The 284,397-nt window shown below is 48.3% G+C and overlaps 3 protein-coding genes across 5 annotated transcripts; 2 read left to right on the top strand and 1 right to left on the bottom strand.

The window, feature by feature from the left end:
- Positions 1 to 11,804: 11,804 nt before the first annotated feature.
- Positions 11,805 to 62,230, bottom strand: slc6a7 (solute carrier family 6 member 7). Its single transcript, XM_052026596.1, has 15 exons — positions 61,885 to 62,230; positions 48,127 to 48,361; positions 45,871 to 46,002; positions 41,355 to 41,503; positions 33,169 to 33,218; positions 30,826 to 30,964; positions 28,740 to 28,874; positions 27,912 to 28,015; positions 26,066 to 26,190; positions 25,085 to 25,197; positions 19,174 to 19,308; positions 18,328 to 18,427; positions 15,157 to 15,275; positions 13,108 to 13,281; positions 11,805 to 12,537 (listed from the first exon to the last, which is right to left on the bottom strand). Exons 1-15 carry the CDS (start codon positions 61,966 to 61,968, stop codon positions 12,403 to 12,405), a joined length of 1,929 nt encoding a protein of 642 aa, XP_051882556.1. The 5' UTR covers positions 61,969 to 62,230; the 3' UTR covers positions 11,805 to 12,402.
- A 17,104-nt stretch (positions 62,231 to 79,334) lies between these two features.
- Positions 79,335 to 112,806, top strand: rrm1 (ribonucleotide reductase M1 polypeptide). 2 transcript variants are annotated; one of them, XM_052025908.1, is made up of 19 exons: positions 79,335 to 79,469; positions 86,191 to 86,279; positions 87,217 to 87,394; positions 93,377 to 93,477; positions 93,687 to 93,746; positions 93,829 to 93,868; positions 96,000 to 96,162; positions 97,193 to 97,334; positions 98,002 to 98,085; positions 99,534 to 99,695; positions 100,335 to 100,414; positions 101,101 to 101,302; positions 102,128 to 102,277; positions 103,000 to 103,221; positions 105,280 to 105,356; positions 107,542 to 107,677; positions 108,313 to 108,408; positions 109,212 to 109,400; positions 112,127 to 112,806. In XM_052025908.1, exons 1-19 carry the CDS (start codon positions 79,451 to 79,453, stop codon positions 112,295 to 112,297), a joined length of 2,361 nt encoding a protein of 786 aa, XP_051881868.1. In that variant the 5' UTR covers positions 79,335 to 79,450; the 3' UTR covers positions 112,298 to 112,806. The 2 variants fall into 2 exon arrangements, with proteins under 2 accessions (XP_051881868.1, XP_051881867.1); XM_052025907.1 differs by having other exon boundaries at positions 79,391 to 79,568.
- Positions 112,807 to 126,469: 13,663 nt separating this feature from the next.
- stim1b (stromal interaction molecule 1b) lies at positions 126,470 to 268,777 on the top strand. 2 transcript variants are annotated; one of them, XM_052025837.1, is made up of 13 exons: positions 126,470 to 126,725; positions 188,524 to 188,654; positions 210,332 to 210,446; positions 222,390 to 222,501; positions 241,454 to 241,569; positions 249,116 to 249,293; positions 250,190 to 250,367; positions 250,985 to 251,152; positions 253,139 to 253,239; positions 254,916 to 255,151; positions 257,314 to 257,394; positions 261,112 to 261,181; positions 266,812 to 268,777. In XM_052025837.1, the coding sequence occupies exons 1-13, from the start codon at positions 126,635 to 126,637 to the stop codon at positions 267,389 to 267,391; spliced, it is 2,157 nt and encodes a 718-aa protein (XP_051881797.1). In that variant the 5' UTR covers positions 126,470 to 126,634; the 3' UTR covers positions 267,392 to 268,777. The 2 variants fall into 2 exon arrangements, with proteins under 2 accessions (XP_051881797.1, XP_051881798.1); XM_052025838.1 differs by lacking the exon at positions 257,314 to 257,394.
- The last annotated feature ends 15,620 nt before the right edge of the window (positions 268,778 to 284,397 follow it).

Raw genomic sequence — 284,397 nt, 5'->3', positions numbered from 1 at the left:
CTCTGACAGGGAGAACCTGGGTGCGCACAGGTGCACACGCGTTCACACACACACGCACTTGTGCGCTCACACACAGACACTCATTGCGCTCACACTCGTGCGCTCACACTCAGACACACAGACACTTGTGCACTCACACACTTGTGCATTCACACACACACTTGCACACTCACACACACAGACATTCGTGCACTCACACTCACAGACACACTCATGCGCTCACACACACAGACATTCGTGCACTCTCACACACACCCGCACTCGTGCACTCACACACAGACACTCATTGCGCTCACACTCGTGCGCTCACACTATGACACACAGACACTTGTGCGCTCACACACTCGTGCATTCACACTCACACAGATTTGTACACTCACACTCACAGACACACTTATGTGCTCACACTCACTCGTGCACTCACACACAGAGACATTCGTGCACTCTCACACACATACACACTCATGCGCTCACACGCACACTCGTGCACTCACATGTACACTTGTGCACTCACACACACAGACATTTGTACACACACACTCATGCACTCACACTCACACATACACACTTGTACACTCACCCACATGTGTCCACACATACAGACACACACGCATCTCAATGCACAAACATACATGTGTGCACGCACACACACACTCATACACGTGTGCACACAGACACACTCACACACACACTTTACGTTGCAGTTGTAGGAGACGTCGGTGAGGCTGCACCCGGAGCACTGTGTCCAGGTTTGGTCGCCCTGCTGTAGGAAAGACGTCATTAAGCTGGAGAGAGCGCAGAGGAGATTAACGAGGATGTTGCCGGGACTCGAGGGACTGAGTTATGGAGGGAGGTTGGGCAGTCTAGGAGAATGACCTTATAGAGGGGCGTAGATAGGGTGAATGCACACTGTCTTTTTCCCAGAGTTGGGGAGTCAAGAAATAGAGGACACAGGTTTATGGTGAGAGGGGAGAGATTTAATAGGAATCTGAGGGGAAATTTTTTCACCCAGAGGCTGGTCAGTATACGGAACGAGCTGCCAGAGGAAGTGGTAGAGGCAGGGACATTTAAACTTTTAAAAGGCACTTGGACAGGTACATGGATGAGAAAGGTTCAGAGGGATATGGGCCAAACGCGGGCAAATGGGAATCTTGGTTGGCATGGACCGGTTGCACACACACACACACTTCTGGAAATGAAGCTGGACAGTAACTGAAGTGTCAGTGGGGGAGCACTTTGGGACCACCGACCATAAAAAAAACTAATAGTTTTAAAATAGTTACAGAAAAAGAAAGGACTGGTCCACAAAATAAAGACCTAAACTGGGGCAAATCTAACTCTGATGGTGTTAACCAGGAACTTACAAAGGTTGATTGGGAGAGGTGTTTGCAGGCAAATGGGAGGCTTTTAAACATGAGATGGGGAGAGTTGAAGGCCAACATGTTGCTGTCGGGGTGAAGGGCAAGGCTGGCAGGAGGGGGGATTAATTGACGAGGGATGTTGAGGGTCTGGTCAGGGAAGAGGAGGAGGGAAGATGTCCGAATAGGCAACTGGGATCAAACGAGTCAGGGCACCAGGTACAGAAGTTGGGAGGTCACGGTGCGGTTGTACAGGACGCTGGTGAGGCCGCACTTGGCGTATTGTGTTCAGTTTTGGTCGCCCTGTTATAGGAAAGACGTCATTAAGCTGGAGAGAGTGCAGAGGAGATTTGCGAGGATGTTGCCAGGACTCGAGGTACTGAGTTACAGGGAGAGGTTCACAAGATCACGAGACAAAGGAGCAGAAGTAGGCCATTCGGCCCATCGAGACTGTTTCACTACCTCACCTATTCCCATCCAGCCCCAATTCCCGGCCTTTTCCCCACATCCCTTGGTTGGACAGGCTAGGACATTACTCCTTGGAGTGTAGGAGACTGAGGGGTGATCTCATGGAGGTGTATAAAATCACGAGGGGCAGAGATCGGCTGAGAGTCTTTTTTCCAGGGGCGGGGAATCGAAAACTGGAGGACATAGTTTTAAGGTGAGAAGTGAAAGGTTCAATAACAACCTGAGGGGAACTTTTTTACCCAGCGGGTGGTAGGTGTCTGGACCCAGCTGCCAGAGGGAGTGGGTGAAGCAGGTACATCAGGCACATTGAAGAAGTCTGTGGACAGGTCCGTAGGTGACAGCAGTTCAGAGAGAGATGGGCCAAGTGCTGGCAAATGGGATCAGCTTGAATGTACATCCTGGTTGGCATGGCCACGATGGGCTGAAGGGCCTTTTCCCGTGCTGTATGACTCTATGAGTCCTTTGAGGATGATAAGGGATGTGGGAGTACACACGAGAGGGAAATCAGGAGGGCAAAAGGGGACCTGAGATATCCTTGGCAGATACGGGAAAGTTGTTTGTCACCAATATTAACGATGTGGATGAGAGTGTAGGCGGTGTGGTCAGTAGGTTTGCAGATGACGCCAACACTGGTGGAGTGGTGGACGGTGGTGAGGGTGTCTCAGGTTATACAGGACCTCAATCAACCGGGGAAGTGGCCCAAGGAACGGCAGAGGGGATTTTACTCAGACAAGTGTGAAGTGATACATTTTGGTCAGTTGTAGAACCGAGCGACCTGGGGATACAGGTCCATAGTTCCATGAAATTGGTGACATGTAGGCAGGGCGGTGAAGAAGGTGTTTAGCACGCTGGCCTTCATCGGTCAGGGCACTGAGTACAGGAGTTGGGACGTCACATTACAGCTGTACAGGACGTTGGTGAGACGGCAGGAGTGTTGTGTGCAGTTCTTGTCACCCAGATATAGGAAGGATGACATTAAGCTCGAAAGGGTGAAGAAAAATTCACAAGGATGTTACCAGGTCTGGAGGGCTGGAGTTATAAGGAGAGATTGAATAGCCTGGGACTTTTCTCCCTGGAGTGTAGGAGGTTGAGGGTGATGTTTATAAAATAATGAGGGGTGTCCATAATGTGGACGCTCACAGTCTTTTCCAAGGGTGGGAGAGTCTAAAACTAGAGAACACAGATCTAAGGTGAGAGGGGAAAGATTTAAAAGGGACCTGAGGGGCAAGTTTTCCACACAGAGGGGGGTGGGTGTGTGGAATGAGCTGCCAGAGGAGGTGGTTGAGGTGGGGACAGTTACAACATTTAAAAGACACTTGGACAGGTCCATGGGTAGGAAGGGTTTAGAGGGATACGGGCCAACCATGGGCAGATGAGACTTGCTCAGGTAGACATCTTGGTCAGCATGGATGTGTTGGGCCGAAGGGCCTGTTCTCGTGCTGTATTACTCGATGAGTTTAAAGGGAAATCCTAAAAGACTCTCTCAGCATATTGACAGCAAGGGTAACTGGGGGAGAGCAGGTCCCTTCCGATCAGCGTGGTCGTCTGCGTGTGGGGCCACGGGAGACGGGAGAGGTCTTACATGAATATTTCTCATCTGTAGTTGCTGTGGAGAATGACGGGGAAGCTCGTGAGTACGGGGAAGGGAACAGTGATGTCCTGAAATATAATGACATTATGAAAGAGCAGGAGTTTGTGGTCTTGAGGTCCTTTGCCAGGGCCCTGGCAGAGATAGTTGTATCTTCCTTAGTCACGGGTGAGGTGCTGGAAGACTGGAGGGCAGCTAACGTTGTGCCTTTATTTAAGAAGGGCTGCAAGGACGAGCCAGGGAACTACAATGATGGGAAAGGTACTGGAGGGGATTCCGAGGGACAGGATATACCAGTATTTGGAAAGTCAAGGACTGATCAGGGATCATCAGCACGGCTTGAGATCATGTCTCACGAATTTGAATTTTTTGAAGAGTCCACCAGGAAGATTGATGAGGACAGGACAGTGGACGTTGTCTACATGGACTTTAGCGAGGCCTTTGAGAACGCCCCACATGGTAGGCTGGTCTGGAAGGTTCGATCTCATGGGATCCAGGGCGAGTCAGCCGACTGGATACAGAATTGGCCCGGCGGAAGGAGGCAGAGGGTTGTAGTGGAGCGGTGTTTCTCAGGTTGGAGACCCGTGACCAGCGGTGTGCCACAGGGATCGGTGCCGGGCCCACCGCGGTTTGTCATCTATATTAACGATGTGGACGAGAGTGTAGGCGGATGGTCAGTAAGTTTGTGGATGACGCCTACATTGGTGGAGTGGTAGACGGTGAAGAGAGTTGTCTCAGGTTACAACAGGATCTACGTGATCATAGAAAGTGGGCCAAGGTGTGGCAGATGGAATTTAACTCGGACGAGTTAAATTGGACCAGTTGGGCCTGTTTCCGTGCTGTGTGACTCTATGGCTCTAAGTGTGAAGTGTCGCATTTTGGGAAGTTTAAATGAGGATAGAACATACACAGTAGAACAGGGAAACCGAAGGGGTCAAGCACATAATTCCCGAACAGTGGTGACGTCAATAGATAAGGTGACAAACACTTGCCTTCATCGATCGGGGTATAGTGTGCAAGAGTTGGGACGTCACCTTACAGCTGTACAAGACGTTGTTGAGACCGCACCTGGGTGTTGTGGGCAGTCTGGTCGCCCGGCTATAGGAAGGATGTGATTAACTCGAGAGGGTGAAGAACAGATCTACAGGGATGTTGCCGGGACTGGAGGGCTGGAGTTATCAGGAGAGGCCGGACAGGCTGGGACTGTTCTCCCTGGAGCGAAGGAGGCTGAGGGGTGGCCTGATCGAGGTATCGAGGTTTATAAAATCATGGGGGGCGTAGTTAAAGTGAATGGTGAATGAGTCATTTTCCCAGGGTGGGGGAGTCTAAAACTGGAGGCAGAGGTTTAAGGTGAGAGGGGAAAGGTTTAAAGGGGACCTGAGGCGAACTTTTTTCACACAGAGGGTGGTGGGTGAGTGGAACGAGCTGCCGGGGGAAGGGGTAGAGGTGGGGACAGTTACAAATTTGGACAGGTCTGTGGGTGGGAAAGGTTCAGAGGGCCAAACGCGGGCAAGTGGGGCTGGCCTAGATGGGCATCTTGGTCAGCATGGATGTGTTGGGCCGAAGGGCCTGTTTCCGTGCTGTATGACTCTATGACACACGCTTGGACACATACACACTCTCACGCACACACACACACGCACACATGCACACGCACACACACACGCACACACACACACACACGCAGGCACACACGCACGCACACACACACGCACGCATGCACGCACGCGCGCACACACACACGCACGCACACACGCACACACACACGCGCGCGCGCACTCATACACACACACACACACACACACACACACACACACACACACACACACACACACACACACACACACACACACACAGCCCACAGTTCTCCCAAACCCCTGGATGTTGCCAGACAGACCACAGGACAGAGGGAAGGTGGAGGGAGCAGGAGGGGCTGTGATACTGTGGTGGGGGCTGAGAGAGGGGTGAGGGCTGGTGGGTCAGGGAGGAGTGAATAGGAGGCAATGAATGAAATCGGAATTACTCCCAGAGAGACACAGAGACTGACAGCCGGGAATGGGACGGATGAGATGGGAAAGGCTGGTGATCCCAGATTGTGGAATTTGGCCCTCCTGTGTCCGGCGTCCCCTCCCTAACCCCACCTCCTGTGTCGCCCCCCCCCCCACCCCCCGGCTGTGGCCGGTGGCTTTGTGTGGGAGGAGGTTTGCCAACAGTGCTGTTCTCAGCATCCTTCACCCCCCACCCGCCCCCGCGGGCTCAGGGAGGGGCTGCTGTGCTTCTGCAACCTGTCCCTGTTCCACCCAGAGCAGGGGGCTGTCCCGGGGGGGGGGGGGGGGGTGCAATTAACGGCTCGCAGGCTCAGCCACAGCTGGACCCGGTTCACCTGACTGGGGACAGCCCCCTCCCCAACCTGACACCCCTCGGGACCAACCAGCAGGTATGGGGGGGGTGGGGAGGGGTGGGTGGACAGAGAGAACCAGGAGAGGTGGGGAGGGAGTGAGGGTGGGTGGAGAAGGTGGGTGGGATGTGAGGGAGGGGGTAGGGTGAGGTAAAGCAGGCGTGGAGGAGGGTGGGGAGGGGAGGGTAGAGATGAGGGGACGGTTGGTGATGGATGAGGGAGGGTGGGGAGTGGAGGAGAGTGGGGGGGTGAGGGGTGGCTGGGAAGGGGTGAGGGAGGGTGGGGAGTGGAGGAGGGTGGGGGGGTGAGGGGTGGCTGGGAAGGGGTGAGGGAGGGTGGGGAGTGGAGGAGGGTGGGGGGGTGAGGGGTGGCTGGGAAGGGGTGAGGGAAGGTGGGAGGATGCAGGTTGAGGTGAGGGGAGGGGAAGTGGTCTCGAGGACAGATCTGGGCTGTGGGGAGGGTGCGATCAGTCTCACACTGTTTTCTCCCACTCCCCCGATTCCCAAGGCTGGGAATGTGGGATCTGCAGTTGGTGGGGGGGGGGGGTGGGATAAATCTGAGGCCCGTTCACAATGGGAGATTACAGGGTGGGTCAGTTGGATGCCCCCCCACCCCTCCCCTCCCCACGTCGCCAAACGCCTTCACCATTCGGGATGGGATTGAACCTCGGCTCAGTACAGAGGAGGTGAGCGTGAAGGTCCCCCACTCACCTGCCCTCCCCCCACCTGCCTGCACCCCCCCCCCTCACCGTTAAATGCTCCATGATTATCGCTGGTCCTGGGCACCCCTTCGGTCTCCTGGTCTCCAACCTGTGCCGACCCGGTCGGAACAAACGCGCTGGTCAACGTGCCGGCCAGAATCCCAGATCAGAAGCCCCGCGGATTATCCATGGCGGTGTGGAGTGAGCAGGCGGGTCCTGGCGCCTCCCTGTCCCTCTGGCCGTCAGCTCTCTCTGCACTCCCCCCCCCCGACCTCCGCAGCAGGTGAACGGCACTGGGTGTAGCAGCCAGTCGGTGAGCCGAGCCCAGCTCGCTGCTTCCGGGGTCTGTAACCGCCGGAGACTGTTGCCACGTGACTCGCCCAGGGACTCTCCACTCCAGTATCAAATGATGCTCCTGCCTGTAATTAGCAGCTCCCCGCAGGGAGCACCAATCCGGCCTCACAATATTCCAGCTGGATTCAGTAATTAGAAATGAACCACTCATTAAAATGAGATGTTACAATTACAGACTCAGGTGTTGTTCTGTGTCCTGTTTCCAGAAGTGTCACTCAGTCACGGAACATCTCCCAGCCACCCAATCTCTCTCTGTCCGTCCCTGCGTGCTCTCTCTCTCTCACGCACTCCCTTCCTTCTCTCTCCTGTGGAGCCCCTGAGAGGGTGTAGGTACCATGGACAAGGGCTCTCCATCATGTTCCTCTCTGCCTCTGCCATTCTGGCCAATGCCTTTATGCACTGCCGTTACCCACCCACCCCCACACTGAGGCTTTCTGGGGTCTGGTCCCCACAGAGGTTACAACATTCTGAAGGCAATCCTGGGGGCAGGAGTTATAAGGGAGGTGGAGGGGGTGGGAGAGGGTTCTCAGCACCAGGACAAAAGCAGAGGAACAGTGACTCGGGGGGAGCGATTACTTTCTCTGGCGAATAACAAGCCGCTGGAGGAACTGAGCGGGTGGGTTCAGGCAGCATCTGTGGAGGGAAACGGGCAGCCGAGGTTTTGGGTTCAGACCCTTCACAGCACTGCATCACTCTCTCTTTCTCTCTAATTATCCCCTCCTCTACCTTCTGTCCTCTTCCTTGGACCAGCTCCCCGTCTCCCCCACCCCCCCCACAGCTCAGACACTTCTCTGACTATCTGTCACCCTGTTGTGAGCCAGGCAGTAGCTGTGCCTGGGCCTAGCCTGGCTACAATGGGGTGACGTGTCACCTTGACTCAAACAGGAGTCTCAGATCTTCGTGTGCTCCAGGGACGGAAGATCCCTCTGAGATCAAAACATATAAACATGTTTTTTATCAAATATTATTTTCAACAACTGTGTTGTGACAGGCAAGATATTGAACAACATGATACGACATTCTGCTGACCTGAAAAGGCACAAGCTCACCCTCCCACCTCTCTCTCCATAGCTGCTGCCCGACCCACTGAGGATTTCCAGCTTTTACATTTTAGTTTCAGAGTCAAAGTGGAGTTTATTGTCAGATGCACAAGTCCGTGTGTTCACAGGTGCAATGAAACACTTCCCTGCAGCAGCATCACAGGCACAGAGCATCAGATAAGCAGCATTCACAAGAAAAACATAAATTAAACAATTTTTTACAAGAAAGAACACAATTAGAACAAAAAAAATTTAGTGCAAAGTGATCCTAATGTTGCTAAACTGCAGTGATTAGGGTTGTGCCGGTTGGTTCAAGAACCAAATGGTTGAAGGGAAGTAGCTGTTCCTGAACCTAGTGGTGTGGGGACTTCAGGCTTCTGTACTTCCTGCCCGATGGCAGCTGCGAGAAGACGGCACGGCCCGGATGGTGGGGATCTTTGATGATGGGTGTTGCCTTCTTGAGGCAGCACCTCCTGTAGATACTCCCGATGGTGGGGAGGGATGTGCCCGTGATGTATTGGGCAGAGTCCTCTACTCTCTGCAGCTTCTTACGTTCCTGCGCATTCGAATCACCGTCCCAGACCCTGATGAAACCAGTCAGGATACTTTCAACAGTACACCTGTGTTCAATGATACCTCATTCACCTCCTAGGAAAGTAAAGGAAGTGAAGAAAGACACTGGCATGCCTTCCTTGTGATCACATCAATCTGCAGGCCCAGGACAGGTCGTCCACTTTGTCAACACCAGGAACTTAAAGCTGCCGACCCCTCCACCGCCGATCACCAGTGTAGACTGGCCCCTGTTCGCCGTCTTTTATTACTTTGGACATCTCCCTGATCCTTCCGTGCTGTGGACGTGCAGAGAAGGTCTCCTCATGGGAGAGCCGAGAACTCGGGGCAACAAACAATCTGCTGGAGGAACTTGCTGGGTCTGTGGGGGGTGGGGGTGGGGGGAGGGAAGGGAATTGTCGACGTTTTGGGTCGAAGCCCTGCATCAGGACCGGGGCAGGGTCTCATCCCTCTCCCCCACAGATGCAGCTCGACCCGCTGAGTCCCTCCGGCAGGTTGCGTGTTGCTCCAGATTCCAGCGTCGGCAGTCTCCGGTGTCCCCCTGGAACTGGGGCCACTGTTTCAAAGCAAAGGATCAGCCATTTAAGATCAATGAAACGATCCCCGTCAGTGTTGCGAACGTATGTTTATTTACATATTTTTCATGAGACATAGAAAGAGGCCATTCAGCCTGTTTAGCCTATACTGGCTCCCAGAACAACCTATTCCCACTCCCATTCAGTCCTGATGCAGGGTCCTGACCCGAAACATCGACCGTCCCTCTGCCTCCACAGATGCTGCTTGACCCAGTGAGAACTTCCAACATCGCAGTCTCTGGACTCCATTCCCACGCCGACCTCCCCATACCCGGTTCTCTCCAGTCAATGGAACGCTCTTCCTCAAGGGCCGGTGGAAGCTGAGTCCTTGAAATATTTTTGTCAGAGGGAGGGAGATTCCTGACAAAGGAGGGGGTGAGAGATTCCTGAGGTCAGCAGCAATGCAGAGCTGTGGTTGGGGTCTGCTGTTGAATGACGGGGTAGGTTCGAGGGTCTGGGTGGCCGGTTCCTGCTCCCAATGTGTACATCCATACCAGGTCACCCCCCCCCCACCCCACCCCCAGACTTGGAGGGTCACCGAGACCACCATGAACTGGGAGAACCCTGTCCAACGAGAGTGTGAGCCCCTCCACCCTCCCCTCCCTCCATCTAACTGACCATCCTGAGACACCAGGGCTCGGCCCTGCTCCTCCTCCCACGCTGAGACGGCAGGGACAAGGGGAGAGCAAGTTCTCGTCACCGTGGCCCTCCTGCACCTTCACCCCCACTGCCATCGGCACCATGTCCTCAGCCAACACTGGTCACCAGAGGGCCCAGCTCGGGAGCAGAACGAGCCCGGCTCCCTCCCACTGGGCCCAGCCTTCCTTGTGTAATTGTCTTTATTAATTCAGCAGCTGTTGTTGTCGATGCCTCACCCGGTGAGAGGGACTCCCCGGGGTGAGCTCCGAGAACAATGCCAGTCCTGGATGGAAAATCTCCGGTAAATATACCAGGGCTGGGCTGTGTTGTGGGTGTGGGAGGGGAGGAACACGTAACCAATAAACGGGGGCAGGGAGCCCACTGGCCACTCTGCCCATCAATTCCTCATACTCCCACCCCATTCCATTACCTCAGTGTTGGCTCTGAGTGACCCTGAACCACACCCGTTCCCCGGCACAGCTTCCAGTCTCTCTAGCCCACCGTTCTGTCAGTTCCACTGTCTCCCCCGCTGCCCCCCGCCGTCTCCCCGACTCCCCCACCCCCCTGTCTCCCTCACCCTGTCTCCCCATCTCCCCATCTGGAATTGGTTTATTATTGTCACTTGTACCGAGGTCCAGTGAAAAAATTGCCTTGCTTACCGATCGTACAGATCAGTTCATTACACAGCGCATCGAGGTAGGACAGGGTAAAACAATACACGATGCAGAGTAAAGTGTCACGGTTACAGAGGAAGCGCAGTGCAGGCAGACAATAGGGTGCAAGGCCATAACGAGGTAGATTGTGAGGTCAAGGGTCCATCTGACCCACCCACTGTGTCCCACCTCCGCCACCCTCCCTCTCCCCATCCTCCTCACATTACCAACTGGTCTGCATCCTGCTGTGTCCTTTGACAACTTCCTCACGACCCACAGCATCTGCAGTCTGCCTGCACTCAGTTACTGTATTCCCCTGTACCACCTCACTACCCTGAGGTTGAGAATGTTGCATGGATGGCAGAACTGTACCCCGGTACACGTGGCAATGATAAACCAGTGTCTGTGTTGTCTGCAGACTGACTGATACAGTCGGGTGTTGATGGGATCAGCGGGGGTAACCAAAGCCTGGGTGGGGGTCAGTGTCTAATGGCAGGGATATAAGTCTGGCAGACCCAGGGAGTGCGGTGGGAGGGGCGGTACTGTGGGAGGGTCACACTGTGCGAGGGGCGGTGAGGAGGGTGGGTCACACTGTGGGAGGGGCGGTACTGTGGGAGGGTCACACTGTGGGAGGGGCGGTACTGCGGGAGGGTCACACTGTGCGAGGGGCGGTACTGTGGGAGGGTCACACTGTGGGAGGGGCGGTGAGGAGGGTGGGTCACACTGTGGGAGGGGCGGTACTGTGGGAGGGTCACACTGTGCGAGGGGCGGTACTGTGGGAGGGTCACACTGTGCGAGGGGCGGTGAGGAGGGTGGGTCACACTGTGGGGGGGGCGGTACTGTGGGAGGGTCACACTGTGCGAGGGGCGGTGAGGAGGGTGGGTCACACTGTGGGAAGGGCGGTACTGTGGGAGGGTCACACTGTGCGAGGGGCGGTGAGGAGGGTGGGTCACACTGTGGGAGGGGCGGTACTGTGGGAGGGTCACACTGTGCGAGGGGCGGTACTGTGGGAGGGTCACACTGTGCGAGGGGCAGTGAGGAGGGTGGGTCACACTGTGGGAGGGGTGGTACTGTGGGAGGGTCACACTGTGGGAGGGGCGGTGAGGAGGGTGGGTCACACTGTGGGAGGGGCGGTACTGTGGGAGGGTCACACTGTGGGGGGGCGGTACTGTGGGAGGGTCACACTGTGGGAGGGGCGGTGAGGAGGGTGGGTCACACTGAGGGAGGGGCAGTACTGAGGGAGGGTCACACTGTGGGAGGGGTGGTACTGTGGGAGGGTCACACTGTGGGAGGGGCGGTGAGGAGGGTGGGTCACACTGAGGGAGGGGCAGTACTGAGGGAGGGTCACACTGTGGGAGGGGCGGTACTGTGGGAGGGTCACACTGTGCGAGGGGCGGTACTGTGGGAGGGTCACACTGTGCGAGGGGCGGTGAGGAGGGTGGGTCACACTGTGGGAGGGGCGGTACTGATCAGAGGTGAATCGCAGACCCTGCTGATAGTCTCAGGTGAACAGGAAGGACCTGGCAGTGGTCGGTGGGAGATGGGGAGGGGGTGTCTGAGCATCCTGGCCCCACAAGTGGGAAATAATCCAATTGCTGACGTCTATGCAGCTTGCTGCGAACATTTGTGCTTGGTACATTACAGCTGAGACCCCCCTCACCTGGGGACAGGTCAGGGAGTGGGAGGGGAGGGGTGGGTGCCAAGGGTCAGCTGTTGGGACCGGTTGACGTGGACAGTGACAGTGTGGGCAGTGTGGCCGGCTCCCAGTCGACCCCTGCGTGTTGCCATGGCAACAGCCGCTTCCTTCCCGAGGCTGAGTGCTCCTAGGGCAGTGATAGTGAGTGGATGAGGGAGTGCGGCCTCGCCGGATTCGGAGGTGGGGAGGGGTGTGAGCGAGCGCTGACCAGCGGTACCAGGAAGGTCCTTGCCGCACACGGCGTGCACTGCCCCCATGGACCCCATTCCACACCCTCACTGCAAGTCAGGAGCTTTGGTCTGGGCCAGAGACCCCACACCCCCGCTGGGCGAGGTCCCCTCTGCCACCGGGAGAGGGGGCACCTCACGCCTGGGCCTCGGTGAAGTCGTGGTCGGTCAGTGTGACGGAGAAGGGCACGTCGACAGTGTCCTGGGTGAAGGTCCGGTCCCCTCCTGTCACCTTCCAGGAGTTCAGGGGCCGGATGGCCTTCCGAAACCGCTGTGGAGGAAAGGAACAGATATCGGAGGTCAGTTGTGGGCGGAGGCGCCCCGGTCAGTCCGCGCACCCAGAGGTTCTCCAACGGCCCGGGATCAAGATGGGACCACCCCTCGATGGGACCACTCCTCATCAGGACAACGGAAACCGGACACGGTCATTGGTCTCACTGGACCAGGGGGCCTGTGGACCCTGCAGCCTTGAACATGGTCCAACCCTCGCCCTCTGGGTCCTGAGGTCAAACCCTCACCCTCCGGGTCCAGAGGTCAAAACCTCACCCTCCGGGTCCTGAGGTCAAATCAAAGGGATACAGGGAGGGTCTCACTGTGGGAGGGGTGGTACTGAGGGAGGGTCACACTGTGGGACCATCACACTGAAGGAGTGTCACACTGTCAGCAGTCCCTCCCCTCAGACACTGACTCACTCTGCACTGTGGGTGATTTCATGGACACTGCCTCGGAAAAGGCCCGTGTGTGGTTTATGTGAATTTTAATTCCTGCGTCCTTTTCTCTTGGATGATTATTTATTCAGATATGTCGAACGGCAGAGGGAAAGTTGAGAAAGCATCCTCACATCTCGCAGCGTTCCTGACTCCTTCACCACTGCAACCACTGACCAGACGGGAATCTGTACGCAGCACAGCACCCCCAGACACACGCCGAGCGCCTTCCCCCACGCTGGATACTCGTAGGAACCATAGTGTAAGGTTGTGTTGTACATCTCAATGAAGATGTACATCAGGATGAACTGTGAGGGAGAGATGGGGTTAGATACCAGAGGTGTTACATCAGAAACCAGCACATCACACCCACAGACGACCTACCACAAGCTCACAGCTACATGTGTGGGAGATCACGTCTCATAAGTTTGATTGAGTTCTCTGAAGAGGTGACCAAGGTCCCACACAGTGGGCTGGTCTGGAAGGTTCAATCTCATGGGATCCTGGGTGAATCAGCCAGTTGGATGCAGAATTAGCCTGGTGGAAGGAGGTGAGCGGTGGGGGTGGAGGGTGTTTCTCAGATTGGAGGCCTGTGACCAGCAGTGTGCCGCAGGGATTGGTGCCGGGCCCACTGCGGTTTGTTATCTATATTAATGAGTTGGATGAGGATGTAGGTGATGTGATTAGTAAGTTTGCAGATGACTCCAACGTTGGTGGTTTGGTGGACGGCGAAGGAGGTTGTCTAAAGTTACAACAGGGTCTTAATCAACTGGGGAAGTGGGCAAAGGAATTAAGTACAACAGTTGGGACATCATGTGACAGCTGTACATGGTGTTGGTGAGGCCGCACAGTGTTGTGGGCAGTCCTGGTCGCCCAGATATGGGAAGGATGTGATTAAGCTGGAGAGAGAGCAGAAAAGGTTCACAGGGATGTTGCTGGGACTGGAGGGCGTGAGTTACGGGGAGAGGTTGGCCAGGCTGGGACTTTATTCCTTGGAGTGTAGGAGATGGAGAGGTGATCTTATAGAGGTGTATAAAGTCATGAGGGGCATAGATAGGGTGAATGCACTCAGTCTCTTTCCCATTGTAGGTTGTCTAAAACTAGAGGGCACAGGGTTAAGGTGAGAGGGTTTAGATTTAAAGGGGACCTGAGGGGCGGGTTTTCCACACCAAGGGTGGTCCGTATGTGGAGCGAGCCACCAGAGGAAGTACAGGCAGGTACAATAGCAACAGTTAACAGGTACTCAGACAGGTCCATGGATGGGAAAGGTTCAGACGGATATGGGCCAAACGCGGGCAAATGGGACTAGCTTAGATGGGAATCTTGGTCGGCATGGACAGGTCGGGCCGAAGAGCCTGTTTCTGTGCTGTGTGACTCTGTGACCGTGAGACACGGATTGACGAGGGCGGATCCTGTTTCCAGGGGCAGGAGGTTAGTAACTGGAATCTTTTGATTTTCTGGGATTGTCACACTGATCATCCCTGATCAATCCCTGCCTTCCCAAGTGCGGATTCATCCTGTCCCTCAGAACATTGTCCAATAATTCCCTCCCACTCCCATTGGTCTCCCGGGCCTGGAATTACCTGGCGATTACCAGCTGCCTTTCTGGGGTATTTGCTGTTCTCCTGGCACCTCCCCGGTGGCCAGTGAAGATCTACAAATCTCCATCAGGGCCCCAGTGACCTCCTCCTGTCCCTCCCACACCAGCCTGGGGAATGTCACCAGGCCCAGGGATCCATCCACTACGAAGGTGCCATTCTATTTAATGATAACACGTTGTAGAAGTTCTCCCGGCCCCTCCTTGAGCTCTCCAACTACAATGCAAGGAATCAGGCCTTTCAGCCCATCGCGACCGTGCCAACTATCAACCACCCATTTACAACAATCCCATTTTATTCTCCCCACACTCACATCAACCTCTGCACCCCCCCCAGGTTCCACCTCTCACCCACACACTGGGGGCAATTCACAGTGGCCGATCAACCCACCGACCCCTCACATCGTTGGGATGTGGGAGGAAACCGGAGCCCCCGTGGGAAACCCCCGCCGTCACAGGGAGACTGCTGGTCAGTGGGCAGCAGGGGGTTGGGGGAGGTGAGGAGGATGGGGAGAGGTGAGGGGGTGGGGAGAGGTGAGAGGAGGGGGGGAGTGAGGGATGGGGAGGGGAGGGGTCTGCACCTTACCAACAACAGGAGGGGAGTGAGGAGGGCCCAGCAGGCCTTGAAGTAGATCAGCAGACGGCCACACCAGGGCGGGCAGTAGCGCAGCATGTCGATGATGTCCTCACAGAACTGGTTCACTCCTGCGGGCAGCGGAACCGGAGGGAAGTCAGACTTGCATTTCTGTAGCACCTCGCCGCAGCTCTCAGCCACTCAGGCCCCGGTGCTCAGTGCAACGCTCCCAGAGGGACAGCGCAGGAAAAGGCCCTTCGGCCCATTGAGTCCGTACCGACCATCAACCATTTACATCAAACCCATTTTATTCTCCCCACATTCCCACCGGCTCCTCCCAGATTCAGCCCCTCACCCACACACCAGGGGCAATTTATAGCGGCTGATTAACCCACCGACCCCACACGTCGTTGGGAAGTGAAAGCCATGCCATCAGGGGGAGAATGTGCAAACTCCACACAGACAGCCAGCACCGGAGGTCGGGATCGAACTCGGTTCTCTGGCGCTGAGAGGCAGGGGCTAACCACTGTCGCAACGAAGAGAACCAGACAGAAAATGCACAGCAAGCTCCCACAAACATCACACTGGTCCGTGAGCAGGTAATGGAGTTAAGTCCTGCATTAGATCCCAGGGAGACCTGCTGCCCTCCTGTAAACGGACGCATCGCATCTCTGACAGTGCAGCACTCCCTGAGCATCGCACTGGTGCCGGCCTGGCTCACGGGCTCTCGTCTGGCGCCCGTGATGTTCAAGGGAACCCTGCAGAGCCGACAGCATTCAGGGAGACCCCTGTGCTGGGTGCCGATCACAGTGAGCAACAGGTAACCACCTCCACCTGCAGAGAACTTCAGCACAACTCTGCAGCCCCAATCCCCCTTGTCAGCCTCTCCCACTGCCCATTGCCCACTGTCCACACCGGCCTCAAAGTTAGAACATCGAACATAGAACCGTACAGCACAGGAACAGGCCCTTCGGCCCACCATGTCTGTGCTGACCATGATGCCAGTCTAACTAATCTCCCTGCACGTGGTCCGTATCCCTCCATTCCCAGCCTGTTCATGTTCCTGTCTGAATACCTCTCAAACGTTGCTAATGTACCTGCCCCTACCCCCGCCCCCGGCAGCCCGTTCCAGGCACCCACCCCTCTCCGTGTAAAAAACCTGCCCCCCACCATCTCCTTTAAACTTTCCCCCTCTCACTTAAAATGCATGTCCTCTGGTATTAGACATTTCCACCCTGGGGAAAAGACACCGACCGCCTACCCTATCCGTGCCTCATAATTTTATAAACGTCTATCAGGTTTCCCCTCAGCCTCTGCCGCTCCAGAGAGAACAACCCAAGTCTGTCCAACCTCTCCTTACAGCCTTCATGTTTAAATAACTTGAGCCCTCAAAATGTCTGCCCCATAAATCCTCCTCCGTCTCCCACTCTCCTGCTTGTGTCCTGATGTTGGGAATTTCCCCTTGAGATCTCACTGAGGAATGTCTCTGACCACGCTGTGTGCCATCTCCCCGAGAGGCTCTGTGGTCACTTTTCTCCTGCCTTGCATTGATTGTTTTAGCCAGATTGCAGGCCCTGTTTACTTGCAAGGAGGGCGTAACCAGGGACAGGAAGAGACCATTCGGCCCCTCGAGACTGCTCTGCCATTCAATGACTTGGCCTCAGGTCCACTTTCCTGCCTGATCCCTGAATCCTTAACACCCCTACAGACCAAAGGTCATCAACCCTGCCTTGGATTCTTTCCCTGACTCCATCTCCACAGCTCTCTGGAGCCAAGAATTCCAAAGACATTCAGACAGGTCCATGGATAGGAAAGGTTTAGAGGGATACGGGCCAAATGTGGGCAGATGGGACTGGCTCAGGTCGACAACTTGTTCGGCATGGACTGGTTGAGGGGCTGTGACTGTGACCAAGAGCACAGACCCACACAGACTGAACGGGGCAGAAGAAATCCCTCTCCATCTCGATTGCAAAGGGGCAATCCCTCAGTTTGAACCCCCCCCCCTCCCCGCAAGGGAACCAGTCTCCCTGTCTGTCCTGCTCAGAACCTTACCTGAATCCTCAGTGACAACACTGCTGCCATCAGATCCCTGGGGCAGGTGGTGTCCATGAAGGATGGTTGGAACATTGGAATGATGTGGAATCTCACAGCAAGGAGGGACTCAGTTCACACTCCAGTGCTAGCTCTTAGGTAGACCACCAATCGGTCTCCCTCCCCGCTCTCTCCCCCTGGCCCCATACCCGTCTAGTTTATCTGGTTTCCTTTTACTTGTTATTGACCTGAAATATTGACCCTTTTATAGAGTCAGAGATCATTCCGGATCCACCCCGTTCAATCTGCGCATGGATCTGTGCTAATGGTCACAGTCACAGCCCTTCGGCCCGACTGGTCCGTGCTGACCCAGATGACCATCAAAGGCCCATATCCCTCTAAACCTTTCCCGTCCATGGACCTGTCTGAATGTCTTTTAAATGTTGTTAATGTACCTGCCTCACCCATCTCCTCTGGCAGCTCGTTCCTCACACACCCCACCCTCTGGGTGAGGAAGTTGGCCCTCAGGTTCCTATTAAATCTCTCCCCTCTCACCCTAAACCTGTGCCCTCTAGTTCTTGATCCCCCAACCGTGGGAAAAAGACAGTGTGCATTCACCCTATCGATGCCCCTTATGATTTTATACACTTCTATACGATCACCCCTCAGTCTCCTACGCTCCAATGAAAAAAGTCCGAGCCTGCCCAACCTCTCTCCATAACTTGGTCCCTCGAGTCCCAGCAACTTCCTCGTAAATCTCCTCTGCAGTCTTTCCAGCTTCATGGCATCTTTCCTACAGCAGGGTGACCCAAACTGAGTGCAATACTCCAAGTGCAGCCTCAGCAGAGGCACCAGAAGGGTCATTGACTGGAAACCTCCCAGCATCTGTGCACTTTTGCCCCTCGGTATTAGTGATTGGATCTGCTTCCCTGCCCTTCCAGGGAGAACCTCCCAGATCCAGAAAACAGATGCTGGAATCTGAAACATAAACGGAAGTGCAGGAGGAACTCAGCAGGTCAGGCAGCATCTGCAGAGAGAGAACCCAGGCACTGTTCCGGTCAATGACCCTCGGTGCTGATGCCAACCGTTCATTACTTGCCCACTCATGAGGTGTCCGTGTGCCCTGAGGGGGCAGATCCCTGCAGAACTTACCGTAGAAGAATGCAATGCCCAGGCACATGAAGAGGGTGATGATGATGAGCCCGAAGCTGGTGCTGTAGGCATCGATCAGGGTGAACCAGTAGATGCCTCCCTGTGCGGAGAGATGAGACCGAGCTGTTCACCCACGCCGACACGACAGGTCCAATCGATTCCCCTCCCCAACCACCACACTCCCATGGGATATTTTACTGAGGATATTCCCAGGAATTCTGTGGGTCACTAAGTTTGAGGAGACTTCCTGCGATCTTACTGGTGGCCGCTTGAGATGTCAATCCTCCTGCCTAGGATCACCTCCAAAATTCCAACTGGTTACTATATTGGTAATGACCTGTGATCCTATTGGTTACAGCCTTGCTATCAACCAGTGGTCCCGACCGAGATTTGGGATTTAGCACCAGATTCCTGTTCATTCCTACGCTGAGATTGACCCTATATTCCCATTAGCTCCTATTTCAGAGGTGATCCCATCTTCTCATGGGATTGACTCCGTCTTCCCACTGGTTCCCTAGCCCGGGATCGATCCTGTATTCCTATTGGTTGCTATGATGGGATTGGCGCTGCATTCCCATTGCATTCCCATTGGTTGCTAGGATACTGTTGACCCTAATTCCTATTGATGGCTTGTCAAGCACTGGCCTTGTGTTCCCATTGGTTGCTATGATGAGATTGACCTGTCTCTCCATTGGTTTCCATGTTGGAGGTTGAGCCTGTATTCCCATTGGTTGCTATGATGGTGTTGACCCTGTCTTCCCATTGGTTGCTATGACGAGGTTGCCCAGCGTTGCTATGGGTTACTGTGTTGGGAGGATTCTGCCCTTGGGTCACCCTGGGCCATACCTCAGTAATAAGCAGCAATCCCAGGAGGTAGAACGAGAAGCAGAGCACAGCCAGGAACATTGTCTTCCGTTTCCTTTCCCGGAGCGCCGGGAACTCATCCAGGATGGCAGTCGTGATTCCCTCCAAGTTCCCAAACTGCAACCAAAGCACAGGGAGAGTCAACAGGGAGGTGCAACAGTGTGGGCCGTTCCACAGATTAGTTCCGTCCTCCGGGTCAAACATTCTATCCCGCTGACTCAATGCAAATCGTCCGTCCCTATCACATCCCCTTACAGCGAACTCCCCACCCACTGAATCCCCCCCCCCACAGCTCACGGACACCCTCCCCCATCACCGACTCCCCCCACCCACCGAATCCCCCCCCACAGCCCACGGACACCCTCCCCCATCACCGACTCCCCCCACCCACCGAATCCCCCCCCACAGCCCATGGATACCCTCCCCCATCACCGACTGTCCCCACCCACTTAATCCCCTCCCACAGCCCACAGACACCCTCCCCCATCACCAACTCCCCCCACCCACTGAATCCCCCCCCACAGCCCATGGACACCCTCCCCCATCACCGACTGTCCCTACCCACTTAATCCTCCCCCCCAACAGCCCACAGACACCCTCCCCATCACCGACTGTCCCCACCCACTTAATCCCCTCCCACAGCCCACAGACACCCTCCCCCATCACTGACTGTCCCCACCCACTGAATCCCCCCCCAACAGCCCACAGACATCCTCCCCCATCACCGACTCTCCCCACCCACTGAATCCCCCCCCAACAGCCCACGGACACCCTCCCCCATCACCAACTCTCCCCACCCACAGCCCACGGACACCCTCCCCATCACCGACTCCCCCCACCCAGTGAATCCCCTCCCACAGCCCATGGACACTGTCCCCCGTCGTTGGGCATTGGTTGGGGTGTAAATGTCCACGATGATGTTGTGTAGGGTTGTTACCGTCAGCAGGTGTGTGCAGTGGGACAGAGGGGCGACAGGGTGGGAACCAGTGGGGAACTCATGGAAGAGCTTCAGCAAAACCGAAATCCATGAGGCCGGGGGTTAAGGTGAGGGGGGGAGATTTAAAGGGGATCTGAGGGGTAACATTTTTCCCCAGAGACGGGTTGATATCTGGAACGTGCTGCCAGTGGCAGAATCAGACATAATGACAATGTTTAAGAGATATTTAGACAGGCGCCTAACAGGCAAGGTGTATGGTCTTAAATCGGGGAACTGGGATTTGTGTGGATGGGCAATGGGTCAGCACGGACGTGGTGGGTCGAAGGGCCTGTCTCTGTGTTGTCCCACTCTGGGACTGATAACCTCAGAGGCCAACATTAGAACGACAGAGGATCGATCAAGGCAGCGAGAGGGTGAGAGTGAGAAGTTCACACCCACAGGGTGATTGTCCATGGTGTATTGAGGGGGAGAGGGAGAGGGGTGAGGGGGGAGAGCGGGAGAGGGGGGAGGGGGGAGGTCAGAGGGGGGAGAGGGGGCAGGGGGGGAGAGGGGGAGAGGGGGCGGAGAGGGGAGGGGTTGGAGGGGGAGAGGCTGGAGGAGGAGAGGGGAGAGGGGCTGGAGGGGGAGAGGGGATGGAGGGGGAGAGGCTGGAGGAGGAGAGGGGAGAGGGGCTGGAGGGGGAGAGGGGATGGAGGGGGAGAGGAGAGGGGAGGGGGCTGGAGGGGGGAGGGAAGAGGGGGGAGGGGAGGAGAGGGGAGAGGAGAGGGTCTGGAGGGGGAGAGAGGGGAGGGCAGGGGAGGGGAACTGGAGAAAATCTCACAGGGAGTGAGGAGGAAGGAGGGGAGTTTGCAGCGACCAACGTTGACGCAGCCTGTTTCTGTGCTGTAACCTCTCACCAGAGGAAAGCCCCGTGGTCTCCCCTCACTCTCCTGTGTCAGTGCCCGACTGGCCTTCGCCCAGTTCAAACACTGACCCCAGAAGTGAACTCCCGACTGTCCCGTGTTGACAGTCACTGCCGGAGAGAACAGCTCCCCTTCTACAGCTCGCTCCTCTCTGCCTCCGTTGGGGCTGTAAATGTGGACACTGCCAGTCTTTCTGCCCCCCTCCCCATCCCCTTTAAGGGGTGTCCAAGGATAGATTGAACACCCCTGGAACCCTTCAGCTGCACAGACTGGAGGGGGAGCACCACTGACACCTGGTGGACACAGAGCCGCCTGCAGCGCACAGCAAGCATTCTGCGGATTCAGGGGTTCAGTCAAGGGTAACCCGAAATTTGTTTCTTGTCTCAAGTTGTACTTGTGAACACTCATCACATGGTTGTCCCTCTGAGGCTGACTGCCTTGGAAAAGCAGCCTCAGTATGCAAGACAAACTTTTCACTGTACCTTGGTACAAGTGACAGTAATAAACCAATTCCAATCAAGGACCTCTCCCACCCCAGACACTCTCTCTCCTCTCCCCTCCCATCAGGCAGAAGATACAAAAGCCTGAGAGCATGTACCCCCAGGCTCAAGGACAGCTTCTATCCCGCTGATATCAGACTATTGAATGGACCTCTCAAACGCTAAAGGTGAACTCTTGATGCTACAGGCGCTTATTCTGAATGATGGGATGGGTTCAGTCTGACTCATCTCACTACATGAACCCAGTCTCATCAGTGGATCTGATAACTTCTGACACACAAGAAATTCACTGCTCTTCAGACACGAGCTGGGAAACTCGTACAAATCCACGTGGAAATTAAAACCACCTGTTACAGTCATTCTGTATTTGTAGCCAGCTTGTCTAACCTCTACGTTTGTGTATCTCTCTCTCCTACCTTCTGCTAGAAGGTCCAGGAGAGTGAAAGCTCAGACGTCCAGACTCAGGAAGAGCTTCTCCCCCACCTCTGTCGGACTCCTGACCCAGTCACCTCTCTCACACCCCCTCCCGGTGGTGCTGCCAGCTTCTCAGACCCTCAACCCTCCCCCTTCCATTCCCTTCACGTCAGCATCTCCTCCTGCACTCCCTCAGTCTGCCCCACTGCACTCTGCACCATTCGGTTGCTCCGTGCTGGTCGCTGCATTTCCTGTTGTATTTATTCCCACTGTGTTCACCGTTCACTCTGCGAGCTTCACACCAGCGAGGAATTTCATTGCACCCGGCTGTGTGTGTGAGACAATAAACTGATCTGAATCTTCATGACCTCAGAGCCATTGACCGCCAACCAAAGCAAACAACTCATCACACTTCACACAATGACCACAGAGTCACACAGCAGGGAAACAGGCCCTTGGCCCTACTGGTCCATGCCAACCCAGATGCCCATCTAAGCCAGTCCCATTTGCCCGCGTTTGGCCCATATCCCCTCGAAACCTATCCTGTCCGTGGACCTGTCCAAGTGTCTTCTGAATGGTTTTACTAGGTACTACATGCAGCGTAAAATACAAAATGAGAAAAAAGTTGAGGGTTTTAGATATAAATCTGGATGAGAGGCAAGTGGTGTGTCAGGGTGTGACAGACACCCTAGAGCGGACTCTGGACCTGTCCGAACATAACTTGGTCACTCTCCCCAGGAATGTGTGACCAATGCAATAACAGAATGGACTGCTGTTCCTGTCAGCCGTACAGAAGCAGGACGACTATTAATGGAGGGCAGGCCTGCATACACAGTTTTAAATCCCTTCTGCCCACCTATAAGGGAGATGCAGCAGTGCAGCGGGTAGTGCCGCTGCCTCACAGCTCCAGAGACCCGGGTTCGATCCCGACCTCCGGTGCTGTCTGTGTGGAGTTCGCACGTTCTCTTTGCGTCTGCTTGGGTTTCCCCAGGTGCTCCGGTTTCCTCCCACATCCCAACGACGTGCGGGTCAATGGGTTGCCCCCAGTGTGTGGGTGAGGGGTAGAATCTGGGGGGAGCTGATGGGAATGTTTGACATAACAAAGGAATCTTGGGGTCCAAGTCCATAGCTCCCTGAAAGTGGCTGCACAGGTTGATAGGGCGGTGAAGAAGGCATATGGCGTGCTTGCCTTTATTAGTCGAGGCACTGAGTTCAAGAATCGGGAAGTTATGTTGTAGCTTTATAAAACTCTGGTCAGGCCGCATTTGAAGTATTGCATTCAATTCTGGTTGCCCCATTACAGGAAGGGTGTAGGGGCTTTGGAGAGGGTGCAGAAGAGGTTCCCCAGGATGCTGCCTGGATTAGAGGGTATGTGTTATAAGGAGAGGTTGGACAAACTTGGGTTGTTCTCTCTGGAGCGGCGGAGGCTGAGGGGAGACCTTACGGATAGCAGTTTATAAGATTATGAGAGGCACAGGCCGAGTAGGCAGCTGGTATCTTTCTCCCAAGGTCAAAATGTCTAATACCAGAGGGCGTGCATTTAAGGTGAGGGGGGGGAAAGTTCAAAGGAGGTGTTCGGGGCAAGTATTTCACACAGAGAGCGGTGGGTGCCTGGAATGTGCTGCCGGGGGTGGGGGTGGAGGCAGATACAATAGAGGGGTTTCAGAGGCTGTTAGACAGACACATGAATGTGCAGAGATGGAGGAATGTGGACACTGTGCAGGCAGGAGGGACAAGTTCAATTAAGCATCATTAGCTTAAATAGTTCAGCACAGACATGGTGGGCCGAAGGGCCTGTTCCTGTGCTGTTCTGTGGAATGTATGTGATAGGGGGGGGGGTGAAGAGTAACACAGGAAGTGACGCCGGTCAGAGCAGGCAGGGAGGGGTCGTTAACTGCAGCTGATTTGTCTGAGGGAGGGGGATGAGGGTGGGGGTGTGGGTGCAGAGGGAGGGGGTGGGGGTGTGGGGGATATGAGGGTGGGGGAGTGGGGGTCGGGGTGCGGAGGTGGGGGGTGCTGAGGGAGGGGGTGGGGGTGTGGGGGATGAGGGTGGGGTTGGGGGTGCAGAGGGAGGGGGCAGGAGTGTGGGGGTGCGGGGTGTGGGGGAGGGGTGGGGATGTGGGGGGTGTGGAGGGAGGGGCTGGGGGTTGGGGGTGTGGGGGTGTGCGGGGGTGCAGAGGGGAGGGGGTGCGGAGGTGGGGGGTGTGGAGGGAGGGGGTGGGGGTGTGGGGGATGAAGGTGGGGGTGGGGGGTGGGGGGGGGGGGGGGGGGTGGGGGGGGGGGGGGTGGGGGGGGGGGGGGTGGGGGGGGGGGGGGGGGGGTGGGGGGGGGGGGGGGGGGGGGGGGGTGGGGGGGGGGGGGGGGGGGGGTGGGGGGGGGGGGGGGGGGGGGGGGGGGTGGGGGGGGGGGGGGGGTGGGGGGGGGGGGGGGTGGGGGGGGGGGGGGTGGGGGGGGGGGGGGGGGGGGGGGGGGGGGGGGGGTGGGGGGGGGGGGGGGGGGGGGGGTGGGGGGGGGGGGGGGGGGGGGGGGGGGGGGGGGGGGGGGGGGGGGTGGGGGGGGGGGGGGGGGGGGGGGGGGGGGGGGGGGTGGGGGGTGGGGGGGGGGGGGGGGGGGGGGGGGGGGGGGGGGGGGGGGGGGGGTGGGGGGGGGGGGGGGGGGGGGGGGGGGGGGTGGGGGGGGGGGGGGGGGGGGGGGGGGGGGGGTGGGGGGGGGGGGGGGGGGTGGGGGTGTGGGGGGTGGGGGAGGGGGTGGGGGTGGGGGTGTGGGGGGTGGGGGGGGGGGGTGGGGGTGTGGGGGGGGGGGGGGGGGGTGGGGGTGGGGGTGTGGGGGGTGGGGGGGGGGGGTGGGGGTGTGGGGGGTGGAGGGAGGGGGAGGGGGTGGGGGTGTGGGGGGTGGAGGGGGGGGGTGGGGGTGGGGTGTGGGGGGTGGGGGGGGGGGGTGGGGGGGGGGTGGGGGTGGGGGTGGGGGTGTGGGGGGTGGGTGGGGGGTGGGGGTGTGGGGGGTGGAGGGGGGGGGAGGGGGTGGGGGTGTGGGGGGGTGGAGGGAGGGGGAGGGGGTGGGGGTGTGGGGGGTGGAGGGAGGGGGTGGGGGTGGGGGTGTGGGGGGTGGGGGGAGGGGTGGGGGTGGGGGGGGACCGTTACCAGGGTGTCGATGCCGAGGGTGAAGAGCATCAGGAAGAACAGGATCGACCAGATGAACGAACCAGGCAGGAGCGCCAGGGCTTCTGGGTAGGCCACGAACGCCAGACCGGGACCTGCGGTGAACAGAGGGCAGGTCGCCACACATCGGGAACACGGCACAACACGGCACGGCACACCCTGTCTGCCGCCGATCCTCACCCAGTCCCACCCCCGTCCCAGTCCCACCCCCATCCCCAGCTCCAACCCCAACCCCACCCCCAGCCCCAAACTCCGTCTGTGCTTCCGGACAGCTCAGGACTCAGAGCTCGTCAGGGTGGGAGAGAGGGAGCAGGAGAAAGAAAGAGAGTGTGTGAGGGGAGGGTGCGGAGGGAGCTTCACCCTGTGTCTGAGCCCAGGAGTGTGTGACGGGACGGTGCGGAGGGAGCTTCACCCTGTGTCTGAGCCCGGGAGTGTGTGACGGGACGGTGCGGAGGGAGCTTCACCCTGTGTCTGAGCCCGGGAGTGTGTGATGGGATGGTGCGGAGGGAGACTCACCGTGTGTCTGACCCCGGGAGTGTGTGATGGGACGGTGCGGGGGGAGCCTCACCCTGTGTCTGACCCCGGGAGTGTGTGACTGGATGGTGCGGAGGGAGCTTCACCCTGTGTCTGACCCCGGGAGTGTGTGATGGGACAGTGCGGAGGGAGCCTCACCCTGTGTCTGAGCCCGGGAGTGTGTGACGGGACGGTGCGGAGGGCGCTTCACCCTGTGTCTGAGCCCGGGAGTGTGTGACGGGACGGTGCGGAGGGAGCTTCACCCTGTGTCTGAGCCCGAGAGTGTGTGATGGGACGGTGCAGAGGGAGACCCACCCTGTGTCTGACCCCGGGAATGTGTGATGGGACGGTGCGGAGGGAGCTTCACCCTGTGTCTGACCCATGGTGTCTCTGCCGTTGCGAATCCTCAGCGGAGGGCTGTGGTGCCGTTGTGCTGATCGCCACTCTCACCTGAGTCAGCCACGTCGCTCACCTCCACGCCCTTCTTCCACGCCATGTGTCCCAGGATGGAGAAAATGGCGAATCCAGCAAAGAAGCTGGTGATGCAGTTGCCGGTCACAATGATCAGAGTGTCCCTAGGAGAGAGGTCTCAGGTTACTGACAGATTTGGGCAGCGCACGACCCTCCTCACTGTCCCGGCCGGGAACCACCTGTAGACTCACCTCAACCCCGGGATGTAACTGGTTCCTTATTGTCACCTGTACCGAGGGACAGGGAGAAGCTTTGTTCTGCAAGCTGTCCATACAGATCATTTCATCACATCAGTGCAGTGAGGTAGAACAAGGGAAAACAATAACAGAATGCAGAATAAAGTGTTCCAGTTACAGAGAAAGTGCAGTGCAGGCAGACAATGTGCAAGGCCATAACGAGGTAGATTGTGAGGTCAAGAGTCCATCTTATCGTACTAGGGAACCGTTCAATAGTCTTATAACAGTGGGATGGAAGCTGTCCTTGAGCCTGGTGGTACGTGCTTTCAGGCTGATGGGAGGGGGGAGAAGAGAGAATGTCCGGGGTGGGTGGGGTCTTTGATTATGCCGGCTGCTTCACCAAGGCAGCGGGATGTGTGGGCAGAGTCCGTGCAGGGGAGGCTGGTTTTTGGGGAGTGAGGTATACCTCACCTGTGCTCAGTGCCAGGAACAATGACTGTGACACTGACTCGATGCAGATCCCACTCCGAGTCCCATTCTGCAGTACTCAGCGAGGCTGCGGGTTGGGAAACTCCACTCAGTCTGTCCAGGTGTTGCCTGAAGGAATCCATTGACCAGCACCCCAGGGGAATCCCATCCATCCTGCAGTGTAACGCTCCCTCCCCACAGCCCAGAGTCCCCTACTCCCTCCCCACAGCCCCCGACAGCCCCCAACAGTCCGTACTCCCCCCCCCCACAGTCCCCCACTCCCACCCAACAGCCCCTCACTCCCCCCGACAGCCCCCACTCCTTCCCCACAGCCCCGCACCCTCCCCACACACCCTCCCCACAGGCCCCCACTCCCTCCCCACAGCCCCCCACCCTCCCCACACTCCCTCCCCACAGGCCCCCACTCCCTCCCCACAGCTATTGAACAGTTCCTTTATTCAATAAGATGGACTCTTGACCTCACAATCTACCACGTTATGACCTTGCACCTTATTGTCTGCCTGCACTGCACTTTCTCTGTAGCTGTGACACTTTACTCTGCATTGTGTATTGTTTTACCCTGTCCTACCTCAATGCACCATGTAATGAATTGATCTGTACCGAAAGACAAGTTTTTCACTGTACCTCGGTACAAGTGACAATAATAAACCAATACCAATACCACCTACAGTCCTTGATTCCCCCAATATGCAGGTTCCCTGATGTCGGATTTGAATGAATCCAATGGTTTATTGTCCACGGATGTTCCAAAGGTCCACCTCCCTCTGCGTGAAAAACTGTTTCCTCAGATCACTTCTAAGCCGCCTTCTCACCAGTGTCCCCTGGTCCGAGACTCCACCGGGGACGCCCTCCCTGCACCAGTCCCTCCAGCCCTCTGACCAACCTTCCCATTCTAAACTGCAGGGATAGTCAGGAATCTGCTCTGTCCCTGCTGCGGGAGTGTGTGTTGGCAGTGTGGGAGGGCTCTGGCCCCTGTCTACACCGCACCCCCTCCATTGGGACTGCTCGATGAGGCAATGAAGAGGGATCTCCACCGAGAGAGGAGCTCCACCCTGAGAGGGATCTCCACCATGTGAGAGACCTCCACTCTGAGAGGGATCTCCACCGTGAGGGATCTCCAGATGTGGCTGATCCAGACGCTCCTTCCCATACTCCATTACCTGACGACGTTGTTGTCGAACTTGTTGTAAGATGCCATGGAGAGCAGACCCCCGAATCCGATGCCCAGGGAGTAGAATATCTGGGATGCGGCATCATTCCACACCTCGGAAAAACAACAGGAAGTTCAGAGAGGAATTCTGCCGGGACACGGTGACGGACATCGGCTGGGAGCAGTGAGGGGGGGGTGAGAGAGGGGGGTCAGTGTGGGGAGACCCACAACAGGAGGGGTCAGTGACGGGTGGGGTGGTGGACAGGCAGGGGGGGAGTGACGGGCAGGGGGGGAGTGACGGGCAGGGGAGTTGAGGGGCAGGGGGGAGTGACGGTTGGGGGAGTGACGGGCGGGGGGGTGACGAGCGAGAGAGAGACGTGTTCAGAATGGGTGAAAAGGTCACTGGGTTGGCAGGATCTTGTTCAATGGTGAAGCAGACTTGAGGGGCCAAATGGTCTCCTGCGTCACGTCTGTGTGTTTGTACCGTGTCGGTCAGTGTACAACCCATGGACATGGCTCTCTTTCTCCCTTCCCCTCACTCCCACTCTCTCCCACCCCCTCTCTCCCCCCTCCCTCTCCTCCCTCTCTCTCTGTCACTCCCTCCCTCTCTCTCCCCCACTCGCTCTGTAAACTCCGTGGTGTGGGTCCCACGTCTCCACCTGATGGAGCCGGGCTGTGATTCTGGTGAATCTACGCCGTACTCCACTTGAGGCCGCTCTCTCCTTGCTCAGGTGTGGACCAGGAATGTTGCCGTGACTCCCGCAATCCTCAGCGCCCGTCCGTGAACCTGGATCTCCTCCCACTGACCTCCTGGCCCCTGCAGGCGCGGTGCCCCTACCTGCGCGCTGCCCAGACGTTTCCAGTTGGCACTGAGGTAGAACTTCACTCCCTGCAGGGATCCTTGGAGCGTGGCACCCCGGATAATCAGCACAATCAGGACCAGGTAGGGGAACGTTGCGGTGATGTAGACAATCTGAAACACCAAGGTGTCAGCACAGTCAGCAGTGAAGTGGTAGCTCGCTCTGTGTGGGCCGCGGGGTGTCTGTTGCTGTCAGTGTTAGTGTAGAACACAGAACAGTTCAGCACAGGAACAGGCCCTTCGGCCCACCACGTCTGTGCCGACCATGATGCCAAATTAAGCTAAATCCCTTCTGCCTGCACAGTATCCATATCCCCTGCAGTCTCTGCACATTCATGTGTCTCTCTAACAGCTTCTTAAACCCCACTATTGCATCTGCCTCCACCCCCACCCCTGGCAGCCCACTCCAGACACCCACCACTTCGCCTTAAACACACACAATGACTTGGCCTCCACGGCCGTCTATGGCAACGAATTCCACAGATTCAACACCACAGATTCCTCCTCATCTCTGTTCTAAAGGGATGTCCCTTTATTCTGAGGCTGTGCCCTCGGATCCCAGACTCTCCCACTGATGGAAACAGCCTCTCCATGTCCACTCTATCCAGGCCTTTCAGTATCCGGTAGGTTTCAATGAGATCCACTGCTCCCCCCATCCTTCTAAACTCCAGCGAGTCCAGGCCCAGAGCCATCAAACGCTCCTCATACATTAACCCTTTCATTCCTGGGATAATTCTTGTAAACCTCCTCTGGACCCTCACCAATGCCAGGACATCACTGCTCACGATACTCCACATGTGGTCTGACCAACGCCTTATAAAGCCTCAGCATTACATCCTTGCCTTTATATTCTAGTCCTCTCGAAATGAATGCTAACATTGCATTTGCCTTCCTTACGACCAACTCAACCTGCAAGTTAACCTTCAGGGAATCCTGCACTAGGACTCCCAAGTCCCTTCGCACCTTCGATTTCAGAATTCACTCCCCGTTTAGAAAATAGTCTACACCTTTATTCCTCCTACTGAAGTGCGTGACCGTACACTTCCCTGCGCTGTGTTCCATCTGCAACTTCTTTGCCCTATTCTCCCAACCTGTCCAAGTCCTTCTGCAGACTCCCTGCTTCCTCAACACCACCTGCCCCTCCACCTGTCTTTGTATCACCCACTGTAGAAGGACAGATTATAACCTTCCATCAGGTCTCCCCTCAGCCTCCGATGCTCCAGAAAGAACAGCCCAAGTCTGTCCAACCTACTGCAGAGTGTGCAGGACACAGACATCTCATTAGGTCACCGGCTGGCACAGTCTGGTGAAACCAAACTCACATCTCCCCGCTGCAAGAGGTCAGTGGTCGATTCCCCGGGGACTCGGGGCCCATCCGACGATCCCGTCTCCGACCGGGAACTGCCAGCCTCAATGGTGGAGCAGGGCATGGAAATGCTGGGTTGGCAGGGAGCCACGGTGACCAGAGACAGTGGCTGGGAGTTATACAAGCAGGGTCTGACCTGCAGGGAGGGGTGGGGGAAGGAGGGGGAATGGGAGAGAGGAGGGGATGGGAGGATGGGAATTGAGGTGATGGGAGAGGAGGGGGTGGCAGAGGGGAGGTGGGAGAGGACTGGAGGTGGGAGAGAGGGGGGACGGGAGACAGGGGGGACGGGAGAGAAGGGGGGTCGGGAGAGAGGGGGCGGGAGAGAGGGGTTTAGAAGGCAGGGATGGCTTCAATGGGAGAGTCAGGGGGGAGGGTGGGTTGGGAGGGTGGGGAGGGTGGGGAGGGTGGGGGGGAATTGATGTTTAGGGCGATGGGTGATGGGCTGTGATGAACAGAGATCTGGACTCACCAGCTGCCCACCTCTCCCCATCACTGAACCCCCTTGACACTGACCCCCTCCCCTTGACACCGATCCCCCCCTGACACCGACCCCCCATCGCCGACCTCTCTCCCTCACCAACCCCTCCCCTAACACTTCCCCACCCCCCTCACTGACCCCTTCCCATCACCAACCCCTCCCCAACTCCCCCCTTCACCAACACCCCCACCCCTCCCCCACTCCCCTCACCACAGACCCACCTTGCCTGAGCTGCGGATGCCTTTCAGACAACACAAGAAGATGAAGACCCAGGCCGCCAGGAGACAGATGGCCAGTGGCCAGCGGACGGGACCGGGGTCGTCGAGCCCTGAACTCCCCGACAGTCCCAGGACCTGCTCGCTGCCAAAACAAGGACATTGGACACCATATCACCACCAGAGGAAGCACCAGGGGGTGAGGGGGGCCAAACTCTGACCCAAGGACACGCCTCAAGTCAAGCCATCGCCAGGCTGGGTACAGCCTGGTCCCCCAAACATCCAACTGGACCCCCAAACATCCCACCGGACTCCCAGACATCCCACCGGTCTCCCAGACATCCCACCAGACCCCCAGACATCCCACCGGTCTCCCAGACATCCCACCGGACCCCCAGACATCCCACTGGTCTCCCAGACATCCCACCGGACCCCCAGACATCCCACTGGTCTCCCAGACATCCCACCGGACCCCCAGACATCCCACTGGTCTCCCAGACATCCCACCGGACCCCCAGACATCCCACCAGTCTCCCAGACATCCCATCGGTCCCCCAGACATCCCACTGGACCCCAAACACTCGTTCACCTGTTCGAGCTATACATCCATCAGGGGCTCGTTACCTGGGGAGGACCAGATAACTCAGCATCTGAGTGGGCAGAATGGGCTTGAAGGGCCGAATGGCCTGCATCTGCCACAACCTGTGCTCCACCCGTGTTACGTTGCACTTGGTCTAAGTCCCAGCACAGGTCTCTGACACTGTAAACATTTTTAAACCATTTCGAGTCCCAGCGCACACAGACAGCCCGCGCCAACCGTTTGTACTGACCCTGCTTACTCTCCCCGCCTCCGCTCCACACCCTCAGCTCCTACCACACCCCAGGGCCAATTCACAGCCGTCAATTAACCCACCGACCCGCACGTCGTTGGGAATGTGGGAGGAAAAACTGGACAAACTTGGGCTCTTTTCTCTGGAGCGGTGGAGGCTGAGGGGTGATCTGTTGCAAGTGTATAAAATTATGAGGGGCATAGATAGGGTGGACAAGCAATATCTTTTTCCTATTATTGAGCGATCCTGTACCAGAGGGCATGCATTTAAGGTGAGGGGGGTAGGTTCAAAACAGACGTGAGGTACGTTTTTTACTGAGAGAGTGGTGGATGTCTGGAATGTGTTGCCTGATAGCGTGTTGGAGGCAAATTCATTGGGGGCTTTTAAGAGGGGCTTGGATGAGCACATGAATGAGAGGAAAATGGAGGGATGTGGGCATTCTGTAGGTAGGAGGGATTAGCTACGTCGGCACAACATTGTGGGCCGAAGGGCCTGTTCTGTGCTGTGCTGTTCTATGTTCTATGAAACTGGAGCACCTGGAGGAAACCCACGCAGTCACAGGGAGAACGTGCAAACTCCACACAGACAGCGCCAGAGGTCGGGATCGGACCTGGATCTCCGGAACTGGGAGGCAGCAGCACTACCCGCTGCCCCCAATTACATTTGGTGCAATTTTTCCCTCAACAGGAAGAGATTCCATCGACCAAAGCAGCAGACGGCCATCAGCGGCCCGTTCCACAGAAGGAAACACACGGCCGTGGTTTGCTGTGCGACCGTTCCCCGCCTCGTGTCCTGGGCACACAGTGGAGTGCTGCTCTCTCGGAGGAGCCGGCTTTAGGTCGACACCCTCCCTGCTCTCCAAGCCCTTCCTGAAGAGCAGCGACCCCTCCTGTGTCTGATCCCAAAGCGAGAGCATGGGTTCGACAGTCAGCAGGACACAGCTATCCGTGGGAGTCAGCTCTGCAGGGAATGCCTTCCTGCTCTATTGCTGGGAATGCCTTCCTACTCTATTGCTGTGACCTCCTGTGTCTGATCCCAAAGCGAGAGCATGGGTTCGACAGTCAGCAGGACACAGCTATCCGTGGGAGTCAGCTCTGCAGGGAATGCCTTCTCCTGAGGGAGACAGGAATCACGCTGGGTGAACGAGGAGGGTGTTGTGCAGCAGAAGGGCCGAATGGTCTGTCTGTGTGCTGTGCACACCACATGGCTCTCTGTGTCCAAGCGAGACAGACAAGAACTAAGGGGAGATGAGGGGCAGGTTTCCCCACAGGGCGGAGGGTGTATGGAGCGAGCTGCCAGAGGGAGGGGTAGAGGTGGGTACAGGTCCCTGGATAGGGAAGGTTCAGAGGGATATGGGCCACACACGGGCAAATGGGACTGGCCACATAGGTCAGCATGGACAAGTTGGGCCGAAGGGACTGTTTCGGTGCTCTGTAACTATAACCCTGCAATGTGAGGCTTTTTAAATTATTGGGACCAGAAGACCATCAAGTAAGGGGGTAAAGCAGAGATAACTTACTTCCAGAAGACTTCACTGGCACTCTGATCACTCTGGTTGGCAGTTAAGTTCTGCGGGGAATGTGAGAGAACCGTTACCAACCACAACCTCTCCGGCTTCGTGTTACCTCATCGGTGACTTGGCTCATCCAACACCCACCCACTTCCCACTCACAGCACAGGAAGAGGCCCTTCGGCCCACCATGTCTGTGCTGACCATGATGTTAACTTATCCAATCCCACCTGCCTGCACTCGGTCTGTATCCCTCCGTTCCCTGCTTGTTCATGTGTCTGTCTAAATGCCTCTTAAACCCTTCCATCGTATCTGCTTCCACCAGGCTCAAGGACAGCTTCTATCCCGCTGTTATAAGACTATTGAACGGTCCCCTAGTACGATAAGATGGACTCTTGACCTGACACTCTACCTCGTTATGACCTTGCACCTTATTGTCTGCCTGCACTGCACTTTCTCTGTAACTGTAACACCTTATTCTGCATTCTGTTATTGTTTTCCCTTGTACTACCTCAATGCACTGATGTGATGAAATGATCTGTATGGATGGTATGCAGAACAAAGCTTCTCCCTGTACCTCGGTACATGTGACAATAATAAACCAATTTATCAATTTCACCTCCCCTGGCAGCCTGTTCCAGGCACCCACCGCTCTCAGTGTAAAAAACTTACCCCACACAGCTCCTTTAAACTTTCCCACTCTCACCTTCAATGAACGTCCTCCACTACTTGACATTTCTACCCTGGGATGAAGACTCTGAATCTCTCCCCATCTACCTCTCCAATAATTTTATAAACTTCTATCAGCTCTCCCCTGCATCTTGTCCCTGACACACGGTAACCTTTGCCGTTTTTATACAGAGGGTGGTGGGTGTGTGGAACGCACTGCCGGCAGAGGTTGTGGGGGCAGATACATTAGGGACATTTAAGAGACTCTTAGATAGCCACATGAATGATAGAGAAATGGGGGGCTATGTGGGAGGGAAGGGTTAGATAGATCTTAGAGCAGGATAAAATGTCGGCACAACATTGTGGGCCGAAGGGCCTGTACTGTGCTGTAATGTTCTGTGTTCTTTCCACAATGACCTTCCTTTGTGGATCGGAAACTGGCAAATGTGAGCCCAGTCTTTAAGAAAGGAGGGAGGGAGGAAACAGGGAACTACTGAGCTATTCCTGAGCATCAGTGGTATTGGTATTGGTTTATTATTGTCACTTGTACCGAGGTACAGTGAAGAACTTGTCTTACAAACTGATTGTACAGGTCAATTCATTACACAGTGCAGTTACATTGAGTTAGTACAGAGTGCATTGATGTAGTACAGGTAAAAACAGTAACAGTACAGAGTAAAGTGTCACAGCTACAGAGAAAGTGCAGTGCAATAAGGTGCAAGGTCACAAGATAGATCGTGAGGTCAGAGTCCATCTCATCGTATAAGGGAACCGTTCAATAGTCTTATCACAGTGGGGTAGAAGCTGTCCTTAAGTCTGGTGGTACGTGCCCTCAGGCTCCTGTATCTTCTACCTGATGGAAGAGGAGAAAAGAGGGAATGTCTTGGGTGGGTGGGGTCTTTGATTGTGCCGGCTGATGAGAAAACATGGAATCTATAATGTACGATGGAACAGAACACCTTGAAAAGAATAACAGAATTGAGCAGAATCAACACGGATTTATGTGTTGAAGAACAGAGAGACCCAGGGGTGCAGGTACATAGTTCCCTGAAAGTGGAGACACAGGTAGACAGGGTGGTGAAGAAGGTGTTTGGCACCCTGGTCTTCATTGGGCAGGGCACTGAGTACAGGAGTTGAGATGTCATGTTGCAACTGTACAAGTTATTGGTGAGACTGCACTTGGAGTATTGTGTGCAGTTCTGGTCACCCAGCTATGGAACTTAGAACATTACAGCACAGTACAGGCCCTTCAGCCCACGATGTTGTGTCGACACTTTATCCTGCTCTAAGATCTATCTAATCCTTCCCTCCCACATAGCCCTCCATTTCACTACCATCCGTGTGTCTAAGAATCTCTTAAATGTCCCTAATGTATCTGCCTTTACCAGCACCCCTGGCAGTGCGTTCCATGCACCCACCACTCTCCGTGTAAAAAAAAAAGCTTGCCTCTGATATCCAACCTCTACCTTCCTCCAATCACCCTAAAATTATGTCCCCTCGTGTTAGCCACTTCTGCCCTGGGAAAAAGTTTCTGACTGTCCACTCGATCTAAGCCTCTTATCATCTTGTACACCTCTATCAATTCACCTCTCATCCTCCTTCTCTACAAAGAGAAAAGCCCCAGCTTACTCAACCTATCCTCATAAGACCTGCTCTCCAATCCAGGCAACATCCTAGTAAATCTCCTCTGCACTCTCTCTAAAGCTTCCACATCCTTCCTATAATGAGGCGACCAGAACTGAACACAATACTCCAAATGTAGTCTGACCAGAGTTCTATAGAGCTGCAACATCACCTCGCGGCTCTTGAACTCAATACCCTGACTAATGAAGGCCAACACTCCATACACCTTCTTAACCACCCTATTGACCTGCGTGGCAACCTTGAGGGATCTATGGACGTGGACCCCAAGATCCCTCTGTTCCTCCACACTGCTGAGAGTCCTGCCATTAACCTTGTATTCTGCCTTCAAATTCGATCTTCCAAAGTGAATCACTTCACACTTTTCCGGGTTGAACTCCATCTGCCACTTCTCAGCCCAGCTCTGCATCCTATCAATGTCCTGTTGTAACCTACAGCAACCTTCTACACTATCCACAACACCACCAACCTTCGTGTCATCAGCAAACTTACTAACCCACCCTTCCACATCCTCATCCAAGTCATTTATAAAAATCACAAAGAGCAGGGGTCCCAGAACAGATCCCTGCAGAACACCACTGGTCACTGACCTCCAGGCAGAATACGCTCCATCTACCACCACCCTCTGTCTTCTATGGGCGAGCCAATTCTGAATCCACACAGCCAAGTTTCCCTGGATCCCATGCCTCCTGACTTTCTGAATGAGCCTTCCATGAGGAACCTTATCAAACACCTTACTAAAATCCATGTACACCACATCCACTGCTCTACCTTCATCAATGTGCTTTGTCACATCCTCAAAGAATTCAGTCAGGCTCCTGAGGCACGACCTGCCCCTCACAAAGCCATGCTGACTGTCCCTAATCAGCCTCTGCTTCTCCAAATGCCCATAAATCCTGTCCCTAAGAATCTTTTCCAATAATTTGCCCACCATTGAAGTAAGACTCACTGGTCTGTAATTCCCAGGGTTATCCCTACTCCCTTTCTTGAACAAAGGAACAACATTTGCCACCCTCCAATCATCTGGCACTACTCCTGTGGCCAGTGAGGACGCAAAGATCATCACCAAGGGCTCAGAAATCTGTTCCCTCGCTTTCCGTAGTATCCTGGGATATATCCTGTCTGACCCGGGTGACTTATCTATCCTAACGTTTTTCAAAGGTTCCAGCACATCCTCCCTCCCCACATCGACATGTTCCAGCTTGTCAGCCTGTTTTACACTGTGGTCACAAACGTCAAGGTCTCTCTCTCTGGTGAATACTGATTCACCAGAGAGATTATTCATTAAGGACCTCCCCGACCTCTTCTGACACCAGGCACATGTTACTTCCTCTATCCCTAAGTGGTTCTACCCTAACTCTAGTCATCCTCCTGTTCTTCACATACATGAAGAATGCCTTGGGGTTCTCTTTAATCCTACTCTCCAAGGCCTTCTCATGCCCCTTCTAGCTCTCCTAAGTCGATTCTTAAGTTCCTTCCTGGCTACCTTGTAACTCTCCAGAGCCCTGTCTGATTCTTGCTTCCTAAACCTTAAGCAAGCTTCTTTCTTCCTCTTCACCAGATATTCTACATCTCTTGTCAACCGCGGTTCCTTCACCCTACCATCCTTTTTCCTGCCTCAATGGGACAAACATCCAGAACCCCCTGCAAGTGATCTCTAAACAACCTCCACATTTCCATTGTGCATTTCCCCGAGTACATCTGCTCCCAATTTACACTCCCAAGTTCCTGCCTAACAGCATCATAATTCCCCCTCCCCCAATTAAATACTTTCCCATACTGTCTGCTCCTAACCCTCTCCAAGGCAAGGGTAAAGGTCAGGGGGTTGTGGTCACTGTCTCTGAAATGCTCACCCACCGAGTGATCTGACACCCGACCAGGCTCATGCCTGGTACCAGATCTAGAATGGCCTCATCTCTAGTTGGCCTGTCCACCTACCGTGTCAGGAATCCTTCCTGGACACACCTAACAAATTCTGCCCCATCAAAACCTTTTGCACTAAGGAGGTGCCAGTCAATATTAGGGAAGTTGAAATCACCCATGACAAGACATTGTTATTTTTGCACCTCTCCAAAGTCTGCCTCCCGATCTGTTCCTACAGGAAGGATGTGATTGAGCTGGAAAAGGTGCAGAAAAGCTTCACCAGGATGTTGCTGGGACCAGAAGGTTTGATAGGCTGGGACTTTTCTCCCAGGAGGCTGAGGGGTGACCTTATGGAGGTTTATAAAATCATGGGGTGTGTAGATAAAGTGGGTGGTCACAGACTATTCCCCAGGGTAGGGGAGTCTAAACTGGAGGGCACAGGTTTAGATATAAGATACTTATTTATTAGCCACATGTACATCGAAACACACAGTGAAATGCGTCTTTTTGCGTTACTGAGAATGTGCTTTACTAAAATTTTTATATTTATTTCAAGCGATTCCAACTTTCGTCCCAAAATCTTTTTTTGACACTATTGATTCTAAAATTCTTTCATATATTTGGCAGAATAAAAACCCAAGGTTAAGTAAGAAATATTTACAAAAACTAAAAAAGGATGGTGGTATGGCCTTGCCTAACTTTAGATTATATTATTGGGCAATTAATATCAGATATTTAATTATTTGGATACAAGATTCAGATGTAATTCAATGCCCCAAATGGGTACACCCTGAGCACCAATCATTCCTTGAATTATCATTAGTTTCTATTTTAGGAGCCTCACTCCCTTTTGCACTTACCAAATTAACTAAACATATGATTAACCCAATTGTTAAACATATAATACAAATATGGTTTCAATTTCGTAAATTTTTTGGATTGAATAAATTTAACCTGTCAAGTCCCATTCAATCTAATTTTTTCTTTCATCCATCCAGAGTTGACTCAGCTTTTCCCATATGGAAAGGAAGGGAACAGTATGTTTTCGGGATCTATTCATTGAAAACTGTTTTTCACCTTTTGAACAATTGTCTAACAAATACAATTTGCCGAGATCACACTTTTTTTGATATTTGCAGGTTAGAAATTTTTTAAAAGCTACTATACCCTCTTTTCCCACACCTTACAAGACTGAAATTACGGAAAAAGTTTTAGGTCTTAATCCTTATCGGAAGGATTACATCCAGAATCACTGAACAAAATTAAGAATGAATAGGAAAGTGAACTCCAGACATCTTTACCTACAGAGACTTGGAAGAAAATTCTTCATTTAGTTAATACGTCTTCAATGTGTGCCAGACACTCGTTGATACAGTTTAAGGTAGTCCACAGGACCCATACGTCCAAAGATAAGCTAGCTCGTTTTTATCACCATATAAATCCTATATGTGACAGATGTAAATCAAATGTGGCTTCTCTGACACATATGTTTTGGTCTTGTCCTCCTTTGGAAAAATATTGGAAAGACATTTTTAACATTATTTCAAATGTATTGAAGGTTGGTTTACAACCTCACCCTATCACTGCAATTTTTGGATTACCAAGGATAGAATCTGGCCATCTATCTGCCTCCACTAACCGTATGATTGCTTTTGTTACATTAATGGCCAAACGATCCATTTTGCTTAAATGGAAGGATCCAATACCCCTGACTACTTTTCAATGGTTCTCTCAAACTATATCATGTTTAAACTTGGAAACAATTAGCAGTGGTACTGTGGATCCTTCGCTTAAATTTGAAGATATTTGGAGTCCATTTATTCAATATTTTCACATGATGTAGATCCCCTTTCGATAACTTTCCAACTTAGAGGAACGGAGTTGACGACATAATATTGCTCTGTTTCTACTGAGAAATTTCAGTCCAGTCTTTTTTTTCCCTTTTTTTGGCTTTTTTTTTGAAAATTTTTTGTTTACTTTGGTTTGATATATTGTTTATAATTCCTCTTATTGATTTGGGGATTTTTTCTTTCTTTTATATATAATAAATCTTTTTCTTTCCTTTCTTTTATATTATATTCATTTACTAAGAGATCGTTGGATCTACAGTTTTTTTATATTTTATTGTTCTTTATGATTATCTCTGCCATGACTGTTCTCCTGATCTGTGTACTACCTGTACAAACATTGATGCTATATATTAATCTGTATTAATTTGAAAACTAATAAAAAGATTGAAAAAGAAAGAAAGAAAGAATGTTCTGGGGGCAGCCTGCGAGTGTCGCCACGCTTCCGGCGCCATGGATGGGAAAAGTTTAGAGGGATATGGGGCAAATTCAGGCAACACTGGCTCAGATACACGTTTTGGTTGACACGAACCTGTCCAAGTGTCCTTCAAACGTTGTAACTGTCCCTACCTCTACCCCTTCCTCTGGCAGCTCATTCCACACACCCACCACCCTCTGGGTGAAAAACCTGCCCCTCAGGTCCCCTTTAAATCTTCCCCCTCTCACCTTAAACCTGTGCCCTCTAGTTTTAGACTCCCCTACCCTGGGGAAAAGTCTGTGACCACCCACCTTATCTCTGCCCCTCATGATTTTATAAACCTCCATAAGGTCACCCCTCAGCCTCCTTCACTCCAGGGAAAGTCCCAGCCTGTCCAGTCTCTCCATTAAAAACAGAGATGATGAGATATCCAGATGTGAAGGGAATTGTGGAGACAGAGATGGTGCCGGGAGTCGGGGAGACGGAGATGGTGCCGGGAATCGGGGAGACGGAGATGGTGCCGGGGAGACGGAGAGACGGAGATGGTGCCAGGAGTCGGGGAGACGGAGATGGTGCCGGGAATCGGGGAGACGGAGATGGTGCCGGGGAGACGGAGAGACGGAGATGGTGCCAGGAGTTGGGGAGACGGAGATGGTGCCGGGAATCGGGGAGACGGAGATGGTGCCGGGGAGACGGAGAGACGGAGATGGTGCCAGGAGTCGGGGAGACGGAGATGGTGCTGGGAAACGTTGGGGCAGTTGGTGAGCCGGGGCCTCGATGAAGAGTGGAGCAGGATTGGGGGCTCCGGGGACAACTCCTGCTCCTACTTCTGATGTCCTTTGACCTTTGACTCTACCCTGTCTTTTGACACTTGCTTTAGAGGAGGTCATAGGGGCGTACGACACAGAGACTGGCCCTTCGGCCCACCACATCCATGCCCACCCTTTACCCATCCGCACTAATCCCATTTGCCTGCATTGGGACCCTGTCCTTCTGTGCTGGTCTATGTAAGTGGCTGTCTGAATGCCTCCCAAACGTAGTGACTGTATCTTGGTTTGGGTTGGGTTCCTGATTAGTGAGGGCATCAAAGGTTACGGGGAGAAGGCAGGAGAATGGGGCTGAGGGGGAAAAATAAATCAGCCATGATTGAATGGCAGAGCAGACGATGGGCTGAATGGCCTCATTCTACTCCTATGTCTATGGTGTTAGGTACCTGACTCCACTACCTCCTCCGGCAGCACGTTCCAGATATCAACCCCTCTCCGTGCAAAAAACTTACCCCTCAGATCCCCTTTAAACCTCCTACCTCCCACTTTAAACCTAATGTGATTCCCCGACCCGAGGATAGAAACTTTGACCACCAACCCTTCTGTGTCCCTCATTGTTTTATGCACCTCCATCAGCTCACCCCTCGGCCCGGTCACTCCGGGGAAAACCGTCCCGGCCTGTCTGACCGCCACCCATCAATAAATCTCCAATCCGGGTGACGTCCTGGTGAACCATCCCCACCCCCCCACCCACGTTCCCCACCCCTGCTCTCTCACGCTCCCCCCCGTGCTCCCCTCCCCAATGTCTTTGTTCTTGGGTGTTGCGCAGCCCCCGAACCGGAGGCTGTGATGTCCCGTCCCGGCTCGAACTGCCCCCAGCTTTCCTCCCCCAGTGGTATCGAGACAGCTCCGGGAACTCTCGCCTCCCATCCCCGCTCATTCCCCCGGGAATCCGCAGCTTCCCGGCGGGAGCGTCTGCCACCTACCTACCCGGCACAGTTGGATGTTTGCTGGAGCATCACAGGACCAGGGCAGCGGGTTCTGGAAGGAGCTGCCCAGGTAGTAGAAGGTCCAGGCAATGATCACATTGTAGTAAAGTGAGACCAGCGAGGCGACCACCAGCATTCCGATTCCGATCCCTGGGGAAGCGGGAAGCAGCAGGATGTCAGGCTCAGTCAGAGTCACGATCAGAGTCAGAGCAAGGCTGATAGTGAATAAAGGCGTGATCCTGCCGCCCTGCTCGTGTGCACACAGGGAGCGTGGAGTGCCCACACTCTCCCCCACAGGTTGTGGTGTTGGGGGGGGGGGGGCGGTTGCAGGTTTGTGGGTGAGGGAAGGGTGGGGTGGCGGTGGGTGGAAGTGTTTCTGGGGGTGCAATGAGATTTTCCGTGGTTGGGACAACATGGCATGAGGGTTTCCATGGATACGGAGGAACTCTTGACCTCAATCTGCCTCATCGTGGCCCTTGCACCTTATTGTCTGCCTGCACTGCATTTTCTCTGTAACTGGAACACTTTATTCTGCATTCTGTTCTTGTTTTGCCCTGTGCTACCTCACTGCACTGTGTAATGAAATGATCTGTGTGGATGGCATCTCCACACGTATAGAGTCACAGAGTCATACAGCACAGGAACAGGCCCTTCGGCCCAACTGGTCTGTGCCAACCATGATTCCCCATCCAAGCCAGTCCCATTTGCCCACATTTGGCCCATATCCCTCTAAACCTTTCCAATCCCCGGGGCCTGACGGAATATTCCCCAGGCTGCTTCGTGAGGCGAGGGAGGAGATTGCTGAACCGTTGGTTAGGATCTTTGAGTCCTCATTGTCCACGGGGATGGTACTGGAGGATTGGAGGGTGGCGAATGTTGTCCCCTTATTCAAAAAGGGTAGTAGGGATAGTCCAGGGAATTACAGACCAGTGAGCCTTACGTCTGTGGTGGGTAAGCTGTTGGAAAGGATTCTTAGAGATAGGATCTATGGGCATTTAGAGAATCATGGTCTGATCAGGGACAGCCAGCACGGCTTTGTGAAGGGAAGATCATGTCTCACAAGCCTGATAAGGTTCTTTGAGGAGGTAACCAGGAAGATTGATGAGGGTAGTGCAGTAGATGTGGTCTACATAGATTTTAGTAAGGTGTTTGAGTAGGGTTCCGCATGGTGGGCTTCTTCAGAAGGTCAGAGGACATGGGATCCAGGGAAGCTTGGCCGTGTGGATTCAGAATTGGCTTGCCTGTAGAAAGCAGAGGGTTGTGGTGGAGGGAGTGCATTCAGATTGGAGGGCTGTGACTAGTGGTGTCCCACAAGGATCGGTCCTGGGACGTCTGCTTTTTGTGATATTTATTAATGACTTGGATGAGGGGGTAGAGGGGTGGGTTGGCAAGTTTGCAGATGACACAAAGGTTGGTGGTGTTGTGGATAGTGTGGAGGGCTGTAGAAGCTTGCAGAGGGATATTGATAGGATGCAGAGCTGGGCTGAGAAGTGGCAGATGGAGTTCAATCTGGAGAAGTGTGAGGTGGTACACTTTGGAAGGACAAACTCCAAGGCGGAATACAAGGTTAATGGCAGATTCTGGGCAGTGTAGAAGAGCAAAGAGATCTGGGGGTTCATATCCATAGATCACTGAAAGTTGCCTCACAGGTGGATAGGGTAGTTAAGAAAGCTTATGGGGTGTTAGCTTTCATAAGTCGTGGGATCGAGTTTAAGAGCCGCGAGGTAATGATGCAGCTTTACAAAACTCTGGTTAGACCACACTTAGAGTACTGTGTCCAGTTCTGGTCGCCTCATTATAGGAAGGATGTGGAGGCGTTGGAAAGGGTGCAGAGGAGATTTACCAGGATGCTGCCTGGTTTAGAGAGTATGGATTATGAGGAGAGACTAAGGGAGCTGGGGCTTTACTCTTTGGAGAGAAGGAGGATGAGAGGAGACATGATAGAGGTGTACAAAATATTAGGAGGAATAGATAGAGTGGACAGCCAGCGCCTCTTTCCCCTCCCACAGTGTGACCCTCCCTCTGTACTGCCACCAGGTCTAAGCAGGGGTTTTGGACTTTCTGGGATCATGGGTATGGGAATGAGGCAGTGGATCAGCCTCGATATCCCTGGAAGGGGTAACAGCTCCAAGGGCTGAAGGGATTCTCTGTTATGTGCCGAGCGCAGCAAGAATCCGAGGAGAAACATTGAACACGACAGCACAGCACAGTGCATTCTATCCTGCTCTGAGATCTAGCTAACCCTTCCCTCCCACATAGCCCCCTATTTTTCTATCATTCGTGTGTCTATCAAAGAGTCTCTTAAATGTCCCTAATGTATCTGCCCCCACAACCTCTGCCAGCAGTGCGTTCCACACACCCACCACTCTCTGTGTAAAAAACATACCCCTGACATCCCCTTATACCTTCCTCCAATCACCTTAAAATTATGTCCCCTCGTGTTAGCCATTGTCATCCTGGGAAAAAGTCTCTGACTGTCCACTCGATCTAAGCCTCTTATCATCTTGTACACCTCTATCAAGTCACCTCTCATCCTCCTCCTCTCCAAAGAGAAAAGCCCCAGCTCACTCAACCTATCCTCATAACACATGCTCTCCAATCCAGGCAACATCCTGGTAAATCTCCTCTGCACCCTCTCCTATAATGAGGCGACCAGAACTGAACACAATACTCCAAGTGTGGTCTAACCAGAGTTCTATAGAGCTGCAACATCACCTCGTGGCTCTTGAACTCAATACCCCGACTAATGAAGGCCAACACGCCATACGCCTTGACAACCCTATTGACCTGAGCTGCAACCTTGAGGGATCTATGGACGTTGATCCCAAGATCCCTCTGTTCCTCCACACTGCTAAGAGTCCTGCCATTAACCTTGTATTCTGCCTTTGAATTCAATCTCCCGAAGTGTATCACTTCACACTGTTCCAGGTTGAACTCCATTTGCCAGGAGGGGTGTTGATGTGTTGCAAGTGTACCGATGGGATGGCTCATTGAGACAAGTGTGGGCACCAGGGATGGCAAACACCAGAATCTGGGTCAACACACAATCTGCTGGAGGGACTCAGCAGGTCGAGCAGCGTCTGTGGGGGGAGCGGAATTGTCAACGTACTGGGTCGAGACCCCTAAAGCTGTGTACTGATTGTATATTCCGTACATTTTTGAGGTAGTATAGAGTATTATTGGAATTAAAAACTCTGCCCAGGTGCTTGGAGTGGTTCTGATGCACATCTGTCCAGTGTGTGGAGACACCTCACCTGTACACCTGGACCCAGGCGTGGAGACACCTCACCTGTACACCTGGACCCAGGCGTGGAGACACCTCACCTGTACACCTGGACCCAGGCGTGGAGACACCTCACCTGTACACCTGGACCCAGGCGTGGAGACACCTCACCTGTACACCTGGACCCAGGCGTGGAGACACCTCACCTGTACACCTGGACCCAGGCGTGGAGACACCTCACCTGTACACCTGGACCCAGGCGTGGAGACACCTCACCTGTACACCTGGACCCAGGCGTGGAGACACCTCACCTGTACACCTGGACCCAGGCGTGGAGACACCTCACCTGTACACCTGGACCCAGGCGTGGAGACACCTCACCTGTACACCTGGACCCAGGCGTGGAGACACCTCACCTGTACACCTGGACCCAGGCGTGGAGACACCTCACCTGTACACCTGGACCCAGGCGTGGAGACACCTCACCTGTACACCTGGACCCAGGCGTGGAGACACCTCACCTGTACACCTGGACCCAGGCGTGGAGACACCTCACCTGTACACCTGGACCCAGGCGTGGAGACACCTCACCTGTACACCTGGACCCAGGCGTGGAGACACCTCACCTGTACACCTGGACCCAGGCGTGGAGACACCTCACCTGTACACCTGGACCCAGGCGTGGAGACACCTCACCTGTACACCTGGACCCAGGCGTGGAGACACCTCACCTGTACACCTGGACCCAGGCGTGGAGACACCTCACCTGTACACCTGGACCCAGGCGTGGAGACACCTCACCTGTACACCTGGACCCAGGCGTGGAGACACCTCACCTGTACACCTGGACCCAGGCGTGGAGACACCTCACCTGTACACCTGGACCCAGGCGTGGAGACACCTCACCTGTACACCTGGACCCAGGCGTGGAGACACCTCACCTGTACACCTGGACCCAGGCGTGGAGACACCTCACCTGTACACCTGGACCCAGGTGTGGAGACACCTCACCTGTACACCTGGACCCAGGCGTGGAGACACCTCACCTGTACACCTGGACCCAGGCGTGGAGACACCTCACCTGTACACCTGGACCCAGGCGTGGAGACACCTCACCTGTACACCTGGACCCAGGCGTGGAGACACATCACCTGTACACCTGGACCCAGGCGTGGAGACACCTCACCTGTACACCTGGACCCAGGCGTGGAGACACCTCACCTGTACACCTGGACCCAGGGGCAGAACTAAAGAACAACTTTGGGACGTGACTGACAGGTGAAATATACGGAACCTTTCAGCAGAGGGCAGCACTTCCACACGGTGATGGGACCGGCTCCTCCGTACTGTCCCAGACTGAGCTCCATCAGGAACAGGGGCAGTCCTGTCACCATCATCATGATGCAGTAGGGGATCAGGAACACACCTGGAACACACGGAGCATGGGATCAGGAACACACTGGGAACACACTGAAGATGGGGTCAGGAACACACACGCAGTACGTGGGATGAGGAACACACACACGCACAGCCAGAAACACACCTGGACCACACACACAGAGCAACACCATGAAATCCAATCAATGATTCAGAGAAGCCGCCCCCCCCCCCCCCCCCCCCCCCCACCACCACCGAAGAGCAGTGAGAACGTGGAATTCTGTCCTACGGGAAGGGTTGAGGTGAATGTATTCATCAGACAGGCCAGGCCTGTGAGGGGGAAGGGAAACAGGGCTCTGCTGACAGAGTTAGCTGGAGGGCGGGGGGTGGGGTACAGTGGGACACAAGGTGGGCATGGCGTGGTGGGACTGGGGGTGGGGGTGGGTCAGACTACAGAACACCAGGGATCAGAACGTGGATGGGTTTGGGGTTGGGGCCAGGATCCGCAGTGCTGGTATATTTCCCAGTCCATTTCCCGGGCTCAGTGCGTCGCACGGAACCCGCTGAAATCAATGTGTGGCGGGTGTGAGCAGGAACAGCATTCACTTGCCGGCGCTGTTTGAGGTTGGACAAACTTGCACTCGTTTCCCTGGAGCGTCGGAGGCTGAGGGGAGACGAAGGGGAAGGTCGAGGTTTCTGGACAAGACCCTTCCTGAGGACTGCAGGTTATTTACCGCTGTAACTGTACCCCCACCACCTGTTCTGGCAGCTCGTTCCACACACCCACCACCCTCTGGGTGAAAAACCTGCCCCCTCGGTCCCCTCTAAATTTCTGCCCTCTCACTTTGAACCTGTGCCCTCTAATTTTAGACTCCCTTACCCTGGGTAAAAGGTTGTAACTATCTACCCTGTCTATGCCCTCCATAATTTTATGAACCTCCAGAAGGTCCCCCCTCAGCCTCCCATGTTCCACCGAGGAGGAACCCGGCCTCTCCTTATAACTCTGGCCCTCCATTCCCGGCAACGTCCTGGTGAATCTCTGTTGCACACCCTTCCTGCAGTGTGGTGACCAGAACTCCAAGGTCTCATTGTACATCAACGTTCCGAAGGTCCTGCCATTTACTCTGTCCCTCCGATTAGAATTTGACTTCTCCTCGCATGTGTCTGGATTACATTCCATCCGGCACTGTAACCCCCAGCTTTCCAACCAATCCGGGCCCCTCTGTATCCTTAGACAACCTTTGTTATCTACAACACCACCAACTTTCACGTCATCTCCAAACTTACTAATCTTTCTTATCCAGGTTGCTTATTTATATAAAACAAACTCTTAGAAACTGAGGTGTATAGGAATCTCTTCCCGCAGAGGGGTTGAATCTCTGGAACTCTCTACCTGGAGGTCTGTGGGGCTGGATCACTGGAGAGATTTCAAGGAGAGGCAGAGACATTTATGAAAGTTCAGGGGATCGAGGGCTGTGGGGAACTGGTGCAGCCGAGGAGATGGGGTCTGCTGCAGATCAGCCATCTGCACATTGAATGGTGGCGTGCAAGGGCCCAAAGACAACCCTGTACATCAACAGCTCTCTGCCCCACACATCTCCCTGGAACTTACCCCCCTCACCTTAAATGCACGTCTTCTAGTATTTGACATTTCCACCCCGGGGAAAACACTCTGACTGTCTCCCTTATCAAAGCCTCTCATCGTTTTACAGGGTAGGCACAGTAGTGTAGCAGTTAGCGTAACGCTCTACAGCGCCAGTGACCCAGGTTCAATTTCGGCCGCTGTCTGTAAGGAGTTTGTACGTTCTCCCCGTGTTTGCGTGGGTTTCCTCCCACATTCCAAAGACGTATGGGTTAGGAAGTTGTGGGCATGCTATGTTGGCACCGGAAGTGTGGCGACACTTGCGGGCTGCCCCCAGAACACTCCATGCAAAAGATGTATTTCACTGTGTGTTTCGATGTACGTGTCTAATAAAGGTCTTATCTTAAACCTCCATCAGGTCTCCCGTCAGCCTCCGCTGCTCCAGAGAAAACACCCCAAGGTGTTACTTTCCTTAGCCTCCTAAGGAAGTGGGAGCTACAGGGTGTAGTGTGTGAGGGACGCTGAGGTGGAGCTGAAAGGTGAAGCAGGGAGTTGGTGGTGACCATCTCAAGGAGAGGATCCCTTGCTCACCTCCTCCGTTGCGGTAGCAGAGGTACGGGAAGCGCCACACGTTGCCCAGTCCCACGCAGTACCCGATGCAGCTCAGCAGGAACTCGTGCTTCCCGCCCCAGCTCCCGCGCCCAGGTGGTGTCTCAGAGCCCGGGGCCGGCGGCTCGGGTGGAGACTGCGTCTGAGCTGGGGCTTCAACTCCATCCTGGGCCCTGACAGTGTTCTCCAAGGTCCCGTTGCTCAATGTCATAGGAGCCTGTGTGGGGGGAGCAAATGGGAGACAGTCAGTAACCAAGCAACATGATTGGATAATCATCTCATGAAAAGTGCAGTGGAATGGAAATGTCAGGAGGGTGTGGGGGCCATGGAGAGGGTGTGGGGGCCACGGAGAGGGAGTGGGAGCCGCAGAGAGGGTGCAGGAGAGGTTCACCAGGATGCTGTCTGGATTAGAGGGCATGAGCTATAAGGAGAGGTTGGACAAACTTGGGCTGTTCTCTCTGGAGCGGTGGAGGCTGAGGGGAGATCTGATGGAAGTTTATAAGATTATGAGGGGCACAGATAGAGTAGACAGCCAGTATGTTTTCCCCAGGGTCAAGATGTTGAATATTAGACAGCATGCATTTAAGGTGAGGGGGGAAAGTTCAAAGGAGATGTGTGGGGCAGGTTCTTTTTCTACACAGAGAGTGGTGGGTGCCTGGAATGTGCTGCCAGGGGTGGGGGTAGAGGCAGATACGATAGAGAGGTTTAAGAGGCTCTCAGATAGGCCCACGGATGTGTAGGAAATGGAGGGAGGTGGACATTGTGTAGGTAGAAGGGATTTGGTGTCATTAGTTTCATTAGTTCGGTACAACATTGTGGGCCAAAGGGCCTGTTCCTGTGCTGTAGTGTTCTGTGTTCTGATGTGGAGGGCAGGGAGGTTTGCCTTGGTGCATCGAGCTCTCTCAGACCCCATGAGAGTAGCACCACTCACCCCAAGGTGGAGGGATCACCGTGAGTGGGCAGCCAGCAGCCAGGCAGGTAGACACGAGAGCCAGGCTGCCCACAGACGTTTCACACAGAGAGTGGACCGAGCTGGAAACCAATCAGTCAGTCCTGGCAGCTTGTGGGGGGGTTTGGCACAAAGAAACAACCTCCCACGATCCACCTGAACAGGGACAGGCCTCACCCTGTCCCGACAGCAGCTTCGTTTTCCTTGTGGGGAGATATCAGACAGGCTGGGACTGTTCTCCCCGGAGCAGAGGGGGCTGAGGGGGGACCTGATGGAGCTGCATGAAAGTATGAAGGGCACAGAGAGGGGAGAGGGATGGTCAGAGGGTAGGGGTATCCAGAACAAGAGGGTTTAAAGGGGATCTGAGGGGTGAGGTTTTACACAGGGAGAGGTTGATATCTGGAAGGCTCTGCCAGAGGAAGTGATGGAATCAGGTACAGACACCGCGTTTCAGAGGCATTTACACAGGAACAGGCAAGCTGTAGAAGGATACTGTCCTAATGTGGGCAAGTGGGATTAGTGTAGACGGGCAAAAACGTCAGCACGGACGTGGTGGTCTGAAGGGCCTCTGTGCTCTGCCGCTCGATGGCTCTATATGAAGAGCAGTTTGGCACTTCAAACCTCCACCAGGTCACCACTCAGCTCTCACGTTCCCTGACGTTTCCTTTCCAATATTGTTCTTGCGTCAGATTTCCTCAATGCCCTCTGCTCCCAGATGGAGCGCCACTATTCTGGGATGGCGAACGTTGAGCAGGGTTGGGACCACCCTCACTGGGGTGTAGAAGAATGTGAGGTGGTCTTCCTGAAACATCTCAGATCCCGACAGGGATTGGCAGGTTGATGCCCAGGGTGGGAATGTCACCCATTTAGAACGGAGATGGGAAGGATTTCTTCTCCCAAGTAGTTAATTGGGAATTGGTTTATTATGGTCACACATATTGAGATACAGGAGCCTGAGGGCACGTACCACCAGGCTCAAGGACAGCTTCTACCCCACTGTGATAAGACTATTGAACGGTTCCCTTATACAATGAGATGGACTCTGACCTCACAATCTACCTTGTTGTGACCTTGCACCTTATTGCACTGCATTTTCTCTGTAGCTGTGACACTTTACTCTGTACTGTTATTGCTTTTACCTGTACTACATCAATGCACTCTGTACTAACTCAATGTAACTGCACTGTGTAATGAATTGACCTGTACGATTGGTTTGCAAGACAAGTTTTTCGCTGTACCTCAGTACAAGTGACAATAATAAACCAATACCAATACAGTGAAGAGCTCTGTTTGCCTGCCATTCAGACAGATCCTGCCATACACAAGTACATCAAGCTAGTACAAAAGGAAACAAGGTGCAGAACAGCGTTACAGTTAAATCCCTGCGTCAGGACTGCCTTGGTGTTTGTGCGTCTCTGTGCTGTGGGTCTCACAGGAAAGATGTCATCAGTCCTGATCCAGGGTCTTGACCCAAAACACCGACAATTCCTCTCCCCCCACAGACGCTGCTCGACCTGCTGAGTTCCTCCAGCAGAGTGTGTGTTGCGCCAGACTCCTGCGTCTACAGTCTCCCTGATACTGTGACACTGATCTCTGGTGGAAGCTCTGGACGAACACTGGCGCGTTGGGACAGTAAAGAGATTTACACAACACGTGGATCTGGCTAATCCGGATAAAACTGACCGCAGTGGTCGAACCAGCAATAACACAGCATGAAGGAACCCATCTCCCCACTGACCCCTCGGAGGACGGTCTGCATTATGTCGAGTTACAGAGAAAGCAGAGCACAGGGTCAGGGGTAAGCCCAAGGGGGTCCACAAGAGCTTCCTTTCCCATCTTCTCACACTGCTGTCAGAGTTTCCTTGCATTGTCCCCTCCCTGACGACACCTCGAGCACCCCCTGCTCGCTCACGGGGCCATGTGTTCCACGTTTTCACCCGTCTGTGGTGGAACCATGACGTTATTCCAGCATCCCAACCCTCCCCGAGCCACACTCACTGTTGGTATTGGGTAAACATTGCTGCCAGGCCGTGCACAGTAAACGCCCATACACGGGGAGAACAACCAGTTCGTCAGGAACCTGGTATGTTTCAATAAGATCACCTCTCACTCGTCCAAACTCTAGTGAGTAGAGCCCCAGCCTGCTTCACCTTTCTCGTAGAACAATTGCATCTCTACAGAACTCTGGTTAGGCTGCATTTAGAGTATTGTGTGCACTTCTGGTCACCTCTCTATAGGAAGGATGTCGAGGCTTTAGAGAGGGTGCAGAGGAGGTTTACTAGGATGCTGCCTGGATTAGAGGGCATGTGCTATCAGGAGAGGCTGGACAAACTTGGGCTCTTTTCTCTGGAGCGGTGGAGGCTGAGGGGTGATCTGTTGCAAGTGTATAAAATGATGGGCATAGATAGGGTGGACAAGCAATATCTTTTTCCCATTATTGAGTGATCCAATACCAGAGGGCATGCATTTAAGGTGAGGGGGGTAGGTTCAGAACAGACGTGAGGGGTACTTTTTTACTGAGAGAGTGGTGGATGCCTGGAATGTGTTGCCTGATAGGGTGGTGGAGGCAAACTCATTGGGGGCTTTTAAGAGGGGCTTGGATGGGCACATGGATGAGAGGAAAATGGAGGGAGATGGGCATTCTGTAGGTAGGAGGGATTAGCTATGTCAGCACAACATTTTGGGCCGAAGGGCCTGTTCTGTGCTGTACTGTTCTATGTTCTATGTAATCCCTCTACACCCAGGATCTCCTTGGTGAATATTTTCCTGTGAAATATTTCCTTTCCCTAAACAGCAGGATCAAAATTGTTCATGTGACTTTAGACATGGTTTGACTGGTGCCTGTAATGTAGGAAAACCTCTTTACTGTTACACTTCCACAAACCAATCAAATTCCTTCCCTATTAACTCAGCTGCTTGCAGCCGATACACAAGGCCCTATAAATCTCAGAGACATGGGAGACAGTAGGGGCTGGAATCTGAAGCAACACACACTCTGCTGCAGGAACGCAGTAGGTCAAGCAGCATCTGTGGGGGAAAGGAAGTGTCGACGTTTTGGTTCAAAACCCTGTACCAGGACCTCGACCCGAAACATCGACAATTCGTCTCTCCCCACAGACGTTGCTTGACCTGCTGAGTTCCAACAGCAGATTGTTTGTGACCCCAAATCTCTTTGTGCTTCAGCCTTTCTCCATTTAACTGGTCTTTGGGTCTTCATTCCAAAATGAATAACTTCATCGCTTAAGAACATAAGAAACAGGAGCAGGAGGAGGCCATCCGGCCCGTCGAGCCTGCTCCACCATTCAATAAGATCATGGCTGATCTGGCCGTGGACTCAGATCCACCTTCCTGCCTTTTCCCCATAACCCTTAATTCCCCTACTGTGCAAAAATCTATCTAACTGTGTCTTAAATATATTTAATGAGGTAGCCTCCACTGCCTCCCTGGGCAGAGAATTCCACAGATTCACTGCTCTCTGGGAAAAGCAGTTTCTCCTCATCTCCATCCTAAATCTACTCCCCCGAATCTTGTCCCCTAGTTGTAGTCAACGTTTCAGCTTGGACACCCTTGAAGGTTGACATTAACTCTGTTTCTCTTCCCACAGACGCTGCCTGGCCAGCTGAGTGTTTTCAGCTTTTGATTTAGATTTCCAGCATCTGCAGTTTTTTTATTTTCACAACTTAGTCCGTATCCAACCCATGGTGTCCCTGCCCCGGGACAGTGTCAGGAGCTTTACTCTGTATGTGACCTATGCTGCACCTTCCAGGGTTAGACAGTGGGTAAGCCAACTCAGAGGATGGTAATCTATCACTGATCTTGAAGTGACAGCTGAGGAATTTGAATTCAAGTAACTAAACAAATCTGGAATTTAAAACATGCCGTCTCAGTAACTAACCATGAAACTACTGGATAGTTTCAAAAACCGATTCACTAAGGTCCTCGAGAGAAGGAAATCTACAAAGACCATGCAGAGATTACTGACAGAAGGTATCAGCTGTGACTCTGGGGCAGGAGGTTTTGGATTCTCAGATAGCATCGAGGCAGCTGAACTCTTAACAGTGACGTACCTTGAGGAATTGAACACATTGGTCCTTTTGGGTGAAGTAACATTCACAGCCTTACGTTGAAGGGTAACAATTCTCCCTGCTATTCTGTCTGATTTTTATCCCCCAACCAACTTCACGATAGGGGGTACAGTGGTGTATAGTTCCCAGTTCCTTGCCATTGATCCAGAGACATGAGTTCAAATCCCACCACAGCAGCTGGGAAATTGAAATTGGAATTGGAATTGGTTTATTATCGTCTCGTGTACCAAGGTCCAGTGAAAAATTTGTGTCACACAGCATTCATACAGATCAATCCACTACACAGTGCAGTGTAGCGCAAGGGAAAACAATAGCAGAATGCAGAATAAAGTGTTACAGTTACAGAGAAAGTGCACTGCAGGCAGACAATAAGGTGCAAGGTCATAATGAGGTAGATTGTGGGGTCAAGGGTCCATCTTATCGTACTAGGGAACTGTTCAATAGTCTTATAACATCAGGACAGAAGCTGTCCTTGAGCCTGGTGGTACGTGCTTTCAGGCTTCTCTATCTTCTGCCCAATGGGAGGGGGGAGAAGAGAGAGTGTCCGGGGTGGGAGGGGTCTTTGATTATGTCGGCTGCTTTACCGAGGCAGCGTCCATGGAGGGGAGGCTGGTTTCTGTGATGTGCTGAGCTGTTTAAATTTTAATTTAAATTCAAATAATTAAACAAAACTTTAAACTTACCAAAGAGCCATTCTCAGTAACAATAACTGTGAAACTACTGGATTGTCTTGAAAACCTGTCTGCTTCACTGACATCTCTCAGAGAAGGAATCCTGTTGTCCTTAACTGGTGTGGCCAACACGTCGCTACAGAGTTACCAAAAGCTGACCCTCAACTACCTCCTCAGTCCAGGGGCATTTAGGGGTGGACAATCAACGTCATCATGGGCAGAGATGTCCTCACCCTGTGAATGGTTTTAAAAAACCCCTGCCCAAGTTGTTGAAGAGGATGGGGGTGGCACAGAGGTAACTGTAGCCAAAACTGAACTGCTGGAGGAACTCTGCGGGTCGAGCAGCATCTGTGGAGGCAGAGGGATGGTCAATGGTTCAGGTCAGGACCTTTTCAACCTGATTCGTCGACAATTCCTTCTCCCCCACAGATGTGGCTCGACCCACTGAGTTCCTCCGGCAGATTGCTCCTGCAGCCTCTTGTAGCTCAGCAGAGGGAACGGTGCTCTGTATCCGACCTACGTATGGGGTCAGGGTAGGGGAGAGGGGGCTCAGGGAGGATCTGAGAGAAAGTTTTCCCCGAGGGTGTTTGGGGAAACGCTGCCTGGAGGAGGAGACCCTCACCGCATTGAAGAATTATCAGGACGAGCCCTTGAATCACAGAGACAGAGAAGGGTTCGGACCAAGTTCTGGGGAATGAGATGAGAGTAGATGGGGAGTCGATGGCCGGTATGGACAGGATGGGCCGAAGAGCCTGTTCCTGTGCTACAGGCAGTCTTTGCCTGGTTGCTCCACCTTCACTTTCTCACACGCCTCACTTGGGTCACACCTCAAATTCCTTAGATCAAAGAAATTCAAGGCAAGTTACTGCAACACGAAATAAAACAGGAAATGCCGCAAATTCCCAGCAGATCAGGCAGCATCAGTCAGGGCTTCACATCACCGTTCTCTCTCTCCACAGATGCTGCCTGATCTGCTGTGTGCTCCCTGCATTTTCTGCTTTTACTTTCGTTGGTAGCTTTGCCCTGTGCGACGCTGGTTTGAGCTGGAGACAGGGTTGTACCTGGTAACGTGTCACCGGCCTCCTGAACAGATGGCAGCTGATGGAGAAGTGCTTGGATTTGCACACCAGCCCGACAGCTGTTGGGCTCATTTCTTTAGGTCTTGTGATGACACACAGAAGACACAAAAGCCTGAAAGCACGTACCACCGGGCTCAAGGACAGCTTCTATCCCACTGTTATCCAATGACGTAGGGGTTAGGAAGCTGTGGGCATGTTATGTTGGTGCTGGAAGCGTGGCGACACTTGCGGGCTGCCCCCAGAACACTCTATGCAAAAGATGCATTTCACTGTGTGTTTCGATGGATATGTGACTAATAAAGATATCTTATCTTATCGGACCCTGGAACGGACCTACCATACACCAAAAGATGCACTCTAGGTCTCCCAATCTACCTCAGCGTGGCCCTTGCACCTTATTGTCTACCTGCACTGCACTTCCTGTAACACTATATTCTGCAGTCTGTTTACCATTTGTACTACCTCGATGTACTTATGTATGGAACTATCTGTCTGGACGGCACAGACAGCTTTTCACTGTGTATCAGTACATGTGACAATAATAAACCAATAATAGGTCTGGATCCGACCCCTGACTGATCCACTGGAGCAGTATGTTAACTGATCACCATGTTACAGGAAAGATCAGATCTTTATTAGTCACATGTACATCGAAACACACAATGAAATTTAGCTTTTGCGTAGAGTGTTCTGGGGGCAGCCCGCAAGTGTTGCCACGCTTCCAGCGCCAACATAGCATGCCCACAACTTCCTCACCCATATGTCATTGTAATGTGGGAGGAAACCGGAGCTCCCGGAGGAAACCCACGCAGACATGGGGTGAACATACAAACTCCTTACAGACAGCGGCCGGAATTGAACCCGGGTCCCTGGCGCTGTAATAATGTTACGCTAACTGCTACACTACCGTGCCTGCACAGGAGATTTACTGGGATGTTCCCAAGACTGGAAACTTGTAACCGTGAGGACAGATCGGAGAGAACAGGGTTGACAAGAGGAGAGTTATTTGAGGAGTATGGAATTAAGATCACTATTTCCCTTTGTGTTGGGTACTAAACCAGGCAGAGATTTACAGTACGTGGAAGAACAAGAGCACACCGGAATTCACCACCTGTCAGGGTGGGGGAGGCAGGAAGCCTCCCCACACACAGTCCTGGGATGTGGACTTGTAGAGCTGTGACCAGCTGGGACCAGTGCTGGGAGATGTGGTCTTTCTTGACCAGCACAGACTCGATGGGCCAAAGGGCCTCCTTCTGTGTTGTAACCTCCCCGTGACTGAGCTGTGCAATGAGGTCAAGAGGGTTGAGAGCTTCAAGTTCATAGGAGTGAACATCACCAACAGCCTGTCCTGGTCCAACCATGTAGACGACACGGCCAAGAAAGCCCACCTGCGCCTCTACTTCCTCAGGAGGCTAAAGAAATTTGGCACGTCCCTTTTGACACTCACCAACTTTTATCGATGCCCCATAGAAAGCATCCTATCTCTATGCATCACAGCTTTGGACGGCAACTGCTCTGCCCGGGACCGCAAGAAACTGCAGAGAGTTGTGGACGCAGCCCAGCGCATCACGGAAACCAGCCTCCCTTCCATGGACTCTGTCTATAACTCTTGCAGCCTTGGTGAAGCAGCCAGCATAATCAAAGACCCCACTCACCCGGGTCATTCTCTCTTCTCTCCTCTCCCATCAGGCAGAAGATACAGGAGCCTGAAAGCACGTCCCACCAGGCTCAAGGACAGCTTCTATCCCACTGTGATAAGACTATTGAACGGTTCCCTTATACGATGAGATGGACTCTTGACCTCACAATCTACCTTGTTATGTCCTTGCATCTTATTGTCTACCTGCAATGCACTTCCTCTGTAGCTGTGACACTTTACTCTGCATTCTGTTATTGGTTTACCCTGTACTACCTCAATGCACTGTGTAATGAATTGACCTGTACGATCAGTATGCAAGACAAGTTTTTCACTGTACCTCGGTACACGTGACAATAATAAACCAATACAACACCCCACCCTGCTCCTGCATCAGGGAGATGTGCTACATTGATGTGTTTCTAAAATTATCTGAACCTCTGGTGCCCTTTACATGCAGAGGGTGTCACCAGCTGACCCATGTGGTTCCAGTGGGAATGTTCCAGCACTACAGCTGGTGTGGTGAGTCCACAGCTTCTCCCCAAGGGAATGCTGCCCCACCACATCAGACAAAACTTCCCCTTCCTCTCCATCCCTCCCTACCCCTCTCTGCAACCTAAAACTACCTCGTTTTCTCTCTTTTCCAGTGTCTTCGACCTGAAACACTGAATGTTTCTCTCCCCACAGACACTGCCTGACCCGCTGAGTGTTTCCAACATTCCCAGTGAGATAGGCTGGGCAATTCAAGAAAATGGACCCATTTGAACATTGCCAGAGGAACCCAGTGGGTCAGGCAGCCGCAGTGGGGGGAAATGGACAGGTCGACGTTTCGGGTCGAGACCCTTCATCCACTGTCTCCAGAGCCACCTCCTTCCAACCTCTGGGATGGAGATCACCATCCTTGGGTTCACTGGCTCTCCGACTTTCCAGGTGCCATCTGTTGATGAATCCAGAGTTCCTCCATCTCCCTGCATCCATGATTCTTTCATATATCTGACAGGTTTTGTGTGTCTTCTTCCATGAAGACAGATGCAAAGTCATTGTTTAGTTCCTCTGCCATTTCCTCAACCCCCTTTGTAAATCCACCCCCCCCCCACCAACTCCAAGACCAGTATAACCGGTGTCTTGTAAAGATGCAACGTAACGTCCCAACTTTTATATTCTGCGCCCTGACCCACGAAGGCAAGAGTGGCGTCTTCTTCAGCTGTGCTGTCACTTTCAGGGGACTGGACTTGTACCCCGTGGTCTCCCTGTTTATCAACATTTCGTAGTGCCCTCACATTAACTTTATGTCCTACCCTTATTTGACCTTCTAATGTGCATCACCTCACACTTATCTGGATTAAATTCCACCTGCCAACGCTCTGTCCAACTTTCCATCTGATCCCTATCCCACTGTGGCCTTAGACAGCCTTCCCCACTCTCCACAACACCACCAACTTTTGTGTCATCTGCAAACTTTCTAATTCTGTCTCCTAAATTCACATCCGAGTCAGTAATACAGATCACAGAAACAAAGGTCCCAGCACTAACATACGTTGCAGTCAGAAAAGCACCCCTCCTCCACCACCGTCTGCCTCCTGTCATGAAGCCATTGGTTCCAATCAGCCAGCTTGCCTTGGATTCCATGTGCTTTAACCTTCTGGATCAGCCCACCATGTGGCACCTTGTCAAATATCCCTTGTCCATGTAGAAAACATCTATCACCCTGCCTTCCTCAACCTCCTCAACCTCCTCAGAAAGCTCGGTCATTAGTGAGAGCCTCTTGCCACTCTCCCATTGTGGGACCTTATCTCAGGTTTCCTAAAATCCATGTAGACGACATCAAGTTCACTGTCCTCATCAACTGACCTTTATACTCCTCAAAAACTTCAGTGGTTAGTCAGACAAAACTTCCTCAACAAATCCATGCTGACTGTCCCTGATTAATCTGTGCCTTTCTAAATTAAGACATCCCATTGCTTAGAATTGATTCCAATAACTTGTGACAACCAAAGTTGAAATAATTGCCTTATAATTACTTGATGGTCCCTGCTTAAACAATGTATAATTTCCTCATCATGACGTACACTTCATCCAGGTCTGGGAATAATTCACCTTCAACATCACTAAACCCCCTAACAATTCCCGTACCATGTTCATCATACGGAAGTATACCGTTACTCCCTCACTTACAAAGACGGCTGTAAAGTCTTCGCTCCGCAGATCCTCTGGTTCTACACACACATCACCTTTTGGCCTTCATTGGGACCTACTTCCTACTGTTTTGCTCTCAACAAACTTGCAAGATATCGGCAGCTTTCTTTGACTTCACTTGGCGGGATTTCTGCCTATCTTTAATCTCGCTCCTCGTGTTTTCTCTTTGTTGGATGCTCACTGGCAGATTATATTCAGGTTCCCTGTTTGGTCCAAGTTTACCACCAACACCCTAACCCGGTGGCTCTGAATCTTCCAGTCCGACTCCTTTTCTTTGTGGGAGCACGCTTGCCCTGAATCCCTCAGGTCACCTTCAGGAAGACACTTTGGTCGGCATGTGTGAGTTGGGCTGAAGGGCCTGTTGCTGTGCTGTACAACTACAACTCTGTGCTTTTCTCCCATTGCTCTGGGATCCATTTGTACCTGGAACACACTGTCCGGGGGGGTGGTAGAGGCAGGTACTCTCACAACATCTAAGAAACATCTACACAAGCACTAGAAGCACCGAAGGCTATGGGCCAGTCGTGGGTGAATGGGACGTACAGACATCTACGATGGTCAGCATGGAGGGGAAGGGCCGAAGGACTGTTGCTGTTCGCCTCTGTGACTCTAGTGACCTTCAAGTCACTGTTTCAATTTCACTTTTGCTAAATCAATTACTAGTCTATAAAGTTGGCCTTAGCCTAATTAAGAACATTTACTACTGTTTTGTGTTCCACAACAATTCTCACTCTAAATTAAGATCAGTAACAGAAAATTTCACTCCCACTGATAATCCTTCCAACTGTTCAGCCTCATTCCCTCAATCCACGTTAACACTGGGCTTGCTACATAGTGGCCAGAATGCATTTTTGGGAGTTGTGCTCCCTTTGCCTTTTAAACTGACTGCATCCAGTCCATATTGGGGGAATGTGAGATCTCCTACACAAACTGCCCTGGAGTTTTTCCAGAGCAGAAGGATGACTACAGATGTGCTCTCCTCTCGACATGGTGATCTGGGTGCTCCACCTGGAAAGGCAGAGGAAGCAGATTGAACTGAAGCTCTCAAACCCAGTTGGAGAAATCTTTGAACAGGAAACATTTGCAAGCTGGCGTGAAAGAACTGGAGGGAGAGGGGCAGATTGAAGGGTTCTTCCAAAGACTTAGCCCAGACACCGTAGCTGCAGAGTGACTGACCGCTCCACTGAATGACTCCACAACCACTCAAAGTATTTGAACACATCAGGGCCTGAGCCATGAGCTGAGATTGCCGTCACATCAACAGCTTGCTGCGACTCGTTACCAGATGGGCTTGTGCAGATCTGGGAGATAATGGTGATCACACGCAGACACATGAACAGGAACTGGTGGTTAGACCGGTTTACACTGAGAATTACATCGCCATCCAACAAGACAAACCGTGCCATGCTGCCAACAAGGATTGAGCCGTGTTGTCCAGCCCCACCCTATCGTCAGCAGCCATTAGGAGGTTAGGAGGCCAGTATTCCTCTTTGTGTGATACCTCAGCTTATCACCACGTCTGCCACAGCTCTGCAGAGTGAACGGCCAGCCTGGAGCTCCCACAGCATTGGCCACTCCCACCCAACTGACCTGGGCAGTGACTTCAACTGTAGAAAGCAAGAAACGGAAGCAGGAGGTGGTCATTTGGCCCCTCACACCTACCCTACCACTCAGTAAGAGCCGGGTTGACTTTTTACCACTTTCCTGCAGTAACCCTCTGTCCACAGATTCCCTTAACATCCAAAATTCTATCAGTCTCTCTTGAATGCACTCAGTGATGGAGCTCCCACTGCCCCCTTGGGTAGACAATTCCACATTCACTACTCATTGGGTGAGGACATTTCTTTTCACCTCTTTTCTGAATGGCCAACCCCATATTTGGAGGTTGTGTCTCCTGCTTTGAGACTCCTTATCCAGCGGAAACACCATCCCTGCATCCCAGGAGACACAACCTTCAAATACAGGGTCAGCATTCAGGACACGGGTAAAAGAAGTGGTGGATCTGTGGAATTCTCTAACCAACAGGACACTGGGACCACTGTCGCCTCAGTGAATGGCTGCGTAGACCCTGGGATGAGACCGTCATTATTTCTGGAAGGTGTGTTTACCAAGATAGTTTGGGAAGAGATGAAATGATCCTCATCAAGGTACATCCTGAACGGACGTGGACTCTGCACTGCAGAGTATCAGACATGGACTCTGCGCTCTGGGCTGTTCCCAGGGACTCCCACTTCTGCTGGAGGTTTGTTACCACAATGAGAGAGACACTCTAGTTTGTCCAGAACCTTCCGGTCTTGCAGTGCAAGGGGCTGTCCATAACTGGATGCAGACCAGCGCATTCCAAGGTGCAGACCAAGGTGATGCACTGCAGTGGGGCACTGCTGCCTTAACAGCGCTGTGGGGAGGGGCCACAGTTTAAGGCACTCCCGCCATTTCACTCAGTGGGTGGAAACCAAGGAGTGTACACAAAGGGAAATTGGTCATGTTGATGTAATGTAAAAGGGATGAATGGCTTGTACTGTACACAGAACGGTGACATTTCAATTCAATGTATTGTCAAACTTTAAATTAAAAAAACCTTGCAGGAGGCTCATCTCCCCTCTTCCTCACCTTGCCTCGTCCCCTACCCCCGAGAGCCGGCAAGCTTCGGGTTCAGACCACTGGCCACAGTCGATCCGGTTCTTGGGCTGTCTGGCAAGTCTCAGCAGCTCTGGGTTCTTGTTTCTGCCTGTCTCCCTGGCAAACTTTGACTGAAGGCATCCTTCCTGCCATACCTTGTGGGAGAAGCCTCCACTCACATTCCACAAAGGCAGAACAGTTGGCACCAGGAATCCAAAATCAACAGTGAAAGAGTTCCGAAGAGAAGTCACTGTCGTGGATCATTCGACCTCCCCAGAGGCTGCCTGACCAGAGGAGGATTTTCAGCATTTTCTGCTGTTGTTTCAGTGACTCTCGGATAACATGGGGCTATGTCAGGCTGAACTCTTCCAGCAGCCAACGGGTTTCAAGGTGGGTTTACCCCAGCTCCAACACCCAATCCCAGCCCCAGCACCCGGCCCTATCCCAGCCCCAGCTCCCGATCCCAGTCCTGTCCCCCATCTCAGCTTCAAACCGCCAGCCTCACCTGTGGAGCTCCAGGTGCCTTTACTTCCTGCTCGACACCATCTGTTTTCTTCATATAATTGGGCCATTTTTCGAAGACTCTCATTTAGCACCGGCGGATGTCCCTGCCGCTGACATCCAGGCAGAAACTGCGGTGAAGGTGGAGTCCAGCAGCGAGCAAACTGTCAGCAAACTCCACCCGCTCCGGCCCTGAGACTAGTGGCTCAGCTGTAAAGTGATCTCTCACTTGTCGCCAGGGAGACGGAAAGAAAATACCTGGAGGCCACTGTTTATTGCAGTTGGGACAATGCAGAGGGAGAGAAGGGAAGGGTGTTGCTCTCACGCAAACTCTGCCAGATTAGCTCTGTGTTTGGTGCTGGCAGAACTTCACAATTCAGAGCAGGGAGGCTGAAAACAAAACAGGTCCCAACACAGCCGGGAACCACACAGCAACAGGAGGGGCAGCACAGTCACAGTGCAGGGAACAAAGTCCGGACTGGCACTCCCTTTGTTAGATGGAGGGAGGGGCAGTACTGTGGGAGGGGCAGTACTGTGGGAGGGGCAGTACTGTGGGAGGGTCACACTGTGGGAGGGGCAGTACTGTGGGAGGGGCAGTACTGAGGGAGGGTCGCACTGTGGGAGGGGCAGTACTGTGGGAGGGGCAGTACTGAGGGAGGGTCGCACTGTGGGAGGGGCAGTACTGAGGGAGGGTCACACTATGGGAGGGGTAGTACTGAGGGAGGGTCACATTGTGGGGGGGTACCGAGGGAGGGTCACACCGTAGGAGGGATGGTACTGAGGGAGGGTCACACTGTGGGAGGGGCAGTACTGAGGGAGGGTCACACTGTGGGAGGGGCAGTACTGAGGGAGGGTCACACTGTGGGAGGGATGGTACTGAGGGAGGGTCACACCGTGGGAGGGTCAGTACTGAGGGAGGGTCACACTATGGGAGGGATGGTACTGAGGGAGGGTCACACTATGGGAGGGATGGTACTGAGGGAGGGTCACACTGTGGGAGGGGCAGTACTGAGGGAGGGTCACACTGTGGGAGGGATGGTACTGAGGGAGGGTCACACTGAGGGAGGGGCGGTGCTGAGGGAGGGTCACACTGTGGGAGGGATGGTACTGAGGGAGGGTCACACCGTGGGAGGGGCAGTACTGAGGGAGGGTCACACTATGGGAGGGGTAGTACTGAGGGAGGGTCACATTGTGGGGGGGTACCGAGGGAGGGTCACACCGTAGGAGGGATGGTACTGAGGGAGGGTCACACTGTGGGAGGGGCAGTACTGAGGGAGGGTCACATTGTGGGAGGGGCAGTACTGAGGGGGCGTCACATTGCGGGGGGGTACTGAGGGAGGGTCACACCGTGGGAGGGGCATCTTAAACAGTCTGAGTCACCCTGCTAGCTTAACATGTTTTCGGAAGAAGAGGTGAAAGTGTTTGAGGGTTGAGGTGGATGGTGGGGGAAGGCATGTCAAGTGGTCGGCTGCCTGGAGGTCAGAATAGAAATCTCAGTGACTGACGGGTTACAGGTCGGATGTTTCATTTCAGAAATGTTGGTGAGATCCAGTTGAGCCCGAGACCTACAGTTCCCCACTCTTGCTTCCCTCCCTTCTTGAGTGGGGTTTCACCTTGGCTGTTCTCCAATCCTTTGGCACTTCTCTAGAGTCCAAGGATTTTCGGAAGATTAAAGTTTATGCATACACTTCCTGTAGGCTTTTGGATCCTAGGATGCAAACCATTAAGGCCAGGGGACTTATCTACCTTTAGCTCCCATCAGTCTGCCCAACACCAGTTCTCCAGTGATGGTATCTAACTCCTCCCCACCATTATTCATGGTGGTATTCATGGGATATTTGTACATCTTTTACCGTAAAGACTGATGTAAAGTATCTGCTTAACCTCTCTGTCACTTCCTTGTTCCCCATAACTGTTCCCCCGCCTCATCCTCCAGGGGCCTGTGTTTGCTCGGACCTCCCTCTCATTTTACTGAAAGGAACTCCTGTCATCTGCGTGTATGTTCCTCTTCCTTTATTTTTTTTTGTCCTCCTTCGTTGGATTCTGAATCCTTCACAGTCTTCGACTAGATTAGATTAGGAGGTATACCGCTAACTTTTGCCACCTTATCTGTTTCCTCTTTCAGTTTAATACCCTGCTGGGTCAGCCATGGTTGGTTCATCTTTCCCTCAGAATTGTTCCTCCTTGCCTGGATACACGTTTGCTGAGTCGCATTAAATGTCTGCCACTACTTGCCTTCTGCACTTCCTACTGATCTATCAGCCGAGCCCACCGTAGCCAACCCTCATTCCATGTAGATCTCTTTACTGAACTTTCTGATCCAAGTTCTGGGGCAAAACTAACTTGGATGGTGTTAAACAGGAACTTGCAAAGGTTGATGGGGGAGGTGTTTGCAGGTAAAGGGAGGCTTTTAAATGTGAGATGGGGAGAGTTGAGGGCCAACACGTTGCAAGTGTTGACCCTTAGCTCGGTCAACTAAGGCAAATATCCGCACAAATCCTAATTAATTCAAACTCTACCACAACTTTATTCTATCAGCTTTATTACATCAATGCAAATATCCAAAACAAATGTTTTAGTTCTCACCGGGTGCTGGGAGAAGTGGAGGCTGTAGTTTTCTGAATTAACTCCTTCTGGATTGAAGTACTTGGAAGTGGACATAACAAAGGTCCTCCTGATAATCTGCTAAATCAGAGATCATTACCAAATGAGGAGTTACAATTCTAGAATGCTGTTGTTCCGTTGGTACCAGTACTCACCCAAACTACCTCTCCCACTTACAGCACCGAAATTCGGGATCTCCTGTTGGCCAAACGATTGATCCGACTCCCCGCCCCCGGCGTGGGCGTCTTCCTAGCGATAGTTAGTCTCCCTGGAGTTCTCATTAATCTCCAGAGTTCTCGCTGCTCTACCACCAAAATCCTTCATAATTATTCATTTTCCTTATCAGTTCAGTACTGTTGTACTTTGTTTCAGTTGGTTCTGAGTTAATGGGCTAGCCTGTGTTCACTTTAAATGGGCTCTGGCCCAAGAGTACAGGCAGCATCACCTCACCGCTCTTCTCCTGAATAAGGACATGCCTCCGATGACTTGGATGAGGGGGTAGAAGGGTGGGTTGGCAAGTTTGCAGATGACACAAAGGTCGGTGGTGTTGTGGATAGTGTGGAGGGCTGTCGGAGATTGCAGAGGGATATTGATAGGATGCAGAGCTGGACTGAGAAGTGGCAGATGGAGTTCAATCCAGGGAAGTGTGAGGTAGTACACTTTGGAAGGACAAACTCCAAGGCGGAGTACAAAGCTAATGGCAGGATTCTGGGCAGTGTGGAGGAGCAGAGGGATCTGGGGGTTCATATCCACAGATCCCTGAAAGTTGCCTCACAGGTGGATAGGGTAGTTAAGAAAACTTATGGGACGTTAGCTTTCATAAGTTGGGGGATCGAGTTTAAGAGCCGCGAGGTAATGATGCAGCTCTACAAAACTCTGGTTACACCACACTTGGAGTACTGTGTCCAGTTCTGGTCACCTCATTATAGGAAGGATGTGGAAGCGTTGGAGAGGGTGCAGAGGAGATTTACCAGGATGCTGCCTGGTTTGGAGAGTATGGATTATGAGGAGAGACTAAGGGAGCTGGGGCTTTACTCATTGGAGAGAAGGAGGATGAGAGGAGACATGATAGAGGTGTACAAAATATTAAGAGGAATAGATAGAGTGGACAGCCAGCGCCTCTTTCCCAGGGCACCAATGCTCAAAACAAGAGGGCATGGCTTTAAGGTAATGGGTGGGAAGTTCAAGGGAGATATCAGAGGGAGGTTTTTACCCAGAGAGTGGTTGGTGCATGGAATGCGCTGCCTGGGGTGGTGGTGGAGGCAGGTACATTGGTCAAGTTCAAGAGATTGTTAGATAAGAACATGGAGGAATTTAAAATAGGGGGATACGTGGGAGGAAGGAGTTAGATAGTCTTAGGCGAGGTTTAAAGGTCGGCAGAACATTGTGGGCCGAAGGGCCTGTATTGTGCTGTACTGTTCTATTTTCTATGTCATTCCTTTGCTTTTTGCTGAATCAGGCCATTTCAAACCAGTTACAGCCAGTTCAAGTCAGACACTGGGCTCGGGTCCTGTCAGTTCATGGACACAGACTATTGTTATGTCCACTCCCAAGTACTTCAAACCAGAAGGAGTTAATTCAGAAACCAACAGCCTCCACTTCTCCCAGTACCTGGTGAGAACTAAGACATTTGTTTTGTCGACTTGTCCACTGCCCTGGACTTGTTCCAGCTCGCTGTTCCACAGGTTTTTAATTTCTTCAGACCAACACAAGGCTGACAGGGTGAGAGGACCCTGGCTGATCAGGAACATTGATGCTCTGGTAGGCGGCGTGGGTCAGGTGCAGGTAGCCGGGATCAAGCGAGTTCCTTGAGTACAAGAGATGTAGGGGCACGTTTAAGGAGGAAATCAGGAAGGCAAAAAGGGGACATGAGATATCCTTGGCAGATAGTACATAGAACATTGAGCAGTACAGCACAGAACAGGCCCCTCAGCCCCCAATGTTGTGCCGACATAGCTAATCCCTCCTACCTACAGAATGCCCACATCCCTCCATTTTCCTCTCATTCATGTACCCATCCAAGCCCCTCTTAAAAGCCCCCAATGAATTTGGCTCCACCACCCTATCAGGCAATGCATTCCAGGCATCCACCACTCTCTCAGTAAAAAACGTACCCCTCACATCTGTTCTGAACCTACCCCCCTCACCTTAAATGCATGCCCTCTGGTACAGGATCGCTCAATAATGGGAAAAAGATATTGTTTGCCCATCCCATCTATGCCCCTCATAATTTTATACACTTCCAACAGATCACCCCTCAGCCTCCGCCGCTCCAGAGGAAAGAGCCCAAGTTTGTCCAACCTCTCCTGATAGCACATGCCCTCTAATCCAGGCAGCACCAGGAGCTGAGGTTGGCTGCACTTCCTGCAGGTGCAGTCGTCAGGGAGACCATCAATCCCCCTGAATTCCCACATCCCACAGGAGCAGCATTCCACTGCCGTATCTGCCATCCTGCCTACACTGTACTGAGGGAATCTAAGACCAAAGCAGCAACAATAGAAGGACAAACTTACCCTCCTTACCTGTACTTTTGCCTCAGCCTCTTCTCATGGCAGACTCTTGAGTAAAAGCCTCTAATTTCCCACTCTGACTCTAGCCCACTCCAACGACGGCTGCTCCGCTAGACCCTACCTCTCTTTTATGGTTAAAGATCCCAATCAAGGAGAGAGAAAAAAAAATCTCACTGGGTCAGGTGACTCTCCACTCTCTTCTCGCTGCTGCTGCTTCCTGTGCCTGCGCACTGGCTTAGGATGTAGAACACTCCAGCACAGTACAGGCCCTTCAGCCCACGATGTTGTGGCAACATTTTATCCTGCTCTAAGATCTATCTAACCCTTCCCTCCCACATAGCCCCCCATTTCTCTATTGTTCATGTGTCTGTCTAAGAGTCTCTTAAATGCCCCTAATGTATCTGCCCCCACAACCTCTGCCGGCAGTGCGTTCCACGCACCCACCTCTCTCTGTATAAAAAAACTTACCCCTGACATCCCCCTTATACCTTCCTCCAATCACCTTAAAATTATGCCCCCTCGTGTTAGCCATTGTTGCCCTGGGAAAAAGTCTCTGACTGTCCACTCGATCTATGCCTCTTATCATCTTGTACACCTCTATCAAGTCACCTCTCATCCTTCTTCTCTCCAAAGAGAAAAGCCCCAGCTCAGTCATAAGACCTGCTCTCCAATCCAGACAACATCCTGGTAAATCTCCTCTGCACCCTCCCTAAAGCTTCCTCATCCTTCCTATGGTGAGGTGACCAGAATGGAACAGCTTCTGCTTGGGGATAAGGTAAAGAAGAATCCTCATTGATTCTATAAGTATTAATGTAATATATATAACATTAAGAGCAAAAGGGTAACTAGGTCCCCTTCAAGGATCCGTGTGGTTGTCTGTGGAGCCACAGGAGAGGGGAAAGGTCTTAAATATTTCTCATCTTTATTTACTGTGGAGAAGAACAGGGAAGCTCGTGAGTACAGGGAAGGGAACAGTGATGTCCTGAAATATATCAACATTATGAAAGAGGTGTTGTTTGTGGTCTTGAGACATATAAAGGTGGATACTTCCCTAGGGCCTAACCGAGATGTTTGTATCTTTCTTTAGCCAGGGGTGAGGTACCGAAAGACTAGAGAGTGGCTAATGCTGGGCCTTTATTGAAGAAGGGCTGCACAAGAAATCCTGGGAACTACAGACCGGCAAGCCTAACATCAGTAGTGGGAAAGTTACCCGAGGGAATTCTGAGAGATAGGATCTCCCTGCATTTGGAAAGGCAAGGACTGATTAGGGACAGTCAGCACGGCTTTGTGTGTGGGAAATTATGTCTCACTTATTGGATTGAGTTTTTTTTGAGGAGGTGACCAAGAGGATCGATGAGGGCAGTGTGGTAGACATTGTCTACATGGACTTTAGCAAAGCCTTTGATGAGGTCCCACATGGTAGGCTGGTCCAGAAGGTTAAGTCACTTAGGATCCAGGGTGAGTTAGCCAATTAGATAGAGAATTGGCTTGGTGGAAGGAGTCAGAGGGTGGTAGTGAAGAGTTATTTCTCAGATTGGAGGCCTGTGACCAGTGGTGTGCTGCAGGGATCAGTGCTGGCTCCACTGCATTTGTCAACTACATTAACAATTTGGTTGAGGATGTAGATGGCACGGTTAATAAGTTTGTGGATGATAAATTAATTGGTCAAGTGGTGAACAGTGACAAAGATTGTCTGAGGTTACAACAGGATTTAGATCAACTGGGAAAGTGGGCAGATGAAACTTAACACAGGCAAGTGTAAAAGAATGCACTTTGGGAAGTTAAACTCGGGCAGGACTTGCACAGTGAATGGCAGGGCCCTGGAGAGTGTTGTAGAACAGAGGGGCCTTGGGGTGCAGGTACGTAGTTTCCTGAAAGAGGTAACACAGGTAGACAGGGTGGTGGACAAGGTGTATGGCACGCTGGCCTTCATTGGTGGGAGCGTTGAGTACAAGAGTTGGGATGTCATGTTACAGCTGTAGACGACATTAGTGAGATCACACCTAGAATATTGTGTGTAGTTCTAATCACCGTATTGTAGGAAGGATGTGATTAAACTGAAGGGTGCTAAAAGATTCACAAGGACGTTGCTGGGGCTGGAAGTTTTGTGCTATGGGGAGAGACGGGACAGGCTGGGACTGTTCTCCCTGGAGTGAAGGAGGCTGAGGGGGGGACTACATGGAGGTCTATAAAATCATCGGAGCGTAGACAAGGTGGATGGTCAGTCTTTTCCCCAGGGTGGGGGAGTCTAAAACTGGAGGGCACAGGTTTAAGGTGAGAGGGGAAAGATTTAAAGGGGACCTGAGGGACAACTTTTCCACACAGAGGGTGGTCACTATATGGAACGAGCTGCCAGGGGAAGTGGGGGAGGCAGGTACAATAACAACATTTAAAAGGCACTTGGAGAGGTCCATGGACAGGAAAGGTTTAGAGGGATATGGGCCAAATGCAGGCTCAGGACATGCGCGGCAGGTCAGGCAGGGCACGTCCTCCACTCCCAGAGAGAGAAGGGATTGTCCCAGGCTACACCTGTTCTTTGTAGGACACGTGGAAGAGTTTTTGTTCTATTCCTACCCAGGCCCACTCCCTCGCCTCTTCTCCCAGTACATCAATGACCGCATTGGTGTTGCCTCCTGCACTCATGCACAACTTTTTCTCCCCCACCCTGCTCTCACCTTTACCTGGTCAATCTCTAGTTCTTTCCTGCTTTTTCTGGATCTTTGTCTTCATCTCAGGAGATAGACCAGCTGCCAACATCCGTTACAAGCCTACTGACTCCCACAGTCATCTGGACTACTCTTTGTCCCATCCTGCCTCCTGCAAGGACCCTGTTCCATTTTCCCAGCTCCTCTGTCTCTGTTATATTTGTTCTGATGAGGAGACTTTCCATACAGGTACCTCTAAGTGTCTTGCTGCTTCCTCAACCATGGCTTCCCTTCTATCATCAGTTCCAGTCTTGTGTACTGCATTTGTTGTTCACCATGTGAAACCAAAAGCAGATTGAGTGCTCACTTTGTGGAGCTCCTGCGTTCAGTCCACAGGGGTGACCCTGAGCTTCCCATTGCTGTCGGTTTAATTCCCCACCCCACTCTGACCTCTTGGTCTGTGGCCTCCTGCACTGTCACAGTAAGGCCCAACACAAGCCTGAGGAACAGCACCTCATCTTCTGCCTGGGCACGTGGAAGTCTGCAGGACTCAATACTGAATTCCACATCTTCAGCTAACTTGATTTCTCAGTCTGTAGCAGTCGGCCGTCTGTGAGAGTGGGGGACGTGCCCAGCCTGACCTGCCGGGCACATCCTCCAGCTCTGCGTTTCACAACTCCTACATTCTTTTGTCAGAACTCTTTTGTCTACGTTCTCATTCTGTAACTGCAGTTCTGCTGAAGGGTTTCAGGCCTGAAACATTTACGCTGTTTCTCTTCCCACAGATGCAGCCTGACCTGCTGAGAACATTAGAACGGCACAGACCCTCCAGTCCATGATGTCTGTGCCAAACACGATGCCAAATTAAACTAATCCCTTCTGCCTGCACGTGATCCATATCCCACCACGTTCCTGTGTCTATCTGAAAACCGAGTGCCAATATCATATCTGCTTCCACCACCACCCCAGCATCACAGGCGACGAGGAGGTGTACAGGAGTCAGGTAGATCAGCTGGCTGAGTGGTGTCACAACAACAACCTCACACTCAATGTCAGCAAGACCAAGGAATCGATTGTGGACTTCAGGAAGGGGAAGTCAGGAGAACACACACCAGTCCTCACTGAGGGGTCAGTGGTGGAAAGGGTGAGCAGCTTCAAGTTCCTGGGTGTCAACATCTCGGAGGATCTATCCTGGGCCCAACACATTGATGCAACCACGAAGAAGGCAGGCCAGCGGCTCTACTTTGTCAGGAGTTTGAGGAGGTTCGGTACGTCACCAAAGACTCTTGCAAATTTCTACAGATGTACGGGGGAGAGCATTCTGACTGGTTGCATCACCGCCTGGTGTAGAGGCTCCAATGCACAGGATCGCAAGAGGCTGCAGAGGGTTGCAGACTCAGCCAGCTCCATCACAGGCACAACCGTCCCCACCATCGAGGACATCTTCAAGAGGCGGTGCCTCAAGGAGGCAGCATCCATCGCTAAGGACCCTCACCATCCGGGACATGCCCTCTTCTCGTTACTACCATCAGGGGGGAGGTACAGGAGCCTGAAGATCCACACTCAATGATTCAGGAACAGCATCTTCCCCTCCGCCATCAGATTTCTGAATGGTCCATGAACCCATGAACACTCCCTCGTTATTCCTTTATTTTTGCACTATTTCTGTAATTTATAGATTTTATGCCTTGCACTGTACTGCTGCCGCAAAACAACACATTTCATGACACACGTCAGTGATAATAAATCTGATTCAGCCCATTCCAGGCACCCGCCACTCTGTAGGAAACTTGCCTCGTAAATCTCCTTTAAACATTCCCCCCTCACCTTAAACCTCTGCCCTCAAGTATTTGGCATTTCTATCCTAGGAAAAAGATTCTGGCTGTCCACCCTATCCATGCCTCTCAGTTTTATAAACTTCTATCAGGCCTCCCCTCAGCCTCTAGCACTCCAGAGAAAACACCCCACGTTTGTCCAATGTCTCCTTATAGCTCCAACCCTCTGATCCAGGAAGCGTCCTGGTGAACCTCTTCTGCACCCTCTCCAAAGCCCCCACATCCTTCCTGTGATGGGGTGACCAGAATTGCCTGCAATACTCCAAATGCACCTGATCAAAGTTTTATAGAATTGCAACACTTCCTAACTCTTATACTCAATGCCGCCAGCAATGAAGGCAAACATGTCATACACCTTCTTTACCATTTTAGCAACCTGCATGGTCACGTTCAGGGAGGTGTAGACTTGGACCCCAAGAACCTGCTGTACATCAAAAGTATTGCCAGCATTTTCTGTTTCACCTTTTCCAATTCAATTAACCCAATCTATTAACCTCTCCCATACTTATTACACTGCTCTTTTTACATGCTCCCATTTACAGCTTTTCTTACAGTGTGACTACTATTCAGACCTCTGCATATGTCTCCTGCTGGTGGCTTTGTCTCTTGCTGTGTTAAACCTCCACCCAAATGGATTCAAAATCCTCTGAGCCAAGATCATCTCCCACAACTTCACTTCTTTCATCTCTCATTAACAGTGCTACTCCCACCTCCTTTTCCTTCCTGACTCTACTTCCTGAAGTTCAGATCTCCCTGGGTATTAAGTTCCAGGTTTGCTTCCATTTTAATCTTGCTTCTGTGACAACCATTAGATCAAACCAGTTTCTACTTGTATTCTCCAGCAAACCCCTTCGTGGATCATCTCGTCACCTGTGCCCTTGGTTCACACTCTCCACTGTTCCATCAAAGAACTAAATCATTACTGTAACCTGATTGGCCTTTAATAAGTGACTGACTTAATTTATCAACATATACTTTTCCAAGAGCCAATTATTTTTGCCCTGGGTCATTGCTTCACCACCTCCTCCCTCAGGGTGATTGTGAGGCTGGTTCAGCAGTTTGTTTTAAAGTTACTGAAGCTCAGTAATTCTGTTTGTGTTAGCTGGACGGGAGATAATTGTTGACGTTTCTCTTTGATAATAAGTGTAGATTTCCTTCATATTTTTGATGTTGTTAGAGCAGAGATGGTTCAGTGAAGATTTAAAGCTCTGATGGGTTTTGGTCTGGTGATTGAGAAGAGTCTGTTTTCGTGGGAGAAGGGGTGGCACCTGGAGGGCCTGATACAGATGGCCTGGTCACCTGTCCAGTGGGATTGAATCCAGAAGAAACTGTGCTCATGGTTCTAAGGAGGCCCAACAAAGCAAGGGAGTACATGATAAGTAGAAAGATATTGAGTCCTGGAATTGGTTTATTATTGTCACTTGTACCCAGGTACGGTGGGAAAAACTTGTCTTGTGTACCGGTCGTACAGATCAATTCATCACAAGGTGCATTGAAGTAGTACAGGGTAAAACAATACACAATGCAGAGTAAAGTGTCACAGCTACAGGGAAAGTGCAGGTAGACAGTGTGGAGGAACAGAGGGACTTTGGACGTTAAGAGCAACAGGACTGGTCAATAGGACATGCGAGGTAGCCTGCCTTTATTAACCAAGGTATAGAACGTAAGAATGGGGGATTAAGCTAGTGTCTGGGACGGCACAGAGGCACAGCTGGTAGGGTTGCTACCTCGCAGCTCCAGAGACCCATGTTCAATCCTGATCTCTGGTGCTGTCTGTGTGGAGTTTGCACGTTCTTCCAGTGACCGTATGGGTTTCCCCCCACATCCCAAAGACGTGCACGTCCGTAGGTTAATTGGCTGCTGTAAATTGTCACCTAGTGTGTGGCTGAGTGGTACAATCTGGGTGGAATTGATGTGAATGTGGAGGAATGAAATGGATTAGGATAGTATTGGTGTAAAACTGGGTGGTTGGTACAGATTCAGTGGGCTGAAGGGCCTGTTTTTGTGCTGTATCTATGATTCTAACTCTATACAACAGTCAGACCACATCTCAAGTACTGTGTCTGTTTCTAGCAAACATATTAAAAGAAAGATGTGACTGTATTGGGAGGAGTGCAAATGAGATTCACGATGACGATAGCAGGACAGGAAAACTGTGGCTATGTGGAACTGTATAGCACAAGTAAAGACCCTACACATCCAGCATGTCATTCTTTGCAACTTCTGCCAATGGGAAAGTCTGGAGCCCACTGTAAAACATCACAATAAATTCTCTGCTGTTTCTGACTGAGAATGGCAGGTTGCTGAGGAGAACTCTGGATTTAACTCATTTCTAAAATGTTTCCCATTATGAGGCCTGGGTGAGACTGCACCTACAGTATTGTGTACACCTTTTGCCCTCCTTACCTTAAAAAAAAGGATGTACTTGCCAGATTCAAATTAGTTTATTGTCATACACAGTAGGGTGCAATGAAATTCCTCGTTCACGTGAAGCTCACAGAGTAAACCGTGAACATGGTGATAGTCAAAGTCGAGTCTATTGTCAGATGCACAAGTCCGTGTGTGCACGGGTGCAATGAGAAACTTCCCTGCAGCAGCATCACAGGCACAGAGCAGCAGATAAGCAGCATTCACAAGAAAAACATAAACACAATTTTTACAAGAAAGAACACAATTAGAACAAAAAAAAATGAAGTCCATTTTAGTGCAAAGTTGTCCCAGTGTTGCTAAACTGCAGTGATCAGGGTTGTGCCGGTTGGTTCAAGAACTGAATGGTTGAAGGGAAGTAGCTGTTCCTGAACCTGATGGTGTGGGACTTCAGGTGGTGTACCTCCTGCCCAATGAGAGCTGTGAGAAGACGGCACGGCCCGGCCCGGATGGTGGGGATCTTTGATGATGGATGTTGCCTTCTTGAGGCAGCACCTCCTGTAGATACTCCCAATGGTGGGGAAGGATGTGCCTGTGATGTATTGGGCAGAGTCCACTACTCTCTGCAGTTTCTTATGTTGCTGCGCATTCAAATTGCCGTCCCAGACCGTGATGCAACCAGCCAGGATACTTTCAACAGTACATCTGTAGAAGTTTGTTAGAGTGTTCGGTGACAAGCCGAACCTCCTTAACCTTCTAAGAAATTAAAGACACTGGCGTGCCTTCCTTATGATTGCATCTGTATGCTGGGCCCAGGACAGGTCGTCCGATATGTTAGCGCCCAGGAATTTAAAGCTGCTGACCCTCTCCACTGCTGATCCCCCAGTGTAGACTGGTGCACGTTCACCCTCCTTCCCCTTCCTGAAGTCAACAATCAGCTCTTTAGTTTTACTGACGTTGAGTGAGAGGTGGTTGTTGCAGCACCACTCACTCCTGTATACTGGGATTCGTCCAACAAAAGTGGTGTTGTTGGCGAATTTGTATATGGCATTGGAGCTGAGCTTAGCCACACAGTCACGTGTGTATAGAGAGTAGAGCAGGGGGCTAAGCACGCAGCCTTAAGGTGCACCTGAGTTAATGATCAGCAAGAGGGAGATAGGATGGGAACCAAAGTCTTAGGTCGGATGATGGAGCAGTTGGTGTAAAGGTAGATGCGATATGCAGAGACACTGTGAGGAAGGATAAGCAGTGGATAGGGTATAACTGCAGTCAGTTGGATGGGTTGACACGTGTTTAATGCGAGAAGTGTTAAGAATAGGGGTGATGAACTCAGAGGGTGGGTCAGTACGTAGAATTACAATGTTGTGGCCATTACAGAGACTTGGCTGTCGCAAGGGCAGGAATGGCTGCTGGATGTTCCGGGGTTTAGATGTTTCAAAGGAGATAGGGAGGGGGCTAAAAGTTTGGGGGGGGGGAGTGGGGGGTGGCTTTGCTAATCAGGAATAGTATCACAGCTGCAGAAAAGGAAGATGTCCTGGAGGAATCGTCTCCTGAGTCAGTGTGGGTGGAGGTCAGAAACAGGAGGGGAGCAATCACTCTATTGGAAGTATTTTACAGACCCCCAGTAGCCACCAGGACACCAAGGAGCAGATAAGTAGGCAGATTTTGGAAAGGTGCAAAAATAACAGGGTTGTTGTCATGGGAGACTTCAACTTCCCTAATATTGATTGGCACCTCCTTAGTGCAATAGGTTTAGATGGGGCAGAATTTGTTAAGTGTGCCCAGGAAGGATTCCTGACACAGTATGTGGACAGGCCGACTAGAAGAGAGGCCATACTGGATCTAGTACTAGGCAATGAACCTGGTCAGGTGACAGATCTCTTGGTGGGCGAGCATTTCGGAGATAGTGACCACAACTCCCTGACCTTTAGCGTAGCCATGGACAGGGAGAGGACCAGACATTATGGGATAGTATTTAATTGGGGGAGGGCTAATTAAGACTGTATTATGCAGGATCTTGGGATCGTAAATTGGGAACAGATGTTCTCAGGGAAATGCACAGCAGAAATATGGAGGTTGTTTAGGGCAGACTTGCAAGAGGTTCTGGATAGGTTTGTCCCACTGAGACAGGGAAAGGATGGGAGGGTGAAAGAACCATGGTTGACAAGAGAGGTGGGACATTTAGTCAAGAGGAAGAAGGAAGCAAACTCAAGGTTCAGGAAGCAAAATTCAGACAGGCCTCTTGAGAATTATAAGGTAGGCAGCAAGGAGCTTAAGAAGGGACTTAGGAGAGCTAGAAGGAGACATGAGAAGGCCTTGGTGAGTAGAATTAAGGAAAACCCCAAATCATTCTACACGTACATGAGGAACAGGAGGATGACTAGAGTGAGGGTAGGACCGCTCAGCGATAAAGGGGGTAACATGTGCCTGGAGGCGGAGGAGGTAGGGGAGGTCCTTAATGAATACTTTGCTTCAGTGTTCACCAGGGAGGGGGACTTTGACGAATGTGAGGTCAGTGTAGAACAGGCTAATGTGTTGCATCATGTTGAGGTTAAGAATGAGGTAGTGTTGGAGCTTCTCAAAAACATTAGGATAGATAAGAACTCAGGGCCAGATAGGATATACCCCAGGTTACTACGGGAGGCGAGGGAAGAGATTGCTGGGGCATTGATGATGATCTTTGTCTCCTCCCCAGCCATAGGAGTGGTACCAGAGGATTGGAGGATGGCAAATGTTCAAGGAAGGTAATAGGGATAATCCTGGGAATTATAGATCAGTGTGTCTTACATCAGTGATGGGCAAGCTATTGGAGAGGATTCTTAGGGACAGGATTTACGAGCATTTGGAGAAGCATAGTCTTATTAGGGATAGTCAGCATAGCTTTGTGAGGGGCAGGTTGTGCTTCATGAGCCTGATTGAGTTTTCTGAGGAGGCGACAAAACAAATAGATGAAGGTAGAGCGGTGGATGTGGTGTATATGGACTTTAGTAAAGCGTTTGACAAGGTTCCCCATGGTAGGCTCATCCAGAAAGTCGTGAGGCGTGAGATCCACGGAGACTTGGCTGCATGGATTCGGAATCGGCTCTCCCACAGAAGGCAGAGGTCCTTAGAAGATGGAGAGTATTCTGTCTGGAGGTCAGTAACTAGTGTTGTTCCGCAGGGATCTGTTCTGGGACTCCTACTCTTTGTGATTTATATAAATGATTTGGATGGATTAGTAAGTTTGCAGATGACACAAAGGTTGGTGGTGTTGTGGATAGTGTAGAAGGTTGTCGTAGGTTACAACAGGATATAGACAGGATGCAGAGCTGGGCAGAGATGTGGCAGAATGAGTTCAATCTGGAGAAGTGTGAAGTGATACACTGTGGAAAGTTGAACTTGAAGACAGAGTACAAAGTTAATAGCGGGATTCTTCGCTGTGTGGAGGAACAGAGGGATCTTGGGGTCCAAGTCCATAGATCCCTCGAAGTTGACACGCAAGTTGATAGGGCGGTTAAGAAGGCGTATGGTGTGTTGGCCTTCATTAGTCAGGGGATTGAGTTCAAGAGCCACGAGGTAATGATGCAGCTCTATAAAACTCTGGTTAGACCACACTTAGGGTAGTGTGTTCAGTTCTGGTCACCTCATTATAGGAAGGATGTGGAAGCTTTAGAGATGGTGCAGAGGAGATTTACCAGGATGCTGCCTGGCTTGGAGAGCATGTCTTACGAGGAAAGGTTGAGCAAACTAGGGCTTTTCTCTTTGGAGCGATGCAGGATGGGAGGCGACTTGACAGAGGTGTATAAGATTATGAGAGGCATAGATAGAGTGGACAGCCAGCACCTTTTTCCCAGGGTGGCAATGGCCAATACCAGAGGACATCTGTTTAAGGTGAGTGGAGGAAAGTTTAGGGGAGTAGTTTTTTTACATAGAGTGTAAAAAAAAGTTTTTTTACACAGAGAGTGGTGGGTGCCTGGAACCCACTCCCAGGGTGGTGGTAGGGGCTGATACAATAGGGACATTTAAACAACTCTTACATAGGCATGTGTGTGTAAGAAAAATAGAGGGTTATGTGCTGTGTAGGAGGGAAGGGTTAGATTGATTGTGGAATAGGTTTATATAGGTCAGCATTGAGGACTGCCAATGAGGAAGTCGAGTATCTGGTTGCAGAGGGAGGTACAGAGGCCCAGGTTTTGTCTTGAAGCTTGATGATAAGTTTGGATGGGATGATTGTGTTGAACGCTGAGCTGTAGTCGATGGACAGCAGACTGATGTATGAGTTCCTGTTGTCCAGATGGTCCAAAGCAGAGTGAAGAGCCAGAGGAATTGTATCTGCTGTTGACCTGTTGTGGCAGTAGACAAAATGAAGCAGGTCCAGGTCATCTCTGAGGGAAAGAGTTGCAAATACAATCTCAGATTAATAGTGTTAGATTGCACTTAAAGTATTGTGTACAGTTCTGGTTGCCACACTACAGGAAGGATGTGGTAGCAATAGAGAGAGTGCAGAAGAGATTTACCAGGATGTTGTCTGGAATGGAGGGCTGTAGTTACAAGGAGAGATTGGATAGGCTGGGTTTCTTCTCACTGGAAGATAGGAGGGTGAGGGGTGTCCTTATAGAGGTTTAGAAAATTATGAGGAGCATAGTTAGGATAGTCAGAATCTTTTTCCGAGGGTAGGGGAGTCTAGTATTGGAGGGCACGGGTTTTCATTGAGGGGGAAGGAATTTAAAGGAGATCTAAGAAGTACATTTTTCACACAGAGGGTGGTGGGTACATGGAACGAGCTGCCAGAGGAGGTGGTGGAGGCAGATACAATTATGTTTAAAAGGCATTTGAACATGTACTTAGACAGCAAAGGCGTAGGCGGATGTGGGCAAATGGCTTGGTTAGCAGGGACGTGATGGGCCAAAGAGTCGTTTCCGTGCTGTCCACCTCGATGACTCGGAGGTCCCCCCCTCGGCCTCCCTCGCTCCAGTGGGGAGCAACACACAGACTGCTGCAGGAACCCAGCGGGTCGGGCAGCCTCCGTGGGGGGAAAAATGGACAGTCCACGTTTCAGGTCAAGACCATCTGGACGGTCCCGAGGAGGTTGTTGACCTGAATCCTCAACTGTCCATTTCCCTCCACAGCCGCTGGCCGGCCCGCTGAGTCCCTCCAGCATTGTGCTGCAGCCCCTGGTGAGGGCCAGCCCGGCCTCCCAGCCCTACAGCCCCTTCTCGACGTGATCAGCAGCCAAGCTCCACTGCTGACTCAGCTGAACTCATTGGTATTTGGAGGGAGCAGGGACGGGGCAAGACGAGCTGTGCAGCCCAGCAACGCCCGCAGCTCGGCGCTTAACGCTAGCCTCAGGCTTCACAGGTACTTGCGGGCCCTGCGCTGCCATAGCAACCGTGGCCAAGCGGGCTCCGTCCTGATTGGTGGGTGATGAACCCGCCTCGGCGCCTCCAACAGCTTCATTGCGATTGGGCGAAAGGAAGCCATGCTCCTTTTTTATTGGCTACTGTCGGCAGAACCTGGCCACCGATTGGCTGCGTCGCTGATAAATATTCCGGCGGGAAACGGCCCCGCGCGTTTAGTCAGCGAGCCGCTGGTGAGGAGACGTCCGCTCGGCCCCGCCATCCCCCGGTATCATGTTCGTCATCAAGAGAGGTACGGGCTCGGCCCCGACCCCGACCCCCGGGGCAGGCGGTGCGAGCGCCGGCGCCTCTCCCCGGGCGGGCTGGGGGCTTGCGCTCGCAACGAAGCGGGGTGAGAGGAGGAGTGAGGGCGGCCCGCGGGAGGGTGGGGGCCGGTCTGTGGGGCCTCCCGGCCTTTGTCTCGGGCGGGGGCGCCCGCACTGGGGTCCGGGGGGTGGGGGGCAGGGGCGCCCGCACTGGGGTCCGGGGGGTGGGGGGCAGGGGCGCCCGCACTGGGGTCCGGGGGGTGGGGGGCAGGGGCGCCCGCACTGGGGTCCGGGGGGTGGGGGGCAGGGGCGCCCGCACTGGGGTCCGGGGGGTGGGGGGCAGGGGCGCCCGCACTGGGGTCCGGGGGGTGGGGGGCAGGGGCGCCCGCACTGGGGTCCGGGGGGTGGGGGGCAGGGGCGCCCGCACTGGGGTCCGGGGGGTGGGGGGCAGGGGCGCCCGGGTTGCTGGGGCTGGACAGTAGTGTTCTCATTGGATCACGACGCTGCCAGGAGGGGAAGCGGGGACCTTGCACCCAACAGCTCTGGGGTCAGTCCAGAAACAGGGATCAGGAATGGGCCACTCCAGGGGGAGATGAGGAGACACAGGAGCAGGTGCTGGAATCTGGAGCAACACAGTCTGCTGGAGGAGCTCGGGGTCGAGCAGCATCTGTGGGGGCAGAGGAATTGTTGGCGATTCGGGTCGACATCCTGTGTCAGATGAAGAGGAGTCTCTTTAGCTGGGGGCACTGGCTGTTGTTGAGGCTTTTGAACGTCAGGGGATGGGTTATGATGGGTAGTGGCCATCTGATGGGCTGAATGGCCTGTTCGCAGGTGACATTCTGGGGCCGGTACCCTGGGGGTCAGGGAAATGTCCCCCTGCAGTCTGATGGATTGTGCTGGGGACGGAGCTGTGGCTCCCAGACCCCCTCCCCTGGGTGGGGGGTGGCTGGGATCGCTCAGCCCTGTCTGGGTCTGTTGGACACTCATTGACAGAGATTGATTTGGGGATTGGGCAATTGTGTTATCTGTGGATCACGGACCTTGATCCTTTACACCCAGCAGTCCCTGGTCTTGGGGCTGCTCGGGGACTGGTGCCTGCTTGTCAATGTCAAGTGAATGCTGAAGACTTGGTAGCTCAGGCGGTGTCTGTGCACAGACGGGGCATGTTTCGGGTCCGGGCCCTTCGCTCAGGTTTATGTCCTGCTCTGGAGCTGACGGAGAGCAGGGGTAGCGTCAGTCATGCCTGTGCCGGCGTTTCTGGGGCTGTGACTGCTCCATCGCCGGCGTTAGGACAGGGGCATTGTTTGCTCCGGGGTCCGAGGGGGTTTATCTGTCCTGGTGACCTCCCTGGGGGGAGGTGAGAGCTGCTGGCTCCCCAGTGCCCGGTCACCTCCATTCATCTCCCTTTGTGTTGCCCTTCCCGCCTGTTTGCGGTTTGAATTTGGCGCCGAAGGGCTGGGTTGCCGGAGTGGCGGGAAGGGGGTGAGCCAATCACCGGGCCGAGCTCCGAGATCACTATTCCAGGCTGGCACACAAGAGCTCCCCGGCAAATCCGGACGTTACCCACCCGGGTAACCGCCTGGAAATTGGGCTGAGCCAGCCTAGCGCGGGGAGCACTGTAACCCCGGCTCCAGAACAGACCCAGCCTAGTGTGTGAGCGAAGGTTGACCCAGGAAACAGTGAAGCTGAAGAGTTTATAGCTGGTCCGATCCGCGAGCTAATTAAGGAAATGCTTTTCTTTGGTCAAACTGAATGACTTTGCCAGAGGAGTAAACGGGACCGAATTGTTAACTGTTGTTTCTATGTACTGGGACCACTGCTGCTCACAATTTAGATGTGAGTAATCAAAAGTATAAATTTTAGATATTCTGATGGTGCCTAATTGTAGTTGGAAAGCCGATAGTACCGGGCAGAATGGATAAACAACTAGGAAATGAAGGTCATAAGATTATGTAAGAATAGGGTATACCATTTGGCCTTTTGAGCCATTTTCCTTCACTTTTACCATATTTCTGATTTTTTTGATATCCAGAAAATCAGTTGATCTGTTTTGATTAAACCCAATAACTGGCACTCCAGAGTAGAGAATTCCAAAGATCCACTACACCCAGGCTGGTTCTACAGGGTTTACCCCTTATTCTGAGACCATTGCCCCTGGGCAATGAGAAGTATCCAGCCTATTATGCCCTGTAAGAATTCTGAACAATTGAATTAAATCTCCTTTCAATGGTATAGTCTACTCATTCTCTCCTTGTATAGCAAACCAGATATCTCCGAGCCCAGTCTATGGAATCTTTGCTATAATCCCTCGACAAATTTATCCTTTTGGGTAAGGAGGCCAAAACTGCATTATGTTCCAGGTGCTGTCCCAGGCCTTGTTTAATTGCAGTGAATAGATAAATGAAAGTAGTATGTTTTGGTAATAAATCACTTATTACTTGGAGTCTACATGGGTACAGGAACCTGTAGTCGCCCACCATATCTGAGAGGTTTTGTGTGTCATCTTTTGTGCCATCAGACACAATATTTATTTTGTTTGCCATTTCCTTATTCCTCAATGTTTTCTCTTGTTTAAGCTTGTGAGGGACCCAAATTAATTTTTGCTGGTCTTTTAGAACCATAGAACACTACAGCACAGAAAACAGGCCATTTGGCCCTTCTAGTCTGTGCCGAAGCGTTATTCCTCTAGTCCCACTTACCTGCACCCAGTCCATAACCCTCCAGACCTCTCCCGTCCATGTATCTATCCAATTTATTCTTAAAACTTAGAGTGAGCCCGCATTTACCACATCAGATGGCAGCTTGTTCCACACTCCCACCACTCTGAATGAAGAAGTTCCCCCTAAACCTTTCCCCTTTCACCATAAAGACATGTCCTCTCGTACTTATCTCTCCTAACCTAGGTGGAAAGAGCCTACTTGCATTAACTCTGTCTATACCCCTCATAATTTTGTCAACCTCTATCAAATCTCCCCTCATTCTTCTGTGCTCCAAGGAATAAAGTCCTAACCTGTTCAATCTTTCCCTGTAACTCAACTCCTGAAGACCCAGCAACATTCTAGTAAATCTCCTCTGCACTCTTTCAATCTTACTGATATTCTTCCTATAGTTCGGTGACCAGAACTGCACACAATACTCCAAATTTGGCCTCACCAATGTCTTATAACGGCCTCACCATCACATCCCAACTCCTATATTCAATACTTTGATTTATGAATGCCAGGATGCCAAAAGCCTTTTTTTACAATCCTGTCTGAACTCCCAGATCCCTTTGTTCCTCTGTGCTCCTTAGTGCCCTACCATTTACTGTGTATGTCCTACCTTGATTTGTCCTTCCAAAATGCAACACCTCACACTTGTCTGCATTAAATTCCATCTGCAGTTTTCTGGACCATTTTTTTATTTGGTCCAGATCCCTCTGCAAGCTTTGAAAGCCTTCCTCGCTGTCCACTACACCTCCAATCTTAGTGTCATCTGCAAACTTCCTGATCCAATTTACCACATTATCTTCTAGATCATTGATACATACAACAAACAACAATGGCCCCAACACAGATCCCTGAGGCACACCACTAGTCACAGGCCTCTAATCTGAGAAACAACCATCCACAACCACTCTGTCTTCTCCCACGCAGCCAATTTCGAATCCAGTTTACAACCTTTCCATGGATACCCATTGACTGAACCTTCTGAACTAATCTCCCATGTGGGACCTTGTCAAAGGCCTTACCAAAGTCCATGAAGACAACATCCACAGCCTTACCTTCATCTACTTTCTTAGTGACCTCCTCAAAAAACTCCAAGATTCGTTAAACACGATCTACCATGCACAAAGCCATGCTGACTATCCTTAATCAACCCTTGGCTGTCCAAATACTTATATGTCCTATCTCTCAGAACACCTTCCAATAATTTACCCACTACTGATGTCAGGCTCTCTGGCCTGTAATTACCTGGTTTACTCTTAGAGCCTTTCTTAAACAATGGAACAATATGAGCTATCCTCCAGTCCTCTGGCACCGCACCTGTGGCTAAGGACATTTTAAATATATCTGCCAGGGCCCCTGCAATTTCTACACTAGTCTCTCTCAAGGTCCAAGGAAATATCTTGTCAGGCCCCGGGGATTTATCTACCTTTATTCGCTGTAAAGCATCAAGTACCTCCTTTTTAATCTCTATATGTTCCATGACACTAGTGCTTGTTTCCCTTCCTTCCATATCCACGATGCCAGTTTCCTAAGTAAATACTGATGCAAAAAAACTGTTTAAGACCTCCCCCATCTCCTGAGGCTCCACACGTATATGACCATTCTGATCTAGGGGACGAATTCTGTCTCTTACTCTCCTTTTGCTCTTAATGTACTTGTAGAAACCCTTTGGGTTTACCTTCACATTATCTGCCAAAGCAGCCTCATGTCTTTTTGCCTTCCTGATTTCCTTTTTTAGTATTTTCTTACATTTCCTATACTCTTCAAGTACCTCATCTGCTCCTAGTTGCCTATACCTGCTATACACCTCTCTCTTTTTCTTAACCAGCTCACCAATATCCCTTGAAAACCAAGGTTCCCTATGCTTGTTACCTTTGCCTTTAATCCTGACAGGAACATACAAACTCTGCACTCTCAAAATTTCATCTTTGAAGGCTTTCCATTTACTGAGCACATCCTTGCCAGAAAATAACTTATCCCAATCCACCATACCTAGATCCTTTCTCATTTCCACAAAGTTGGCCTTTCTCCAATTTAGAACCACCACTTGAGGACCAGACCTATCCTTATCTATAGTTATCTTGAAACTAGTTGCATTATGGTCACTGGACCCAAAATGCTCACCTACACATACTTCTGTCACCTGATCTGCCTGGTTCCCTAATAGGAGATCAAGTATTGCATTCTGTCTTGTTGGTACCTCCATATATTGATTTGGAAAACTTTCCTGAACACATTTGACAAATTCCAAGCCATCCAACCCTCCCACAGTGTGGGAGTCCCAGTCAATATGTGGAAAGTTAAAAGTTTGAGTTAAAAATCTGGTATTCCCTTCTGAAACATTTGTCTCTTTCAACTTTGACTTGACTATTGGTCATCTGTTTTAAGCCCCTTGGTGCCAAATAATTGGTTGGTAATCACATTGCTGAAGTGTTATGGGAACTTCAGACCTGTAAACCTAACATCATTGTAAGGGAAGTTATTGAGAAAAAAAATTGAGGGATGGTATTAATGATCATTTGGAAAGGCAGGGACTCATGAGAGATGGTCAACATGGCTTTAACAAAGGCAGATCCTGTCTGACGAACCTGAGTGGATTAAAAAAAAGTGAGGGTAGTGCCATAGGTGTGGATTGCACAGACATCAGTAAGGCCTTTGATGGCGTCCTACATGATTGGTCCAAAAGACTGCACAGTAGAGTAGCGGTTAGCGCAACACTATTACAGCGCCAGCGATTGGGGTTCGATTCCCATTGCTGTCTTTAAGGAGTTTGTACGTTCTCCCGTGTCTGTGTGGGTTTCCTCCGGGTGCTCCGGTTTCCTCTCTCATTGCAAAGACGTACGGGTAGGTTAATTTTGGTTTAAAATGGGCGGCGTGGACTCATTGGGCCGGAAGGGCCTCTTACCACGCTGTAAAATTTTAAAAAGGTTGGGGCCTATGGGATTCGGGGTAAATTGAATCCAAAATTGGCTTGGCAATAGGAGACAGTGATAGTAGTGTGCTGTTTATCTGATTGGATGCCAATAACTAGTGGTGTTCCACAGAAATCAGTGCTGGGACCCCTGCTGTTTGTAGTACATGTGAACGTAGGAGGCATGATCAGTAAGTTCACAGATGACACGAAGATTGGTGGAGCTGTTGACAGTGGAGGGATGGTCTTGGGCTATAGGATGATATTGATGTGTTGATGAAATGGCAGGTGCAGTTTAATCCAGATGAGTGTGGTGATACATTTTGGGAGTACTAACGAGGCTAGGATATGCCGTGAATGGTAGGGTCCAGGGGAGTATTGAGGAACAGAGAGACATTGGTATTCAAGTCCAAGAATCTTAAGGTGGCAGCGCGGGTAGGTAATGTAGTTAAGAAGGCATATGGGATACTGGATTAATTAGTCAGGGCACTGAATACAAGTGGGTGGAGGTTATGCTCAAACTTAAAACATCGATCAGACCTCATCTGGAGTACTGCTGCTGTTCTGGTCACCACACTATGGGATTGGAGAGGCTTGGACTGTTTCCTGGAGCAGGGAAGGTTAAGAGGGGACAAGATTGAGTTATATAAAATTGAGGAGTGTGGATGGGGTTAACTGTAGGAAACCATTCCCCACTATATTGGAGATAGATAAAATTAGAGGACATAGACTTAGGAGAACTGAGGGGGATCTTTGTCCACTCAGGGTGATGAGTATTTGGAATACACAGCCTGAGAGAGTGGTGGTGGCAGGGTTGCTGAGAGAGTGGTGGTGGCAGGGTCGCTGAAAGCATTTAAGTGTCTGGATGAGCACTTGAATTGCCAGGCGTAGAAGGCTCTGGGCTAGGTGCTGGAGGATGGGATTAATGCAGATGCATTCCCACAGGTTGGTGTGGACGTGGTGGGCTGAATGGCCTGTTTCTGTGCTATATTGTTCAACGACTATTTCGCACCAAAGCTGTTGTGTAACTGAAAGGTGCTGTGATGGCCAAGAAAAGCAATGTTTAATCTGTGGTACTCTGTTTTGCAGATGGTCGTCAGGAGAGAGTCATGTTTGACAAGATTACTTCCCGGATCCAGAAACTGTGTTATGGTCTGAATCCTGAATTTGTAGATCCAGTGAGTAGCTTATTATGTTCATGATCTTCTGCTGTGATTGGCCAGCAACCAATTCCAAAATTAAATCCATTTCATAAACACACTTGAGATCTGCCTTTGATTTCCGGGGTAATTTTCATTAAGCCGAGCTCTAAATCATTGGGAGCGTCTGGAAAACCATTTCCATATCTTCTTGCCTGTCCTTGCAACACCCCAAATTGCTTTGCAGTTATTGAAGCACATTTGTAATTAGTGTTAAAGGTTGCAAAAAAATCTCTACCATTTAGAAGCTGATGGGAATTTAGTACCCAGGCACGGCAGAGTTCCATCAACCACAGTGTCCTTCCTTAGAGGAGCTAACTCAGTGGAAAAGGTGATGAAATCGGGTTGATTCAACCAAAAAGTCTGTATTAGTTGCTTTGAATATCAGCAGTGCCTTGGATGTCGGCACTTTTGCCTCTGCTGCCTCTCTAGGGCCTGGACACAAGTTCTAGGCTGATACTCCCAGTCCTAGACTGTCAGAGATGTTACAAGTGAATGTTAAAGATGACACAGCGCCATTTTACAAGGGACCTCTCCTCAATATCCTGGCTGTGTATCATTCCACCAGTGTTGAAGAAACTTATTATTGTGTAATCATGTTGCTGCTTATGGGAACTTGCAATGCACTGATTGGCTACCGTGTTTTTGTCATTATAGCAGTGATTACATTTTTAAAACAAAATGGTTGTAAGATGCTTTGGAGCATCTTTAAGTTGTGATGAGTGCTCCAGAAATGAAAGTCTTTACACAAGCTTTATATAAGCATTGCTGTTTCGGCCTGGTCCTGGGAAGGAGGCTCACTTGGAGCCTGGATAGATTTCTTGTTATGTGAGATGACAACAAATGCTTTCACACCAGCCAATGATTGTAAGTTGTAGCTGGTGTACTGCTGCTGATCTGATTTTTATTGTTACAGGCACAGATTACAATGAAGGTGATTCAGGGCCTGTATAGTGGTGTTACAACTGTTGAATTGGATACATTGGCAGCAGAGACTGCTGCCACCATGACAACCAAACATCCAGACTATGCCATTCTGGCTGCACGGATTGCGGTCTCCAATCTCCACAAGGAAACCAAGAAAGTGTTCTCTGGTGAGTACCATGATGTTGACGGACTACCATAACTCAAAGTAGGACAGCACAGAAACGGGCCCTTCAGCCCACCATGACCATTCTGACCTTCTTGCCCATCTGCACTAATCCCACTTGTCCACATTAGGTCAGTATCTTCTATGCTTTGCCTATTCAAGTGCCCGTCCAAATGTCTCGTAGTGACGTTATCTGATTCTACCACCACCTTCGGCAGTGCGTTCCAGATATCGATCACTCTGTGTGAAACAAACTTCCCCTCAAATCCCCATTAGAACTCCTTACTCTCATCTTAAACTTACGCTGCATTGTTTTTGGTACACCTGTCATAGAAAAACATTCTATCTCCCCTATCTATATTCAGTGACTGAGAGAACGAATGTGTTACATAGGACAATGCAGCACAGGAACAGGCCCTTTGGCCCACAATGTCTGTGCCAACCATGATGCTACATATGGCCTGGAAAACTCAGTTACTGAGGATATTGCAGACAGTTTGATAAATTTGCGGACTGCAAGGTCTTTGGAGGATATGGTCAAAGGTCAGTTGTGATTTTGTAAGAGGGCTGTTCAGCCTTACATCAGTGTTAGGGAAATTATTGGAAAAGATTTTAAGGGATAGGACCTACTTGTATCTGGAAAAGCATGGACTCATTAGGGATAGTCAGCATGGCTCTGTGTGGGGGAGGCCATATCTTACAAACTTGGTTGAATGTTTGAGCAGGTGAAGATGATTGAGAGTACATAGAACAGTACAGTACAGCACAGTACGGGCCCTTCGGCCCACAATGTTGTGCTGACCTATATAATCACCCACTCCATGATCAATCTAACCCTTCCCTCCTACACAGCCCATAACTTTCCATTTTTCTTATATCCACATGCCTATCTAAGAGTCTTTTAAATGTCCCTATTGTATCAGCCCCTACCACCACATCCTACCTCTGACATCTCCCCTGACCTTTCCTTCTCTGACCTTAAACTGATATCCTCTGATAATGGCCATTGCTCCTCTAGGGAAAAGGTGCTGGCTTTCAACTCTGTCCCTCATAATCTTATACACCTCGATCAAGTCGCCTTTCACCCTGTGTCGCTCCAGAGAGAAAGCCCTAGCTCACTCAACCTTTCCTCATAAGACGTGTTCTCTAATTCAGGCAGCATCCTGGTAAATCTCCTCTGCACCCTCTCTAAAGCTTCCACGTCCTTCCAATAATGAGGCAACCAGAACTGAATACAATACCAGAGTTATTGGTCTAACCAGAATTTTATGGAGCCACAACATTACCTCGCGGCTCTTGAACTCAATCCCCTGACTAATGAAGGCCAGCACACCATTTGCCTTCTTAAACACCCTATCAACTTGCGTGGCAACTTTGAGGGATCTATGGACTTGGACCCCAAGATCCCTCTATTCCTTCACACTGCTAAGAATCCTGCCATTAACCTTGTACTTCGCCTTCAAGTTTGATCTTCCAAAGTGCATCACTTCACACCTTTCCATATTGAACTCCATCTACCACTTCTCCACCCAACTCCGCATCCTGTCCATATCCCGTTGTAACTTACGACAACCTTCTACACTATCCACATCTCCAACCTTCGTGTCATCTGCAAACTTACCAACTCATCCCACTTCCTCATCCGAGTAATTTGTAAAAGGTCACAAAGAGCAGGGGTCTCAGAACAGATCCCTGCAGAACACCACTAGTCACCAACCTCCAGGCAGAATACTCTCCATCCACTACCACCCTCTGCCTTCTGTGGGCAAGCCAATTCTGAATCCATGCAGCCAAGTCTCCATGGATCCCATGCCTCATGACTTTCTGGATGAGCCTACCATGGGGAACCAGTCAAATGCCTTACTAAGGTCCCTATACACCACATCCACCACTACTTTCATCTATTTGTTTTGTCACCTCAAAGTACAATTTGGCTCGCGAGGCACAACCTGCCCCTCACAAAGCCATGCTGACTCTCCCTAAGACTATACTTATTCAAATCCTCAAATCCTGTCCCTAAGAATCCTCTCCAATAGCTTGCTGACCACTGATGTAAGACTCACTGGTCTAATTGTCAGGATTATCCCTATTACCTTTCTTGAACAAGGGAGCAACATTTGCCATCCTCCGGTAGCACTCCTGTGGCCAGGGAGGAGACAAAGATCATCATCAACGCCCCAGAAATCTCTTCCCTCACCTCCCGTAGTAACCTGGGGTATATCCCGTCTGGCCCTAGGGACTTATCTATCCGAGTGTTTTTCAGAAGCTCCAACGCTACCTCTTAACCTCAACATGCTGCAGCACATAAGCCTGTTCTACGCTGACCTCACATTCGTCAAAGTCCCTCTCCCTAGTGAACACTGAAGCAAAATATTCATTAAGGACCTCCCCTATCTCCTTTGCCTCCAGGCACACGTTTGCCCCTTTATCCCTGAGCGGTCCTACCCCCACTCTAGTCATCCTCCTGTTTTACACATACATGTAAAAAGCTTTGGGGTTTTCCTTAATCCTACTTGCCAAGGCCTTCTCATGTCCCCTTCTAGCTCTCCGAAGTCCCTTCTTAAGCTCCTTCCTGGCTACCTTATAATTCTCAAGAGCCCTATCTGATTTTTGCTTCCTGAAGCTTAAATATGCTTCCTTCTTCCTCTTGACTAAATGTTTCACCCCTCTCGTCAACCACGGTTCCTTCACCCTACCATCCTTTCCCTGTCTCATTGGGGCAAACCTATCCAGAACCCCTTGCAAGTCTGCCCTAAACAACCTCCACATTTCTGCTGTACATTTCCCTGAACATCTGTTCCCAATTTACGCTCCCAAGTTCCTGCCTAATACAGTCTTAATTAACCCTCCCCCACCCATTTAAAAACTTACCCATATCATCTGCTCCAATCCTTGTCCATAGTTATGCTGAAGGTCAGGAAGTTGTGGTCATTATCCCTGAAATGCTCACCTACTGAAAGGTCTGTCACCTGACCAGATTCATTGCCTAGTACTAGATCCAGTATGGCGCCTCTGCTAATTGGCCTGTCCACATACAGTGTCAGGAATCCTTCCTGGACACACCTAACAAATTCTGCCCCACCTTAAGCTTTTGCACTAAGGAGGTGCCAATCAATATTAAGTCTCCCATTACAACAACCCCTGTTATCATGGTAGGCCAGTGGGTGTTGTATACATGGACTTTAGTAAAGCATCCAATGAGGTCATTCATGATAGGCTGATCCAGAATATTAAGGCACATGGGATCCATGGTAACTTGGTAGATTGAATTTAAAATTTTCACTCAGCCTCCTTTGCTCCAGAGAAAACAAGCCCAGCCTATCCAATCTCTCCCCATAACTAAAGTCCTCCAATCCAGGCAATGTCCTGATGAATCTCCTCTGCAGCCACATCCTTTAGTATGTCCACCAGAACTGCAATCAATATTCCATGTGTGGTTTGGCCAGTGTTTTGTAAAGTTGCAACATAACATCCTAACCTTTATATTCTATCCCCTGACCAATGAAGGCAAACATGCCTTTTTCACCACCCTATCTACCTGTGTTGCCACTTTCAGGAAACTGGACTGACCCCTAAGGTCTTTCTGTTCATTTGACTTCCCAAAATACATTAATTTGCACTCATTGAGATTAAATTCCATCTGCCATGAAACATCCCATCTGATCTATAGCCTGCTGTAGCCCTAGACAACTTGCCTTATTCACAGCACCACCATTCTTTGTCATCTGTAAACTTCTACATTCATATCCAAATGGTTAATATATTTCACAGACAACAAGAATCCCAGCACTGATCCATATGATACACCACTGGTCAGATTTCCAATCAGAAAAGCAACTTACCACCACCACCCTTCTGCCTCTACCAAGCCAATTTGGGATCTAATTAGTCAGCTCTCCTTGGATCCCATTTGTGCTTTAACCTTCTGCACAAACCTACGGTGTAGGACCTTCTCAAATGCCTTACAAATGTCCATAAGACATCCACCACCTCTTGTACCTGTGCGGAACTTGACAGTTTCGTAAATTTCACCACTAATTTTCACCCAGCTCTCCAATTCACTTGGACTACCTAAGCCACCTCTCTCTCCTTCCTTGATCTTTCCGTCTCCATCTGAGGAGACATCAGTGACATCATCTACAAACCCACTGATGCCCACAGCTACCTTGATTACAGCTCCTTCCACCCTGTCTCTTGCAAGGACGTGATCCCTTTTTCTCAATTTCTCTGCCTCCGCTGCATCTACTCCCATGATGAGGCTTTCCACTCCAGGCCATCCGAGATGTCCAACTTCTTTTCTAACCGGGGCTTCCCGCTGACTGTAGTTGAGAGAGCTTGCACCCGTATCTCTGCCATTTCCCGCACCTCTGCTCTCACCCCCACCCCTCCCAGACCCAACAGGGACAGGGTCCCCCTTGTCCTCACATTTCATCCCACCAGCCTGTGTATCCAACACATCATTCTCCACCATTTCCACCATCTCCAACAGGATCCCACTACCAAGCACATCTTCCCCCTCCCCACGCCTTTCTGCCTTTCACAGGGACCGTGCTCTCTACGACTCCCTAGTTCACTCCTCTCCCACCCCCCACCCTGGGAACCTTCCACTGCCCCCACCATAGGTGCAACACCTGCCCCTACACCGCCTCCATCCAGGGACCCAAACAGTCCTTTCAGGTGAGACAGAACTTAACCTGCACCTCCTGTAATATCATCTACTGCGTTTGGTGCTCCTAGTGTGGCCTCCTCTACATTGGTAAGACCAAATGCACACTAGGTGACTGTTTTGCAGAACACCTGTTCTCTGTCCGTAACCGCGACCTGCATCTCCCCGTTGCCAGTCACTTCAACTCCCCCTCCCACACTATCACTGATATGACAGTCCTCTGCCTCCTCCACTGCCAGGAGAATTTCAAGCAGTCTTGGAACCTTGCAGCCTAATATCATGAATATTGAATTCTCCCACTTTAGGTAATATCTCTCCACTCCACCCCCCCCCACCACCCCACTTTCCCCACAAACACCCCCCACTCCACCCCACCATGCTTCTTCTCTTCTTCCCTTTCCTAGCCTCTTTTTTTTCCTCTCTCTCCATACCTTTGACCCATCCCCTGGTGGATCTGTTCTCCCCTCCTCCCCCGCACCTGCCTATCACTGTCTCTTACCTGCATCTACCTATCACCACCCTGTGTCCACCCCGCCTCCCCTCTTTCGTCCCCCTATCACTGCTCTGCTTTTCTGTCCTTGGGCTTCCTCTTTTCCTATCCTCAGCCCTGAAGAAGGGTCCTGATCAGAAACGTTGACTGCCTGATGCTGCCTGGCCTGCTGAGTTCCTCCAGCATCAGTATGTTTTTCATCCAGACTAAGCCCCAGTCTCTAAGGCAATCATAGTCAATGTTGGGAAAGTTAAAAATCCCCTGTTACTGTAACCCTATTGCTCTTGTACCTTTCTGCAGTTTGCTGCATAATTGTTCCTCTAATTCCTGTTTACTGTCAGGAGTTTATAGAAATAATCCCGGCAGTGTGATAGCCCCTGTAGCAAATAGGCATTACTCATTATCTTGCAGTCAGGACTGAACACAGTCAGAAGTTGGTCATGCATCTGGATCAACTCGCCCAGTGCCAGTCCAGCACAGCTTAAATATTTAGTAAGCTGCCTCTACATTGCCACATCAAATGTTCCTAGGGCAGGGACAGCAGGGGCTAAATATTGAATAAAACTTCCTTGATACTGTTTTGTCAAACATTCCCTGGCAGGTCCAATGCAGATTAGAGACAACCAAACTCCTGCCTAAACAATGTTCATTATCCTTTGTCTTCTATGGTTATGTCAGTGTGGCAAACTTTGAATTTCCCCAGTCAGTCATCCTTTTGGTTGTTTGACATTGCTGATTAAAAGCTTTGGGCATTACTGTGATTGGGGTGTTCGTCTTTGTAGCTAGTACGTTGCCATTCATTTGCATCTCATGACTATTTTCTTTTCCAGACGTTATGGAAGATCTATATAATTATGTGAACCCTCTGACTAACAGCCACTCACCCATGATTTCCAAGGAAACCTTGGATATTGTGCTTGAAAATAAAGATGTAAGTGCCTTTGTCCTCTGGGTGTGGGGTCAGATGGAATCTCTACTAAAAGCAACTGATTTAATGGTGTGGTGTGGAGAGCCTGACTAGAGCTGTATGTGTGTTTATGATCACTGTGTTCAGGAAACTGTCTTTTCTTGAGGTCTGCTCGGTCAACAGATCTAGAATTCAACAGAATGGTACTTAAGTGATCTGTTCTTTCTCTTCAGCGCCTGAATTCTGCCATCATCTACGATCGGGACTTCTCCTATAATTTCTTCGGATTCAAGGTAGGTTTTTTCAGAGATGTTGCTGGCTTTGTTGCAGTTCCCTTTTGTGATGTTATCTTATTCCTGCTATTTCTTTTCACAGACGTTAGAACGTTCTTATCTGCTGAAGATCAATGGAAAAGGTATGTACCTTATGCTGCTCTATCTTGATAAGGATGCAGTGAGATATCTCCCTGAAATCTCTCAATGATTGGGCAGGCAACACTATGTGTGTGAGAGAGAGAGAGAGATCTCTCCCTTGGATGCAACATTTCAGCTACTCCATTCCGGCCACATTCCAGTGGAAGAGCAATATTCACTTTGGATTTTTGGCATTTTCAATTTTTATGGGATCAGGCAGTTCCCAGGTTACAACAGGGTTCTGTTCCAGAGAACTGCTTGTAACGTGAACTGTTCATAAGTCAGAAATGAACAACAATGTCTGGGAGAGGATCACAAACGGCTGTGACGGGAGAGTGAGTAGGTGCGGTAAGAGTGGCCGCCATCAGCCTCTCTGTCTCGGTGAGTGAGTGAATCTGCTCAGCACCTGCAGCTCTGCTTAGTTCGACCCAGTCCCTGATTGTTGCAGCTTGTGGTGATGGGGAGAAAGTGCATGTGAAAATGTCCCATTCCCACCTGGCAGAAGATGTTGAGCAGCTGGCAAATCCATCCCCATCTGTTCCTCTGGTCACCCAAACACTTGTTCATATGTGCTGCGTGTCCATTAGTCATGCATTCATAACCTGGGGAGGACCTGTAAATGTCCAAATAGAGGGGTCGCAGGCAAAGAAAATGAAAGATAACTTTGTTCCAAGGTGTTCATTTAAATCTTTTTGGTACTGATGGACTTTGTGCTAGAGTCTTAAAAGATGTGGCTAGTGAGATAGTTAATGCACTAGTTTTAATGTTTCTAAATGGGGGTCCATTATATTGGAAAATAATGACTAACTACTTTGTTACTTAAAGATGGGGAGTTACTGGCCAGTTAGATTAACGTCTGTCAGAGGGAAAAGGTTATTTAATGTGTTGAAGCAGGGCATCAGAAAGGTTCAAGGTAATCAGCAAAGTCAAGATTATTTTGTTAAAAGTAAATAGTGTTTGGCCAATTTATTGTTTCTTTGAAGAAGTACCATGTTGGGAAAAAGGGGAACCAGTCTGTTAAGATTTTCAGAAGGTATTTGATAAGGTGCCACATCAAAGGTTATTGTGGAACATAAAGCTTCACAATGTAGGAGTAATACATTTTTGTGGATAAGAGATTGACTGGCTGCAGGAAACAGTGGGCATAAATGTTTTGTTCCCTGGTTGGTGAGATATAATTAGTGGTATGTCATGGATCAGGGCTAGAGTCTCAATGTTTTACCATTTCTGTAAATGACCTGGGTAAAGGCACCGATGGTTCAGTTGCTAAATTTGCTAATGACGTACAAAGGTAGGTAGGAAAGTTAAGTTGTGAAGAAGACTCTGGAGGCTGCAAAGGGACATGAATAGTTTAAGTGAATGGGCAAAGATCTGGCAAATGTGGTATCATATATGGGGGGGAAATCTATCTAATTTGGTAGGAATAAGTAAACAAGAATCATTATCTAAATGGTAAAGTAGCAGAAGGATCTTGATGTCCTGGTGCATGATTTGCAAAAGGCTAGTCTGCAGGTAGAGCAAGTAATTAGCGATGCTAACAGAGTGTTCCTCCACTGCAAGGGAAATTGAATTCAAAAGTTGGGAGGTGATGCTTCAGTTATATGGGGCATTAGTGGGACTACATCCAGAGGACTGTGTACAGAATTGGTCTCCTTACTTAGGAAGGATATAAATGTGTTGGAAGTAAAGTTCATTGAACCTTTACTAGACTAGTACCGGGAATGGTAGGTTATCTCATGAGGAAAAGCTGGGCAGGATGGATTTGTATCTGCTGGAATTTAGAAGAGTGAGAGGTATCTTGATTGAAACATCAGATCCAAGAGGTCTTGACAGAATGGAGAGGATGTTTCCTTTTGTGGGACAATCCAGAATTGGAGATCACCCATTCAGGGCAGATGCAGAGAGGTATTTTGACAGTTGAGTCTTTAGAACTCTGCTTGTTTTGTCCTTTGATGAAAAGAATCTTTGAATAATTTTAAGGCAGTAGCAGATGGATATCTGATAACCCGTGAAGTGAAAGAGAATGTGAGGTTGAGCTTGCAATACAATTGTCCACATCTTCAATGGTAGAGCAGGCTGCTCCTTTGTATGTTGGTATCTCCATTCAGTTTGATTTGGGCTGTTGTTTTCTAGTGGCTGAACGTCCCCAGCACATGCTGATGAGGGTCTCTGTTGGAATCCACAAGTGTGACATTGATGCTGCCATTGAAACATACAACCTGCTGTCGGAAAAGTGGTTCACTCACGCATCTCCCACCTTGTTCAATGCTGGCACCAACAGGCCTCAACTCTCCAGGTACTGTGCTCCTAGTCTCCAAAGCCTGAAGACCTCATCTGTTTCCAACTCCTGATATACTTCTCATTCTTCCATTCTCTGCTGCCCTGGCTTGTGGATCTTTACGCTTTCATACAAAGGGATTGTGGGTTAATTTAATATTAATGAAGCAGAGATTAATTCTTCCCATTCTTATAAGGTTTTTGGAAGTTTTCAGTGTGACTAGATCCCTTCCATACATCTGATGCTACCAGAGTTAGGGAGTCAGTTACTTGGATTGTTGACAACTGTCAGACTTAACCCTAAACAACTTTGAAAATGTCTTTAATTCTTCTGATTTCATTATCTTCACTCACTGCCACAGTTTGTCTGTTGATGATGGCCTTCAGGGAGGCTAACTGTTTTCTTCCTTCGTGTTTCATATGGTTTCTCGTTTAGTTATGTCGTAAGAGGCCATTTGGCCTTTGAGTTTGTGCTAGCTCTCAGCATTTTTGTCCCATTTATTTCCCAATAATCTATTCTTTCATGTCTTCAACTCCTGATTCTCCTGCCACATCCCTACCACAGAGCTAATTTTCGTTAGCCATTTAACTGACCAGCGTGTATTTAGCAGCACACAGGGGAAACCCTCATGGTGATAGGGAGAAAGTGCAAACTCCACACAGCACCAGTGGTCAGGATCAAACCTGGGTCACTGGCACTGTGCTGCAGCACTGCTAACTGCTATGACACTGCTCTCCCAAGTACTGCTCAGCACCACTCCATTCTAATGCTCTGGATTGATTGAATTGATGCTTTCCTATCTGGAGCCCCTGCTGTTATCCCTGTAGTGCATCCGGATAAAACAATAAAAGACCTTGCTTTGTATCTTTCCTGCTGCTGCCTTTGATCTAATTATCATTACCACACTTGAAGCAGGACTCCCTCTGCCGTTTTCCCCCACGCTTCACTCTTTGAAATTGCCCTTCAGTCACACCTGGCATGATTAGTTTTTTTTGAGTTGAAGACTTCTCTGTGTGTGTGTGTGCTTAGCCTGCCGTTTGCCTTGCAGCTGCTTCCTGCTGTCCATGAAGGATGACAGCATTGAAGGGATTTATGACACCCTGAAGCAGTGTGCTCTAATTTCCAAATCTGCTGGGGGTATTGGTGTTTCTGTGAGCTGCATCCGAGCTACAGGAAGCTACATCGCAGGCGTGAGTATGATCAGTGGATTTTTGTGCAAAAAACCCATCGAGCTTGTTGAGATCCCTCAAGCAAGGAGATCTGCTGTCCTTGGCCTGGACTATTTGTGACTCCAGATCCACATTGCCCTAGAAATGAAGACTCTATTAAGGAACAATGCTGAGGGTGGGCAAAAAAAAATGCTGGCCTTTCCACCGATGTCTGCATCCTATAACTCAACAGCTTAAAAACCCAGTTAGCTCTCCAGTCCTGGCCTCCTGTGTGTCATAGTCATACAGCATGGAAGCAGGCTCTTCAGGCCAACTGGTCCATGCCAACCAAGATGCCCATCCAGGCTAGTCCCATTTGCCCGTGTTTGGTCCATATTCTTCTAAACATGTCCTATCCATGTACCTGTCCGAGTTCCTTTTAAGTGTTATTATTGTACTGCCTCAACCCCTTCCTCTGGCAGCTCGTTCCACATTCCCACCATCCTCTGTGTGGAAAAAGTTGCCCCTCAGGTGCCCAAGCAATTGCTTGTTACGGCTTGTCATGAGTTCTAAATTTTTGTGTGCCCCATCAAATACTTGCTAACACTTGTGTTACCAGGGACCCAGTGGTGTCCTTAACCCCATAGTTCTGGGTGCTGTATAAACACAGGTAACCGTTGTGCACTTCAGTGACTCCTTGTCGTTTCAGACCAATGGAAGCAGCAATGGCCTCGTACCAATGCTGCGGGTTTACAACAACACAGCGCGTTACGTGGACCAGGGAGGGAACAAGGTGAGTGTGTTGATGTTTGAGATGTGCCAGGTTCACAGCTACCCACTACAGAGAATTCAGCAGAATGATGCTGAGGCTGGATTTACAGATGACTCCAATCAGGCAGAACAAACAATCTACCAGAGGAACAGCAGTAGAAGCAGCATCTGGGGGGTGGGGACATTGTCGAAGTTTTGGGTGGAAATCCTGCATCAGTTACTCCAGCATCTGCAGTGTCTGGTGTCCTCAGATCAGGTGGCACATGCAGAGGGAAATGGTTGATGTTTGATTTGATGTACCTTCAACAGAGTTGTTGATGGTTAAGGATTCACGTTTATAAGCAGTAGATGGAGGAGGGGTGGGTAATCTTGAAATTTAGAACTGGGTTATTTAGGAATGATATCAGGAAGCACTTCTTGTAAAAGTTAGCAGAAACCTGACTCTTGTGCCCCTTGTCCCCACTTTCCTTCCTCCAGCCAAGTGGTGCTGGAGGGTTAGTGGAAGGATTTGGAGTAGAGAGAGCTCTTGACCAGCCGCCATCTGTCTGAATGGTCATCCAGGTCAGGGGACTGAGTGGCTAACTTGCTGCCAGTGACGTTCTCGTCCTTGGGATCAGAATCAGGTTTATTATCACTGGCATATGACATGAAATGTGTTGTTTTGTGGCAGCAGTACAGTGCAAAGACATAAATCTATAAATTATACAAATAAATAGTGCAAAAAAAGGAATGAGGTAGTGTTCATGGATTGTTCAGAAATCTGATGGTGGGGGGGGAAGAACCTGTTCCTGAATCACTGGCTATGGGTCTTCAGGCTCCTGTACCACCTCCCCAATGGTGCTAACGAGATGACAGCATGTCCTGGATGGTGAGCGTCCTTAGTGATGGATGTCGCTGCCTTGAGGCACCGCCTCTTGAAGATGTCCTTGATAGTGGAGAGGGTTTTGCCTGTGGTGAAGCTGGCTGAGTCTACAACCCTTTGCAGCCCCTTGCGATCCTATGCATTGGAGATCCATACCAGGCTGTGATGCAACCAGTTAGAATGCTCTCCACTGTACATCTATAGAAATTTGTAAGACTTAGGGTTTTCAATCAAGTTGTAGAGTTGTAAGTTTTCAGACTTAGTCCTGTGACTAAGTCTGTTTTTAATAAAAAAAATTCTTCCTGTGTAAAGTTTGAAGTTTGTAGGAGGATTAGTTTTAGTTCCTAGTCTGAATTGTGTCACTTGTAGTACAATTGAGGGCTGCATTTGACTTCTGCCTCTGAGTTCTTATTGGAAGAGTGTTTTAAAAATGCATGTGTGTACTTAACTTCTGAAAAGTGTATAGTGTAATGACCACTCTGAACTGTACCTGAGCAATGTTGGCTTTAGTGTCTTAAATCCCTGTGTTTGGGAGTGCAGTGGGAAGTGGTAACATGCTGCTTCCTGTTATCAAGTAATGCTACAGAGTTGAACTGTTCTCTCTGCAGCGCCCTGGTGCCTTCGCCATCTATTTGGAGCCCTGGCACATGGACATCTTCGACTTCTTGGAGTTGAAGAAGAACACTGGCAAGGAGGAGCAGCGAGCTCGAGATCTCTTCTATGCACTTTGGATCCCAGACCTGTTCATGAGGCGCGTGGAGAACAACCAGGTGCGAGCGCAATGGTTTGAGCAAAAGTCGGCAATCCTGAATTGAGTAACACCGATGATGGTTGTTGTGGGTAGGGGGTCCGAACATTGGGTATAAGGTGAACTAGAGACAGAATCATTTTAAGCATCTCTTTCTGTCTTGGGTCAGCTTAAAGTTCTTTTCAACCAATCAAGTGCTTTTCTGCTGAATGTCTTCGGTAGTTCATGGATTTTTATTGTTAAGGAATTGGAAAATTCCCCCTCTGTTCCAGTAGTATCCGTGGATTTTACACCTGGGAAGGTAAACAAGAACTTAACACTTCATAACAGGCGGCTCCAGCAGTGCAAGACTCCAAACCAGGTGTGACAGTCTGGGTAAGGGGCCATGCCTCGAGTGCTGCCTAAACCCACAGCTTTCCTGCTTGGTGACGAGATTGTTCCCCATGGAGCTGCAGTTGCTTATTAATAAAACAATCTGTGCTGATGGATCATGTTGAATGACTGAGATCAATGGGTTAAGGGCTTTTCACGAGTAGATAAAGTTTGGTAGTTTATCTCTGTCCAATAGGGCCAAACTCTGATTGAAGCAGGGATTTCAGGATTTCAACTGTGATGAGGTGAAGTCTCTGCACATTTTACTCATTGCTCCCTGATTTTGCAGGACTGGTCCTTGATGTGTCCCCATGATTGCCCTGGCCTGGATGAAGTTTGGGGAGAGGAGTTTGAGGCTCTGTACGAAAGGTAATCCTGATGTGATAAAGGTCAGACGACCTATTGTGGCATTCCTTGAGGGATAAATGAGAGATCTTTATTAGTCACATGTACATCGAAACACACAGTGAAATGCAGCTTTTGCGTAGACTGTTCTGGGGGCAGCCCGCAAGTGTTGCCACGCTTCCGGTGCCAACGCAGCATGCCCACAACTTCCTAACCCGTACGTCTTTGGAATGTGGGAGGAAACTGGAGCACCCAGAGGAAACTCATGCACACACGAAGAGAACGTACAAACTCCTTACAGGCAGTGGCCGGAATTGAACAGCGTTACGCTAACCACTACAATACCCTGCCTGCCCTGCTTAGCTAAATGTTGGCCAGGTTAGAGGTTCGCTCAAGGGCAGGTCTTGTTTTACTGCATTATCTGAAAAATGTACATGTTCTGTTGCAAGGGTACATTGCCAGTGGGTTCAAGTCAGTGGTTGCACTGTTGGTCACTACAGTTCTTTTGACTGTCACAATTTTGACATTGTGGCTGAAGTTGTCGAATCAAACTGGGTGGAAATTATAACTCAAGCAACGGGCTGGTGTTGTTTGTCATCCATCCTTGTAGTAATGTGGTATCTTCCCCGCTTTGTTTCTGCATCCCTTAACTCGCTTCCTTGCTCTGACCAGATTGAATCTGCTATAGTCCAGCTGTGTTTTCCCCACAGGTATGAGAAGGAGGGCCGTGCACGCAAGGTGGTGAAGGCACAGCAGCTGTGGTATGCGATCATTGAGTCTCAGACTGAGACGGGAACACCTTACATGCTGTACAAAGATGCCTGCAACAGGAAGAGTAACCAGCAGAACCTGGGGACCATCAAATGCAGCAATTTGTGCACTGAGATAGTGGAATACACCAGTCTGGATGAGGTGAGCCCAATGCACATTTAGATGTCAATCTGTGAGCACACCTCTTGGTGCTGCCCCCTTCTCTTCCTCCCACCCTGCCCCACCCTCACCCCCTCTGGTGTTGTCACCAGTTCCTGCCTCCACAGGTCCAGCTATAGCACTCAGTGCATTTAACTTGGCACAGGCCAGTATTGATAGAACATAGGACAGTACAGTGCAGGAACAGGCCCTTTGGCCCAAGCTGTCTGCCAACCATGATGTTGAATTAAACTTAAACCTTTGTACCTGCACATGATCTATGTCCCTTCAATCCCTGCATATTCATGTGCCTGTCTAACAGCCTCTTAAATGCCACTATTGTGTCTGCTTCCATCACTTCCCCTGGCAGCCCATTCCAGGCATGTACATGTATTGTACCTCACATCTCCATTAAACTTCCCCTCTCTCACCTTAAAGCTATGTCCTCTGGTATTTGACATCTCTATGCTGGGGAAAATGACTGACTATCTGCTCCAACTAAGCCTCCCATAAAGTTATAAACTTGGATCAGGTCTCCCCTCAGCCTCTGACACTCCAGAGAAAACAACCCAAGTTGTCCATCCTCTCCTTATAGCTAATACTCTAACCCTCTTATACCCCTCTGCAATGCCCGCACACCCTTCCTGGCATGCAGCAACAAGAACCGCACACAATACTCCCAAGTGTGACCTAACCGACATTTTCTACAGCTGATTCTCTTGGTCTGTGGTTCCTGCGAGATGAGTTTGTCCCCTGCTGTTGTCTTAGGGTTTTCATTGGTCTGTGGTGATCCCAAAGCTGATGCTGGTTCCTGTTTCTCACTGGCAGGTGGCAGTTTGCAACTTGGCCTCCTTGGCACTGAATATGTACGTTACTGCAGATCGCACCTACGACTTCAATAAGCTGGCTGATGTCACCCGGGTGGCTGTTAGAAACCTGAATAAAATCATTGAAGTGAATTATTATCCAATTCCTGAGGTAGGTGGAGAGAGACGCTGTGCTGGGCCTTCTGACGTGCAGGAAGTTTGGTCTTTGAGGTAAATGATTTGGGTTAGAATGTTTCCTGTAAAGGTGTTGCTGTATTTGCATATCTGCATACACAAGACACTCGCACGTTAAAACCTGCAGTATTGATGGAAGCCATTTGGCCCATTGTGTCTGTTGCTGAGGTCTGTGACACACATACGTAAGAAATGGGACGAGCAGTAGACCATTTCAATCTGCTCTCCCATTAATAACATCAGAAGTGATCTGGCTTAAACCCATTTTCTTGCCCTGTGCACATACCCCTGATTCCTTTAATCTCCAGAAATCACCCAATTTCAGTTTTCATTATAGTCAGTGACTGGATCCCCACAGCTCTGGGATAAAGAATTCCACCAAAGGTTTTCCACCATCCTGATGAAGAAATTTCTCCTCACCTCTGTCCTGAATGGCCAACTCCTTTGAGACTGTGACCACTTGTTCTAGACTCCCTAGTGGAGGGAACATGCTTGCTGCGTCTCCCCTGTCAAGCTCTGGAAGAATTTCGTATGTTTCAATAAAATCACCTATTCTAAACTCGAGAGAAAAATAGATGCCTCATGAGACACTCCATCCAAAATCTGTCCAGTGAATTAACTGAAGAAACAATTGCAGATGTGTTGCTCTGTCTTGAGTGTGACCAGGCCGTCTTTTAAATGCTTTCATTTCTCTTGCAGGCAGAATATTCTAATAAAAAACACAGGCCGATTGGTATTGGAGTCCAGGGACTAGCGGACGCCTTTATCCTGATGCGATACCCCTTTGAAAGTGAAGACGCTCAGAAACTCAACATTCAGATCTTTGAGACCATTTACTATGCAGCCCTGGATGCCAGCTGTGACTTGGCCAAGGAGCTGGGTCCTTACGAAAGTTACCAGGGATGTCCTGTCAGTAAGGGGGTGAGTATTTTTGCTGGGAGTGTTACTGTTTCCCTGTTCCAGCTGCCTATCTATGAACCTGTCTAAATGTCTTTTAAATGCTTTAATTGTCCCCACCTCTACCACTTCCTCTGGCAGCTCGTTCCACACACCCACCACCCTCTGGAAAAACTTGCCCTTCAGATCCCGTTTAAATCTTTCCCCTCTCACAAAGCTATATGCTCTACTTTTAAGTTCTCCTAACCTGAGAAAAAGACTGATCATCCACCTTATCTATACCCCTCATGTTTTTATAAACCTCAGTAAAGTCACCCCTTGGCCTCCTCCACTCCATGGAAAACAGTCCCAGCCTATCCAGTTGCTCTGAACTCAAGCCCTCCAGTCCTGGTAACATCCTTGTGAATCTTTTCTGCTGGTAACATTCTTGTGAATCTATGATCTTTAAATTATAGATTTAATTTCATTCTTCTGTTTGAACTTGAGAATTGATTGTTTGACATTAGTTGCCCAAGAAGGTTGTGGCAAGCTGCCTTAAACGTTGCAAGGTCTTGTTAGATCCACCAAGGAAATTTGAGCCAAGTGCATAATGTAGTGTCAGCAGGCTGGTGCATTTGCATTGATGTGGCAGCTTTGTAATTTACTTTTGCTGATTATTATTTTTATTCTGGGAAGATTTGTTTTAACTGTTTCATAGTCATCCAGCATGGAAACAGGCCATTCGGCCCAACTGGTCCGTGCCAACAAACATGCCCATCCAAGCCAGTCCCATTTGCCTGCGTTTGCCCCATATCCCTCTAAACCCTCCTAATCCATGCACCTGTCCAATTGTCTTTTAAAAGTTGATATTGTACCTGCCTCCACGACATCCTCTGGCAGCTCATTGCATTTTCTGACCACCCTCTGCATTATTTAAAAAAAAAGTTGACCCTCAAGTTCCTATTTAAATCTTTCCTCTCTCACCTTAGTTCTTGATTCCCCAAACCCTGGGAACAAGACTGTTCACATTCACCCTGATGATTTTGTATACATCTATAAGATCACCTCTGTCTCCTACACTCCAAGGAATAAAGTTCTAGCCTGTCCAACTTCTCCCTATAACTTAGAGCCTCGAGTCCTGGCAACATCCTTGTAAATCTTTTCTGCACTCTTTCCAGTTTAATGACATCTTTCCTACAGCAGGGTGACCAAAACTGTACATAGTACTCCAAGTGTGGCTTCACCAACATCTTGTACAACTGCAACATAACAGCCCAACTTCTGTACTCAGTGCCCTGGCTGATGAAGGCCAGCATTCCAAAAGCACCCTTCACCCTGTTTACCTGTGACTCTCAGGGAATCATGTGCCTGAACTCCAAGATCCCTCTCTGTTCTACAACACTCCCCAGGTGTGTTCTCTGAATGTCCTACCTTGACTTGACTTATCAAAACAACTAGTGAGTTTGAACTCTGGAGTTATTCTGTACCTACATGGTGGGAAGGCTTGGATAGCATCTCATTAATGTACTGAACTTTGCTTTTGGGGGCAACAGATGCTGCAAGTTCCCTCTGAGTTGCACCCCACCAGATATTAAAATATATTACTGTTCCTTCATTACTGGGTTGAAATTATGAAGGTCCCACTCTGTTGGCATTAAGAGCACCTCCAGTACAGATAGGGCAGGCAGTGCTGACTCAAACATGGGCACAAGCTAAAATGGTTAAAGGCATTCATAACCATTTCTACAGCCTGTCTTGATGCTGTCAGAACAGTGGCAGGGAAGTATTCATTGACTGCCAGTGACAGTCAGTTACAGCTCTATGCACCCGTGTTGCCCTTCCAAGTGTGAATGGACATTGGCGATATGTGGATCAGGTTAGTGATCTCAAGCATTTGGAGTTTGTATCAAACCCCTTTGGGGTTGGATATGGGCAAGCTTCCTCTACACTGAATCTACTCTGTTGCTTATTGTATGGATATATTTGTTATAGTGTTTGTAGTCTTGTTTTGAGTTTCAGTTCGGCTACAGCTGTTTGAGATCTTGAGCACTCTGTACCAGCAAGAATGATGAGTGTGTTATGTGCTGACTGCTTTGCTTTCAGATCCTCCAGTACGACATGTGGAACGTCACACCCACTGATCTTTGGGACTGGAAGGGGCTGAAGGAGAAAATTGCAAAGTAAGCGTCTGCAAAATCATTGTGAAGGGATAAGGCCAGCTGCCGGGGCAATGTCTGGTGAGAAAGGAACGAGTGAGGTGTCTGATTAAATGTCTCATGATTATTAAAAGAAACTGGTATCTGATTAGGCACACGTGTTCCTGTTGTGGTGAGAGAGAGGTTGTGAGTGAGAAGGTGTTTTCTTGGGACTGAATGTTGCAACAGAAGGGAAGTGAGGGATGTGGGTCTGGGGAGCAGTATGGAAGGGATTTAGTGTAGGAGGCAATTGCTACATCAATTCTGGTTCTTGTTCCCATCATCTTGTAATTGTAATTTGACTTTAATCCTGTTTCCTTGCTGCATCTCCTCACTGTATCCATTTATATCTGCCCATTGCCTCAGCAGCAATGGTATTAGATTGATCTTTATTTGTAAAGGAATGTGGAAGGCCAGAATTTGTTGTCCAACTTTAACTGCTCCAATTAGCTTTCTGGGACATTTGGCCCCTAATTCCTACTCTGCTACTCAATATCATAGTTAATTTTATTTTTACCACTGTGCCACTTTTCTGCTCCAACTCCATATCCCTTGTCTCTTTAACATCTTAAAAATGGGGCAGTTTGGAGCTTTGTGTGATATCCTTCCTTTACCCACAAATACTTACCTCAAATCTGGAGGTTTAAGTGCTTTATAGTGTTAAAGACCTCGGGGCTAGGCTTCAGCCATCTTCAAGATAGAATCCCAACCCATACGTTTTCATGATGGTAGGATTTCAGGTACCTGCCTTTTGCATCTTGTTTATCCCTGCTCCGGTGTCCCCTTCCTTTTCTGATCATGGCCAGAATTGTAGGCAGTCCACAGGGACCCAAGAAAACAAGAGCAGGAGTAGGCCACCTGGCCTGCTGTTCCATATGTCCACGGCTGATTCATGCTTGTCCAGACTCCCCTTCCGTACTCCCGAATGTGGTTTAATGAATAATCCAGCATTTTTGGTAATCTGGCCATCACAAATCCACCTCCATTCCCCAGTTACTCTTCAAATGAGTTTGCTAATTGAATATTAATGGTCTTGAAACTGGTCTGTAGTCTCTGTTTGTGGAAGGTGGGGTACAACAGGACATCTTGTAAAGGAAAAACATTCTGGGCATAGACGGCAGATTAGGCAGTGTCAATGAGAGGAAGTGAGTTTTAGGTCAGTGGCTTTTCATCTGTTCTTAAAAAAAATAATTTGGCTTGTACACATGCAATAGGAGCAGGAGCAGGTAGTTGGCTCCTGGTGCTGCTCTGCCTTTTTAAAGATCACGGCTGATCTTTATCTTGGTGCCAGTTTCTTGCACAAGCCCCTGATTCCTATCTAAAAATCAATCATCATCTCGAAACTGAACCTCCACAGCCCTCCTGGGTAGAGAACTCCAAAGATCCACCGTGTTCTGGGTGAAGAAGTATCTTCCCACCTCAGTTCTGAATGGCTAAGATTAAGACCTATCTTACTGAGAGTTGTACAGTGCAGAAACAGGCCCTTCGGCCCACATTGTCCATGCTCCCCTTTGTACTATCTAATGCCATTTATCCACATTAGGTTTCAACTTTCTATGCCTCAGTAATTCAAATACTTGTTTAGATGCTTTATTCACCCCAACCAGAGAAAACATCACCCCCCCCCCCCCCCCCCATGCCTACCCTGTGACGGCCTTTACAAAGAAAATTGTAGGTTTGAATGATCGCCTCTTGTTCTTTTGAATTCTGTATTCATGTCTTCTTCATCTCTTGTACAACAAACCCACATCCCAGAACCTTGTAGATCAACACTCCCTGTGTTGCAGACATCAGTGATGGGGGGGGGGAAGAGGGAGGCGGGAGGCGTGACAGCAGAAGGAGTGGTAATCGAGCTTGGTTTTGGAAACTTCGATTATTCGATCCTTCTGACTTTAAGTGAAAATTCTTTGGCCCCAAGTTGAAGGAGGGATGAGTTGGGAACAATGAATAGTTCTTTTGTTGTGTTGACACAGTAGCTGAGCCAAATGATTGTATAATCTGGAATAATATTGAAACCCTGCCCCCCCCCCCCCCCCCCCCCCCCCCCCAGCTGTATGTTTGGATTAGCTTATTTTTATTGCAGTTAGTGACTTGCTTTAAACTTGTTGACTACTTGAGGATTCTTCATATGGTGAGGCCTCACCTCCTGTTATCCACTCCAATCTTCCAGATATGGTGTTAGAAACAGCCTCCTGATTGCCCCAATGCCAACTGCCTCTACAGCCCAGATTCTGGGGAATAATGAGTCGATCGAACCATACACCAGCAACATCTACACGCGGCGAGTGCTGTCTGGGGAATTTCAGGTCAGTCTGCTTGGCTCAATGGATGGAAGTACTGGTGACACCTGTATTTACAGCCATTCGTGCCTCAAATTTTCAAATTAGAGCCTTTGGATCTCAAATGTTTGGGTCGTGATTCATGAATTATGTGAGGATGAATTTCTGTGTCACGAACACAATACAGACTTTTCTAGGAGTGCACTCCGCTTGTAACACAAGGTCACCTGTAATGCAGAATGCAAAAGGAAATTTTCTGTATTCATTCAGGGATGTAGAAATCTGTCAATCCTGGAAATTATCTGTTTCTTGATTGTCCCAGACTGAGGAGGTAGCTATGAGGCAGCCTCCTCTGTGGGTCTGAAATCTCATGCAGAACTGAGCTGGTAAAGAGAAGGCAGCTTATCTTCCCTGAACAATGTAACTGATCCAGTGGGTTTTTAAGGATAATCCAGTAGTTTCATGGTGGCTGTTACTGAGCTTATTTTTTTATTTCCAGATTTAATTACTTGAATTTTAAACTCTCCCGATAGCATAGTGGGATTCAAACTAGTGTCTGATCAATGGTCCAGAACTCTGGCTGCTCATCTAGTAACTTAACCTCTGTGCTCCTGTATCCCTTGGACTGGGGGCAGCTTGTGACACTGTGTGTTACCCTACAGGTCGTGAACCCACACCTACTGAAGGACTTGACAGAGCACGGACTGTGGAATGAGGACATGAAGAACCAGATCATTGCTCAGAACGGATCAATCCAGGTAGATGGTGCACCCTTAGTGCTTGCCTCCTTAACTCTGCTGATGGTGAAACCAGTTAGGAGCAGGGGTAGGGCTCCTCGAGCTGCTCCAACATTAATAAGATCAAAGCTGATCTGATTGTAACAACTCCTAGCTGGTTCCCTAGTATGATAAAGTGGACTCTTGACCTCACAATCTACCTCGTTATGACCTTGCACCTTATTGTCTGCCTGCACTGCACTTTCTCTGTAACTGTAACACTTTATTCTGCATTCTGTATTGTTTTACCCTGTACTACCTCGATGCACTGTTGTAATGAAATGATCTGTTTAGATGGCGTGTAAAGCATAGTTTATTCACTAACTCAGTAGATGTGACAGTAATAAACCGATTTACCAGTGATACAGCACACAAACTGGCCCTTTGGCCCACCATGTTCATGCTGCTTTCCTCTAGCTACACCAATCCCATTTGCCTGCATTAGGTCCGTATCCTGTGCCTTGCCTATTTAAGTGTCCGTCTAAATGTCACTTAAACGTAGTGACTGTATCTGATTCCATCACCTTCTCTGGCAGCGCGTTCCAAATATCAACCACTCTGTGCTTAGTCGGAAAGGGTAACAGCAAATTGGGTTCCTGTGCTCCCACTGGGCAAGCCCCGAGGGGGGAGTATTCCTTTGAACCAGTGTGTGTGCTACAGGAGAGAATTATGGAAAGGGAAGGTTGCAGAGACCCAGGCGAGATGAACTCTGCTCTTGTTCTAATTTGGTGAATGTCGGTGTGGTTCCCCGATTGGAGCTTTGTGAACACAGCTTCTCTCTGCAGAACATTGAAGGGATCCCAGCTGACCTGAAGTCCCTGTACAAGACTGTCTGGGAGATATCGCAGAAGACTATAATCAAGATGGGTGCAGACCGCGGAGCCTTCATTGACCAGAGCCAGTCGCTCAACATCCACGTGGCCGAGCCCAATTACGGCAAGCTGACCAGCATGCACTTCTACGGCTGGAAACAGGTGAATATTCGGACTGGGACCGGTCCTGTCTGCCGAACTCCCACCAGCTGATGCTACACTAAGGGTCACTGCGCTAAACGATAGAGATGGTGTGCAATAGAATCGGATAAACCCTCCCAGTCTTGGGGCAGGCCATATGTATTTCTTGGGCCATTCAGCCCATCAAGTTGATGCTGGCTCTCAGAACAGTCCCATCGGTTCCATTTCCCCCAGTTATTTTCCTCTCACATCAATTCTGATTGTCCTGCTACTTACCTACTCAAGGGGCAATTTACCATGACCAATTAACCTATCAGCACAAGTTTAGGATGTGGGAGGAGATGGGAGAACCCGGGGGAACCCCACACAGTCACGGGGAACATGCAAACTCCACACAGACAGCACCGGAGGTTGGAAGTGAAGCCAGATTACTCACCGCTGTACCACATGTGGATCAGACAGATCACACCTGGCACAATGATTCCCCCTCTCTCTAACCTCCAACCAATAACCCAGTAACACCTTGGCTCCCTGGCCAAATTGGCACTTCTCCAACAGTTGGTGCATTCGGGGGGGGGTGAAATTGGGAACACTGGGAGTGAAGGATGAGCACCAGGGTAACATTTGGTGCCCAGAACTGCAGCCTGCCATCTCACCTCTTGCCTGGTTTTAATTGCACCATCCCATCTTCAGCCAGCAAGGCCTGAATGCTGGAATACCCTTTCTCGGCCTCTGACTCTTAGGGCAGGTGATCAGATACTTGGACAAAGGCAGACATGAGAGGATAAAAGGCAGAGTTATACAGGATGGAAACAGGCCCTTCGGCCCAACTCATCCATGCTGACCAAGGTGCCTACCTGAGCTAGTCCCATTTGCCCACATTTGGCCCCCTATCCCTCAAAACCTTTCCTATCTTTAACATTGTAATTGTACCTGCCTTTACCAGTTCCTCTGGCAGCTCATTCCACACACCTGCCCTTTGTGTGGGAAATGTTGCTCCTTGAGTTCCCTTTAAACCTTTCCCCTCTTACCTTAAACCTGTGACCTCTAGTTTTAGACTGCCCTACCCTGGGAAAGAGACTGACCATCCACCTTATCTTTGTTCTGGTGCAGCCTCTGTTGTGTACCTCTTGTGTGAAGTGCCTGCAGTCTAAAATAAGTCCTGACGAAGGGTCTTTGTCCTGAAATGTTTCTCTCCCCACAGAAGCAGGCTGACCTGTGGAATATTTCCAGCATTCTGTTCTTATTTTGGACTTCCAGCATTTCCAGTGATTATTTTCATGTTCTTGGGCAGACCTGTGGTTTTGGGGATGACTTATTTCTGCTCTAGTTTAGTGGTTCTGAGGTGGCCAAGGCCTGTGTTCAAACTGCAGGCTCTTCCACAAATAGAACCATAGAACACCACAGCACAGAAAGTAGGCCATTCAGCCCTTCTAGTCTGTGCTGAAACTTTTTTCTGCTAGTCCCATTGACCTGCACCCAGTCCATAACCCTCCAGACCTCTCCCATCCATGTATCTATCCAATTTATTCTTAAAATTTAAGAGTGAGCCCAGATTTACCATGTCAGATGGCAGCTCGTTCCACACTCCCACCACTCTGAGTGAAGAAGTTCCCCCTAAATCTTTCCCCTTTCACCATAAAGACATGTCCTCTCGTATTTATCTCTCCTAATCTAGGTGGAAAGAGCCTACTTGCATTAACTCTGTCTATACCCCTCATAATTTTGTAAACCTCTATCAAATCTCCCCTCATTCTTCTGTGCTCCAAGGAATAAAGTCCTAACCTGTTCAATCTTTCCCTGTAACTCAACTCCTGAAGACCCGGCAACATTCTAGTAAATCTCCTCTGCACTCTTTCAATCTTACTGATATCCTTCCTGTAGTTAGGTGACCAGAACTGTACACAATACTCCAAATTTGGCCTCACCAAAGTCTTATACAACCTCACCATCACATCCCAACTCCTATACTCAACACTTTGATTTATAAATGCCAGGATGCCAAAAGCCTTCTTTACAACCCTGTCTACCTGTGACGCCACATTCAGGGAATTATGTATCTGAACTCCCAGATCCCTTTGTTCCTCTGCACTCCTCAGTGCCCTACCATTTACTGTGTATGTCCTACCTTGATTTTGTCTTTCCAAAATGCAACACCTCACACTTGTCTGCATTAAATTCCATCTGCCATTTTCTGGCCCATTTTCCCAGTTGGATCAGATCCCTCTGCAAGCTTTGAAAGCCTTCCTCGCTGTCCACAATGCCTCCAATCTTAGTGTCATCAGCAAACTTGCTGATCCAATTTACCACATCATCATCTAGATCATTGAGATAGAGAACAAACAATGGTCCCAGCACAGATCCCTGAGGCACACCACTAGTCACAGGCCTCCAATCTGAAACAATCATCCACTACCACTCTGTCTTCTCCCACACAGATGGGTCAGGAGATGGCTGATGGGGTGGGTAATTGTGAGGTGCTGTCCACTGCTCCTTCCACTGTACACAGGGCTTCTGTGTGCTCCCTGTGCATGGCCCTTGAGGCTCTCAATACCATCTCGAGTGCTGCTTTTCCGTGGAGCCAGGGGTTCCAGGAGTGGGTGGTGATGTTGCACAGAGAGGCTTTGTGCACATCCTGGAATCTACTTGTGATCTCTCACGAAGGACCTGGGGTCTGGTGTCATCCAGAGGTAACAGGAGTGCTCAGAGTCTGAACGTGCAGTTTTGATTGCTGTTTGACTTTGCAGGGACTGAAGACTGGGATGTATTACTTGAGGACCAGGCCTGCAGCCAATCCCATCCAGTTCACACTGAACAAGGAGAAGCTCCGGGAAACTGCAGCAGAGAAGGAGAAGAACAAGGCTGCCATGGTGTGCTCACTGGAGAACAGGGCAGATTGTCTGATGTGTGGCTCCTAGACTGAGAGCCCTTGCCAGCACCCATAGTCTGTTTAACACCGATTGTAGGGGTCACAGACTAGTAGCAAGGTGCATTCTAGGAGACCTTGCTGTTCACTGGATCCATATCAATAAAAGCAACTTACTTGTTAATACTTGATTCAACAAATGTTGTACCAATAGGATCTCACTGAGCCACTTGACCTCATTCGTCTATTGTATCGGATGCCGTGTATCATGAGAGGTGTCTGATGCCGTTGATGTGCACGTTTCCTTGCTGGAGCTGGGCTTGTAAGTGGGGTGGGAGGACACAGAGTCTGTGCTGGGGTGACAAGGGATGCTCCTGCTATTGGTATGGTTTTAACTACAGTGATTACCAGTCATACTGTCAAAGCATTAGGTGGGTGGATTGTCTCTGTGGCTCTCACCCATTTAACAATGTTCTTGCTCCTTACAGTGTATATTCTTTGTACAGAACTGTTAACTATTTGATGCCATATATGAGCTACAATTAAACATTCCTATACAGTATTTTTGTTTTTCTTTTCCTGAAGGTTGGCTTGTTTATTTTATGTGTGTATGTGCTGGCTGTTTCAGTGATTTCTAGTTCCCAATCCCAATGCAGAGCTGGGAGCATGGTGCTGTCGAAGGGGGCAACACTGAGGGACAAGTATGTTCAGAGTCTTGCCTCCACAGCCCTCTGAGAGTGAATTCCACAGGTTCACTGCCCTCTGAATGGGGAAATTTCTCCTCTCAGTCTGAAATCCCTTGTCCTGTAACCTCTTGTTCTACACACCCCAGCCAGGGAAAACACCACTCTAGCATCCATCTGTCCAGCCCTGCCAGAATTTTAAGTTTCAGTTGGATTCCCCCTCGTTCTATTAAATTAACCAACCGTCAGTCAGTTTTGTGAATATTTGCTGCACTCCTACACTTTATCCTTGGGAAGGAGAGTGAAACTGTAGTAGTCCACGTGGTCTCATCATCGCACTGTATAATTGTAGCAAATCATTGCCTTGGTGATGGGAGGCGGTGGGGGATTGGATTTTATGATTGGAAGCCTGTGACTGGTGGTATGCCACAGAGATTGGTGCTGGGACCTTTGCTGCCCATTGATGTAGCTATGGGCAGAGCAATGGCAGGTGGAGTTTATCCTGGTAAGTGTAAGGTGATGCACTTTGGGAAGACTGAGGCTAGGACAACTACAATGAATGGTAAAGCCTTAGAGTACCGAAGGACAGGGATCTTGGTGTGCAGGTCCGAGGGGCTCTAAAGATGGCAGTACAGGTAAATAAGGTGGTGAAGAAGGCATATGGGATACTTGCCTTCATCTTCTGTGACAATATAAGAGCAGGGAGCTGGTGGAGTTGCTTCATAAAGCATTGTTTAGGCTGTAGCTGGAACATTGTATGCAATTCTGGTTGCCACACTGTAGAAAGGATGTAATTGCGTGAGAGAAGGCAGAGAGGAGATGTGCTCATGTGTTGTCTGGGATGAGTGCTTCAGTTAGAAGACTGGTTTGATTCTGTTGTAATGAAGGAGGGACCTGATAAGATACTCAGTGCCTCGACTAATAAAGGCACCTTTACCGCCCTGTGCGGCTGCTTTCAGGGAGCTATGGATTTGGACCCCCAAGATCCCCCTGTACATCAGCACTGTTGAAGGTCCTGCTAATTAACAGTGTATTGTCCTTTTACATTTGATCTCCCGAAGTGCATCACCTCACACTTGGCCGGGTTAAACTCCATCTGCCATTTCTCTGCTCATCTCTGCAACTGATCTATATCCCACTGTATCCTTTGGCAGTCTTTTACATTGCCCACAACACCACCAACCTTTGTTGTCTGTGAACTTACTAACCCACCCATATATTGCAAACAACAGAGGTCGCAGTACAGGTCCCTGCAGAACACAAGTCACTGACCTCCAGCTGGAAGAAGTCCCATTGACCACTACCCTTTGACTTCTATGGGCAAACCAATTCACTGTGGTTTCACGTTAATCCACATTATACTGTATCTGCCAAGCTTTTGTTCAACTTCAGTTGCTTGTGGCCTCTGCAGCCTCCTCACAGCTCATGACCCTGTAAGCTTCATGTCAACAGCAAGCTCCAAAGTGTTGTGCTCTCCATCCAACTCATTGCATGTGAACAGCTAAGGCCCAGGCATACCCCTGTGCTGCACCATGAATCAGCCACAGAGAGATGTTGAGTACAGTTCCTTCCCAGGTTATAACAGTCTTCCGTTCCTGAGAACTGTTTGTAACCTGAACAATTTTCAAGTCAGAAATGTATTTCAATAAAAACACAGACTAACCAAGTGTGACGTGTAGTTAAACCAGTCTGTTTAACTCAACCATTGAGATATTGTAGGGAACAGAGATCCCACCAGGCAGAGGATGCCTACAGCCCCGCAGGAGTGGCAAATCCATCCCACCGGTCTCTCAAACGCTTGGTCATACCTACGGGCTGTACATAAGTCAGGCATTGGTAACCTGGGGTGGACCTGTATCTCATCAGGCTCTGGGAGGGCACTGCTGGCGAGAGAGATGCTGGACAACGAAGTACAGTGAAGGGAAGGAAGGTCCTGTCATCTACACCTGGTCAGTATTGATGCCACAGAGTGGCTGAGATAGCTTTACTTCCCACTGTGAGCCAACCGGAGAACAGAACAAGCAAATGGGGATCAACACATACAAAGTGCTGCAGGAACTCAGCAGGTCAGGCAGCGTCCATGGAGGGAAATGAACAGTCGACATTTCAGGCCGAGACCCTTCATCAGGCCTGGAAAGAAGGAGGGCAGAAGCCAGAATAAAAGGGTGGGGGGAGAGGAAGGAGCACGAGCTGGAGGGTGGTAGCTCCTACACCTTCCCCCCAACTTTTATTCTGCCTTCTGCCCTGCCCTCTTCCTTTCCAGTCCTGATGAAGGGTCTCGGCCCAAAACGTCAACTGTTTATTTCCCTCCATGGATGCTGCCTGACCCGCTGAGTTCCTCCAGCATTTAGTGTGTGTTGCTCTAGATTTCCAGCATCTCTCTCTTGTGTAAGCAAATGGGGATGTTTTGGGAACTGGCATCTTGTGAAAAGGACACACTGATAAATTGCAAAAGCCCAAACAGACACTGATAATTAAGGTAATTGTGGAATGGTACCAGTAGGAACTTGAAAGGGTTAAAGAAACACATTCTCCTACAGGTAGGGACTGGACTTATAGCCGTATAACTGGCAATAAAGAAATAAGCAGTGCTTGGGACGTGTGCAAAGAGGTGTGTAAAAGGGTGCCTCATGAGGTAACTGACAGCAGGGACTCCGGAGAATGACTGATGAAGGAAGATCCTGAGTCAGGGGCTGAGAGAAGAAGTTGCCAAGATTGAACCCTGGCCCCATTCACCAAGATATCTGAGTACAATTCGCGGGCTGTGGAAGTTATGAAAGTAAACCAAATGGTTGTGAAATTAAAGAGTTAAGTAATTGTTTGAAGCTATGTAGTGAATCTTCGAGTTGTTTGAACTAAATGCAATTAAAAGACATTTGGATACGTACATGGATAGGAAAGGTTTAGAGGGATATGGGCCAAATGTGGGCAAATGGGACTAGCTTGATGGGCACCATTGTTGGCATGGATGAGTTGGACCAAAGGGCCTGTTTCCATGCTGTGTTACTCTGTGACTCTATTAAAGAAGTGTAGTTGTTAGACAAAGTCATTGGTGTGTTTTATTGTTTTATCTGGTGTGCTGCATCTACTGTAGTTGGCAACAACCATTAATCACTGCCTGCCACCCTGCATACAACCATTTATTTCCACTATTTTCTGTCAGTCAGCAAGCCAATTTTCAATCTGTGCTAATATGTTATTCCCAATACAACACACTTCAGTCCCGCACAGTAACCTTTTGTGGGTCTTCAAAGGCTTTCTGCAAACCAAGTACACCACATCTGTTGGTTTCCCCTTATCCATTCTACCAGTTACATCCATAAAGTGAGCAGGTTTCTCAGACAGAACTCCCCTTCTGGAAGTCAATGCCTAGTTCGTCTTGTCCCATTTGATGATTTCAGAGTGTTCTGTAAGTGCACCCTTTGTAATTATTCAGGAGGGCAAAGAGAGGGCATGAGATAGCCCTGGCAGAGAAGGGAGAGGAGAATCCTAAGAGATTCTACAAGTAAATATGCAAAAGGGTAACGAGGGAGAGAATAGGTCCCCTTAAGGATCAGGGTTATCATCTGTGTGTGGTGTGTGGAGCCAGAGGAAATGGGTGAGATCTGAAATGAATATTCCTCGTTGTATTTACTGTGGAGAAGGTCATGAAAGCTAAGGAGTTAAGGGAAAAGAATGTTTTGGAACATATCTACATTACAAAAGAGGAGATGCTGGCAGTCTTAAAGCATATTGAAATGAGTAAATACCTGGGGCCTGATCAAATGTATTCAAGGAGATTGTGGGAAGCAAGGGAAGAAATTGCAGGGGCCCTGGCAGAGATATTTGTGTCATTGTTAGCCACGGTTGAGGCACCAGAATACTGGAGGGGGGGGGGGGGGGGGGTAATGTTGAGCCTTTATTTAAGAAGGGCTGCAAGGACAAGCCAGGGAACTACAGGTTGGTGAGCCTAACATCAGTGGTGGGAAAGTTACTGGAGGGGATTCTGAGGGACAGGATCTACCTACCTTTGGAAAGGCAAGGACTGATGCTACTTTAACCTCCGGGCATGTGACTTATTTGCATCGTTGTGTAAAAATAAAGCTCACTGCTTTCCCTCTGCAGAACATGTGTAAACATCTCCCACAGTTACATGCAGTCATTGCAGAGCGTCCAGTCCCTTGGCTGGTTTTACTTCCACATTGTGTACTTGTTTGTTGAGCCTCCTGACTCACTGCTGATCTGTAGTAGCTGACCCTGCATCAGTCGGATTCACAGAACGGTACAACACAGAGGAAGCTGTTCCGCCCTTCAATCCATACTGGTTCCACATGAGAACAATCTGGCTAATCCCACTCTCTTCCTTTGCTCAGACAACTCTCCAGTGCCTGATCTAAAAGCAGTGGCTGATTCTGCCTGCATGACCAGCCCTGGCCGTGTCTTCCAGATTTTAACAGTATGCTCTGTTAAAAGAATAAAAGAAATATCCCTAGCATCACTTTTGGTTCTTTTGCCAATCATCCTAATCTTGTCCCTTGATTCTTAGCCCTTCTGCCAATGGGAAGTTTCTCTCCCTATCGTCGAGCCCGTGACAGTTTTAAATGCTTATGTTGGATTTACTTGTAATCTTTGTTCCCAGAATAACCCCAGCTTTGCCTGTCTACACGCTAATCCCTCACCCTGGAATCATTTGGTAAATCTCTTCTCCAACTTCTCCAAAGCTCTCACATCTTTCCTCAACTGTGGCATCTGGATCAGGGCACAAACACTTCAGATGTTTCAGATGCTGCTCGACCCTCTGAAATCTTCCAGCAGATTGTTTATTGCTCCAGATTTCAGCATCAGTGATCTCCTGTGTCTCCAGATGTGCCCAGACCCATGTTTCACAGAGCTTCATGACCGTGACGTTGGTCAGGAGGAATATATATAGGAAACTTTAGATTCTTTTTCTGTGTCTCTTCTGAGAACTTCTTATCTATTTTGATTTCAAGAAAGCATCCTATCCGAGTGCATCACGGCTTGGTATGTCAACTGCTCTGCCAAGGGACACAAGAAACTGCAGAGAGTTGTGGACACAGCCCAGTGCATCACAGGAACCAGCCTCCCCTCCATGGACTCTGTCTATACCTCTTGCTGCCTCGGGAAAGCAGCCAACACAATCAAAGACCCCACCCACCCCGGACATTCTCTGTTCTCCCTCCCTCCCACTGGGCAGAAGACACAAAAGCCTGAAAGCACGTCCCACCAGGCTCAAGGACAGCTTCTACCCTGCTGCTATAAGACTATTGAACGGTCCCCTAGTACAATAAGATGGGTGCTTGACTTCACAATCAGAATCAGAATCAGAATCAGGTTTATTATCACTGACACATGTTGTGAAACGTGTTGTTTTGTGGCAGCTGTACAGTGCAAGACAATAATTACTATAAATCACAAAATAAATAAATCGTGCGAAAGGGGAATAACGAGGGAGTGTTCATGGGTTCATGGACCGTTCAGAAATCTGATGGCAGAGGGGAAGAAGCTGTTCCTGAATCGTTGAGTGTGGGTCTTCAGGCTCCTGTACCTCCTCCCTGATGGTAGTAACGAGAAGAGGGCATGTCCCGGATGATGAGGGTCCTCAGTGATGGATGGCGCCTTCTTGAGGTGCCGCCTCTTGAAGATGTCCTCGATGGTGGGGAGGGTTGTGCCTGTGATGGAGCTGGCTGAATCTATAACCCTCTGCAGCCTTGTGCGATCCTGTGCATTGGAACCTCCACGCATCCTTGAGGAGGAGCGATATTATTACCGATCCACACGGACTGTGGTCTCCCGATAAGGAAGTCGAGGATCCAGTTGCAGAGGGAGGTACAGAGGCCCAGGTTTTGAAACTTGTTGATTAGTACTGAGGGGATGACGGTAGAAACATAGAAACCCTACAGCACAATTCAGGCCCTTCGGCCCACAAAGCTGTGCCGAACATGTCCCTACCCTAGAAATTACTAGGCTTACCCATAGCCCTCTATTTTACTCAGCTCCATGTACCTATCTACCAGTCTCTTAAAAGACCCTATCGTACCCGCCTCCACCACCGTCGCCGGCAGCCCATTCCCCGCACTCACCACTCTCTGAGTAAAAAACTTACCCCTGACACCTCCTCTATATCTACTCCCCAGCACCTTAAACCTGTGTCATCTTGTGGCCACCATTTCAGCCATCACGATGGTGTTGAACATCGAGGTGTAATTGATAACTTGACATATGTTTTGCGGTTGTCTAGGTGCTCCAAAGCTGAGTGGAGAGCCAGTGAGATTGCGTCTGCTGTAGACCTGTTGTGGTGGTAGGCAAAGGTGCAGCAGGTCCAGGTCCTTGCTCAGGCAGGAGGTAATTCTAGCCATGACCAACCTCTCAAAGCACTTCATCACAGTAGATGTGAGTGCTACCGGGCGATAGTCATTGAGGCAACTCACCCTGCTCCTCTTGGGCACCAGTGTGATTGATGACCTTTTGAAGCAGGTGGGAACGTCCGACTGCAGCAGTGAGAGGTTGAAGATGTCCTTGTGCACCCCAGCCAGTTGGTCAGCACAGGTTTTCAGTACCCGGCCTGGTACACCATCGGAGCCTGATGCCTTGTGATGGGTCACCCTCTTGAAGGATGTTCTGACGTCATCCTCTGAGACAGATCACAGGGTTGCCAGATACTGTGGGGATTCACACAGGTGTAGTGTTATTCTCCCTTTCAAAGCGTGCATAAAAGGCACTGAGCTCATCAGGGAGTGAAACGTCACTGCCATTTATGCTGTTAGGTTTCACCTTATAGGAAGTTATGGCATCCTGTAAGGAAAGAGTAAGGAAACCCTGCCACAGCTATTGTGCGTCCGATTGTGTCTCTAAGTTCACACGGAGTTGCCTTTTTGCTCTCACGATGGCCTTCCGTAGGAAGTACCTGGACTTAGAACCATAGAACCATAGAACAATACAGCACAATACAGGCCCTTCGGCCCACCATGCTGTGCCGCCCTTCAAACCACACCTAAGACTATCTAACCCCTTCCTCCCACATATCCCTCTATCTTAAATTCCTCCATATGCTTATCTAACAATCTCTTGAACTTGACCAACGTATCAGCCTCCACCACCACCCCAGGCAGTGCATTCCATGCACCAACCACTCTCTGGGTGAAAAACCTCCCTCTGACATCTCCCTTGAACTTCCCACCCATTACTTTAAAGCCATGTCCTCTTGTATTGAGCATTGGTGCCCTGGGAAAAGAGGCGCTGGCTGTCCACTCTATCTATTCCTCTTAATATTTTGTACACCTCTATCATGTCTCCCCTCATCCTCCTTTTCTCCAATGAGTAAAGCCCCAGCTCCCTTAGTCTCTCCTCATAATCCATACTGTTCAATCCAGGCAGCATCCTGGTAAATCTCCTCTGCACCCTTTCCAACACCTCCACATCCTTCCTATAATGAGGTGACCAGAACTGGACACAGTACTCTAAATGTGGCCTAACCAGGGTTTCGTAAAGCTGCATCATTACCTCGCGGCTCTTAAACTCGATCCCACGACTTATGAAAGCTAACATCCCATAAGCTTTCTTAACTACCCTTTTTCAATCTTTTTATTAGTTTTCAAATTAATACAGATTAATATATAACATCAATGTTTGTACAGGTAATGCACAGAGATCAGGAGGACAGTCATGGCAGAGATAATCATAAAGAACAATAAAATATTAAAAAATCTGTAGATTCAACGATCTCTTAGTAAATGAATATAATATAAAAGAAAGAAAAAGATTTATTATATAAATTAAAAAAAAGAAAGAAAAAAAAATCCCCAAATCAGTAAGAGGAATTATAAACAATATATCAAACCAAACTAAACAGAAAAATTTCAAAAAAAAAGAAAAAAAAAGAAAAAAAGACTGGGCTGAAATTTCTCGGTAGAAACAGAGCAATATTATGTCGTCAACTCCGTTCCTCTAAGTTGGAAAGTTATTGAAAGGGGATCTACATCATGTGAAAATATTGAATAAATGGACTCCAAATATCTTCAAATTTAAGCGAAGGATCCACAGTACCACTGCTAATTGTTTCCAAGTTTAAACATGATATAGTTTGAGAGAACCATTGAAAAGTAGTCAGGGGTATTGGATCCTTCCATTTAAGCAAAATGGATCGTTTGGCCATTAATGTGACAAAGGCAATCATACGGTTAGTGGAGGCAGATAGATGGCCAGATTCTATCCTTGGTAATCCAAAAATTGCAGTGATAGGGTGAGGTTGTAAACCAACCTTCAAAACATTTGAAATAATGTTAAAAATGCCTTTCCAATATTTTTCCAAAAGAGGACAGGACCAAAACATATGTGTCAGAGAAGCCACATTCGATTTACATCTGTCACATATAGGATTTATATGTTGATAAAAACGAGCTAGCTTATCTTTAGACATCTGGGTCCTGTGAACTACCTTAAACTGTATCAAAGAGTGCCTGGCACACATTAAAGATGTATTGACTAAATGAAGAATTTTCTTCCAAGTCTCTGTAGGTGAAGATGTCTGGAGTTCACTTTCCTATTCATTCTTAATTTTGTCCAATGATTCTGGACATATTTTCATGATTAAATCATAGATTGTTGCTATCAAGCCCTTCTGATAAGGATGAAGACCTAAATTTTTTTCCATATCTACTTGTGAGGCGACTTTCAGTGATCTATGGATATGAACCCCCAGATCCCTCTGATCCTCTACACTGCCCAGAATCCTGCCATTTACCTTGTACTCTGCCTTGGTTTGTCCTTCCAAAGTGTACCACCTCACACTTCTCTGTATTGAACTCCATCTGCCACTTGTCAGCCCAGCTCTGCATCCTATCAATATCCCTCTGTAAGCTTCGACAGCCCTCCACACTATCCACAGCACCACCGATCTTTGTGTCATCTGCAAACTTGCTAACCCAGCCTTCCACCCCCTCAATTAAGTTATTAATAAATATCACAAAAAGTAGAGGTCCCAGAACTGATCCTTGTGGGACACCACTAGTCACAGCCCTCCAATCCGAAGGCACTCCCTCCACCACAACCCTCTGCTTTCTACAGGCAGGCCAATTCTGAATCCACACGGCCAAGCCTCCCTGGATCCCTTGCCCTCTGACCTTCTGAAGAAGCCTACCATGCGGAACCTTATCAAACGCCTTACTAAAATCCATGTAGACCACACCTACTGCACTACCCTCATCAATCTTCCTGGTCAGCTCCTCAAAGAACCCTATCAGGCTAGTGAGGCAAGATCTTCCCTTCACAAAGCCGTGCTGGCTGTCCCTCATCAGTCCATGATTCTCTAAATGCTCATAGATCCTATCTCTTAGAATCCTTTCCAACAGCTTACCCACCACAGACGTAAGGCTCACTGGTCTGTAATTCCCTGGACTATCCCTACTACCTTTCTTGAATAAGGGGACAACATTCGCCACCCTCCAATCCTCTGGTACCATCCCCGTGGACAACGAAGACTCAAAGGTCCTAGCCAACGGTTCAGCAATCTCCTCCCTCGCTTCACGAAGCAGCCTGGGGAATATTCCGTCAGGCCCCGGGGACTTATCTGTCCTAATATTTTCTCACAGCTCCAACACATCCTCTCTCTTGATACTTAAATGCTCTAGAACATTACCCTCACCTACACTGTCCTCAGCATCATCAAGACCCCTCTCCTTGGTGAATACTGAAGAGAAGTATTCATTGAGAACCTCACCCACTTCCACAGCTTCCAGGCACATCTTCCCACCTTTGTCTCTAATCGGACCCACCTTTACTCTAGCCATCCTTCTGCTCTTCACGTACGAGAAAAAAGCCTTGGGATTCTCCTTAACCCTACTCGCCAAAGCCTTTTCATGTCCCCTTCTCGCTCTCCTCAGCCCCTTCTTAAGTTCCTTCCTCGCTACTCTATATTCCTCACGAGCCCTGTCCGATCCTTGCTGCTTACACCTTATGTATGCTGCCTTCTTCTTCCTAACTAGTTGTTCCACCTCTCTCGTCACCCATGGTTCCTTCACCCTGCCATCCCTTCTCTGCCTCACCGGGACAAATTTACCCCTAACATCCTGCAAAAGATCCCTGAACATCGAGCACATATTCAAGCCTTTACACAAGAGTTAGGATCCTAGCAACCCAGAGCAGCTCATAACGCCTTTGATTTCAACTGGGCATATAGCTATGCTGGCTCCAGAACAGTTTTCTGCACCTCTGAAACCCCTGGTGGCTGGTTGTGTTGTGAAAGGTTTGTTAATGAATGACTGGCTAAGTACTGATATGGTAGCTTGCTGCTTCTGTTCTTTTCCTCTGCTATATCTCCCACCTGCCACCAATTTCAAGCCAAGAAGATGAGTTGTAAATTCGTTCCCAGGTTTCACTAATGCTTATTAATAGTTGAAGTACAAAAAATGTAAGTACTTCAACTGCTTGTCCACATTCATGATGCTATTTTCTTCTAGTAACCTAGCTGTCAATATTTGTTCTGCTTCCTAACCTTCTAGATTGGGAGCTCTTTGTAAGAAAGCATTAAGCCTTTGCTGATTCCCGTATATGCAGTGTTTTGTAGTTCTAGCATGTAGCATGTCCTTTCATACTGGACAAATATTAAGAAAACGTAAGCAGAGAGTTTTCTTGAAAGGAAAAACAAAAGAAATCCTGATGGCGTTCTCTACTTTCCTGATTTCTTATCAGTCATTGTGCAGGCACGGTAGTGTAGCAGTTGGCGTGACACTTTGCAGTGCCGGCAAACTGGGTTCAGTTCCGGCTGCTGTCTGTGAGGAGTTTGTGCGTTCTCCCTGTGTCTGCGTGGGTTGCCTCCGGGTGCTCCGGTTTCCTCCCACATTCCGAGGATGTGCGGGTTGGGAGGTTGTGGGCATGCTGTGTTGGTGCCAGGGGCATGGCGATGCTTGCGGGCTGCCCCCAGAGCGCTCTGTGCAGGGGATGCATTTCACTGTGTGTTTTGATGTACATGTGACTAATAAAGATATCTCTCGCGCTCTCGCTCTCTCTCTTGCAGTCATTCCAGTATTGCACACACCTTTGGACCTATATGGGGCTTGGATTTTTCATTTTTAACAGATTTTTAAAACCAAACACCCAAAGGCCTACTGGAAAAATCTAATATTTTTCACCAAGAAAATACTCTGCTGACAATAAATATACACCTTGAAAAATTTCATGGAGTTTTCTTTTATGGGAAGAAAAACGCTCTCAAAAGTCCAAACATTGCGATTTGTGACCAGTCCCATTGTCTATGGATTGCACGTGAAAGTGGTGACTTGTGGGAATAATTCCAGAAAAGTGAAAATGGAATCTGAAATGGGGCAATATAAGTACTAAGGTGTTTATGATATTGTGAAAGGAAAGAAAGATTTTGTTGAAGAATTACTTAGTGGAGTGCCTGAGCTAGTCTGGGTAAGTTTTTTACACAGAGAGTGTTGGGTGCATGGAACGCACTGCCGGCAGAGGTTATGGGGCCAGATACATTAGGGACATTTAAGAGACTCTTAGATAGACACATGAATGATAGAGAAATGGAAGGTTATGTGGGAGGGAAGGGTTAGATAGATCTTAGAGCAGGATAAAATGTCGGCACAACATTGTGGGCCAAAGGGCCTGTACTGTGCTGTAGTGTTCTATGTTCTAACATCTCCATAGTGCATTTCCCTTCAAAAATGTCATCACAATTTACACTCCCAAGTTCTTGCCTTATAGCCTCATAATTCGCCTTTCCCCAGTTAAATATCTTCCTGTCCTCTTTGCTCCTATCCCTGTCCATGACAATGCTAAAGGTTATGGAGGTCATTGTCCCCCAAATGCTCACCCACCGATAGATCTGTCACCTGTCCCGGTTCTTGTAGGGTTCTGAATCGCCGGTCTTGAACACCACAGATCCAGCCTTCAGGTGACTGTGAATCTCCTGGTTCATCCAGGGCTTCTGGTTTGGGAAGACTCGGTATGTTCTCGATGGTGCACACTCATCCATGCAGGTCTCGATGAAGTCGGTGATGGCCGTGGCACATTCATTCAGATCTGAAGATGAATCCCTGATTCAGTCCAGTCCACTGATTCAAAGCAATCCTGTAACCGCTCCTCCAGCTCCCTTCACCAGACCTTCACGGTCCTCACCACTGGTGTCTCTGCCTTCCTCGTTATGACTTTGCACCTTATTGTCTGCCTGCACTGCACTTTCTCTGTAACTGGAACACTCTATTCTGCATTCTGTTATTGTTTTCCCTTGTACTATCTCAATGAACTGTTGTAATGAAATGATCTGTGTAGATGGCATGCAAAACAAAGTTTTTCACAGTACCTCAGTCTATGTGACAGTAATAAACCAATTTACCAATTAATTTACCATTTTTGTAGCTCTTTTGTCCCTCTGTCCTTGCAGCTTTACACCTGCATTAGGATTGTTTGAGTGCTGTCTCCTGTCTTACATCCGTAGTCTGTGGTTTTCATTCGGGAGTCCAAACTCTTGTTCCTTGCAATCTTAAAACAAAATATGGCATTTGTTTGAAATGTGCTGGAAATGCACACTGGTTCAGGTAGCATCTGTGAAGAGAGACAGAAAGAGAGAGACAGCTAATGTTTGTCAGTTGTTCCCTCTCCATTCATCCTGACCCGCAGGCACGGTAGTGTAGTGGTTAGTGTAACGCTATTACAGCGCCACGACCTGGGTTCAGTCCCAGCCGCTGTCTGTAAGGAGTTTGTACATTCTCCATGTATCTGCGTGGGTTTCCTCCGGGTGCTCTGGTTTCTTCCCAAAGACGTACGGGTGAGGAAGTTGTGGGCATGCTATGTTGGCGCCGGAAGCGTGGCGACACTTGCGGGCTGCCCCCAGAAGACTCTACGCAAAAGATGTATTTCACTGTGTGTTTCGATGTACATGTGACTGATAAAGATATCTTATCGTCTCCTTATAGCTCATGCCCTCTAATCCAGGCAGCATCCTGGTGAACCTCTCTTGCACCCTCTCTGAAGCCCCCACATCCTGCAATGGGGTGACCAGAACTGCACTCAATACTCCAAGTGTGCCTCACCCAAGGTTCATACAGCTGCAGCGTGGCTTCCTGACTTTTAGGAGACGTGCCATGCGCCTTCTTTACCAGCCTTTCCACTTGTGTTAAGCTAAGGACTTGGACCCCACATTTGTGAACCAGGACCTCCAGTCAATGACCTGAAGCTCTGTTCATCTCTCCACAGACGCTGGCCGACCCGTGCAGTGTTCAGCACATTTTCTGTTTCTATTTCAGGTTTCCTGACTCTGCAGTTTTTAGTTATTCATGTTTTAGGCCAGTTTTTCATTAGGTTTTTAATGTAAAATCTTCACAGTTTCTGGCACAGTGGGGGTGATGTCTACCTCTTGCACCCACTGTGCGGGGCGGGGATCATCATCCCTGCCGCCAGTCCTGGCACCCGCTCTTGCCTGTAACAAATATGGCGGCGGCACCGGTTCCAACCGTCACACACACACGTGGGCCGAACGCCACGCCCACCCCCGCAGAGCAGGCGCAGGCGCAGTCGCCCGGGGTCTGCGCGGGGAGGCGGCCGCCCGCGCGTGCGCAGACCGTGCGGCCGGGAAGGGGGCGGGGCCCAGCGCAGCTCGAGCGCAGCGGCCTGAGGCGGCGGGAGACGCGGAGAACCGGAGCCGCCCGCCCGCCGGACACCGGGACACCGGGACCCAGCCCAGCCCAGCCCGCACACCCGCCATGGAGGCCGGCGCCGCCCTCATCGCTTGGCTGCTCTGCGCAACGCTGCTGAGGTGGAGCGGGGCCACGCTGGAGGAGGCGGCCGTTGCAGGTGAGGGCCCAGCGGGGGAGGCCGGCGCCCGAGGCCCGGGCACCGAGCGCAGCCGCCAGAGGCCCGGGCACCGAGCGCCGGTGGGGGGGGGGGGGGGGGGTAGCGCAGAACCCGGGGTTAGGGCGGGTCTGTACCGCCGGTCAAGGAGGGGGTTTACCTGGGCTCGGGGGGTAATTAGCCGCGGCAACACAGTAGGTCAGGGCGGGTGTTGACCTGGTCTGGTGCAGTACCCGGGGCCAGGGTGGTATTTACCTCGGGTGTGGCAGTGCCTGGGTACAGGGTGGGTAACTACCCGGGGGAGTGCAGTGTCTGTGGTCAGGGTGGTATTTTCCTGGGGTAGGGCAGTACCTGGGGTGGGTCTTTTCCTGGGGTAGTGAACTACTGAGGGTCAGGCTGGGTATTTACCCAGGGCAGAGCAGTGCCTGGGGTCGGGGTGGGTATTTGCTTGTGGTGATACTTTAGCCAGGGTAAGGGTGGGTGTGTACTCAGGACAGGGCAGTACTTGGGGCCAGAGTGGATATATACCTGAGATAGGGCAGCACTCCGTGTCAAACTGAGCATAGACACAGGATGTCAGGGTGGCTGTATACCTGGGACAAGGCAATACCCAGAATCAGGGTGGGTATATATCTGAGACAAGGTAGTGTGCAGGGTGTATAACCAGGATAAATCAGTGCCCCAGGTCAGGATGGGTACAGATCCAGGATAGGGTAGTAACTGGTGACAGAATAAGTGTACGTCCATGATGGAGGAATACTCTGAGTTAGGGTGGTGTACATACTCAGGATAGAGCAGTACCCAGATATGTACCCTCAGTGGACCAATACCCAGTGTTAGGATGGAAATAAACTTGGAATTGAGTAGCATCCAGTTTCAAGGTGTACCTGAGATAAAACAAAATCTAGGGTCAGGGTGAGTATATAGCTGGGATTAAGCAGTACCCATGACAAGGTGTGTATGAATTACCTGGGTTTTGTCTGATATTTCTGATTGATTGCCAGTATGCTATTATAAGGTTCCCAAATCAATGCATAGCTGAGCTACTCTGGAATGTAGCTCTGGTATCTGGAATGAGCTGACTAGAGGAGGTGGTGCAGGCAGGAACAGCAACAGCATTTAAAAGGTACCTGGATAGGTACTTGAATGAGTAAGGCATAGAGGGATATGCAATTAATGCAGGCAGGTGGGATTGGTGTAAGTAGGCAGGATACTGTGGTTTCTATGCTGTACAACTCCATGACTCTACTCCCAGAGAGTGCTGTGTATTCTTAATCTTACAAATAGTTGGAGAGTTGAACAAAAAAGATGTTTGTAATTTGCCATATATTGCCATAAAAATGTAGCAAATCTGAGGTTGACAGCTTCTTCCCCACTCTATCAGACTCCTGAACCAGTCACCTCTTTCACACCCCCTTCCTGGTGCTGCTGCCACATTCTGAATCTCTTAATTTGACCTCTTTGGTTATTCCACTATTGTCACTTTAGTTTTTGCACTGCTTCAGATTGCATTACTGCCTTTGCACCAATCTGCTGTTTTGCGCTCACTGTTGTACTTATTATTACCCTGTGTACTGTTTACTTCGTGAGCTTCATGTGAACAAGGAATTTCATTGTACCTGGTGTGTTGACAATAAACGAATCTGATCTAAAATAACATGTCACTGTGATGGAATGCAAAACCAGCAAGTCCTGATTGGGTTTGTATAGGGAAGATTTGTATGTTTATGATCAGGTGCTGCAGTTGCTCTTGATGTTCCTGAGTTTGTAGTCAGAATTCTGGGTGGCGTTCGTGGACGGTTCTGGATATGTGGGGAGAATTTAAATAATGCAGTTCGAAAGGAGCCTGCACTGCATGCACCAGTCTTGTGTATATACATAACTGATCATTGCTGTGCTACATACAGTGCACACCCTGTTGTCATGGTGAAGGAGTAGCTGCTGCACCCTTTGCTTGGTGCAAGAATCTGTTTACTGCAGTCCACACTGCAAGTAAAGACTTGGAATGCTCAGTCTACGCACAAAGTAATTTCTTGAGGTTTAGGGGAGGCTGTGTATTAATTTATTGTTCTTTTGTGCTTGCTTTTCCAACCATGCTGTCTGCTCTTATAAGCTCTAACATGTTACATTCTTCTTTTTGAATACTTGCCAGTTTCCTTATAAATTCTGCTTTTATCTCCATCACAGACAATGGCATTGGCATTCCATGTTTAACCAGCTGCAAAATTCCTTCGAACCTTGCCCATACTCTCCTGTTGAGGATCCTCGGTTTCCTGATCAGTACAATAAATATTTCACTATTCAAGCTCTGAAATTATTTCATAATTTTCAAAACTTGATTTATTTTCTTTACCCGCCTCTCTTCCAGGTGCCTTTTTCCATGTTCTAACGTTCCTTGGGCTGTTTGGCTCTGATTTGAATGTTTAGAATATTTCATTGAAATGTACTCAGTTCTCAATGGGATTGGCAGAGTGAATGCTGGGTGTATGGTTCCTCTGGCTGAGAAGATGAGAGAGAGGAATCATTCCTAATCTTGGGATTAGGAGGCAACAGGAGGAATTTCTTAGAGCAGTTTGAACCTTTGGAATTCTCTACTGAAGGGTTTTGCATATTCAGGCACTGAGTATATTCAACGCTGAGTGAAACGGATCCTGGATGCTGAAGAGATAATGTGGATGGAGTTGAGTGAGAGCATTGGCATGATTTTATGAAATGATGGAACAGACTATGACTTGATTAGTAAAATGGATTTTGCCCTTTTCCATAATTATGCCAGATCTGACTGAATTTTGATCACTACGACAAATGCTCTCCCACTGATGCTCCTTCCAGCTGCTTAGCTATTCCCATAAACTAAATCCAGAATTGTTCCCTCCCATTTAGTTGGGCTTGCTAATGCTGGCTTTAAAAAGTTATCCTGAATGCACTTTAGAAATGTTGTGGCCTGCATAGTTCTCTCCTTCCCTAGGACTATTCCAAATGCCCCAAGGATCTGAAGAACAGAACCTGTGTCTGTGAAGGCTCCATTGTTGCCCTAGTGTGCCTCAGCTGCTATTGGGTCTTGCTTTGTAGTAATTCGCAGTTTATTTGCACTGAAGACTGCCTTATCTTCCATAATCAACTAAATCCCAGTGAATCTGTGCACACTATTTCTTATCAGTTCATTATCCTTCCTGAGCTGCAGATTCCAGTGATGTTATGTAGATATTGTGTAATCAAAGACCCCTCCCAACCTGGACATTTCCTCTTCTCCCCTCGGTACATGTGACAATAATAAACCAATTCAGATTCTGCAGTACATCACCATTTCTTTATTGTTCCACTTTATTATACTTTCCCTGTAAAAGCCAGCATTTCTCGGCTGTTTTTTGGTGTGCAGCTTTCAGGTTTGTTGGCCAAACACTCAAATTGCCTTGATTACTTTTCAATCATGAGGTATGGATGTGGCTGGCTAAGCCAGGATTGGCCTAATTGCCTCTGAACCAAGTGTCTTGCAAGGGTATTTCAGAGGTGAGTTGCAAGTCAATCACATGAGTGGGCCTGGAGCCTTGTGTAACCCAGAGCAGCCAACAAGGGCAGGTTTCCTGCAGAATGTATTGGTTTATTATTTTCACTTGTACTGAGGTACAGTGAAAAGCTTGTCTTACAAACCAATTGTACAGGTCAATTCATTACACAGTGCAGTTACATTGAGTTAGTACAAAGTGCATTGATGTAGTACAGGAAAAACAATAACAGTACAGAGTAAAGTGTCACAGCTACAGAGAAAGTGCAGTGCAGTAAGGTGCAAGGTCACAACAAGGTAGATCGTGAGGTCATAGTCCATCTCATCGTATAAGGGAACCGTTCAATAGTCTTATCACGGTGGGGTAGAAGCTATCCTTAAATCTGGTGGTACATGCCCTCAGGCTCCTGTATCTTCTACCCGATGGAAGAGGAAAGGTGGGTGGGGTCTTTGATTATGCCGGCTGCTACACCAAGGCAACGAGAGGTAAAGACAGAGTCCAAGGAGGGAAGGCTGGTGTCCGTGATGCACTGGGCTGTGTCCACAACTCTCTGCAGCTTCTTGCGGTCCTGGGCAGAGCAGTTGCCGTACCAAGCCATGATACATCCAGATAGGGTGCTTTCGATGGTGCATCGGTAAAAGTTAGTGAGAGTCAAAGGGGACTTGTCAGTGAACAAGATGATTTTTTACGACAATCTGACAGTAGTGTCATCCATGCAAACACATAGCTTTAATTCTGGATTTATTAGTTCCTTTCAAATTACATAGCTGTGATGGAATTTGAACTGAGGCTTTTGTATGAGATATTCAGGGCTTTCACTACAGTGGTAGAAAATGTGGAACTGCTGCTTCATTTTCCAGTGACATAGATTTGCTAGTGCTTCTTGGGAGGGTTTAGGCAGGAACTTGCAGAGGTTGATTAGGTTGAGACTGTCGTTGGCAGGTAAAGGGATGGCTGGCAAGTTGGAGGCTTTTAAAAGTGTGATATCAAAAGTTCGGGGCAATATGTTCCTGTTAGGGTACAGAGCAAGGTTGGCATGTTCAGGGAACCTTGTTTGATGAGAAATATGAAGGCTCTGGTCAGGAAAAAGGAGGCATACATCAGGTTTAGGCAGTCAGGATCAAACAAATTGGCTTGGTGAGTGCAAGAAGTGTAGGAGTACACTTGAGGGAAATCAGGACAAAAAGATGGCATTGGATGAATCTGGCAGCCAAGATTAAGGAAAGTCCCAAGAGATTCTACAGGTATATTAAGAGGTGGCTAGGGAGCAAATAAGTCCCCTTAAAGATCAGCATGGCCATCTGTGTTTAGAGCCACAGGAGATGGGTGAGATTTTTAATGATTGTTTCTCATTTTTGCTGTGGAGAAGATCATGGAAGCTAAGGAACTGAGGCAAATGTGCTCCGATGTCTTGGACCAAATATGAAGGACTATTTTTTCCTCTCTCACACTTGCACTAGTGTTATGTTTATTTTGCACACGTAAGTTATGTGTAATTTATGTATAATTTAAATTTGTTAACTTATGTTTGTCCTCGTCTTGTAATGTTCTGTGCTGCCCCTGCAGAAAGCTAATTTTCATGGCATTTGTACCCTGTGTATGTATGCCTATGACAACAGTAAACTTGACTAGCAAAGAGGAGATGTTGGCAGTCTTATAGCACGTTAAGGTGGATAAATCCCCAGGGCCTGACCAAGTGCAACCTCGGACCTCGAGAAAGGAAGAAGTTGTAGAGGCTATTGCAGAGTTATTTGTATCATTTGTAGACTGGATGTGGCTAATGTTGTTCCATTATTTAAGAAAGGCAGCAAAGATAAGCCAGGGAACTACAGGTTGGGGAGCCTGACATCAGTGGTGGGTAAGTTACTGGAGGGAATTCTGAGAGGCAGGATTTACCTGCATTTGGATAAACGAGGTCTGATTAAGGATAGTCAGCACAACTTTGTGTGTGGGAAATCATGTCTCACAAATCTGTTTTTTTTTGAAGCAGTAACTAGTATGGTACTGCTGGGCGAGGATGGACTCCACCAGGAAGAGAACCAGGAACCAGATGTAGGATGAGGAGTGAAGGTGGAACTGCCTGATCTGGGAAAAGACAGAGACATCACTCAGATTGGCAGATCTAGGGCCCTGGAACTCCCCCTCCTGATCCAGATTTTTTGATGAGGCTAGGGCAGTGGACATTGTCTACATGGACTTAAGCAAGGCCTTTGACAAGACCCCACATGGAAGGCTAGTCTGGAAGATTAGATTGCATGGGATCCAGCGAAAGGTGGCTGTGGATACACAACTGGCTTGATGGTAGGAAGCAGAGTGTAGAAGTAGAAGGTCCTTTCTCGGACTGGAGGCCCGTGACCAGTGGTGTGCCATTGGCATCACTGCTGAGCCAATTGTTTTATCATTTTTACAAACAATTTGGATGAGAGTGTACAAGGCATGGTTAGTAAGTTCGTAGTTGATACTAAAATAGGTGGTAACATAGACAGTGAAAAAGGTTATCAAAACTTAAAGGGGGATCTCGATCAGCTGGGTAACTGAGCCGAGGAATAGCAAAGTGGTGCATTTTGAGAAGTCAAACTAAGATAGGACTTTCATAGTGTATGGTAGGGGAGTGTTGTGGAACAGGGGACCGAGGAGTACAAGTACATGGTTCCCTGAAAGTGGCAGCATAGGTAGACAGGGTGGTGAAGAAGGGTTTTGGCACACTGGCCTTCAGTCAGGGCATTGAATATAGCAGTTGGGCTGTTGTATTGCAGTTGTACAAGATGTCGGTGAGGCCGCACTTTGAGTATTGTGTATTTTTTTTGGTTACCCTATTATAGGAAAGACCTCATTAAGCGGGAAAGGGCACAAAGAAGATTTAGGAGAATGTTGCCAGGACTCAAGGGCCCAAGTTATAGGGAGAAGTTGGGACTTTATTCTTTGGAGCATAGGAGAATGAGGGGTGATCTTAGAGGTGTATAAAATCTTGAGGGGCATAGATGGGGTGAATGTGCACAGTCTTTTTCTCCAGGGAAAGGGAATCAAAAACTCGAGGGCATTGGTTTGAGGTGGGAGGGGAAAGGTTGAAAAAGGAAGCTGAGGGACAATTCTTCATGCAGAGGGCGGTGGGTATATGGAACAAGCTGCCAGAAAAAGCAATTGAATTAGATACAATAACAACATTTAAAAGACATTGGACAGGTCCATGGATAGGAAAGGTTTAGAGGGATGTGGGCCAAACACAGGCAAATGGAACTAACTTAGGTTGGCATCTTGGTTGGCATGGACGAGTTGGGCCGAAGGGCCTGTTTCTTTGCTGTATCATGGACTTTACGCACTAGTAGTTAACTCACTATGTTTCTGAAGTGGTTTCTGCCCACTTTGCTGATACCTGTTCTAGAAGAATGATAGAATGTTCCATAGAAACACAGGCTATAATGTGAAACAGACTATTCACCCAGCCATTTATGTTTACTTTTCCTAATCATATTTACCCGTCCAGCTCTTGCAGTCTTGTATCCAGTCCTTTAGTCTAACCTGAAGTTGGCATCGTTTCTCTTCCAAACACTCACCGTACAAGTGAGATCTTGCCTGCCCTTTTGTGTTAAACTGATGTTAATGGGCCCTTGGTTTAGAACCCTCAGCACGTGAAATCAAATGTGCTTCTGCCTACTCTGGCCCATCCTTTCATAATTTTAACATCTGGTATTCTGCAAACCCCATTGTTCAAATGGATGTTAAGGCCTGTTTCTCACAGTTGTCTTTCTATTTCCACATTGTTAGAGTTGGACTCAAAAAAAAAAGTCCTAGGCTCCAAAAGCCTTTGCTATCTTAGTCAATTCCTTGGGGTTGAGAAGGACTTGCTTCCATTCCAGTATGATGGGTTTCATGTTCCATCCCAAGTTGATATGGGGCCTGCAGACTGTGCAAAAGGTGGGTAAGGAGGTGTTTGACAGGCGAGTGGGTAATAGTGGACTTCTTGCACAGATTAAGCTGGGCTTCTGTGTGTTCTCAACGAAGGGACACAAGTTTCTCTCTGCTGTCCTAATTGCTCCTCCTCCATTTTGAGAAGTTATGAGACAGAGCATCCCGTGAATTAGAACATAGAGCATAGAACAGTACAGCACAGGAACAGCCCCTTGGCACACAATTACATTAGTAATAAAATGCCCAACTAAACTAATCCCTTCTGCCTACACAATGTCCTTATCCTACCATTTCCCTCACATTCGTGTGCCTATCTAAGAGCTTGAACGCCCCTGTCGTATTTGCCTCCACACCAGCCCTGGCAGTGCATTCCAGGCACCCACCACTCTGTATAGAAAAAACTTGCCCTGCAGATCTCCTTTGAACTTTCCTCCCTCACCTTAAATGCATGCTGTCTAATATTCAACATTTCGACCCTGGGAAATAGTTACTGACTGTTTACTCTATGCATGCCTCTCATCTTATAAACCTCTATCAGATCTCCTCTCAACCTCCGCTGCTCCAGAGAGAACAACCCAAGTTTTTCAACCTATCCTCATGGTATGTGCCCTCTAATTCAGGCAGCATCTTGGTAAACCTCTTCTGCACCCTCTCCAAAGCCTCGACATCCTTCCTATTAATGGGGTGACCAGAACTGAATGCAGTACTCCAGATCGAGTCTAACTAAAGTTTATAAAGCTGCAGCATAACTTCCTGACTCCTGAACTCTTGGTGGGGATGTTACATTTTCTCAAGGAGGCCTGAGAGCATCCTAAAATTGTTTCCTGTCACCTGGCTATTTTTTCACCATGGCTGAGCTTAGAATAGTGTGTCTAGTGTTAGGAATCCAAGCAACGTACCTTGCCCTTAGGGGTTGACTGAGTGTTACTGGGGGCTTGGTGCTGGAAATGTTAGTTGGTTTGGAGATGGTTAGTGGATTTGGAGCATTTTGATGGTACATCTCCAGTGCTTTGAGGTACATTTGTAGTTAGCCAATTTTTCAGAAGAATGTAGTGTGGTGGAGATACTGTTTGCAAGTAAAGAACTTGCTAGGTTTGAGGTCTTGATCTTCAACCACACTTTTCCACAGAAGGTTAAAGGTTCAATGGATTTCTAGAGCTTGTGGATCCTTGAACATACTTAACAACGCAGCATCTATGACCCTCTGAGGTACCCACACATCTTGAGATCACTTCATTCTTTTAAACACTAGTGAGTGTAAACTAATCTTGCCACATCTCTTCTCAGGATGACCCCTTCATTATAGATAAAACTATGATGCATTGTCTCCAAGGCAAGTATATCATTCTCCAGGGACAGAGACCACTGTGTCCAACTGAGGTCTCATGAAATCCACATACAATCACAAAAAAACTTCCAACAGCCCCCATGCATTAAGGGCCATCGTACCTTTGTCTTCCTGATTGGTTTTTGTACCGTGTTTTATAAACCTGCATAACAGGATTTCTTCCAACATTTACTTCATGTTTAGTTTTTTCTCTCTCTATTTTTCCTAAAAGATGTGTGTATATATGTTTCCTCACATTATAAGTACTTAAAATCGCATGAGGTTGGGGAGGGTACTGACTGAAGTGAGAGAGGCTGTAAAATACTTTGGCGAGTCCTGGATTCACTGTATATCAGAAAATCTATCTTTCAGTAGCGTGGGCCTAGGGTTCAAAAGGGTTTTGGACAAATTCATTTGCTGCCTCAACCCTTGTCCTTGCTTTTGTTATTTCTGGACAGCTGTTCCAACCCATTTCTGGCCTGGTGCCTTCATACTGCTCTCCATAAACTTGAAGTCACTGCTCTTTATCTAATTCATGCCAATTCATGTACATCATTCTTGCACTTGATGATCTTTGCTGACTTGCAATTAAGCAATGATACATTTTTAATGTTCTCATCCTTGTTTTCAAATCCTTCCATAGCACTGCCCTTCCTGTCTCTAAGTGGCCTTGCAACACTCAGATCTCTATTCTCAAGTTCTTGCATCACTGAATTGAATTGCAGTGTGAATAGTGGCTGCCTTCAGCTGCCAAGGTCCTTAAGCTTTAAGATGCCTGTGTTTCATTTTGTCACATGTTTTATGTATAGGAGCTATAAAAATACTAATTGTGAATTCCAACAACAAAGCCTTGTTTCATATTGAAACAGAGAATGCAAGAAATACTTAACAGGTCAGGCAGCATCTGTGGTGATAGAGAACCAAAAACTAGTTCTGACGAAAACATTTCAGTTTGAAACTTAAGCTCGCTTTGTGCAGAGGCTGCCTGACCTGGTGAGTATTCCAGATTTCTACAGTCTTTTTTTTTGCTTTTTAACTTATTAGTGATTTTTTGTCATGTAAAGTTTGAGAAAATGTTCAATCCTTTGGACTATACTGGATCCACGCTACTTCTCATTTTTATTTCATTTATGGAACGTTTCTGCTGTGGTTTCTTTGAACTGTAGGAAATGCTCAAGGAGCAGAGTTTCAATTTAAGGAGAATGATGTAAAGTGGGAACCTCTTGTGCTAGGTAATGACTCCTTACAGAAATATCAGCTCATCCAAAAGTTGGCTGTGTTTGTCCCAGTTAAGACTGTCCATCAACGTTGTTAACCAGTGCCTTTTGTTTTAGAATTTTCATCAGCTTATTTAAATCCCTTATTTCCTCACCCCTCTCCCTACTCCAGCCCCAAGATCCTCTCTTCAGCCATTCAGACCCTTTGTTTCTCTGACCCTGTCCTGTCCCCTGTGCTTTTGGTTTTTGGCCCCATATTTGTGGAATTCCCTTCCTAATTCTCTTTGCAATTACTTCTCTCTCCTCTCAAAACCCAGCAAGCTCTTGGTCACCCTTCAGATACCTCCTCTTCATTAGCATCTTCTGTGGTTTGGAATTATGACAATGAAGTGTTGTGGAACATCTTTGTTAAAAGCAATATATTAGTGCATTGTTTAGACTGCTTTGAAAACCAAGTAAATGTGAAACGTGGGGAAAGAGGTTATAGCTCTTTATTTCAGCACCACTGTTCTGGTAGCATGGCACCATTGTAAATTTTCAACCAAAAGCCTTGAAGAGAATCTACTCTGGGTGGACTCAAGTTAAGGCACAAAACGTGTAAATGTTTATAAGGGAGAATGATGGAGCAAGAAAGAGGGAGCTTCTAAATATTTAGAATATATCTTTGGTGAAATATTTTGAGCAAAGCCAGGATTCTTAAAAAAAACTAAAGATGCATGAGGTATGGATTCAACTTCCTTTCCTTGTATTCAGGTCTGGGTCCAGTGGAATAGGCCAACAACCAGTGCACTCAACTCTTGCTCCACTGACACATTCAGTGGGAACTCAGTCAATTAACATGCAGATGTTTGCAGTAGAAAATCGATGAGCAGTGTTCTCAATCATGTCATTTTAAGTATTCCAGCTTTGTTCACCCACCTTTGCTGCACTCCTCTCTTCTGCAACACACTTGTGTTCACTGTTAAGTTCTGCAGGTACTAGTTGTGCCCAGTAACCATGCAGGTGGCTGTTGTTCACTCTTGACCTTTGGTGTTCGGGCGAAGCAGCCTATCCGTTGTTTAATCATTGTAGCTTCCGTGTAGCCTCCACTGATATACGGCTTCTGAAACAACGCAACATTCCCTTCATTCTGCCCCTCTGAAAGTGACGAACAATTAGTAGTGACCACCCAGTCTCCAACCGTGCAGCCCTCTGACTGTAGAGTGTGGCGTGCAGGCTGCAACAGAGGCAGGATGTACCCTCAGTATTGCCCTTCTAACTATGTAGCTCTTCAATTCAGCTCCTCTGACAATGTGGTGTTCCTTTAATCCAGCTCTGCTGAGTATGTAGCAGTCCCTCAGTACTGCTTTGTGAACACTTGGTGCAGTAATTGGTCAGGATTGCTCCCCTGACTGTCTAGTGCTCACTCTGCTGCATTTGGAGTGTCAACCTGTATTTTTTTTGCTTCAAGCTGGGATGTAAGTTGATGAAGTGAAGTTGGCTCTGTCCTGGAATAATTGTTTGAAGGATTTGAACCAACTTAATCTTTTCCCACTTTAATGTAAGTAATTAATGCAATGAAGCATATGGTTTCAAATCTTTTGTGTGTTAGACAGTACTTGACATTCTCAAGTTGGATTCAGTAATCGCTAAGTTAGTGGCAGGAAAGATGAGCTGAGCTACCTGCCCATGCCTCTGGTGGTGTGTGTTCCATGGAACCAGGCTGTTTTTCTTTTTAAACTTGTGTTCTGAGTTTCCCTGCAGGGAAGGAGGACATTGCTAGTATCTGCAGGCCTAGATTTGTGCTTTGTAATATTCAAAACAACAAACATCCATGTATTCATCCTGCTTTGTGCTCATCCAATTACAATAAATATAATCATAAAATCAGTGCCTCTTATTGGGCAGTTTCTGCTGGTCCAGGCCTTGCATTCGTCTCTCGTGGGCTGCCCATGGTTGCATTGAACTATTTGTGGCCCCATGGCTCTGAGTGATCTGCAGCCATTCGGCAAGGTGCAGTGAGCTGTGAGTGATGGAAGCTAAGGTCCACACACTACCCTGTTGGTCTTGTCACGGCTCCTGCTGTTCAAGTCTTTCCAGATGCCCCATATCTGATATGGCTAGAAATGGTTGAAAAACATTTAAATGATTACAGAAAATTGAGAATAATAACAAAACTGAAGATGCATTTGAAACCACGTTCGATTTAATAGAAATTAATTGTAAATATTAAAATAGAATAAACAAATCACAATGTTTCAGTGAAAGTCAGCAATACCGTTCAGATGTATGGAGTTGCACTGGGTGCAGCAGCTGTGGGAAGAGCAAACTCAGTCCGTTACAGAACAAGCACTGGAGTCACTGCTGAGTGCAACTCCTGAGTGCAGTGGTGAGTGGGAGGTCAGAGATGTCACCATCTAACCTCCAGTGGGTTGTGTATTTCCGCACTGCAGCACACAGTTGTGGAAGTCTGGAACATGCTGATGCACACGCTGTGGCCAGCTGGCTCCTCTCTACAGAACTGCTGGCTAGCTTCCTTTTAGCATGTTCTCAGGTTGCAGCATCACAGACCAGCCTGGCAGCTCCGGCCCTGATTTTGAATTGGCGAGTGACTTGCTGATCACTTCAAAAGGCAATTAAGAGTTGAGCACACCAGTATGGGACTGGAGTTGTAGAGCCAGACCCAGCTTCCTTAAAAGACAGATGGCTTTCACAGAACAATCTGATAACTTGTCCATTTACTGATATCATTCTTCAGTATTGGCAAGGGGTTCCAAAGGTCAGCAGGTTCTGCTGGTGCTGTGAAAAACATTTCAAGTTGTACATTTTATGTAATTCTGCACTACTCTATGGTTGTCAACTTTTTAAAGATCCTGAGGTTGCTTTCACCTTAAGGTGCTTGTCAATGTACCTTGATGTTGGGGAGGAGGCACCCTAGCCATGAATTTGATTATATTGAATATGACAGCAAATCAGCACTTTCAGGAGGTCCTAGGAAGTGTTTTGCTGTTTATAGAGTATCCCTAGGAGTGTGTGTGCATTTATAGGGAGTTCCAAGGAGTGTGTAAGCATTTACAAGGTGTCTCTAGTTATGGGGAGGTTCAGAGTATACATTTATCAGGGTTTGCTGGGGGTGTTGGCATTTTTGGGAACACACAGAAGTCCAAGTGTTGCTGGGATGTCCTACACCAAAATAAGAACATAAGAAGCAGGAGTAGGTCACTCGGCCCTCAGACTGGCCCCACTGTTCAATAAGATCATGGCTGATCCAAACTTAGTCTCAACACCACTCTCCTGCTCTATTCCCATACCCCTTTTCTCCCTTGTAGCTTAAGTTTCTGTAAATCTTACCTTGAATACATTCAATGACTCACAAAGGACCAAGAAACTGATAAAGGCGGGATAGAATATGAGAGTGGACTGGTGAGAAACAGAAAAAAGATTGTAAGAGCTTTTATAGGTAGCAAGGGTCCCTTATAGGGAAAGGAGAATTTGTAATGGGGAATTAAGGAAATGGCAGCAGAATTAAATAATTATTTTGTGGTGGTCTTCATGGAAGAAGACAAAACCTGACAATTCCAATAGAGTCACGGTCCAGTGTGAACGAGGAACTAAATATTTGTCAAAAATAATGCAGGAGGTGTTGGTGAAGGCTGATAAATCTGCAGCACCTGATAAATTACATCTGACTTTTGAAAGAGGTGGCTTTGGAGATGGGGAATGCCTTCTGGGAATCCATTAATTTCTCTTTATCCATCCTGTTTGTTATATGCTCAGAGAACTTTAGCAGATTTGTCAAATACGATTTCCTTTTTATAGAATCATAAAATGGTTACAGCCCTCGATCCATCGGTCCATACCAGCACTCTAAAGCAGCTCACTAGTTCCACCTGTCCCAACCAATGCCCCAACCACCTCTTCACTGAGCCTTTCAGTTGTTTCTTTATATATTTAATTAATTCTTGAAGGCCACAATGGAAACCATCTCTACCACATCTGCAGGCAATGAGTTGCAGATTCCAACCACATGCTGCGTTAGTAAAAAGTCATATAACTCCTAGTTCTCTTTCCCTTTCCCTGTACCTCTAGTCCTGGGCTAGTGCAATGAAACTGCTTCCCACTGTTCACTCTGTCCAGATCCATCCTCATTTTATAGACCTGAGATCCTCCCTCAACCTTATCCAAAGAAAACGGCCACAGCCAGTCCAGTCTTTCCTCGTAACTGTAGTCCCTCATCCCAGGAACCATTCTGGTAAACCTCCTCTGGACTCTCTCCAGTGTCTTCACATCCTACCTATAAAGAAGTGACCAGAATTGAACACAATACTCCAGTTGAGGCTGGACTAATGTTTCATAAAGGTTCAGCACTACTTCCTCTTGCATGCCTCTGTTGGTAAAGTCCAGAATTGTGTGCAGCTTATTCTTTCTCAAGCTGCCCTGCCGTTTGCAGTGATTAGTGCACATGTACTGTACTCTGTCCTGCACCCCTTTGTAGATTATCCTTTATTCGATGTTGCCTCTCCTCATTCTTCTTGCCAAAATGCATCAGCTTGCATTGCTCTGCAGTATACTTCATTTACCACACCTGCCCGTTCTGTCAGCCTGCTTATGTCCTGCAATTTATCACCATCTTTCACAGTTCAGACTACTGCCAAATTTTGTGTCATTCATGAATTTAAAAATTGTGACTTGCACCCCAAGTGCAAAACTTAATATAACTCAACAAAACAATAGCCCTAACATTCCCCTGGGGAATGTCACTATGTGCTTTCCACCAGGCTAAAAAACGGCCATTCACCATGAATCTCTATTGCTTATACCTCAGCCAACTTTGTAGCATGCTGTTGATGTCTCTTTTATGCCATCCACATCAACTATTGCAGATAAAGCTGTTATGCCTTATCTGCAAAAGCCTTCTGGTGTTGCATGTACATCACCTTGACTGCATTATCCTTAACAGCAGGGTAGGACTTGCACAGTAAATAGCAGGGCCCTGGGGAGTGTTGTTGAATAGAGAGTCCTAGGGGTGCAAGTACATAGTTCCCTGAAATTGGTGTCACAGGTAGACAGGGTGGTGAAGAAGGCATATGGCTTGCTTACCTTCATTGGCCATGGCACTGAGTATAAGAGTTGGGATGTCATTGTTACAATTGTACAAAACTTGGAGTATTGTGTGTAGTACTGGTCACCATACTATAGGATGAATGTGATTAAGCTAAAGAGGATGCAGAAAAGAATCACAAGGATGCTGTCTGGACTGGAGGGTTTGAGTTATGAAAGATTGTGTAGGCTGGGACCGTTTTCCCTGGAGTGAAGGAGGCTGAGGAATGACCTGATGTTTATAAAATCATGAGGGGCATTGATAGGGTAGATGGTCACAGTCTTTCTCCCAGGGTTAGAGAGTCTAAAACAAGAAGGCATAGGTTTAGGGTGAGAGGGGAAAGACTTAAAAGGAGATCTGAGGGTTCTTCACACAGAGGGTGGTGGGTATATAGAATGAGCTGCCAGAGGAGATGGTAGAGGCAGGTACAATTACAATGTTTTTAATAAAAATATTTGGACAGCTACATGGATAGGAAAAGTTGAGAGGGATAGGGGTCAAATGTAGACAGATGGGATTAGCTTAGATAGGCACCATGGTTGGCATGGACAAGTTGAGTCGAAGGCCCGGTTTCTGTGCTGTATGACTATGAAACTAGAAACTTCATTACCTTATCAAAAATTTCTAACAGATCGGTTAAACGCAATTAACAAAAGTCAGCTGGCTTGCTTTATAATCCAATTTCCTTTAGGTGACTATTAATTCTTTTCTAGCTTAGTGTTTCTAAAAGCTTTACCACCACTGAGGTGAAGCTGACTGGCCTGCAGTTGGTGAACTTGCCCTTGCTCACTGTTTTGAATAAGGGAGTAACATTCGCTATTCTCCAATCTGGCACCAACAGTGTATCTAAAAAGCACTGGAAGATTATGGCCAGTGTGCCCACTATTTCTTCCTTTAATTTCCTCAAAATCCTGCGATGCATCCCATCTATCCCTGGTGATTTATATATTTTTAAGTTAGAATCATAGAATTGTATACCACAGAAACGATCTATCCTACCTGTGGCCCTGAAGTTCAGCCAACTTTTCTTCTAATACTTCCGTGCTATCCAGTGCCTCAACTATCTCCTCTGTTACTTTGGAAGCACCCTCTTCCCTGGTGTAGACAGATGCAAAGTACTCGTTTAGTGAAACAAAGAACTGCAGATGCTGGAATTGAGATGAAAAACACGATGATGCTGGAGGAACTCAGCAGGCCAGGCAGCATCTGTGGAGAAAAGCAGGCGGTCAACGTTTTGGGTCAGGACCCTTCAGAACTGAAGATAGGAAAAGGAAGAACTTTTCCTATAGGAGGGAAAAGCAGAGCAGTGATAGGTGGACAAAAGAGGGGAGGCGGGGTGGGCACAGGGAGGTGATAAGTAGATGCAGGTAAGAGATAGTGATGGGCAGGTGCAGGGGAGGAGGGGAGAGTAGATCCACCGGGGATGGGTCAAAGGTTTAGAAAGGAAAAAAAGGTAGAAAAAGAGGCTAGGAAAGGGAAGAGAAGAAGCATGATGGGGGGGGGGGGGGGGTGGGGTTGTAGAGGGGAAGGGGGTGGGGATTACCTAAAGTGGGAGAATTCAATGTTCATGCCATTAGACTCCAAGGTTCCAAGATAGAAAATGAGGTGCTGTTCCTCCATTTTAGGCTTGGAATTCTGGCAGTGGAGGAGGCCGAGGACTGACATATCAGTGATGGAGTGGGAGGGGGAGTTGAAGTGACTGGCAACGGGGAGATGCAGATCGCGGTTATGGACAGAGCGCAGGTGTTCTGCGAAATGGTCACATAGTCTACATTTGGGTTCACCAATGTAGAGGAGGCCACACTTGGAGCACCGAATGCAGTAGATCATATTAAGGGAGGTGCAGGTGAATCGGTCTCATCTGAAAGGAGTGTTTGGGTCCCTGGATGGAGGTGGTGTAGGGGCAGGTGTTGCACCTATGGCGGGGGCAGTGGAAAGTTTCCGGGGTGGGAGTGGGATGGGTGGGGGCGGAGGAGTGAACTAGGGAGTCTCAGAGAGAGCGGCCCCTGTGAAAGGCAGAAAGGAGAGGGCAGGGGAAGATGTGCTTGGTGGTGGGGTCTAGTTGGAGATGGCGGAAGTGGTGGAGAATGATGTTTTGGATATGTCGGCTGGTGGGATAAAATGTGAGGACAAGGGAGACCCTACCTTGTTGGGTCTGGGAGGGGTGGGGGTGAGAGCAGAGGTGCGAGAAATGGCAGAGATATGGGTGCGAGGTCTCTCAACCACAGTCAGGGTGGGGTGGGAGGGGGAAGCCCTGGTTAGAAAAGAAGTTGGACATCTTGGATGTCCTGCAGTGGAAAGGCTCAATGAGTACCTTAATACTGCCCTCACCACACATGTGCAAGTCCCTATTTCATAAAAGCATGTTGACTCTGCTTTATGGTCTTAAGGTTTTCTAAAGGTCCTGCTATGACCTGCAGAATAATGGATTCTAGCATTTTTCCAATGAAAGATGTCAGCCTAACTGGACCATAATTTCTTTCTGTTTCCCTCCTTTCTTGAATAATAGCATTATATTTGTGGTTTTTTGGTCTCCTCCAGAATCCAGTGAATCTTGGTTGATCGCAACCAATGTATCCACTATCTCTGCTGCCACCTCCTTTAGACCCAAGGATGCAGGCCATCAGATTCAGCCTTTAGCTCCATTAATTTGCTAATGTTTGAAAAACATTGTTCACACCATGCCTGAATACTGCCATCACTACACTGCTGCTTTATCCAGGGTTGCAGGTGGTTAAGGGGTTAGTGTGATCTGTTGCTGTAGTTTAAAGTCCCGGTGACCTTTGGAATTGCATGCCCTAATTTCGAGCAGAATGATACTGGTTCATAGCCAGCCTTTACCTACTTCTGGTGATAACCTGGTAACCTATTTCCCATTTCTGCTCCCTGTTCCAGGATACAATATCCTGTAACAAGGGGGAAGAAATGGGGGTGGTAGGGAAATGAAGAGCTTGAAGAATCTGAAAATCTTAAGTCCTGAGTAAATAGAGAAAATATTGAAAATAAACAGTGCCAAAATATCACCAAATAATACAGCACTGAAGAACCTGTTTAGCCAGTTATGCCCTTGTCACCTCTCTAATCTGTTTGTCTGCACTTTTCCTAATTGTCTTGTCTGGAATCTCACCATGGGAGGAGACTGTTTAGAAAAGAGAACTTTTTTCCAGCCTTTCTGACTTTGAGCCTCATCAGTTTAAATTTTTCATTGTATGCTGGGTAAAAGTTTGATTGTTCTGTCTCCATTACCTGTCAGTATACACACAGGGCCACTTGGCTTCATTACGAGCACTCAACTAATTATGAAATTGTGTGTTTAATTAAAAGGAGAAACAGATTGTACATAATCTTAGGCATTGCAAAGCTACATTTAAACAAATGTCAACCCTCCTTGGACTTCTCCCCCCCAAGTTTGGTTGTTTAACCACATTGGATACTACCTCTCCCCACCTTGCGGCCTCTTACTCTGATTGCATGAAATGTCAGCTGCTGAAAAATGAGGAAGATGATATAATTAGATTTTGTTGGTAACATATGTTTAAAAAAAATCCTGTGGCAGTCAAAAAAGTAAAACGCAACAAGAAAATGTGTTCCTGTCAAGGGAAAAATGAAGAGAATGGAGGAAAGGGGGGAGAGAGAGAATTGTCACATGTACAGAGGTACAGTGAAAAACTTGTCTTCTATACAGTTCATACAGATCAATTTATTACACAGTGCGTCAAAGTAGTCAGAATAAAGTGTCACAGCTACAGAGAAAGTGCAGGTAGACAATAAGGTGCAAGGTCATTAATGAGGCAGATTGAGAGGCCAAGAGTCCATTTTATCGCACTAGACAACTGTTCAATACTCTTATAACTGCAGGATAGAAGCTGTCCTTGAGCCTGGTGGTACGTGCTTTCAGACTTTTGTATCTTCTGCCTGATGGGAGGAGGGAGAAGAGAAGATGGACTGTGCTGGTCAGAAGCAGCTTTTGGAGATGATTCTTTGTGATATATTTCCTGTTGATGTTCAGTTGTGTACCACAGCACTGCCTATGGCTGAGTGATGGGTTCAAGTCCTGCACCAGAGACTGAGCATAAAAATCTGGACATACTTGTGTCAGTGCAGCACTAAGGGAGTGCCATACTGCTGAGTCTTAGATATCAGATATCTTTATTAGTCACATATACACACACAGTGAAATGCATCTTTGCGTAGAGTGTTCTGGGGGCAGCCCACAAGTGTCGCCATGCTTCTGGCGCCAACATAGCATGCCCACAACTTCCTAACCCATACGTCTTGGGAATGTGGGAGGAAACCGGAGCACCCGGAGGAAACCCACGCAGACATGGGAAGAACATACAAACTCCTTACAGACTGTTTTGCTATCAGAATGATCACCTTGGCTCTTCCTCCTCCCCTCACCTCTGACTTTCACTCCATGGCGCCACCCTTGGTTCTCATTCTGCTTTTGTGGAGATCTCACTCTGTCCCTCCCCACAGCTCTCAATCCACACCTCCACCCCTCACTGATTCCTCTCCACTTCCCCTGGCTTTTGCTTCATCCACATGTGCCACCCCACTATCCCTCTGTGCTCTTTCACCCAAGGCTCTCTTCAGATTACAAGCAAGTGTTATACTAAGGAGCCAAAAGTTGGCTGTGATTGCACTCTGGTATCCTGATTTGCAGCCATATGTCCAAGTTGGCACCTGCTGAGAGCCCTGGACAAGTCTGCAGAATGTCTGAGCAATGCAGGTTTGAATAATGTTTAGGCTGTAAGGCTCTTGCTTCCTGTACCTAGTCCCAGACAGAACGGCTAATTCTAATGAAAAACGTTATTAATCCTGCCTATCTAATTTCAATGTTTTTGACTATTGTATCAATGACTTTTAATTTCTCTGAAAGCTGCCACCTGTTGGTTTACCAATTGTGGGTGTGTTCATTTCCTCCTGAAGAGGGAAAAAGCATCTCAAACAGTGTGATTAATAGTGAATTCAGGGGAAAATTGTTTAACCAAACACACTTCCGCAGGTTGATTTTTGGACTAGAGACCTGTGACCATGGTGTGCTGGGCACATTGTTCATCATTTATATAAACTGTTTGGATGAGAATGTGCGAGTCATAGTTAGGAAGTTTTCAAATGGCACTAAAGTAGGTGGTATAGTGAAGAAGGTTATCAAAAATTACAAGGGGATGTTGATCAGCTAGGTAAATGGGTGAGGAATGGCAAATGGCATTCAACCCAGATAGGTAATGTGTTGCATTTTAGTGCCCATTGGTGGGTGTGGGCATGGTGGGCTGAATGGCCTGTTTCCATGCTGTATGACTCTAAGACTCTAAGGTAGTCTTCCTGCCATTGCCTCTGAATAGCCTGGTTGATCATTCCAACTTTTTCCAATTCACCTTAGAATTAGCAAGAATAGTGAGGAAGGCTGTCTGAGGCTCAGCAGGATATGCATCAGTTGAAAAGTTAGGCAGAGTGTTGGCAGATAGAATTTAATTCCGACAAGTGCAAGGTGATGCATTTTGGGAAGACAAATAGGGGTAGAACATGTATGGTAAATGGTAAGGCAAAGGAATGATGAACAGAGGGACCTTGGGGTCCAAGAGCATAGTTCCCTGCAAGTGGCAACACGGGTGGATATGGTGGTGAAGAAGTCATATGGCACCCTTGCCTTCACAGGTCAGGGCAGAGAATATAAAAGTTGGGACGTTTTGTAGCAACTTTACAAAACACTGGTTAGACTGCTCTTGGAGTATTGCGTGCAGCTATGGTTGCTTCACTATAGGAAGGATGTGGTTTTGCTGGGGAGAATGCAGGAGGGATTCACCAGGGTGTTCCTTAGATTGGAGGACTTTAGTTATGGGCAGAGTTTGATTAGGCTGGGTTTGTTTTCCACCCTGAGGGGTATTTTTTGCGCAGAGAGTGGTTGATATTTGGAACTCACTGCCAAACGAGGTGGTGGAATCAGATACAATAAATACATGTAAGAGGCACTTAAATAGGCAAGGCAATGAAGGATACGTACAAGCATAATGCGGGCAAATGGGTTAGCGTGGATGGGCAAAAATTGTCAGCATGGATGTGGTGGGCTGAAGGGCCATTTCTGTGCTGTATGACTATGACTGTTTTTGATCAAGCTTTTGCTCATTTTGTTTTAATATTACCTTGTGTAGCTTGGTATCGTAATTAGTCTGCTAACACCGCCGGAACATGCTGCATGAAAACAATTACATAAATGCATATTGTTCACATAAAGCTGTAAAATTTTGAGGGGGAGGCAGACTGATGAATCCCAGGGTGAATCTGTGGATGTTTGTTTCTCTGTCTGCACCTTTCATTCTTTCCTGTCCTCTGTTAGTATAAAATTCAGTACAAAATAATTCTGCCAAACTGTATCCTGAAGAGAACTGACATGTTCAGCAGGCACCTATGCTCTGAAGCTGTCTTCATTATGCATCTTGGTACTGAATGTAGACATTCTGTCTGTGTGGATGCATAAAATGGAAATGACTTTCCCTGTAGTCTGTCTTCTCCTTTAGCCTTGTACCTGAAAGGCTTACCAGTTTGAGCAGTAATTTCTGTTTCTTAGCTGATTACTTGGCTCTTAATAACTGGGCAGAAGCTTTGTTCAGCTTTTATAAGAGAATCTGGAAAAAGTTGTGTCTTTCATGTGTGTTGACCCTGACGAATTCTCACCACTTTGAATTTCTGTTTGTACATCATTAAATGCTTTACTGTACTGAATCAATATTGAGGAATTTGGCACACTCCCTAGAAACAGACATTCTGTCCCCTGACGCAATTCCACCATTGTTAGATTATGGATTATACTGTCTGAGGGAATGGCAGAAGCAGGGTCACTGGCAGCATAGATGGCTCCTGGCCGAGTGATGGAAGATGGGATTAATACAGATGGATGCCCACTGGTTGGTGTGGGTGTGCTGGGCTGAATGGCCTGTTTCCATGCTGGAATCATGGAACATAGAACACGGATCAGTACGGCACGGGAACAGGCCCTTCGGCCCACCATTTCTGCACTGACCATGATCCCAGTTTAACTAATTCTATCTGCACATGTCCTGTATCTTTTTCCTGCCTGTTCACGTGTGTCTAAATGCCTCTTGTATCTGCTTCTACCACCTACCCTGGCAGTGCATTCCAGACACCCAGCACTCTGTGTTTAAAATAACTGCCTTGTAAATCTCCTTTAAACTTTCCCCCTCTTGACTTGTTTGACATTTCCACCCTGGTTGGGGGGTGGGAAGCAGAAGCTGACTCTCTCCTCTATCTCTTCCTCTCATAATTTTAAATACTTCTATCAGATCGGCCCTTGGCCTCTGCTTCAGAGAAAACAATCCATGCTTATCCAACCTCTCCTTATGCCTAATACTCTCCAATCCAGGCAACATCCTGGTGAACCTCTTTTGCACCCTTCAAAGCCTCCACATCCTTCCTGTATTGTGGTGACCAGAACTGCACACAATATTCCAAAGTTTTATACAGCTGCCACGTGACTTTTATACGTAATGCTCTGACTAATGAATGCAAGCATGCTATATATATGCCTTCTTTACCACCCTATCCACTTGTGTTATCACTTTCAGGGATCTATGGACTTGCATCCCAAGATCCCTCTGTACATCAATGCTCGTAAGCATCCTACTATTTTCTTCTTACGTTTGACCTCCCAAGATGCAACACCTCACACTTGTTCCGATTAAACTCCATCTGCCATTTCTCTGCCCAAATTTCCAACTGACATACCCTGCTGTATCCTTTGACGTTCTTCCTCACTATCCATAACCACCAATTTTTGTGTTGTTTGCACACTTACTAATCAGACCACCCACGTTTTCATCCACTTCACAACAGCAGAGGTCCTCCCAAGTCTCTGCACCTCCAATTTCTGAATTCTCTCCCCATTTAGAAAATAGTCTACACCTTTATTCTTTCTACCAAAATGCATAACCCCATACTTTCCTACGCTGTATTCTAGCTGGCACTTCTTTGCCCACTCTCCCAACCTGTCCAAGTTTTTCTGCACACTCCCTGCCTCTGCGACACTACCTGTTCCTCTACCTATCTTGGTATTGTCTGTAAACTTGGCCACGGTGCCATCAGTTTCTTCATCCAGATTGTTAAAGTATAAAGTGAAAAGTTGCAGAACTCTGTCAGTCACTAGCAGCCATCCTGAAAAGGACCCCTTTACACCCATTCTCTGACTTCTGCCACTGAGCCAATCTTTTCTCCATGCTAGTACATTGCCTCTAATGCCACAGGCTCTCACCTTGTTTAGCAGCCTCGTGTGTGACACCTTGTCAAAGGCCTTCTGAAAATGCAAGTAAATAACATCCACCAACTCTCCTTTGTCTAACCTGCTTATTACCTCCTCAAAGAATTCTAACAGATTTATCAGGCAAGATTCCTGCCACCCCCTCACCCCCATGAAACCATGCTGACTTCACCCTATTTTATCCTGTACTCCAAGTTATCCGAAATTTCATCCTTCATAATGGACTCTAAAATCTTACTGAGGTCAGGCTAACCAGCCTATAATATCCTGTCTGTCACATTTGTGATTTTCCACTCCTCTGGGACTCTCCCTGGCTCCAGTGATTGCTGAAAGATCACTACTAATGCCTCCACAATCTCTTCAGCTACCTTTTTCAGAACTCTGGGTAGTCCAGAGTTAGAACATAAGAAATAGGAGCAGGAGGCAGCCATCTGGCCCGTTGAGCCTGCTCCGCCATTCAATAACATCATGGCTGATCCACCTTCCTGCCTTTTCCCAATAACCCTTAATTGCCCTACTATCTAACTGTGTCTTAAATATATGTAATGAGGTAGCCTCTGTTGCTTCCCTGGGCAGAGAATTCCACAGATTCACTACTCTCTGGGGAAAAGCAGTTTCTCCTCATCTCCATCCTAAATCTATTCCCCCGAATCTTGAGGCTATGTCCCTTAGTTCTAGTGTCACCTACCAGTGGAAACAACTTTCCTGTCTCTATTGTATCTATCCTGTTCATAATTTTATATGTTTCTATAAGATCCCCTCTCATTCTTCTGAATTCCAGCGAGTATAGTCCCAGGCGACTCAATCTCTCCTCATAGGCTAACCTCCTCATCTCCGGAATCAACCTGGTGAACCTCCTCTGCACTGCCTCCAAAGCCAGTATATCTTTCTTCAAGTAAGGAGACCAGAACTGCACTTTGTAGTCCAGGTGTGGTCTCACCCGTACCCTATACAGTTGCAGCATAACCTCCCTGCTCTTAAATTCAATCCCTCTAGCAATGAAGGCCAACATTCCATTTGCCTTCTTGATAACCTGTTGCACCTGCAAACCAACCTTTTTCAATTCATGCACAAGCACTTCCAAGCCCTTCTGCACAACAGCATGCTGCAATCTTTCACCATTTTAATGATCTGATCTTCTATTTTTCCTTCCAAAGTGGATGACCTCGCATTTACCAACATTGTACTCCTGACCCTTGTCCACTCACTCTTAACCTTTGTTGGCACATCTCGGATAAAATGTTGGCACAACATCGTGGGCCGAAGGGTCTGTACTGTGCTGTAATGTTGTATCTATATATCTCTGCATCCTTTGCACAGTTTGCTTTTCCACTCAATTTAGTGTCATCAGCAAACTTAGATACGCTACACTCGGTCCCCTCTTCCAAATCGTTAATGTATATCGTGAACAGTTGCAGGCCCAGCACTGACCCCTGCGGCAGCCTGCTCACCACTGATTGCCAACCAGAAAAACACCCATTTATCCAACTCTCTGCCTTCTACAGTCCTCTATCCATGCTAATACCTTATCCATAAGATAAGGATGCATGGAGTTTGGTGTAAGTCTTTTATGCGGCACCTTATCGAACGCCTTCTGGAAGTCCAAGTATACAACATCCACCTGTTCCCCTCTATCCACTGCACTCATTATATCCTCAAAGAACTCCAGTAAGTTTGTCAAACAGGACCTGCCCTTCCTGAATCCATGCTGGAACCACTTCTATCCAGATGTCTCGCTATTTCTTCCTTAATGATAGTTTGACTCTCATCAATCATCTTTGTCAGTTTCTGAAAAAAAAACTCAATCCAATTTTTGAGACAGGACCTCCACTGCACAAAGCCATGCTGATTTTCCATAATGAGTTCATGCTTTTCCAAATGCGAGAAAATACTGTCCCTAAGAATCTTCTCCAGTAACTTGCCTACCACTGATGGAAGGGTTCACCGGCATATAATTTCCTGGTGTGTCCTTGTTACCCTTAAACAAAGGAACAACATTGGCTATTCTCCAGTCTTCTGGGACCTTGACTATGGCTAAAGAGGATATAAAGATCTCAGTCAAGACCCTACAATCTCCTCCCTTGGCATCTCGATATCATGGGATAGATTCTGTCAGGCTCTGGAGACTTATGCACCTTAATATTTTTCAAGAAACCCAACACTTTCTAACAGACCGCAATCAGTGAGGATAGGCAACAATACCTCCGGCATGATTATTCTCAACACTGGTGCCCCACAAGACTGCGTCCTCACCCTCTACTCCCTACATACTCATGACTGTGTGGCCAGATTCTGCTCTAACTCTATCTACAAGTTTGCAGATGATACCACCGTTGTAGACCATATCTCAAACAGCGATGAGTCAGAGTACAGGAAGGAGACAGAGCTTAGTGGCATGGTGTCATGACAACAACCTTGCCCTCAATGTCAGAAAAACAAAAGAGCTGGTCATTGACTTCAGGAAAGGGGGCAGTGTACATGCACTTGTCTACATCAATGGTGCTGAGGTCGAGAGGGTTGAGAGCTTCAAGTTCCCAGGAGTGAACATCACCAATAGCCTGTCCTGGTCAAATCACGTAGATGCCACGGCTAAGAAAGCTCACCAGCGCCTCTACTTCCTCAGGAGGCTAAAGACATTCAGTATGTCCCCTTTGACACTCACCAACTTGTATCTATGCACCATAGAAAGCATCCTATCTGATGCATCACGGCTTGGTACAGCAACTGCTCTGCCCAGGACCGCAAGAAATTGCAGAGAGTTGTGGACACAGCCCAGCGCATCACAGACACCAGCCTCCCCTCCTTGGACTCTCGCTGTCTTGGTGAAGCAGCCTGCATAATCAAAGATCCCACCCACCCGGGATATTCTCTCTTCTCTCCTCTTCCATTGGGTAGAAGATGCAAGAGCCCGATGGCATGTACCACCAGGTTTAAGGACAGTGTCTATCCCACTGAGATAAGGCTATTGAATGGTTCCCTTATTCAATGAGATGGACTCTGACGTCATGATCTACCTTGTTGTGACCTTGCACCTTATTGCACTGCACTTTCTCTGTAGCTGTGACACCTTACTCTGTACTGTTATTGTTTTTACCTGTACTACCTCAATGCACTCTGTACTAACTCAATGTAACTGCACTGTGTAATGAATTGACCTGTACGATCGGTATGCAAGACAAGTTTTTTTTTACTGTACCTTGGTACAAGTGACAATAATAAACCAATACCAATAAACCAACACCAACTCTGCCACCTAATTATATCGACATGCCCTAAAGTATCAACATACCCTTTCCTGATCTCACCATTATCCGTGTCCTTCTACTTAGTTGAATACTTTTGCGAAGTACTCATTTAGGACCTCATCCACTTCCTCTGGCTCCAGGCATACATTCCTTCCTTTGTCCTTCAGCTGACCTACCCTTTCCCTAGCTACCCTCTTGTTCTTAATATACATAAAATGGCTTGGGATTCTCCTTTATCCTACTTGCCAAGGACATTTCATGGCCCCCTTTTAGCCCTCCTAATTCCTTTAAGTTCTTTCCTCAAGGGCCTTGTGCAATTTCAGCTTCCTAGACCGTGGCATATGCTTCCTTTTGCTTTTTGACTAAATTTACAATATTGTCAAAGTGATTCCTAGTATGGAGATCGATATAGAGTCATACAGCAGGGCAACAGGCCAGTCGACCCTTTACATCCATGTTGACCAGTAGGGACCCACCTGTTGTTAATCCCATCTTCCAGCACCTAGCTCCTACCCTTCTATGTCTAAGCAATTCAAGTGTTTGTCTAGACATTTAAATGCTGTCAGCGACTTTGATCCCACCACGCTTTCAGGCTGTGTATTCCAGGTAATCACCACTGTTTATGTGAAAAGGATCCCCTTTCAGCAAGGTTGGTGACTTGTACTGGCGTTGGTGTCATCTGTCCCAGTAGCTTCTCCAACTTCCATTCCCTTGTGGTTTCACTGGTTAATGAGGCTTGAACACTTTTGGGACTGAACGGTTTATTACACGTGGATTGTGCTTAATGTTGAAAAATACTGTAATTGGAGCTAATTTTAAAGCAAATTGGTATTGTGTTGGCTTTGACTGGCCTCAGCATCTGGTGTTATCCTCTATTGACTAACTCTGGGATTAACTGTTGAGGAAAGCTGATCGGATGTTGAAGGTGGCTTCATGTTATTCGTGCACCACAGGCCATGTAGGTAAATGGAATAGTAGTGGGATGCCTGCCTTTTTAAGACTCTTAAAAATAACGTCTCCTCTTTACCCAAATTACTTAGATGCCACCGGATATACCTAGCTGCTGCCTGACTCATTCCAAAAGTTTTGTTGCTTGCTACATTGTAGTTTGAAGCATTTAGTCTTTGTATTTGATGTGGTCATTGTTGTACTTTGTGGGTGGCGTGTACTTTGCACTTGCTGCATTTACTCAATTGACTCTGTCTGTCTTGACTGTTCGCAGGTGGAATGAGTCAGGAAGTGATGAAAATTAGTTGAATGAGTTTTGGAGTTATAAAGTCATACAGCACAGCAATAGCCCCTTCAGTACATCATGTCCATGCCAATCATCACAGATCCATCTGTGCTAGTCTCATTTACCAGCACTTTGTACAAGGTCCTTTCTGCCTTGGTGCTTCAAGTATTTGTCAAGATATTTGTTAAATATGAAAGTACCTGCCTCCAGCACCCCCTCAGGCTGTGAACTCCAGATTCCAACCATCCTCTGGATGAGCGTAATTCTCCTCAAGATCCTTATGAATCTCTTAACCCTTACTCTGAACTTATGCCCTCTAGTGTTGAATAGCTCTGCTATCTTATCTATTCCCATCATGATTTTGTAAATGGTCCCCTCTATCTTCTCTGCTCCAAGGAAAACAAACCCAGCTTATCCATTATCTCCTCATAACTGTGAAACTCCATCCCAGGCAACATCCTGGTGAACACCCTTTGCTGCTCCTTTGGTGCCATTATATCCTTTCTATAATGTGGCACCTGGAATTGTACGCCGTCCTCCAACTGTGGCCTAATTAATGTTGGTACCTAATTAATAGGTGGTAATGTAACCACTCTGTTCTTGTATTCAATGCCCCTGCTAATGAAGGCAGGCATCCTGTACGCTTTTTCCGCTACTCATCCACGTGTGTTGCCAACTTCAGGGATCCTTGCACTTGTACACCAAGGTCCCTCCATTCTTCAGTACTCCTGAGCCCCAACTAATCTATAAGATCTGGCCATTCACTGTGTATGTTCTATGAATGTTTTGTGCTTGATGTGTTTATGGACTTTTTAAAAGCATTCTATAAAGTATTATACAATAAACTTGTTAACAAAATCAAAGCCTTTGAGATTAAAGGACAGTAACAGTATGGAGGCAAAAAGACTTAAAGGTAGAAAACAGTGAATGGTTGCTTATCAGATTGGAGGTAAGTATACATTTGTGTTGCCCAATGGTCTGTGTGATTGGTGCGGACTAGTCACTTTGATATGAATTTACAAAATATAATTTTAAAATTTGCAACTGATAGGTTGTTAGGAAATAGAGTAACCAGAGAGGCAGACAGTAACAGGAAGACTTAAGATAAGATTTCTTTATTAGTCACATGTACATTGAAACACACAGTGAAATGCATCTTTTGCGTAGAGTGTTCTGGGGGCAGCCCACAAGTGTCGTCACGCTTCCGGCACCAACATAGCACGCCCACAGCTTCCTAACCTGTACATCTTTGGAATGTGGGAGGAAACCGGAGCACCCGGAGGAAACCCATGCAGACACGGGGAGAACGTACAAACTCCTTGCAGACCGCAGGTGGAATTGAACCCGGGTCCCTGGCACTGTAATAGCATTATGCTAACTGCTACACGACCGTGCCTGGCCATAGACAATGGAGAAATGGGAAGATAAATGTCAGTGTTAAATCAGAATCAGGTTTATTATCACTGACATATGTCATGAAATTTGTCGTGGTGTGGTGGCAGCAATACAGTGTGAGGCTTAAAGACATAAAAATTACTAAAAGTTACAAAAATAAATTAGTGCAAAAGAATAACGAGGGAGGGTTCATGGACAGTTCAGAAATCTGATGGCAGAGGGGAAGAAGCTCTTCCTGAATCATTGAGTGTGGATCTTCAGGCTCCAGTACCTCCTCCCTGATGGTAGTAACGAGAAGAAGGCATGTCCTGGATGGTGAGGTCCTTAATGATGGATGCCACCTTCTTGAGGCACCGCCTCTTGAAGATGTCTTCGATGGTGGGGAGGGTTATGCCTGTGATGGAGCTGGCAGAGTCAGCAACCCTCTGCAGCCTCTTGCGATCCTGTGCATTGGCGATGATGCAACCAGTCAGAATGCTCTCCACCCTTCATATGTAGAAATTTGTAAGAGTCTTTGGTGACATACCAAATCTCCTCAAACTTCTAATGAAGTAGAGCCGCTGGCATGCCTTCTTCATGATTGCATCAATGTGTTGGGCCCAGAGGTTTGAGATGTTGATGCCCAGGAACTTGAGGCTACTCACCCTTTCCACCGCTGGCCCCTCAATGACCATTTCATCTGCCTAGTGTCAAATGACACATTTTGACAGGAAGAATGAAATGAAGCAATGTAAACTAAATGGTTCAAATTTTCAAAGGGGATTGACTCAAGAAATACAAATCTGCAGAGATGAAGGAAATTAAAAAAAAAAATGAGGTCCATGGTATATAAGCAGAGGCATGGAGCACAAAAGTAAAGAGGCTGGTAAGTAAACACTAATTAGGCTTCAGTGTAGGTTTCTCATTATTACACTTGAAAGTTTGTCATGGCTGTGAAGAGGGTCCACAGGATGATACCAGGGTGGAGACACTTTATTATGTGGTGAATCTAAGGTTATTCACCATCGAACAGAGAAGAGAAAGAGATATAATGGCGATGTTTCTTGAAGGTTTTGATTGTAAGGAGAAACTGTTTCCTGTAGCTGAAGGGTTGGTAACCTGAGGAGACAGGTTGAAGATCGACACAAGACCCAAAAGGGAGATAACAAAACTTTTTGATGCAGCATAAAGCATGCACTGCCTGAACGAGCAATGGTAGCAAATTAAAGGGCAACTTTCAAAGAGGAACTGGATAAACTTAAATGGAAAGATTTACAGAACTGTGGGAGGGAGAAGAGGATATAAGTGGCTAGTTCTCCCAAAGTACCACCATAGTCCAGTGGACTAGATGGCCGCCTTCTCAATTGTGAAGCCAGGAGGTTTCTGTGCTATCTTAGGAATGTTCTTGCTGTTTTATGAATTTCAGTAGAGCAGGTATGTGGAAGAAAATTAACGCATTATTTTTCAATCCTCCCTGACTACAGGAGTGGTCCCAGATAATTGGAGGATTGCTAATTTTATACTATTGACTTCTGTGTCTTTGATTCTGTTCACTCTGGATTTTGCCCTACAATCTTGGACATCTCTCATATTTAAGTAACTCCTCAAAACTAAGCATATGGTCCCATCTTCATGTTGCTTTGTGTAGCTCACTGACAGTCTAGGATCTAAATTCAAACATAATGGCATTGACGATTGAAGAGAGATTCCCAAGAGGAATCAGTAATGCACAATAATGAACAGGTGATGTTAAATACTTATTTCCTAAGGGAGAACAGACAGGTTTCCCCTCTCCAGAAGAGTAGCTAACTGGATGAATCTGCATTAATTAAGCTTAATGGATGAGACTTTGTAATGTGATATGTAATTGTTTAGTGTAATGTTTGGTAGTTCACTGAGAAAGATTAATATTACTGTCCAAACATGTGGTAGTAAAGGTGTCAAGTAGGCAGGTAGGACTGCAGCTCTTAGTGAGTGTTACTGATAGTATTGGGCAGTTCTTGAAGCAGTTGTGTTGCCCTATTTAGCTTGTCATGTTGAATTTGTCTGTATTCTCCAATTATTGCTATGGATTAGGCAATGAATCACCATTTAACAACTGTTCTTTGACGGTTGATTCTTGCAATCAACAACTTCTTTCTTTGTCATCACTTTCTGTTCTGGCCCGTGAATTTCTGCTCTTTATAGACTCCTTTTTTTTGTGTCAGTGGTAGCACTACCACCACTGAATCTGAATCGGGGGTTGTGAGCTCAAGCCCTCGCCAGAGAATTGAGGCCAAAACTCTGGGGCTCTTATGCTGTGGCGGAGTCCAGTGGGAGCACTGCACATCAGATATTCAGGAGAGTTGTGCTGTGTCTTGGGCAGTATGCCAAAACTGATTAATGTTCTATGTGGGATTCTGCTATGCATTAACTACAACAGTGACCACACTTCAAAGCCAAGCTTGATTTGTTATGAAGGACTTTTGGACATCTTGGGGTGGTAAAAAAAAAAGTCTGTAGAAATAAAACTGTTTTTCATTTAACCAGTTCGCTAGATTTTCTTGACTCGTTGTTTTCTTTTTCCTCCCTCCTCCACATCAATATAATTCAAGCTGTACTGTATTTCTGACAGATTTTAGCTCTGGGTGACTTGCAATCACCATGTTTCATCAATTTGCTGCCTCAATACAGTGGGTGTCAATTTACCATGCAAGGACATTTCCACGTTATTGGGGCACTTGGCTCCTGTGTCAATATAAAAGAAAGACTTTCATTTTGGAGTCTTTTGCTGACATTAGGACGTTACAAAGCATTTCACAGCTGGTGAAGTCCTCCTTGAACCGTTGCCACTGATGCAATGTCCGAATATCATAATATGGCCAATGTCTTTCCCAACACTTGATATCCAAGGCCGGTGAATAAATTAAACCGTAACTAATTGAGTTTTATTCTGCTCTTTGGGATTACTGGTCATTTGCTGGATGTTTTGTGGATGGAATTTCACAAGACCTCAGATAGGAGCAAGGCCATTGATTCAATGTTCAAAACAGGAAAAAGATCTGTTTTTCTGTAGCGCCTTTTTATCCTTAAGATATCGCAAAGCACCTTGCAGCCAGTTAGTCCTCTCTGAAGTGTAATCACTTTTGTAATGTTGGGGTGAAGCAACCAATTCATACAAAGTAAGATACCAGACTCAGTGTGATAATGACCATATAATCTGGGGTAGATGTTAGTTGAGGGATAAACATTGGCATCAGGACACTGGGGAAAATTCCACTTCTTTTTGAAATAGTGCTCTGAGATCTCGAAAATAAATTGCCTCCTACAGCGCAACACTCCCTCCATGGTGCGTCAGTCAGGGTTATGTGCTCAAGCCGATGTAGTATAATTTGGACCCAGAGCTTGCTGGGATATCCAACTACTGAGCTTAAGGAAGGCACACAAGGAATCTCAGAGGAAGCATTGGATTCTCTATAGTGTTCATGCATTGACAAGTGGAAGGCTTTATTCCCTGTCATTAATTGGCAGAGCAGACCATGTTTCTCTGAGTACAATTGAAACATGTTGGCCTAGTCCACACCCAATGTTGTGGAACTTCAGAATGGCAGCTGTGCACATATCACCCTATGCAGCTTCACTTAAAGCTGCTGACTTAGGTATTGGGAGTTGGGTTTGGCTGCTGCCGCTTCACATGTTGCCAAAGTTTGCAGAGTGAGAGGAGTAATGTCTCCTGTTAAACACACTGGCTTTATAGATTATAATGGCAGAATGCCTGGAGAAAGACAAATTGCTGTTTTCTTCTTGAGGCTTGTATTCCTGTTATACACTGATGATCCCTTCATTACACTAGAATCTTCTGAGTGTTTAACACGCTGCAAGCAATTACACAGTTGTACGATGATTACTTCAGATTGCAAATCCTGTTGCTTGGATTGTTGGCTCTCCTCACCAGCTACTTGCTGACCTTGTGTTGTTTCTGGAAACCAGTATGAGAATGTCATGGATGGGCAGAGAAAGGGAAAGATTTGCCAAATTCTGAGTTGATCCACCACTTATTCTGCAGAGATTCTGGGTGAGTTGATGCTCTGAAAATAACTTTCAGAAATATTTTTCTTTGAAAAAGCCAGTGAACGGATGTCAGAGATTAACAGATTGGCTATTTGAGGAACCTGCTTAAGAGTACAGTTTTGGAATTGTTATCCAGAATTTGCAAACAAGTGTGAGTTGTGTGTAATTATACCGCATGCCCGTACACTTCGAAGTAACTGATCTGTCGACCTTTCTGAGCACCCACTGCTGGATTGAATATCCTCTGATCATTTTGTACTGACTTCCTGTGCTCAGCTGAATCGACCCAGACCAACCTTCTCAACTGTGGCGCTGTGCCGAGCTTCACAGGTCACCATCACATTTGACAGGTTGTAAACATAAATCTGAGAGGTCGTTTTGTTGGTTGAGCACCCCATCCCAATGTCATAAATGCTCTCCACAAGTCAATCTTGAAGCTGCTACTTGTGCAACTTGAGTCATTCTCTTACATTAACACTATATGTTAAAATAATTAACAGAAAAGTTACAAAGCAAAGAGTACATTTCCAAGTGTAAATATAGCATGTAGCTAGCACCTTGTGTAAGGGCCATTGGATATTTTCAGACTGCTAAGACTAGCTGAAGTCAGTCTAGCTGATGGTGTCTCTAACATTATGTAAGGAGTGGAACAGATTAAATTTAAATTTCAGCTTGTCACTAGACTAGATTCTATGGTCCCATTTTGAATCTACTCTTCAGCATGGTCTGTTTGCACTGGGTCCATATGCTACCTGCTTTTTTCCTGAGAAAATGGATACGGGCTCCACTGTTGATACGACTCATCTTCCTCATGCATGTGAGCACCTCTGGTGCAGTGGGAATGCAGATGTCTGTACTGTGGAGGAATCCTTGCTGAACCTTAGACCTTGTTGCATCAGCTGTGCAAACAGTGTACACATTTTATCTGGATGTTGTTGTTACATGTGAAAGTGCTCAGAATTGCATATTAAAACCGTACTTTCCCTGTTTGTAACATCTACAGCAGCAGAAGAGCAAGTATTTTTGAAAAAGATGCTGTTCAAATAACCACCTCGAATTTATTCAGTGCCTTTTCCTTCCTTGGGTTCCAATGTACTTCCACAGATGGGAAATGATTTGCCGTGTTTCTTAGGAAGCACTGAAGGCAGTTAACCCACGGGGTTCCACAAAGGGGATGAAAGGAATTGTGTGTGGTGTTAGATAGGACTCTGGGTGAATTTATCTCTTGCTCTCTGAATAGAGCCCTTTGGCCCACGATGTCAATGCTGACTAAAATGCCAAATTAAACTAATCCCATTTGTTTGCATATGATTCGTATCCCTCCATTCCCTGCATGTTCATATACCTGTCTAAATGCCACAACCATGTCTGTTTCCACCACCTCCCTGGCAGCGCAATCCAAACACCTACCACTCTGTGTGTAAAAGAAAAACTTGCCTTGCACATCTCCTTTAAAGTTTTCCCCTCTTACCTTAAAGCTATGCCTTGTGCTGGAATACTGCTGCAATTGCTACTTGGACTGTGCATCATGTAACTTGACAGAGCAAGCTCCCATTAAGATATCCTGATTTCTTTACTGGCTCTTGTGACCTCCACTTTCTGTAGTGGTATGAAGTTGAGCTGTGCTACAGCATAGGAGGAGGTTTTTGTCCATTGTACCTGTGCCAGTTCTTTGAGAGAGCTTCACAATGCGAGGAGCATATTCACCAAGAAAGGTCAAGCAAGCCTAATCTCCCAAATATAACCAGCTACATTGATGTAATGCCTGTACGTTTGGCAATTACCCAGGAGGCTAGTTATTATTGGGCTTAGGATATAAAGCATCTCTGCATCAATAACAAATTCTTCAGTACACCACTGAGGGAGTACTGTGTTGTCAAAGGTGCCATCCCTTACTGAGGAATTCAAGTGAGCCTCACCTCTCTGTTCACATTGCTGTACTATTCCAGCACAAGGCATAGCTTTGCTGCTCTGCTCCTTCTGCATAGCCCTCAAAATGTCACCCTTCGGGTATTTATCCAATTAGCTTATTGTTGAATCTGCGTTTGGGTGGTTTATTTGAGACACAACCTTTTTTAAAAGGTAATTAACCTTTTGCCTCATTCACTCTGTCAAACTTGTCTCAGCTGCTGTGCCACTGACTGCAGTGGTGGGAAGTGGTGCTTACTAAAGACATCGTTATCAGGATAAGCTTTGGGAAAGGACAAACATAGGTTCTGTAAACATGACCTTCAGGACCTGGAAAAGTGTCGACCCTCTCACTGAAGCTGATGAATTAATTCTAGGAGTTCAAGATCCTGGGTTTAAGATCCACACCCCAGCTCTTTGCTAAGAGCAAGGCTATACCATTGAAGGAACTGTTCGTTAGCGTAGGCCATAAATTGAGATTGTTTTTGGGGTGTTTTGTTCACTTTTAGCCACACTACTTTGGTGAGATCAACAGCTTGTATTTAAATAGATCCTTCAATATAGAAAGGCAGTATGCCAGTGATAAAATGACTTTCATACAAACCTCTACTCCAAACATGTGAATTTCAGCCTAATTCATTGAATGTAAAATGAATTGAGACATTTCAGAGAGAGACAATGAGGTGCTGTCGTTTTCCTGTGGCTTAAACCCACTTCACATATGTGGCGATATCTGTGATGATCAAGGGTCACCTCAGTGCTGCTCCTGTTCTAATCCTGATCAACTGCTGCTCTCCTGCTGCCCACCCACTACAGCATGTGACAAGGCACTAATTGGGTTCTGGCTCTCAAATCTGCCTGTAAAGTCAAAACCAGTGCTAGCCCACGCAGGTGGATTTCTGCAACCCTCCAGATGCTGATATTGCAGATAAATAGAATCCCAAAACAGGCACGTTATTCTAAATTCCACCATGGAAAGAGATCACTGGGCAGTCAAAGAAAAAGATTTGAGGATGTGCTCAAAGCTTCCTTGAAGAAATGCCATAATTCCACTGATTCCTGTGAATGCCTGATCCATGACTACTCAAAATGCAGAAGGAGCCTTCAGGGTGGTGTTGAGTTGAGGCTATGCATCAAGAGTACACACGTGCCCTTTGTAAGTGGCTGGAGGAGTGTACCACTTCAAACTATCCATTCCATTAGCCACCACCTGTCTTATTGGGATATGGATAAGGGCAAGACTGACCTCAGGGTGAGGGGGTGGAGTGTAAATTGGGGAAAGGCTGATTACAACAGTATTAGGCAGGAGCTGGTGAGAGTAGATTGGGAATGGCTGCTATTGGGTAAGTCCACATCTGAAATGTGGGATTCGTTTAAAGGCCAGCTAGTCAGAATTCAGGACCAAAGCCGCCTTGTAAGGAAGAAAGACAAGGATGGCAAGGTTCAGGAATCTTGGATGATGAGAAATGTTGCAAATTTAGTCAAAAAGAAAAAAGGAACCATATATAGGGTTTAGGAAGCAGAAATCAGACAGGACCTTGAGGAATATAAAGGAAGCAGGAGAGAATTTAAACAGGAATCAGGAGGGCTGAAAGGGGCCAGGAAATATCCTTGGTTAGTCGGATTAAAGAGAATTCCAAGGCATTTTAGACATACATTTAAAAAGAAGGTAACTAGAAGAGATTAGGACAACTCGACAACAAAGGAGGGAATGTATGCCTGGAGCCAGAGGAACTGGGTGAGGTACTAAATGAGTACTTGCATCAGTATTCACCAAGGAGAAGGACATGGACGATAGTGAGATCAGGAAGGAGTAGGCTGATATTCTAAGGCATGTTGAGATCAAGAAGGAGGTGGTGTTGGGGCTTTTGAAAAATATTAAGGTGGATAAATCCCTAGGGCCTGATGGGATCTACCCCACGTTATTGAGAGAAGCAAGAGAGGAGATTGCTGGGGCCTTGACTGAGATCTTCATATTCTCTTTAGCCATAGGTGAGGTCCCAGAAGACTGGAGAATAGCCAACGTTGTTCCTCTGTTTAAGAAGAGCAATAGAGACAAACCCAAGAAATTATAGGCCAGTGAGACTTGCATCAGTGATAGAGAAGATCCTTAGGGACAGGATTTACTCACATTTAGAAAAGCAATTATTAGGGAAAGATAACATGGCTCTGTATGGAGGAGGTCACGTCTTCTCAATCCACACTGCCCATCTTTCAGGATAAACAGGTATATGGAAGCAGTAGCACTTCCAAAGCCCCATTGCTGAACCAGAATTGTGGTGCTTCAATCGAACATCACTGTAAGAATTCCTTCACCTCACAACCTGCAATGATTCAGAACACCACCAGCTCACAAAGTATTTGGGATCAAGCCAATGACAAACCTTTGGGAGAACAACTGCATGTTGTGCTGAACCATTTTTGTGGTTTAACTATAATTAAGCAACTGTATACTGCTGCAGCTCTACCTGTTTTTTTTTACTTAGATTGTGCGTCCATTAGATCTTAAGAGATTTCAAAGCTAGTTCTGCCAAAAGCTCTGGATTTTGGCGACTCAGTTTTCTTATTAAACGATTTGCTAGAGTCAAAGTAGGACTGTGTTTTTCCATAGATGCCTGTTTGGGGATCTCCAGAAATGGTCTCAACTCTGCCAAGTACTGTTGAATATTTTGTAATACTGGCTGATTCTCACGATCTCCAGAATGTACCAACTTGTAAACACCATTGATGTATCAGACAGCTATTTGATATGGAACCAAGCAGTCTTGTTATATTGAAAAGGACCAGCTACCATGGGCTCCAGCTGATTGACTTGGCTGTTTGCAATAGTGAAACAGGAGGTTTCAGCTCCATTCTGGCACACCACCTGTCAGTCAACTGATTCTTGCTTACTCTGGCCTCCCAGTTAATCAAGAGCATTATTCATCTGCTATCATCAAGCTGTGAACGTGGATGATGAACCTTTGGCTACACTATTCATTCGAGTGTTTATCTTGTGGATTGCGTTCCTACCCATTCATTCCTTGGGTTTGACTAATTTAAATCAAACTTTATCAACCATGTCTGACAGTTTCTTCTGCACTTTTCAGTTTGAAGTTGTTTAAGCTCTGTTTTGTTTCAGTTCTGCAGGATTGGCTGATTAGTGTGTCTGTTTTAAATTGTATAGAGATTGTACATCACTACCTTGGAAAGGATGTATAAAGCAGCCACTAATGCAGCAGTGTTAGATGGTCTACACCTTAAGAATGGCTTCAGTTCAATCTGTCCCACACAAACGAACAACAGAATGACGTGCCTTGTTTAAACCCAAGAACGCCCTCTTTTGAGGATTATTTTAATTCTGTATGTGGTGTACATCATTATCTGAAAGTTTCCTGTTTCTATTTTGCATGTTTTTGCTCCTTCAAGGCCGGCTGCTGTTGAGCAAAGTCTCTACAGCCCTTTTCTGCTACTAAAAATAGTTAGCTTGCCTCCCCACCCACTTTAACAGTCTCTTTCCTTTAGCTATCAAAGACCAGTTATCATGGGCAATTTCCTCACTACCCTTCCTAGGGCTCCAGAACACTGGCCCCAAATGTTGTGTCCTTCCAGTCTTTTCACCGTGTACATGAGGCAGAAAGATCTGAGATGAAGAGCCCAGCCTATGTGGATGTGGCTGCAGGGTCCCAGATGTATTCAGTACATCCCAATGCATGAAGAAGGAAGTGAACAGTGAACTTGGGAGAGAGCATGATGTAATTCTGAAACATCAGCATCACCTTTTTTGGTTATAACTAGTTGATTGCTGTAAGTTGTCTCCTATAACTGCAATCTGACTTTTGCAGCTAATTCTTCACGGGGTTGGCAGTGATTCAAAGCATGAGACTTCCAGGATTTAGTACTGAACTAGAAAAATGCTGTTTTATCCATCGACTTCTGCTGAACTGTCTGCTTGTATCACTCACCAAGCCACGTCAGGCTCAGTTAAACATTTGCTGTCACTAGTGTACTTAGTATAAAAGAAAATAGATTATGAAATAATATAACTGTAGTTAATGTTGTGAATGTAGTAATATAACTGTAGTTAATGTTGTGAATGTATCTCCGCAACTGCTGTAACTTGTATTATGCTGTTTAACTTTACAGGGTTGATTCCAAATGTAGGAATTGTAGTAGGTCATTTGGTCAGAGAGTCGTACAGCATGGAGACAGGCCATTCGGCCCTCTACTTCCATGCCGACCAGTGGGTACCCATCCATGTTCATCCCACCTTCCAGCATTTGGCCCTTAGCCTTTTAGGCCTAGGTGATTCAAGTGCTTGTCTACATACTTGAATGCTGTCAGTGACTCTGCTTCCACCTCTCTCTCCAGCAGTGCATTTCATGTACTTGCCACTCTCATGAAGAAGGTCCCCCTCAGATCCCTTTTAAATCTCTTACCCCTTACAATTTATTGCAGTCTACCCCTAACTATACTCAACTTTATATAGCTTAATCGTGTCCCTTCTTAACCTTCTCTGCTCCAGGGAAAACAGACCTAGCCTCTCCAGTCTCTCCTCATGACTGAAACTCTCCATCCCAGGCAACATCCTGGTGAGTCTCCTCTGCACACTCCCTAGTGCTATCACATCTTTCCAATAGTGTGGTGACCAAAATTGCATGCAGTTTTTCAGCTGAGATTTGAGCCTCCCTGTTCTGGTATTCATTGCCTTGACTGATGAAGGCCAGTATCCAAAATGCCTTTTTAATCATGTTATCTACCTGTGCTGCCACCTTCAAGGAATCTTTGGAGTCACACAACAAGGTCCCTCCGTTCTTCAGTATTCTCTAGGACCTGCCATTCATGGTGTATGTCCCAGCCTCATTACTAATCCCAAAACGCATCGCCTCAGATTTATCAGAATTAAACTCCATCTGCCATTTCTCAGCCATTTCACCGTCATCAATGTTAGCCTGTAGCCTAAGACTGCCCTCCACACCCAACAACTCCACCAATCTTCATGTCATCAGCATCTTTTGAAACTGTTCTCTCTTTCTATTAGATCATGATGGTCTGTACTTCAAATTCCTCACTTGTATTGATATCATCAACCAATAAAAATCTTCCCACCATCCAGAGACCCAAACACAACTTCCACGTGAAGTAGCAAGTTACATGTACTATTTCTTATTTGGTACACTGCATTCATTGTGATCTTCTCCACTTTGGGGTAACCAAAGACAGAATAGGTCACAGGTTTGTGAAATACATACATTCAGCCTACAAGCATGATCCTTCCCTTTCTTTATATCTTGGAAATATCTTCATTTATCTTGAACTTTTCAAAGTTCTGGCAGAACGCCAACTGAGTACAGTGGTGGTGCAGCAGTTAAGTTATCGGATCGCTAACCCGAAGGTTTGGATTAACAGTCTAAAGATAGGAGTTCAAATCCCATCATTCGTTATTAATTTAAACAAAATAAACTTGCAAAAAGCTGGAGGAACTCAGTGGGTCAGGCAGCATCTATGGAGGGAAATGGACAGTCAACGGATGTTTTGGATCAAGACCCTTCATCAGGACTGGAACATTTAGGAACAATTGCCTTTCTATGCTATTCACTAATGCTTTTCAAGAGGTGAATCTTTACTGAGTCTGGAATAGCCAGCCTTGCAACAAAGTTATTGACTTAAGTACAAGACCTTAACTGCAAGGTGTCATTGACAATTCTAACAAGTGGTATTTACTTGCCATTAACCTACACAATTTTAGATTTCACCGGGCCTAATATCTTTGATTCATATATAACCTGGTAAGCATTTCCATCACTTTGACTTATTTCCAGCATTTATAGTATTTTGCTTTTGAAACATCTATTCACTTTGGTCTTAAATATTTCAGTTGACTTGGCCTTGTGGCCTTTTTGGAGGAGATGGTTCTGCATTTCCTCTCCCTATTACCTGTAAAAGTTCTCTTGGCATTGCATTTGAATAGCCCAGCTTTGATATTAACATTAGTCCATGTTTTGGACTAGTTAGTCCCAGAGGAAATGTTTTCTCTGTATTTATCTTAACAGTTCTTTTCACAGTAGTAAATGCTTAGATCTGTTTACCCTGCAACATTCCAGACAAGTCCATTCCATTCTCATGATTCAACCCTTTTGGCCCTGCAGTTCTGGAGAACCTATGTTGGGACCTTACAGTGCTAATCTCTTGTTCCTGAGTGGTGAAACCTAGGTGCATTTAGAGAGATAAGGTCTGCCCAGAGTTCTGAACACTGAAGCACAATCTTGCATTTTATGAATTTTAACTCTCTTGAGGTAAAGGCCATATCTCAAACAGCGATGAGTCGGAGTACAGGAAGGAGATAGAGAGCTTAGTGGAATGGTGTCATGACAACAACCTTTCCTTCAATGTCAACAAAACAAAAGAGTTGGTCATTGACTTCAGGAAAGGGGGCGGTGTACATGCACCTGTCTACATCAATGGTGCTGAGGTCAAGAGGGTTGAGAGCTTCATGTTCCTGGGAGTGAACATCACCAACAGCCTGTCCTGGTCAAATCACATAGATGCCACAGCCAAGAAAGCTCACCAGCGCCTCTACTTCCACAGGAGGCTAAAGAAATTTGGTTTGTCCCCTTTGACTCTCACCAGCTTTTACCGAAGCACCATAGAAAGCATCCTATCTGGATGCATCACTGCTTGGTACGGCAACTGCTCCGCCCAGGACTGCAAGAAGCTGCAGAGAGTTGTGGACACAGCCCAGTGCATCACGGACACCAGCCTCCCCTCCTTGGACTCTGCCTTTACCTCTCGTTGTCTTAGTGTAGCAGCCAGCATAATCAAAGACCCCACCCACCCGGGTCATTCTCTCTTCTCTCCTCTTCCATTGGGTAGAAGATACAGGAGCCTGAGAGCACATACCACCAGACTTAAGGACAGCTTCTACCCTACTGTGATAAGACTATTGAACGGTTCCCTTATATGATGAGATGGACTATGACCTCACGATCTATCTTGTTGTGACCTTGCATCTTATTGCACTGCACTTTCTCTGTAGCTGTGACACTTTACTCTGTACTGTTATTGTTTTTACCTGTACTACTTCAATGCACTCTGTACTAACTCAATGTAACTGCACTGTGTAATGAACTGACCTGTACGATTGGTTTGTAAGACAAGCTTTTCACTGTACCTCGGTACAAGTGACAATAATAAACCAATACCAATGCCGACATTTCCGAAGTTACAGCTGTAGGTTTCCTTCATGGATCATAGTGAAGCGTTTTGTGTAGTGGGCTTATCCTGTGATGCTTTGTGTAAGAATTAGGTCTCCAGAACAACAGGAGTGGAAGGGAGAGAATCCCCCTCCTGCACAAGCAACCGGGGTTCAATTCTGGCTGCTGTCTGTAAGGAGTTTGTATGTTCTCCCTGCGTCTGTGTGGGTTTCCTCCGGGTGCTCTGGCTTCCTCCCACATTCCAAAGACGTACGGGTTAGGAGTTGTGGGCGTGCTATGTTGGCACTGGAAGCGTGGCGACACTTGCGGGCTGCCCCCAGAACACTCTATGCAAAAGATGCATTTCACTGTGTGTTTTGATGTACATGTGACCAATAAAGAAATCTTAGCTTACTAGCCCCAGTGCACTTGCTGCTGTCTCCAGCTTGTAATTTAATTAACACTGTATATTTACATTGCGTCAATAACATGGTTAAAAAAAGGAGCTTCACAGGAGAATTGTCAAACAAAATTTATTAACCTTTCACATAATATTAGATTGGGTGACTAAAAGCTTGGTCGTTGCTACATTTTAAAGAGACACAAGAAACTGCAGATGCTGGAAACTGGAGAGCAACACACAAGGTGCTGGAGGAACTCAGCAGGTCAGGCAGCATCTGTGGAGTGAATGGACAGTTGATGTTTCAGGTTGGGACCCTTTATCTGAACTGAAAGGTATAGGGGAGATAACCAGTATAAAAAAAGGCGGAGGGAAGGGTTGGAGCAAAAGCTGGCAGAACTTGGCAACAGCTACCACCTGCCAGCTCTTGCTCCATCCCTTTCCTCACTCCTTCAGACCAGATGAAGGGTCTTGACCTGAAACGTCAACTGTCCATTTCCCTCCATAGATGCTGCCTGACCCGCTGAGTTCCTCCAGCGTTCTGTGTGTTGCTATGTTTTAAGATGTCAAAGGCAGAGGGGTAGAGAAACAGACATTTTAGAAGCAGTTCCTGAATTTAGCAGCAAGCGGCTGAAGGCATAGCCACCAATGGCAGGGCAATTAAAATGTTGGATGTACTTTGCACTGTCCTCCTTTTGTATATATTTATTTTATTGTGAATAAAGTTTATTTTTGAAATTAAAAAAATAAAGTGTTGGATGTACCAAGGCCAGAATTAGAAAATCTCAGGCATTTAAAGACCTGGTGAGATGGGGAGAATTTGGAAAACAAGGATGAAAGTTCCTAAATCCAGGCATTGTCTGTCTGAGAGCCAGTGTAGGTCAGCAGAGGTGATGGGTAAATGGAACTTGTGCATTAGGACACAGGCAGCAGAGCTTTAGATGACCTCATTCATAGAAGCTGGAATGTGTTGGAATAGTTGAATCCAGAGCTTAGAAATGGCTACAGTAGGAATAAGTGCCAACTGATCCATTGTAAGGGTGATAGCATTCAGCTGCTGCCTCCATGCAGTCTCAACGATCCACTTGTCTGAAATAATTTCAGACTTAGGATGGGCATCCATAAACCCCTGTTGAAGAAACTATTGTATTTATAGGCTCAAGTTCAAAACATTCCTGGTACCATGAAAGGCATTTACTGTGAGCTGGAAGGATGTTCTGCATTAAGTATTCCCTTCCGTTCTCCTATGGTTATCAGTCATAAATTGTTCTGGAGAGGAACCAGCAGCATTGCCTCGCCCTCTAATACCTGAAGTATTATAGACTATTGTCTTGTGACTGACAAATAACCTTTACAATTGTACGATCTGTTCCTTGTATACCATCTCCTGCTGAGCCACAATTTCACAATTGGAAAACATTTTCTGTTAATTCATTACACATTCTTGGGCTGAGGGCAAGAGCAGTGTTTATTACCCATCCGGAGATGTTGTGGTGCTTGGTACAGAGTCTTCCTTCAGCTGTCCCTTGGGTCAAGAATGATTTGATCCCATTGTAGGTTTTCAAAGTTGAGTTTATTGTCATATGCACAAGTACATGTGTGCACAGGTGCAATGAAAAACTTACTGCAGCAGCATCATAGACACATAAGCATCATATAAGCAGAATTCCCAAGGAAAACAAACATAAATTGCACACAATTTTTTTTACAAGAAAGAACACAATTAGAACAAAAAAAATCAAAGTCCATTTTAGTGCAAAGTGATCAAAGTGGTCACAGTGTTACTAAACTCTAGTGATTGGGGTTTTGCTGGTTGGTTCAAGAACTGAATGTTGAAGGGAAGTAGCTGTTCCTGAACCTGGTGGTGTGGGACTTCAGGCTTCTGTACCTCCTGTCTGATGGTAACTGCAAAAAGATGAAGCTGATGTGGGAATCACAGCCTCTTCCACAGATGGAATGGGTGGGTGGATAGTTTGTGAGATAGTGTACTCTGTCCCTCATGTACACAGGGTCTCTGTGTGCTCCTGATACAGACCCTCGAGGTTGTCAACACCATCCTGAATGCTCCTTCTCCACTTTGAGCAGTCATGAGCCAGAGGTTCCCAGGAGTCAGTGGGAATGTTTCATTTCTTCAAAAAAAATGTTTGAGGGCATCCTTGAATCTTTTTTCTCCTTGTTCCTGGTAATCTTTTCCCAATGCAGAGGGCGGCGTCAAGTATGCGAATGACGTGACCTACCCACTGGAGTGGCCTGGCTCAGAGCATCATTTTTGATACAACCAAATAGCTTTCTAAGAATGGTTCAATCAGCTACATTGGTGTGGACCTGAACATAGGTCAGACTGGTTAAGGATGGCAGGTCTCCTTCCTTAAAGGAAAGTAGGTTTAACTGCAATCTCCCACGTTCTTTTAAATTTCAAGTTTTTAAGCACTGAAATCCAAGTGCTGTGGTGAGATTTGAACATGCTACCAGCCTAGTAGGGTTACTGCTATTCTGCAAATCACTCAAGGTAAACTAGAAGTACAGTTCAACTTGAAAGAAAGACGTAAATGAACACTAAGCTTCCCCTTCATAATGCAATCAAAAGCTAATGCAATGGAGGGCTTGTCGTAAAGAAGAGTGTTGGCTCAGCAATTCCATAGTCAGCGGTTCAGAAGTTTATCCTGAGTTTGGTCAAGTTATTAAGATAAGGTACAGGGTTATGACATGGATGGAATTTAATCATGTCCTCGTAGAGTCATAGAGCACCACAGCACAGAAACAGGCCTTTTGGCCCGTCTAGTCCATGCCAGCCTGGTTTTCTGCCTAGTCCCATCTAACTGCACCCGGACCATAATTCTCCATACCTCTCTCATCCATGTACCTATCCAAACTTCTCTTAAATGTTACAATTGAACCTGCATCCACCACTTCTGCTGGCAGCTCGTTCCACACTCGCACCACCCTCTGAGGGAAGTAGTTCCCCTCTCAAATTCCACTTAAATATTTCACCTTTCACCCTCAACCTGTGACCTCTGGTTCTAGCCTCACCCAACCAAAGGGGAAAAAGCCTGCAAGCATTCACCCTTCATAATTTTGTATACCTCTATAAGATCTCCCCTCATTCTCCTGTGCTCCAGGGAATAAAGTCCTAACCTATTCAACCTTTCCGTATAACTCAATTCCCAGCAACATCCTTGTAAATTTTCTCTGCACTCTTTCAAGCTTATTGATATCTTTCCTGTTGGTGGGTGACCAGAACTGCACACAATACTCTAAATTCAGCCTCACCAACATCTATTACAGCTTCAACATAACATTCTAACTTCTGTACTCAGTGCCCTGATTTATGAAGGCCAATGTACTAAAAGCTCTCTTTACGACCCTATCTACCTGTGACGCCACTTTCAAAGAATTATGGATCTGTATTCCCAGGTCCCTTTGTTCTACCACACACCTCAGTGCCCTACCATTCACTGTAAGTTTACCCTGGTTTGTTCTCCCAAAGTGCATCATCTTACACTTGCCTGCATTAAATTCCACCTGTCATTTTTTTAGCCCATTTTCCCAGCTAGTCCAGATCACGCTGCAAGCTTTGATAGCCTTCCTCGCTGTCCACTACGCCCCTAATCTTGGTGTCATCTGCAAATGTGCTAATCCAGTTTACCACATTATCACCTAAATCATTAATATAGATGATAAACAACAACGGACACAACACTGATCCCTGCAGCACACCACTAGTCACAGGCCGCCAATCAGAGAGACAACCATCTACTACCACTCTCTGGCTTCCCCCACTAAGCCAAGGTTGAATCCAATTGACTACTTCATCCTGAATGCCAAGCGACTTAACCTTCTGGAGCAGCCTCCCATGCGGGACTTTGTCAAAGCCTTGCTAATGTCCATATAGGCAACGTCTACTGTCTTCCCTTGATCAACCTTCCTGGTAACCTCCTCGAAAAACTCTCTAAGGTTGGTTAGACATGACCTACCACACACACAGCCATGTTGACTATCCCTAATCAGGCCCAATTATTGGAAGGTATTCTGAGGGACAGGATATGTAAGTATCCAAATACTTAATATATCCTGTCCCTCAAAATACCTTCCAATAATTTACCCACAACTGACATCAGGCTCACCGGCCTATAATTTCCTGGCTTATCCTTAGAGCCTTTCTTAAACAATGGAACAACGTTAGCTATCTTCCAGTCCTCTGGCATCTCACCCATGACTAAGGACCTCCAAGTATCCCTGCCAGGACCCCTGCAATTTCTGCACTAGCCTCCCACAAGGTCCAAGGGGACACCTCATCAGGCCTCGGGGATTTATCTACCCTAATTCACCTCAAGCCAGCAAGCACCACCTCTTCCATAATTCACGACCTCACTACTCTTTTTCCTCAGTTCTATAGACCTTGTGTCTGTCTCTCGAGTAAGCAAAAAATTATTTTAAGATCTCCCTCATCTCTTTCGGTTCCACACATAGATGACCATGCTGATCTTCAAGAGGACCAACTTTGTCCTTTACTATCCTTTGTGATCAATTTTCTTTGTACCTCTTCCTTGCTTCCATCACTGGATACATACCCCTGCACAGATCTTCAGGTGCCTCCAAGTACCTTTTAACTGTCATGATGATTTTTAAACCTCTACCAGTCTTTCAGGTAGGAAGTTCTGGACCCTCCGAGCCTCTGGTGGAAACTTTTCCTCACCTTCTAATCCTACCAACTGTCTAGCTATGCTCCCTGGTTTTTGACCCATCTCTTAAGGGAAATAGGTCTTTCTGGTTTACTCTTTCAAGATCCTTCATGATCTTGATGAATTTGGTCATTCTATGGTTCTAATGATAGAGCAGATACACAGATGGTCTTTTGGTGGTCCTAATTCTTTCATATGTTCATAATTTTAAATAGCTTATTTAAATCTCCTTTCAGCCTTCCCTGTTACAAAGAAAAACTTCAGCCCACCTTATTTTTCCTCATACCTAAGATTTTTCACTCTTTGCACCATACTCAATCTTCAAGCCAAATTGACAGATAGCGATTTGAGTTGGTTTGTAAACCCACCACAGTTCTGCATTGTTCAAGCCTCACCTTCTTGCACCATCAGCTTGCGTTCCTTAGTCCACAAGCATCTGAGCCAAAATGCTAAGATAGTTGCTTGGTAATAGATGAACTGTGCTCTACCCAGACCCACCACCCACAGCCTCAGCATCAAGAATATTTTATGTTAAGGTGAGTGCAAAATGGATTATGAAGATACAGCACTCCACAGAGGCAATAATCGAACACTCTATTGCAAGAATGTTAAATGCAAGGAAGCGTAAGATCTGAAAGCAACACACAAAGCGCTGGAGGAACTCAGCGGGTCAGGCAGGATCTACGGAGCAAAAAGGACAGTCGACATTTCTGGCCATGACCTGAAACAGTGACTGTCCATTTCCCTCCACAGATGCTGCCTGACCCGCTGAGTTGCTCCAGATTCCAACATCTGCAGTCTCTTGTGTCTCCAGTAAGATTTCAAAAGCATTTATCCTTTGATCACCAGTCTGTCTCTGTTTAAGTCCCTAATGACCAAGAGAGCAACAGCAGTGCATGGCCTGGTGTTATCTGCTGAAGAAGTAACTGGGTGCATTGTAACTGACCTAGCCTCCCTTGGAAACGGTAATCAGGGACAGAATTAGCAATCTCTTTGACAAATGTTGATTGATTAGAGAAAGTTAGCATGGATTTGTTAAAGAAGAGAAATAAAGGACTGCAGATGCTGGAATCTAGATGAAGAATACGATGATGCTGGAGAACCTCAGCAGGCCAGGCAGCATCTGTGGAGAAAAGCAGGCGGTCAACATTTCGGGTCAGGACCCTCTTCAGGAATGAAGATAGGAAAAGCAGAGCAGTGATAGGTAGACAAAAGAGGGGAGGTGGGGTGGGCACAGGGTGGTGATAGGTAGATGCAGGTAAGAGATAGTGATAGGCAGGTGCGGGGGAGGAGGGGAGAGCAGATCCACTGGGGGATGGGTCAAAGGTAAGGAGAGAAAGGAAAAAAAAGAGAGCGAGGCTAGGAAAGGGAAGAGAAGAAGCGTGGGGGGGGGGGGGGGGCGGGAGTTACTTAAAGTGGGAGAATTCAATGTTCATGTTGTTAGGCTGCAAGGTTCCAAGACGGAAAATGAGGTGCTGTTCCTCCAGTTTGCGCTTGGAATTCTGGCAGTGGAGTAGGCCCAGGGCTAACATATCAGTGATAGTGTGGGAGGGGGAGTTGAAGTGACTGGGAATGGGGAGACGCAGATTGCGGTTACGGACAGAGCGCAGGTGTTCTGCGAAACGGTCAAAAGGAAAATCATATCAGGCTAACAATAAGAATTTTTGATGAAGTAACAAAGGGGATCAATGAGGTCAATATTGTTTATCTGGATTTCCAAAAGACATTTGGCATGGTGTCACACAATAGGCTTGTCGTAAAGATTGAGGTCCATTGAGTATGTAGCAGCATGGATAGGATAGGTTAAACAGTTAAAATTTGGGGTCTGAGACTGTTCGTCAGAACAGTTATAACGAAGGGACTCAGACCTGATCCATTAACTTTGTTTCTCTTTCTAAGATGCTGCCTGAATTGGTGAATGTTTCCAGCATTTTCAGTTTTTACTTCAGATTTCCAACATCTGTAGTTTTGTTTTTAGATTCTCAGTATTGAGAGGTGGTTGTTTGGACTGGAGGGAAGTGTACGGTGAAGTTACCAGGGGTCAGTACCAGTCAGGCCCACTGCTTTTCTTAACGTATAGTTCGTCCTCGGGTTACAAATGCCTGGTTATGGACTCTCCCCCACATACGAATGAGTTTCCATAATGATAAATTCAAAGTCTGACATACTTACATAAGTTTGTTCCTATAAACAGCAGAACTAGCTCCCCTGCCCCGCTCCACTTTTAGTAATTGTTCTTCCTTATCGGTCTTGTGTGCTTTTGATGCCTTTCATTACAGCACTGTGGAGGTGTGGTTATCGTATTTAGTGAATTTTGTGTATTTTCTGGACGAAATACCCTAATGAAAAAGCAGAACCGTGGGACGGTCTGTATTTGGACCTGGATGTACAGGGCACAATGTCTAACCTTGCAGATGATGCATAGCTTGGTTGTACAGTGAACTGTGAATATGAAGCTAGACTGAGGAGGTTCAGACAGGCTGGTGGAAAGGGCAGAGAGGTGATGGTGGCAGAAGGAATTTAATGCGAGGAATGTGAAGAGTGAGAGAAAAGCCACAATGCACAATTCTGAAAGGGGTGCAGAGAGTGAACCCGAGGAAAGCATCTGACCCTGGTGGTATCCCTGGCCTTGTGCTCAGATAATGTGCTTATCAGCTGGTGGGGGTATTTGTAGACATATTTAACCTCTGCCTGCTTCAGTCTGATGTTCTCACCTGTTTTAAGAAGACCACTATCATCATGGTACCTAAGAAAAACAAGGTAACATGCCTTAATGACTACCGACCAGTGGCTCTGACATCCACCATCATGAAGTGCTTCGAAAATTAGTTCAGATGGAGGACATGGTGGTGTGCTGCAGCTGCTCGATGTGGGAGCTCGTGGACCTTGCTGCCGTCCATGATGGCTGCATCTGTAGTAAGTGCTTGAGGCTGGAGGAACTTCGGCTCAAAATAAGCTGGAGTTGCAGCTTCAAACACTGCGCAGCATCAGGGAGGGGGAGAGTTTTGTAGATACTGTACATCAGGAGACGGTCACCCCCCTTAGAGCAGGTAATTCTGGAGTCCAGGAAGTAGATAGAATGGTGACTGTCAGGGGAGGGAAAAGGAAGAAGAAAACGAACAGGCAGATAGAGCAGAGGACCCCGGAGGCTGTTCCCCTCAGTAACAGGTTTTCCGCTTTGGAGGCTGTTGAGGGAGATGACCTGCCGGGGCCTAGCAGTAGTAGCCAGGTCTACGGCACTGGGACCGGTCCTGCTGCTCAGAAGGGAAAGGAGGAGAAGAGGAGGGCAGTAGTGATAGGGGACTCCATAGTCAGGGAAACAGATAGGAGGTTCTGTGGCAGTGAGCATGAATCCCGGATGGTATGTTGCCTCCCAGGTGCCAGGGTCCGGGATGTCACTGATCGGGTCCACAGGATTCTTGAGCGGGAGGGAGAACAGCCAGAAGTCATGGTTCATGTTGGTACCAACGACATAGGTAGGAAGAGGGATGAGGTCCTGTAAAGTGATTTTAGCGAGCTAGGCAGAAGGCTGAAGAACAGGACCACAAGGGTAGCAATCTCGGGATTGCTGCCAGTGCCACACGATAGTGAAGGTAGGAATATGAGGAGATGGCAGATAAATGTGCGGCTGAGAAGTTGGTGCAGGAGGGAGGGTTTTAGATTTTTGGATCATTGGGATCTCTTCTGGGGAAGGTGGAACCTGTATAGAGAGGACAGGTTACACCTGAACCTGAGGGGGGCTGATATCCTTGCAGGCAGGTTTGCTAGGGTGGTTCAGGAGGGTTTAAACTAGTTTGCGGGGGGGATGGGAACCGGAGGAGTAGGTCAGAGGAAGAAGGGGATGTGGAAAAGTCAGATCTGACAGGTAGAGAGGCTTTGAGGATGGAGAAGCAGAGTACAGGCTACAAAAGTAGTAAGGCGGATGGGCTAAAGTGCATTTACTTGAATGCGAGAAGCATCAGGAATAAGGGAGATGAACTGAGAGCTTGGATAAGTACATGGGACTACGATATTGTGGCTATCACAGAGACATGGCTGACGTCAGGGCAGGAATGGATATTGAATATTCCTGGTTTTCAGTGTTTTAAAAGGGATAGGGAGGGGGGGAGAAGAGGCAGAGGGGTGGCGATACTGGTCAGGGACACTATTACAGCGGCAGTAGGGGGGATAATGTAGAAGGATCCTCTCTAGAGTCAATATGGGTGGAAGTTAGGAACAAGAAAGGAGCAGTTACTCTACTGGGAGTATTCTGTTGGCCCCCTGGTAGCAGTAGGGATACTAAGGAACAGATTGGGAGCCAGATTTTGGAAAGATGTGAAAGGGTGGGAGGTTCAGGGGAGATGTCAGGGGGAGGTTTTTCACCCAGAGAGTGGTTGGTGCGTGGAATGCACTGCCTGGGGTGGTGGTGGAGGCAGATACGTTGGACAGGTTCAAGAGTTTGTTGGATAGGCACATGGAGGAATGTGAGATAGAGGGATATGTGGGAGGAAAGGGTTAGATAGTGTGAGGGTGGTTTGATGGACGGCACAACATGGTGGGCTGAAGGGCCTGTTTTGTGCTGTATGGTTCTATAACAGGGTGATTACAGTGGGAGGCTTCAACTTCCCAAATATTGATTGGCATCTGCTTAGTGCCAAAGGTTTAGATAGGGCAGAGTTTGTTAAGTGTGTCCAGGACGGATTCCTGTCACAGTATGTTGACAGGCCGACTAGAGTGAATGCCACATTAGATCTAGTTTTAGGTAATGAACCAGGTCAGGTGACAGATCTATCGGTGGGTGAGCATTTGGGGGACAGCGACCACTGCTCAATAACCTTTAGAATTGTCATGGACAGGGATAGGAGCAAAGAGGATGGGAAAATATTTAATTGGGGAAAGGCAGATTATGGGGCTATAAGGCGAGAACTTGAGAGTGTAAATTGGGGTGACATTTTTGAGGGGAAATGTACTATAGAGATGTGGTCGATGTTCAGGGATCTCTTGCAGGATGTTAGGGATAAATTTGTCGTGGTGAGCCAGAGAAGGAATGGCAGGGTGAAGGAACCCTGGATGACAAGAGAGGTGGAACAACTAGTTAGGAAGAAGAGGGCAGCATACATAAGGTGTAAGCAGCAAGGATCAGACAGGGCTCGTGAGGAATATAGAGTAGCGAGGAGGGAACTTAAGAAGGGGCTGAGGAGAGCGAGAAGGGGACATGAAAAGGCTTTAGTGAGTAGGGTTAAGGAGAATCCCAAGGCTTTTTACTCGTACATGAGGAGCAGAAGGATGGCTAGAGTAAAGGTGGGTCCGATTAGAGACAAAGGTGGGAAGATGTGCTTGGAAGCTGTGGAAGTGGGTGAGGTTCTCAATGAATACTTCTCTTCAGTATTCATCAAGGAGAGGGGTCTTGATGACGCTGAGGACAGTGTTGGTAAGGTTAATGTTCTAGAGTATGTAGATATCAAGAGAGAGGATGTGTTGGAGCTGTTAGAAAATATTAGGACAGATAAGTCCCCGGGCCCTGACGGCATATTCCCCAGGCTGCTTTGTGAGGTGAGAGAGGAGGTTGCTGAATCGTTGGCTAGGATCTTTGAGGCCTCATTGTCCACGGGGATGGTACTGGAGGATTGGAGAGTGGCGAATGTTGTCCCCTTATTCAAAAAGGGTAGTAGGGATAGTCCAGGGAATTACAGACCAGTGAGCCTTACGTCTGTGGTGGGCAAGCTGTTGGAAAGGATTCTAAGAGATAGGATCTATGATCATTTAGAGAATCATGGACTGATTAGGGACAGCCAGCACGGCTTTGTGAAGGGAAGATGTTGCCTCACTAGCCTGATAGGGTTCTTTGAGGAGGTGACCATGAAGATTGATGAGGGTAGTGCAGTGGATGTGGTCTACATGGATTTTAGTAAGGCATTTGAGTAGGGTTCCGCATGGTAGGCTTCTTCAGAAGGTCAGAGGCCAAGGGATCCAGGGAGGCTCGGCCATGTGGATTAAGAATTGGCTTGCCTGTAGAAAGCAGAGGGCTGTGGTGGAGGGAGTGCATTCGGATTGGAGGGCTGTGACTAGTGGTGTCCCGCAGGGATCGGTTCTGGGACCTCTACTTTTTGTGATATTTATTAATGACTTGGATGAGGGGGTAGAAGGGTGGGTTAGCAAGTTTGCAGAAGATAAAAAGATCGGTGGTGCTGTGGATAGTGTGGAGGGCTGTCGAAGCTTACAGAGGGATATTGATAGGATGCAGAGCTGGGCTGAGAAGTGGCAGATGGAGTTCAATCCGGAGAAGTGTGAGGTAGTACACTTTGGAAGGCCAAGCTCCAAGGCGGAATACAAGGTTAATGGCAGATTCTGGGCAGTGTAGAAGAGCAAAGAGATCTGGGGGTTCATATCCACAGATCATTGAAAGTTGCCTCACAGGTGGATAGGGTAGTTAAGAAAGCTTATGGGATGTTAGCTTTCATAAGTCGTGGGATCGAGTTTAAGAGCCGCAAAATAATGATGCAGCTTTACAAAACTCTGGTTAGACCAAACTTAAGAGTACTGTGTCCAGTTCTGGTTACCTCATTATAGGAAGGATGTGGAGAGTTGGAAAGAGTGCAGAGGAGATTTACCAGGATGCTGCTTGGATTAGAGAGTATGGATTATGAGGAGAGACTAAAGTAGCTTAAGGGTTTACTCATTGGAGAGAAGGAGGATGAGGGGAGACATGATAGAGGTATACAAAATATTAAGAAGAATAGATAGAGTGGACAGCCAGTGCCAGAGACGTCAGAGGGAGGTTTTTCACCCAGAGAGTGGTTGGTGCATGGAATGCGCTGCCAGGGGTGGTGGTGGAGGCTGATACGTTGGTCAAGTTCAAGAGATTGTTAGATAAGCATATGGAGGAATTTAAGATAGAAATATGGGAGGAAGGGGTTAGTCTTAGGAGTGGTTTGAAGGTCAGCACAACATGGTGGGCCGAAGGGCCTGTATTGTGCTGTATTGTTCTATGGTTCTATGAAAGGCTGGTCATGGCATGCATTAATTCCAGCCTCCCAAACAACCTCGACCCAATGCAGTTCGCTTACTGCTGACACCAGTCAACAATGGACGACATCTCCCTGGCCCTACTCTCATCTCAGGAGCATCTGAACAGTAAAAACAGCTATGTTAGACTATTGTTTATTGACTAGAGCTTTGCCTTCAATACTGCAATTCCGAGCAAACTCATCACCAAACTCTGAGACCTGTTGATGATCAGAGAGCCCTTGACTTCCAAGCCTATAGTTCCCTGAAAGTGGCAGCACAGGAGGCCGATTCAACTGAATATTCAAAAGAGAGTCGGATGTGTATCTGAAAGGAAAGATTTTGCAGGCCTGTGGGGAAAGGCTGCAGGAGTGGGACTAGCTGGACAGATCTGTTGTAAAGTTGGTGTGGATTTGATGGGTGGGATATGCTCCTGTATCGTAACTGTTCTGTGTTTCTGTCGATGAGATCCAGTGACACCCGCTGAACTATGTATTGTGAGGACAGGATTAGCTAGGTTTGGCTGTGATGTCCACCGTTATTGCTTAGCAAGAAGTGACATAGAATCAGAAGATGATCTCTTGCTGTCTTGGTGAAGCAGCCAGCATAATCAAAGACCCCACCCACCTGGGTCATTCTGTCTTCGCTCCTCTTCCATCAGGTAGAAGATACAGGAGCCTGAGGGCATGTACCACCAGACTTAAGGACAGCTTATACGATGAGATGGACTCTGACCTCATGATCTACTTTGTTGTGACCTTGCACCTTATTGCACTGCACTTCCTCTGTAGCAGTGACACTTTACTGTTATTGTTTTTACCTGTACTACATCAATGTACTCTGTACTAACCCAATGTAACTGCACTGTGTAATGAATTGACCTGTATGATCGGTATGCAAGACAAGTTCTTCACTGTACCGCAGTACAAGTGACAGTAATAAACCAATACCAATACAATTCTTGCAGGTAGAGTTAAGAAACCGCAAGGGTAAAAAGACTCTGATGGGAATTATATACACGCCTCTGAATAGTACCCAGGATGTGGGGTACAAATTACAACAGGAGATAGAAAAGGCATGTAAAAAGGGAAGTGTTACAGTGGTCATGGGAGATTTCAATATGCGGGTTGATTGTGAAAATCAGGTTGGTACTGGATCCTAAGAGAAGGAATTTGTAGAATGCCTACGAGATAGCTTTTTAGAGCAGCTTGTGGTCGAGCCCACCAGGGAAAAGTTAATTCTGGGTTTGGTGTTGTGCAATGAACCAGATTTGATTAGGGAGCTTAAGGTAAAGGAACCCTTAGGAGGCAGTGAGCATAATATGTTAGAATTCACCCTGCAGTTTGAGAGGGAGAAGCTAAAATCGGATGTATCGGTATTACAGTTGAGAAAAGGTAACGACAGAGGCATGAGAGAGGAGCTGGCCAAAGTTGATTGGAAGGGGACCGTAGCAGGGATGGCGGTAGAGCAGCAATGACAGGAGTTTCTCGGAGTAATTCGGAAGACACAGGATCAGTTCATCCCAAAGAAAAAGAAGCATTCTAAAGGGAGGATGAGGCAACCCTGGCTGACAAGGAAAGTGAAAGACAGCATAAAAGCAAAAGAGAGAGCATACAATATTGCAAAGATTAGTGGGAAGCTAGAGGATTGGGAAGTTTTTAAAAACCAACAGAAGCCAACTAAAAAAGCAATAAAAAACCAGAAGTTTTTTCAGATATATGAAGAGTAAAAGAGAGACAAGAGTGGACATTGTACTGCTGAAAAATGACGTTGGAGAGATAGTAATGGGGAACAAAGAAGCGGCAGACAAACTGAATTAGTATTTTGCATCAGTCTTCACTGTGGAAGACACCAACAACGAGTCATTAGGGCATGCAAGAGGGCATGGCTTTAAGGTAATGGGTGGGAAGTTCAAGGGAGATATCAGAGGGAGGTTTTTCACCCAGAGAGTGGTTGGTGCATGGAATGCGCTGCCTGGGGTGGTGGTGGAAGCTGATACGTTGGTCAATTTCAAGAGATTGTTAGATAAGCATATGGAGGAATTTAAAATAGGGGGATATGTGGGAGGAGGGGATTAGTTAGTCTTAGGCGAGGTTTAAAGGTCAGCACAACATGGTGGGCCGAAGGGCCTGTATTGTGCTGTATTGTTCTATGGTTCTGTGGAGTCAGAAATGTGAGAGAGTCAGGGGGCAGAAGTGAATGTGGTCACTTTTACTAAGGAGGAAGTGCTTGGGAAACTGAAACGTCTGAAGTTAGGTAAGTGACCTGGACCATGTGGTCTACACCCCAGACTTCTGAAAGAGGTAGCTGAAGAGATTGTGGAGGCATTAGTAGTGATTTTTCAAAAATCACTAGAGTCAGGAATGGTTCCAGAGGACTGGAAAATCGCAAATGTCACTTCACTCTTTAAGGAGGCAAAAGACAGGAATTTATTTTAGGCCAGTTAGCCTGACTTCAGTGGTTGGTAAGATGCTAGAGTTCATTATTAAGGATGAGGTTTTGGGGTACTTGGAAGCTCATGATAAAATAGGCTGAAGTCAGCATGGTTTCCTTAAGGGGAGATCTTGCTTGACAAATTTGTTGGAATTCTTTGAGGAAATAACAGGCAGGATAGACAAAGGAGAGTCAGTGGATGTTGTTTACTTGGATTTTCAGAAGGTCTTTGACGAAGTGCCACACATGAGGCTGCTGGACAAGCTAGGAGCCCACGGTATTACAGGAAAGGTACTAGCACAGATAGAAGATCAGCTGACTGGTAGAAGGCAAAGAGTGGGAATAAAGGGGGCCTTTTCTGGTTGGCTGCCAGTGACGAGTGGTGTTCCGCAGGGTTGGTGTTGGGTCTGTTACTTTTCACGTTATATGTTAATGATCTGGATGACGGAATTGATGGCTTTGTGGCCAAGTTTGTGGATGATACAAAGATAGGTGGAGGGGCAGGTGGTATTGAGGAAGCAGGGAGTCTGCAGAAGGACTTGGACAGGTTGGGAGAATGGGGGAAAGAAGTGGCAGATGGAATACAGTGTAGGGAAATGTACGGTCATGCACTTTGGTAGAAGGAATAAAGGTGTAGACTTTTTTAAATGGGGAAAAAATTCAGAAATCGAAGGTGCAAAGGGATTTGGGAGTCCTAGTGCAGGATTCTCTAAAGGTTAACTTGCAGGTTGAGTTGGTCGTAAGGAAGGCAAATGCAATGTTAGCATTCATTTCGAGAGGACTAGAATATAAAGGCAAGGATGTGATGCTGAGGCTTTATAAGGCATTGATCAGACCACATGTGGAGTATTGTGAGCAGTTTTGGGCCCCATATCTAAGGAAGGATGCACTGGCATTGGAGAGGATGCAGAGGAGATTTACAAGAACGATCCTGGGAATGAAAGGTTTAATGTGAGGAGCATTTGATGGCTCTGGGCCTGTACTCGCTGGAGTTTAGAAGGATGGGGGGGGGGGGGGGTGGGGAATCTCATTGAAACCTACTGAATGTTGAAAAGCCTGGATAAAGTGGACATGGGAGGATGTTTCCAGTAGCGGGAGAGTCTAGGACCAGAGGGCACAACCTCAGAATAGAAGGATGCCCCTTTAGAACAGAGATGAGAAATTTCTTTAGTCAGAGGGTGGTGAATCTGTGGAATTCATTGCAACAGATGGCTGTGGAGGCCAAGTCATTGGGTATATTTAAAGCGGAGGTTGATAGGTTCTTGATTAGTAAGGGTGTCAAAGGTTATGAGGAGAAGGCAGGAGAATGGGGTTGAGAGGGAAAAATAAATCAGTCATGATTGAATGGCGAAGCAGACTTGATGGGCCGAATGGCATAATTCTCCTGTGTGTTATGGTCATTCAGCAATATTGTACAGGTGATTACTAGGTGTAAGGAGACAAGCTTGAGAAAGTAATGTTAGGTGTGAAGAAATATTGGTTATGGTCGAGGACAAACATTATGGTTATTTCCAGTCTTGTGTACTCAGGAGTAGCTGGAAGCTTATGGAACTTGGTCTGGTGTTGCCTCAGGTGAAGTCTTTGCTCTGGGTTACTAACAGATGTCTTTTTTTCCTGTGATTAAGTTGTTCTGCCGTAACTCTCCATCTAGCTGCTGGAAGGCATAAAGCACAAGCCCTCAGTTTACCCTCCAGCACTTTCATTTTATTCATGAAAAGTACCTTTGAAAAATGCAAAACACTTTGAGCATTGAGCTCTGTCCTTTGTTTCTTGGATCTCATGAACGGCAAAACAAAAGTTTGAAAGACCTGCATTCTTGTAGCACCTTAGTCTCTCGAACAGTACTCTTTGACACATTGGGAAACAGTGCAAACTGCAGCATGATCATTAAACAGTCCATCTGCTTTTGGTGGTGTTGGAAGAGGGGGAATATAAGAGAGCCTAGATTGAGAAATCTGTGCTTTGGAATAGTCAGTCATACAGCACAGAAACAGGCCCTTCAGCCCAACTGTTCCATGCTAACCAAGATTCCCATCTAAGATAGTCCTATCTGCCCACATTTGGTCTATATCCCCCTAAACCTTTCCTATCCATGTACCTGTCCAAGTACCTTTTAAATGTTGTTAATGTACCTGCCCCAACCACTTCCTCTGGCAGCTCGTTCCATATACTCACCACCCTCTGGGTGAAAAAGTTGCCCTTCAGGTTCTCTCCCCTTTCACCTTAAACCTATGCCCTCTAGTTCTTGATTCTCCAACCTTGGGAAAAGACTGTGCATTGACCCTATCTATGCCCCTCATGATTTTATACACCTCTGTAAGATCACCCCTCATTCTCCTACACTCCAATGAAAACAGTCCCAACCTGCTCAACCTTGGAATCATGGAAATGTGTTAGAATCAACCTTTCCATTCAAAGGTGAACCTAGTATTATCAAAAGAACTTATCTAGCTTTGAATACATTATTTTTACCATACACTGAAGCCACAAACGTCTTTATTTCATGTTGGGGTTTATGTTCTAGTAGGTGGGTTCAGATTTCTAGGTCATCTTGCATACTGAAGCTGAAGCCTGAATTTATCATCTTGTCAGCTGAAGTTCCCTTGATACTAACTGCTTATGTAAAATGGCTCCTCTGTGGTTTTTGATGGCTTCATGGGAGGCAACATCATTGATCTAACGATGGTGTGGGTCTTCTCAAACTGCTGCTGTTGGCGTTCCCACAGCACTACTCCTTCAGTACTTTGACATGACCAAGGGCCGTACTTGAGCTCGCTGGAAAATAGTGAACCCTTTTGTTATGGAGCAGGACCTGGCAGGGTCCTTTCCTTAAATAAAGCATGTTGGAATTTTTGGACTATCCAACAGCTTGTAGTTACTTTATGTCCACATATTCTTAAACTGAATTCAAATTCTCAGTTGCCACTGTAGGATTTAAACCTGTGTTCACTCAATCGCGTAACAGAATCCACATGTTACTTTACCCTGGTGTTGTTGCAGTTTGTATGTGGTCACACACACCTCTGGTATGGGACTTGTATTGAAGATCGCAGAAGCTGATGGATAAAGGCTGGGCTTCAGTATGCAGAGAGGTGTTGTTCAAACCCTTCTACATCAAAATTAAGCAGTGGCATCCTGAAATAGTACATACGAGCAGGAGAAGGGGTTATTCAGATCCTCAAGCCTGTTCTACCATTCAGTTGGATCACAGCTGACTTGTACCTGAATTCCACCTACTTAATCTGTTGACCTTGCCCAACTAAATCCCTGATATATTTGGAATATTGTGAGCAATTTTGGGCCCTGTATCTAAGGAAAGATGTGCTGGCCCTGGAGAGGGTCCAGAGGAGGTTCACAAGAACGACCCTGGGAATGAAACGCTTAATGTATGAGGAGCGTTTGATGTTTCTGGGCCTGTAGTCAGTGAAGTTCTGAAGGATGAGGGGGGGATCTCATTGAAACCTATCGGATATTGAAAGGCCTGGATAGAGTGGACATGGAGAGGATGTTTCCATTAGTAGGAGAGTCCTGGGATCTGAGGGCACAGCCTCAGAATGAAGGGACATCCCTTTAAAACTGAAATGAGAAGGAATTTCTTCAGCCAGGGGGTGGTGACTCTGTGGAATTCATTGCTGCAGAGGCAGTAAAGTCCAAGTTATTGGGTGTATTTAAGGCAGAGATTGATAGGTTCTTGATTGGTAACGGGGGTTAAGGGTTATGGTGAGACCGGGGTTGAAAATAATATCAGCCATGATTGAATGGTAGAGCAGACTCGATGGGCTGAACAGCCTAATTCTGCTTCTACAGTCATGAACCCTTACCCAAAAATAGATCTGGAAGGCTAACACCACTTTGCTCCTAAGGACCCATTTTCAACCTCGTTTCAGCCATGTGACACTCTGTGGTTTCTTGCTTGACCTCAGACTAGACAACTCTATGTTCTCCGGGTTCCTTATCGTCAAGTAGGGTGAATAATCAGATTGGCATATTGTCTCTCTTCAGGTTCTTAGACCAAATGCACATTGTTCTTGGGTGTCTGAGCATAGGTTACAGCACTGACTGCGATTCTGGTGAGTGCAGGATAGGAGAAGCAGATGAAATATAAATCATTGTCAATCTTGTAAACCAGTTAGAATTTGGTTTATTTTGTATCTCTGTTGCTTCTGTGTTAAATATTTCTTTGGGACCATGTGACCTTTGGACCTTGGTGTTCCTATGTTCATTTTTCTGGCTCTCTATGCTTTCTCCTTTAAGGCATTCTTTGACCTCCTTTGTTCGTTTTTCAATGCCAGTCCTATTATCTCTGATATGATTTAGTATCAACATTTCTTTAACATTCTGAAGCACCGTGGAACAATTTACTAATATGCAATGACAGTTGTTTAACTGAACACAGTATAACCTTTTCACTTTTGCATTAATAAGCTAGTGAAGTGCAATACTTGATGCTAGTTCAGGTCAGTAGTTACAGGACAAAAGCTTTTGCACACCTTCCCTTAATTACACTTCATTGAAGTCTTGTTGACTGCACAATGCAGACAGACCTTCATTATAATGCTGTGTTACACAACCATTGTTCACTTGAAGTCCCATAATCTGATTCCTGGCCCAACATCACTCATTCGATGGTACTGCCTACAACATATTATTGTGATAAATACCTCAAGCATTTAGCTTCCAAGGGTTAGGATGTGTAATGTCACCCTGTCCTCTGTACTCTTATTTCAGCAATATTTGATACAGTAGAGAAAACAGTTATTCCAAATCCATTTTTCAAATTAGAGAGAACTGATTAGTAGAGGCTTTGGTATTAAGACCTAGGTATTTTACTGGGTTTGGAAGTAAAATACCAGGCCCTTCAGCCTAACTTGTCCATGCACCACACAGATGTGTGCCTAATCTTGGCAGTAGATGTTAAATCCTTCAATGCTCTTTGAGTTAGTTGCATTGATTTTCTGCTATGATTAGAGATATGGTACCAGTCTAATTATGTTTCTCCCTTCAGATCTATGTAGGATCGATGAAGCCTCATGCCACATTGAAGAGGAGGTTCTCCGCTTTGAGGCCATCATGAGCATTCACAAACAGATGGATGACGATGCCAATGGAAATGTTGATGTGGAGGAGAGCGATGAGGTCAGTAATGGTGTGGTAGCAACTCTTCATATTCAAACACTAAGTGCACCTTCACCCTTGCCCCATCCCAAGTCGGTGTGGTACTGGGGCACTAAGGCACAGAGGCCAGAAAGCCCAGGCTCTAGCCTGACTTTGTGCTGAAGGGCCTCATTCCTTGATGAGCACCAAATGGAGAAGGAGCTTCTTTAGGTCTATGACGATGGTAGGACAAGAAATTATTATTCATTGTAAAAACAGAAAATGCTGGAAATAGCAGGTTAGGCCAAATCTGTGGAAAGGGAAATGAAGTTAAAGTTTCAGGTTGAAGACCCCTTTGTAAAAGCAGTGGTCAGTTCTGATGGAGGGACTTTAACCTGACACATTTCTCTCTCTACAGATATTGCCTGACCTGTGGCACTTACACAATCTTGTTTGGGAGGGAATTCCAGAGACGATGAAGTACTAGAGAGTTCCAAGAGAGGATGGAGTGCAACTTGAAGGGATGATGCAGGGACTGGTGTTGCATGTGCAGCTGTCTGTGTCCTTTTAGTTGATGGAGGTCATGGGTTTGGTAGGTTGTGTAGGAATGGCCTTGATGAGTAGCTGTAGACATTGCACAAGGTGCACTTACAGTGGGAGGATGGAATATTTAGGCTGGTTGATAGGCTGCTAATCAAATGGGCTGCATTATGCTTGATAGTGTCCAGCTTCTCGTATGTTGTTAGAGCTGCACTACACCAGGAAGGTGGAGAGTATTCCATCCTACTCTTGCTATGCCTTGTGGGTGATGGAAAAGTTTGACCTGTCAGGACGTGTGTCACTCACTACAGGGTACCCAGTTCTGACCCCCTCTTGTAGCCGATGTGATGATCCAGATGAATTTCTGCAGCACAGAAACAGGCCCTTTGGCCTGACTTGTCCATGCTGACTGAGATGCCTTTCTTTGCTAATCCCATTTTCCTGCATTTGGTCCATATCCCTCTATTCATTTTCTGTACATGTCCCTGTCCAAATGCTGGTTAAACACTGTGATTGTACCTGCCTCTACCACCTGCTCTGGCAGCTTGTTCCATGTACCCACCACCCTCTGTGGAAAAATATGCCCCTCAGATCTCCTTTAAATATTTTCCCTCTCAGCTTAAACCTTTGTCTTCTAGTTTTAGTTCACGATCTACCTTGTTGTGACCTTGCAGCTTATTGCACTGCACTTTCTCTGTAGCTGTGACACTTTACTCTGTACTGTTATTGTTTTTACCTGTACATCAATGCACTCTGTACTTACTCAATGTAACTGCACTGTGTAATGAATTGACCTGTACAATTGGTTTGTAAGACAAGTTTTTCACTGAACCTTGGTACAAGTGACAATAATAAACCAATCCCAATACCAAAATAGATATCCCTACCCTTGGAAAAAGACAGTGACCATCTACCCTATCCATGCCCCTCATAATTTTATGAATCTTTACAAGATCACCACTCAGCTTCCTGTGCTCCAGTGAGAACAATCCCAGCCTATCCAGTCTCTCCTAACTAAAGCCCTCCATTCCGGGCAACATTCCTGGTGAATCTCTTCGAAACTCTCTCTAGTCCTACCACATCCTTTCTATAGTGTGGTGAATTACACACAATGTTCCAAGCATGGCCTAACCAATACCTTGTATAGCTTATAATCAATACCTCTGCCTATGAAGGCAAGCAAGCTAAATGCCTTCTCCTATCCTATCCACCTGTCACCAATTTAAGGGAGCTCTGAACTTGCACCCCAAGCTCTCTCTGCACATCAAAATTTCTAAGGTCCCTGCTGTTTAGTGTATATGTTTGGCCAATAGTAGAAGAACCAAAATCTCACACTTGTCTGGATTAAATTCCATCTTCCACTGTTTCCCCGACTTTCCAGCTGATCTGTGGCCTCTGTATCCTTGTTGGAGATGGTCATTATCTGACACTTTTGTGGTGATAATACTTGTCATTTCTCAGCCCATTCCTGAATGTTACATATTGCTTGCAGCTGGGACTGTAGTACTGAGGGAGCTCTGCAGTCAGATGTGTTGTCTTTTGGATGATATGTTAAACTGTCTCATGGGACTTTATTTGTGAAAAGGAGAGGGGAGTACTCATCGAGTTCAGTCCAATATTCTCCCCTCGGTTGAACAGATTAACTAGTTGCACCTATCAGTTATTGTAGGTGCGATCTCGCAGAGTGTAAGTAGACTGATATTTCTGCCTGAATGCCATTAGTGGCAATATTTCTAAAGCAGTTTTTAGGCAATTCTTTAGCTCTGAAGTGCTTTCAAACATCCCAAGGACCAGGAAAAGTGCTTCACAAGTGCTAATATGTTGAAGCTTTTGGAAGGAAAAACCAGTGAAGGCTCTTAAATTTGTGTCTCAAATGCTAACCAGCCTCTAGTACATGCACTGGTTCCTGATTTAATTTCACAATTCTACAACTAGTTGCTCTTTCTCTCCCTTGCTCTTCCTCTTTCTTTCACTCTTTGCATTTTACTATCACTTCTGGTCGTTCTCTGCTTCCTTTTTATCTCTTTAACCCTTTCATCACATTCCTCCCCTTTTACTGCCTTCCCACCCCCGCCCCCCACACCCCCCAATCCTCCCCTGTGTTTTCTCCTCCCTGCCTTCCATTCCTGGGTTCCCACCCTGACCCAGCCTTCCTTTCCTGACCCCTGCTTTCCTTTCTACCTCCCCCACCCCTACCTTCGTCTCTTGGCTGTTGGGGAATTGCAGTCTTGTGGTCACAGTCTGTTCTGACTGGAGAGAGGCAGTGCAGGTCATGCTACTCTCTTGCATGTCCTCTGCAGATTTCTCCAGATACAACTAACAGCAGCTGCTGTCAGGGTTTCATCTCACTATAATTGTGATGCTGCTAAACCTTTCATCCTGTGACAGCTCAACAATGACAGCAGCCTTGTGAAATAGCTCTTCTATTGTCCTAATTACAAAGCTAGGTGGTTTTTGATGCCATTTTCAGGTGTACATTAAATCTAAAAAGAGTTGGTTACTGTACTGGGAACCAAACAAAAGGCAGTGATTTATTCTCTTTTGCTTAGCAGCTGTTTGTATGTGTTGTGTGTTGGCGTTGCTCGTCCTTGAAGTAAAGTTTGAAGTTGGTGTCCATATGGTAGCCAAGGGTAGTGATAATGATTGGGAGAAAAGGGTTTTGGGAATGTTTTAAAAAAAAATCCAGTGTTTTATAACATTCATTTTACCTCATTGCATTCCCCAAAATACTTCACAATCATTCTTTGAAGTGCAGTGACCATTGAATAACAAAGCATGACAGCAGTGACAGTGAGTGGGCACTAATCCATTCTTGATTAAGCCAAGAAAACTGATTGAGGCACCAGAATGTTCAGACAGCACCTTTGGTTTGAAGTCTTGACTGAGTGCATGACTCTGATGCTGCATTTTCAACCCTGGGCAACAGGCCAAGTTGCTGCAGGAGTGGAGCTTGCCTCCTGTAGCTACGTTCTCCTGGTGGATTAGAGGAATGTGCTTCTCTATACCCTTGTTTTGAGCATACATATTTACCTCCCAAATGGGTCATCGTTCATCATGCAGGAGCAAGCTTTTTTTGGATGACACCATGGGATCTTTACACCTGTCTGACAGCTTAACACATGATCAGAAAGACAGTGCTACACCATTATAGTACTCCCTCAGTACACCTCCTCCAGCAGTACCGTCTCCCTCAACGGAAAGACATCATTAAGCTGGAAAGAGTGCAAAGAAGATTTACAAGAATGTTGCCAGGACTCAGGGCTGAGTTATAGAGAAAGGTTAGGCAGGCTGGGACTTTATTCATTGGAGTGTAGGAGACTAAATGGTGACTTTATAGAGCTGTATAAAATCATGTGAATGCACACAGTTTCTTTTTCCCCCAGGGAAAGGGAATCAAAAACTTGAGGGCATAGGTTTAAAGTGAGAGGAGAAAGATTTAAAAGGGACTTGAGGGGCAACTTCTTCACGCAGAGGGTGATGCGTATGTGAAGTAAGCTGCCAGAGGAAGTGACTGAGGCAGGTACAATAATGACATTTAAAAGACATTTGGACAGGTATTGGTGAGGCCAAATTTGGAGTATTGTGTTCAGTTCTGGTCACCTAACTATAGGAAGGATATCAGTAAGATTGAAAGAGTGCAGAGGAGATTTACTAGAATGTTGCCGGGTCTTCAGGAGTTGAGTTACAAGGAAAGATTGAACAGGTTAGGACTTTATTCCTTGCAGAGCAGAAGAATGAGGGGAGATTTGATAGTTTACAAAATTATGAGGGGTATAGACAGAGTTAATGCAAGTAGGCTCTTTCCACCTAGATTAGGAGAGATAAGTATGAGAGGACATGGCTTAAGGGTGAAAGGGGGGAGGTTTAGGGGGAACTTCTTCACTCAGAGAGTGGTGGGAGTGTGGAATGAGCTGCCATCTGACGTGGTAAATGCAGGCTCACTCTTAAGCTTTAAGAATAAATTGGATAGATACATGGATGGGAGGGGTCTGGAGGGTTATGGACTGGGTGCAGGTAAATGGGACTAGCGGAATAACGTTTTGGCACAGACTAGAAGGGCCGAATGGCCTGTTTTCTGTGCTGTAGTGTTCTATGGTTCTAGGTACGTGAATAGGAAAGGTTTAAAAGGATATGTGGCAAAATCAGGCAAATGGGACTAGCTTAGATGAACATCTTGGTTGGTATGGATGAGTTGGGAAGAAGGCCTGTTACCGTGCTGTATTGCTCTATAACTCTTGCTGGAACCCTTTGACAGTGCAGTGCTCTCTAAGTGCTACTTCTGCAAACAGTGTAATGCTCCCTCGGTACTCCCCAGATGGACAGAGCTGCTACCTCAGCTTCAGCAACCTGGATACGATACTGACCTTGGGCGCTTTCTGCGTGGGGTTTGTACTCTCACTTGTGACTTTGTGGGTTTCCCTCGGTTCCTTGATTCCTCTCAGATCCCAAGGATGTGCAGATTGGTAGGTAAATTTGCCACAGTAAATTACCCCTAGTGTGCAGTTGAGGGGTAGAATCAGGGGGGATCTGATGGGAACATGGGGAGAATTAAATGGGATTAGTGTAGACGTGTGCTTGCTGCTCAAGGTGGCCTTGGAGAGCCTGTATGATTCTCTTCTGACACTCCATTAGCATTGTTCATTCAGCAGTGCTCCCTTAATTCTGACAGTGAAGCATACTCTATATTGCCTGCTGTGACTGGCCAGAGCACTGCACACTCAGTAAAACCTGCCCATGTCTCCCTCCTCCTCCTCCTACTCCCCCCACCATCTACACGTGTGCGCACACACTCTCTTGCTCTCTCACTCTCAGTGCTGCAGTGAGAGGGAGAGAGAGAGAGGCCCTGCAGTGAGAAAGAGAGGGAGAGAGAGAGAGGCCCTGAAGTGAAAGAGAGAGAGTGTGAGAGAGGCCCTGCAGTGAGAGAGGGTGAGAGAGAGGCCCTGCAGTGAGAGAGGGTGAGAGAGAGGGAAAGGCCCTGCAGTGAGAGAGAGCGAGAGGCCCTGCAGTGAGAGAGAGAGAGGCCCTGCATTTTGAGAGGGAGAGAGAAAGAGAGAGACCATGAACTGTGTGAGAGAGAGAAAGGAGGGGCACTGCAGTGAGAGAGGTCCTGCAGAGAGAGAGAGGGGAAAGCCCTGCAGTTAGAGATAGAGTGACCGAGAAAGAGTGAGATGTCCTGCAGTGACAGAGAGAGAGAGAGCGAGGCCCTGTGGGGAGAGAGAGAGTGGGGCCCAGGAGTGAGTGAGAGAGGGCCTGGAGTGTGAGAGAGAGGGGGAAGCCCTGCTGTTAGAGATAGAGGGACCGAGAGAGACAGTGAGAGGCCCTGCAGAACGAGAGGGAGAGAATCAGAAGGACTGCAGTGGTCAAGAAGGTGGCTCACCACCACCCTCTCAAGGGCAGTTAGGGATGGGCAGCTAAGGCTGGTCGCCCACAATGCGCACATCCCAAAGAATGAAATGAAGACAGGAAAGAAAAGAATGTAAGAAGTAGAAGCAAGAGTAAGCCACCTGGCTTCTGATTACTGTGCTGTTTAACACTATCATGGCGAATCCACAAAATCATCTTCCTACCCTATTCTCATGTCTCTCGATTCTTCTAAGATCTAGAATCTATCAGTTTCTGCTTTGAATGTAACTAGTGACTGAGCCTCCACCTCCCTTCATGCCGGAGACCCAAAGATTCGCCATCCCTATTTCAGTTCTAAATTCTCTCCTGTTATTGTACAACTGTGATCTGTAGTTGTAGACTCCTTAAATAAGGGAAATCTCCTCAGTATCCACCTTGTCAAGCCCTCAGTATTTTGTACACCTCAATGAGGTTACCTCTAATCCAACACATTGGAGAGTGGAGTCCTAGTCTCAATCCTCCTCGTATGGTAGATCCAGATGGAAAGTTGGGCAGAGCATTGGCAGATTTAATCCTGACAAGTGTGAGGTGATGTGTTTTGGGAAGTCATATGGGTAAGAGATGCAGTAAGTGGTAGGGCACTAAGGAATGTTGATGTACAGAGGGACTTTGGGGTCCTAGTCCATAGTTCCCTGAAAGTGGCCACACGGGTAGATAGGGCAGTGAAGAAGACATGGCATGTTTGTCTTCACAGGTCAGGGCATGGAATACAAAAATTGAGAGATTATGTTGCAACGTTACAAAACACTGGTTAGACCGCACTTGGACTACTGTGTGTAGTTCTGATCGCCTCATTATAGGAAGGGTGTGGTTTTGCTGGAGGGAGTGCAGAGGGGATTCATCAGGATGTTGCCTGGATTGGAGGACTTTAGTGATGGGGAGAGATTGGATAGGCGGGGATTATTTTCCCCTGGGGCAAAGGAGGCTGAGGGGTGAGCTGTAGAGGTATATAAAATTGTAAGAGGGATATAAAATGGTAAGAGGCATAGATAGGGTAGATGTTCAGAATCTTTTTCCCATGGTAGGAGTATCAAAAATGAGGGTATATGTTTAAGGTAAGAGGAAGGAGTTTTAAAGGATATTTGAGGAGAAAGTTTTTACACAGAATGGTTGATATTTGGAATGTGTTGCCAGAGGAAATGGTGGAATCAGATACAATCAATACAATTAAGAGACATTTAGATTGGCACTTGAACAGGCAAGGCACAGAAGGATATCGTCCTAATATGGGCAAAGAGGTAGTCATGTGGGGGGCCTGTTTTTGTGCTGTATAACTCTGGCTCTATGATCTGCCATCCCAGAACCAATCTGGTAAATATTTGCATCAGTTTCTCTTAAGTAATTATTTCCTTTTTTAAGTCAGAGTAAAATTGTACACAGTGCTCCAAGTGTGGGTCTTCCCAAGGCACTATATAATTGTAGTAAAACATCTCTACCCTTGTTCTCAAATCCTTCAGTAATAAGAGTCATTTAGACAACGAAGAGGCACTTAGCAAGGCACATGAACAGGAAGGGAATTGAGGGATGTGAACCACATGCAGGCAGATGTACAGTTTAAACTAGCATTATGGTTGGCACAGACATTGTGGGCTGAAGGGCCTGTTCCTGTGCTATGCTGTTCTTTGTTCAATATACCCTGCCTTCCTAACTGCCTCCTGCACTTGCACATTAGCTTCCAGGGACTTGCAAACAAGGAGAACCAGTTGTTTTCACCATCAATGTTACCCAATCACTCATAATTTTTAAAAAGTACTCAAGCTTTTTTGTTTTTTTTCTACTGAAGTGGATAATGTCAGATTTATTCACATTTTACTCCATTTGCCATGTTGCCCACTCACTCAGCTAGTCTGTACCTACTTGAAACCTCTTTGCATCCTCCCCTGTTACTCACTACTGAGGCGTGTATCTTTAAGTGACTGGAAAATAGGGAGAGGATTTGCTTTGTGCGTGGCAGAGAGAGTTCTTACTGTAATTAAGAGAGAGGGAGCCTCTGTAGAGTGTGTGTCTGAGAGAGAGAGAGAGAGGAGGAGGAGAAGGGGAGGGAGCTCATGCAGTGAGTGAGTGATTGATAGATCCTGGAGGGAATTGGAGAGAGGGAAAGGCCCTGCAGTGAGAGAGAGAGGGGCCGTGCAGAGTGTACATAGTGTGTTTATATGTGAGAGAGAGGGGCCCTGCAGAATGTGTATAATGTGTGTGAGAGAGAAGGGCCCTGCAGAATGTATATAATGTGTGTGTGTGAGAGAGAGAGAGAGAGAGAGGGGCCCTGCAGAGTATGTGTTTGAGAGAGAGAGGAGCCCTACAGAGAGTGTGTGTGAGAGAGAGAGGGGCCCTGCAGAGTGTATATAATGTGTGTGTGTGTGAGAGAGAGGGGCCCTGCAGAGTGTATATAATGTGTGTGTGTGTGTGAGAGAGAGAGAGGCCCTGCAGAGTGTATTTAATGTGTGTGTGTGAGAGAGAGAGAGGCCCTGCAGAGTGTATATAATGTGTGTGTGAGAGAGAGAGAGGCCCTGCAGAGAGTGTGTATGAGAGAGGGGCCCTGCAGAGTGTATATAATGTGTGTGTGTGAGAGAGAGAGAGGGGCCCTGCAGAGAGTGTGTCTGTGTGTGAGAGAGAGAGGGCCCTGCAGAGAGTGTGTGTGTGTGAGAGAGAGAGAGAGGGGCCTTGCAGAGAGTGTGTGTGAGAGAAAGGGCCCTGCAGAGTGTGTGTGTGTGACAGAGAGAGAGGCAGGGGGGGACCTGCAGAGTGTGTGTGTGTGTGTGAGAGAGAGAGAGAGAGGGCCCTGCAGAGTGTGTGTGTGTGAGAGAGAGAGAGAGAGAGGCAGGGGGGACCTGCAGAGTGTGTGTGTGTGAGAGAGAGAGAGAGAGGAGCCCTGCAGAGAGTGTGTGTGAGAGAGAGAGGGCCCCTGCAGAGTGTACATGGTGTGTGTGTGAGAGAGAGGGGCCCTGCAGAGTGAGTGTGTGTGTGTGTGTGAGAGAGAGAGAGAGAGGGGGGAGCCCTGCAGAGTGTGTGAGAGAGAGAGAGGGGCCCTGCAGAGTGTGTGTGTGAAAGAGAGAGGGACCCTGCAGAGTGTACATGGTGTGTGTGTGAGAGAGAGAGAGGGGCCCTGCAGAGTGTACATGGTGTGTGTGTGAGAGAGAGGGGCCCTGCAGAGTGAGTGTGTGTGTGTGAGAGAGAGAGAGGGGAGCCCTGCAGAGTGTGTGAGAGAGAGAGTGGGGTCCTGCAGAGTGTATATAATGTGTTTGTTTGTGTTTGAGAGAGAGAGGGAGGGGGGCTCTGCAGAGTGTATATAGTGTGTGTGTGAGAGAGAGAGAGAGAGAGGAGCCCTGAAGAGTGTGTGTGAGAGAGAGAGAGAGAGAGAGGGGAGCCCTGCAGAGTGTGTGTGAGAGAGAGAGTGGGGTCCTGCAGAGTGTATATAATGTGTGTGTTTGTGTTTGAGAGAGAGAGGGAGGGAGGCTCTGCAGAGTGTATATAGTGTGTGTGTGTGTGAGAGAGAGAGAGAGGAGCCCTGAAGAGTGTGTGTGAGAGAGAGAGGAGTCCTGAAGAATGTGTGTGTGAGAGAGAATACAGAAAGGAGATGGAGAGCCTAGTGGTATGGTCCCAAGACAATATCCTTCAATGTCAGCAAAACAAAAGAGCTGGTCATTGACTTCAGGAAGCGGGTAACCACGCAGATGCTATGGCTAAGAAAGCACACCAGCACCTCTACTTCCTTGCAGAGCGTATCTAGTGTGTATGTGAGAGAGAGGGGCCCTGCAGAGGAAAGAAGGCTAAGGAAATTTGGCAAAAAAATGGCATAGAAACCAGCCACCCCTCCATCGACTCTTGTTTACACTTCTGGCTGCCTCGGGAAAGCAGCCAACATAATCAAAGGTGCCTCCCTCCTCTTCTCCCCCCCTCCCCCCCCCATCCATTGGGCAGAAGATACAGTAGCTTGAAAACATGTACCACCAGGCTCAAGGACAGCTTCTATCTAAGACTCTTGAATGGACCTCTTGTATGATAAAGATGAACTCTTGATCTCTCAATCTACCTTGCCATGGCCCTTGCATCTTATTTGTCGATCTGCACTGGACTTTCCTGTACCTGTAACACTATATTCTGCATTCTGTTATAGCTTTTCCCTCCGTACTACCTCAGTGTTTGGAATGATGTCTCTGGACGGCATGCAAAACAAAGTACACATGACAATAATAAGCCAATTACCAGTTATGTAAAACTCAGCATGGTACTAGTTGGGAGAGGTCTGCATGATGTAATGTTAGAGTACGCGGCTGTTGGTGCAGAGTAGAGCAAGTTCTGGCAGTACTTAGTAGGTCAGGTAAAAACTCTGGAGGCAGTGAGATCAGTAAATCACTATATTAGAGCTGCTGGCCACAGCGAGGGAATAAACAGTGAGAAAACTTGATAGAGAAGAATTAAGGCATTATACATTTAATGGAACAGTTAAAACTAGTAGTCTGAGGTTTCTCCTGTAATGTCCTGCTTCAAATAATATTAGTAGTAATGTAGGTTATTAGTGTGTTGAAGGACTGTGTTCATGTAAAAATTCAAGTTTTCTGCCACATTTTGCAATGTTTTTTAATCTTGTGTAATAACTTAATGTGTGGTGCAGGAGCCCAGGCAGACACACTGCTGTGTGAAAACTCATTGTTGCTCCACTGTGTGGGAGGTGGGTGTGTGCTCACACCTTGGACTGACTATAGCTCCTGAGCCTCCTGACCCTTTCCCCTCATTCCTTCCCTGACTCCTCCGCCACAGAAAGTACCACTTCCTCCAACATTAGGCTGTGTTTAAAGAGTTGATAGGAGAGATGTCCTTATAAAGGCTTGTTGGAATATGTTAGTGTGGCGGAAGTTGGGACCAATGTATCTCTTGAAGAGTAGTGACCATTTATACCCTGGGGAGAATGGGGTTAGTTTTGGATTGCTCATTTTGGCACCCAGCCAAGATGCTGATGGCTTTGTCCTGTGCCATCCACATCTGTGGTTACTCAGAAACTCCACACTTCCTCCAAGCTGATTCTCACTGTTATAAACAAGGAATGTTCTTTCCCAGGACATCTTTGGAACCCGTGCAAGAGTCTATTCCTTCTCTGTCCATGACTTAATCACTAATTCATCCTTTCATCTCCTTGACTCTCTGAATTCTTCACATAGAACAGTACACCCATAATATCTGTGCCGAACACAATGCCAAATTAAACTAAATCCCTTCTGCCTGCACATTATCCATATCCCTCCATTCCCTGCATGGTGAGAAGGCGGGGGAGTGGGGCTAAATAGGAAAATGGATCAGCTCATGATAAAATGGCAGAGCAGACTCGATGGGCCGAATGGCCGACTTCTGTTCCTTTGTCTTATGGTCTTATGTTCATGTGTCTATCTAAAAGCTTCTTAAATGACATATCGTATCTGCTTCCACCGCTGCCCCGACAGGCAATTCCAGGCACCCACCGCTCTTTGTTTAAAAAAAACATTCCATGCATCTTCTTTAAGCTTTCCCCCTCTCATCTAAAATGCATGTCTCTAGTACTTGACATTTCTACCCTGGGAAAGAGGCTCTGACTTTGTACCCTATCTGTGCCTCTCATAATTTTATAAATTTCTGTAAGGTCTCCCCTCAGCCTCTGACGCTCCAGAGAAAACAACCTAGGCTTGTCTAGCCTCTCCTTATTGCTCATACTCTCTAATCCAGGCAGCATCCTGGTAAACCTCTTCTGTACCCTCTCCAGAACTTCCACATCCTTCCCGTAATGAGGCAGCCAGAATATAACACAATACTCTAAGTGTGGCCTAACCAAACTTTTATTTAGCTGCAACATCACTTCCTTTTTTTTTATATAAGGTTTTTATTATAAGGTTTTGTTTTTTAAGGTTCTTTTTTTATAAGTTTTTTATATAACTTCTCATCTGGAATAGTGGGGGCAGGACTGCGCAGGTGCGTGACGTCAGCAGGTAAAGTGCGGGCAGTTTAAAAAGCAAACCGCCATATCCAGCAGGCAGCATCAGAGCGGGCAGCGGAGTGAGAGGTAGCAGAGTGATTAGGCTTTGGCTCAAGGGGCTTAGGTGTAAAGGGGCGAGGAAAGGTAGGTGACTTGAGTAAAGGAAGGAGTATGAGTGCGGTTTCCTGTACTCAGTGTCAGATGTGGGAGTTCCTGGAGTCTCCCTGCCTCCGGGAGGGCTACATCTGCACCCGGTGTGTCGAGCTGCAGCTCCTGAGGGACCATGTTAGGGAACTGAAGATGCAGCTCGATGACCTTCGTCTGGTCAGGGAGAATGAGGAGGTGATAGAAAGGAGTTATAGGCAGGTGGTCACACCGGGACCACGGGAGTCAGGCAAGTGGGTCACAGTCAGGAGGGGGAAGGGGAAGAGTCAGGTACGAGAGAGTACCCCTGTGGCTGTACCCCTTGACAATAAGTACTCCTGTTTGAGTACAGTTGGGGGAGACAGCCTACCTAGGGGAAGCAACAGTGGCAGCGTCTCTGGCACAGAGTCCGGCCCTGTGGCTCAGAAGGGTAGGGAAGGAGAGAGGAGGGCAGTAGTGATAGGGGACTCTATAGTTAGGTGGGCAGACAGGCGATTCTGTGGACACAGGAGAGAAACTCGGAAGGTAGTTTGCCTCCCAGGTGCCAGGGTCCAGGATGTGTCTGATCGCGTCCAAGATATCCTGCAGAGGGAGGGAGAACAGCCAGAGGTCGTGGTATCTATTGGTACCAATGACATAGGTAAGAAAAGGGATGAGGTCCTGAAAAATGACTATAGGGAGTTAGGAAGGAAGTTGAGAAGCAGGACCTCAAAGGTAGTAATTTCAGGATTACTGCCTGTGCCAAGTGACAGTGGGTATAGGAATAGAATGAGGAGGAGGTTAAACGCGTGGCTGAGGGATTGGAGTAAGGAGCAGGGATTCAGATTTCTGGATCATTGGAGCCTCTTTTGGGGCAGGTATGACCTGTACAAAGAGGACGGGTTGCACTTGAATCCCAGGGGGACCAATATCCTGGCGGGGAGGTTTGCTAAGGCTACTAGCGGGAGTTTAAACTAGATTTGTTTGGGGTGGGATCCAAACTGGAGAGACTGGGGAAGAGGTGTTTGGCTGTCAAATAGAGAAAGCTAGTAGTAGGTACGAGAGGGAGGACAGGCAGGTGATAGAGAAGGGACGTGCTCAGACTGGTTTGAGATGTGTCTATTTTAATGCAAGGAGTATTGTGAGCAAGGCGGATGAGCTTAGAGCTTGGATAAATACTTGGAGCTACGATGTGGTGGCCGTTACAGAGACTTGGATGGCTCAGGGACTGGAATGGTTGCTTCAAGTGCCGGGTTTTAGATATTTCAGAAAGGACAGGGAGGGAGGCAAAAGAGGTGGGGCAGTGGCACTGTTGATCAGAGATAGTGTCACGGCTGCAGAAAAGGTGGACATCATGGAGGGACTGTCTACGGAGTCTCTGTGGGTGGAGGTTAGGAACAGGAAAGGGTCAATAACTTTACTGGGTGTTTTTTATAGGCTGCCCAATAGTGACAGGGTTATTGAGGAGCAGATAGGGAAGCAGATCCTAGAAAGGTGTGATGATAACAGAGTTGTTGTGATGGGAGATTTTAATTTTCCAAACATTGATTGGCATCTCCAGACAGTGAGGGATTTGGATAGGGTGGAATTTGTTAAGTGTGTTCAGGAAGGATTCTTGACACAATACGTAGATAGGCCTACAAGAAGAGAGGCTGTGCTTGATTTGGTATTGGGAAATGAACCTGGTCAGGTGTCAGACCTCTCAGTGGGTGAGCATTTTGGTGATAGTGATCATAATTCTATCTCCTTTATGATAGCCCTGGAGAGAGATAGGAACAGACAGACGAGAAAGGCGTTTACTTGGAGTAAAGGGAATTATGAGGCTGTCAGGCAGGAAATTGGAAAATTAAATGGGAAAAGTACGGAAGAAATGTGGCAAATATTCAGGTGTAGCGGCTGCTAGCGCGATGTGAAAACAAGACACTAATCGAAGGGTTTCAGAACAAGAACTGGTTTATTTTCCCGCTTTGCGTGGGCCTTTTAAGAGAGACTGTTCCCGCCCACTTCAAATGGCAATGACGTATACACTACGTCATCAAACCTTTCCCGTGTGCGGGTTCTCCCTGTCGCTTGGGGAAGATGAAGGCCCAATGCCATCTTGGGCCTCGCTGCTCTGACGACGCACGACCCGACCGCCGAGACGGTTCGCTTGCTCGGATGGCGAGTTGCTACACAACCCCCCCCCAGAACCGGCGATATGGTCCCCAAGGTCCGCGGGCTGTGTTAGCCGTTGCTTAGGAGGTCAGCCCCTGCGTCGCGGTGCTGGAACCTCGACCGGTTGTTGTAGATCTAAATGGGCTTGTTTGAGGCGGTCCGTCGTGATGACCTGTTCCTTGCCCCCAATGTCCAAAATAAAGGTGGACCCATTATTTCTGATGACTTGGAATGGCCCCTCGTGTGGTCGTTGCAACGGTGCCCGAGATGTGCCCCGGGAACGAAAACAAACTTAGTCTCGTAGTTCCTTGGGCTCACAGGATGGGGCTTGACCATGCTGCGAAGTGGGAATCGGTGCCAAGGTGCCAAGCCTCTCGCGCAGTCTTTGCAGGACTGCTGTGGGTTGTTCCCCTTGGTCCCGAAGGGCGGGTATGAAATCCCCTGGGATGACCGGGGCACCCCGTACACGAGTTCAGCTGACGAAGCGTGGAGGTCTTCCTTGGGGGCAGTGCGTATGCTGAGCAGGACCCAAGGCAGTTCGTCGACCCAGTTAGGACCCTTCAGGCGGGCCATCAAGGCTGAGTTTAGATGGTGGGGGAAATGTTCCACTAACCCGTTTAATTGAGGGTGGTAGGCCGTGGTGGTGTGCAGCTGCGTCCCCAGCATGTTCGCTAATGCAGACCAGAGGCTGGAAGTAAATTGGGTGCCCCTGTCTGAAGTGATGTGGGCCGGAACACCAAAACGTGAGATCCAAGTTGTGTGCAGCGCCCGGGTACAGGAATCAGTCGTGATGTCAGATAGAGGGGTTGCCTCTGGCCAACTCGTGAACCGGTCCACGATGGTAAGGAGGTACCGGGTTCCCCTTGAAACTGGCAGAGGACCAACGAGGTCGACGTGAATGTGGTCAAACCTTCTACGGGTAGGCTCGAACTGCTGTGGCGAGACCTTGGTGTGTCGTTGAATTTTCAATGTCTGGCAGTGCGGACAAGTCCTGGCCCACTCACTGACCTGTCAGCGCAGGCCATGCCAGACGTACTTGCTGGCGACCAGTCGGACAGTTGATCTGATGGACAGGTGCACCAACCCATGTATCGAGTCGAAAATGCGTTTCTGCTAGGCTGCAGGAACTATAGGGCGGGGTTGACCTGTTGCGATGTTGCAAAGGAGGGTCTGCTGACCTGGACCGACTAAGAAATCTTGGAGCTGCAGGCCTGAGACTGCGGTTCTGTAGCTGGGCAGCTCGTCGTCGGCTTGCTGTGCGTCAGCTAGGGCCGTGTAGTCGACACCCAGGGACATGCTGTGGATGGTCAGTCTGGAAAGTGCGTCAGCAACGACATTGTCCTTTCCGGAGACATGTTGGATATCCGTTGTGAATTCGGAAATGTAGGACAAATGTCTCTGCTGACGAGCTGACCAGGGATTGGAGACCTTGGAGAAGGCGAAGGACAAAGGCTTATGGTCAGTGAAAGCGGTGAAAGGCCTGCCTTCTAAAAAGTACCGGAAATGCAGGACCGCCAGGTACAACGCTAGAAGTTCCCGATCAAAAGCGCTGTATTTCAGTTCGGGTGGTCTAAGGTGCCTGCTGAAAAATGCCAAGGGTTGCTAACAGCCTTTGATTAGTTGTTCCAGTACCCCACCAACCGCGGTGTTGGATGCGTCCACCGTGAGGGCAGTTGAGGCGTCTGTCCTAGGGTGTACAAGCATCGTGGCATCTGCCAGGGCGTGCTTGGCCTTAACGAAGGCAGCCGCAGCCTCGTTGTTCCAGGGGATGTCTTTGCCCTTACCAGCCATCAGTGAGAACAAAGGGCGCATGATACGGGCTGCTGCAGGGATGAACCGATGGTAAAAGTTGACCATCCCCAGGAATTCCTGTAGGCCTTTGGCCGTGTTGGGGCGGGCAGAATGGCAGATAGCGTCTACCTTGGCGGGTAGAGGTGTTGCCCCATTGCTGGTGATTTTGTGGCCGAGGAAATCGATAGAGTCAAGTCCGAATTGGCACTTGGCCGGGTTGATCGTGAGGCCGAAATCACGGAGATGGGAATACAGTTGGCGGAGGTGGGAAAGGTGTTCTTGGCAGTCACAGCTGGCGATTAGTATGTCATCTAAGTAAACGAACACGAAGTCCAGGTCTCGGCCTACCGCGTCCATCAGCTGCTGGAAAGTCTGCGCGGCGTTCTTAAGGCCGAATGGCATTCGAAGGAACCCGAAGAGGCCGAATAGGGTGATAATCGCAGCTTTGGGGACGTCATCTGGGTGGACTGGGATTTGGTGGTATCCCCGAACGAGGTCCACCTTGGAGAAGATGCGGGCCCCATGTAGGTTCACTGTGAAGTCCTGGATGTGAGGGATGGGGTAGCGGTCTGGGGTGGTGGCGTCATTAAGCCTGCGGTAGTCGCCGAGGGCCTCCACCCACCGGTGGCTTTGGGGACCATGTGCAGGGGGGAAGCCCAGGGGCTGTCTGACCTGCAAACAATCCCCAGCTGCTCCATGCGACAGAACTCTTCCTTTGCCAGGCGGAGCTCGTCTGGAGGTAGTCGTCGTGCTCGGGCATGAAGGGGTGGCCCTGCGGTAATGATGTGGTGCCACACCCCATGTTTGGGCATAGAATTTGTAAACTGAGGTGCCAAAACTGATGTGAATTCGGCTAGGAGCTTGGTGAACTCGTTGCCCGACAGGGAAATGGAGTCCAGGCGTGGGGCTGGTAGGCTGGCTTCTCCCAGGGGGTAGGTCTGGAAAGTTCTGGAGTGGACTAGCCACTTCCCTCACAGGTCGACTAACAGGTTGTGAGCCCGAAGGAAATCGGCTCCTAGGAGTGGTCGGGCGACGATGGCGAGGGTAAAGGTCCAGGTAAAACGGCTGCCGCTGAATTGTAATTGAAGTGTACGGGTACTGAAAGTCCATATCGTTGTGCCGTTTGCGGCATTGAGTACAGGACCTTGTTGCCTGTTACGAGTGTCGCGGCTGGTCGGGGGCAAAATACTGACCTCTGCTCCAGTATCGATGAGGAAATGCCGCCCAGACTGCTTGTCCCGAACGAATAGGAGGCTTTGTTGGCGGCCAGCTGCCGTAGCCGTCAGCGGCGGCTGGCCCTGGCGTTTCCCTGACTTGCATGGTGGGCAGCATCGACGGGCCTCCGCGCCCCACCTCTGATGGGGGAAACACAGCTGGTCACCAGTGTCGTCATCTGTGTTTCTGGAGTGTGGTCGCTCGGTTGCTGGGACTGGTTTAGGCAGGCGTTGGGCTCGCGGCCTGGCGATTTGGCCGACAGACGAACTGCTCTCGCGTTTGGCCTTCCACAGGACATCTGCCCGGGCAGCTACCTCACGTGGGTTGCTGAAATCGGCGTCGGCCAACAGCAGGTGAATGTCATCAGGTAGTTGTTCGAGGAAGGCCTGTTCGAACATTAGACAGGGCTTGTGTCCCTCAGCCAATGCCAGCATCTCATTCATTAGGGCAGATGGGGATCTGTTCCCCAGGCGGGTGGCGCGCTCGCGACGGGAGAGGCCGAAGGTCCGAATCAGAAGGTCTTTGAAAGCTGGGTACTTATCTTCCTCCGGAGGAGACTGAATGAAGTCTCCGACCTGGGCGGCTGTCTCCTGGTCCAGAGAGCTGACCACATGGTAGTACTTTGTGGAGTCGGAGGTGATCTGCCGAAGGTGGAATTGTACTTCGGCCTGGTCGAACCAGACACTGGGACGAAGCGTCCAAAAGGTGGGCAGCTTGAGTGCCACTGCATTGGCTGCTGCGTTGTCGTCCATTGTGCAGGTCCAAAATCCATTTGGACCGTCGGGGTCACCAATGTAGCGGCTGCTACTGCGATGTGAAAACAAGACACTAATCGAAGGGTTTCAGAACAAGAACTGGTTTATTTTCCCGCCTTGCACAGGCTTTTTAAGAGAGACTGTTCCTGCCCACTTCAAGTGGCAATGACGTATACACTACATCATCAAACCTTTCCTGCATGCGGGTTCTCCCTGTTGCTCGGGGAAGACGAAGGCCCAACGCCATCTTGGGCCTCCCCGCTCCGACGACACACGACCCGACCGCCAAGTCGGTTCGCTTGCTCGGACGTTGAGTCGCTACACGGGATATTTGTGTGGAGTTCTGCATAGGCATGTTCCAATGAGACGGGAGTCTCGAGAGGATACAGGAACCGTGGTGTACAAAGGCTATAATAAATTCAGTCAAAAGGAAAAGAAAAGCTTACAAAAGGTATAGAGAGCTAGGTAATGTTAGAGATCTGGAAGAGTTATAAGGCTAACAGGAAGGAGCTTAAGAAGGAAATTAGGAGAGCCAGGAGCGGACATGAGAAGGCCTTGGTGGGCAGGATTAAGGAAAACCCCAAGGTATTCTACAAGTGTGTGAAGAGCAAAAGGATAAGATGTGAAAGAATAGGGCCTATCAAGTGCAGCAGTGTGTATGGATCCGGAAGAAATAGCGGAGGTATTTAATGAATACTTTACGTCAGTATTCACTACGGAAAAGATCTGGGGGATTGTAGTGGGGACTTGCAGCAGGCTGAAAAGCTTGAGCATGTTGATATTAGGAAAGAGGAGGTGCTGGAACTTTTGGAAAGCATCAAGTTGGATAAGTTGCCGGGGCCAGATGGGATGTACCCCAGGTTGCTGTGGGAGGCAAGGGAGGAGATTGCGGAGCCTCTGATGATGATCTTTGCGTCATCGAATGAGATGGGAGAGGCTCCAGAAGATTGGAGGGTTGCGGACGTTGTTCTCTTATTCAAGAAAGGGAGTAGAGATAGCCCAGGAAATTATAGACTGGTGAGTCATACTTCAGTGGTTGGTAAGCTGATGGAGAAGATCCTGAGAGGCAGGATTTATGAACATTTGGAGAGGTGTAAAATGATTAGAAAGAGTCAACATAGCTTTGTCAAGGGCAGGTCCTGCCTTACGAGCCTGATTGAATTTTTTGAGGATGTGACTAAGCACATCAATGAAGGGAGAGCAGTAGATGTAGTGAATATGGATTTCAGCAAGGTATTTGATAAGGTACCCCATGCAAGGCTTATTGAGAAAGTAAGGAGGCTTGGGATCCAAGGGGACATTGCAATGTGGATCCAGAACTGGCTGGCTCACAGAAGGCAAAGAGTGGTTGTTGAGGGGTCGTATTCTGCATGGAGGTCGGTGACCAGTGGTGTACCTCAGGGATCTGTACATTGCACATTGCAATGTCCCCTTGGCAGATGCAGTTCAACCCAGATAAGTGTGAAGTTGTTCATTTTGGTAGGTCAAATATGATGGCAGAATATAGTATTAATGGTAGGACTCTTGGCAGTGTGGAGGATCAGAGGGATCTTGGGGTCTGAGTCCATAGGACGCTCAAAGCGGCTGCGCAGGTTGACTCTGTGGTTAAGAAGGCATACGGTGTATTGTCCTTCATCAATTGGGGAATTGAATTTAGGAGCCATGAGGTATTGTTGCAGCTATATAGGACCCTGGTCAGACCCCACTTGGAGTATTTCTGGTCGCCTTACTACAGGAAGGATGTGGAATCCATAGAAAGGATGCAGAGGAGATTTACAAGGATGCTGCCTGGAATGCGGAGCCTGCCTTATGAAAGCAGGTTGAGGGAACTCGTCCTTTTCTCCTTGGAGCGAAGGAGGATGAGGGGGGACCTGATAGAGGTGTATAAGATGATGAGGGGCATTGATCGGGTGAATAGTCAGAGGCTTTTCCCTAGGGCTGAAATGGTTGCCACAAGAGGACACAGGTTTAAGGTGCTGGGGAGTAGGTATAGAGGAGATGTCGGGGTAAGTTTTTTACTCAGAGAGTGGTGAGTGCGTGGAATGGGCTGCCGGCAACAGTGGTGGAGGCGGATATGATAGGGTCTTTTAAGAGACTGGTAGATGGAGATGAGAAAAATAGAGGGCTATGGGTAAGCCTAGTAATTTCTAGAGTAGGGACATGTTTGGCACAGCTTTGTGGGCCGAAGGGCCTGAATTGTGCTGTAGGTTTTTCTGTGTTTCTTTACTCTTGTACTCGATGCCCTGACCAATGAAGGTCAGCATGCCATACACCACCTTTACTACCTTATCTACTTGTGTGGCCACTTTCAGTGATCTATGAACCTGAACCCCAAGGTCATTCTGTACACCATTGCTGTTGAGGGTCCTGCCATTAAATGTGTACATTCCCCCTACATTTGACCTCCCAAAGTGCAACACCTCTCACTTGCCCGGATTAAACTCCATCTGCCATTTCTCTGCCCGTATCTGTAACTGATCTATATTCTGCTGTATCCTTTGACAACTCTCTACACTGTTCACAACTTTGCCAATCTTTGATGAAAAACACGACGACACTGGAGGAACTCAGCAGGCCAGGCAGCATCTGTGGAGAAAAGCAGGCGGTCATAGTTTCGGGTCAGGACCCTTCAGGACTGAAGATAGGAAAAGGGGTAGCCCAATATATAGGAGGGAAAAGCAGAGCAGTGATAGGTGGACAAAAGAGGGGAGGCGGGGTGGGCACAGGGTGGTGATAGGTAGATGCAGGTAAGAGATAGTGATAGGCAGGTGCGGGGGAGGAGGGGAGAGCAGATCCACTGGGGGACGGGTCAAAGGTAAGGAGGAAAAGGGCTAGGAAAGGGAAGAAGAGAAGAAGCCTGGTGGGGGGGGGGGGGGGGGGTGGAATTACCTAAAGTGGGAGAATTCAATATTCATGATATTAAGCTGCAAGGTTCCAAGACAGAAAATGAGGTGCTGTTCCTCCAGTTTGCGCTTGGAATTCTCCTGGCAGTGGAGGAGGCCGAGGACTGACATATCAGTGGTGGAGTGGGAGGGGGAGCTGAAGTGACTGGCAACAGGGAGATGCAGATCACGGTTACAGACAAAGTGCAGGTGTTCCGTGAAACGGTCACCTAGTCTGCGTTTGGTCTCACCGATGTAGAGGAGGCCACACTTGCTAGAATGAAGTAAATGATATTAAGGGAGGTGCAGGTGAATCTGTGTCTCACCTGAAAGGACTGTTTGGGTCCCTGGATGGAGGTGCTGTAGGGGCAGGTGTTGCACCTATGGTGGGGACAGTGGAAAGTTCCTGGTGTGGGAGCGGGATGGGTGGGAGGGAGGAGTGTACGAGGGAGTCGCGGAGAGAGCGGTCCCTGTGAAAGGCAGAAAGGGTTGGGGAGTGGAAGGTATGCTTGGTGGTTGGGTCCCGTTGGAGGTGGCAGAAGTATCTCCTGTTCAGCTGAGGTCAAACCCATTCTGGGGACATGGGACTGATCCTAAGCTTGCTGGTCTCTCTGATGTGCTGACCAGCTTTTAGAGGATTTTGTCAGCTAGCTGTGGGGTGAATGAGGGTTGAGAAACTCTGGATCCACTTCTACTTTAACATTGCCCCAACTGATTTCAGAGAAGTTAATAATGTGGCATGTGCCACTCTCACCAGGCATTTGATCCATAATCTGGAGAGGAGGGAGGTCACCTGGGGGACTGGAACTACAGGAGAGTCCTGAAAGTAGGGAGCCATGTGTGTGTGTGTTGTATCAAGGTGTTAAACCAAAACCACTAAGTTGTGCAAGTGACACATAGCTTTTTTTCCCATAGTTTTTGCGGGAAGACCTGAACTACCAGGATGCAGCAGCAAAGCACAGCACGTTCCATGGCGGAGATAAGCTGATCAGTGTGGAGGACTTGTGGAAGTCATGGAAAAGTTCTGAAGGTAAATATTGACACAATTCTGGGGAGTTCTTCTCTTGTATTATTTAGGAACCAGGTGTTGTCTGTTGCTGTACTGTATATTGTCATACCCTGAGCTCCCACAACATCACATTCCATTGTCGATTTCCCGGAACAGGGAGAACACAATCCTTCAGTTACTGTTTTAAACATCCTTAAGTCAGATACATCTACATTAACAGTCTACGCTAGGTCCTTGGCTTTCACATTGTAATCACGTGTATGTTTCTACATTTACATTCAGTTATCTGTTCAAGAGTCATAGAGCAATACAGCATGGATACAGGCCCTTCGGCCCAACCAGTCCATGCCGACCACGGTGCCCACACAGGGAGTCCCAGTTTCCTGCCTTCAGTCCATATTCCTCCAGGCCCCTCCCCTCCAAGTACTGATCTAAGTGCTTCTTATATAAGAACATATTTATCTTAAATGATACTATTGTACCTGCCTCAACCACTTCCTCTGGCAACTCGTTCCATATACTCACCACCCTCTGTGTGGAAAAAGTTGCCCCTCAGGTCCTTTTAAATCTTTTCCCTCTCACCTTAAATCTCTGCCCCCTAGTTTTGGACTCCCCTATCCTGGAGAAAAGACCGTTACCGTCCACCTTATCTGTGCCTCTCACAATTTTAAACACTTCTGTCAGGTTGCCCCTCATTCTGCTACGTTCCAAGGAATAAAGACCTAGCATGGCCAACCTATCCCAGTAACTCAGGCCCTCTAAGTCCTGGCAACATCCTCGTAAATCTTCTCTGAACTCTTTCCAGTTTAACCACGACTTTCCTAAAACAGGGTGACCAAAGCTGTACACAGTACTCCAAGTGCGGCCTCACCAACGACTTATACAACTGCAGCATCATGTTCCAACTCCTATATTCAATGCCCTGACTGATGAAGGCCAGCATGCTAAATGCTTTTTACACCATCCTGTCTACCTATGATGCCGCTTTCAACGAACTGTGCATTTGTACTCCTAGGTCCCTCTGTTCCATTACACTCCCTAGTGCCCTACCATTCATAGTACAAGTTGCATTCTGGTTTGACTTTCCAAAATGCATCACCTCACATTATCTGTATTGAAATCCATTTGCCGGTAGTGGGGCAGGTCCGGTACTGTAGTGGTTAGCGTAACGCTATTACAGCACCAGCGACCCGGGTTCAATTCCGGCCGCTGTCTGTAAGGAGTTTGTATGTTCTCCCCGTGTCTGCGTGGGTTTCCTCCGGATGCTCGGGTTTCCTCCCACATTCCAAAGACATATAGGTTAGGAAGCTGTGGGCATGCTATGTTGGTGCCGGAAGCGTGGCGACACTTGTGAGCTGCCCCCAGACCACTCTACGCAAAAAGATGCATTTCATTGTGTGTTTCAATGTACATGTGACTAACAAAGAAATCTTAACTGATCAAGATCCCCCTGTAATCTATGATAACCTTCTTCATTATCAACAACGCCACCTAATTTTGTGTCATCTGCAAAATTACTGATCAAGCCTTGTGCATTCGCATCCAAATCATTTATATAAACAACGAATAACAAGGGTCCCAACACCAACCCCTGCGGCACACCAGTAGTCACCGGTCTCCATTCAGAGAAACAACCTTCAACTGCCAGTGGAAGTGGTTGATGTGGGTTTAATTGTAACATTAAAGAGAACTCTGGATAGGTACATGCATGGGAGTGGTTTGGAGGGATATGATCTGGATGCAGATAGATGGGCCTAGGCAGAAGATCAGGTTGCCATGGAACAGATGGGCCAAAGGGCCTGTATCTGTGCTGTAGTACTCAGTGACTATGACTCTGATAATGCTCTGCTTCCTACTTCCGAGCCAATCTTGAATCCACCTAACTCGCTCTCCCTGGATTCCATGGGACCTAACCTTCCAGACCAGCCTGCCATGCGGGACCTTGTCGAAGGCCTTGCTAAAGTTCAAATAGACAACATCCACTGCCCTACCCTCATGTACCTTTTTGGTCACCTCTTCAAAGAACTCTAAAAGATTTGTCAAACACACAAAAAGCTATGCTGACTCCTCCTGATCAGACTCTGGCTATCCAAATGCTGGTAGATCCTGTCCCTCAGAATTCCCTCCAGTAACTTGCCCACTACTGATGTCAGGCTGACTGGCCTGTAGTTCCCTGCCTTCTCCTTGCAGTCCCTTAAACAGTGGAACAACATTAGTCACATTCTAGTCTTCAGGAACTTCACCAGCGGCTAATGAGGAAGCAGGTATCTCCGCAAGGACCTCCGTAATTTCTTCTCTAGCCTCCCACATAAAGTCTGAAGATGTACTCAGTCAGGTCCTGGGGATTTATCCACCTTAATGTGCTGTAAAGCTGCAAATACCTCCTCCCTGGTAATGTGAATGCCCTCCAAAACATCTCCACTTGTTTCCCTCATCTATTGAGCAACCATGATTTTCTCCTCAGTAAACACCAAGGAGAAATCTTTGTTAAAAATCCCACCCATTTCCTGTGGCTTGAGACATAGGCAGCCCTGCTGATCCCCAAGCGACCTACTCTCTCCCTGGCCACCCTTTTACTCTTAATATATCTATAGAACCACTTGGGATTTTCCTTAACCTTACCCAATGTTAACATGACCTGCAGGGTACAGACCCATGTTTGAGACCTTTTGAAAGGATACTGTCTGCTCCTGAGACCTTTTTTTGATAGACGCCTAGACTCCTGACTTGAGCCACGAAAGGTTTCTCGGACATGATTTTCCCTTCAGATTGACTCTGCCCATTCCAGTCACTTTTCAAAGTGTCCCGTTGCCACTTCCCTTATTAAAGATTCTAGCATTTTCCCTGCTACTGATATCAGGTTAACTGGTCTGTACTCCCCTTTTTCTCTCTCTCTGATCTTAAGCAGTGAAGTTACGTTTGCTATATTGTGGGAAATCATCTTGGAACCTGTGGAATTTTGGAAGATGACAACTGGTGCATTCACCATCTCCATCTTTAAAAACATTAGGAAACAGGTCGTTCGGTCCTGAGGATTTGTTGGCTTTCAGTCCAATAATTTCTCCAGTAATTTTCCCCACTAATGCTCATTTCTTTTAGTTGCTCTTTCACTGTTTCTCAATTATTTCTGGGAGGTTTTCTGTGTCTTCCTCTGTCCCAGAAGATGGACACAAAATATTAACCATAGAACCATAGAACAATACAACACACTACAGGCCCTTCGGCCCACCATGTTGTGCCGCCCTTCAAACCACACCTAAGACTATCTAACCCCTTCCTCCCACATGTCCCTCTATCTTAAATTCCTCCATATGCTTATCTAACAATCTCTTGAACTTGTCCAATGTATCAGCCTCCACCACCACCCCAGGCAGCGCATTCCATGCACCAACCACTCTCTGGCTGGAAAACCTCCCTCTGACATCACCCTTGAACTTCCCACCCATTACCTTAAAGCCATGTCCTCTTGTTTTGAGCATTGGTGCCCTGGGGAAGAGGCGCTGGCTGTCCACTCTATCTATTCCTCTCAATATCTTGTACACCTCTATCATGTCTCCCCTCATCCTCCTCCTCTCCAATGAGAACAGCCCTAGCTCCTTTAATCTCTCCCCATAATCCATACTCTCTAATCCAGGCAGCATCCTGGTAAATCTCCTCTGCACCCTTTCTGTTTAATTTCTCTGCTAATTCCACTAAACTTCCCAAAATGATATCTTTTGTCTCAGTCTTTTAAGGACACATTAACTTACGGTTATTTTTTTCTATACAGTTTTGATTCTTGTTAGATTATTCTCATACGCTACTTTCTCTTTCCTATTCAGTTTCTTGATCCTTGTTCTTCCCTTGATATTAGTTCCTGGACCTGCTGGTCATTCACATCAAACCAATCCTGGTAGAGAAATCAATCACCCACACTGATTATCGAGGATTTGGGGCAGTCCAGACACTGTGGCTTCTGTTGGTTGAGGCTCATTAGGTTGTGTGTGAGATACTGCTTCTCAGATGGCATTTCTGTGGGGTCCTTGAGACCTTTTCTGCTGCTGCCATCATTTTAGGGCAATAATGATAGAGACAAGAATGGATCAGGTGGTAGATAGTTCAACAGTCATTGATACCTGTCTTGGCATGGACAATAAAGATCTCTTTGTGGTCTATCACTCGGGTCACAATCTAACTAGTACCATGATATCTTACGCTTGCCTCACTGACAAGACTTGTCTTCCAAACCTGTTGTTGGCAGGAGGATTCAATTGGAGTTGGCTTTCCTTACTCTCCTTGCCAATCTCTACTTTCCAGAGGATTATGTTATTTCTGATGCTTGCATCCAAGTCACAGCAGACTTGGTTTGTCTCCCTCTGGGACACAGACCAGGGTCGTTTCTAAGTCAAAATTGAAGTTCTTAGGAGCATCTGTAACTTCAAGGGCTGGGGTAAATATGCTGATGACCATCATGTGCTGTTTGCATATTAGAATGAGGCAGAGGATCTGGGATACTCACGTGTCCCACAGTGGAAGTTACCAGACCAGCTAACTGGTGCTAAAACCAGCCCCATGAAGCTAGCATTCCTCTCCCAGTTCAGCTGAGTGTGCCCAATCATTGTGCTCTCAGCCATTGGCACTTTTACAGATGGTCTTATCAACAGTGCCACCCAGTGGTACTTGCTCTCAGGCACCCAGTTTAGGTTTCATTAGGCTCACTGGCAAAGCCCAAACTGGAGTCTTAGTACAAATCATGGAGCAAGGAGCTGAATCCACAGTTGTCACTGATATCAGGCTCATTGGTCTGTAGTTCCACTGATTTCTGCCTCTCCCCTCTCTTAAATAGTGAAGTTACATTTACTGTATCATGGGAACCAGCTCCAATAACAATCAAGACACTCGACATCAGCCAGGACAGAGCAGTCCACTTGATTGGCACCCCACCAACCATCCTAAACATTCATTCCTTCCACTGCCAATGCTGCAGTGTGTGCCATCTACAAAATGCACTGCAGTTAACTTTCCGAGGCTGCTCTGCCAGCATCTCCCAAACCCCTGACCTCTACCGCCAAGAAGGACAAGGGCACCATGTACATGAGAACACCACCACTTCCAGGTTCCTCTACAAGTCTTACACCTTTCCAAGTTGGCGCCGGAGCAGGGCAACTTGTTGCTAGCTGCCCTCTGCACATCTACTCATTACTTTTACTATAATTGTTCTACACTTTTAAATTCTGTGTCACTGACTTATCCTGTACTATCTCAATGCACTCTGTACCACCTCAGTGCACTGTGTAATGAATTGATCTGTATGAACGTAGGCAAGACAGGTTTTTCACTGTACCTCAGTACAAGTGACAATAATAAACCAACACCAATACCATCCTGACTTGTAAATCTTTGTAGCTGGTCTATAAATTCTGAGGCAGGCTCTCCAGCAGGGACTGCTGTGGTTAGTGAAGGCAACTCACCCTCGCCTTCAAGGCAGTTAGGGATAAGTAATAAATACTGGCCATGCCAACAATGTGCACCTCCTGAAAAATGAATAAATCAATAGATTTTGTACCAGGGTTATTTACATAGAGAGCCCCTGCATTAACACATGAGTCAGTTATATATAAAGCCCCTTTCATAATCACATTACACACTCTGGGCCAGATACAAACAGAATATCCTTCAGGTTTTGATGAGTGAAGTATAGAGATCCTTCTGCAAGGTCCAGTTGTTCAAGAGGATCAGTGCAGTGTTGGTATTTATTGTACTGTAGATTCCCTTGTTCTGATGAGATCTGTCAATGCAGTGGTGAGGACCCAGTGCTGGGATAGAACATAGAACATTACAGCACAGTACAGGACCTTTGGCCCACAATGTTGTGCTGACATCTTATCCTGCTCTAAGGTCTATCTGACCCTTCCCTCCCCTGTAGCTCTCCATTTCTCTATCATTCATGTGTCTGTCTGAAAGTCTTTTAAATGTCCCCAATGTATCTGTCCCCACAACCTCTGCCGGCAGTGCGTTCCACGCACCCACCACTCTTTGTGTAGAAAAAAAACTTACCCCTGACATCCCCCTTATACCTTCCTCCAATCACCTTAAAATTATGCCCCCTCATGTTAGCCTTTGTTGCCTGGGAAAAAGTCTCTGACTGTCCACTCGATCTATGCCTCTTATCATCTTGTACACCTCTATCAAGTCACCTCTCATCCCCCTTCTCTCCTAAGAGAAAAACCCTAGCTCACTCAACCTATCCTCATAAGACATGCTCTCCATTCCAGACAGCATCCTAGTAAATCTCCTCTGCACCCTCTCTAAAGCTTCCACATCCTTCCTGTAATGAGGCGACCAGAACTGAACATAATACTCCAAGTGTGGTCAAACTAGAGTTCTATAGAGCTGCAATATCACCTCGCGGTTATTGAACTCAATACCAACTAATGAAGGCCAACACTCCATACACCTTCTTAACAACCCTATTGACCTGCGTGGCAACCTTGAGGAATCTATGGATGTGGACCCCAAGGTCCCTGTGTTCCTCCACACTGCCAAGACTCCTGCCATTAACCTTGTATTCTACCTTCCAATTCAATTTCCCAAAGTGTATCACTTCACACTTTGCTGGGTTGAACTTCATCAGCCACCTCTCAGTCCAGGTCTGCATTCTATCAATATCCTTTTGTAATCTACAGCAACCTTCTACACTATCCACAACACACCAACCTTTGTATCATCAGCAAACTTACTAACCCACTATTCCACATTCTCATCCAAGTCATTTATAAAAATCACAAAGAGCAGGGGTCCCAAAACAGATCCCTGCAGAACACCACTGGTCACCAACTTGCAGGCAGAATATGCTCCATTACCACCACCCTCTGTCTTCTATGAGCGAGCCAATTTTGAATCCACACAGCCAAGTTTCCCTGGATCCCATATCTCCTGATTTTCTGAATGAGCCTTCCATAAGGAACTTATCAAACGCCTTACTAAAATCCATGTACACCACATCCACTGCTCTACCTTTATAAATGTGCTTTGTCACATCCTCAAAGAATTCAATCAGGCTCGTGAGGCATGACCTGCCCCTCACAAAGCCATGCTGACTGTCCCTAATCAGCCCATGATTCTCCAAATGTCCATAAATCCTGTCTCTAAGAATCTTCTCCAGTAATTTGCCCACCACTGAAGTAAGACTCACTGGTCTGTAATTCCCAGGGTTATCCCAACTCCCCTTCTTAAACAGAGGAACTACATTTGCCACCCTCCAATCATCTGGGACTACTCCCAGAGAGGCGCAGCAATCTCTTCCCTTGCTTCCCATCCAGCCCCAGTGACTTATCCATCCTAATGTTTTTCAAAAGTTCCAGCACACCCTCTTTCCTCACATCGACATGCCCTAGCATATCAGCCTGTCATATGCCATCCTCACAATTGTCAGGGTCTCTCTCACTGGTGAATACTGAAGCAAAGTATTCATTGAGGACCTCCCCTACCTCTTCACACTCCGGGCACATTTCCTCTTTTATCCCTGATTGGTCCTACCGTCACTCTAGGCATCCTCCTATTCTTCACATATGTGTAGAACGCCTTGGAGTTTTCCTTGACCCTGCTCGCCAAGGACTTCTCATGCCCCCTTCTAGCCCTCCTAAGTCCATTCTTAAGTTCCCTCCTGGCTACCTGGTAACTCTCCAGAGCCCTGTCTGACCCATGCTCTCTAAATCTCAGGTAAGCTTCTTTCTTCCTCTTGACAAGATATTCTACATCTCTCGTCAACCACGGTTCCTTCACTCTCCCATCCTTCCCCTGCCTGAATGGGACAAACCTATCCAGATCCCCATGCAAGTACTCCTTAAACAACCTCCACATTTCCACTGTGCACTTAACCAAGAACATCTGTTCCCAATTTACGGTCCCTAGTTCCTGCCTAATAGCATCAGAATTCCCCCTCCCCCAGTTAAATACCTTCCCATATGGTCTGCTCCTATCCCTCTCCAAAGTTATGGTAAAGGTCAAGGAATTATGGTCACTATCTCCAAAATGCTTTCCCACTGAGAGATCTGAAACCTGGTCCAGCTCATTGCCTAGTACCAGGTCCAGTATGGCCTCTCCTCTAGTCAGCCTGTCCACATACTGTGTCAGGAATCCTTCCTGGATGCACCCAACAAAATCCGTGCCATTTATCCCCTTTACACTAAGAAGGTGCCAATCAATATTCGGGAAATTGAAATCACCCATGACAACAACCCTGTTATTTTTGCACCTCTCGAAAATCTACCTCCCGATCTGCTCAGCATCTCTGCTGCTGTTGGGGGGGTCTGTAGAATACTCCCAATAGAGTGATTGCTTCCTTCCTGTTTCTGACTTCCACCCACACTGACTCAGTGGACGATCCCTCCAGGACATTTTCCCTTTCTACAGCTGTGACACTGTCCCTGATCAGCAAAGCAACTCTTCGACCTTTACCTCCGTCCCTATCCCTTTTGAAACATCTAAATCCCAGAATATCCAGCAGCCATTCCTGCCTTGCTCTGTAATGGCCACAACGTCATAGTTCCACGTACTTACCCACGCTCTAAGTTCATCAGCCTTGTTCCTGATACTTCTCGCATTAAAGTAGACACACTTCAGCCCATCCAAGTGACTGCAATTTTGCCCTTTCATCTGCCTATCCTTCCTCACAGTCTCTCTACACTCTGCATCTACTTGTACACTAAATGAACCAACCTCTGACCTATCACTCTGGTTCCCATCCTCCTGTCAAACTAGTTTAATGTTGGTAGATTCATGCATGTGTGCAGCTGCTGCCAATCACAAATTAATTCCTGAGAACTGGGTGCTGTGGCATTGCGCTTGCTAGAAGCCAAGTTCTGGTTGTTTCCTCTCACAAGCTGGCAAGTTAAGGCTTTGAATGATCAAAATTCAGGTCCAGAGGAATCCACCCACCTGGTGCAGCCCATATAGAGTTGACATCTGGGTTGATACCTTACTTCATTGAAGTGTAGCTGAGATTTAGGCTTATGTTTCATTTGTTTTCCTCTCCAGTGCAGCTAAGCACAGCTCATGGTAACATGTCCATTGGGCCAGTCTGCATGTGTGAAGCTGAATGAAATGTTAGACCACAGTAGGCATCGTAGATGGGCCTCGTACTGATGTGGTGCCTAAACGTGCTGTGATGGGAGTAGGATGGGTGGGGCCTGAGTTCATTTAACTTGGAACAGCAACCAAACCCCATGACTCTCAGGTGAATGTGACTCTTGCACCCTAAAGCTCCCTATTAGTAGCTGTCTGAGGAACAGTGACCACAGCTCATGAATTTTCAGGATAGCTATAGATAAGGATAGGTATTGGGCTAGTGGGAGGGTTTTAAATTGGAGCAGAGCTAATTATGAAGGCGTAAGGCAGGAACTAGATAGAATAAACTAGGAACACCTTTTTTGCTGGCAAGTCCTGTCGAACATGTAGAAAGTGTTTAAGGATCAAATACATAGGGTACAGGATACGTATGTCCCATTAGAAGGAAGGACATGAATGGGAAAATCAGGGAACCTTGGATGTCCAGAGAAGCGATGAACTTAGTCAAGAAGAAAAAGGACAAGTACGTAGAGCTTCGGAAGTTAGGATCAGACAGAGCACGTGAGGACTATAGAGAAGCTAGAAATGAACTCAAGAAAGGAATTAGGAAAGCCAGGAGGGGCCATGAAAAGTCCTTAGCAAGTAGGATTAACGAGAATACAAAGGCATTCTATACCTATGTAAGGAATGAGGATAATGTAGGACCATTTAAAGATAAAGAAGGGAATCTGTGTTTGGATGCAGAGGATGTAGGTGAGGTTCTGAATGAGTATTTCTCTTCAGTATTTACCCGGGAAAGGGACATGCAGGACGCAGAAATTGGAACTGAGGGTGGAAACATGTTAGGGCATTTAGACGTCAAGGAGGAGGTAGTGTTAGGTCTCCTAAACAATATTAAGGTGGATAAGTCCCCAGGGCCCGATGGGATATACCCCAGGGAGGCGAGAGAAGAAATTGCTGGGGCCTTGACCAATATCTTTGTGTCCTCTTTGACCACGGGTGAGGTCCTGGAGGACTGGCGAGTGGCTAATGTTGTTCCTGTATTTAAGAAATGAACAAAGGAAAATCCGGGGGACTATAGACCGGTGAGTCTCATGTCAGTTGTAGGGAAATTGCTGGAGAAAATTCTTCGAGATAGGATATACAAGCACTAGAATCCAATGGCTTGATTAGGGACTTCAGTAAGGCATTTGACAAGGTCCCACATAATGGGTTAATCAAGAAAGTTCGGATGCATGGGGTCAGTGAAGAATTGGCTGCGTGGATCCAGAACTGGCTTGCCCACAGAAGATAATGGGTGATTGTTGAAGGGACTCATTCGGGCTGGAGGCCTGTGAGTAGTGGTGTTCCGCAGGGATCTGTACTGGGACCTCTGCTGTTTGTGATGTACATAAATGACCTGGATGAGTATGTTGATGGGTGGGTTAGTAAGTTTGCAGACGATACCAAGATTGGTGGAGTTGTGAATAGTGTAGAAGACTGGCGATGGATACAGTGTGATATAGATCAGCTGCAGATGTGGGCAGAGAAATGGCAGATGGAGTTTAACCTGGATAAATGTGAGATGTTGCACCTTGGTAGGACTAATGTCAAGAGGCAGTACACTCTTAAGGGCAAGACCCTTAACAGTGTTGAAGAGCAGAGAGACCTTGGGGTGCAAGTCCATGGCTCATTGAAAGTGGCTACACAGGTAGACAGGGTGGTTAAGAAGCCTTATGGAATGCTTGAGATATTGAGTATAAGAGTCAAGGTGCATTGTAAAAGATAGCTGGTAATGCAAGGGTTAACATCTGACAACGAGAAGCATACCATTAACCCTTACATTGCCAGTTGTTAACCCTTGCATTCCCAGCTATCTTTTACATTATCTCTACAGAACTCTGGTTAGGCCGCATTTAGGGTATTGTGTGCATTTCTGGTCACCTCACTATCTGAAGGATGTCGAGGCGTTAGAGAGGGTGCAGAGGTGGTTTACTAGGACGCTGCCTGGATTAGAGGGCATGTGTTATCAGGAGAGGCTGGACAAACTTGGGCTCTTTTCTCTGGAGCGGTGGAGGCTGAGGGGTGATCTGTTGGAAGTGTATAAAATTATGAGGGGCATAGATGGGATGGGCAAACAATATCTTTTTCCCATTATTGAGTGATCCAATACCAGAGGGCATGCATTTAAGGTGAGAGAGGGTAGGTTCAGAACAGACATGAGGGGTAAGTTTTTTACTCAGAGAGTGGTGGATTCCTGGAATGCATTGCCTGATAGGGTGGTGGAGGCAAATTCATTGGGGGCTTTTAAGAGGGGCTTGGATGGGCACATGAATGAGAGGAAAATTGAGGGATATGGGCATTTTGTAGGTAAGAGACATTGTAGCAATGTCGGCACAACATTGTGGGCCGAAGGGCCTGTTTTGTGCTGTACTGTTCTACGTTCCTTCCTGCTGGTCATGGTCACCGTGGCTGCCTCATTCATCAATTTATAGTATGCTCAAACTCCACATTTTCTTAGCTTGCTTGCAGTCTTTCTTGACCATATGGTGAGCTCAGCAGCTTTCACAAATATGCCTGGAGTGAGTTTAACCATCTCCCATTATCTGACCTCTGGGACTGGAGTTCATGGACTGTGTGCCAACTTTCAGCATCTGGAGTGGAATTTCATTTTGCCATGACAGTAGTGTAAATAACAAACGACCTGCTGGAGGAACTCAGTGGATCAAGCAGCATCTGTGGGAGGAAAGGAACTGTTAATGTTTCGCATTGAAACCCTGCATCAGGACAATTTGTGTCTCCACAGTGATGTATGTAAATGATGACTGTCCTTGCTGTGCTGGGCAGTTAGAGTACCAATGCTTTAGTTCTGTAGCCTTCTAAAACAGTATGTGCCTGAGTTGGAGTTGAAGTAATTATGTTTTCCTTTCCCCTCAGTGTTCAACTGGACAGGAGAGGAGGTGATTGAGTGGCTCATCAATTACGTGGAGTTGCCACAGTATGAGGAACACTTCAGAAAACTGCACATCAATGGACACGACATGCCAAGGTGCGTCCTGGTCACCCCCTCCCACCATGGCATCAGGTCCGGCCACAGTAGGCAAGGAACTCAAAGGAAGATGAAATAAAAAATCTGTTATTAAATCATTGAAAGTTTGATCTTATGTTGAGTGGCTGTGAGATAATCTTCAATGGAAGCAGTTTCTTGCAACGTAGGAAGACTTTGCATCGTAGGAAGACTTTGCATCGTTTGCCATGTCAGTTTATTCAGTTAGCTGTCCAGTTTGCCCCAGTGCACCCTGCTCTTTTACTTGTTGTTTTGTAACTTATTTCCTCATCTGTTGTTCATAACGAGGGAATGAAAGGATCTGGGGTTTAGCACTGAGGAGCAGAATGCCAGTTCCTGCTTCTATTCCTCGTGTTCTAATGGCTTGGAAAGTTTGAAAATGAGGTCAAGGCAGGGAATGGGATTAAAGCCTGCGTTGAACCCAACTCCCATACTGGTATTTACCAGTTGATAAATGTAGGAATAAACACTAGAAATGACCATGATACCAGGTAATACCTGCACCTCTGTTTTATTCCTCAGCCAAGCTACTGCCTTATGTTACGCTTAGTGTTCTGACAAAAATCCTTAGTTTAAATGTTATATGGTCAATAGGCTGCATTTTCAACTGCCTGTAAGGAGAACCTTTGTAGTCTTGGACCAGCAAATTGTGGGTTGAAGCTCCATGTAAAATACAGATTAGTTCTTTAGTGCAATACTGAGGGAGTGCTGCACTGTTAGAGCAGCAGTGTTGAAGGAGTGCTGCAGTGTCAGAATGGTAGGACTGAGAGAGGGACGGTGGTGAGGGAGCATTGCACGGTCAGAGTAATTGGTTTATTATTGTCACATGTACCAAGATCCAGTGAAAAACTTTGTTTTGCATGCCATTCAGACAGATCATTCCATACATCAGTACATTGAGGTAGTATAAAAGGCAAAACAATAACAGAATGCAGAATAAAGTGCTACAGCTACAGAGAGAGTGCAGTGCAGGCAGACAATAAGGTGCAAGGTCCACAACGAGGTAGACAGAGATCAATTAATCTTTATCATTATAGGAAGTTCATTCAATAGTCTTATAACAGCAGGATAGAAGTTGACCTTGAGCCTGGTGGTACATATTTTCAAGCTTTTATATCTTCTGCCCCATGGATGGATGGGGGAGGGGAGACAAGAGGGAATGTATGAGGTGGGAGGCGTCTTTGATCATGTTGGCTGCTTTCCCAAGGCAGCAGGAAGTGTAGATAGAGTCCATGGAGGGGAGGTTGGTTTTCGTGATGTGCTGGGCTGTGTTCACAACTCTCTGCAATTTCTCTTGGTCTGGGCCAGAGCTGTTGCAGGGAGTGCTGCACTGTGGGAGGGACGGTGCTGAGGGAGCACCACACCGCTGGGGGCAGAATTATGGGGATAACTACAATGTATTGTGACAATGCCAAGGGGGTACTGCACTACTGGCGGGGCATTTCTGAGGGAGCACTGCACCGTTAGGGTGAGAAGGCCCTGTGTTGCACTGTCAGATAGAAGGGATTGTGGGAGTGCTGTATAGTTTAAGGAACAGTATTAAGAGGATATTGTTGTGGGTCAGTGCTGAGGGAGCACTGCCCTGAAGGAGTGCTGCACTGTTGGAGTGGCTGCCCTGAGGGAGTGCTGCACTGCGGGAGTGGTAGTGCTGAGGGAGTACTGCGCTGCTGGATTGGCAGTGCTGCCCTGAGGGAGTGGCAGTGCTGAGGGAGTGCTGCCCTGAGGGAGTGGCAGTGCTGCCCTGCGGGAGTGGCAGTGCTGAGGGAGTACTGCGCTGCTGAATTGGCAGTGCTGCACTGCGGGAGTGGCAGTGCTGAGGGAGCACTGCCCTGAAGGAGTGCTGCACTGTTGGAGTGGCAGTGCTGAGGGAGTGCTGCCCTGAGGGAGTGGCAGTGCTGCCCTGAGGGAGTGGCAGTGCTGAGGGAGCACTACACTGAGAGTATTCAGTACTGAAGCAGTGTTGCATTGTCCTAGGTAATATTGTGGTTTTAAACTGTATGCAGGTGTCTGGTTGGATGATTTTAAGATGTTTTGAAGAGGGAAAAGAAGTGTGTTTTCCCATTATTCTGGTTTTCAGTCTTCCTTTAAAGAATTGCTGGTTCTTGGTCTAGAAAAACAGAGCAATTAGCTGTTCACCTCTGAGCTGTTTATCCACGATATAGAGGGTTTGCTATATCAGGGCTGAGTGAGGCAGAAATTAAAAGAAAATTGGATCGGCAGTGGAAAGGAATGACCAAATTGTTGTATTTGTTTATACTACTGGAGCACTGCAAAGCAATTTGTTATATCTGAAGTGCTTTAGGACTTTTTTGAGACCAAATATGATTCCTTGTAAGTGAAAATCTGTCAAGAAATTAAAGGAAGCAAGACCTATTTATTTATACAGTGCCTTCCATGATCACAGGACATTGCAAAGCTCTTTACAGCTAGTTAAATATGTCTGAAGTGTAGTGACTGTTGTAGGAAATCCAGCAGCCATTTTGCACACTGCAAGGCCTCTGCTGTCCTTGAGCTTAATGAGGGATTGATGGAGGACTGATGAAACATTTGTTCTCAAAAAAAGCTCCTCTGCCTGACCACAGGTTCTATCGTTTCCTCACTGTGAATTACCACAGTTTCCTCCAAGTCGTACCTCGGGAATTCTCTGCAACCTCTGGTAATGTTTCCACCCTGAGTATTTCAGTGTTCCATCCCTTATGCCTTTTACTCAAAATGGTTGTTCCGAATTTCACACCAAGTTTCTCAATGAGCTTTCTTCTCTGCTCTCCTCCCTCAGCCTCTGGACTATCCTCCCCCCCAACCCCCCTTCCGTTCTCAATCTCTCCCTATGTTTGATCTTGCCATTTCATGTGTCGTCTTTACTCTGATTGTAGCTACCACTGGTAAGGTATCTGTTGATTATTTTTGTTTGGTTTGACTGCTCCACCAAATCTCTCATCTTTTGGTCTCTTCCCGAGGGGAAGAAACACGTCCTTGTCCATTGTGCTTTCAAATTCCCAGCGATCTTGTCCACTAGTGCATCACTAGTGCAGTTACTCAGCGATTCAGGTGCCATGGTCCATGGGATTCCAGTAGCCACTGGGAGCTAGGGGGATAGATATGCAGACAAATCATTGAAAGGTGTAAAAGCAACAGGGTTCTTGATGATTTTAACTTCCGCAATTTTGATTGGGACTCCCCTGGTGCCAGGGGCTTAGATGGGACAGAATTTGTAGGTGAATCCAGGAATTTCTGGAAACAATATATAGATAGTCCATCTAAGATTGGGGCTGTACTGGACCTTGTATTGGAGAATGAGTCTGGCTTGGTGATTGAAGTTTCTGTTTCTTCCATCCTGGTCCATTGCCTTCAATGCTTGCGATGTGGCCTCCTCTACACTGGCGAAACCATGTGTAGACTAGGTGACCGTTTTGAGGAGCACCTGTGCTCTGTTCACAGTGGCCATCTCGAGCTGACTGCATGTTATTTTACCTACTTCCCACTCCCACACTGATCTGTCTGTCCTCAGCCTTCTCCAGTGCTACAGAGAGGCCAAACAAATTGGGAAAACATCTCATACTCCGCTTGGATAGCTTACGATCCAATGGTATAAATATTGAATTTTCCAATTTCAGGTACCCACACTCCCGGTGCTCTCCCACACACACTCACCTATCCACCTAGTTTACTTCCTTCTTTGTTCACCTCTCCCATCCTCCCTCCCCGCTCCCCCCCACCCCCTTGTTTCTATCTGCCCATCATCTCCTCCCCATCTGGCTCCGCCTATCATCTGCCCACTCTTCCCACCCCATGAACTGCTATGTACTGACCAACGTTCCTGTTTTCTCCCAGTACTGATGCAAGCTCTCAACCTGAAACAACCTGGAGTAATGATCATGCAATCACTTTTTCTTTTGTATTTATTTAAATACATAGCTAGCTAGAAATTTCTGAAGCAATGCCAGGGAATTGTGTTCTGTTTTAAATGAATTAAATTCATTATTTGCCTGGCTGTGATGTGGTGGCGGCTGGTTGAAAGACTCATTTAATAACAGATCCCCACCTGCTCTTGATCACAGGCATTTAATGGAGGCATTCCTCTTGAGGTTTTAAATAAATCTGATTCATTGTGGGCACAGCTCTCTCAGTGTCATGATTCTGAGCAGAATAGAGAGAATATGTAATGACTCGTACAACTTGGTTTAGTGGCATACTCAAGTGTCAGCTTAAAGACATTAAGGATTTGCTTTTCTCAGAATTAACAGATATTGGCTTTGGTTCTTGTTGTAAATTTTTAAAATTCTCACTCACCTCTCCCCACATTCCCTCCATCTTTCTCAAGCTCCTGCTTTCCCTTCCCCTCTCTCCCCCATTTTTTCTACCCCGTTCTCTGTCAGTTATGACTCAGTGATAGTCACTCTGACCTCCATCTAAGATGCTTCTGATCTTATGGCTTTTATCACCTTCTTCCTTTTTTGGAGCGGGACCTCTGAAAATAGATGAGTCTCTGTGCCTGAGCTTGTGAGTTTCACCTTGCACATTTAACCGAGGCACATTTGCAAATTGTTACCAGTTGATTGGCTTATTAACAGCAGCTAATAAAGGGAAGGCAGGTATAAGTGGAGTGGCCAGTGTTAGAGTGGGGAGCTGAGGCTTTGGCAAGAAGAGGCGAAGGAAAGTCTCTGGTAAGTTCCTTTCTTTCTTTGCTTTGGTGTTTCCTTTAGTGCCAGGACAGAGCAGTGAGAATGGCTCCAGGGTCAGTGGTGTGTTCAGCTTGTGAGATGTGGGAGTTCTAGGAGACATCCAGTCTCCCTGATAACTACATCTGCACGAGGTGCATCCAGCTGCAGCTCCTTACAGACCATGTTAGGGCACTGGAGCTGCAGTTGGATGACCTTCGGCTCCTATGGGATAACGAAGAGTACATAGACAAGAGCTACAGGGAGGCAGTCACTCCGAAGCTGCAGGAGGCAGGTAGCTGGGTGACTGTCAGCAGAAGGACGGAGAATAGGCAGGTAGTGCAGAGTACCCCTGTGGCTGCTCCCCTCAATAACAGGTATACCGCTTTGGATACTGTTGGGGGGGACAACCTACCGGGGGGGGGGGGGGGGGGGGCAACCTACCAGGGGAAAGCCGAAGTGACCAGGTCTCTGGCACTGCGCCGGGTTGTGTGGTGCAAAAGGGAAGGGGAAGGAAGAGGAGGACGGTAGTAATAGGGGATTCCATAGTAAGGGGGGCAGACAGGAGATTCTGTGGACATAAAAGAGACTCCCGGATGGTATGTTGCCTGCCAGGTGCCAGGGTCTGGGACATCTTGGATCGGGTCCACAGAATTCTGAAGGGGGAGGGTGAACAGCCAGATGTCGTGGTACATATTGGTACAAATGACATAGGTAGGAAAAGAGATGAGGTCCTGTAGAGGGAATATAGGGAGTTAGCTAGGAAGCTGAAAAATAGGACCTCAAGGGTAGTAATCTCTGGATTGCTGCCTGTGCCACATGCCAGTGAGGGTAGGAATAGGTTGATTTGGCAGATGAATGCGTGGCTGAGAAATTGGTGCAGGGGGCAGGGTTTCAGATTTGTTGATCATTGGGATCTCTTCTGGGGAAGGTACGACCTGTACAAAAGGGATGGGTTACACCTGAACTGAAGGGGTACTAATATCCTTGCGGGTAGGTTTGCTAGAACTGTTGGGAAGGATTTAAACTAGTTTGGCAGGGGGATGGGAACCAGAGTGAAAGGTCAGAGGTTGGTTCATTTAGTGTACAAGTAGATGCAGAGTGTAGAGAGACTGTGAGGAAGGATAGGCAGTTGAAAGGGCAAAATTGCAGTCAGTTGAATAGGCTGAAGTGTGTCTACTTTAATGCGAGAAGTATCAGGAACAAGGCTGATGAACTTAGAGCGTGGGTAAGTACGTGGAACTATGACGTTGTGGCCATTACAGAGACTTGGATGTTGCAAGGGCAGGAGGCTGCTGGATATTCTAGGATTTAGATGTTTCAAAAGGGACAGGGACGGAGGTAAAAGAGGTGGGGGAGTGGCTTTGCTGATCAGGGACAGTATCACAGCTGTAGAAAGGGAGGATGTCCTGGAGGGATCATCTACTAAGTCAGTGTGGGTGAAAGTCAGAAATAGGAAGGGAACGATCACTCTATTGGGAATATACTACAGAAGCTCCCCCCCCCCCCAAATACCGGCAGAGACACTGAGGAGCAGATAGGGAGGCAGATTTTGGAGAGGTGTAAAAATAACAGGGTTGTTGTCATGGGTGATTTCAATTTCCCTAATATTGATTGGCACCTCCTTAGTGTAAAGGGGATAGATGGGGCAGAGGTTGTTAGGTGTATTCAGGAAGGATTCCTGACACAGTATGTGGACAGGCTGAATAGAGGAGAAGCCATTCTGGACCTGGTACTCGGCAATGAGCCTGATCAGATTTCAGATCTCTCAGTGGGAAAGCATTTTGGAGACAGTGAACATAACTCCTTGACCTTTACCATAGCCTTGGAGAGAGATAGGAACATACAATATGGGAAAGTATTTAACTGGGGGAGGGGGAATTATGATGCCATCAGGCAGGGACTTGGGAGCGTAAATTGGGAACAAATGTTCTAAGGGAAGTGCGCAGCAGAAATGTGGAGGTTGTTTAAGGAGTACTTGCATGGGGCTCTGGATAGGTTTGTCCCATTGAGGCAGGGTAAGGATGGTAGAGTGAAGGAACAGTGGTTGACGCGAGACGTGGAATATCTTGTCAAGAGGAAGAAAGAAGCTTACCTGAGGTTTAGAAAGCATGGATCAGACGAGGCTCTGGAGAGTTACAAGGTAGCCAAGAGGGAACTTAAGAATGGACTTAGGAGGGCTAGAAGGGGGCATGAGAAGTCCTTGGCGAGTAGGATCAAGAAATACCCCAAGAAGTTCTACATGTACGTGAAGAATAGGATGACTAGTGTGAGGGTAGGACCAATCAGGGATAAAAGAGGAAACGTGCCTGGAGTCGGAAGAGGTAGGGGAGGTCCTTAATGAATACTTTGCTTCGGTATTCACCAGAGAGAGAGAGACATTGACGTTTGAGAGGATGGCGACCGACAGACTGATACACTAGGGCATGTCGACGTGAGGAAAGAGGATGTACTGGAACTTTTGAAAAACATAAGGATAGCTAAGTCACCGGGGCCAGATGGGATACCTCCAAGGTTATTACAGGAAGAGATTGCTATGATCTTTGCATCCTCACAGGAGTTTTCCCTGATGATTGCAGGGTGGCAAATGTTGTTCCTTTGTTCAAGAAAGGGAGTAGCGATAACCCTGGGAATTACAGACCAGCGAGTCTTACTTCAGTGGTGGGCAAATTACTGGAGAAGATTCTTAGAGACAGGATTTATGGACATTTGGAGAATCATGGGCTGATTAGGGACAGTCAGCATGGCTTTGTGAGGGGCAGGTCGTGCCTCACAAGCCTGATTGAATTCTTTGAGGATGTGACAAAGCACATTGATGAAGGTAGAGCAGTGGATGTGGTGTACATGGATTTTAGTAAGGCGCTTGAAAAGGTTCCTCATGGAAGGCTCATTCAGAAGGTCAGGAAGCATGGGATCCAGGGAAACTTGGCTGTTTGGATTCAGAATTGGCTCGCCCATATAAGACAGAGGGTGCTTGTAGATGGAGCGTATTCTGCCTGGAGGTCGGTGACCAGTGGTGTTCTGCAGGGATAGAAACATAGAAAAACTACAGCACAATTCAGGCCCTTTGGCCCACAAAGCTGTGCCGAACATGTCCCTGCCCTAGAAATTATGAGGCTTACCCATAGCCCTCTATTTTATTCAGCTCTATGTATCTATCTAACAGTCTCTTGAAAGACCCTATCGCATCCGCCTCCACCACCGTTTCCGGCAGCCCATTCCACGCACTCACCACTCTCTGAGTAAAAAAACTTACCCCTGACATCTCTTCTATATCTACTCCCCAGCACCTTAAACCTATGTCCTCTTGTGGTCACCATTTCAGCCCTGGGGAAAAGCCTCTAACTATCTACCCGATCAATACCTCTCATCATCTTATACACCTCTATCAGGTCCCCCCTCATCCTCTGTCTCTCCAAGGAGAAAAGGCCAAGTTCCCTCAACCTGCTTTCATAAGGCATGCTCTGCATTCCAGGCAGCATCCTTGTAAATCTCCTCTGCACCTTCTCTATGGCTTCCACATCTTTCCTGTAGTGAGGCAACCAGAACTGAGCACAATACTCTACATAGCTGCAACAATACCTCTTGGCTCCTAAATTAAATTCCCTGATTGATGAAGGACAGTACACCATATGCCTTCTTAACCACAGAGTCAACCTGTGCAGCAGCTTTGAGCATCCTGTGGACTCAGACCCCAAGATCCCTCTGATCCTCCACACTGCCAAGGGTCCTACTATTAAGACTATATTCTGCCATCATATTTGACCTACCAAAATGAACAACTTCACACTTATCTGGGTTGAACTGCATCTGCCACTTCTCAGCCCAACTCTGCATCCTATCTATGTCCCGCTGTAACCTCTGACAGCCCTCTATACTATCCACAACACATCCAACCTTTGTGTCATCCGCAAACTTACTAACCCATCCCTCCACTTCCTCATCCAGGTCGTTTATAAAAATCACAAAGAGTAAGGTTCCCAGTACAGATCCTTGAGGTACACCACTATTCACCGACCTCCACTCAGGATACGACCTTTCAACAACCACTCTTTGCCTTCTGTGGGCCAGCCAGTTCTGGATCCACACTGCAATGTCCCCTTGGATCCCATATCTCCTCACCTTCTCCATAAGCCTCGCATGGGGTACCTTATCAAACACCTTGCTGAAATCCATATATACTACATCTACTGCTCTCCCTTCATCGATGTGCTTAGTCACATCCTCAAAAAAAAATTCAATCAGGCTCGTAAGGCAGGACCTGCCCTTGACAAAGCCATGCTGACTATTCCTAATCATATTATACCTCTCCAAATGTTCATAAATCCTGCGTCTCAGGATCTTCTCCATCAGCTTACCAACCACTGAGGTAAGACTCACCGGTCTATAATTTCCTGGGCTATCCCTACTCCCTTTCTTGAATAAGGGAACAACATCCGCAACCCTCCAATCTTCCAGAACCTCTCCCGTCTCCATTGACGACGCAAAGATCATTGTCAGAGGCTCCGCAATCTCCTCCCTCGCCTCCCACAGCAACCTGGGGTACATCTCATCCAGTCCCGGCGACTTATCTGACTTGATGCTTTCCAAAAGTTTCAGCATCACCTCTTTTCTAATACCTACATGTTCAAGCTTTTCAGGCTGCTGCAGGTCCCCACTACAATCCCCTAGATTCTTTTCCGTAGTGAATACTGACGTAAAGTATTCATTAAGTACCTCCGCTATTTCTTCCAGATCCATACACACTTTCCCACTGCTGCACTTGATAGGCCCTATCCTTTCGCATCTCATCCTCTTACTCTTCACATACTTGTAGAACGCCTTGGGGTTTTGCTTAATCCTGCCCGCCAAGGCCTTCTCATGTCCCCTTCTGGCTCTCCTAATCTCTTCAAGTTCTTCCTTTTAGCCTTGTACTCCTCCAGATCTCTAACATTACCTAGCTCTTTGTACCTTTTGCATGCTTTTCTTGACTAGATTTATTATAACCTTCGTACACCACGGTTCCTGTATCCTCTCGTGACTCCCCTGTCTCATCGGAACATGTCTCTGCAGAACTTCACACAAATACCCCCTGAATATTTGCCACGTATCTTCTGTACTTTTCCCAGAGAACATCTGTTTCCAATTTAATCTTCCAGTTTCCTGCCTGAGAGCCTCATAATTCCCTTTACTCCAAGTAAGCGCCTTTCTAGTCTGTCTGTTCCTATCTCTCTCCAGTGCTAACGTAAAGGAGATAGAATTATGATCACTATCACCAAAATGTTCACCCACTGAGAGATCTGACACCTGACCAGGTTCATTACCCAATATCAAATCAAGCACAGCCTCTCCTCTTGTAGGTCTATCTACATACTGTGTCAAGAACCCTTCCTAACAAACTCCACCCCATCTAAACCCCTCACTGTCTGGAGATGCCAGTCGATGTTTGGGAAATTAAAATCCCCCATCACAACAACTCTGTTATTCTCACACCTTTCTAGGATCTGTTCTGGGGCCCCTGCCCTTTGTGATTTTTATAAGGTTACTTGGATGAGGATGTGGAAGGGTGGGTTAGTAAGTTTGCTGATGATACAAAGGTTGGTGGTGTTGTGGATAGTGTAGAAGGTTGCTGTAGATTACAACAGGATATTGATAGAATGCAGACCTGGGCTGAGAAGTGGCAGATGGCGTTCAACCCAGATAAGTGTGAAGTGATACATTTTGGGAGATTGAATTTGGAGGCAGAATACAAGGTTAATGGCAGGACTCTTGCTAAGTGTGGAGGAAAAGAGGGATCTTGGGGTCCACTTCCATAGATCCCTCGAGGTTGCCATGCAGATCGATAAGGTTGTTAAGAAGGCGTATGGTGTGTTGGCCTTCATTAGTTGAGTTATTGAGTTCAAGAGCCGCGAGGTGATGTTGCAGCTCTATAGAACTCTGGTTAGACCACGCGGAATATTGTGTTCAGTTCTGCTCGCCTCATTATAGGAAGGATGTGGAAGCTTTAGAGAGGGTGCAGAGGAGATTTACCAGGATGCTACCTGGATTGGAGAGCATGTGTTATGAGGATAGGTTGAGTGAGCTAGGGCTTTAAAGGAGGATGAGAGGTGACCTGATAGAGGTGTACAAGATAATAAAAGGCATAGATCGAGTCGACAGTCAGAGACTTTTTCCCAGGATGACAATGGCTAACACGAAGGGTCATAATTTTAAGGTGACTGGAGGAAGGTATAAGGGGGATGTCAGGGGTATGTTTTTTACACAGAGAGTGTTGGGTGCGTGGAACGCACTGCCGGCAGAGGTTGTGGGGGCAGATACATTAGGGACATTTAAGAGACTCTTAGATAGACACATGAATGATAGAGAAATGGAGGGCTATGTGGGAGGGAAGGGTTAGATAAATCTTAGAGCAGGATAAAATGTTGGCACAACATTGTGGGCCGAAGGGCCTGTACTGTGCTGTCATGTTCTGTGTTCATGTTTCTCTCATAGATCTTCACCCTTGAATCCCCTCTCCCTTGCACTGTCAGTTCCTTCATAAGAATACGAGAAACATGAGTAGGAGTAGGGAAAATTGGCACTCAAACCTGCAGGACTTTCAGTAAAATCGTGGCTGACCTGATCTTGCCCTCTATCATTTTTCTGCTCTCTTCATATCTTTTTACTCCCTTGTAATTCCATTGTCTCTCAATCTGTGTCTTGAACATATTCGGTGATTCTGCCTCCACAGCTCTCTAGGGTGGTTGGTAGTTTCTGTGTGTTCCTACTGCCCTTTATGTGCACTTCTGTTGCTTCCAGTGTGTGGCCTCAAGGTTCTCAATGCCATCCGCAAAGGCAATTATCTTTGTCAGTCAGAGCATTGAGTCTAAAAGTTGGGAAGTCATGTTGCAGCTGTATAAAACTTTGGTCAGGCCATATTTGGAGTATTGTGTGCAATTTTGGTTGCCACACTATGGGAAGGATGTGGAGGCTCTGGTTCACCAGGATGTTGCCTGTATTGGAGAGTATTAGCTGAAAGGAGAAGTTGGACAAACTGCGATTGTTTTCCCTGGAGCGTTGGAGGCTGAGGGATGAGCTGATAGACATTTATAAAACTATGAGTGGCATAAATATGGTCGTCGGTCAGTATTTTCCCAAGGTGGAAATGTCAAATCCTAGAGGGCATAGGTTTAAGGTCAGAGGAGAAAAATTTAAAGGAGATGTGTGGGGCAAGTTTTTTTCTACACAAAGAGTGGTGTGTGCCTGGAACGTGCTGCCAGGATAGCAATGTTTAAGATGCGTTTGGACAGGGAATAGAGAGATACAGACCATGTGCAGACACATGGGATTAGTTTAATTTGGCATCGTGGTTGGGGCAGACATGGTGGGCCGAAGGGCCTGTTCCTGTGCTGTACTGAACATAGAACATAAAACAGTACAGGACCTTCGGCCCATGATGTTGTGCCAACTTATATAAGCACTTCCTCCCTGATCAAGCTAACCCTTCCCTCCTACACAGCCCATAACCCTCCATTCTTCTTACATCCATGTACCTATCTAAGAGTCTTTTAAATGTCCCTATCGTATCAGCCTCTACCACCACCCCTGGCAGTGCGTTCCAGGCACCCACCACTCTGTGTAAAAAAAAAACTTACTTCTGATATCTCCCCTAAAGTTTCCTCCACTCACCGTAAACTGATGTCCTCTGGTATTGGCTGTTGTTGCTCTGGGCAAAAGACCCTGGCTCTCCAATCTATCTATGCCCCTCATTATCTTATACATCTCTATCAAGTTGCCTCCCATCCTGCGTCGCTCCAAAGAGAAAAGCCCTAGCTCTCTCAGCCTTTCCTCATAAGACATGTTCTCTAATCCGAGCAGCACCTGGTAAATCTCCTCTGCACCATTCTTCAAATGAGGCGACCTGAACTGAACACAATACTCCAAGTGTGGTCTAACCAGAGTTTTATAGGGCTGCAACATTACTTTGCGGCTCTTGAACTCAGTCCCCCGACTAATGAAGGCCAGCACTGTACGCCTTCTTAATTACCCTATCAACTTGCGCGGCAACTTTGAGGGAGTCCACACTGCTAAGAATCCTGCCATTACTGTTGTAAGTTGTATCCCAAATGCTTCTCTTCCACTTTGAGTGGTCATTGGCTGGAGGTTCCTTGCAGTCAGTGGGATGTTGCATTTCTAGAAAGGGGCTTTGAGCACATCCTTGCATCTTTTTCTCTGCCTGCCTGACAATATCCTTCCATGACAGAGCTTGGAATATAGTGTCTCTTTTGGGACTCTGGTGCAAGACATCTGAGTGACATATCCTGCCCAGTGCAAGCCAACTGAGAGGAACTGGGGCTTCCGTGTTGGGTGTTGGCCTGAAGGAGAATGCTAATGTTGGTTTGCTTACCGTTCTAGTGGTGCAGGTTTGGAGAGTCCGCAGTTCCCACACTGGCTTCATCAGCCTTCTCTGAACCTACAAAACTGGAACGGAAGGAAGACATCCTCAATCATGAGGGACTGCCCAACAAGTAGTTGACCCATTGTGCTGCAGTGACTGATAGAGGACGACAGTCTTGCAGGTGCTGAGCAAGAGGCCTGTCTTCTTGTGTACTTGGTTCAGAGTCAGAGCGTCATATGGCATGGAAACAGGCCCTTTGGCCCAACTCGTTCGTGCCCACCAAGCTGGTCTCAACTGACTGCATTTGACCCATATCCTTTCCTATCTATGTAGTTGTCCAAATCTCTTAAAGACATTTTAGGTGAATAATTAAATATATCTTGGAGTTCAACCTCTGAGTGTGTGCAGATACAAATGCCTCTGTTCTGGAGCCTTTGACGCCATCAATTGGTAGGGACTGTGGGACATCTTTCTTAAATTCAGCTCTCCACAGAAATTTGTCTCCATCTTACAGTACCATACCAACCAATGGATCTACAATAGAACCAATCACAGGGCTGCATCATTGTCCTAAAACTTTTCTGAAACCTCAGCAGGTCAGGCTGCACCTATGAAAAGAGAAACAAAGCTAACATTTCAGATCAAGAATGGTCTGATGAAGAGTCTCCGACCTGAAACGTTGACCTGTTTCTCTTCCCACAGATGTGGCCTTACCAACTGAGTGTTTATTTTGTATGTGCAGATTTTTTGATTTTCACTTTTCTGAATCTTTCTCGCCACTTTGTTGCTGTGAGAGAGGAGCAGTACTGAAGGAGCGCTATACTGTCTCTGAGAGACAGGCCAGTGGGAGTGTTCCACTGTCAGATGATTAAATTGCATTGATTGTTGGTGATGGTGTGATCCTGAGAGAGTTAAGGACATAGTCCTCGGATTCCTTCTTGTTGTTAGACCAGGAGCAAGCAGGCAGTTAAAGTACCCCCTCCCTCCCCTGTCAACCCGAGCAGTGATGAATTCTGTTCAGAATTGTTACCTTTGGTCTGTACTGGGTCAGTGCGAATGGTGACGTCCATAAAAACATCACCCCCTCTTTCCCCAACCTACCTCAGGATATTCAAAGTTGTTATGAATAATTCCTGACCATGTGCTGCACTCTGATTGCATCCTTGCAGATATTTCATTGAAAAGGACTGTAGATGCGGGTTGAGTTTCGCTTTGGGCAGTGAGGGAGCTTAAAATGGAGGGAAATTGTGCCTTGGGTGCTCTCAGCTTGGTGGGAGTGCTGGAGTGAATGTGGATGGTGGCCAGACTAACATAGTGTTAGGTCTTGTTCCCAGAGTTGGGTCAAAGGAGAGAAACTAAACACTGCAGAATCTGAAAGTCTGAAATAAGACTCAGAAATGTTGGAAGTATTTAGGTGAGATGGACTTGGACAGAGGAGACGTTTCGGAACGATGATGTTTCATTAGGACTTGCCGTTTAGCTTCATATCAATAGTGAAAAGAAAGAAGAGTGAGCAGAAGCCGGCAGTACCACCACACTGCCATTCAATTATGATCATGGGTGACTTGGTGTTTGACTTTACCTCCACTTTCCTGCCTAAACTCTATAACCTGGATTCCCCTGCTGTTCAAAAATCTTATCTATCTCGCCTTAAATATAGCATCATGGAGTCGTACAGCACAGAAGCAGGCCCCTACTATCGAGAACCCATCTGAACAAATCCCATTTTCCAGGATTTGGTCCATAGTCTTCTGTGCCTTGCCAATGAAGTGATTATCTAAATGCTAATTCAAGACAGAGTGCTCCAGATTCCAACCGCCCTTTGGGTGAAAACATTCTTTCTCAGATCACCTCTAAACCTCCCAACCTTTACCCTTGTTTTATACACCTCTGCTATGGGGAAAAGTTTCTTACTGTCTTACTATCTATGCCCTGCACAGTTTATACCTTAATCAGGTCCCCTCTCAGCCTCTTCAGCTCCAAGGAAAAAAGGTCCAACCTATCCAGTCTCTCTTCATAACTAAAACTCCATCCCAGGTAACATCCTGGTGAATCTCTTCTGTATCCTCTCCTGTGCAATCACATCATTCCTACAGTGTGACTACCAGAACTGCAGGTTTCTCCAACTGTGACCTAAACCAATATTTTATAAAGCAACACATGAGACGCTGGAGGAACTTGGCAGGTTAGGCAACATCTATGGAGACCGACCTGAAGAGTCGACTGTCCACTTTCCTCCACAGATGCTGCCTGACCTGCTGAGTTCCTCCAGCACCTCACGTGTTGCTCCAGATTTCAGGGTCTGCGGTCTCGTCTCTCCAATATTTGTACCATGACCTCCCATCTCTTTTATTCTGCCCCAGCTAGTATTCTGTATGCATTATTAACCACCTTATCTAACTGTACTGCTGTGATGAAACAAGAATTTCTCAGTGGTTCTGATGGAAAGTTGTCAACTATATCATTGTCTGACCTGTTGACCATTTCCCATATTTTATGGTTTTAGTCCCAGGAATGCTGTTCCTTTCTTGTTTTCACCACAGGTCTCATTTTGCCCACTGTTGAATCACAGTTGGCTTTCAAGTGCCTTGAATGAGCCTGTAATCATTGCATCTAGTGACACAGCATGATTTATTGAGCTTTCTACACAACATAGCATTGTCTGCCTCCTGAGATGCTGGTAAAGCAGCTTGATTGCTTGTGACTCTACAGCAGGGGTTCAATCAATCCCTTGCTGCTGCTGATTTCAGCTGTACAACTATCATCACTATTCTCTGCTGGTTCTCAGCCTTTCCACTGTCCAATTCACCTTATTCAAAAGCTTTTACTTAAGTTTTGAATCTCACTAATAGTAGGACCTTCCTTGGCTCAAGGTAATAAGAGAAGGGTGTATGGAAGGTTGTAAATAATTTTGTGCATGGGCGATGGTGCAGGATTTAGCGGTTACCACTGAACTCTAATGGTGTTAATGTGCACTGGAGCACATTCTATGTAGCTGCAACCTGATTTGAAGGCAGTTCCAAGGCCCTTATCTAACTGTATGCACTGTACAAGACTACAATATTGCTTAGATTTGGTTTTGAGTGGACTTGATTGAAGGGGAAGGTTTCCTCAACTCTTTTCTGAGAGTCCTGAATGAATATTGCTTAGATTTGGTTTTGAGTGGACTTGATTGAAGGGGAAGGTTTCCTCAACTCTTTTCTGAGAGTCCTGAATGAAATAACATTGGGCATCAGCTTCCAATACTGCCAGGCAAGTGACTGATTTAAAACAGTAGTCTCCGTGAGTATTTCCAGGGTTTTCTGATTTTGCTTTAGATTTCCAGCATCTGCAGGTTTTTTGATTTTCACCCCTCGGCCTCCTTCACTCCAGGGAAAACCAATCCAGTTTATCCAAACTCTCCCCATAACTAAAGTCCTTCATTCCAGGTAACACCCCGGTGAATCTCCTCTGCACTCTCCAGCGCAACCACATCCTTCCAGTGTGTCAACCAGAGCTACACAGTGATCCATGCAGCCTAATCAGTGTTTTGTAAAGCTGCAACATAAGATCCAAACTTTGAAATTCAATGTCCTGACTTCTGAAGACAAGCATGCCTTGTTCACCACCCTATCTACCTGTGTTGCCACTTCGAGGGAAATATGGACTTGAACCCTGAGGTCCCCTTGTCACCAACATTCCTCAGCACCCTGCCACCTCTGTATATGTCCTACCTTTATCTGACTTCCCAAAATGTATTATCTTGCACTTGTTGGGATTAAATTCCATCTGCCAATGCTCCGCCCAACTTTCCATCTGATCTATTTCCTGCTGTAGCTTTAGACAGCCTTCCCCTATCCTCATCACCATCAACTTTCATGTCATCCACTAATTTGCTAAACTATATTCAATATCTATCACAAACAACAAGGGTCCCAGCACCGATCCCTGTGTACACCACTGGTCACAGACTTCCAATCAGGAAAGCATCCCTCTACCACCACCCTCTGCTTCCCATCACCAAGCCAATTTTGGATCCAGTTAGCCAGCTTGCCTTGGATCCTGTGTGCTTTAATCTTCTAGACCAGCCTACCATGCAGGACCTTGTCAAATGCCTTACTAAAGTCCATATAAACGACATCTATCATCCTGCTTCTTCAATCTTAGTTATCTCCTCAAAATCTCAATCAAATTAGCGAGACAGGATTTCCCCCTCATAAAGCTATGCTGACTATCCCTGATCAGCCCCTGCCTTTCCAAGTGTGTATAAATCTTGTTCCTTAGGATTTTCTCCAATAACTTCCCCACCACCGCTGTAAAGCTTACTGGCCTGTAATTATCTGGCTTATTGCTGCTGCCCTAAGTGAAGGAACAGCATTAGCTATCTTCCAGTCTTCTCGCACCTCACCTATGGCAACCAACGGTGCAAAAATCTCCATCATGGGTCCCAGCAACCTCCTTGATTGCTTTGCAATCTCATATGGCAATGGGATTTATCAACCAATATGTCCCATGACATCTAACATCTCCTGATACTGACCTGCTCCAGGTTATCCATGTACCCCTCCCTGAACTCACTGTCCTCCATGTCCTCGGTGAATACAGAGAGAAATATTCATTTAGGGCCTCGCCCACGTCGCCTGCCTCCACACATAGATTACCCCTAAGGTGTCCCACCATTTCTCTGGCTTACCCTCTTGCTCCTGATGTTCTCCAGTGTAGAGAAGGCCACATGGTGAACACCAAATGTGGTACACTAGACTGGAAGAAGTGCAAGTGAATTGCTGCTGCACCTGGAAAGATTGGTTGAGTCCCCAGATAGAGGGAAGGGAAGAGGTGAAAGGACCAGGTGATGCAGTTGCATGGGAAATGCTGTAAGAGTGGGGAGCAGGGAAACATGAAGGAATGGATCTGTTTGAAATGCTGAAAGGGGAAGGAAATGTGTGTCTGATGGTGGAATCTTGTTGGAGCTAGCGGAAATTTCGAAGGATGATCCATTGAATGTAGAGGCCAATATAGTGGAAGGAGACTACCAGGGACTCTGTCCAGGAGGAGATGGGGGGTGGAGAATCAGGTATGGAAAATAGATATGATATGGTCAAAGAGCTCTGTCTGTTATGGTAGAGGGCACCCCACAGTTCAAGAGGAAGGAAGACATTCCAGAAGGATGGAATGTGTCATCATCAGAGCAAATGTGACAGACCCAGAGGGACTAGGAGAATGGAAAGGAATCCTCATAGGAGGCAGGCTGGGAGGAATTATAATCAAGGTAGCTGTGGGGCTTGTAGTGGGCTTGGTGACTAGCCTGTCCCCCAAAGTAGAGATAGTGAGTTCCGGAAAGGGAAGTGTCAAAGACAGACCACGTGAAGCAGGGTGGAAATTGGCAGCAAGTGATGAGGTCTTTGAGTTCTCTGCACCAATGGAGTCATCGGTGTACTGGTGAAAAAGTTGGGAGAGTGGACCTAAGGAAGACAGATGAAGACTTTCACATATCCCAGACAAAGATGGGCTTAGCCTGGGCTCATGGCAGTGCCTACAGCTACACCTTCCAACTCCGAAAATGAGGAATTGGCAGGGCGGGGGAGTGGCATTAGCTGGATTGCACCTACATAGAGCCAGTATGTTCTTGATGGGCTGAAGGACATCCTACCATAATCGTCCCAGTATACCTGCATACACATTCAACAGATTGTTCTTCGTGAGATGTTGTACTGAGATGCTGTTTGCCTTCTCAGATGGACTATAAGAATACTATGTTATTGGCTGTGAAATGCTTTGGGACATCTTGATGGAGGAAGTCAATAGTGCTATAGAAACAAGCCAGTATTTTTTGTGATGTTCTTCAAAACCTAACACACTTTTCAAGTTAAAGTTTAAATGGATTAATGTCAGACTGTAATCCCTCCTTGGCTCTGATGTCTGGCTTTTGTTGATTTGACAGATTGGCTGTGAATAACCTCACCCTGGCCTGCTCTCTGCTGAAAGTGAATGATCGAAGCCACCGGCAGAAGCTGCAGCTCAAGGCTCTGGACACTGTGCTCTTCGGGCCACCCCTGTGTAAGTTACAGTTCTCATGGTTACCTCCCAACTAATATTCACCCATAAATCTGATTGCACTTCATGTACTTCAGTGGGGATACAGGAGACTGCAGATGCTGGAATCTGAAGCAATACATGATGTGGAGGATCCCAGCGGGTCAGGCAGCATCTGTGGAGGGGAATGGACAGTTGACGTTTGGGGTCGAGACCCTTCATCTGGACTGCTGTCAGCAGGCTAAGTGCAATGATCCAGTCCATCCTGCTGATCCTTCATCCCTCCATAGATAGTTCCTGACCTGTTGAGTTCCTCCAGCATCTTGTGTGTTACTCCAGTGGGAATGTTGCTGCTTGTGTGCTGTGTAGCCGTGGATCAGAGAATCCAGTCTGCCACCTTTTGCTTTGCTCTAAGCCATGTGCTGGGAAACACTGTTTGTGCTGCTCGAGCTCTGTTGATGATGTGCCAGCTGTGCTCTGACGTTGATAGCATGTACGTAGAACAATACAGAACAGGAACAGGCCATTTGGCCCATGATGCCTGTGCTGACCATGATGCCTGTGCCGACCATGATGCCAATTTAAACTAAATCCACCTGCACGTGATCTGTAGCCCTTTATTCCCTGCCTGTTCATGTGCCTGTCTAAATGCCTCGTAAATGTTGCTATCATATCTGCTTCCACCACCTCCCCTGGCAGTGCGTTCCAGGCACCTACTATCTATCAGTAGAGTGTAGACCAGTGCAGCACAGGAACAGCCCTCCATCTCAGGATGTTGTGCCGAACTAACTAAATTAATAATACCTAATCCCTTCTGCCTACACAGTGTCCAGATCCCACCATTCTCTGCATATTCATGTGCCTATCTAATAGCCTCTTAAACGCCTCTGTATTATCTGCTTCCACCACTACCCCTGGCAGCGTATTCCAGGCACTCTCTGTGTAAAAGAAAAAACTTGCCTCGCACATCGTTGAACTTACCCCGTCTCACCTTAAATGCATGCCCTCTAGTATTAGACATTTTGACCGTGGGGTAAAGATACCAGCTGTCTATCTATGCCTCTCATAATTTTATAAACTTCTATCAGATCTCCCCTTAGCCTCCGCCTCTCCAAAGAAAACTTTATCCAACCTCTCCTTATAGCACATGCCTTCCTGATCCTGTCTGCTTTAATTTTGCACACCAATGTCTTGTATGGGACTTTATCCAAGCTCTTCAGAAAATTAAAGTGGTTCTCCCTATCTATTCTCCCAATTACATCCTCAAATAAAACTCCATCGGATTTGTCAAATATGATTCCTTTATGATAGCCTCTTTCATTTTCTTACTGATGTTAGAGTAACTGGTTTGTAGTTTCATTTTTTTCTCTCTCCTTTTTTTAAACAGCTGGGTTACAATTGCCACCCTGCAATATCCAGATGGTGAAGATTAGGGAGAGAATTCTTAGCTCAGGGCCCAGGCAGGAATGCACGACTACCAGTGGCAGAAGGATAGAAATCATGAAGATGCAAGAGACCAGGAGCAGAGATTTCTGAGGGTTGTAGTGCTTGAGGAGGCGGTGGAGGGTGAGTAAATGAGGCTGTGGAGCGATTTGGAAACAAAGGCTAGAATTTTAAAATCAAGGTTTTAATTAGCAGGGAGCCTGTGTGTGTCAGTGAGCACACAACATGGACTTTGGGAATTTTAGTGGGAGTTAGGACACAGCAACAAATTACTGGAAGGACTTAAAGTATATGTAAGTGACAAGCCTGTCAGGTGTCTGCTGGAATTGTCGTGTCTACAGTAACGGAGGCACAGTGAGGGTTCTAGCAGCTGGTGAGCTGAGGAGGGGATGCATTCAGGGAGATTACTGAGATAGAAATAGGTAGTCGGTGATATGTGATTGAAAGTTCACCTTGGCCAGAAATAACAGCAGGGTTAGGAATGGGCTGCTTCAGTTCCAGAAGAGGGACGTTATCAGTGAGTGGAGGTAAAGTCTGTGATAAGGACAGGTCTTTTTGATGTTATACTTGATGTTGTACAAGCTGTGAGACAGTGGGGGAATTGATAGAGGTGGAAGTAAGGTTGGTCACTGTCATCAGTAGCTGCTGCTGGATTTTGGACAGTCGTTGCAAAGGTGAACAAGCAGAGCCACGATTGGATTCTTGGAGAATCGAGAGGAAATGGCTGGTTTCGGTGCGGCTGGAGGAGGCTCATTGGAAGCTCCCTGGCAGGATGATTCAGGGAGCCTTGGTTGTGCACAGCCTGTAAGCCAATTACTGCAGCCCCTGCCCCGTCCCACTGTAGTTGCTGTTGGTGAAACAGGTGCTTGTACAATATAGCAGGAATGTGGTGAGTGTCACAGTTCCATCAGTCCCTTTGTGGGAGCACTCTAGTATTATTTATAGTTCCCAATGGAGGCAAGGTTTTCTAGAGGACTCGGCACTGAAAAGATTTCCAGGTCCTCTGAGAGAATAAAAGAATCACTATGGCACTAAAGGAGGCCATTCAGCCCATTGTTTATACCAGCTAAATGCAAGACCAATCGAGTTATTCCACTTTCCAGCTTCCCACCATAACCCTGCAAGTTCTCTCCTTTTTGCTTACTTAACCAGATTCCATCGAACACTACAATCTTCCTCCGCTCCTTTCTCTGCAAGTGCATTGCAAACCTAAATAACTCTCTACACAAAACAAAACTTGCCTCATACCACTTTCGTTCTCTGCCCCCGGTCCTTGACCCATCCACAAATGGGAACCGTCCGTCTCTATCTACTGTGTTTATCCTATTCATGATTTTAAATGCCTCTGTCACTTCTCATAATCTCCTCTGTTCCAAGGAGCATGGCTGGGAGGATTGGATGGATCTCCCTACAGTATGGGCAGGGATAGGATGGATCTCCCATCAGACTGCTTTTTCTTCCTATTTTCCATCTGCTTCATCGTGCCTTGTGGAGGGAATCTTGCTGTCATTACCTGGTCTGACTTGTACTTGGAACATGTACCACAGGGGATGAACGACTTTCAGCTTCGCTTTGATAAGGCTTTGCAAACCACTTAATTAAGGCAACTAAGGATGACAATAAATACCAAGATTGTGACTGGCCCCAGATCTCAACAATGAGTTAAAAAGCTGCCTCTGAGTTCTGCAGTCACAGTCAAATTACAGTCAGGTATAACAGCTTGTGTTATGCAAGAGCATCTGTTAATAATTTAAATTTACAACACAAAGTACAGGAAAGCAATGCCCATGTGTTTGAAGGTTAACCTTGGAAAGATTTGGGTCAGGGTCACATGCTGCAGCTACTCACATCAATCGATCTCCATCAACTGGATTTCTGACAAAACCTGCGGGCGTGATGCCAATCGCACAATGTTTGGATCCCACGTGGCCAGATGGATCTTTAGGACTGATGGGAAAATATTGGAAATTGAATGAAGAATGTCGTTATAAGGCCGGTGCGTTCTGTGTTCATCCTTAATGGATTCAGTTCACTCACAGTGATACAATCACATTGGAAATGTTGACTGATCCCTCCCATCACTCTCTATTGATGAATCTATAGCAGATCCAGATTTGAGGTGAGAAAACCTCGTGAGGGAATGCTGTGGGAACCACAGGTCTCAACTCATCTACCCCTTTACCCCTTCCATCATCCACTCACCTTGATGGGGCAGCTCCAACAACACTCCCTCCCATTCAGGGCAAAGTAGCCCATTTGACTGCCCCAACCCCCCCCCCCCCCCCCCCCCAAATTAAAATGTACATTTCCTCCAACTTAATGCACAATCATTGAGTTTGTGTACACACCCTCTAACATGCGTAAACAGAGCAACATGTACACTCGTGCACATAAGCAGGTGCCTTGCTGTATTTAAACTGACAAGGGGATATCAGTGAGAGCTGGTGATGTAGAACAAAACAATTCATTCAAATGTAAGCTGTTTTCCTTCCACCAAATACATTGTGAGGCTCAACAACTTCATGATGCGTGGCAAGTATCACCTGCTCATTCTTGGCACAGGATACCCAGCCTCTAACATAGTTACAGCACAGAATATATGTGTCTGATCCAGTGGAGTGTCTGGTTAATTGTAATTCCTGGGGCCTTGTTGGTGGGTCCTTGTCGATGGCTATGCCACTGAAGATTGAGAGGAGGTGGTCATTGCTCAGCACATCTGTGGATCACATGTTATTTGGCACATCAGGCCATGCCTGAATGTTGTCTGGGTCTTGCCACTTGCAGGCATGGGCTGCTTCACTTTCTGAGGAGCTGCGAATGAAATTGAATGTCGTGCAGTCATCAGGGAACATCCCCACTTCTGTCCTTGTGTTGGAAGGAAGGTGAAGGTGATTGGGTCAAGGATGCTGAGCCGAGGAACTCCTGTTGTGATGTCCTGGGGCTGGGATGGTTGACCAATGATGACCATCATCGTTTGAGCAGGGTGTGACTCAGCCACAGGAGTGTTTTCCCCTTGATGCCAGATGTGTGTGTAGGGCTGAATGTAAGTGATCCACTTCCCTAAATGGGGCACCTATTTCCATTCTAACAAATGGAGGAGTCACAATGAGGGCAGTGCAAGGTATTACCAAGGTGGTAATGGCTCCTGGTTAATCACTGGTTCAATTTTAGAATTGTTTTCAAATTCTTCCTTTGTCAGTCTTGATCTTCCCTGTTTCTGTGGGTCTCCTGCCCCCTCCATTTGCTGTCCTGGGCATCTCTAAGCTTCTGCAGGCATGCCCTTTGATCATTCCTGATTTTCATTGTTCCACCATTGGCAGCAGTGCTGGGTTTGAGCTCTGGAATTATTTCTCTAAGCTTTACTTCCCTCTCCTGCATTACTAGCACATACTCGCAGGATGGAAGGAGGCCATTCGAGGCTGTTCTGACTAATTGCACCCCCACTCCCCCACCCAGTCCCCATATCCCAGGAATTCCTTTTCTTGTATAGTGATCCAGCTCCTTTTTAATGCTACAATTGAATCTTCCTTCACTAAACCCCTGGCAATGATTTCCACACCTTAATTACTTGCTCTGTAGAAACAGATTTGTCACGTGTCACATTCGGTTCTTTTGCCAGTCACCACCTTTATTTGTCTCCTGGGTCTTGACTCTGCCTTACATCTTCCCTAGAATGTGGCACCCAGGTTTGGACATCGTACTCCAGTGTGGCTGAACTGGTGTTTATAAAGGTTCATCATGACTATCTTCCTCATGTACTCATTGTCTTCATTTATAAAGCCCAGAACTTTCACAACCTATCATGCCTCATTCAACAGACCGATGTCTCCTTTTTGGAACTGCCTTGGAAAATACTCCTTAAAATTTCCCTGATTTTCCATGCTTCTGATTGTGCTCCAATGAATTGCTGTTTGTGTCCATTGTTACATCTCTGCTCACGCAGACTGGACAGGTGATGGAAGGTAACAAATTGCACAGCAAATGGGACAAATTGAGTTTAAATAAGAGAGTGCATATAGGCTTAATTTGAACGCAGAGGAGGAAGCATTGTGCTGGGTTTTTGAGTCTTAGGCCCAAAGGTAAACATTCCCTTTTCAAACCCAGTGAGAGAAAGGGATAGGAGTCTGAGATTGAAAAGCCATTCCATATGAGAACCTGGTTGATGCATCTGCCATTTAATGGAAAGACGTTTGACTGTTTTTCTCACAGCAAATTTTACTGAGTGTTGTGTTGGAAAAGTCTGTTCAAAAGTACAGACGTCAGCTTTTCTCAAATAACAGCCCAGGAACTAAAAATACCATTCCTTATCTCATTGCTGCTTTGAAAATAGGAAGTGATAATCTGGGTTTAATCTCAGCCATATCCCAGCTGATTAATATTTCCATTGACTAGAGATACAGTGACCTGCAGAAGCTGCCTGCAGAGCAGGTGAGGTGGAACCAGCTTGGGCTGCCAATCCACACTGCCCCAGAGTGAGCCAGCTGCTGCACTGCCACACGTGGGAGTACAGCTGGGCCAGGCCGGGCTTCATTTGTGGGATATATAAAGCTACTTAACTCTACTGGGACAGGAGAAAGCAAAAGAAATAGCACTCGTGCTGAGGATGTATCAGGAGGCAATGCCATTACATAGTTTTAAATTTAACTAGCAACATGGAAACAGGCCAGTGGTAATGCTCCACACAAGCATCTTCCTACCTTGCTCCTTCTCACTGTCAACAAATCCTTCTGTGCCTTTTCCCCTCATTGACCCCCAAGGTGGGTCTGTGCTACTGGCGTCAGCAACACAAAATCCTGAGCTGACATTCCAGAACAGTATTGAGTGAGTGCCACACCATGGGGGGAGGGGGGGGTGGGAGGCAGTACTGAGGAAACGCCACACCGGAGGGGGGGGTGCGGTACTGAGGGTCACATTGTGGGAGGGGCAGTACTGAGGGAGGATCACAGTGTGGGAGGGGCTGTACTGAGGGAGGGTCACACTGTGGGAGGGGTGGCACTGAGGGAGTGCTGCGCTGTTACAGGAGGCAGTACTGAGGGAGTGCAGTGATGATAGGATGTGAAGCTGGAATTTTGGAACTGTTGTTTTCTGGAATGGAAATCAGATGAAAACCCCATTTGCACACTGATAAGGCAATAACAGATACTCTGGCACTGTGAGTGGGTCGGGGGGATCATGAGAGGATCTCTAGTCAATCACGTTGCTACTGTGGGAGCTCACCGTGTGCTGAGTGCTTCCTCCATTACAGATGTGATCTGACTTCAAAGGTGCCTCAGTGGCTGTGAAGTTCTGTGATGCTCTGTGAAAGGAATGAAAGTTTCTTCTTCCTCACTCTTTTGTGTTATTGATGACTGGTTGAAGCTCACAGTACACTGCACTAGGGGACAGGGTCATTAAGATGCGTTATTACTGCAACGCTGCACACTTACTGAGCCCTCTATTGGAACTATTAGCAGGCGTACTGTTAAATGGCATGCTGTTACTAAGGGAGAGGATTGACTGTGCCACTGTAATCACATGTTGTTACTGAGGGAGGAGATTGATTGTGTTACTTTAATATCCTGTTGTTACTGAACCCTTGACATTCAGTATTGCCTGGAGTATAGAGCAGTTTAAATCATCATCTACTGCAAGATTGCATAATCCTCCATGAATGTATAGTGTAGAGGGAGCTTTACTCAGTGCCTAATCCATCTGTCCCTGCCCTGGGAGTGTGTGATGGGACAGTGTGGAAGGAGTTTTACCTCATGTCTAACCCATCTATCCCTGTCCTAAGAGAGTGTTACAGGATGGTGTTGATGGGGTGCTGTAGTTAACAACCATGGGACAGTGTAGGAATTTTACTCCTTGTCTGACCCATGTGTCCCTGCCCTGGTGTATGTGACGGGACGGTGTTGGGGTTTTACTCCTTGTCTGACCCATGTGTCCCTGCCCTAGTGTGTGTGACAGGACGGTGTAGGAATTTTACTCTGTGTCTAACCCATGTGTCCCTGCCCTGGTGTGTGTGACGGGACAGTGCAGGGTGAACTGTATCCTTGACCTGACCATTGGAAGTTGCAGGGATGTTACGTCCTGCTCTTCTCTCTGTCCGCCTTCTCCTGCAGACTCAGTTTTTGTCTCTGGTTTGCAGTGACTCGTCACAACCACCTGAAGGATTTCATGCTGGTGGTTTCCATAGTGATTGGTGTGGGTGGCTGCTGGTTTGCGTACATCCAGAACCGTTACTCCAAAGAACACATGAAGAGAATGATGAAAGACCTGGAGGGCTTGCAAAAAGCAGAGCAGAGTCTGCACGACCTGCAGGAGAGGTAAGGATCTGGGAACTAGTGCTCCTCGCTGCTACAGAGGTCTAGTGCTACTCTGAGAAAGCTTCTAAGCAAGCCATTCATTGCTCACCTCTAGGTTCCCTGGGCAGGGGTGCGGGACATGTAGGTGATCTTTTATGCCAATGTAACAGTCTCAGCACACCAGTGTATTTAGGGTCATAGAATTACACAGCATGGAAACAGGCCCTTCGGCCCAACTCGTCCATGCTGATTGTGGTGCCTTCCTGAGCCAGTCCCATTTACCTGTATTGGGCCCCTATCTCTCTAAACCTTTCCTATCCATGTACCCATCCAAATATCTTTTAAACGTTGTCATTGTACCCACCTCTACCTCTGGCAGCTTGTTCAATATACCTAACACCCACTGTGTGGAAAAAAATTGCCCCTCAGGTCCCCTTTAAATCTTTCTCCCCTCGCCTGAAACCTGTGCCCTCCAGTTTTAGACTCCCCTACCCTGGGAAAAGACTGTGACCGTCCACCTTGTCTATTCCCCTCATGATTTTATAAACCTCTGTAATATTTCCTGTATGCTGTTCAGGAAGGCAGCCTCTCACCACCTTCTGAAAGGCAACGTGAGTAGCTACAGGATGCTGTCCTACACCACGGCATTTAGTAAAGCCTCTGACAGTGAGGCAACACTTATGGTCACCTGCAGAAGCCCCAGGAGCCACATAAGAGTCTCCTGCACATTGAAGATAATTTCAGACTGGAGGCCCAGTCTGTACCTCCTTGTCCTTTGTGGCACTTTCAGTCCCCCACCTGGGAGTTACAGTAAGGCCAGGGTGAGGCCGTTTCACGTTGTTAGTGTGGGCGATGTGCTGTGCCGTGCCACCAGGGTTGGCGCTGGCCTTGAACAGGATCACTGGTTGGGCCCGCAGGCTTCTGAAGGCGCAGGAGGAACACCGATCCGTTGAGGTGGAGAAGGTGAACCTGGAGCAGAAGCTGCGTGATGAGATCAACGCGGCGAAGCAGGAAGCCCAGCGACTGCGGGAACTACGGGAAGGCACGGAGAACGAGCTGAGCCGCCAAAAGTATGCGGAGGAGGAGTTGGAACAGGTGGGATTTGTACGTTTCGCTAGGATCAGGTACATTGTGATGCAGTGGGGGATGTGAACACAGGCAGATTCCCCTCACTGTGGGTCGGGAGGGTGCTGAGGACAGATGCTGAGCTTGGGGTAGGGAGACCTTGATGTCCAGGGATATGTCTGATGTGCCCAGGGTGAAGGACAAGAGGAGGGTGGGGGCAGTGATTAGGTAAGGCTGGAGCCTCTGGCATAGTGAGGGGGTCAGTGTCAGCGACAGGATGAGACCTGCACAGGTGGAGCACGTCCTGGTCCAAGGTCAGTGAGTGGAGCCAGTGTTGAAGTGGGTGTGGGCTCTCTGGCACATTAGGTGGGTGGGCCAGTACATGGGCTACAGGTTGGAGATTGGTTCCCTGCCAGGGCTGAGGGGTGGGAGCTGTTGCTAGTGTGGGTATATGTGGGACTCATGAATCCAGCTGTGCATGATCCCAGCAAGGGTGAGGGACAGACAACTGGTGCAGATGGGTATCTCGCAGTACAGCCTGCAGGTTGGATGTCTGCACTGGAATAACACAGACAGGGCCTGCTTGCTTTACTTGCGGCAGTTAGAAGGTTATACTGGGAAATGAAACACGGATCTGCCTCTCTCAGGTACGCATGGCACTGAAGAAAGCAGAGAAGGAGTTGGAATCGCGCGGGAGCTGGTCCCCACCAGAAACTCTGCAGAAGTGGCTGCAGCTGACTCACGAGGTGGAAGTGCAGTATTACAACATCAAGAAGCAGAGTGCCGAGAGGCAGCTGTACATCGCCAAGGAAGGGGTGAGTGCTGCCTCAGAGCGGAAGCAACTGGTGCCGAGGTAGTGAGGAGACCTTCTGTTGTGCAACAATCTGTGATCTTCACTGTGCTGCCTGAAGGAGTGAAGGAAGCAGATTCAGCAATAGCTTCCACAGGAATCTGGTGGAATGCTGGTAGAGGAAAGGCTGCAGGGGGCAGAGATCAGGCTGGGGACTGGGGCCAATTCAAGGGGAGACACAAGAATCTGGAGCTGGACGCTGGAGGAGCTCAGCGGGTCAGGCAGCATCTGTGGAGGCAAATGGACAGTTGATGTTTTGTGTTGAGACCCTTTATCTGGATGGGGTGTTATAATTGCATTGCACATTTACAGCGGGTGTTATACTAACTCAGAAGTGAGCTTCAGAGTGTATCTTGACAGGAAGAGCAAAAAGGTGAAATGCAATAGTTCAACAGTATGTGCAGGAATATAGGGACCTTGTGTGTAAGTCTTTCAAAATAACAGGGTGTTTTGAGAACCTGATTAGTAAAGAAGGGGTTGTTAGTCCCTGAAATGAAAATCAAAAAGTGCCGGAAACACTCAGCAACTCTAGCAACACCTGTGGAAACAGTTGATGTTTCTGGATGATCACACTTTGTCCTAAAATTTTAACCATCTCTTCCCACAGATGTTGTCTGACATGGAGTATTTCCAGCGTTTTTTGTTTTTGTTTCTGTTGGAGTGCTGCATCTAATTCTGTGAGCAGACATTAGGAAGGGTGTGCAGCAACACACACAATGCTGAGTTTCCAGATTCCAGCATCTGCAGTTTCCTGTGTCTCCATTAGGAAGACTGCGAATGTCCTGGAGTGGATGTAGTGAGGATTTAGAAGACTGGTTCCAGGGATGAGAGACATCACCCATGAGGTTAAACTGGAGATGCTGGGGTTGTCCTCCTTGGATCCTTGGTTTAGATAAAGAGGTGCTGTTCCTATTAGCAAGTGGTTCAAGGCCATGGAGAGAGGCTTAAAGTGAAGGGTGATATGAGGAAAATCTTTGTTAAGCGGACTGGTTATGGTCCAGAGCACTGCCTGTGAGTGTGGGTGACAGTCAGTCATGTCTTTTAAATGGGAACTGAATAAGTGAGAAAGAGGGGCAATGGGACTGATGAGATTATTTCTAAAGAGCCAGCAGTGATTTGATGGGCTGAATGGCCGGTTGCGTGGTAACTATTTTGTGATCCTTGATCCAGTGGGATTTGAACTTTTAATGAAAAACAAAAAAAAACTGCACATGCTGAAAACCTGAACAAAAAATACTCAGCCAGTTCTGCTACAGTACAAACGGGAAAAGCTGGTTATCTGAAATGCAGTGTTTGGGCCTGAGGACTGCAACTTGCCCAGTCAGATGATGAGATGCTGCTTCTGAAGCCTATGCTGTTCCAACAACACCCAGCAGAAGAGTCCAAAGGCAGAGGTGAGAGTGTGGTGGAGAGATAACTCCTAGTCGACGTGTTCTGCAAAGTGGTCACCCAATCTGCATTTGGTCTTATCTGTTAAATGCAGTATAAATTGGAAGAGGTTTACTCTGGTGATCACAATGTTGTCTCCTTAGTTGGAGATTCCATAGATGGGTGACCACTCTGCAGAACTCCTCCATTATCCTCAAGGGTGACCCTGAACTTCCAGATGTCTGACATTATTTCCACATCCCACTCCCACTTGGACCTCTCCATCTTTGGGCTCCTGCACTGTTCCAATAGAACCTGATGTAGGTTCAAGGAACAGACCTCATCTTCTGAGTAGGCACATCACAATCTTGGGGGAAGTATTGAATTCAGCAAGTCCAGATAACCAGCCTTTCCAGTTTGTGTCAAAACTTGGGATTATTTGTGCAGGGCTCACACTGGCCCCAGGCAGCACATCATTTTAACAGAGTGACCTTCCAAAGATGGATTTCTGCAAGTTCACTCCCTCTTTATCTCTCACCCCCCCCACCCACCCCCCCTCCTCTCCGCCACTTCCCATCTACAGGCAGAAAAAATAAAGAAGAAGAGAAACACATTGTTTGGAACTTTCCATGTGGCGCACAGCTCCTCACTGGATGACGTTGATCACAAAATCCTCGCTGCAAAGTAAGCTCTGAGCCCGTGGAGGTGGAACATGGGGTGGGGGGGAGTAATGGTTTTCAGCTAGGTTACAGACAGGGCCTGAAGAGGAATATTGCATTCAGAGCTCAGGCTTTGACCAAACAATGCTTTTATCATCTCCATGGAGAGCTCAGCCCAGTGACCAGGAACGGCGGCACACATTAACTGTTGTCCACATGCATGTGCAGTGGGAGTCCTTGCGTGTTATTGTCCCAGTGACCAGAATCTGACTCTCCAACAGGGTTTTATAGATATAAAGGAGAAGCTTGGGATTGGCTGGTTGGATGTAAGAACATGGAACATTACAGCACAGTACAGGCCCTTTGGCCCACAATGTTGTGCAACCTTTTAACGTACTCTGAGATCTATCTAACCCTTCCCTCCCACATAGCCTCAATTTTTCTATCATTCATGTGCCTATCTAAGAGTCTCTTAAATGTCCCTAATGTATCTGCCTCCACCACCTCTGCCGGCAGTGCGTTCCACCAGTCTGTGTGTAAAAAAAAACTTACCTCTGACATCCCCCCTATAGCTTCCTCCAGTTACCACTAGGATCGGTGCTGGTGACTAGAGGAAGGTATCAGGGGTATATCTGGTCACAGACTTCCAGTCAGAATAGCATCCCTCCACCGCTACTTCTGTCTTCTATGGCCAAGGCAATTTTGAATCCAATCTACTAAGTTTCCATGGATCCCATTGGCCTTCATCTCTTAGACCAGCCTACTGTGAGGGACCTTGTTGAAAGCTTCACCCCGACCTCATCAATCATTCTCAAAACAAAACCTCAATCAAGTTTGTAAGACATGACCTCCCCTGCACAAAGCCATGCTGACTGTCGCTAATGTCTATGCTTTTCCTGAGGCAAGTAGATCCTATGCCTAAGAATCTTCTCCAGTAATTTTCCTACCACTTATGTAAGGCTCAACGGCCTATAATTTCCTGGTTTGTCTTTATTGCCCTTCTTAAACAGAGGAACAACCTTACTGGAAGCCTTATAAAAATCCAAATGCACCATATCCATTGGTATCCACTCTGCTAGGTAGACGCTCAAAGAACTCCAGTAGATTCATCACACATAATTGTCATTTCATAAGTCTACATTGACTGCTCAGTTATATTATTATTTTCTAAGTGGCTTGATCTTTTATTATAGATGCCAATGTTTTCCCAACCAGATAGCAAGTTGTCAGTTCCCCGGTTTCTCTCTCTGCCTCCTTTCTTAAACAGTGGGGTCGCATTTTGCATTCTCCAATCTGCAGGAACTGTTCCAGAATCTCTGACGTTTTGGAAGATGGTAACCAGATCATCTACTACCTCCTTCGCTACCTCTTTCAAAGCTCTGGGATGTAGATCATCAGTTCCTTGGGATTTATCAGTTTCCCATCTCATTAATTTCTTGAGCGTTTTATTTCTAAATTAGGGTTAGATGTAAAGGGATATTTTGGGGGCTAGAGGGGTCTGGGTTTCTGGGACTAGGTTGGGTAGTGATTGTGGAGAGCTTGGTGAATCTGAGGTCCTGTCAGTGTTTCTGGACTGGAATAGAAATGGTCAGGGTTGTACTGATACATCTGAAATTACCTGGGCTGCGTCGGTTGTCCTTGGTCTTTGGGGTCTGCCAAACTGTGTGGCACCTACAGTGAGCTGCCTACCTTCCCCCACAGGCAGTCCCTGAGTGAGGTCACCGCCGCACTACGGGAGCGACTCCATCGCTGGCAACAGATTGAAATGCTCTGCAAATTTCAAATCGTCAATAATCCCGGGATCAGTGCCCTGCACTCAGTGTTGAACATGGATCCAAGCTGGCTTGGACAAAGCAGATCCACCCCAACACATTTCATTCTGACTGATGATCTGGATGATATGGAAGAGGAGCTGGTCACTCCAGTCACCCTCCAATGTAAGTAATGATTCTCGTTAATTACCATAGGAAGTTCAGCAAAAAAACCTGGCTGAAATTCATCCAATCCCTCAATCCCACCTTCTCCAAATCCCTCAACTCCATCCCACCCCCTTTACCATTTCCCTCAGCCTCAGTTTCTTCCCATTCTCCTGTACTCCCATCAGACAGTGAATTTGGATTTTTGAATAATGTAGACCTGCTGTGATGTGTGCTCCTTGCACTGTCCTGGGACACAGGGCTGTCACATATCCCAGTTGAAGGCTCTCAGTGTGAAAGGGGTCAAGAGATGGTGTGTTTATTGCTCGTCACTGAGGCCCATTTCAGAAGACAATTTAAGAGTTGGCCACGTTACTGTGGGTCTGGCATTGCACCAAGGCCAGGCCCAGGAAGGTCACCAGAAGGTCTTCCTGAAGAGCAGGAGTGATGGGATGTTCAGTGACACTCTGGTAGCTTCATTGTCAGTGATGAGCTTTTCATTCCAAACTCATTTTACACAGGTTAATTGAATTTAATTTCCTTGGATATGATGGTTGGGTTGCAGATCACATCTCTAGACTCTGGATTACTTGTCCAGTAACATTAACCACTGTGCTTTTGTACCACAGCTCAGCGTTGCTGTGCATTTATCCCCAGCAAAGTTCAGCAGAATAGACTTAATAAGAAAGATGAGACCTGGTCGTAGTCTCATTCTTCTTCTCTGAGCCTAATCACCAATTCGATTAGACAGTCTGTCCGCGCCTGCAGGATTCAATAGAGTTCCACCTGTTGGGGATTTCTCACTGAAGCACCAGAGAGACCTTAGACCGCCCTTGGTTAGTACTTTGCTGCTGCTCTCCCAGTCAAAAGGGAGAGCAGTTGAGAATGGAGAAAATGTGGCTGACTTTACAACCCAGAGAAGTCCTGGAGAACCTTCAGCCTGCTGGTATTGGAATTGGTTTCACGTACCGAGGTACAGGGAAAAACTTGTCTTGCATACCGTTCGTACAGATCAATTTATTACACGGTGCATTGAGGTAGTACAGGGTAAAAACAGTAACAGAATACAGACTAAAGTGTCACAGCTACAGGAAAGTGCATTGCAGGTATACAAGGTGCAAGGTCATAACAAGGTAGATTGTGAGGTCAAGAGTCCATCCCATCGTATAAGGGAACCGTTCAATAGTCTTATCACAGTGGGATAGAAGCTGTCCTTGAGCCTGCTGGTGTGTACCCTCAGGCTCCTGTATCTTCTGCCTAATGGGAGAGGGGAGAAGAGAGAATGACTCAGGTGGGTGGGGTCTTTGATTATGCTGGCTGCTTCACCAAGGCAGCAAGAAGTATAGACAAGAGTCCATGGAGGGGAGGCTGGTTTCCGTGATGTGTTGGGCTGTGTCCACAACTCTGCAGTTTCTTGCAGTCCTGGGCAGAGCAGTTGCCGTACCAGCTGCTGGTCTGTGTGGTTCATTCTGACACAGAGATCTTCACACTGACCCATTCAGCTTTGGGGCCCAAGAGGAATTTTTTATAATGTGACATTTGAGCAGTTAGCCCCACCCTGACATGTACCACACACCACAAAATAACTGCCCAGCCTTAACCAATTGTTCCATGGGCTTGTAAGCTGCCCCAGGCCCATTGATGGTGCTGCTCTACTTGCATGTCCTGTAGCCATGGCAGTATAATCAGTACAGAACTAGATAGGTAAAACTCTATCGACGTGAGCTCTAATTGCTACAGCACCATATTCCTTACCTTCAAACCTAACCCTCTGCCCAGGGAGAGCACTGTAACCACAATCCCACCAATACTGCTCATGGACAAGTGGCTGGAATCATAGGAATGCACTTTGGAATCTTCATTTAATAACACTGAGTAATTCAGTCATCAGGAACTGGTGCCTGAGTCTGCAGTCCCAGTGTGTAGAATAGTCAGCACTGGGGTAGTGGAAGCACAAATGTGCTGGCTGCTGTAAGTTCCTTCGTAAAGGTTTGCAGAACATTAACGTGTGTTAAATGATTGAATGACTGTCTCTGTTCTTCTGCCAAATGACTGAATTACTGACCTCATCACTGCTGAGAGCTGAGTTTGGCTGGTCAGAGGTGGAACTGATTTAAGGGGCTTGAGCTGTTGATTGTGTTTGAATATTTTCCTGTTTTTTTTCACGGATTGTCTGGGACCAGATATGGCATGGTTAATGGATCACAGAGCCACTGATCGCTCCAGGACACCCCTAGACAATCTGTCAACATGGAGCTCCACTGGTTTGAGATGACATCTATACATATCTTGTTTCTTAATCACCACTTATGCTCACCAAACCAGGGCATGCTGTGCTGCTTGACTCTCTGTAGGTAGTGACTCTGAGCTGCAGTAATAGACACAGGGTTAGAGGGCTTTGCTTCATTCAGACTAATAAGTCAGGCAACAGCCTTTCATCTATTTACTGGGTAGCCCACTGCTGATTCCAGTGAACCAGAGATCCAGAGTGATCCAGTTCATAATTCCAAGTGGGCACTTTGAGGATTTGAGTTCAGTCATAAAAGAATCAGGAAATTAAAAGATGGGCTTGGTGGAGAACAAGCTGGCAAATATGGGGCAAAATGGGATGGGCAAAAAGGTCAGCATGGACGTAGTGGGCCGAAGGGCCTGTTTCTGTGCTGTACGTGATTCTATGACCACATGAGCTTGCTAATCAGATTGTTGACAAGTCCCAAACTGGCTCACTAATGTCCTTGGGGGAGGGACACCTGGCTTTACCTGATTTGTGTCTTTATGTCACTGCAGCCCCACACCAGCATGGATGGCTGGCTCTTAACTTCCATCTGACGTGTTCAAAGAGTCTTTCAGTTGTATCTGGACTGGGATGTGGACTCTGAGGTTCCAGGCCGGCAGGAAATGCAAGGTTGCTACAATAGGAAGGCTAGGACTGAGACACTGAGAGCACAGTTGGCTGGCATGTGGCTTGGAAGTGTGTGACAGGAGAGGGTAGAGGGAGCTTCACCCTGCATCTAACCCTGGGAGTGTGTGATGGGACAGTGTAGAGGGAGCTTCACTCTGTGTCTAACCCATGCTAACCCAGTCCTGGGAGTGTGTGACAGGACATTGTTAAGGAAGTTATCCGTATCCATTTAGTCATTCAAGATTACCCAGTCCCAAAGTGAAAAGTGTTTATTTAAAATACCATCAGCCCCACCCTCTGCATTAACCAGTGAGGCAGCACTCGTTGAAGCAGAGGCATCTAGTCGAGGCCTTTAGGAGCTTAATCTCAAAAATTTATTGACGCTGCCTTGCTGCAACTCTGCTCCAAGTACTCAGTTCCTTTGAGTAAAAACACTGGTGCTCTACTTTGTGCCTCAGCTGAGGAGGGTTATGATAGCTGCTAAGTGTGCAGGAATGGAATCATCAGCTTCCCCAGTTGTTAAATTCCAGACACACCTTTGCAGTGTGTTTGTAAAGAAAGTCTTAGCTGAGGACTCCTGGACTGAACAATAGTGGGTTCAATCCCTGCTACAGCCCAAAAGTTTCAAAGCAGCACCTAGGTAGCTCTACATTGTTGGAGGTACAAGAGATTCTGCAGATGCTGGAATCTGGAGCAACACACACAAAGTGCTGGAGGGACTCAGGGCAGGCAGCATCTATGGAGGGAAATAAACAGTCGATGTTTCAAGTCGAGACCCTTCATCAGGAATTTGTGTTACATTGTTGGAGATATTGTCTTTCCAATGAGACCATGTGGTAACATCTCAAAGGTTCTACTTGAAGAGCAGATAGAGAAGAGAAATAGAACCTTTGAGGTCAGTTACCACATGGAGTCTCAGTGTCTTGAGCATTTAGCTCCTTCAGTCAACGTCCCTAAATATTCAGTAATAAAAACAAAGTGCTAGGAATGCTCAGCAGGTCAGGCAGCATCTGTGGAGAGGTAACATTTCAGGTCAATGACTTTCCTCAGAGCTAGGAATAGCATGATTCAGGTTGCAGAGTAGCTGTGATTGTGATGGAGTCTGGGGGTGAGGGGAAGAACAGAGGGTGGGCACCGAGACCCAGGGATACAAGTGATAGTGTTGGCTGAGAGAGGTTGATAAAGGCGTGTTAACAGCAGCTGATCTTCCAAAGGAGGTGTAAATAAACCTCCTTTGTCATACAGCACAGAAACCAGTCCTTCAACCCAACTCATCCATGCCGACTGTGTTGCCCAACGAGCTAGTCCCATCTGCCCGTGTTTGGAATATTGTATGCAGTTCTAGTTTCCACTTCATAGGAGGGATATGGTTGCACTGGAGGGAGTGCAGAGAGATTCGCTGGGACGTTGCCTTCTGTGGAGGACTTCAGTTATGGGAAGAGATTGGACAGGCTGGGCTTGTTTTCCCTGGAGCGAAGGAGGCTGAGGGGTGACCTGATGGAGGGATACAAAATTTTGAGAGGTGTAGAGAAGATAATCAAAAACGAGAGGGTGTATGACGGGAAGGAGTTGTAAAGGGCATTTTGAGGGGAAAGTCTTTTTTCAAACACAGAGTTGTTGATATCTGGAACTTACTGCCAGACGAGGTGGTGGAGTCAGAGATGTTTGGATAGGAAATGGGCCTAGTGTGGGCAAGTGGGCATGTTGTAGATGGGCAAATGGTGGCTGAAGGGCCCATTTCTGTACTTTACAACTCTCTTATAGTGCAGTTGTTATTTCATTACTGCTCCATGTTTCCTGCATTATAATGGTGACTGCACTTCATTAACTGAACACTTGGGGATGTCTTGAAAAACCCATTAAGATGCAGGTTGTTTCTCAGGAGCCCAGGCTGCATGCAGCCGCAAGTCGGGGTGGGTGTTGAACAGAGTGAGTTGAGTCAGTGCTGTAAGTGCCAGAGCAGTGAATGATCAGTCTGTGTCTGTTGCAATTGAGCTCAGTCGCTACCTGCAGGTGGTGAAAGGCAATGTTCCTCCACGTGACTCACTACCTAGCCCCCTCCAACAACCCTGCCTGTGTTGCCTGATCTGAGACTAACTTCCGCATCACGGACACATTAAACCCCCTTTCAGGATTAGTCACTTTCCCAAAAGGCTGCGAGATCCGCTCCACAGGGGCGAGTGGATCTGGAACCAGGCAACTGCTGCTGCACTCTTGGACCTCCCACACCTCAGTGGTGTGCAGTGCTCAATCCGCCCTGTCCTCTGCTCCTCTCACCTCCCTTGTCTGCAGGCCTTTTCAACTCAGACACACTCCTCCTTCCCTCACCTTTCCTTCCCACCCTCTCTCAGTCTGACCTCTCCTCCCTCTTCTCTGACCTTTCTCCTCCCATTAGCGCTCTCTCCCCCACCTTAGCTCGTCTCTCCCCCCCCCTTAATGCTCTTGTGACAAGCACATTTGGTCAATCCCTGAAATGAGGTTAAGGTGTCCCTCCCACTGATCTAACATTCCTTTCTGTGGCTAACAGCTGTTCCTCCACAGCTTGCCCAGCACCATTCCTGTTTTGTGGAAGCTTTGCACAGCCACGTCTAATAATTGCTCAGCTCTGCTCCTGTCGTCGTTTGCTCAGTGTGTTTAGGCCAATAGCAGTGTAGGGGAAGTGAATGGGCACCTGGCCTGAGCTGTCCCTTCACCCATGATCCTGGTCACTGATGGGGGCAGGTGGGCTTTCTCAGTGTAAGATGTGCAGGCTTGCTTTGCACCCAACATTCTTGATGTTCTCGAGAGCATGGGGTGGAGGTGATAGATCAGGCCATCCAGGCTCAGCCTGGGTGAGGACGGGCTGCGTGCTGTCCCAGTGTGGCACTGATGCTGCAATCAGTTGGCAGCTCCTTACCCCTCTCAAGCTGCTGTTGAGCAGTGGCATTTGCCAGTAGGAGCCACCCAACGAACATGAAGTGGATGGGCTAGAACATTGGAGCTGAGTGCTCTGTTTCCCGGGCACTGGGGAATCCTGCAGTACAGAGGGAGGGAGGTTGTTTCCTTTGTTCTAACTCACCTTGTTCTCTTTTCCTTGCAGCTTCCCTCAGCGTGCACCCATCTGTTCGCCAGCGTCAGGTTGACACCCAGCATGCTGCTGGCTCACAGAGGTTGGTAGAAGGTTTTAATGCTGGCCAGAGTGAATCTCTTCAGTGGAGCAACAGGGCATCTCTCCGCCGTATGCAAAGCCTTTCCTATGTGTGTCCCTGTTCTGATGTGTTTGGACCTACCTTATCCTCCTCCTGCACTCACTCCCACTGCTTCCATCACCCCTCCCACTATCCTTCGCTGGAAACCATTCCTGACCTCCCCCCTCCTGATGTCACCGCTGGGATCCGTGTGCGAACTCGGAGTCATGGGTACTGCTCTTTTCCTTTTGTTCCTGCCTGACTGACTGGCTTGCTCTGACTTTCAGCTCCTGTTTAAGATTTCTGACTGTGTCCGTGTGTGCGCGCATGTGTCCATGTGTCTCTGGATGTGCGAACGTTTGTATATCTGTGTTTTCGTTATTAACTCATGGAGTGCAGGCATTGCCGGTAAAGCCAACGTGTTGGTTTATTGTCATGTGTACCAAGATACAGTGGAAAATCTTTGTGTGCCATCCAGGCAGATCATGCCATACATGAACATTGTGGTAGTACAAAGAAAACAGAATGCAGAATGTAGTGTTGCAGTTACACAGAAAGTGCAGTGCAGGTGGACAAAAGGTGCAAGGGCCACAACAAGGTAGATTGGGAGATCAACAGTTCATCTTTAGCGTTTGAGGGGTCCGTTTAAGAGTCTTATAACAGCGGGATAGAAGCTGTCCTTGAGCCTGGTGGTACGTGCTTTCAGGCTTTTGTATCTTCTGCCCAAAGGGAGGGGGGAGAAGAGAGAATGACTGGCGTGGGAGGGGTACTTGATTGTGTTGGCTGCTTTCCTGAGGCAGTGGGAAGTGCAGATGGAGTCGATGGAGGGGATCATGCTCAATTCCATCTCTCCCAGTGGTCATGAGGTCTGGCCTGAAATTGCTGCAGTCCTTCCGGTGAAGGTGCTCTCACAGGGCTGCTGGTGAGGGCAGATCTCGGATTTAGGCAGCAAGTATGAAGAAACATTAATATATTTCCAAGTCCAGATGGTGTGTGGTTTGGAGTCTGTTGTACCTGCTGCCCTTGTCCTTGGTAGTAGAAGTTGCAAATTTGGGAGGTATTATCCGAGTAGCCTGGGCAAGCAACTGCATTTTGTAGCTGGTGCACACTGCAGCCATAGGGAGTGGGTGGTTGATTAGCTTTAAGCAGTTACTTTGTCCTGGATGGTGTCAGACCTCTCGGTTTGCACTCGTCTAGGTAAATAAGAAAGTATTCTATCACATTCCTGAACTCTGCCTTTTAGATGGTGGAAAGACACTGTGGGGGGAGAAAGGGGTTTGTGCAGAGAGGGTGTCAGTAGGTGAGTTACCTTCAGGATATTCAGCCTCTGACCCGCTCTTGCAGCCAAGATATGTGGCTGGTCCAGTGGAGTCTCTGATCATTGGCAATGCCTGGGACTTTGTTTGGAGACTCAGCAATGGTGACGTCATTGAACATTAAAGATAGTTGGTTAGCTTCTCTCTTGTAGGAGATTTTTGCCTGCACTTGTGTGGGATGAATGTTAATTGGCACTTGTTAGGTCATGCTTGGTTGTTGTCTAGGTCTTGCTGCATGCAGGCATGGGCTGTTCCCTGATCAGGAGTTGTGAATGGAATTGAACACTGTGCAACTATCAGCAAACGAACATGCCCCCTCCTGATCTTACAATGGAAGGGCCTTGATGAAACTGCTGAAGATTGTTTTGTGTGTCTGTGTGTGTCTGTGCGCGCACGCCTGTGTGTCTGGGCATATGTCTGCACATGCAACTATCTCTGAAGACACGAGACCTGCAGATACTGGAATCTGCAGCAAAAAAGCAAACTGCTGGAGGAACTCAGCAGGTCAGGCAGCATCTGTGGGGCGAAATGGACAGTTGACGTTTCTGTGAACAGTCCAAATGAAGGGTCTCGACCCAAAACATCAACAATTCATTTCCCTCTACAGATGCTGCCCGACCCATTGAGTTCCTCCAGTAGTTTGGTTTCTGACCATCTCTTGACTTATCCTGGATTTTCCAGGGGTTGTGAGTGTGTTTGCCTTCTTACCAGTGTCTGGGAATGCTTTTATGTATGTTTGAGTAATGTGTGATCCGATTGGAGTTGGAAATCTTATGCAGTTGAGTCTGCACTGGCTGCCGTGTGGTTTTGGTTTTGCTGTGTACCTACCCTTTGCATTTTTTCCATCTCTATCTTAATTGAATTTCTTACTGCCTATTCTTTCCCCTCCCCTGCTTCCATTTCCCTTTTTTCTGAGTTGTTCCTCCACTCATCCACAGCTGAGACAGACTTTGTTTTCAGACTGGTGACCCTCCAGTCCAGTCTAGTGTGAGCGGTGTGAGCAGACTGAGCTGCCAACCCTGAGGCTGCCCTGGATTCTCCAAGACTTTACTGCCAGCTACCCAGGAGAAAAATCAGAAGGCTTTCAAAGTGGGATTTTTTTCATTAAGTTAAATACTTATTTCTATTTGTTATTGTTGACTGACAGTGAGGAGTCATCCAAACTGCCAACCTTCTGATTAGTGTAGGAAGGCAGGACATAAAGGGATGAACATGCTGGTCACCCAACAATAGGAAGATGGAAGTGAGCCAGTCAAAGGCAGCTCATGCAATAAAACCTCCAGAAACCCATCTGACCAGAATTGGTAATTGGAACAGAGCTGAGCTGGGGTCTGAATACCAGCAAGGGGCAGTGTAGAAAGGGTGCACCGAGAGAGACACCAGTCTTGAGGAGAGACTGGGAAAGCTGGGGCTGTACTTAGAACCCAGTAGGTTAAGAGAATTAATAGAGGTTTGCAAACTATGAAGGGTTAGCCATAAGGATCAGAATTCCAGCTCTTTTCCATTCCGTGCTGGGTTGGACACACTACAGCAGGCCAAGTACTTCTGGCCAAGGGGGGGGTGTGGAAATGTCTCACATTCCTGCCCCTGATCATGATCCATCAAATGTTCTTGGCGATTGAATGCTAAATCTGGTTGACTATAGGTTTGGAGGTTCCATCACCTGATTGCTCTCCATCTCCTAGGGTATTTTTACAACTTTACTACAACAAAGAAAATCAAAGTTGTGCTGAAGCCCCTGTGATTTTTCTCCCTGGATGTGGTGGCTCCAGTATTCCAAACGATTAACCTGGAGACCACAGGACAGCCAAGGGAGTTGGCAGCCTTAGCTGGAAGGTGTGCATGTGTGCGTTAGTTGAGGAGAGGGACAGGCCAGGCTGTGAGTCTCCTCAGGTTAAATGGTATTGTGTCAGTTTGACAAGCCAGCTGGGTTGGGTGGGGTGGGGCAAAGAAGTGGACTCTAACAGCAAGGGTGGAAGGAAGCTGGCCAACTGAAGGGTCTCAATCGGAAACATTTCCCTCCACGGATGTTGCCTGACCCGTTGACTTCCTCCAGCAGTTTGTATTTTGCTTCAGGAAGGGAGTAGGTCAGCTCCAGATCACTGCCCTTGAAGAAGAACTTCTCAGTTATCCTCGATAGATTCTGGTGATGTGACTGGAGATCTGGAATCCCCGCGCACAACTTGCCCCCACCCTGGCGTGATCACGAGTTTTCATTGAAGAGATCTGGACACTGCATTGGTGTATTGTACAGGAGCCTGTCCCTTCCCCTCTGCACAGGGGCCCCTCCTCCCTGTCCCTCCCCCTTCCTCTGCACCCCCTCCGTCCCCTGTTGGACCTTTGACTGTTCATTCTCACACTTTCATTGCTGCCCTGACATAGAACGTAGAACACTACAGCACAGTACAGGCCCTTCGGCCCACGATGTTGTGCCAACGTTTTATCCTGCTCTAAGATCTATCTAACCCTTCCCTCCCACGTAGCCCTCCATTTCTCTATCATTCATGTGTCTATCTAAGAGTCTCTTAAATGTCCCTAATGTATCTGCCCCCACAACCTCTGCCGGCAGTGCGTTCCACACACCCACCACTTTCTGTATAAAAAAAAACTTACCCCTGACATCCCCCTTATACCTTCCTCCAGTCACCTTAAAATTATGCCACCTCATGTTAGCCATTGTCGCCCTGGGAAAAAGTCTCTGACTGCCCACTCGATCTATGCCTCTTATCATCTCACTGATCCTTCTGTACTAAGTGGGTGGATTCCTGTGTGTCTGATCTTCCAGGAAGTGCTGATGTAACTGCAGCTGCACAGGGAGTCGTGTTGCCAGAGCTCACAGTTCACTTTCCCAGTTTGGGTGGCCCCTACCTTAAACACTCTCACCGGGAGTTGGTGCCTTTCGTTTTCACTTGCTAGAGTTGGTTTGTCCTCACTGACCTCTCTCAGTCAGCTGTTTAATTTCTCTCCTGCATTCTCTGGTCTGCACTCTGCTGCCTGCCCTTCTCTGTCTTCCTCTGGTTCACTTGCTTCCTGTTTCACAATCTTCTGGTTTCTCCATTTCTCTGCTCCTTCCCCCTCTATTTCACCACCCAGTGGAGTTCTATTTTCCTAGCCTAGGTGCCTGCCCTCTCTTCCCGAGGATTGATTTAGTTCCCAGTTGACCACCTCAGGCTGTTCTCCACCTCCTGGGATAATCTCCACTTTCTCCCAGAGCTGATTCCTGCACTGGCTGACTGCAGTCTCCAGTCAGAAGTTCTGCCTTCTAAATTTCATTGAGTGTTAAACCCCTCGGTCCGGCTACCATCTCCACTCCTCCTTGTGGGAGCTCCAGCATCTTGTTGCACATTCAGCGAGGCTGAGCCTCCCCCCGCCCCAGGTCGATGGGATGGAACCCCCAGTGTGGGTGGAGGGGAGCAGGTCGGCAGGTCTGATGCCTTCGTGTGGCGAGACGCCAGCTGAAGGAGAACACAGTCGTGTCCGAGAAATGCTTACTGCAGCATTTGCCACTGAACCCTCTCCTCATAGCACAGTAAGTTATTTGTCAAAAGCCGTCCAAGCCTCTGATTGAGTTTGTGTGGGTGGGAAGGGTTAGGATTAATATTGGGCAGTAGGAATGAATAGCTTCCTTTAAGACACAAGCTGGCATTTGGTCCAAGAAAATCAAGGAATTTGTGCCTGGTGTTCCAGAATAAAGACGTGTATCCAGAGGGGAAGTCTGCCTGTGCCCGAGCCAGAGGCAGCAAGTCCTTGCTGCCTGGCACAGAACTACATCCCAGACTCCCTGCGTGAGGCCAGTCCTACTTCACCTTCTGCACTCCTGACCCAGCGAGCAGCTGATATTGTAGCTGGAAATTAAAGGCAGTGTGGCCATTGGCGAGAATGGCATCCTCTGCCACAGTCCTGAGGTTGCCAGGCACTTCGTTCTGATTTTCTTGGATTCAAATAATTACTTTGAGTTAAATATTTCCTAAAACGAGAATGGATAGTGCACCAGCAGCAATGCCCAGTGCTGGTCAATGCTTGGCTGCTGGTCAGTGGCCAGTTCTGGTCAGCGGTCAGTGTTGGTCAGTGATGGTTATCTGCTGGTCAGTGCTGGTCAGCGATGGTCACCTGCTGGTCAGCAGTCAGTGCTGGTCAGCGATGGTCACCTGCTGGTCAGCGGTCAGTGTTGGTTGATGCCCAGTTGGTCAGCTGCTGCTCTGTGCTGACCACCGTGTGTGCTTCATTTAGGTCACGTACTGTCCCTGGCCTTGCTGTGCAGTGATCTGATGCACTGTCCCCGTTCTCTTCCCACAGGGAATTAAACCACTCCGATTCAGAGTCTTCCATTTCCCAGTCCAGTGATCTGCAGCGCCTTCCCAGCTCCCCAGGGTCTCCTGGTGGCCTCCCACACAGCTCTGGATCACGGTCTATGATGTCCAAGCCTTCCTCTTTGCTCAAACTGACGGAAGAGATCACTCCAACCCAGAGCACGGCCTCGGACTTAAACACCCCTACCCCAAATGGCAGCAGCAAGCAGGCCGACTCGCTCAGCAGCATGTGCTCCGAGAGCATCTCGGACAGTCCCCTGGGCACCAGGAAGTCCTACCCGAGCCGAGGCCTGGAGAAGTCGGCCAGCCTGGGTGAGATCCATCGGGGCACAGAAGGCTCGGCCATCAGCCCCTCCGAGTCCTCGCGCTCTCTCAGCCCCACGTCCACCGAGCCCGACGCCCTGGCCATCGACACGAGGAACAGCACCAAGGCCACAAAGATCCCACAGCTGGCCTCCAAAAAGTCTCCGCTGGAGGAGGACAGCACCTCGACCGGCGAGGAGACAGAGCCCAATCCCAGCAAGAAGAAGCCAGGATTCAAACTCTTCAAAAAAAAGAACAAGTAAAGCAGAGCCGATTGGGGAGACGGGGCATACCAGCCAGATCAGAACTGAGCCAGAGGGATGGAGAGGCCCACCTCGAGGCATTCTCCACTCATGGTCAAAGTGATTTGTTAGCAGTCTTTGTCTCCAGGGTGTGGATTTTATTTAATCTTATTTATTTTACAGACTGGTGTTCCTATTCCGGTGGTTGGAGCAGCGAGGACCTCCTGTTGCTAGGGGTCCTCGCGCACCCCCCCCCCCCCCCCCCCCCCCCCCCCCTATCTAGCTGCATGCCTTCTCTTCCAGTGCTGGTGTCGACCCTCATGCCTGAGCTGCATCAGGTCAGCATGCACGCGCCAAGCTTCTGCAAACAAAACTAAAGCAAAAAAAATCCCTCTGGGAGGTTTGATGAAGGTTTTAAGATGTAGAGGTGTGTAACAGACCTGCTCCAGAGGTTGGAGCTGCAGAGACTGTAAATCTGCTGGTTTACCTGCACTTGTAGTGAGTTGCCCAGGGTCAGAGTCCTGCTAATCCTTGGGGAGGGGAGTGGTAGGAGCAGTATTCTGGCTTGCTCCATTCCCAGTGGTGGGTTGTCGATTCAAGTGTTGTCCTCTGTGAAGTCACACACACTCGCATTTGGTTCCAGAAACGACAGATGAAAGAAGATCCTGTGCAGTGCTGGTTGCTGCGGGAGCCTGTTTGTTCACAGCTGCCTGGCTGAACCCAATCCAGATGAAGGAAGGGTCCCATTGACCCATTCCAGCCTTCCCCGTCAGCGGCATGCACTGTGACTGTATTGTCCCATCAGATAACCGTGCCCTCCCACCGAATCACAGGCAGAGAATAAATTCTTCATCTGAAAAAGAACGAGGCCACAAATTCCTCTCAGCTTCACTCTTGCGTGTCACTAATCTCACATCCCGTTGCTGTTAACTTCTCTTCAGGGTCTCCAACAATGTTCCGCCTCCTGTCCTTTCACATCACTGATTCCCCCCTAACCCTGATTCAACATTGTCAATCTCCGAACCCTCACTCTTCGACTCTCCTGACTACTCTCTCACCCCCGACAGTGCCTTCAGCAACGAATGGGCCCATTTCAACATCCACCTGTCCTGCCTGACCTGCTCAATGTCACCAGCATCTCCTGGTTTTCTTTCAGATATCCAGCATCTGTAGTTGTTCTGTTTACCCTCCCTCCCCGCCTGGTCAGCCTCTCCCCGACCCTCCCTCCCCGCGCCGTCGGCCTCCCCCCGACCCTCCCTCCCCGCGCCGTCGGCCTCCCCCCGACCCTCCCTCCCCGCGCCGTCGGCCTCCCCCCGACCCTCCCTCCCCGCGCCGTCGGCCTCCCCCCGACCCTCCCTCCCCGCGCCGTCGGCCTCCCCCCGACCCTCCCTCCCCGCGCCGTCGGCCTCCCCCCCACCCTCCCTCCCCGCGCCGTCGGCCTCCCCCCGACCCTCCCTCCCCGCGCCGTCGGCCTCCCCCCGACCCTCCCTCCCCGCGCCGTCGGCCTCGGTCTCCCCGACCCTCCCTCCCCGCGCCGTCGGCCTCGGTCTCCCCGACCCTCCCTCCCCGCGCCGTCGGCCTCGGTCTCCCCGACCCTCCCTCCCCGCGCCGTCGGCCTCGGTCTCCCCGACCCTCCCTCCCCGCGCCGTCGGCCTCGGTCTCCCCGACCCTCCCTCCCCGCGCCGTCGGCCTCGGTCTCCCCGACCCTCCCTCCCCGCGCCGTCGGCCTCGGTCTCCCCGACCCTCCCTCCCCGCGCCGTCGGCCTCGGTCTCCCCGACCCTCCCTCCCCGCGCCGTCGGCCTCGGTCTCCCCGACCCTCCCTCCCCGCGCCGTCGGCCTCGGTCTCCCCGACCCTCCCTCCCCGCGCCGTCGGCCTCGGTCTCCCCGACCCTCCCTCCCCGCGCTGTCGGTCGCTCTCCCCCTCACTTTACCATTAACCTCCTTACTCTTCCTGTACTGTACACCAGTACATCTCCAGCACGCACTGTCCTCTCATCCTCGTGCAGTTGCAGTTATCGCTCTGTTTGATTTCCCTTATTTGAAGCATCCGGATGACCAGCGTTTGACCGTTCCGGAGCTAATTAGTGGCAACCACTGATCCCGCTCCCAGCTCCTCACTGTCAGCCTGTGGTAGTGTTAGATTCAGCGGGCTGTTACCTGAGCCACCCCAGCCATTCCTTGCACTGTTCTCCAGTCTGTGGTTTGGGGTTACTCTGCCTTTGCTGTTAAAAAATTTAATGATCAATTTTTGAAGCTTCTGCCATAACCGGGCTACCTGGAATGTAAATATTTGTATCCTGGGGTCAGCAGTAATCCAAGGCTCGAGTTCTCAACAGCAACCTGTTCTCCACCAACAGCAGCTCTGGTGGGGTCAGGACTTCTGCTCTGGATTTGTCGCGAGCTGCCAGGAGCCCCTGATGTTCCCCAAACGTTGTCTCTGACCTGACCCTGTGTTTAAAGGGCTGAGCTGAGGGCATTGCCGCTGGTGTGTGTGAGTCGGTCTGTCTCCTTGCCTGCGTGCCTCTGCCTGTGTCTGTGGTGCATGTGTGATTTGATATAATCAGTGTAGTCAGGACTCTGTGCTCTGTCCTGGACCATGTCCAGTGATCCTCTGCTATCTCAGTGCACTGCTTTGTGACTGAATCTGACTCCAAGTTCCTGAAACCTTCTGCTCAAAGGGATGGCAGAAAGTCAGTGTGAGGCTGGCTTTCCACTTCTGAATCACGTGGAGAGTTTAATCTGTGAGTGGGGGAGGCTGGTGAGGAGAGGCAGGCTCCACCATGGGGTGAGGGAACTGGCTGTGAGATCGCCAGGGGTTCTAACTGCACAGAAATCAGACTGGGGATCTGTCTGTGTGCGGGGAGGGATTCAGCTGATGCACCTTAAGTGTTTTGATATTGTGTGGTTTATCGGGTGTTTGTCCAGCATGTTCTCTCAACCGCTTCAGTCCTGTGACCAGCTGGGGTCACCAGGAGTGTTGTCAGTATTTTATCCCTGCCAACGTGTTATCCTGTTAAACGTCTTGCTGTGTGATGGACGGTGGAACAGTGTTCAGCAGGCTCAGCCCTTGCGGACACTGAGCCCTGGTGTGGGGCAGGGTCCGCACTGGTAGACAGATGCTGGGGCCCGGTGTGTTGCTCGCTGTTGTCACTGCATGCTGAGATGCTCTGTGCGTGGACTGCATGCTGAGAGGCTGCTTTTGTATAGATCCCCCACCCTCAAACCATGGGGTCCTGCTTGTAGAGCAGGCCCACTGCCCTGTCCTGTCCAGAGTGTCTGTCCTCCCACTCCAGGAGTGAGGGAGGGGAGGGTGGGGGGAGCGGTCGGGAGCATGTGTCCCGCCGTGGGTTTAGTGGTGTTCGCCGCCATGTGACCAAAGACCAGCTCCCCCAAGGGGGGAGCAGCACCCTCGGTCTCTTCCTGCACAACCCACCCAGGGCTGCTGTTCTCCGGCCCTCCCCACCCCGTCCCATCCCCAACCATCCTCCCTCTCCCCACCCACAACCTCCCCAGCCCCAACCTATCCATCCTCACCCCGCTCCACCCCCATCCCCACCCCCATTCATCCTTCCCCTTCCCATCCCCACCCCATCGTCCCCACCCCTCTATGCCCTCTCCCCTGTGTGTGTGTGTGTGTGTGCGTGTGCGTGTGTGTGCGTGCTCCTGTGAAGTTGAAGCTGTAACGATGCTGTGCACAGCAGCATTGCCCCAGTTTGTGTGGGCACCCGCCCTGCCCAGCTGCCGGCCTGAACGCAGTGTATCTGTATTGTGTGTGGCATGCTGACGAGCTGGGAACCCTTCACTGAATGATGCTGTGTGTAATTTTCTAGACAAATGAAATAATTACCTTCTCAACTTTCAACTGCTCCATTTTATTTTTGTTTAAAAAAAGGATACCTCTTTATTGGATAATGACAAATGTGGACTCGGGCTCATTACTGGTTGGAGGATTGTGTGCAGTTATTCAGTAACAGTCGGCCTTGTGCAGCAGGCGAAGGGGAAGCCACCATAGCCTGCGCTGAGCGAGACCCCCGTGTCCAACCCTCAATGGCGTTTGTGTTTATTTGCTGTTCAAATGGACAGCTCAGCGTGTGGTGGGACAGTGTAGGATGAAGCTTTACTGTCCTCCCCAGGGCCTTTGTGCGTTTATTTTTGTTTGATTCCTTTTTTCCAAATTATTCTATTTAATTATTGTGAATAACATTAGCAAGTTTGCTGATGATACAAAGTTGGGTGGCAGTGCGACATGTGTAGAGGAAGTTAGGAGAATTCAAGGTGATTTGGATAGGTTGGGTAAGTGGGCAGATACTTGGCAGATGAAGTTTAATGTGGATAAGTGTGAGGTTATCCACTTTGGGAGCAGGAACAGGAAGGCGGATTATTATCTGAATGGTGTGGAGTTAGGTAAGGGGGAAATACAAAGGGATCTAGGAGGCCTTGTTCATCAGTCACTGAAAGTGAATGAGCAAGTGCAGCTGGCAGTGATGAAGGCTAATGGAATGTTGGCCTGTATTACAAGGGGAATTGAGTACAAAAGCAAAGAGATTCTTTTGCATTTGTACAGGGCCCTGGTGAGACCACTCCTGGAGTATTGTGTACAGTTTTGGTCTCTAGGGTTAAGGAAGGATATCCTGGCTATAGAGGGCGTGCAGCGTAGGTTTACGAGGTTAATTCCGGGGATGTCGGGACTGTCTTATGCTGAGAGGTTGGAGAGACTGGGATCGTACACGCTGGAATTGAGAAGATTGAGAGGGGATCTGATTGAAACATACAGGATTATTATGGGATTAGACAAGATAGAGACAGGAAATATGTTCCAGATGTTGGGGAAGTCCAGGACCAGGGGCCATTTAGGACAGAGGTGAGGAAAAACTTCTCCCAGAGGGTTGTGAATTTGTGGAATGCACTGCCTCAGAGGGCAGTGGAGGCCAATTCTCTGGGCACTTTCAAGAAGGAGCTAGATAGGTTTCTTATAGATAGGGGAATCAAGGGATATGGGGACAAGGCAGGAACAGGATATTGTTGAGGATCAGCCATGATCTCAAAATGGCGGTGCAGACTGGAAGGGCCGAATGGTCTACTTCTGCTCCTATTGTCTATTAACGCCAACAGAAAATGTTGCCCCTGCTGCCAGGTCCACCAGCCCCTGCAACCCCACCGGTCCTGGAAAGCCTTCAGCCAGGGGACACCACGTGCTCCATCTCCAGGGACACCTGGGCACATACCTGGGCGGAGGGGCAGGCAGCCGGCTCATCGGGACCCCGCGATGGCCCGATGCATGGCCTTGTCAGTGGCCACCTCGGCCAGCATCAGGTGAGACTGACAAGGAGGTCCCACAACCGCACCCATCCCTCAGCATCGGGTGCCCAGAGGTCAGGAACCCAGGGCTGAGGAGCATCTTCAAACGCTCAGGCAGAGACTGCAACCTTGTGCACTCCATTACAAGCACTGACTGCAGGCATTCCCAGGCAGGCAGCCCAGGAGTCTCTGAACCCTTCTTGCTTGGCATTTCTCTGTGCGACGCTGCACACCCCAGGTCCCCACTGTGAGGTGGACCTCCACTGGGGATCCTCCTCACTGCCGGGTGGTAGAACAGACTGCCACAGCGTGCCTGGATGGCAGACAGGGCTTGCTGTTCCTGCCCTGGGAATGTGTGACGGGAGAGTTAGAGGGAGCTTCACCCTGTGTCTGACCCTGGGAGTTTGTGACGGGACAGTATAGAGGGAGCTTCACTCTGTGTCTGACCCCGGGAGTGTGTGATGGGACAGTGTAGTGGGAGCTTCACCCTGTGTCTGACCCCGGGAGTTGTGTGACGGGACGGTGCAGAGGGAGATTTACTGTGTTTAACCCGCGTTCTCCCTGTCCTAGGAGTGCGGGATGCTGACAATAGGATGTACAAGGTCTGCCTCAGAAGACTAGAGAGAACTACATATATACACTCACCACCATGGGGCAGTTATCTTAGTGCTGAGCATTCTCCACTGTTGTCACAACGTGGGGTTAGTGGTCCCGGGATCAGACACAGGCCCCTGGGTAGTTGGGTGGGAGGGAGAGGCTGCTGGCTGGGCCCCTGCTCTCACCTCCTGCAGTCTCCCTCGCTGTTGGTCATGGAGAGAAGAGGACATCTTTGTAAAATGGAATAAAAGCAAATTGTGAAGTTCTTCAACTACTGTATGCACCCATTCACCATTCCAACAGCAATGCGCGGAAGCGATAAATTGATCAGATGTAAAGCTGTGAGCCCTCTTCTCCCTCTTCCTGGCTTCTGACGCAGTGGCAGCTGCCACACCAGGCCACTTCCCTGCCCTGGAGCTCTGCTCATAGGTCCAAGGGTGCCACCTTGTGTTGGCTCCCTGCTCCTACAGAACACTACTGGGAAGTCCAGGATCTCTCGCCAGTGGCCACTGATCTCTCCCTCAGCACAAGGACTGCATTTTGGCTGGTTTCAGTCTGAACCCTTGACCAGCTGTCAACACGGAGCAGTTATCCAGCCCTCTCACTTCCTGGTTCTCCCTCAGTTTGCTTTCCATCACTGTCTTGCCTTCCCCTCCATTATCCACACCCCCCCCCCCCCCCAACACCCCTCTTCCTCCCGCTAATCCACTGAGGGAGATCAGACCTTCAAGCAAGACCGCCTCTGCTCGTGAATGAAGCAGAATGGTCTTCTGAACTATTTTGAAGAACGGGACAGATGCCGGTGTTGTCTTTGGGGCCAAAATCATCATCTAATTTCCACACCCCTGACCATCCCAGACTAATTTCTAACCAACAGCCACATAAATATTAGATCTCATCAGCCGGGGAGTGACCGCGACAAGAAGGTGGGTGTATGACACTGGGTGAGTGGGGGGGGGGGGGGTGAGGGGAAGTTGGGTAAAGGGAGGATTGGCGAATGGTTACTGGGGTGAAGCTCTGAGACCGTTGAACGGTTCAGTAGAATGGGTGCATGGTCTGATCACTCGGACCAGGTTTCAGAGTAGAATCAGGACATGCTGCAAACACTCAACAGGTCAGGCAGCGTCGGTGGAGGGGAAACTGCCAACGTTACAGGTCAAAAAACTATGGCAACTGGGAAAGAAGGAAATCAAATTGGTTTCAAGTCGTTTTTTGATTCACAGAGTGATACACCGCAGGCCCTTCGGCCCAGCTTGTCCATGCCGGCCAAAGTCCCCACCTCAGCCAGTCCCATCTACCCGTGTTTGGCCCACATCCCTCTAAACCTTTCCTACCCACCTACCTGTCCAACTGCCTGTAACTGTACCCCCTCTACCACCACCCTCTGCAGAAAACTTGTCCCTCAGGTCCCCTTCAAATCCTTCCCCTCTCACCTTAAACCTCTGCCCTCCAGTTACTGTAGAGCCATAGAACAATACAGGCCCTTCGGCCCACTATGTTCTGCTGACCTTTAAACCTTGCCTAAGACTATCTAACCCCTTCCTCCCACATATCCCTCTATCTTAAATTCCTCCATATGCTTATCTAACAATCTCTTGAACTTGACCAACATATCAGCCTCCACCACCACCCCAGGCAGCGCATTCCATGCACCAACCACTCTCTGGGTGAAAAGCCTCCCTCTGACATCTCCCTTGAACTTCCCACCCATTACCTTAAAGCCATGCCTTCTTGTTATTGAGCATTGGTGCCCTGGGAAAGAGGTGCTGTCTGTCAACTCTATTCCTCTTAATATTTTGTACACCTCTATCATGTCTCCCCTCATCCTCCTCCTAAGAGTAAAGTCCTAGCTCCCTTAGTCTCTCCTCATAATTCATACTCTCTAAACCAGGCAGCATCCTGGTAAATCTCCTCTGCACCCTTTCCAACGCCTCCACATCCTTCCTATAATAGGCGACCAGAACTGGACACAGTACTCCAAGTGTGGTCTAACCAGAGTTTTGTAAAGCTGCATCATTACCTCGCAGCTCTTAAACTCGATCCCACGATTTATGAAAGCCAACATCCCATAAGCTTTCTTAACTACCCTATCCACCTGTGAACCCCCAGATCCCTCTGCTCCTCCACACTGCCCAGAATCCTGCCATTAACCTTGTACTCCACCTTGGAGTTTGTCCTTCCAAAGTGTACTACCTCACACTTCTCCGTATTGAACTCCATCTGCCACTTATCAGCCCAGCTCTACATCCTATCAATATCCCTCTGCAAGCTTCTACAGCCCTCCACACTATCCACAACACCACCAACCTTTGTGTCATCTGCAAACTTGCCAACCCACCCTTCTACCCCCTCATCCAAGTCATCAATAAATATCATGAAAAGTAGAGGTCCCAGAACCGATCCCTGTGGGACTCCACTAGTCACAGCCCTCCAATCTGAATGCACTCCCTCCACTACAACCCTCTGCTTTCTACAGGCAGGCCAATTCTGCATCCACATGGCCAAGCCTCCCTGGATCCCATGCCCTCTGACCTTCTGAAGAAGCCTACCATGCGGAACCCTGCCAAATGCCTTACTAAAATCCATGTAGACCACATCCACTGCACTACCCTCATCAATCTTCATGGTCACCTCCTCAAAGAACCCAATCAGGCTTGTGAGCGAGATCTTCCCTTCACAAAGCCATGCTGGCTGTCCCTAATCAGTCCATGATTCTCTAAATGATCATAGATCCTATCTTTTAGAATCCTTTCCAACAGCTTACCCACCACAGACGTAAGGCTCACTGGTCTGTAATTCCCTGGACTATCCCTACTCCCTTTTTTGAATAAGGGGACAACATTCGCCACACTTCAATCCTCTGGTACCATCCCCGTTGACAATGAGGACTCAAGGATCCTAGCCAACGGTTCAGCAATCTCCTCCCTCGCCTTGTGGAGCAGCCTGGGGAATATTCCGTCAGGCCCCGGGAACTTATCTGTCCTAATATTTTCTAAAAGCTCCAACACATCCTCTCTCTTGATATCTACATACTCTAGAACATTACCCTCACCAACACTGTCCTCAGCGTCATCAAGGCCCCTCTCCTTGGTGAATACTGAAGAGAAGTATTCATTGAGAACCTCACCCACTTCCACAGCTTCCAGGCACATCCTCCCACCTTTGTCTTTAATCGGACCCACCTTTACTCTAGCCATCCTTCTGCTCTTCACGTACGAGAAAAAAGCCTTGGGATTCTCCTTAACCCTACTCACCAAAGCCTTTTCATGTCCCCTTCTCGCTCTCCTCAGCCCTTAAGTTCCATCCTTGTTACTCTATATTCCTCATGAGCCCTGTCTGATCCTTGCTGCTTACACCTTATGTATGCTGCCCTCTTCTTCCTAACTAGTTGTTCCACCTCTCTTGTCACCCACGGTTCCTTCACCCTGCCATTCCTTCTCTGCCTCACCGGGACATATTTATCCCTAACATCCTGCAAGAAATCCCTGAACATCGACCACATCTCCATAGTACATTTCCCTTCAAAAATATCATCCCAATTTACACTCTCAAGTTCTAGCCTTATAGCCTCATAATTCACCTTCCCCCAATTAAATATCTTCCCGTCCTCTTTGCTCCTATCCCTGTCCATGACAATGCTAAAGGTTAGGGAGCGGTGGTCACTGTCCCCCAAATGCTCACCCACCAAGAGATCTGTCACTTGACCCGCTTCATTACCTGATACTAGATCTAATATGGCATTCCCTCTAGTCGGCCTGTCAACATACTGCGTTGGGAATCCGTCCTGGACACACTTAACAAACTCCGCCCCATCTAAACCTTTGGCACTAAGCAGGTGCCAATCAATATTTGGGAAGTTGAAGTCTCCCATGATAACAACCCTGTTATTCTTGCACCTTTCCAAAATCTGCCTCCCAATCTGCTCCTCAGTATTCCTGCTGCTACCGGGGGGCCTATAGAATACTCCCAGTAGAGTAACTGCTCCTTTCTTGTTCCTAACTTTCACCCATATTGACTCTAGAGAGGATCCTTCTACATTATCCACCCTTTCTGCAGCTGTAACAGTGTCCCTGACCAGTATCGCCACCCCTCCTCCTCTTCTCCCCCGTCCCTATCCCTTTTAAAACACTGAAATCCAGAATATTCAATATCCATTCCTGCCCCAATGTCAGTCATGTCTCTGTAATAGCCACAACATCGTAGTTCCATGTACTTATCCAAGCTCTCAGTTCATCTCCCTTATTCCTGATGCTTCTCGCATTCAGGTAAATGCACTTCAGCCCATCCGCCTTACTACTTTTGTAGCCTGTACTCTGCTTCTCCTTCCTCAAAGCCTCTCTACCTGTCAGATCTGACTTTTCCACATCCCCTTCTTCCTCTGACCTATTCCTCCGGTTCCCATCCCCCCCGCAAACTAGTTTAAACCCTCCTGAACCACCCTAGCAAACCTGCCTGCAAGGATGTTGGCCCCCCTTGGGTTCGGGTGTAACCCGTCCTCTCTGTACAGGTTCCACCTTCCCCAGAAGAGATCCCAATGATCCAAAAATCTAAAACCCTCCCTCCTGCACCAACTTCTCAGCCACGCATTCAACTGCTACCTCCTCCTATTCCTAGCTTCACTATCGTGTGGCACTGGCAGCAATCCCGAGATTGCTACCCTTGAGGTCCTGTTCTTCAGCCTTCTGCCTAGCTCGCTAAACTCACTTTTCAGGACCTCATCCCTCTTCCTACCTATGTCGTTGGTACCAACATGAACCATGACTTCTGGCTGTTCTCCCTCCTGCTCAAGAATCCTGTGGACCCGATCAGTGACATCCCGGACCCTGGCACCTGGGAGGCAACATACCATCCGGGATTCCTGCTCACTGCCACAGAACCTCCAATCTGTTTCCCTGACTATGGAGTCCCCTATCACTACTGCCCTCCTCTTCTCCTCCTTTCCCTTCGGAGCAGCAGGACCGGTCCCAGTGCCAGAGACCTGGCGACTGCTGCTTGATTGCTGCAGGTCATCTCCCTCAACAGCCTCCAAAGCGGAAAACCTGTTACTGAGGGGAACAGCCTCCGGGGTCCTCTGCTCTATCTGCCTGTTCGTTTTCTTTCTCTCCCCTGACTGTCACCCTTCTATCTGCTTCCTGTACTCTAGAAGTACCGGCTCTAAGGGGGTGGGGTGGGGTGGGGGGGGGGGTGTGACTGCCTCCTGATGCACAGCATCTACATAACTGCCTCCCTCCCTGATGCTGCACAGTGTTTGAAGCTGCAACTCCAGCTCATCAATTTTGAGCTGAAGTTCCTCCAGCCTCAAGAACTTACTGCAGACGTGGTCACCGTGCACCCCAGCAGGGTCCAATCGCTCCCACATCAAGCAGCTGCAGCACACCACCATGTCCTCCATCTGAACTATTCTTTCCCTACCTAGTTTTATCCTACTTAAAATTTATAACAATAACAGGTAAACCTTACCTTTACTTACCAGCTACTCACCCGCCTCGCCCCTTCACCGCCTAAACCCGTTGAGCCAAAGCCCAAAACACTCTGCTCCCTCTCACTCTGCTGCCCGCTGGATATGGCGACTGACGTCACGTGCCTGCGCAGTTACTCCCCGCTATCCCCCAACCGTTAGGAAAAAAACTTATCTGTTCGGAACTCCTCGGCCTATTCCGCTCACTCACCTCTTGCTCCCGATTGGGGAAAAGAAAGTTCTAGACTCCACCGCCCTGGGGAATGCACCCACCTCATCCACGCACCTCATGATTTTACAAACCTCTGAAGTCACCCCTCAGCCTCCTTCATTGAGGTAGACCAGCCCCAGCCTGTCCAGCCTCTCCTGATAACTCAAGCCCTGACAACATCCCAGCGAATCTCTTCTGCACCCTCACGCCCTTCCCATAGCGGGGCGACCAGAACTGCAGCCAACACTCCAGGCGCGGTGTAAGTAAGTCGCAGAGAAGGATCGAGGAGGCATGGAGAGGCCAGAGTTGCCAAGGCAGTTGTGTCTGACGACGAGGGCAGTTGGAGAGGTGGTGTCAGGCCTTGGCCCTGTGCCAACGATGCCAGCACCAAACCCAAGGCCAATGTCTCCCACAGTCACTGACTTTTTCTCGGGAGATCTTCTGTCCAGTTCCCCGATCCACACGGACCGCTTCCACCTTCTCCCCAGGGTGCACGGGACCCATCGGACCTGCGGGCAAAGTAGGAGCACGAGGAGGCCCTTCGGCCCTTCGAGCCTGCTCCACCACTCAACATGGTTGTGGCTTGATCATCCACTCCCTGTATCCCTGCTCTCCCTACACCTCCATCCCATTCCTCACATTCCTTGAGCAGAGGGCCCGTCTGCTCCCCCTCACCTGGCTAAATGTCGCACTCCATACTCCAGGTCACAGGTGTAGCTCCAGGCACTCGCGTTGGCCCAGGTTAGACCTGCCTTCCTGTGGGATGTGAGGGACAGTCCCACACAGGCTCGCTCCCCAGTTCATTCTCCTGTGCGTTGACGACTGCATTGGTGCTGCATCCTGCACTCATGCAGGACTCAAAGCTCACCACTGTGATCTCACCTTCACGTGGTGCTCTCTGTCCCCAGCTCGGGGGGAGGTTAGCCACCAACGTGGAATGGTTACAGCGCAGGAGGACATTCGGCCCATCATACCTGCTCCAGCTCTCGGCCAGAGCCCCTCGCTACTCCCATCTCCAGTTTGTTCAGCTGGCATGGAGCGGTGGTCAATAAGGCAAACGTGACCCTGGGATTGGTGGAGAGACTCAGAACAAAAGCAGGGAAGGTGCCTCAGACATGGAGGAAGGGATGTGAAGGTCCTGTGTGCAACAGGGTTGCAGGGAGGGTCTCCGCTGGAATGTCAGACTGGTGGAACTGGTGTTGTCCGGAGCAAGGGCCAAGGGGAGGTTTCTTACAGATCATACAGCACAGAAACAGGCCCTTTGGCCCAACTGGTCTGTGCCACCTCAGATGCCCCATCCAAGCTAGCCCCATTTGCCAGCGTTTGACCCATAACCTTCTAAACCTTTCCTATCCATGGACCTGTCCAAGGGTCAGTTAAATGTTGTTACTGTACCTGCCTCACCCACTTCCTCTGGCAGTTTGTTCCACAAACACACCACCCTCTGTGTAAAAAAAAGTTGCCCCTCAAGTTCCTCTTAAATCTCTCCCCTCTCATCCTAAACCTGTGCCCTCTAGTTCTTGATTTCCCCAACCCTGGGAAACAGACTGAGTGCATTCACCCTATCTATGCCCCTCATGATTTTATACACCGCCATAAAGTCAGCTCTCAGTCTTCTACACTCTGAGGAATAAAGTCCCAACCTGTCCAACCTCTCCCTATAACTCAGTCCCTCAAGTCCTGGCAACATCCAAGTAAATCCTGGAGAAGGCACTGATGAGTTTGGGTGGAGTGTGCTGTGGGGAAAAGGTGCCTGGGTTGTGAAGGGGCTGAGCTCTGGCCCCTGCCTGGTCTGAGAGATTTCCTGCTTATTGCATTCAGCAGTGGGTGGAGGGGTCTGGGGGTGGTGGTGAGGTGGAGCTGGGGCTCATCTAGGATGCTGTGCTTTGTGAGGGGAGGAGGGTGGAAGTCGGAGGGACCAAGACTGGATCTTTGGGATAAGGGGGCAGGAAGGGAACCCATTGCTGGTGACTCTAGTGACCATTGGATGGATGGACGGGAACCAGCTCAGGGCCTCCCGCCCACACACGGTGCACTGAAGTGCTGTCCCAGAGCCACGGGGGGGGGGGGGGGGGGGGGGGTTAGGCTGGGATAATGACAGAGAAACAGGCCCTTTGGCCCACCAAGTCAGTGCCAACCATCAACCATCCAGTTACACTGGTCCTATACTGGGTCCATCAACTCCCCCAGATCCTACACCTCACCCACACACACTGGGGACAAGTTACAACGGCTAACTTCCTAACCTGCACGTCTTTGGGATGTGGGAGGAAACTGCCCCCACATTGCCCCCCTGGGTACAATGCCAATGTTTGAAGGACACTTGGACAGGTACATGGATGGAAAAGGTTTAGAGGGGTTAAACGCGGGCAAATGGGACTAGCTCAGGTCAGCATGGACAAGTTGGGCCAAAGGGCCTGTTTCCATGCGGTATAACTCCATGACAGTCGGGGAGGATGGGGGCAGTGGGGAGGGGAGAGTGGTGGGGGCGGGACCAACGGTCACAGGGAGAACGTGCAAACTCCACGCAGGCAGCACCGGAGATCGGGACCGAACCGGGGTCTCTGGAGATTGAGGCAGCAGCGCTACTATTGAGGCAGGCACGGAGGCATAGTGGTCAGTGTAACGCTATTACAGCGCCAGCGACCCGGGTTCAATTCCGGCCGCTGTCTGTAAGGAGTTTGTAGGTTCTCCCCGTGTCTGCGTGGGTTTCCTCCGGGTGCTCCGGTTTCCCCCCACATTCCAAAGACATACAGGTTAGGAAGCTGTGGGCGTGCTATGTTGGTGCCGGAAGTGCGGCGACACTTGCGGGCTGCTCCCCCAAAATCACTACACAAAAGATGTATTTCGCTGTGTGTTTTGATGTACCTGTAACTAATAAAGATCTTATCTTACCTGCTGTGCTGCCCTTCTTCAACCAACACGGGCACGATGGGCTGAATGGCCTCTGGCGTTGTGAGTTCTCTGTGATCGGTGCAGAGGGGTTAAGCAGTGGGATAGCGGAGCACAAGGCAGTGATTGGCCCATCACCGGGGAGCGGGGGAGGGATCGCCCGCCCACCGAGGGATCCCACGCCCGACCCACCCCGAGGGACGGGGGGAAGCCCCGCGGTGCCCGCTGCCTGGGCCACCGGAGAGGTGAGGTGGGCAGAGAGTGCCGCTGGTTCTGACCTTCCGTCAAAGGGGGAGCCCAGGGAACAACAGGGAATCATTCACCGTTCGGCCCACTGTGTCCGTGCTAGCCCTCTACCAGACCAACTCTGTTACACCAAGCGAACTTTCTCTGTGGCCTTCTGAACTTTTCCCCGCCGTCTACTTGTCCCGTCCCCCGGGAGGTGGAACCTGCCCCCCCCCCCCCCCCGTGTTCCGGATTCCAACCAGACACAACTCTCGCACACCCTCCCCCTTCGTTCTGTATCTGGGACCCGGTCCGGCGGCAGGAGCCTCCTCCCCACTGCCCAACCTGCCCCGACCCCCGGTCACTCCACACCCTCCCCCCGCCCAGCTCTTCCCACAGACTTCTCTGGAGTCCAGGCCAGTGTATCCCGGGGCTGACGGAAGGCGGGGCTGCGTATCCCGGGGCTGACGGAACACGGGGCTGCGTATCCCGGGGCTGACGGAAGGCGGGGCTGCGTATCCCGGGGCTGACGGAAGGCGGGGCTGCGTATCCCGGGGCTGACGGAAGGCGGGGCTGCGTATCCCGGGGCTGACGGAAGGCGGGGCTGCGTATCCCGGGGCTGTCGGAACATCAACAGCAGGAGGCCATTTGGTCCCTCATCCCTGCTTCCCCCATCGATAATCCCACGACCTCTTTTACCTCAGCACCACTTTCCTTCACTAACAACACAGAACAGCACAGGAACAGGCCCTTCGGCCCGCAATGTCTGTGCTGACCATGATACCCATCCCTTCTGCCTTCACATGATCCACGGCCCTCCATTCCCTGCGTATCCAGCCTCTTCAACCCCTCTGTGGTTCCTGCCTCCCCTGGGGGCCCGTCCCAGGCACCCACCCCCCACATCTCCTTTACACTTCCCCACTCACCTTAAACCCACACCTGCAGGTATTTGCACCTCCACCCTACCCCTCCATCCCCCGACCCACAGCTTCCAACAGGTAGCCACACCTGTACCCCCCCCCCCACCACCACCACCACCGCTCTCACTGACTCCCCGCCCGAGGCAACGAGTCTGGGGGTGGCAGAGAGTCGACGTTTCCAGGTGACATTTCATCAGAAGCTGGGAGACGGTTCATTCGCCCGGGACATCCCCTCCGGAGCGACCGCACATTGTGGTTCGATTCGCTGCGCCGACCTGGGGGCTGCAGAGATCGGGCGGGCGGAGAGTGGGGGCTGCAAACACGCAGAGGGACGGGCAGCATCCGTGGAGAGAGGTGCAGTTACTGACCTCTCACCAGAACCGGGGCACCGTCGCAAGAAGGCGGAGTCTTTTATTTGCATTGGACAACTTGTGGCATCCGAAGTGAGTGGATGCTCCTGGTGTGGGAATTGAACTCACTCTGGCTCAGAGTGTGAGGTTGCTGAGTGACCCTGTTCTGTGATGTTCAGCCAATCGCTGGAACAGAAGTGCAGAGGAAAGGATTTATCTTCTCACCCAACCTGATGCAGCAAACAAGGACCTTTCTCCAAACCACCAATCACCTGCTATTAAACCATTCAGATCAATTTTACAAAATTTCTTTCACAGACCTAAATATCGCCGCCTTCATGTCCACAGTTCTACATCCCCTTTTACAGAAATTATAGGTTTCACACAGCGGAGCTGACAGAATACCAGCTGTCCTGAGACTGGGCGTGTGTAACAGGAGTGTTCACTCTGTGTCTGACCCTGGGAGTGTGTGACGGGACGGTGTAGAGGGAGCTTCACTCTGTGTCTGACCCTGGGAGTGTGTGACGGGACGGTGTAGAGGGAGCCTCACTCTGTCTAAAGTGTGCTCCCTGCCTTCACACCACCTCATTGTGTTTACACAGACAACACACCCTCCCGCCTCCCTCAATTCCAAGCCCCTGCCACGCCAGTAACTGCATTCTCCATACCCTGTGTCACCTTTGAAGATCGGCGCACAAGTAACTCAGGTCCTTGTATGTAGGACTTCATCAAACACCTTATGACTTGATAGAGGTGCACAAGATGATAAGAGGCACAGATCGAGTGGACAGTCAGAGACTTTTTCCCAGGGTGACAATGGCTAACACGAGGGGACATAATTTTAAGGTGATTGGAGGAAGGTATAAGGGGGATGTCAGGGGTAAGTTTTTTTACACAGAGAGTGGTGGGTGTGTGGATCGCACTGCCGGCAGAGGTTGTGGGGGCAGATACATTAGGGACATTTAAGAGACTCTTAGACACATGAATGATAGAAAACTAGGGGGCTATGTGGGAGGGAAGGGTTAGATAGATCTTAGAGCAGGATACAATGTTGGCACAACATTGTGGGCCGAAG

Source organism: Pristis pectinata, chromosome 11 (assembly GCF_009764475.1).
Source record: "Pristis pectinata isolate sPriPec2 chromosome 11, sPriPec2.1.pri, whole genome shotgun sequence".
NCBI classification, from domain to species: Eukaryota; Metazoa; Chordata; class Chondrichthyes; order Rhinopristiformes; family Pristidae; genus Pristis; species Pristis pectinata.
This window is presented reverse-complemented; position numbering and strand designations above follow the sequence as displayed.

Excerpts from the sequence above, each read along its gene's own strand:
- slc6a7 (XM_052026596.1), bottom strand. The coding sequence starts at position 61,968 with ATGAGAGTCTTCGAAAAATGGCCCAATTATATGAAGAAAACAGATGGT. Across the intron at positions 13,282-15,156 it reads TCACTCCCCTCCTGTTGTTG|TTCATCCTGATGTACATCTT; the intron begins GTAAGGTGCAGA and ends TCTCCCTCACAG. Across the intron at positions 12,538-13,107 it reads AGTCAGGAACGCTGCGAGAT|CGGTTTCGGAAGGCCATCCG; the intron begins GTGAGGATGCTT and ends TTTCCTCCACAG.
- rrm1 (XM_052025907.1), top strand. The coding sequence starts at position 79,451 with ATGTTCGTCATCAAGAGAGGTACGGGCTCGGCCCCGACCCCGACCCCC. Across the intron at positions 87,395-93,376 it reads AACCAAGAAAGTGTTCTCTG|ACGTTATGGAAGATCTATAT; the intron begins GTGAGTACCATG and ends TTTCTTTTCCAG. Across the intron at positions 102,278-102,999 it reads ATTATTATCCAATTCCTGAG|GCAGAATATTCTAATAAAAA; the intron begins GTAGGTGGAGAG and ends TTTCTCTTGCAG.
- stim1b (XM_052025837.1), top strand. The coding sequence starts at position 126,635 with ATGGAGGCCGGCGCCGCCCTCATCGCTTGGCTGCTCTGCGCAACGCTG. Across the intron at positions 126,726-188,523 it reads GGAGGAGGCGGCCGTTGCAG|ATCTATGTAGGATCGATGAA; the intron begins GTGAGGGCCCAG and ends TTCTCCCTTCAG. Across the intron at positions 251,153-253,138 it reads TGTACATCGCCAAGGAAGGG|GCAGAAAAAATAAAGAAGAA; the intron begins GTGAGTGCTGCC and ends TCCCATCTACAG.